This window comes from Rattus rattus, chromosome 1, assembly GCF_011064425.1.
Source record: "Rattus rattus isolate New Zealand chromosome 1, Rrattus_CSIRO_v1, whole genome shotgun sequence".
Taxonomy (NCBI): Eukaryota; Metazoa; Chordata; class Mammalia; order Rodentia; family Muridae; genus Rattus; species Rattus rattus.
The window spans coordinates 96,382,278-96,657,665 of NC_046154.1; the positions used below are offsets into that span (position 1 = coordinate 96,382,278).

General features: G+C 42.8%; 1 protein-coding gene and 1 pseudogene across 1 annotated transcript; one reads left to right on the forward strand and one right to left on the reverse strand.

Annotated features, from left to right (window-relative positions):
- The first annotated feature begins 24,514 nt into the window (after positions 1-24,514).
- LOC116888580 lies at positions 24,515-25,155 on the forward strand (annotated as a pseudogene).
- A 33,274-nt stretch (positions 25,156-58,429) lies between these two features.
- Positions 58,430-189,339, reverse strand: Znf462 (zinc finger protein 462). The gene is given in 14 exon segments (XM_032903902.1): positions 58,430-59,375; positions 60,720-60,843; positions 66,903-67,035; positions 79,459-79,682; positions 87,925-88,061; positions 88,898-89,165; positions 116,937-117,128; positions 120,376-120,494; positions 123,623-123,726; positions 125,824-125,988; positions 126,779-128,448; positions 128,451-132,398; positions 132,857-133,106; positions 188,806-189,339. Coding segments are annotated over 13 exon segments (7,512 nt in total). The 5' UTR covers positions 133,077-133,106; positions 188,806-189,339; the 3' UTR covers positions 58,430-59,167.
- Between the last annotated feature and the right edge of the window lie 86,049 nt (positions 189,340-275,388).

Genomic DNA, 275,388 nt, shown 5'->3' on the forward strand with positions numbered 1-275,388 from the left:
TTCCTGTCCTCTTTATGGTGCCATGACACCCTTTTTCGTTTAGTGAATCCTAATTCAATCAAGCACAATGACTTTGAGCAAATTGTTCCTGCTCCTTAAAACTATGTTGTGCTTCTCCCCAATGTCTCATGTATTCCAGGCTGGTGTTGAACTCTCTCGATAGCCAAAGCTGATGTTGCATTTTTAGTCTTCTTTAGTGTTAGGATTCTAGGTATGTGCCAATATGCCCAGTTTATCTTTGAGTTTCTGTGAGGATGGAATTCAGGGCTTTGTGTATGCTAGGCAAACATCCCACTAAATGAGCTCTAGCCCCAGGCCCAAAGTGCTTCTGTTCTGTGCCTGGTGCCTGGTGCCTGGTGCCTGGTGCCTGGTGCCTGGTGCCTGGTGCCTCGAATTCCAATGGGGTAAGTCACTGTTTCCCTAAGAGTAGTGACTCAGTGAAAAGACACATTTACAGCAGTGAGTAGAGAAACACAGGAAACATTTGGGCTAAAGACAAGGTGCCCTGGGGTCATTGCTATCAGAAATGAGGTATCAGAGAGTATTTTCTTGAAACAATGGTATTGCACTGAATTTTGAGGAAAAAGCAGTAGTTTTCAGCAGCAGGTAAAGGAATTCAGTTGAAGATTTTACATAAGAAAGAAACCTGTGAAGCCAGGATGGTCAAGAACTTTATATCAAGAGAAAGCCAAGGCAGGTCTCTCAAGGGCTTTTAACGGAGATAGCTCAAGGCTTATTTGTCCTATTTAAGGATGGTGTGGTTGCTGTGTAAAGAATGAAGTAAGACATGGGGCAGGGAGACTAGATAAGAGGACCTTGTTCACCTAGTTAAGAAATCTTGAGATGTAAAGAGTACTCAGATTTGAGATCATGTAATGAATGCTTGCCGTGTTACAGATGAGTATTTGGTTTTATAAGTGTCAAGCTCTAGTCATTGAGTAGATAGATGATGGAGTCATTGGTTTGTATAGGGAATGCTTTGAAGACCAGGTGGTGGTGTGCAGGAAGCTTTGGTTTGGGGCTGCCTGTCATTCAAACCATAATGACTTTAGCATTACTGCTGAGCCTAAGTTAGGATCCCTGCCATAAGTTGTCATATTATGTCCAACACTGCTTGCTTAGGCTGTGCCTTTCCCTGAAGGACATTATTTTGGTTTTTTCGAAACAGAGTTTCTCTATGTAGCCCTGGCTGTCCTAGAACTTGCTCTGTAGATCAGGCTGGCCTTGAACTCAGAAATCCAACTACCTCTGCCTCCTGAGTGCTAAAATTAAAGGGGTAAGCTACCACCATCACCTGGTAAAAGGCAGTGTTTTTAACAAGAGGCTCCTGACTCTATTTTGAGGATGGAAGATGACTCCGCATCATATTGAACATGTGAACAACATCATGTATCCAGAACCATTAAGACACCGACTGATAGCTTTTTCCTAAGAGTAGAACTGGCATCGCCCCATACATTTATCTGAGTAAATTGGGACTATGGGCCATATAGATGCTTAAAAATTTTATCAGCAAAGCCGGGCATGGAAATTTATCAGATACACCAGATTGATGAAAGACTATAGAAAGGACTTGTAACACCGCCGTGGGAATGGTCCAATGACTTATCATCTGATCGTGGGAGTGTACATCAAGGGACCGACAGGTAGAGAAGTCCTAACTGTCCCAGGGGCTCCAGTGTGACTCAGTTTCCACTGTTGACTCCGCCTCCTAGAGTTTCTGTTCTTTTATATCTACATATCTACATCTCTGGGCCTGCTATCCATCAGTTCATCAGTTTGTTCATTTGCACGTGGTCCTGGCCTTCTCCTTTGCAGCCTCTGCAGCACCCCACTTCTGCAGCTCATCTCTGAGCCTGCAGCTTGGTTCTGAGGCAGCAGCTGCATTTCCAGGAGACCTCCTGCCACATGTGTAACCTTATTCCCACAGACTCTGCAGCTTCATCAACTTCTGCCCCTCAGGCCCCCTTGTAACACCTTATAACTTACCGATATAGATAGATACATAGATATAAATTATATAGATATAAATAGAGATAGAGATATAAACCCAGAGAGAAAGATTTATAGTGTGATGTGCAATGTGTGATCTGAGAGTTAATATTAGTAATTAGGATTGGAATAAAAGAACTTTTATTTACCTTGTTGAGAGCTATCAAGGGAAGGGGTTCTATTACACAAATTTCTGCCAGGGAAACCACTGTACCTTGTAAATTGATTGTCCTTCAGTGAAGTCTGACATGGTAGAAAAATAAAATGTGTTTGCCTCTGCTGTTTCTGACATAGCACAATCATGGCAGTCCCTTTTGCAAAAGGCTCTCGGCCTGAGATGGGATCCTTCTACATTGGCTCATTGTGGTGATTTGAATATGTTTGGCCCAGGGACAAACTATTAGGAGGTATGGCCTTGTTGGAGGAAGTGTGTCACTGTGGGTATGGGCTTTAAGACCTTTGTCCTAGATTCCTGCAAGCCAGTCTTCTCCTAGCAACCTTCAGATGAAGATTTAGAACTCTCAACTCCTCCTGCTCCATACCTCCTGGATGCTGCGGTGCTCCTGCTTTGATGGTAGTAGACTGAATCTCTGAACCTGTAAGACAGTGCCAATTAAATGTCCTTTATAAGAGTTGCCTTGGTCATGGTGTCTTTTCACAGCCATGGAAACCCTAATTAAGACGATTAGTCTGATCAGAATATTGACCAAGTAATATTTAACTCATCTATTATTTTCTGTTTTCTTTTCTAGTGAGATGAGGTGAACTCACTGAAAATTGATGTAGTGTCTACCAAAGGGTCATATCGTCAGAGTCTAGCAGTGTTCAGATACTAAGAAAGGCCCGGCTGAGCTAACCTGGAGGGGGACGTGCTGAGGTCGGCTGAGCATCAGATCTCTTCTCCAGACCTGTGTTGGAGTCTTGCTGCTAACTAAGCTGAATGAGCTGCTAGCCATTCACTTTTGTCTGATTTTGTTCTGTTCTGTTTTGGTTTTGCAAGACAAGAGTTCCTCTTGGCCATCCTGGAACTTGTTCTGTAGACCAGGCTGGCTTCAAATTCCATCTGCCTGCTTCTATCTCCTCCGTGCTGGGGTTTAAGTCATTTGCCACCACTGCCCAGCTTGTCCATTCACTTCTTACTGAGGCTCTTCCTCTCCTCCATGCTTTAGGCTCATTTTAGGAAGGAATGGAGACAGCAGATATGAACAAGGAAACATCTGAGGCACTAGAAGTCAGAGGCCTGGATTTCATCCTGACTGTGTGACTGTTGCCAAAACTTTGAATGAACCATTTCTTCTATTGTGATGTTGATGCATGTTTTTAAAAGGGAATGGGGGTTTGAATTAGATCATGGTCCTTCTTGTCTAGCATTCTTTTATTTTATTTTTTCTGTTTTTTTTTCTAGCATTCTTTTATGATTTATGAGACTAGTCTGTAAGTGTGGCGTGGCGTGCAAATGACTATTCAGAAACAAATGTTATGGGGATTCATGTTTCAGCACCAGAGGGGCTTCAGCTGTAAACGATAGATACTTAAACTCTGGTCAGAGCTGTACCATGTCTCCTGGCTCCCCTTTAGAATTAGGGCACTTCTCCACTCCCAAGCAGTCAGGGGTGCTGTTAGCTGACTGTCTGCAGAAATATCCCAGGCTGAAGAGAATGGCTCTCCCTCAGTAGTCTCTCTCTGGGGACAATCCTTATCCAGTCACTAGCTGGTATGAGATTATGAAAGCCAAATGTTTGCATTTTCTTTCTGACAATCTTTTTTTTCTTAAATTATAATCTCAAAAATAAAAATTAATAGATTCATATTATCTTTATTTATATGTATTCATATATATGGATGAGTCTTCCACATGTGTACAGGGCCCTGGGTTTCCAGAAGAGACTGTTTCTGACAATCTTTAAAGAATCACTCTAGCTTGGAATTTACTGGAATTGTACCCCACTTCAATTTCCCCTTCACTTCTACCTAACCCTGCCCTTTTCATTTCTTCTTCTTCTTCTTCTTCTTCTTCTTCTTCTTCTTCTTCTTCTTCTTCTTCTTCTTCTTCTTCTTCTTCTTCTTCTTCTTCTTCTTCTTCCTCCTCCTCCTCCTCCTCCTCCTCCTCCTCCTCCTCCTCCTCCTCCTCCTCCTCCCCTCCTCCTCCCTCCTCCCCTCCCCCCTCCCCTCCCCTCCCCTCCTGTTTTCCCCCTTCTCTTCCTCTTCCTCCTCCTCCTTTTCCTCCTCCTCCTGTTCTTCCCCCCTTCTCTTCCTCCTCTTCCTCCTCCTTTTTAAATTTAATGAGTATAGGTGTTTGGTCTGCATGTATGTCTACACTCAATGTGCATGTAGTGCCTACAGAGACCAGAAGAGGGTGCTGAATCTCCTGGAACAAGAGTTAACAAATGTATTACAAATTATGTATGTTCTGGGAATCGATCCTGCATCCTCTGGAAGAGTAGCCAGTGCTCTCAGTTACCAAGCCATCTCTCCAGCCTTTCTCTCCACTTCTTTAGGTGTTTCAAGCCCATTTCTACCAAATCCCACTTCCCAGTGACTGTAACCTCCAGCTCTTACCCACAGGCTTACAATATGTGAATTTGGATTAGGCTGGTAGAAGCCCGCCAAGCTCCCAGTGCTCCTTAACAATGAAATGCAGGTTGAGATCTTCTTTAGAGTACTAAAGGTAACTATTCATGTCTTCTCTGAGACACAAAGTCTATCTATCTATTTATAACACACACACACACACACACACACACACACACACACACACACACACACCACCACCACCACCACCACCACCACTACCACCACCCCCACACCACATACCCAGACCGTGAAAGAGAAGGGAGATTCTCTGCAGGGGTAGGGGAAGCAGTGTGGCATGGGAACAGAGATAATAGAAAGTAACAGGATGAGAGGAGTTAGAACAAGGCAAACGATACATCTGTAAGGATAGTGAAACCTGAGATTCTGTGTGCGAACTGAAACAGTTAATAAAAGCCGGTAGAGACCAAGCCAAGACTGGGATGCGGATTGCTACAAAGACATAACAAAGATGCATCTCCCGCGCATCCCACTGCACTTCCAAACAGTAAGTGTGATTTCTTCTATTTTAATATCCTGACCCAGAGGAGGTAGTAAGTCAGGACAGGGTCAGCCAGTCCCCTTCCAAATGATACCACAAAAACTCCCTCAGGAAGACAGGGGAGATGTCTAGTGGGTCAGAGCACTGACTCACAAGCATGGAGACTTGAATGCAGATTCTCGGCGTCCACGTAAAAACCAGAATGATTGCATTCATACGTGTGCCCCAGTGCGGCTGGGGCAGAGACAGGAGCATCTCTGGGCTTGCAGCCTAGCTTCAGGTTCTGCAAGAGACTGTCCCAAGGGATTGAGGCAGGACATCCTCTGGACTCTGCGAGCACACTCACACATATGCACATACCCCTGTCTACCCCATCCCCCAGGGCAAACCCCCTCCAAAGGACACCATGAACAGCCTTTCCTAATGGCACTGTGCGTCCCCTCTCCAAATGATACTATAAAAAAAAATATTAAATTTAAAAAAACACCCGTAGAAAATTCCATCCTACTTAATGACTTGTAACTCTCTGCTCAGCACCCAGAAGCTTAGGGACCTAAGCGTCATTGCCCACACCCAGCTCTCTGGGCTTCACTGTTTGAAGACAGTTCAGCCACAGGTTTTCCATCCGATCTCCTCTAAGGCAAGATGAAGAAGTTACAGTCGTGTTCTGTCGCCCAAGTTCAGTGCACCACAAAGAGGCAGAGAAAGATAGCGGGGAGGAGAGAGACAAATGATTGGTTATCATCCTGTGAATAGCTAGATAAATATTGACTAAGAGTGCCTAGGAAGAGAAGCGTTCGGATCTGCCTGCAAAAATTAGCTCCCTCCTTCCCTCCCTCCCACTGCTGTTCAGTGGCTCTGCGGCGAGAATCTGACTTCTTTATTTCTCTCTGTGGGAGCTGCCATCTTAATGACTCAGCGCAGCGCTCCTCCAGCGGGCGGTCCTGCCTCAGGTGGCAGATCAGGCCTAGGAGGATTGAGGTCTCATTTAAACTAAGTTAGAAATTCCCAACTTGTTTTAAAATGAAATAGATTTGTAAAAATAACAATAATAATTATTTGACAGTGCTATTATAGCTCCCAGATCGAAATTTAACCTTTAAAGCAGAATCCATCCTTTTATTTTTACCAGAGAAGTGAACTTTCTGGGCTCCTGTGTCAGGCAGTGCCCACCTGGGCTAAAAGGTTTCCCCAGCTCCTGAGGTGAGTAAGCGGCCCTGAGGAACTCAGTTCTTCTTAACATGGGCCTTATTGAAATGGTCGTTATGGTTCACAATTAGCTACTTTCATTTTTAAATGTATTTTTTTCATACCTTTAGCCTTTAAAAATGTGTATAGGCATAATATTGTGTATGCATATATGACACTAAAGTAGAACTGTTTATGGGACAAAGGTGGCTCAGGATACAGGGAGAGGGAATATACACTGTATGGAAATAATTGAAAAAATAAAATTTAAAAATGTGTTATCAAACCCAACCTCTTTTTTTTTTTTTCCTTCAGAGCTGAGGACCGAACCCAGGGCCTTGCGCTTGCTAGGCAAGCGCTCTACCACTGAGCTAAATCCCCAACCCCAACCCAACCTCTCATTGTGGGGAAATGGTTATTTCTCCAGGCAACACATCATTTTTTTTTTCAAGTAAACTTAATAGAATTTTACTTCAGTTTTTAAATAGTGGTATGTAGCTTACAGGCAAAACAATGCACCAACCACAATAACTCAGCTTACCGACCTCCTCACCTGTTATCTATGTCACATGCAAGTTATCTGTGACCCACTTCAAAGATGACAGGCCTCTGCTGGGCAGGTGAGGGTTAAATGAGATGTTGCTTATGCTCAAAGGTCTCCTGATTTGCCCCCTTCCCCAGCATCATGCCCTATGACCCCTCCGGTCCCACTCTATCTCCCAGTTATATTATTTGTTACCCCCTTCCCTCATACGGTGAAACTATGATCTTATCTAGAGTTAAGGTCCAAGTGGAGAGATTGGGTCCTGGGGGTGGAGCCCTTAGGAATGGGTTGTGGGTTGTTGTAGGAAGAGGGCAGACAGCTGTACTCTGCAGCCCAGAAGAGGGTCTCGGCAGAAGTCACAAACCCTGGCATTCTGCTCTTAGACTTCCCAGCCAGTGTGACTATGAGATGTGAATTTCTATGGCTTGTTCTGTTGTTTGTACTTTAGAGTGCACTCTTCCAGGACTCTGTGGGACTATGATTTGCTCAACTGAAAGCTGTTCAGCTCTCATATTTTCTTCCCCAGGACCACACAATAGGACCAGGACCCTCCTACTGGTCCAGCCACCTGCTCAGAATCCCCTCCAACTGTCTCTCTCCACACTCTTTTGAAACTCCAGCAATGTCTCTTATGAACCTTGTGGCACTTCTCTTCCACCTTACAGGATTTTTTTTGTGCTTTATTCACAGATGTCACCTCCCACATGTCTGTCAACTTCCTCAAAGACCTAGTATCTGCAAGAACGAGCTCATCAACCAGTTCCCTTATTTATTCTTAAGCTTGTCCCTCCAGCTGGTCTCTTCCATTGCTGTGTCTACCTAGGAGCCTAAGCATGTCTCTCCCTGGTTGGTCTCTAGCCTTCAGGCCTGGTTCTTATGTGTCAACTTGTGAGGTTCCCTCAAGTAGCCTCTCTGAGGTGAGCTGACATTTAGGCATCTTCTCCTCATTTTTGATCATTGATGGTCTGCCATCCTCACCTCCTCTGTCCACCATCCTCACTTTGCCTTCAGTAACTGATTGTCCATCACCTTACATTTGATCAGGGGACACCGTCCTTACCTCACCTGTCCACCATCCTCATCTTGCCTTCGATGACTGATTGTCCATCATGGTGCATTCACAGGGAACCTGTATCATCAGGAAGCAGCAGAGTGGGAATTTGGAATTTGAGATCTCTTTTGCTTTATCATGGCTAGCAATCTGCACTAGATTGGGAAGTGGGACATAGGATGGATTAAAGAAAAAGGTTCAAGGGCTGGAGAGATGGTTCAGCGGTTAAGAACACTAGCTTCTCTTTCAGAGGACCCGGGTTCAATTCCCAGGACACACATGGCAGACATGTCAGTTCATAACTGCCTGTAACTCCAGTTCAAGTAGATCTGGCGCATATATATGCAGGCAAACTGATGCACATACAGAGAGAGAGAGAGAGAGAGAGAGAGAGAGAGAGAGAGAGAGAGAGAGAGAGATCAACACTAGAAGTTTGACACCAGAAGTAAAGCTACAGAGTCTTGGCCTTTTATTTGATGAGAGAGAGGCTCAGCATATGACACAGACAGGCAGGAGTGCATGGGGTAGGAGGATTGGGGGTTGGGGAGCACCTAGTGAAAGGGGTCACATAGGCCTGAGCATCTGACATTTTCTACTGTCAAATAGGATATCTGTCTGTTAATTGTAACAGATTATCCTAGCTGTAATATTAATGTGTGAAATTACTTAAGAAGCAAGTCTTTCTCTGCTCCCTACCTACATTCTTCCCAGCATTCTAGCAGTTTGGTACCTCTGAGTAGAAACAGTATGTCCCCAGATCCTGCAGAGTCACTGAGAAGGGTTGCCTGCCCATCACCACTGAGAGATCAACATGGTCTATGGATATTATTGTATTAAAATCTCTGATTCACAACCCTGCCCTATTCAACGCAAACCTTGAATAATTCTACTGTTAGCATTTGGAAGGAACTGTAAATGGACCTTCGTGCATACAGAAAACGCCATCTTAGTGTGCACAGGAGAGATGATGGCTCCTTGATACTCACCCGGGAGGCCAATGATGCATGGTTGTTGGGCAGAGATTTCCAGGTGCTCTCTTTTCCCAGTGGACAAAGTCTCAGATCTTCCGTCTTCCTGTGAATGTCGTCACTTCCCACCTTTCTGCTCGTCCTGCCTGTACACCAGGCAGCTGGTTGTATTTACTGTCCTCTAAACCCAACAGCTTGCCTCAGGCTTACAACGCTTTGAGGAAACTACTCCTTCTGTCAGAAGGCCCGTCCTCACCTTTGTCCTCCTCCACCTGGAATCTCCTGATGATCTTTAAGAACAAGTGCAAATCTCAAGCCTTCTATAAAATCTTTGACGTCTACAGGCTGGATTCATTGTTCTTTCCTCTTATCCTTCCCGCCCTCAAACAGTAGGACTCTTTATACCAAGACCTAGCTACGTGAAGTTCAGCTTGCATTATTTAATCCACACCAAACAATGAAGTTAGTGATCTTGTTATGACTAATTTTACTGCTAATGAAAATTTAAAGCTTAAAGAGGCTAATTCTCCCAATGTTTGATTGGTAATTAATTAAGTGACAATACCATACTTCAAAGCCCGATCATATACCAAAGCATGTAATCATTTTTTTCAAAGTCATTTATTGAACTGGCTGTGGTGGCATACACCTTTAATCCTAGCACTAAGAAGGAAGAAGCATGCATATCTCTGTGAGTTCAAGGCCAGCCTGGCCTACAGACTGAGTTCTTCGAGGATAGCCAGAGCTATATTGTGAGACCCTGTCTCAAAATAATCAAAATAAGTAAATACCCATTTATTTGTATCTTTACTAGGCTTGGACTATGACCTTCCATGTCTCTGTCCTGGTACCAACTACTGTGTCTGGTATGTGATAAACACTCCATAAATGTTTATAGAATAAAAAATTCAGAAAAAGCGAGTGTGCCATATTTACGACTTCTCATGTTCTAAGACTTCTCTGTTGTCTTTTAAGTTGAAGAGGCATGAAAGTTGTTAGTGTTCCCTTCTGGTGACGATATTGGGAAGATGGCTCCCTAGAGGAGAAATGATTATTTTTCCCACTGGGAAAGTCTGAAAGTCAATAAAATTAGACTATACTCTTGAACTTGTAGCAGTCTAAAGAGCTTATCTTCAACTGGACTTCTTCCCAGAGTAATTAGAATATACACATAATCTCTGAATTTCTGGTTGTCCATTCAGTAACAATTGATGGAGCATACCCAATATATCAGGCATTATGCTCCACTCTGGGGACACAATAACCAACATTTCATGGTCCCCAAAGTGGACTTGCAATATCTGACCATGGAGCACTACTTCTTCTAATAAAAGTACTGCCCCTCCCCCACTTAGGAAAATACCTTTCACCCTTATATCATGTGTTAGATAGGTGGAGAGGATTTCCACTTCTTGACTTTAAATTTGGGCACATGGCTACCCACTGAATTGAATCTATTGTTCATAGTGACTGATGGCGGTAGGGTCACATGGTTGAAGGTGGACAGATGTATGTCAGTTACAAGAAATTTTTCTGGAAATAATGGGAGTAAATTGATGCTTTCTTCCAGAGGGAGCTTTCCATCAGAGAATGATACCAATACAAAGGAAGGCAGAGCTGAACTTTGAAGACAACAAGAGTTTGTGGATGGCACAATTTTAGGTCTGGAAAGAATGATAAGTGATGACAGCAGAAGGCCTGGATTTCCCTTTCAGGCAAACCAGTATATTCCCTTCTCTCTTCAGCTACTTGAAAGTGGATATATTTCCTTTTCAATTAGGTCCTAACTAATGATAACTTTGTCTTATGGGAGTAGGGTTTTGTAAGTAACATCTGTAAATGTAGCAGCAGATGAAGCACAGGGTCTATGCAGAACAAAGAAGTCCTCTTCTTACTGGCCTGGAAGTCAGAAAACTCTTCAGTCTAAGATGACTGCTATCGCATACAAGATCTTCAGGGTCCAGGGGTGTCCTGGAGAAGGAGGCAATAATGCTAGAGAAGACTGTTCATTTCTTATGGCCATTGGTGATGTCCTATGAGATTGAAATGAGCTACATGGAAATCAAAGAGCTTTTCTCAGAAAAGCCCATCTTGTATTAGCCAGAAGTCCTGGTTCCCCGAGAAGAGCCACATGACTTGCAAAAGCCCAACTCTCTACATCAAGTTACACTTAACATAAATGAGGTTTAAAGAAAGTTTAAAAAAAAAAATAGGAGAAAAACTTAGAACCTAGAAGCAGATGTCCCATCACTTTCCAAATGCACTCTCTTTCATAAAACCAAAAGCTATTCTCAGGGGTACAAGAGAAAACTGGAAGCTTTCATCTTACCTGTTCATCTTATTACCTGGTAAACATGGGAAGCAGAATAAAGATGGCCTGTTGCCAAACGGAAGATGACATCAGACAATGGTGTGGGTCCAATGGCCAGCCACTCTGACTTTGGATTTGACTCAACATTTATCAACCAATACCTCAGTAAGATTCAAGAAAACCATGATGTGTGTCTTGGTTAGTTTTATTGCCAATTTGATACCAATCTAGAACCACCTGGGAAGAGAGAACCTTGACTGAATTGTATTGATCAAGTTACTATCTGGCCAGGAATGGTCCTGATTAATGACTGATGTGGGAGTCAGAGACTAGCCCACTGTGGGCAGCACCATCCTTAGGCTCATGGACCTGAGTTGTATAAGAAGATAACATTCAGCAATCCATGGAGGGAGCCAATAAGAAGTGTTACTCCACGTTCCTGTCTTGAGTTCCTGCCCTGATGTCCCTCAGTGATGGACTATAATCTGGAAGTGAAAACTGAAATAAACCCTTTCTTCCACAGATTGCTTTGGTCAAAATGTTCTTTTTTTTCATAGCAACAAAAAAGCAAACTAGAACAATCTATAACAAAGTAATCAACCACTTGGACAGTCACAAGCTGGTGAATTCATTAAGAGAAAGTGAGAAGCCCTGAGAAGGCAAGTTTCCCATTGTGTCTCTTAATGCTGGCCATGGAGTCCAGAAAGGAGGGTTCCTGCTGATCAGTAGACCCAGGGAAAGCTGATCTTACCACTCAGGACCTCAGAGCTGGGATGTATTAGTTGTGTCTGCCTTCTGTGCTGTGTTCCTGGTGGTGTGTGCTCTATACTCATGATTGAAATGGAGCGGGATAGTCCCCAACTCCCACATCAGTCGGTAATCAAATCTGCTTTTCTGTCTTCTTTTTCTAAGAGGAAAAGGGGCTTTAATTGCATTTTTTCTATCTCTACAATTAGGTAGCATATATGTTAGGGAAGAAGTGAAGAAAAGTTATTCAACCATAAGTTTCCAGATGCAAGGACTGGAACTATCCACATCCGACCTGAAGTTTAATCACAGAAAACCTAATTCTTGAAGAAGAAGAAGAAACTGATGTGACACAGGAATTAAGAGCCATGGCTGGCTGCGGAGTCTTACTACTGATCTACCATCGTCTTATTACCTGAGAGACTTTGGCCAACTTATACCTCTTCTCTGTGCCTCAGTTTCTTTACACATAAAACATAGAAATTGAAAGTGGGGATAAAAATAGCAATACCTAACTCATCACATTCCTATAGGATTGCACAGATCGATATGAGTAGAACAGTCATAGTGACTGGCATATATTAAATGTTTAACAAAGGTCATCCATGTCATTATCTGTTCCCCTCTGGAACGTATAGAAGTGTGTTCTTAGCATTGGATGCTTTCCCTATATTTGGTGGGAGTCTTAGGGAAAATTATATGGATTTATGCCTATCCATGGAAACGACTGGACTGTGTTCTTCTGGTAACAGAGCACTTCTTGTCTTTATGGGGTCATCATTTCTCATGTGTTGAATAGAGATGACGCTACCCATCACCTTTGGGATCCTCTAACATGGGCTGTTACACATACTTCACAGAGTTGGCAGGATTGAGTGTGACCGTGTAATAAGGCACCAGAACAATGCTGAACACTGTAATACATCCCAGATCTCGACTTCCCATTGCTCCTGCTTCTACAGCGGGAACCTGGAATTCAACAATAGTAAGGGAACCTCCAGAGTCAGGGCTCTATCTTCCCACCTCATACATTGCTTGGCTCCTGACTGATCTTTTATTTCCCAGGACAGCCTGCCCTGGTAAATGTTCTAAAGAAGACTTGAAGTTCTGGCGTGAGGCAGGAATAAGGACTGAAAGTTAAGTGGGTCACTTTGAAGCTAATACAGTCTAATTGCCCACACTCTGGTCTGTTCATTATTTCTTCCATGTTCTCCATCTTTCCTCTGTACCTTTGCTCAGTCTGTGCCTCTGCCCATGAGATCCCCCCTCCTCTCCTTCCTCTGCTCAGAGCTTAATTAATTTGAAGCTGCACAACCAGATCTTCCTTCCCTCCTCTTTGACCTCCTGCACCTCGTTTTATCACATCAAAGGTACAAGTTTTTAATTCCCTCAACTCTCTATAATCAGAATTAGCCGACTATAACCCGTTTGGGAAAACCCCACCTTTTCAACCTGCTTTTGTAAACAAATAAAGTTTTATTGGAATTCAGCCATGCCTGCATTGAGTGTGGCTGCGGTTAGGTTGTAAGAGCAGAGTAAGCACAGCAGAGATTTCGAGCCTAAAGGTTTACTATCTGGTCCTACATGGAGGAAGATTGCCAGCTCCCACTGAAGAGTGCCAGCACTTGTGAAAAATACAGAAGTTTAGGATTACCTGGGCCCGGAGTTTAACTATCCAAGGGCTTCCTATGCACCTTATACTAAGAAGGGTTTCTCTGATTTTTGCTTAGGGCAAACAAGGAGCCCTACGTCAGTGCCCAGTGCAGGATGTTTGTAAGAGACTCCTCTGAAGCTGAGTGACGGTGGTGAAGAGGAAAGCCATTTTCTGCAGTGTTTCTCAAAGTGTAGTCCCCAGAGAGACGCATCACATCTCAAAGCCCACTTCACAGCCACCGCATTAGTTACTTTTGCAAAAGCTGCTACCAAATACCTAACCAAAACTCCTCAGGGAAGGAATTATTTATTCTGGCTCAAGGTTTCACAGGATTCAGCCCGTAGTCACTTAGTCTATGTGCTGGAGCAGCACTCCATGGCCGCAGGAGCCTGTGGTGGAGGGCAGCTGTATGTATCACAAAGCCAGGAAGTAGAGAGTAAGTCAGGAACTGGTCATGGAAAAAGTATACCCAATAGCTCCTACTTTCTCCAAGGAGGCCCCACTTCCCAGTTGCCACAGTGGCTAGGGACCATGTGCCCAAGCAGGAACTTGTGGGACACATTTCAGATTCAAACCATAACAGCAACTAGCTGAAACTTTAGTGTAAGCTCAGCCATTGATGCTTTAATGAGCCCTTCGGGTGACTCAAACACAGGCTGAATTCAGGCGTCTCAGATCCAAAGGTCCTATTTACTTTGTTCTAGGATAAGGGCCTTGTATACTTTTAACCCTGCATGTAATCCTCATTTCTAGTCAGCGTTGGGAACCCCTGTTTGAGATTGTCTAACCGCAATGCGTTTTCATTGAGTGCACATTTTCGTGCCAGGCACTGAGCTAGGTCTACTGCCACAGCCACATTTGTATCTGCATTTATATAGATAATCCAAGGCCTCTCCTTCAGAAATGATCCCCAGCTAATTGGGCAATAGTCATGTGACTCAATGCAATCCACACACAATAATGTCTGTTGCGATGGTGGTAGCCTGGGACCCAAAGGAAGGTGGTAGATTCATTGAGGAGATCTGACTGAGTAACAGAAGGAAGAAGTAGATGAGCTATGAATTTTGTTTTTATGTGTATGTGTCTGTATTTGTGTGTGCACAAGTGTGAGCATGTGTGTGTGTGTGTGTGTGTGTGTGTGTGTGTGTGTGTGTATACTTATGCATCTGGAGGCCAGAGGTTGATGTCAGGTGTTTTCTTCAATCATTTTTTATATTGTCTTAACTTTTGTACATTTTTAAAAGATTGCTTATTTTATGTAAATGAGTGTTTTACCTGCACATTTGTCTGTGTGCCACATGCATGCCTGGTGCCCACAGAGGTCAGAAGAGGGCACTGAATACTCTGAAACAGGGGTTATGGACAGTTGAAAACTGTATGTAGGTGGTGGGATTCAAACCCAGAACAAAAGAGCTTTTAATCACAGAGCCATCTTTCCTGCCTTCGCATTGTTTTATTGGTCTGGAGCTCACAGATTTGGCTAGACGGGTTGGCCATCAATCTCAGGGGTCCTCCTTGCGGTGCCTCCCTAGCTGTGAGGTTCTACTTATGACACCACTCCCACCTGTTACATGGGTGTTGGTGACTGAACTCAGGTCCTTATGCTTACGAAAGCAATTTCTTTACAAACTGAGCCATTTCCCTGGTCTATTTATTTATTTATTTAAAGATAAGATCTTTGGTTGTATCGCTGGCTGGCCCGAAACTCACTATGTAGACCAGGCTGTACTTGAAGTTGCTGCAATGTTCCTGCTTCCCAAGGGCAGGGATTACAGGTGTGGGCCTCCCTGACCCAGTGAGCTAAGTCTTAAAGATAAGGAAAATGTTCTGGAACGTTTCAGGCAGAAAAAATTAGTATGCACAAAGGCACTGGGTTAGAGGGCACAGCTGAAGGAAACTGCTTCATTTGGAAATTCTAAAATGCTTCGTGTAGATGAAATGTGAGAAACACAGTGGCAAGTGTAGGGTCTAAGACTGGACAGGGATTCCCCAGGAGCTTCCTAGCTCACGAGGAAAGGCTCAAAAGGGTGTTGTAATTGGTGTGAAGTGCCCCAAGTCCTTGCCACACGATTGCACAGAATCCAAGCCCAGTGAGGTGCAAACAACACTCTGACCAAGGGGAGAGAACCACTTGGCAGAATTCCATGGGAGCATGGAGTTTCCATGGTCCGTGAAGAGAAAGCAGACTCTTTATTTGAAAGTAGAGAAACTCCACACCCACAGCTACACAGACAACTGTATGCCCCCATCTCCCTAACAGCACTACCCGTCCCGCCGTGCTGAGAGACTTCTGCCTCGGTGCACTGTACACAGACAGATGAGGCTGGCAGAGTTGCTCTGTCTTGCAGCCGGGAGCCGGCACACAGCTGCTAACTTTCTTCCCCCCTCACGTTAAGCTGGAACATTGTGCACTTTTCTTCTCCAACTCTTTCAAAGCAAGTCATTCCCCCCCACCTTTTTTTTGGAAGGACGCCCATTGTTCCTGTGACATTAAAGATAGGTCTTCAGGCGCAGCAATTGGTAGAGTTAAGCTGTATTGTGGGGACTTGTCACGGGGATACAACATTATACAAAGAAATGATGTGAAACAAAAATTGCTCTCTTCAGCCTTCCCAACCACTCCCGAATGCAGATTTCAAGCCAGCATTCTACCGCGGTGCGACTGGGATTGGGAAGGACTGGAAGGGGGCAGGGGATAGTGTGTGGAATCCGTGGGTCTCTTCTAAGCATCCTTCCAGCTGGGGAAGCTGGGTAGTTCTGGGAATTGGAGATGGACAGTGTGAGAAGAGAGGGTTGGGTGGTTGGAGACTGAAGAGAAAGGTCTTCTTTTGTTTTTCCTAGGAATTTCTTAGGAAGAGTTACATCAGGCTGGGAACTGAGGGATAATGGTTAGTCGAAGAGCTAAAGGCCTTTCCTTTCCCATGGAAATTCACAAATTCATTTCCCAATGACTTTTCCTGACAATAAATAGTGATAAATAGTTACTACTGAAATGGGGCCCTATCCAAATTCTGGACGGAGATTCTAGACATTGCTTGCCAAAGACATCATTTCTTTCATTATTCTTTAATTTAATTTGACTGTGGCCTCTGGTTCCTACTCTCACTAACTGAGTAAGCTCGGAAAAATTATGTAAATTTCCTCATGCCTCTATTTCCTATTCTGTAAAATGGGAATGTGTGTTGGAGGCAGGAATGTGTAACCTTTTGACATCGGGACAGGTTGTTGCCATATACGAAGTCTATGTCTGAGATTCACAAAATTGATATATATGTGCCTGCTTGCTCTGAAAGCATGATGGGCTGAGTTTGATCCCAGAACCTACATTGTGGTAAAAGGAGAGAATTGACTCCACAAAGCTGTTCTTTGATCGCTACATGAAAATTGCAGCATGTGCATGCCCCTTTCATATCATGCACAAACATACATACACAATGATAATAAATACATGTTCAAATCTCATAACTATCAAATATTTGTGTGTATGCATGTGTGTGCACACATGTATGTTTGTGTGTGTGTGTGTGTGTGTGTGTGTTAGTTACATACACATTTGTGCACTATCAGCAGAGGTCAAAAGAGGAAGTTTGATTCCTTAGAGCTGGAATTACAGGGTCCTCTGGAAAATCTTATGCAATAGTAACTGTTGAGCCATCTCCCCAACCTCCCATTTCATAATATTTTAGGTAAATGTACAGATTTGTGTTGGGGTGCATTCATAACTCATAAGTATTATATCATTGCTTGGCACATGCTAAAGTAGGATTTTCTTTTACTGCTCTTACATGTGTTAAATAACACAGTGCCTGTAATTAATATGACAGCCTGCATTCTCTATAAATGTTTGGTGTTTGGTGTTGCGTTCACCATTGGAAGTCTGTGGACATTTATTAAACACTAATGGTATGCTCCTGGCCTCTGACAAGGCAAGGGATGGACCTGGATGCTCCAGGTAATCTGTGGAGTGCTGAGCAGGCTATGACAGGTTGGGGTTGAGGACGAATGCTTAGAAAGGTGAGCAGAGGCTAACTGACAGATGAATGAAGAACACACAGGCTAAGGCAGTGACCAAAGAAGAGGTAGGTCCTCTGGTTTCTTGGTGGATGAAGCCCGCACAAGGAGATGGCATTGAGTGCCCAAGTCATCCAGGGGACTTCTTGCTAAAGGAAAGAGGCTGTGGCCAGATATCCCAAAGCATGGGGTCCAGCATGAGGGTGACGGTTGTGGGAAGGGCTGCTCCATGGGGAGAGGCAGAGGGTGGGGCTAGAAAGTTTAGGCTGGCTCTTTTGCGTGAGAGGCTGTATAAGGGTTAACTTCTGTAGAGTTAGCTTCCCAAGGAAGTGTTGATTTGTTGGTTCTCTTGTTTTGAGACAGAGTATTATACAGTAAGGCTGGCCTCTAATACAGTATTTTAATGAAGAATGAGCTTGAAGTTCTGATGGTCTTGTCTCTTAAGTACTGCAGTGATTGGCATGCACCACCACACCCCACGTCCCATGCCAAGTTTATGTAGTGCTGAGGACTGAGTCCAGGGTTTATGAGTGCGGGCGAGCATGCTACCACCTCAGCTGCGTTTCCAGCCCTTGCTTTTAGCTGTTGATGCCTAGTCTCAGGCTGTGGATTCAGGCTTCCCTAGAACTTGATGTCATCCGGGATGCCTTTGAACTTGGAGTGATCCTTCTACCTCAGCTTCTTAGATATTAGGTTTATAAGTGTAAGCCATGACGCCTGCTTGTAAATAGAATCCTTAACATTTTCCTGACTCTAGGGGGCTGCCTCTATTGAAAAGCCTTTTTCCCTGATAGGAAGGCTATGATAAAGAATCAGGAAGTTGACTGACAGGCAAGGTGGTAGGGGATATCCTCAGGCACCAACGGCTTTGGACACTCTATGTACCTTCCAAGTCCTTTAATTTTGGCCTCTACAGATCTTACATTGCCTAGAACCTCTCCCCCCATTCCCATGAGACCCTGATCTCCTTGCAAAACATTGCAAATGCAGGGACTTAGCCCTGTTTGAAGAAGGAATGGACAAGAGAATTACTCATTCCTCTGTAGCTTTCTGCACACATTTCACAGAAGTTGCAAGTTGGTTTTTTTTGTTTCCTGGGCTTCAGTTTTTCCTTGGGAGAGCAGTTTTGGATTCTGCGGTCTAGAGTGATAGAAAACACAGAGGAGCAGGAAGAAGCCATTCTCTCCTTTCCTCATGCACCTGGGCAGATTCTTGGCTGAACACAGTAGAGGCTGGTTCCCTGTTCAACAAAAGAGGGACCTCACTTTCTTGGGGGGCAGTTCTACCATGGAGGAGGAAAACTGGGTCTTCACCTCAGCCTTAAGGTGCAGCCCTTAGGGGTGCACGGGCTCCTGGCTTAGTATGCAGATTCAAAAGAAGAACCTCAGGAACAAAAATCTCTCCAATGCCACATAGATTATTCTGGAATTGGGTCACTGCTGTCAATTTTATTTGGTGATCCCAGTTGGGTCTCCAAATTATACCTGTAATTTGGTGCACTCCATGTATCTCAGACTGTCAGAGAAATCCTATAATTATTTTTCTAGGTGACAAAGTTTTAAGGACTAGCTAAATAAATGGAGCTAAATTTAGAGTTCTGCCTCTGTGCCACGGAATGGGGCAAGGGGTAGGGAAGTGATCTGTGGTTGGAGGAAGGAGAGTCTCGCTTCTATCCAAAAGGTGGCAGCAGAAATTACCTCAATTAACTGAACAAGAAGCCAAGCCTCCGCTGCCAGCTCGCCAGGAGCCCTGGCACACACCTTTTCCCTTCTCTGCCAGAATTCCAGGCCATGATCAGTAAGCGGTCCCCAGCTCCATCTGTTGCTGCTGTCTCAGACTGATCCCCAGGCCCTTGTCACCTCCTGTCTCCTCCTCCAGCTCAGCATTCCAGAAGGAGCAGGGTCAGGAGTTCACTCAGCAAAGAAATCCCAGCCCCTAGCCATGTAACGGGGAACTCAAAGAAAAGAGGCCAGGGCCTGGGTCTAACCTGCACAAACTCCACAGACAAGAAAGGGTTGCTGCAAACTCACTACAGTTAGCTCTCTGATGAAAATCAAGAGGCAATGCTCGTTAAGCTCTTCGACGAGAGACTTTTTAAAATGTCATTCACTATTATAAGGTCTCCCAACGTAGCCCAAACTTACCCTGAACTTACCAAGTAGTCTAGGGTGAGCTCATATTCACAGGCTTCTAGGTGATAAGACTATGGTACATGCTCCCACACTTAGCTTGTTTTTCTAGTTTTTTGTTTGTTTGTATGTATTAGTTTTGCTTTGTGGGGAGCTTTCTTGTTTCTTGTTTCTTGTTTGAATATATTAGTTTTCTTTGAGGGGAGTTTTGTTTGTTTGCTTTGAGACAATGTCTCATTCCATAACCCAGGCTGGCCTGATTGGCTCTCTATGCAGCTCAGGATGACCTCAAACTCAAGGTTATCTGCCTGAGTGCTGGGATCATGGGCATCCACCACTGTACCCAGCTTCAGCCTAGCTTTTTAATGCTGAGAGTGCTCTGTGCTGGACGTCCCTAAGTGACGTGTTACAGAGCACTCATCAGGGCTATAACTTTCTAGGTTTTGGTTTTATAGCAGTGAGCAGAAGTCACCTCCTTGCTTGCGTTCTGCTAACCTCCTCATAGATGTAAACATGATAAATGGCCGACAAATGTGCCTGGTTAGACAGGGAGACACAGAGGCAGATGGGGTAAAGTACCTGAGTGACAGAGAGGCCACTCCAGTTTCCAGGAGGGCAGCCAGGACTAGTCTGGCTGAGGAAAACATGGGAATCAGGGATTGAAGGGCCAAGACAGTAGGCCTAGTTTATAGGGGGGATGTGGACAGTACTAAGTGCTCTGTCACAGACACGGCATGAGTCCTGTAGGAGTGTCACGGGAAGGGAGATGTAGTTTAAAACATAATTACTGTTTTAATTTTACTGTGGCTGTTTAAGCTGGGGATAAGCGGGCTCTATCTGTTTATATAGTCATGAGCAAGGCTTTCTCTTTACACTTTGAAGTGGGGAAAAAAATCAAAAGAAGTCTATTTTGTGACATGTGAGAACTAAATGAGATTCATAATTCAGAAATGCTAAATAAAGTTTTATTGGAACAAAGCCATGCTCATTCATTTATATAATTTCTATGGCTTCTTTTGTGCCTTCATGGAGGAGATGATTGGTCAGAATAGAGAACATATGGCCATGAAGACTAAATTATTTATGTTTTGGCATTTGACAGAAACTACTTTTAATTCCTGGTTTATATCAAGGGTGGCTACTCTTGATCTTTGCACTCAGGAGCCCTTGACTTTACTCTAGACCACCTCATGGCTGTTTGGATGAGTGGGCTGTTCCTCAGAGAGGCTTAGGCTATTTAATGAAGTAAAGGCTTTGTGATACATAGTGTTTGGATTTGCAGCTTCCATAATGGTTCTACATTCCATAATGGTAGAAGGTAGAACGATGCAACGGTCTGAGGGATGTCTGCGTCCCCTGGGAATTCATATGCACTAGTGGTATTTGAGCTTTGAGGGTATTGTTAGAGGTAGGTAAGAGCACAGGGGTGGCGGTCTCCGAGTATCAGTGCCCTTAAAAAAAGACACTCAGGTTTGCTCTCCTCCCCCTATCACGTGAGGACAGAAGGAGGTGACAGCCAGGCAGCTATCTGAGAACCAGGGAGTGCATCCTCTACAGGACTTCACTGGCACCTTCACCTCAGACTTTCATCTTCTGTTGTTTAAACTCCTGATCTATGCCAATTTGTTACTGCACTCTAAACTGACTGATACAGCAAAGAACAATTATCTTTTCCTTTAAAGTGAGAGAAGTGGTCACCGAGATGACTTTTAGAGAAACCAACTTTTCCCCGGTGAGAAGGGAGGAAAAAACAAGGTCAGCACTTTCCATATACACTGGAGGCGCGAGGAGGCACAAAGTGATTCAGAGTGGAAAGGGTTCTTTGTCAGGGAAGTGATGGAGATTGGAAAGGAGAGACACATTCGGCACAACTGAGACTGGCAGTGCATATTAGTGAAAGGCTGGGCATGCCATTCTCAAGGTGGCATCATGTGTCACGTCCTGCCCATTTGTTCTTTGAAGTGTTCCATTTTTCCATCCCAAAAGTCATCTCAGAATAGAGGGTGAAAAGCCAGGAAATGGGGACAATGGCTACTTGTTCTTTTGTAGTCACAGGCTAGCTAGTCCCCATCCCGTTTTCCATGATTACAGAGACTCGGTTGTAAATACAAAAGATGTCAGGCTGTGAAGAGGGTTATGCAAAAGAAGGAATTTTTCTTTTCCGAAGAAGAACACAAGGTACTGAGAGGAAAGTACACTCTGACCTAATAAAGCCTCAGTGGATTTTGCTACAGACATTTTGAAGGGTTCTAAATATGAAAACAATGTTCTCAGACTTGCCTTTAAAAGGCTACCTCTGGCTCCTGCAGTTTGGAGGGAGCTGGACTAGAAGAGGCCACCACAGTGGTTCACGGAGGCCACAGTAGTAGCTTAGATCAAAGAAGTGATTGCAAAAAATGGAGAATTGGACTGATTGAGGAAATGGAGTAGGAAGATGAAGCCAGGGAGTCAGATATGGATATGGAGCTTGAAGACAGTAGAGGTGACAATCGGATTAATCTATGACACTGCATGGATAGTGAAGCTGTTTACCTCTGTGGGCACTGGCTGGTGAGAGAAGAGCAGTGGACACGGGTGCAGGAGGGGGATGGTGAGCTGGGGTGGCTTTGACGTATTCAGCTGTCTAACCTAAAGTTCTATCTGGAGCTAGAAGTCAGGGAGTCATTAGTAAGTGGGTGGTAACACTGAGAGACAGATCACTTTGCTCATATGCTGGCTGTATTAATGGGCTTAAAATGTGTGTCATAGTTAAGGTTTCTATGACTATGATGAAGGACAAGGACCAATTAGCAATTCTGGGAAGAAAGGGTTCATTTGGCTTATGCTTCCTCATTGCAGTCCATCACTGGAGGAAGCCAAAACAGGGACTCAAACAGGGCAAGAACCTGGAGGTGGGAGCTGACTCAGAGGCCATGGAGGGGACTGCTTACTGGTTTGCTCAGCCTGCTTTCTTATAGACACAGAATTATCAGCCCAGGGATAGCCCCACCCATACAATGGGCTGAGCCCTCCCTTGTCAGTCACTCACTCATTATGAAAATACATTACAGCCAGATATTAGGGAGGCACTTTTTCAAGTGAGGTTCCCTCCTTTCAGGTAACTCTAGTCAAGTAGACATAAGACCAGTCATCACAGTGTGAATAATATTCTGCCTTCTAGACACTCACGCATGCGTGCACACACACACAAAGAGAGACAGACAGACACAAAGACACAGAGACAGAGACAAAGGGAGAGTGCTTCTTTAACCCCGATGACTGGCATGTGTCCTCCCCTGACTGCAGTTTTACAGAAAGTTGCCAACACAATGAACCATCTGAAGTCTCTAATGAAGCAATTATAGAATGTGGAAGAAACAGTCAATCAACTGTAAAGCCTGCAATGAGAACTGTGCAGAGATAGAGGGTAGATAACCGGCTTACTGCAATTAAGTCAATGTAACCTGATTCGTTATTGGAAGCTGCCTGCCCCTTTCACCAGAGAAACTGCCTCTTGAAGACGACCACTGCCCAACCCCCAAATCAGTTCTGGTCTCAGGATTGTCACTCTGCAGTCATGAGGGAAACAGTCACATTTGGGGAAGTCACTTAGGAAGACCTTCTGACCAAAGTAGGGTGTACCCAGGCCATAGAATCCAGCACTCACTTCATTTGGTTCTTGAGACTGAACCGTTTTGCTCAAGAGATGTTCAAGCTCAGGCAATGACGACAGTGTTAGACACACATTGTGCCGTGGCAGCCCTGTGCATGCCGTGCCTCTCACTCTTGCCCAACAAGTTTGTCTAGTAGGTGTTGTCCAGTACATGTTGTTCAACATGCAATAAGGAAAGGCAGACACAAAATCTAAGTCATCTAGTAGACATTTGGGAGTTTTAAAATAAGAGAAAACTGAGAGGGAAGGAGAGAATGGCTGTCAGGGTACCACATGAAAACAAGCTGGAGAAACAGGAAGTAGAGTTGCACAGCTACTTCAGGTGATGCAGCTGCTTCGAGCCAGATCTGTCTGATGTCACATCCAGTTTCTGGTCCACCAACTTTCCACTTCTGTCTGAACTCCTTGAGTGGCCTCTATTTTCAGCCACTTCTCTTGGTCTTTGGGCTAGCCTAAGACCCTTACTGACGCCACCACTCACTGTCCTGGACTCATACTCCCGAGCAACCTATACAAGACCTTCAGAAGAGTGGCACTTGGGGAGAGTGACGGTGCTGGTGCTGTCTTCTTTGTTCTCCCCTATCCAGTGCTACTCTACTTCCTGTTTCTCCAGCCTATTTCTGTGCAGTAGCCTGATAGCCATTCGCTCCTTCCTTCACAGCCTTCTAACTTATTTAAAAACTTCTGAGGTCTCCAGTTTCTTAACTGTACTCGGTGTGCTTGTTCTGAAACCAACTGGATCGGATACCCAGAAACATGCATGGTGCTACACAGAGGAGCCAGTAACAGATGCATATTATTTTATTGCTCTTGACTCCCTTCGGAGCAGAGTGAGGTTTGAAGTTCTCACAGGTGATAGCATCCCAACGGCTATGTGTATGTACGATGCTCCCGTTCCCCACATGTAGCCGGAAGACTTAGGCTGCTTCAGATTGCTCACTGAGCCTTCACTTGTATTGTTTGAAAGAAGTGTTTTCCCAATCACTCAAAAATAGGAAATCTCATTTTAGAAAAATTAATTAAATGTATTATTTAACCCCTTTTGCGAGACACAGTCATAGGAAGCCAAAAGTATAGGGGTCATTTTTTTGTTAAAGATTACTATGACTTTTATTTGCTGATAAAATGTCCTCTGGGTTTCTTTCTCAAGCATACTCCATTTTATTAAAAAGTGAAGGCTGGGAATCATCCGAAATGGACCCTCTCGGTGCCTACCCACTGAAATGTTCCAGGCCCAAAGTAAAGATATTTGTAGTTTTGCTATCTATGGTTCTATGCACCGAGATGCTTTTTCTCCTTCAGTTAAAATTCCTGAAACCAAGAATCAACAGCTTCTACTCCTTTGAGTGAAGGATGCCAAAGGAAGGATGGTGTCTCTGGAAAAATTCATAGGGCAAAGCTTCCCTAGTTGTAAATGTGGCTAGTGACTGCTGGATCACAGGCAAGAGTTACCTGACTCTCAGGGAGCTGCACGAGGAGTTTGGGCCCTATCATTTCAATGTCCTATCCTGGCTTTCCCATGCAACCAGTTTGGAGAATCAGAGCCCAAGTCTAGCAAGGAGGTAGAATCTTTTGCAAGAAAAAACTACAGAGTCATATTCCCCATCTTCCACAAGATTAAGATTTTAGGGCTGGAAGCAGAACCTGCGTTTAGATTTCTTGTTGATTCTTCCAAGAAGGAACCAAGGTGGAACTTTTGGAAGTATCTGGCCAACCCTGAGGGACAAGTCATGAAGTTCTGAAGGCCAGAAGAACCCATTGAAGCCATCAGACCTCATGTATCACAAATGATTGGGCAAATTATTCTTTTAAAAAAAAAAAAAGAGGATCTATGAAAGCACCATGGAGTCAGGCCAGTACAGTAGGGTAGAGGGGCCTTCTTTTAGACTCCAAAACATATGGTACAAAAGGATTTTTAAGATCATCTTACTACTAAGTTGTAATGGCTGTCCCCAAGATGTTACCTGAGGAGGGAAGAAAGGGGGTTGTGGGTTAGCCAAAGAATCATGATGCAGTGTATTACTTCTACTGACCAGAAGGAAAATCCAGAATGCTCTGTCACAGATACCCTTCACTGTGGTCCAACTTAACTTTCTCTAGGATTAACCTTGTGGGAAAACCAATGCCTGAGGTCACGCTGTGGGCTAAGGAATACTGTGAGGGCATTTTTGGAGTAACTAACTCTAGATGTAATAAAATATACAATGAATATTGGGGGGGAAAAAAGGGAAGGCCGACTAGCCCTCAGATTCTGACCTGTCTTCATCTTGACTCCTCAGGAAATAACAAAGTTTTTAAGTCTCCTTGTCTGATTCAACCACATGAAGCCAATCACAGAGATTAGTCTCCTTCAGGCATTTCTTGGTAAGATAATTCACATGACTTTCAGAGAACTGTTTCTCAGAAGTGACTGGTTGCATTCTTCATGTGTTCAGTATGAATTTGGCATTCCCAAGGTGTCCAGTTTGTCCATAACTTAGCTTTCTCTAGGAGAAATGGCTTAAAATTTCCAAAATCAAAATTTCATCTTCTGTCAGATGCATGAGGTCCTGAGTAAGGCTGACATCCTGGGCTTGTCTTTCTGCATCAGCATCTTGACCCATTGCCTGTGGGAAGATCTAAGGGAAAGAGAAAAATGCCTTGTGCCCATTTCCCCTTCTCCATGCTGTCGCCTTCTCTGGTTTAAGCTTGTTAAGGCTTCCTGTCTGCTGTCAGTCTCTGTGAATTCATGTGTGTCAATCCAATTGTGTCTGCAAAACACTGTTCCCTGGGGTCATTCACCACCTCTGGCTCTCACAACTTTTCTGTCTCCTCTTCTACATAGATCTTAGTTCTGGGAGGAGTTGGGGAAGGGGAAACATCATTACCAAAATACAATGTATGAATTAAAAAAAATGTATAGGGGTTGGGGATTTAGCTCAGTGGTAGAGCGCTTGCCTAGGAAGCGCAAGGCCCTGGGTTCGATCCCCAGCTCCGAAAAAAAAAAAAAAAGAACCAAAAAAAAAAAAATGTATAGCCCCAGAGAGGGACACAAAAGTTTGGAGGACCCAGATATATCTGCTTTGATAAAGGAAGAAGTTGGTACTGCTTTGAAATATCAGAAGTTGCATATTCTTCGTTTGTTCATTTCTGACAGGGTTTCCTGTAGCCTAGGCTGATCTTAAACAAAGCTGGTCTTAAACTCTTGATCCTCCAGTTTCCCTCCCCCAAGTCTGGGATTACAGGCCTGTGCCATCACACCTTGCTTTGGGCGGCTGTTCTCTAGCCCAGAGGTCCTCAAACTTGTGCACCTGTATGAATGGCATAGCCTATGTGATCAGAAGATGCAACTGCGCCAAGGATATACATAGCCCTCAAGAATGCCTTGTTCTTTGTGGGATGGGGAAAGATGCCAGTTCAGACCCTGCTTCATCTCAACCTCTGTGTGTGACTCCAGTGTTATTCAGGATCCTTTGAGTTGTGTGTGTTTAAAACCAAAGGCAAATGAGTCCAGACCAAAATGAGCTTAAAAGAAATTTACTAGTCTTCTATACATCTGACAGGGGATTATGTCTAGACTCTATAAAGAACTCCAAAAATTAAACACCAAGATGCCTCATATAACCAGTAAATGGGCAAATAGACTGAACAGATAGTTCTCAAAAGTAGAAACACAAATGACCACCATGTATGTGAAGAAATGCTTTCCACCATTAGCCACTTGGGAGATGATAGTTAAAAGTACATTGAGATTCTCACCCCAGCTAGAACAGCTATCCTTTAGGAAACAAAGGGCAGCAATTACTGGGGAGGATGTAGGGAAAAGAGGAACCTTTAGCCACTGCTGGTGGAGGTGTAAACTGGTGAAACTGCTATGGAAATTAAGGAGAAAGTTCCTCAATAAATAGGTAAATAGGTAATTAGATAGATAGATAGATAGATAGATAGATAGATAGAACTACCATGTATCCCAACTATAACTGCTCCTGGGTATATGTCCCCAGGAATCTATGTCAGCATGCCACAGAGATAACTCCATTTCTGTGCTTATCAGTGCACTATGCACAATAGCTAGGAAATGGAGAAATCAGGGCGGGAGAGATGGCTCAGCAGTTAAAAGCATTGGCTGCTCTTCCAGAGGACCTGAATTCAATTCCCAGCACCCACATGGCAGCTCGCAATTGTCTATAACTTCTGTTCCAGCACACGTGACATCCTCACACAGACAAACAGGCAAACACCAATGCATACTTAAAATAAAAATAAATAAATTATAATATTAAAAAGAAATGGAACTGGGGGTTGGAGATATGGTTCAGTGGTTAAGAGCTCTGGTTGCTCTTCAAGAGGATCTGGGTTTGATTCCCAGCACCCTCATGGCAGCTTATAACCATCTATAACTTCAATTCCAGGGACACTTTTTTTGGCCTTTGCAGGCATTGCAAATATTATGCAAACATAAACATGCAGACAAAAGGTCCACATGCATAAAATAAAAATAATAAATCTTTGGGGCGGGGGGAAAAGAAATAAAAACAGCCTAGATATCCATGAATAGAAGAAAGAATTTTTTTAAAAAGCTGTAACACATGTGTATGTGCATGTGCACACAAACAATATAAGTTTTATCCATCCTTAGAAAAGAATGAACTTGGGCTGGAGACATGGCTCAGTGGTTATGAGCACTGACTGCTCTTCTAAAGGTCCTGAGTTCAATTCCCAGCACCCACATGCTGGCTTACAACCATCTGTAATAGGATCTGATGCCCTCTTCTGTTGTGTCTGAAGACAGCAACAGGGTACTCATAACAAAATAAATAAATAAATAAATAAATAAATAAATAAATAAATAGATTTAAAAAAGAATGAACTTATATTTGCAGAAGAATGGGTGGAAATACAGATCATATGTTAAACAAAATAAGCCAGATTCAGACAAATATTACATCTAGACCTCTCTGTCTCTGTCTCTCTGTCTGTCTCTCTCTGTCTCTGTCTCTGTGTGTGTGTGTGTGTGTAAAATATGAAGGCAAGATCTGAGGTGTAGGAAGGGACCAGTGAAGAGTGGGTAGGGAAGAGAAGCGGATAGGATAGTGGGGTAGTAACTTAAACAATGTATAATAAATCTATGCATAAAATATCATAAGAAAATATTCTTTTATGTTAAAACTGATTTTGAAAAAGAAAAATTTCTAAAAGATTTATATTTGTCAAAGCATTAAAAGTTTTATAATTCCATTTATAATTTAGCTTCTACTTCCATATGGGAATCCCTTACCACTCCATTAACATGACTATGTACATACATGTACGTAACATGTGCATGTGCATTGCTGTATTTTACAGATATTTCTTGCATACTGATTTTGCTCTTCTCCTCCTAGTCCCATTATTCCCTCTTCTGGGAACACAAGAAATGTATGTTTCCCAAACCCATTATGATGGGCCTCTTTCTCTTAGCACCCTAACACATGCTTTCATGGTGAGAACCCCTTTGACCATTTTTTCAGCTGTGTCCCGTTTTTACCACCTATCACTGAGGACAGAAAGATGGTGTGACCCAGCTAGTTAGGTCTTAACCATGAGATTTTTCTTCGGAGAAACTCTATGATGGGGCTGGAGATTCATCTCAAGAGAAGGACGAGGCCCAGAGGCCCAGACTTAGTCATCACTAAACATCCCTCAGGGTTCTCCCCTCCCCCATGGCTCAGAAACCTCTGAACTTCTATTCTGCTCTATGCCATACTTTATTGTATTTTGTTTTACAGGCTTCACTTCTTGCTACTTCCCCTCCCAAGACGGTGAATTTCCAGATTACAGAAATCATGTCACATGTCCCTTTGTGTCCCTTGTGCCAAGTGTAAAAGGACCTGGCCATAGTGGAAGTAATACACAATGAAAGGGAATATATGAAAGAACCGGAGGCCAGAATGAAGTACTTCATTTCTTCAATCATCAAATAGTGGAGTGCACTGACTTAGAGGCTTTTAGGATAAGCTCCAAGTCATTTAACTCTCATCCTTCCCAGAATTCTCTCTAATGAATGCAACCAAACACAGGGGAATGGCAGATCTGCCACAGCACTAGCCACTTGATCTCAAACCGGAAGCCCTGAGCAGGTTCTCCGGAAGGCAATTAGTCAGGTGGAGTGCAGACAAGTTAATACCAACAGCTCATCTTAGTGCCTGCACTGTCCCTAGATTCAGACAGAGGTGTTCCCTCCCTTTAATCCTCTGTGGCAAGACAGATGGTACTTACAACCCAATTCAGCATCTGGGAGATGTTTTTTATGCCACCAATTAAGATACATGTCCTCGACTGTGCCCCTCTCCTGCAGCGACAGGATTTGGACAGCTTCGCCAGAGCCGTGTTCACCTGATGACTCCCTTATCTACCAGAGCTGTTGCTGCAGATGTGGAAGAAAGTGTGACAAAAGCAGGAAGTGGAGTTGCAATTGAGCTAGAAATTTTCTGGTATGCTGATGGGATTCCCCCTGTTTATTAAGATTTTTAGGTCTTTATTTTTAGACACAACTATGTATACTAGACTATCCTCAATTTGCAATGTAGTTTAGGTTGGCTCTTGACTCCTGAATGCTGGATCATTAGCAGGCAGCACCATATCACCCTGCTAATTCTTTTATTTTTCTATCTAGTTGTCAATTACTGTGAACCTACTATGTGCCAATAGATGCTAGAGGATGTTTCCTGCTCTTGAAAAACAGTCTGGAAGTAAGCAAGCAGTTCAAATCACTATGGAAGTGTCCTAAGTAGAGATACTCTGAGGCCCTGATGGATGCAGAGAGGAGATGGCTCACTAGTTTTGAAGCCAAAGTGAGATTTCAGTTTTAGATAGGTCATGGAATAACCCTCTAGATATATATAAAATGATGTTTTTATAGTACATGATTTTAATTCCATAGATTTGTCTCATTTTATTCTTTCTGACTTTTGTGTAGAAATTGTTCTTTTTTACTCAAGATGTTGTAAGTCTTAGGTAGGCCAAAATATTTGGTCAAGAATGATGAGAAGTCGGGGGGGAGTAGTGGTGATGGAGAAAAGGGGGAGAAAGGGTGTGTACACAAAAAGAGAACAGGGCTCAGAACTATGATATTAGATTTTAGGGCTTATTTTGAACTGATTGTGGGTTGAGCAGGGGTTTTAGCTACAAGCAAAAGTCAACAACAACAAAATAAAACAAAACGACACTAGGTTTAGGGTCACCGAAGCCAGGAACCAACCATTAACCTGGCTCCAGCCCTTACCCCAGGAGGGTACAATGCAGCCCTCCATGGGTGCTAGTTACCACTGATAGTTAAGAATTGATAATAGCCTTGGGCTACCCATTGGGCTACAGTCCTAAATACTTTTGGAAACCTACCAGAGGGCTGGAAACACAGTTCAGCTTATGGAGTGCTTGCCTATGGTATACAATACCCTGTGCTTGATCTATAGCACCATATAAAACTGGTTGTGGTGGCTGTAATCCCACACTAACAGGCAGGGGCAGGATGATTACAAGTTCAAGGTCTGCACTCAACTAAGTAATGGGTTCAAGACAAGTTTGAGCTACATAAGACCCTCTCTCAAAATCAATAAGGAATGTTTTTAATAGAAGGGAAACTATTGGAGTTTCCCACAGACTCACTCATTCTTGCCTCTGGTCTTTTTATCTGTTGGTGTCTGGAGTTTGTGCAGTGATAAACCAAACTAATCTCCATCATATCTCTCTGATGGCTGGAAAAGTCAGCCTCATCCTCAGTTGCATTAGTCCTTGGATCCAACTTCACAAATGTGATGTCTCAGGCATAAGAAGATGTGAGAAGCCAGGAAACGTTTACCTCCTCTTCAGCATTATGACCCGGGGGGAACTGATTCCCCCTAAAAACTTTATTCACTCTCCTTGACCCAGTTTCTTTCTTGGACCTCTCCTGAACCTAGTACAAACAGGCGAAACCATTACTGTCCATCTCTGTGTGCTACCGCCTGACCTTAACTTCATTCTCATCATGATCTGAGAAAACAAACCACTCAATTATTGACCAAACCTGCTCACTGCAGTATGAGGTTCAACCTTTTTGCCTTAGATAACTTGTCAGCCAGGCTCCAGAAACTGATCTAGAGACTGATCAGAAGGCTGATCTAGAGACTCTCACTACTGGTCACTGGTTAGGAAAGGAAAGAGAGAGAGACCTTATCCACCTATGGTGAAAAAAGTCTTCCTCCATGATGGGGAGCAGATGCTGGCTCTACTCTTAAAGGGGATCATGGCGGGAACATCTTCATTTTGGATCTGTTGTTATTTTAGGTCAGTGATGGTCAAGGAGAGATCCTGGGGATAGCAGTGGAAGCAGCAGCAGCAGCAGCAGCAGCACCTGAGGGCTTGTTTAAAGTAGAAAAACCTGGGTTCCACCCTGATTATACGGAATCAGACATTCTGGGAGGGGAATACACCCAACTGTTTGAACAAGCTTGTGAGATTTGGAGGCTGGTAAACCTTAGGTACCAGAAAAAAAAGGGCTACTTCTGACCTAGGTACCAAGCAAGCTTTTCACAGATTCACCTCCCATTGTTCTTTCTGGTCATGGAAAGGAACTAAAGGAACTTTACTTAAAACAGCGAGCACACCCAAATCCTTTTTACAAACTCTCCTCTTCAACAAACTAGTTTCAAAGTAAGCTGTGCTGGGTGGATGCACCAGCAACCTCTCCTTCACTTCCTATTTATTATCCTACTCTGCCACATTGCAACCTTAAAAGGCAAGTCATTTCCACATAGAAACAGACTCTGGAAAGGTAAGTTGCCTGCCCAGGCCCACACAACTAGGAGCTCCCAACTAAACTCCAATAAGGCTATCACATGATTGGACATAACCCAGCAAGAAATCTCCTGTGATCTACTCATAAGTATATTATTATATCTCATATCATATCCACTTCAGCCAATCATATCTCTTTGCTAAGAAACACATCTCTTAGACTTGGTGAAATTCTTAAGGATTGTTCTTCCATGATTCTCCTACAAAACCTCTGTGATCCTCTATGGCTTTACTTTGAATAAGACCCAAGACAGGCGAACAAGTTTGATAGCCCATCCTAGGTGCAGAAGATAGAAAGCATTAAAGTAGGGTCAAGAGATTGAATCATTTATATTTTCCCAATTAATGTACAAGAATTCTAGTTCCATTTCTGTCTTTGTTAGGATGATTATTGCTGTGGGGAAACACCATAACCAAAAGCAAGATGGGGAGGAAAAGATTTATTTTGCTTACATTTCCACATCACTGTTAATCACTGAAGGAAGTCAGGACAGGAATCTGGAGGCAGGAGCTGATGCAGACGCCATGGAAGAGTGCTACTTACTGGCTTCCTCAGCCTGCTTATAGAACCCAGAACCAACAGCCCAGGAATGCTCTCACCCACCATAGGCTAGACCATCCCCCATTGATTAAAAAGTAAAAAATGCCTTACAGCCAGATATTATGCAGGCATTTTCTCAATTGAGGTTCCTTTTTTTCTGATAACTCTAGCTTGTATCAAGTTGATGTGAAACTAGTCAGGACAATTGACCCCTTGTCAAGTTGACAAACATCATTTCTTTTTAAGATCTGTTTATTTATTGTATGTATATAAGTATACTGTAGCTGTCTTCACACACACCAGAAGAGGGCATCAGATCCCAATACAGGTGGTTGTGAGCCACTGTGTGGTTGCTGGGAATTGAACTCAGGACCTCTGGAAGAGCAGTCAGTGCTCTTAACCTCTGAGCCATCTCTCCAGCCTGGCAAACATCATTGTTAAGTCACACCTTTAGTTTCTTGTTTATCCCCAAGATCACACATTAATATCAACATCACAATATAAAACATTCTACAAACTTTAAAAGTCCCGCAGTCTTTACAAATTCAAACATTTTAAAATTCAGTCTCTTTAAAAAAAAAATCCACAGTCTCAGCTGAGTGTGGCCTCACATACCTTTGATCCCAGCACTTCTCAAGGAAGAGGAAGTTAGATATCTCTGAGTTTGAGGCTAGCCTGGTCTGCAGATTGAACTAGGACAGTCATGGCTACACCAAGAAATCCTATCTCAAACAAAACAAAACAAACAAAACAAAACAAACCCAATTAAAACAGAACAAAGCAAAAGAAAAAAAAAACTAAAGTCTCTTTTAAAACTTAAAATTGCTTTTAAATTTTAGTCTCTCAACTGTGGGCTCCTGTAAACCAAAAATAAGTTAAATACATACTCACTTCAAGAGAGAAGTACCAGTGCACAGTCACAATCATAGCAAAGCAAAGCCAAACTCCAAAAGTGTAAATAACTCATTATCAAATGACTAGGATTCACTCACCATCTTCTGGGCTTCTCCAAGAGGCAGGGGTCACTTCTTCAGCTCTACCTTCTGCAGTACATACAGCTTGTCTTCTAGGGTCTATCTAGTTCCACTCCATTGCTGCTGCTCTTCTTGGTGGTCATCCCGTGGTATTGGCCTCTCCAAATGCTGAGGTCTTTTGCTGCAACCTGACTGCGCTTTCACAAATAGCTCTAGGCTCTCTTCACAGTGCCAAGCCTCAACTTCTCTGCATGACCCCTTCATTCCTGGGCTTTCAACTGCTACTGAGGCTGTACCTTCACCAATGGCGTCTTCTGTCCTCTCACAGGGTCCAGCCTCAGTTGCTCTCCATGCTACTCCTTCATGACTCCTTCATGTCATACTTCAAAACCAGTATGACAGAGTGACCCTTTCATTACCAAGTTCAGTTGACAGCACAATATACAACCTTGTCCTTCTCTGAAACATAGCTTCTGTGTGCTGACTCTTAGGAAACACTTTCCAGAAGATTTCACCTCACAGATGCTGTATTGAGTATTCTAGCAAAGCGAATGTTTCTTTTTAGTAGTTGTGGTATTGTTAATCACAGCTGACTCTTCTCTAGATTCTTCTCACAGATGGTAGAGCCTCTGCTTCCCTCTGGGATTTCACAAGCACTCAATGGCTTTTTCTAGTCCAAAGTTCCAAAGTCCTTCAACAATCCCCCAAAACATGGTCACAGTCAACCCCACTATCCTGGTACCAACCTGTTCTAGTAGGGTTACCATTGCTGTGATAAACCACCGTAACCAAAAGCAAGATGGGGAGGGAAGTCAAGATGACAAAAAAAAAACCAAAAAACAAAAAACAAAAAACAAAACAAAACAAAACAAAAACTAGCCAGGACAATATCCATTGGGTCTTGACAATTGTATTAATTTTACTACTCTAGTGAACATGAAATATTAATGTTATTAAGAGTTTAATTTAAAACTCTATGATGGCTAGAGTTATTGGATATACTATTCATGTACTTGTTAGTTATATTTGTTTATCTTCTTAATAGCTCCAAGCTGAAAATAACTGGAAAAATACCCATTGGCCAGAGTGTATCCATTCTATGGACCAATAGTCAGCCTCGGGAAGGAATTGATGAACAATTTATACAGCAGCAAATAATTCCACAGACAGTAGGAATGAGAGAGTAAGGTAGTGGGGTGAAAGAATAAAGCCAGATGTGAAAGAGCAAAGAGTACTTGTACACCCCCTGACACACACACATGCACACACATGGCATGCACACACACACACAGTCTTCTGGCTTATGCAGATCTTTGGTACTTTTATTATGAGTATAGTTTGCAAAGGTGTACTCCTTTTATCAAAATCTATCTAATTATAAGATCTATGCATTTTTCAATAACTTACACCTTTTAAAGTACAACAGTAAAATTAATTTAGAGTTTTTCTTCTTTTTTTTCTTAACAAGTGCCTTCTACGTCTCAAGTCAGCATTACATGACAAGGCAAGAACGGGGAGCTCGTCGAAGGGTTAGGAGCTTGTTAGGTGAGCCTGTAATTAGCACAGAGGACATGAGGTGAAGTGCATGTTTAATGGAATACACTGAGTTGTCTGTGGTGAATTCATTTCTTAATTGGGAGGGCCTGCCGTGAGGGCTTGAACTCTGTAAGCTACAACCTCTTTTTGGTCATCTAAAGCATTATAGTATAGCAAACCCTCCCCCATCTTTAAAAATCTACTTGCTTAAAAGGGACCATGTCGCACCGTGTCTCACAAGTCTACCAAACTGGTGGTCTTGGCTGGACAGTTCTCTCACTGGTCTTGCTAGTGACTACCCATGAGGCTAATACATAGAACTGGTTTGCCATTGGGGGCTGAGGTCAATGGGAATGCAGGAATCATTGGGTCTTTCTTTTCCCCTGTCACCTTGGTCCTGCTCTTTCCACATGCCTTTTGACAAAGTTTCCAGCAGTGCATCCAGTTCCCTAACATGAAGGAACAGGGCTTCTCAGAGTACAAGTAGAAGCCGTTCAGTCTAGGTTTTACGCCTAGAGGACTTGATATCACTTAGTGTACAATCTGATACTGAAAGCATAGCTCAGTGCCAAGGATCAGCCTCAGCTTGGAGAGGGATTCTGAAGAAGAGGTGTCTGGGAACAGCGAAACAAACAACTTCAAGTCAAACTGTGGGTCTAAGATAACAGCCTATGCTCTGCTGGAGACAGCTTTTTAGCCTGCTTCTCTCTATGTTCTGCTTTCTCTTTCTCTCTGATCTTCTTTCTCTGGAGATCTCCAGACAGCCCTCTCTCTATGTTCTGCTTGAAACAGTTCTACAAGCAGTTCTCTCTTGCTATTCTAACAAATTCTCTAGATAGTTAATCTCCAGCAGATCCTAAGCCAAGTCTTTTATTTTACATATCCATCCAGTCATTTGCTGCCATTTTCCTTTAGATTATCCTATGAATCAGCATCCCCAAACTCCAGCCCCTTAATTCTTAGGAGACAGCAAGCACACATTTTCCTTTAACATTGTAAAAAAAATTCAGAGATCTGCCTGCCTCGGTTAAACACAGACAATAAACTGGCTGGGTGCGACATTGTCCTGAGACTACCCTTCCAACCACACCTGGACCCAAATCGATCTCTCCCAGGCTGACCTGGCATTCAGGAATCTGCCTGCCTGCCTTTGTCTCTTTCTGAGAAGCTAGCTCATAGTGTAACTGTTGTGTTTATAAAAGGATAAAAAGAGGGGGATATGTTCTATGGAGGTCTAGTGAGGTATGGGGGAAGGGGGAGCCTCACTGGGTCCATGCTGAGACATTTCTTCCCCCGTGGGACCAGCCACATGACAGTATAGTATAGAACAGAGTTTATTCAGGGCATGGGGAGGGGAGGTAAGAGGGTAGTAGAGGCAGAGGGAGAAGGAAAGGGAGAGAAATAGAAGAGTAGAAGCTAGCCATGAGCATGTGGAGAGAAGTGGGGAAGGGAATGGGGAGAGAGGGGACAAAGGGGGAAGACAGTAAGAGCAAAAGCAAGAGAAGAGCAAGAGAGGAGCAAGAGGGAGTAAGAGAGTGAGGAGGGGGCAAGCAGTCCCTTTTATAGGGTCAGGCATGCATGCTATTTCCAGGAAACTGTGGGGTAGAGCATACCTGGCTGTTGCCAGGTAACTGTGGGGGTGGAGCTTAGACAGAATGCTAAGGGTAGCTGCCTTTATGTCTTTAGTTCTGTGAAGCTTCTTACACAATTCATATCGCATCCTTATATTTTTTGCATAGTTGAGAAACTATATATTTTTAAACTCATGGTTCTAGGGTTCTTTTTCACAGCCTTAAAGAGCTGTCCTGAAGGTCCAAGCATTTACCACTTTGCTGAGACATTAGCCACACCTTTGCCAACCGGATTCATGCAGTCTCTGATCATCAAGGACATTCCTTAAAGGAGGAATGTAAAATATGTACATTATTATACAAACGAGACTTATCGCCCACAGCAGCCATCAACACTCCTGGAGGCCCATATCTGCTGGTCCTTTCCGGGAGACAGGAACGTGAAGATCTGTCCCCTCCAAGACCATGCCAGACCTGGTATCTCAGGACCACTCTAGATTCAAGAGAAATGTTCTAGTTCCACTTCTGTTGCTGTGACTAAATACCCTGACAGAGAGCAACTTAGGTGGGAGGGATTTATTTTAGCTTTCAATTCCAGTTCACCAGTAAGGGAAGTCAAAGCAGGAATTCAAACATGTAGTAACATCACATCCACAGTCAGTAGCAGAGAGAAATGAAAACCTATATGCTACTTACTTGCGTTCTTGTGCTCCTCTCCATCTTCCTACTCTTCTAGTAAGGACTCCATGCCTAGGGAATGGTACCACCCACACTGGCCTGGTTCTTCCCACATCTGTGAGGACTGGAGTGGGCTGGGCTATTTCACTAAGTTTCTGGTGCCCACCTCACTCTGTAGCCCAAGGCAGACTTTGACCTCGAAATTCTCCTGCCTCAGCTTTCTGAGCGGTGGGATGTGCAGGCTGATTTACTTTTCAAAGTGCTAATCTCTCTCTCATTCAGATGAATTTGCATATCCCTCCCAGGAGAGTATTCATTTCCAAGTTCTTGGTAGACCGTCTTTTAGCTTTCAGGTGCTGGCAATTAAGGTTTTAGAGTTTTCCCTCTTGCTATGTCTTTGCCTTTCGTAGGGGTTTCAAAAACCAGAACAGATGTAAATTCCAGTTGTTTTCATTGGTGCTTTGACAATACAGGTGTTTTCCAAGAACGCTAGGGTAAGACTGAGTTAAAAAGCTGGGGATGTAATTAAGAGGTAGGATGCGCGTGCCTGAGACCTGCAAAGGCCTGTGCAACTCAGGGCCATGTAAATAGGGTGTGGTAGCAATCGAAGTACCAGCTGCGTGGGTCAGAAGTTCGAGATCTTCCTCTGTTATAGCAACTTTGAGCCCGTCCAGGGCTACATGAGGCAGTGCTTTAAAAAGAAAAAAAGAAAGCCTTTGAGATACTACATACACTCTTGGCCTTCCTCTCATTCATACACCCATGCTCACACAGCACAAGAACCCTCTACTTCAGGCAGCACTCAGACCTTCAAGCTCATTACCTCATGAAGGGAGGCCACAGACAAAGCATATATCCTCAACCTTGAGTCTCAAACGCACCTTCCAAAGACCAGGTTAAAGGAGGCAGGCTTGGTCTAAAAAGTTTCTCTCAAAAGAGTAGCTTTTGTGTGTGTGTGTGTGTGTGTGTGTGTGTGTGTGTGTGTGTGTGTGTGTGTGTTCAAAGATTAGGAGAGTCTGAGTGAGGATATAGGAAAACCAATGGTCTGTTTCTCTGGAGCGTGTAGTTTCCAAGGACGGGGCTGGGGAAGGGGGTAGGGGAAATCGAGAGAGTTGTAGTATTTCTGTGGAGGGGCCTTGAACATGGTTTATATTTTCAGATATGGTAGGCTAGGGTCTCTACAGTCCACTCTGGGATGATGTTGGGGTGTAAAATAGTAACTAGCAGTTGATACCCCAGACAGGAAGCAGAAGTAAGCAGTACTGGGCAAGGAGAGAGGCTAATGACTAAGCCTTGGTAGGAAGGACTCGGGAGTGACCATGACTCACGTCCATTATTTCCTTCTGGGCCAATGACTGGAGTTCCGAACCTCACCTCATGCAGTCCCTGAACATAAGCTGCCTTGTGGAGGGCATGGCCTTGGGAACTGTGGCTTTCTGCATCTGGAAAGACTGACAGAGGTCTGCCCCCTTCCCTACATCTGGACAACATCTGTCTGCATATAGAGAAAGTCGGCCAGTGTGCCTCCAACTCCACCTCCCGCCCCTCCCCGCTCCTCCCCTCCTCCTGCTGCGGAGGGAGACAGAAGCACTCAGTGCTGAAGTAGAAAGGACTAGATGTAAGGTACATAAAAGTAGCACGCCATCCTGGGGAAGTTCGGAATTTTCCGTGATGCCAAGAGGGACCAAGACGATAGAACAAGGGCTATCTGGATCAATTGATCCTTGGTTTTGATGGTAAAGCAGAGACCATGTTAGCTTATAAATGTGGGACTAATTACCACACCTCCTGGAGCCAAGTCCTTAGGGTTCTACCTAGAGCAGATAATAGTGAAGAAACAGCTCTCATCTACGTTTTCTATCCCAGGATAAATTCAATTTATGCTGAAGCCCACTACCTCTACCTGAGGCAAAGAAGGGGGCTAGGAAACACAAACGGACTGAGTTTAAATTTAAAAGAAAGTAAACTCCAAGGAACTGATAGATCTAGAATTTCGTAAATTTGTGAGATGACTCAGGAGGTAAACGTGTTTGCTGTGTGAGCCTAATGGGCTGAGTTTCATCTCTGGATCCTGAACATTGAAAGGAGGAAACCAGCCTCTAAAGTTCACATGTGTACTGAGGTGCACACACACACACACACACACACACACACACACACACACACACACACACACACACACACACAAAGAATGTTAGCATCATGTATATTTGAGTTTTCAATCATTAAACAACACAAAGGCTTTGGATGAATACTAAGTTCTGAGAAAAATATTTTGAAAGTGATATTTTTATTCATTTGTACCATAGTATGAAAATTCATACCAGAATATAAATATGAAATGATCAAAGTCGTATGACTTTGGTTAGTATGAGAAAAACTGTACACCAACCAAAAGAACCCAGCTCTCTCTAGTTGGGTGCACGCTGAAAAACAACGCTATTTTGAACTTCACACTCCAGACATTGACTATGCAGCAGACAAACTGGATACAGACACCTGTGTGATCAAGAACCTGGTTATTCCTTTCCCTTTTTCCGTACAATCTTACTTTCATGTGTCAGGCCTAAAAACAGTAACGAGAAACTACACTGTCTGCAAAGAATAGTGGAAATAAAAAACAGGAGACAGAAATGCTCTTACAAAAATGTCCTGGGTGGGAAATCTTGGCCTCCTGCACTTTGAGACAGGAAGGTGTGAACCTGCAGTGATTTGGAGAAGGTTGGCTAAGACTTGCTGATAGTAAATGTGCATGAAGGACATGGGATAGACTCTCATTTGGCTTTTAAGCAGCAGGGTGGATGACGGTATGTGTGTGTGTGTGTGTGTGTGTGTGTGTGTGTGTATGTGTATCTATGTGTATATATATGTATCTGTGTATGCATGTGTGTATGTATGTATGTACGTATATGTGCATGTTGTGTGTATGTATATATGTATGTATGTGTGCATGTTGTGTGTATGTATATATGTATGTATGTGTGCATGTTGTGTGTATGTATATATGTATGTATGTGTGCATGTTGTGTGTATGTGTATGTATGTATATATATGTGTATGCATGTGTGCATGTTGTGTGTATATGTATGTATGTGTGTATGCATGTGTGCATGTTGTGTGTATGTATATGTATGTATATATGTATGTGTACATGTTGTGTGTATGTACATATTGAGGTTTTAATAACATTAAACATCTTTGGGCTCTGGCTCTGACTCTTTGACATCTAGTCTGGAGTGTGTTGATGAGGACAGGAGATACTCACTTGAGAACCATGAACATAGATTTAGCATGAAGGCCAATCACTGGGAGGGATAAGCTGTGAGATACTCTGTGTAAATGAGTCCAGGGGAGGACAGTTAGGTGTCCTACAGTTATTGCCAATACTGTTCCTTGTGTTAGTCTGGTTTTTTTTTTTTCTTGAGATTTTCACAGTGTGAGTGTGTTACTTTTATAATCAGAATACAAAACAAGACAAAAATCTTAATAAATCTGCCGCTGGTACTCAGTCACATATCTAGGCAACTTCCCCAGGCCTTTTCTCAGGAAAAAAAAAAAAAAGACATTTTACCTGGAGTGAGCCTTAAAAATATTAATGCCCTTATTTAATTGAGCATCTCTGAGGCCCTGTTTGCATGCAAATCAGCATCCCCACCTCTTCTGCAGTGCAAATGAGACACTCACAGCCTAAACGTGCGGCTGATTGTACCTGTGCCTAATTAGGTGCTGCTGCTTGAGTTCTGGAGTGCGTAATAGTGCTGTTCATTCGTCAGGATTGACAGTGATGACTAAGGGGTTCTCCTCCCCCCTCTCTCCCCTTTTTAAGTGAAGAAGAGGAAGTGGCTCTCCCTGTCATGCCACAACCCAGTGGGGTGACATGATTGTCCCTAGTTATTAAGAAGTGTGGCAGAAAGCCAGACATCTCAGAAGCCCTAGCAGAAAAGAGTTTCCATGATTTATCTGGGAGGACTTTCATTCGGTGCTAAAAGAGCTTCATGTCCTGGACGTGTATTCATTCAACTAAAATTCGATAGGTCCCTTCGGTGTTCCTGAGCTTACACTGAGAAGAGACATGAATAACTATGACCTTGTGTGGCCTCTCGAGGAATGCACATTCTAGCAAGTCATTTTGGAGTCCGTTGTTAATGGCTGGGACAACAGAAGCAGGGGCTATTATACAAACACAGAGCCATGAAGAGGAGTGTGGTTCAAGATCAAGGCTCCTTGGAAGAGGTAATAACGGCTACCCTCTGTCTGTCCAACTGCTAGGCACAGATCTTCCTGTGGGTTAACTTATTCCTTCCAACAACCCGGGGGAGGGGGGGACTCTTATTCTTGGTTTATGGAAGGAAAGCCCAACTTTAGAGATGTTAAATGTGAGATATTTTAAGGCAAAGTAGGGCTCAGGATGTAGTCCTAGTGGAGTGATCTCCTAACAAGCATGCCTGGCACCTCATAAACTCTGAATGCTTTTGAGCATCTATAATCCCAGCTCTTAGGAGGCAGAGGCAGAGGCAGGAGGATCAGAGGTTCAAGATCATCCTAAACTCCATAAGGGGTTTGAGGCCAGCCTGAGTTAGATACCTTGTCTCAAAAAGAAAATAATAAAAATAAAGGCTAAAGGGAACCAGCTAGAATTGGGGTGAAGGAAGTGTTTCTGGCAATTAGAACAAAATTTGGAAAGGGAAAGAAGAGAGGTGAAGAGTAGCTCGAGCGAACTCAGGTGTTGGCTGTGAGGGGTCCAGAGAATGACTAAGCAGTTTTGCTGCCATCTAAGCTGCCTTGTGTGCTCCGGTTAGGACTGGAGTAGAAAGACAGTGATTAGAATGGCCTTGATATGCAAAGTATGCCACAGCAGCAGAGCGAGTGTGGACAGGTGGCCCATCGGAGGTGAGGAGCTAATATGATGAAGGAATCAGGCAAGGCCGAGATCTCTCCTTGGTAAGTGGATTAATGGCGGTGTTTCCCTGGGGCTTCTAGTCCCCGGGGAGGAATCAGCCTGCTAAGGGCAGATGGTACGTGGGGTTTGTTTTTTTTCAGTGCCTTGAGACTGAGTCTCTGGGGAATCAGGGAAAACAATGGCCAAGCAAGCCAACAGAAAGAAAAGAATATCCTGAATTCAGGATCCACCAAGCAGTCAACCACACAGGGAACGCATCTTATTCTGTCCCCTCCCCCGTCTACAGTCTGGACTTTCAGCACGCTATGAAATACTAAAGAGGAAGGAGATCTGATGAACATAGGATGGTAAATAGATATTAATCATATAGCTTCGGCCAGGTATGTAGTAAATGAAAAGTATTTTGTGTCTCTCTTAATTTTAGGGAAAAATGGAGTGCACATGTGGCTTGAGGGTCGAGAGTGCTTGCTTTTCTTACAGAGGACCAGAGTTTGGTTCTCAGCATCCAAGTCAGGCAGCTCACAACCGCCTATGCGTCCAGCTCCAGAGCCTGGCCTCTGTAGCTACCTACACATGGGCAAACACTCGAGCACACACACACAGACACACACAGACACACACACAGAGACACACACACACAGAGACACACACACACAGAGACACACACACACACACAGAGAGAGAGAGAGAGAGAGAGAGAGAGAGAGAGAGAGAGAGAGAGAGAGAGAAATCTATTTTAAAAAAAACAACTCCCAAAAGCATGCATCCATGAGATCTTTCACTCACTGCTAATGTGGCCTCATCTTCCCTCTCTGCTCTCTGGAAGGGCTCATTCTGGTTATGCCTCTCACTACTTTGACAAAATATTCAACAAGAACGGCTCGAGAATGTAAGTTCCACTTTGAAGGTACTGTCTTCATGGGGTGGAAGGCATAGTGTCAGCCGTATGGGGCAGCTGGACACATCAGACATGGTCAAGAAGCAGAGAAAGGAACATTGGCACTCAGCTTGCCTTCCCCTGTCTATTCAGTCTCAGGTCTTGTCCAGGGAGTGATACAACCTACATTTAGTGCGAATCTTTTTTTTCCATTGGATATTTTTTTATTTACATTTCAAATGTTATCCCCTTTCTCGGTTTCCTGTCCACAACCCCCTCTATCCCACGTCCCCTCCCCCTGCTTCTATGAAGGTGTTCCCTCAACCACCCACCCCTTCCTGCCTCCCCACCCTGACATTCCCTTACAATGGGTGGGGGGGCACAGAACCAAGGGCTTCTCCTCCACTGATGCCCAACAAGTCCATCCTCTGCTGTATATGTGTCTGGAGCCATGGGTCTGTCCATGTGTACTCTTTGGATGGTGGCTTAGTCCCTGGGCGTGCTGGTTGCTTGGTATTGTTGTTCTTATGGGGTTGAAAACCCCTTCAGCTCCTTCAATCCTTTCTCTAACTCCTCTATTGGGGAACCCATTCTCAGTTCAGTGGTTGGCAGCGAGTGACCGCTTCTGTATTTGTCATACGCCGGCAGAGCCTCTCAGGAGACAGCTATACCAGGCTCCTCTCAACTTGCACTTCTTGGTGTCAGCAATATTGTGCGTGTCTTATTACATCAGTTCATCTAATCTAGAAGCTCTGCAGGCATGCCAGAGGTTTGACTCCTAGCAATTCTAGAGTCTGCCAAGTTGTTAATCACTATTAACCATCACAGGCCTTAATTTTTCAAACTTATGGTCTCAGGACCATGGGGAGATTTCAGAAGCCCATTTTTTTTTTTTTTTTTTTTTAAAGATTTTTTTATTTATTCTATATGAGTACACTGAAGCTGTTTTCAGACACACCAGAAGCGGGCATCAGATCTCATTACAGATGGTTGTGAGCTGAGATTTTAACTCAGAACCTCTGGAAGAGCAGTCAGTGCTCTTAACCACTGAGTCATTCTCTAGCCCTAGAAGCCCATCCTTAGAAGCAGGATACACAGTGCTTTACTCATAAGCATTTTACAGAACAATGGATGTCTTCAGTCCCATCTCGTGTCAATGGTGGAGTTGAAGTTCAATAGCCCCTGCTTTCACCTGGTTTTATTACAACCCCAAGAAGCAAGGTGGATAGAAGTTAGGGTCCACTATAAGAGCAGGAAACACAAACTCTGGTTCCTTAACTGGGTAGTCCTTAAACATGCATTCGACTGCCCCATCCTTATGTTCTCAGTAGGTAAGAAAGCAAGAATGTTTACATTCAACAGTATGGCATTGTGACTAAATCAAGCTAAAACCGGTGGATCTGGAGATGGCCACACTAATGAACTCTTACGGTAGGATGTGCACCTAGCATGCAGGAAGCACAACAGGAAGGGAAAGTGGGACACTCCTGTAAGAACAGGGCAAGAAGAGTAGCTCAAGGTCGTCCTCAGCTGCAGAGCAAGTCCAAGGTCAGCTAGGGCTACCTGAGACTTTGTCTCAGCAAACAGCAACAAGCACAACTAACTCCACATCTTCCATAAGACATCCTTAGTAAGCCTCCAGGATCAACTCTGATATCAGACAGGGCACACAACTCTTAATATTTGCTAATTAAAACCCCAAGATTTTGAGATCACACAGCTGGGCAATCCATTAGTAGTTTGCCATGAGCTTGGCTAAAGATAACACCTCTGCTGTGCTGGCCTTGACAACAGTTGCCTAGGTTACTTAAGAGAAACTTGAAGGCTGCTTCTGTTGAGTTCATGGGCTCTGGACAGGGACCTGTACCTGAGTGATGGCTGGCTGGAATGGGAGAAAAGCCTTGCTGTCTCTGTCTTTGCACTGAATCTGTCCCCTTTGCTGCCTTAACCTTTGGATCTGACTCTACTTCATTCTTCAGGGAGACATGTTGATTATTTTGTAAATGTGTTGTCCAGGTCTGAGACCTGGCTTTGTGAGTAAAAATACTTGCTATCAAACCTGATGGCCTGAAAGGATCCATTTGGAAGAAAGAGAGATGATTCCTACATGTTGCCCTCTGGGGAAGCAACTTTGTTTTGTTTTGTTTTGTTTGCTTGTTTTTAGTTTTATTTTTGAAACAGAGTCTCACTGCGAAGATCAGACTAGCCTTGAACTCATAGAAATCTACCTGTTTCTGCCTCCTGAGTGCTGGATTAAAGGCAAGTGCCACCATGCCTGGCTTACTCATTATTACCTACCTGCTAATACCATAGCATACATGCACACACAAACATACACATAAGTAAATGCAATACAAATTTTGCACAAGACTATGACACAGGATTAACTTGACTTGTCACTTGTAGAAGCTGATAATGTTTCTCTATCAATGTTTGTGCTGTTTCAGCAGCTATATCATCAGAGACCTTTCATCCTTAATGTAATGCCCAAAGCAAGTCAGAAAGCAGAGACATCTGTGAAAGATTCAGAGACATCTGTGGAAGAAGATGATGGCATCAGAAGCAGAAGACGCTCAGTAGCATCTGGGACTGCTTCGAGAATCTACACCATATACAAAGAAGAAAAACATCTTCCAAAATCAGATCCATGGCCCACAAAAACTTACCAAAGCTCAACCTGCCCTGAAAGTAAAAGACGCTGCTGCTCCCTTTGGAGAGTAGCTTCTGGTCCCTCTCTAGAACAGCTCAAACGGAAGCCCCCACCACATAAGTTTATTCCTGTTGTATATATTTGACTTGGTCTCATTTCTGTTATGTCCTTGCTATACAACTTCATGTGAAATATGAGGAGTTGGCATATCATGGGAAAACAATGAGTGCCTTGATTGTTTCTACAAAGACACTTCTGATTCTTAAAAAAGAATTAAGTGTTAAGGTTTGGTTTGGTTCATAAGGCAAGAGCAGCAGGTGTATTAAGTATTACCCTATATAGCCAGGAAGTGTTCTAGAAGAGATCTAATGCTTTGGAAGTGTTCTACGAGAGATCTGGTGTTTTGGAAGTGTTCTAGAAGAGATCTAATGTTTTGGGAGGGTTCTAGAAGAGATCTAGTGTTTTGGAACGGTTCTAGAAGAGATCTAGTGTTTTGGACAAAAACTTTAGAAGTGTTTTCACCTGGCAGGAGAAACTTAGCTTTGGGCAAAGGTGACTGAGAGAAGCTGATGTCTGACAATGCCCTTTTCTGCTGCAATGGATGACAGGCTTCTGAGGTAGAAGGCATCCTAATGCATGGGAAGCCATTCTATATCCCTGCATATCTCTCTCTCTCTCTCTCTCTCTCTCTCTCTCTCTCTCTCTCTCTCTCTCTTAGTAGATGTACTTCCAATATCACAAGAATTCCCAGGGGCATCATAACATTAATTTACAAAATAATTATTAAGCACCTATGTAAGAGCACCATCCATTATCCAATTAACAGCCTGTATTGCTCCTTTTCTAAATTTGTAGCTACTTTATTACTTATTTATTTTGTGTGTGCACATGTGTGTGCACATGGTATATGTGCATGATTTTGAATGTGCCACCAACGAAGGAAACAACTTGTAATAGTTGGTTTTCACCTCCCACTAGGTGAGTCCAGGGTAAACAAACTCAAATTATCAGGCTTGGTGACAAGTGCTCTACTCAGTGAGCAGACTCATTGACTTGCTGTTTCTTAATGGAACCTAGATTTCTTTCTCCCTAGCCCCCTCCCACCCCCAATTCTCTTCCACATAGAAATCCTACCCATCTGAGACAGCCAGATGATGGCCGGCACCTACTCAGGGCTGTACTCATGGGCTGACCTAAATTGACCCAAGCACACTTCAAGGAAGGTACAACAGATACTTCTTGGAAGATGTACATTTTCTCTCTCTTTTAATGTGAACAACAAAATAATAAGGGATCCTGCCATGACCTCAAGAGGAATCAGCATCTGGGTGTAGATGACATTACTAGTGACCATGATCCAAGTCATTGATGACTTCATGAACCATTGACATTTGTATATGATGTGTGTTGGTGTCTGTTATTTAAAAAATTACATTTACTTATTTGTCATTGGGGAGGTTATCTTAGTTTGGGTTTGACTGCTGTGAAGAGACACCATAACCACAGCAACTCTTATAAAGGAAAACATTTCACTGGGGCTGGCTTATGGGTTCAGGGGTTTAGTATGTTTTCATCATGGTAAGAAGCCTGGTGGCAATGCAGGCAGGCATGGTGCTGGAGAAGGAGCTAAGAGTTCTACATCTTCATTCTCAGGCAGCAGAAGGAGACCGTGTGCCACACTGGATGCAGCTTGAGCATAGGAGACCTCAAAATCTGCCCCCACAGTGACACACATCATTCAACAAGGCCATATCTCCTAATAGTGTCACTTCCTCTGGGCCAAGCATTCAAATACATGTGTCTAAGGGGGTCATTTGAGACACATAGTATGGTGTGCTTGTGAAAGTCAAAAGACAACCTGTGGAAATCTGTTCTCTCTCTCCCTCCCTGCCTCCCCCCCTCCTTATATGTACTTAGGGGATGCCAGTCTTGGAAACCATTCCACAGGTCCTTCTTTTAAATTATCCATTGCCTCATTCTTTAAGCCACATTGAGGTGGGATTTTCTATCACTATGTTTACATAGCACAACATCTCATACGCATTGATGCATCCCTTTACCAGGCACAGTGCCAGGCTCTGGACCACAGTCAGACACAGTTTTTGCTTCTGGTGGGGTAGGGGAGGCACATAAGTGAGCAGAACATTTAGTTTAGAGAAACTACAGCAAGGATTTCAGAAAGCTCTGAATGTTCCGTGAGCACCAGGGAGTGAGGCTTCATCCAATCCCAGGCATGAGGAACATTTCCTGGAGGAGATGGTGCTTAAGCTGATCCCTGAACTGTGGTGATTAGCTGAAGAAGAGAGATTCACTTGAGTCTGAGACAGGTTCATATTTAAATTTCAGAACGATCCCTCTATGGACTGTGGAGTAGAGAATGCCTCGCTCTTGAGGGTTCATACATGTGAAGACCTAGGGTCAGATACCTACAATCAATCCCAGCACGTCAAAGGCTAAGGCAGGAGAGTTGTATGTTCAAGGTTGGCTGGATCCATAGTGAGTTTTTGGCCAACCTGAAACTATCTCAGAGTCTGTCTCAGTACCAATAGCAACAGAAAGAGGGAGAAAAAGGGAGAAGAGAGAAAGAGAGAGAGAGAGAGAGAGAGAGAGAGAGAGAGAGAGAGAGAGAGAGTTTATTCTCCACAGTCCACAGATAGGACAGATGTTCCAAGTCATCAAAGAACTAAGCACAATGGCAACGGGGAGCAAGATCAGTTGAATTAACTGAGCATACTTTGGAGGAAAGGCATTATGGAAAAAGCACTATGGGAAAGGCATTGTGGGAAAGACACTATGGGAAAGGCATTATGGGAAAGGCATTGTGAGAAAGGCATTGTGGATAAGACATTATGGGAATGGTACTATGCCACATGCCTAACATTTAAACCTGTATAACACATATACTTGTCCCTCAGTATCTGTTGGGGATGGGTTCTAGGACATCCCACGGATGCTTCAGTGCCTCTTGTAAACTGGCAGTGTTTCTATCACCCATACATACCTTTCTGTCCACTTTAAGTCATCTCTCAGTTACATGTAATCCCCAATGCAGTGAAAGTGCAACGTGACTAGCCCTACTGTGCTGTTAAGAACCTAGTGATAAGAGCGAAAGGTCTGTGCATGTTCAGTCCAGATGCAAGTTTCTATTGAACAACTCTTTTCCCCCTACAGTTGGTTGAACGTATAGCTGCTGAGCTACATAGGGCAGAAAGCTGACTGTGTATGACTACATACTGCTCTGCCAATAACACAGATGGAGTGGCTGGGATAAGAGCAGGATCAAGGGCATAGAGGAAGTGGACTAGTAAGGATATGACTAGTGTCTACAGCTCACCGGCATGACATAGTTTGACAATCAGCCACCTTAAGGTTCTGGTTGAGTGCCCTATCTTCTAGCCCACTGTGCCTCCAAACACCCAGATGGTCACCCAAAGACCCATCAGAAGCTGGAGAGATGACGTAGTGGTTAAGATCACGTTCTGCTCTTACAAAGGGCCCGAGTTCATTCCCAGCCCTATCTTCTGGTGGCTCAAAACTGCCTCCAGCTGCAGTCACCCTCTTTTGGCCTCTGCTGGAACTGCACTCATGTGTGCAAACTCCACACACCAACACATACATACATACATACATACATACATACATACATACATACATACATACTGTTAAGAATAAAAAATAAAATCTCTAAAATGCATCTCAGAGTAGAGTCCCTTTCCTGGGCCAGTGGACGAAGGCAGTGAGTGACTGCAGCCCAGAGTTCAGCCACCACTTTAGGGGAGGATTTTGCTTTGTATGACACTTACATCTTGACTGCCTCTGAACCAACTATTTTTCTCATTGCCATGGCAAAATACCTGACCATTGTTCAAGCAGTCCAGGACCCCTGGCCCATAGAACGGTGCCGCCCACATTTTAAGGCGGGTTTTCTCACCTCGTTTAATCTAATTGGGAAAATCCCTCACAGACATGGCCACAGGTTAGTTCTTGGTGGTTCTGGAGCCTGTCAGGTTGACAGCCCATATTAATGATCACAACCCCTATCCTTCTTCGGTCTCAAGCAGCACTTTCATTTCTGAAACACCCAGCAGCCTCTATGCTGGTGCTGGGTTTGGAAAGGACAGACAAGAGGCAGGGCCACCAGCAGCCTGAGGAACGGGAGCCATGGGTGAGCCTGGGCCTGTAGCTGCAGTCTTTCATGCAGCCTCCTGGAGCGGGTCCTTTCAGCTCCAGGGAAAGGTCAGGATTTCAATCTGATGTTTTCACACATATTAAATGGATTTCAGAAGTACTGCTGCTGCCTGGCTCCAGTCTTTAAACAATGTGGTCAGGCCGCAGTTGCTCTGAGCGGCTGCATTCCTCCTGCATTGTGATGTGGTTTCTGGAAGTCACTCATACAGTTCAGCTAAACCAAACTTAGCTGTTTTGTTAATGAGAGAGAGCAAGCTCAAGAGAGAAACGATGAACAGAGACGGAGTTTGCTTTCCAAGTTTAATTCAAGAAGCCAAGTGACTAAGTTGGAGGGGAAAGGAAGTGTCCCTTCAGACTCCGAGGTGACTGTGTTCTTTCTTATTCATTGGGTGATGGCGGTGGTGTGTGGAAGGATGAGGTGTGAACATCTCCTCCCACCATCAAAACCATGCTTTAAGTGCTGTTCGTGCTCACATCGAGCACGCAGACACAGGCCACTCTACTTTATATGACCACGTGTTCTACCCCATCACAGTCAATTCTGGCTTCTGCCACCCCCTCACTTCCCAGCAGTCATTGCTCAAGCCATCACTGTGCCCAGTCTTTGTCCGTCTCTAAGGAGAAATGGTGAAGGAGACCTTAAGCAGGAGTGCTGGAGTTCAGTGTTCTGGTGTTTTCTTAGGGAGAGCCTGGAACTGCAGACAAAGACATTTTTCATCTACCAAGCTGCATATTTTTACTTAGATATTTAAAAAAGCAATATCAAGCTCAGAGAGTAAATGTACCACTGATGCCAAATCAGATGAGAACTAACACTTGGTATCAACAGGAATATATTTGAATTTAAAAAGGCTAGCTGCATCTGACAGCAATGTGTCTCAGCTACTGAACGTCTGGGTTGGGAGGGGGAGGGGGAGAGCAGAGCGTTTCATCATCCGTCCATCCACCCTTTTCTCCCTGAGACGTTTATTGAGTTCCGATATGGGGCCAGGTTCTGTGTATAGCAGCTGAAAGACAGAAACATGTGCGGCCAAGGGAAGGGGTGGGACAGTGGTGGAGGGAAGATAATGGGGCTGCTTGTAAACCTCATCTGAGCTGTGACTCCAGCCATCATCGGAGCCTCTGCTGAGGATGCTAACCTACAAAGCACGCTAATGGTAGCAGCCAGCTCAGAGGCTGGTGAAGATCAAGGCAGGCTGGAGAGTGATCTGCCCGTCCTGAAGATGTGTTCCCAGGAATGTCTAGGGCTGTGAGGAGGGATCATGAGACGACAGGACGGGTTCTAAATCCAATAACTTGTGTCTTTAGAAGAAAAGGAAGCTATGGTAACATAACACTCACCTTAGAATGCCTGGGTTCCCATCCCCCTAAACAATAAAAGTATGGGGCGGGGGGAGTGGGGGTACATAGGGGAGGCGATGGGAAGAAAGGAGCAAAGACTAGAGTCATGCATCTGTAAATTATAAAACACAACTCAGAAGCTAGGAGAGGCACTGAGAGGAGTCTCCCATGAAGCTTACAAAAGGACATCTGGACTTGTGACTTCTGGCTTCCAGAACAAGGATATTCACATATATGAGAGAATACATTGCTGTTGTTGTCATCCACCAAGCTTTTGGTCATTTGTGACTGTGTCGATGAGAAAAGAACCATAGAGGATGATGGTCTTGAAGCATGGCCATCTGTCCCTAGGACACGGCCAGTCTTTATGGAACATTTATTAAAATGCTCAAACAAAACAAAATGAAACATTAAAAAACAAAGAAAAAATAATATCTAAAGAGCTAGGCATGCCAGGTATAATTGCTAAACAGGTATAGTTGCTAAACACCTTTAATTCCAGCTCTCAGGAGTCAGGTCTCTATGAGTTCAAGTCTAGCCTCGTCAACGTAGTAAATTCCAGGCCAGGTGAGACTAAGTATTGTTGTGGCAAAAAAAAAAAAAAAAAAAAAAAAAAAAAAGCTTGAGATTGGTTCCCAAGAGCACGGCTCTGTACTTCTCCCCCTTTCATCACCCCTCCCCCGGCTCTCTCTCACGAGTTCTGGCTTCATGTTGGCCCCCAAGGTACTCTCTGACCCAGGCAGTCCTCGGGCCATTCCAGTGTGGCACCTTGCCACTCTGGTCTAGAGTTAGTTCCAGCACTCGTGGGACCAAATGGAACTAACTATAACATATCTCTAATTAGTATCTCTCCTGGTGGCTCTCTGCTAGCCTCGAACTCTCTGGTCCCAGCTACTCAGTAAAATCAGGGCTCTAGAAGTCCACCCTGGGCTGGCCTATCATGTCGCCTTGCCACGAACTCAGCTCACACTCCCAACAACCCAGTGAAATCATGACTCAATAAACTGTAATTTATCAATCAGATTTATATGTTAAATTCTCAATCCACAATACATCCTCACAATAAACTCACAACCGCTCACCTAGATAAGATAAATTTGCCTACAGAAATCCATCCCAGCTACCTTGGCAATTCAAGACCAGTGGGATCTGGGTCATCCTTCTCCACCTCCATCTTGATTCTCCTAGCTTCTTCTTTCCTGCTTCTCCCTCACCTTCTAAACATCTGTTCCTGCCTCCCTTCCTTCTAGTCCAATGACAGGCCTCGTTTTATCTTGTCCGCCTTCACCCGCATAATGACATCAACCTACAATGTATTAAGCCTCTGTCTCAAAAAACCAAAATGACAGCCAAGCACTTCGCCATTCCAGGTCTCAATGTTGAATGAAAAGTGACGAGGGATAGATACCTCAGAGTAGTTTGACAAATACATTCTTTATAAGCCTAAATCGGTCAACACATGGCTAGACTTCCTTACTAGGTTTGCAGTTCCTATTAGCATCTCTATTTCTTTGTATTAAAAATCCCTGCTATGATATTCAATGTCCTAATGAGTTAATTCCCTGGCCAATAGGCATTGGGATTCCTGAAGGAGGTCACCCAACATTACTTGTCATTCAGTTTACCCGACTCAGCATTTTGCCCCTTTGTCTGCCTTCGACGTCTCCTCTAGATCCCTCTTTCTTCCTGATATGTATCCCACACCCACCATTTAAATCCTTCTTCAGTTCAACCTCTTTCCTAAGCTCTACAACCCTGATCTCTGAGGCTTTCCTCTGCATTTATCTTTAAAAATTATGTATATAATTTTATTTATAACATTATTTTTTTAAAGATTTATTTATTTATTTTATGTATATGAGTACACTTCAGACACACCAGAAGAGGGCATCAGAGCTCATTACAGATGGTTGTGAGCCACCATGTGGTTGCTGGGAATTGAACTCAGGACCTCTGGAAGAGCAGTCAGTGCTCTTAACCGCTGAGCCATCTCTCCAGCCCCTATAACATTATCTATCTATCTGTCTTTCTATTTATCTATCTATCTCTTATCTATCTCTCTATCTCTCATCTATCTATCTCTTATCTATCTATCTATCTGTCTCTTATCTCTCTATCTCTCATCCATCTATCTCTTATCTATCTCTCTATCTCTCATCTATCTATCTATCTCTTATCTATCTCTCATCTATCTCTCTCTCTCATCTATCTATCTGTCTATCTATCTGTCTGTCTATCTTCTTCTATCTATCTATCTATCTATCTATCTATCTATCTATCAATCATCTATCTGTCTATGTATCTACCATCTATGTTCTGGAACTCTTCAATCAGGCTGGCCTTGGATCTTTGGGACTTACAGAGATTCACCTGCCTCTGCCTCTTGAATACTGAGATCAACGGTGTGTGCCACCACCACTTGACTCCTTTAAATATGTTTGTTTGTCTTGTTGAGGGCAGCACATCTTGGGCATCAGAGAACAGCTTGTGCATTGAGTTCTCTCCTTCTATCTTTAAGTGGGTTCCATGTTCATACTCAGGTCACGAGGCTCGTATGTCGCATGTGCTACCTGCAGTGCCATCTCCTTGGCTCCCTGCTTCCTCCACGTTTTAAAATTACTCTCCTATGCAGTGCTTCGCAGGCGTTGGCACAGCACAGTGAGATCCCTGACCTTCTAGAATGGGCAAGAATTCTCCCCTTTCTGATGAAGTAGACTTGTGTGAAGACTCAGCTGTTAAAAGACTGCTCCATTCAAAAGTCTGGCCTCTTTGTTTGAATAACTCTACTGTGCAGAAATATGTTGAGAATTTAAAACAGTAATAAAAGCAAGATTCATGCTAAATTCCACATTTGTTTTAAAAATAAAGCAAGGTACTTGGGTTTAAGTAAACCTCATAAGATACCACACCATAGATGGGTCAACGTGGGCTTAAGTGCAAGTGATCTGAGTTTAAATCTAGTCCTGACCAATATTCTCCCTCTGTTTTGTATACCCATGGCCTCTACTTCAGTACTGGTCCAGACTTCCTCAATGATGGGCTGTGGTACAGAAGTGTAAGTAAAGTTAGCTTTTTCTCCCCCAAGCTGCTTATGGTCATGATCACGGACAGAAACTCAGTTGAGACAGTGCTCTTTCAAAACTTAAAACACCACTGGGAATTTGTGTTGGTGAACCTGGAGCAGGTGAGGATGCTCCTGAAAAATATTAACTGTATCTGTGTGGATTGCAAAAAAAAATTAGCCTTGAGTGTTCGATAGCACCTAGGACTGTATAGAGACTATACTTACCCACTTCGATCATTCAATATGCTATGCAGCTTGGAAAAGTTTCAAATTGTGATGACTGCATACAGACACAGAAAATATTTACACCAGGAGGTGAAAAGAATGTCATAAAACTATTTATCTTATTTGAACCATGGGAGGAGAGGTCAGCAATGAAAGGGCTAGAAAACTTTCCAGCATGTGGGAGTGACCTTAATATACCTCTCCCAGCTGACTTTACTCCTATCTATCTATCTATCTATCTATCTATCTATCTATCTATCTATCTATCTATCTATCATCTATCTACTCTATCATCTGTCTGTCTATCGACAAAGTGTCATATCCTTTACCACCCTGGAGCTTGAAGGTCAGGAACACAGAGATCCGTCTGCCCCTGCCTTCTGGCTAAAAAGAAATTTTTAGTTTCACCAATGCTCAGAGCCCCAGTTTTTCCCCAACTCACTTGTACAATGCAGGGGGTACTTTGATTTCGTTAAGCTTATTCCTCGGAGCAATAGCTCAATGGAGGGCAAAATGCAAAAGGCAGGGGAGAACGCATATCATACAACACTGTGTGCTGACACGTAGGACTGAGGGTCCACCCAGTGGATAAGAGGACCCAAATTCTCCATGGGCCTTCCTACACCAAAGACAGAGAAAACCATATTCACTCTCAAGCAACAAAAGAGCCAAGGCCAAAGCTTCCTGAGATTAAATGAAGGCTCCAGCAGAGCCTCACCTTCTATGGAAGTTTCCTTTCCAAATCTCCTATTTCCACCTTCCTCATTTGCAAGCTGTCAGAAGACCAGAGCCATTATCTGTCGGTCTGTTCATTATCCAGTGGCTAGCACCTGATAGGAAATATTGTATAAGCCCTTGGCTAATGAGGCTGGCATCTGGTGTTTTGAAAAACACAAAAGTTTCCATATCTCTGCTTTTCTTTCATCGTGGTAGAAGTTCATAGCTCACATTCTTTCTGGACTCCTTGGTAGTCTAGACCAAACACTTTCCAGCCCCTTATGTGGATAGTTGGGGCTGTGACCAGGTCTAGCCTATAAAGTGTGTGAGATATTATTAGGGCAAGGCCTTCAAGAGGACAGAATGCTATTGGACTTTTCTGCAGTGACCATGGTATTTATGTGCTATAACAGACACGATATCATGTGATCAGATAAAAAAAAAAAGCTAGGGTCACAAGAGTCACAGGACGAAGACCACTCCACAGAATTGAAGCAGACGGTGCTAAGCCAGAAGGGTCAGAGTTTGCCTGTAGCCCCTACCATGGCCGAGGCATCGACACATTTCCAGTACATTAAACAAAGCAGAAGCATGGCTTAGACACCAACTCAGGCTCTGTTCATAAACTCTGGACAGAAACCATTGGAGAATGGTAGCTTTGCAACCGGGAAGCTCACTGAATCACTGTCTTATGAAAACAAGAAAGCTAATGGTAAATTCTCCGAAAGCCTGAGAACTCGACGAAGAGAATGTGATTCTTACAGCTTGGTCCTCAATTTGCCTTGCCTACTGAGCCACATTTTGGGGTGAGGTAGTTGTGATCCTCCTGCATCAGACTCACAAACGGTGAGATTTCATGTGTGAGATACTACAACCAACTGATTCTCATTTTTGGTGGAAAACATTCTTTCCATAAAATTTTCATTGTTGATGTATACCCCAACGCAGGAATGCTAATATTTTAAACTCCAGCTCAGACCTCACCTTGATTTTACCTGCTTTCTGAGTCTGTAGATTCAGCACATAGGTTAAAAACTGGTCTCATCATTGCCAGCCTTCCTGGCAGTAATCACACCCATAAATAACTTAACAACAGATGCACATAGATACATGTGAAAAAAATTCTTTATTAATTTCTCACATCTCATTACAAAATGTATGTTGCAAACAACTTGAATAACCTACTTGTGTTTTTTATTTTTAGTTATTTTTTTTTATTTTTATTTTTTTGTGTTTAAACCCTTGGCTTCAAGGAGTCAGGATCCCCCTCTCTTTTATCAAGTTTCAGGAAACACTGATTATTGGAGTCAATAGGTTATCATTTTGCTATTTATTTTCTTCTCTCAAGCTCTGGAAAAAAATGTCCTCTGTATAAATTAAACAACAACAACAAAAAATGTTGTAAATTCTACGTCATTACAGTCAACAGAAAACAGAATGCGTCCAAAATGTGCGGCCACAAAATATCAGGTATATGTTTGAAAAAGAAAAAAAAATGACATTCTAGCCTTGTTAAAAGGATAATGGTCCCATATTTTTATTAACAGGTTAGCAAAACAAAATCCAATGGATTACAATATTTACATGTTATTTGAAAAATAAAGTAGTGATAAAAGCATGTCACAAATATTTTCTTTTTTTTTCCTTTCATTGTTTTGTTTGTTTGTTTGTTTTTGGTAACCATCACAGACATCCAATCCAGGTATGAAACTGTTTAGTACATTTGAAATGAGGCCAATAAAAAGCAAGTAAGGACACAGAACAATCTCTGTCTCAATATTTCACACTTTCCCCTTTTCTGGTTTCCACATGATGGCCCCCATCCCTAAAAAAAAAAATTAAATTAAACATCCTACAAATAAAAATTCTTAATAGCAAAATAAAAAAATTAAAAACAAAACAAAGCAAAACCAAGATCATGCTTTTCAAGTACTTACTTACTTCACAAATGCGACATCTTTCCATGGATTTTTCTCTGAAGCTGTGTGGGACACTGACATCTCAGTTTACCCTCTTCCCTTCTGGCCCGCCCCCCCACCCCATCAACCCTTCCAAGTTAAAAAAAAAAAAAACAAAAACAAACAAAAAGACAAATAAGGACAACAAAAGGAACATGAAAAACAAGGACTTACATTCGTTCACATACATACATCCAAACACCAGCACATGTGTACACACACACACACACACACACACACACACACACTAACCCAAGCTTCAAGAAAGTTCCTTTTTACTTTCTGGAACAAAACCCCTTGTTCACAATCATAATGTGCTATAAATGTAGACTTGCTTTTAGTCTACGCTGCTCTTAGAAGGAAGAAAAAGCTACTGTGGGGAAACGCGGAGCAGCTAGACAGAAAGAGAAAAGCGCTTCTCCAGGTTCCCTGCAGGATACGCCATCTCTTGTCCAAGCTCACGAAAGGGATGGCTCCCAAAAGAATCGAGACAGCCTCACAATACACAAAGCAAACAAAACACAGAGCCCACAGCACACACGAAAGCCAGCCCAATGTAACAGAAATCGTTGGTGAGACGCATGATGTGTTGGTTGAGAAAAAAGAAAAAGGGTGATCGGGCCTCTTTATCCGGCCCACACGCTGCATAGCTGTGATCAGAGTTTGGTTCTTCAGTTAAATTAAAAAGAAAACAAACACAAAAACAAATTTAAAAAGAAGTTAACCTCTTTGCTGTGTTCATGATTAAAATTATAAAAATTCACACACACACACACACACACACACACACACACACACACACACACACACCCTCTAACTTTCCCTTGACCTCAAATTAAAACAACAAACACACAAAAAACAACTCATATGAAGAAACGACAACTGAATTTGTGCTGTGTTTGAAACACTCAAATCGAGAGAAAAATAAACATGTGGCCAACGAAATCCCACAATCACCATAAAATTAGTTCACATGAACCTACCAAATTCTAAATTACAGCCAAACACTAATAAACAGCTTACCTGGAGTACAAGATGACAGTTCACACACAGCTATCTAGTAATTAAAGTCTGTTTCTTTTTTTTTGTTTTGTTTTTTACTAAAATAATTAAAAAAATCACAGTATTTTAAGAAATAAAACCCACATGGGGATTTTAAGCACAATTTGTGTTCCTTTCTTTAAAACTCTTTTTTTTTTTTTCTCCATTCACCATCCTGTCCAGCAGTTCTCTCTACATTTAACCACAAGGGCGACAGGTAGTACAGACAAATGCAGAGAATTCCCTTGGTTAAGTCTGAGGTACTAGGAAACAGGTGACTGTTTTATGCAAAGCAGTTTTTTGTTTGTTTTCTGTTTTGTTATTTTTTTTTTTTCTCCCAAAGCGGCTGCAGTTAGGTCTTGAAAAAGCTTAAGGTATTAAAACTAGAAAAACGCACTGAAAGTTGTGCGCCCAAAAGTTGTTCCCCTAGGAGAAGTCTTCAATGTCCAGGAGCCTCGGTTTCCACGCACTGTCCGAGAGGGTCACGGAGACCGCCGTGCCCATGGAAGGTACTTCCCAAACCGCAGCAGACGAAAACTTCTGTGGTGAAGATCCGGAAGGAAGGATGTAGTGACAGGAAAGGAGCCACATATTCCAACCATTTAAATAACTTTAATTTACATACTCACTCACACAGGTACCAGTGCTTTGAAAATAGATTGTTCAGTCCTAAAAGCAGCTTTGTTCGGTCTTCTCTCCTCTGTCTGTCCCCTCCCTTCTCAGCCCACGCCAGCCCTCCCACACTTTCATCACGGTTCAAGTAAGGTTTGATAAGAATTTCACCAAACTCTTATTCGGTTTTGGCCTCTGCATTCTCCAGGAGAGATTTGTCGGCAGCTACCACACAGATGGTTACTGTTTCACTCTTTAAGGGAAAGTCTATCCCGATTGGCTCATCGTCTTCCTTGGCCTCTATGGAGGGCAGCTGCATACTGTCCTCCACCATCTCCTTTGTGTGGATTTCATCCCTGCTCACTTGGTCAGTATCGTGCAATGCCCTGGAAAAGCGGAACAGCGAAAACATTCCTAAGCCAGGTGTGGTAGAGCACGGCTCTCTCGCCAACACTTCAGTAGTGGGGACCGGAGGGTCACGAGTGGTGTGCATGTGCTTCTGGAGGCCCCAGCGCCAGCCGAGGGATCACTACCTAGGCGTCGCCATCTTTTCTGTGTGTGTTTGTTTTGAGACAGAGTAGTATCTCATGGCTAGGCCGAATGTACTAGGCTGGCTAGCTAGTAAGCACAGCTCCTCTCTGTCTTCCCAGAGCTGGGATTACACACACATGGTCATGCCCAACTTGTTAACCTGCACTCTGGGCATGGAGTTAAAATCCTTAAGCATTTTATGGCCTTCCTGGCTTCTCACATGCTTTTTCCAACCAAACTAAAAACTCATCTATCCTTTCTTCTCAGACCCTAAAAGTGCATTGAAGTTTCCTATGAACAGATTCTACGTGTGTATAACTGAATTGTCGGTGACATTCTATTTGCTGTGTGTAGGTCATGTAGACCTCTTTCTGGCGATTTGGACCCCTGAAAATACCCAGTGTTGTACTGTGCTTTGATTATGCCATGGTTTATTTCCAAATTAGTATAACTTTGTGATATTATCTCTTTCCTTGAGTTAGAGTTCTTGGAAAAATACCAAGAACTGCCTCACACTCACACCTATCAGCTGAACTCAGAAGCTTAGGTATTGGCCAATGATGATTAAGACAAAATAAATAACTTTCATAATGAAGATTTATTAGTCAAGTCTATTAAGAAATTATCCAAACATGCAAAAACCGAACACCTGAAGGCATCAACTATGATTTGAGATACTTAGCTGTGTTCTCAGAGGTCTGGACACTTCGTGGACATTATCTTATATAAACCACCAATTAGTTCTCTTGTCTGGTGAACTAAGGAAGGGTTCACCGGGCAAAGGACAATTCTGTTTTCAAAGAGGTTAGGTCAGAACCTGACAGGAATGCTCTCAATTATCTGGGAGGCAGGTGTGGAATGGTGCTGTGTCTGAGGTAAGTCTTGGCACGCTCAAGGCCATTCATGGAATGAGCAAACACAGAGGTCAGAAATTCAGACCATGACCCACATTCTCTCGGAGAACGAGATTCAGTTGCAAAGTAAAGGGACACGCTACTCTTGAGTTTGGGGGCTTTCCTTCACATGACTGTGACAGGGCAGCCATTTTAAAAATTAACAAAGAAGGAGGAGTCTGCTTTCTCAATCATCAGTAAGGTGATACCGGGTTGGGTGTGTGTGTGTCTATGTAGTATTAGGGGATCCTAACCTCCCTCCCCACCCCTTGCTTGCAACAAGGGTCTTCTTGGTGCCCGACTTACATGCCATGTCTCAAAACGTGTCTTTCCCACTCAGAGCCTTGTGAGAATGCCCGTCCACAGAATTCACATGGAAACCGCTTCTCAGTGTTCACACCAGCTCCCCGGTCAGAAAATCTCATCAGCTCTGCAAACAGAGAGAAAAAGTCAGCGTTACCCTTGTGTTTCTGGAATCTAGAGAGGATCGGTCAACACTCACCAGAAAATACCTCCTGACATAGCTGAGAAGCTAAACTGCCTGCCGTGGGCACAGACTCCCCACTGACTTTGGGCTTCTCTTAAGGACACTTCCTGAATAGATCTCGGGAACTGTTCTGGGTTCAGTCACTAAGGATGAACATTTCTCCTCATTTATGCAACTGCTTCTATCATCAACAACCCAGGTTCCTTCTTGCCAGAAAAGGCTCCTTGGCCTACTCTAAGACCCCGTTACATCTGTTTTCTAATTATCTCATCCCTTCTGCATGGTCTGACTGAGGCTTGACAGCTTGGCGGCTACTCAGTGTCTATCTGAAAGACGGTTATTGCTCTAAGAAGAAAACAGACAGAAGATACCCAACCTGGATCTACAGTGTAGACCACAGGACTTCTCTGTATTCCAAGTTAGGCCAAGCTTCACCACATGTGTGACACTTTTGTCGGATGGTTAGGAGCCCTGCAAAGACCCTCCTGTGAATGGGACCCTAAACAACTGTGAGGTAGGAGTGGGAGCTTCTATAAAAACATGTCTGGGACATTGAGACGCCTTAGTAGATTAACGTTGTCTGCTCCCAGGCTCAGTGACCTGAGTTTGATCCCTGGAACCCACATGGTGGGAGAAGAAAACCACCAACTCCTGGGAATTGTCCTCGGACCTCCACATGTACATCTCTCTCACATATATAATAAATAAACACACGTAATAATAATAATAATGATAATAATGATAATAATAGCAAGCATGTCCCCAGCCACTGACAGATCATAACCAACTTCCCAGTATTTACTTCTCAACTGGGGATATTCACAACTACGGGCATACACAGGCATTTCTGAATGGGTCTGGTGTACACATCAAATATTGACCTAGGGTTTTCTTTACTCCTGGGATGCTGCCACATGTTAGGGGTCTTACACATGTGGATCAGCTAATTGTCTTTAAGCCACACCTCCTGGCAAGCTCAAAGATGAGGGTTTACATGGCCTTTGTGCTGTCCCAAGTCCTAAGCCCATGTCTTTCATTAGCGCACGGAGGGCTAAGTCTTCACATGGGCAGTAAGCAGCAGACTACACACTTCTGAAAAAAAGGGTGGAGCTTGGGGAAATTTGATCATTTTCATCTCTGATTACTGTGGGCCCCACAGATTAGATCTCACAGAAAGACATCGTCTGGTTGAAATGCCTCATATTTCATGAAATCTTCTGGACACTGGCTAGGGCTCTGTGACACCTTCATCCTCCTCAAAGCTACACAAACAGGGCCGGTTCTTACAAAAGACAAGACATTTTCTCACAAATTAAGAAGATCACCACACAAGCCATTAAAAATAATTGCACAGACTATCTTCTTTGATTCTTTTCACTGGAAATGATACAGCACCATCTGCTCTGCACATTAATTCCTTAGCAGGGATTATCTTGGGCAAGAAATCAACAGAATGCGTTCCTGACTCCTCCCACTTGCATAATGAGAGGGGGCAGGGTGGGCAGCGTTCTGCTTGGGCTCCTTTCAATTTCTTCATGCGTGGCTTCTTTCTGAAATTCCCAGACTGATCTTGCTGTGTGTGTATTCCGAGGACACTCCTCAGCTCGCATGTCTGAGAAGGAACTGGGTAGCAGGAAGGCCATGAACTCCCCACCCGAAGGCATCTACATGAGAGTTCAAATTATTCACAGCGAGCACTTGCTCCCCTGCCCTCGGGAAACATGAAACCCGTCATCCATTGTCTCCAAGGGCACATGCTAAGCTTCATCCTCAAAGAAGAGGCCACTCTACCTGTCACATCTCAAATCACTCTCCCTCAGCTTGAGAGCTGAGCTAATAGCCCCTCCTGCCCTCTGCCAGAAGCCAGGATGTCTGGCAAAAACACCCCAGGCTATTGTTGGCCCTGTCTTCTTGGCAAGGATCTACTGAGATGGTGGAAGATTGATTCTAGGTTGTTTCAAAAGAGAAGGAGATGTGACAAAAGGAATAGTTCTTGCAAGGATGTATGACAGGGAAGGGACAGGTTCAGCTAGCAATTCCCAAGGTATTCAGGTCAGTCCCCCATACCAACTTGCCTACCCAAGGAGGAATTGTCTTCATTTGTTTAGGGCTCTAGATGCAGACAGGACACTTTCAGGGGAAGCAGAAGCCATGCAGTTCTCTCTAGTTCTATCTAGTCTGAGGCTGAAAGCCTAGTGGGTAGAGAGAGGCCAAGCTGGGCAAGCAGGAAGATGTGCTTGTCACCTTACATATTTCAGACGCTGTTTTTTCTCATGGCCTAAGACTGTTTTAGTTGCTTTTGGGGAGGAACACTGGGAAATGGAGGACTCTGGAATGCTGATGGCTTCAGAAATAGCCTAGGCTTAGCCTTAGACATGAAAAACGTCAAAATATCCAATAAGGGATCCTTTATCTCCTCAAGAGGGACAAGCAGAGCCACAGAGTACCAGGAAGAAAAAGGAGCCTTTGTAGCCTCACTCAGAAGCATCCTCTCCCTCCCTCTCCCTGAGGACATTCGAAACAGTGCAAAGATGGTAAGAATTTGTTGTGAAGAACATATTTGTTAAAAAAATTTTTTTTTAAATGAAGGAAAAGAAATAAGCCATACTTCTGAGATCACAAGCATTTCCCTTGTAAGAAATGGCTGAACGTAGATAGCCTTTAGTCAACCCACAGGTGAGGCTGTTTGGTTTCTGTAGTCTTGCAGGTTGACCACAGCAAGCAGCTTTTGACAAGTTAGCACATTTTGGCTGTAAGCCTTGGCTGTCTGTGTTGGTTGGAGATTGAAAGATCCAACTAGATCCCTTGATCATCACAGTAGGAGGGTGGGGACAAGAAATGTACCACAGAGGAAAATGGCCTAAGGAAGAGACATGCTCAGGCCTGCTAGATATTCTACCATGGGGCCTTAACCTAGCCCAAGGCTAGTGTATTTCATGACTAGGGTCTCTTAGAAAAAGAACATTTTTAACACTCAAAAGGGTTGGACATGTGTATAGTGTTAAGAGTTCTGCTTTGGAGCAAGAAGACTGAGATTTACCCTTCGGTGGGTTTACTACTTACCTTCTATCTTACTTTAGATAGGTCTTAAGTTTGTCAGAACTACTACCTATTAGGTTCACGTTTTGGATGTCATGTCACTTAATTAACGTTTTTGGCAGTCTTACAATCCAAGGCCTCTCACACCACAGCAAGTATTTTATCACCGAGTTACATCTCTACCCTTCGCTTTCTATTATAACACCAAAGTAACTACAAAAGACGCCAGAAAGGCACAGCAATCTACAGTGAACAAGATAAGAAGTTCGAGGCACTCCATTCCATGACTTTTAGATATATAAAGAAAAACAAGGTCACCAAAACAGCTCAACAACTAGAATCAGATTTGTGGTGCAATGTGACAGGAGAGAGTTCAGAAACACTCCCTCAGTCAGTTGAGTTTTGAGAAAGTTGCCAATATCACCCAATGAGGAAAAGACAATCCTGCAAATAATCACTGGGACAATCAGGCATCACAGGCAGAAGAAATTAGACCCTGATCTCCCAGACAGAAAAACAATCAACTCAAAATCAATAAGAGATCAAAAGGTAGGTCCTAAAACCATAAAAGGTACTGGAAGAAAACATGGGGGAAATCTCCAGGACATCAGGTAACCATGACTTTTTGTTAAAGTTTTTACATGACCCCAAATATGAAGTAACCAAAGAAAAACGAGGCAGATGCAAGCTGAATCCAGCTGAAAGTTTCTGTACTGCCAAGGAAACTACAGAAAGAAAAAGCAACTCACAGAAGAGGAGGAGAATCTATAGACCACACACCTGTCACAGGATCAACATCCGGGATATACGCAGAACTCAAACAACCCAGTCAATATTCGAGTGAACAATTCCCCCAGTTAAGAAATAGACAAAGGCTCTGTATAAGCATTTCTCAGGAGATATGCAAACAGACATCAGCAATACCACGGCACTCCATATCCTGAACAAGATGGAAATGCACATTTCCAACTTTAAGCACTGTTCCATAGCAGTTAAGAGTGTGTCTATTACCAAAAGAAGGAAAGATAACAAGTATTGGCAAAGGTAAGAAAAGAACAACACTGTAGACTAGGACAAATTAGGGCAGCCATTATGGAATACTGTATGTAAGCTCCTTAGCAATCTCACTACTGGGCTGATACACAAAGAAAATGAAGCGATTGAAGGGAATATAGCAAAGAGATGCCCAGTGTTCACCTCAGCATTATTCACAACAGCCAAGACATAGAATTCACTTCAGTGGCCATTTGTCTATGAAGGGATACAGAAAATGTGATGCATACACCCTCTGGTATATCACTTATACCATCCCATTTTAAGAGAAGAGATCCTGTCATTTGTGACAACATGGATGACGATTGTATGTGAAAGGAAATGAGGCAGGTGTAAATGCAAATACTAAATGATACCACTCCATGTGAAGCCTCAGTCAATCCAATGATTCATGTTATGGAATGCATGTTTTTGGTAGAATGGACATTTCCAAAGCCCAAGGTTGGGTATCCAGGGACAAGTTGGCCAAAAGACATTAAATTTCAGGTAGATAGGAAGAATGAGTTTGGGAGATCAATTGTGTGGCATGGTGACTATGACCAATTCTGCTTTTGCTGTTTGAAATGGCTCAGTTGATTAAGATCTTAATTCTCCAATATAAGTGAGAAAAAAAAATCTTAACTAACTCCATGTAGCCATTCCACATGTGTACCTATTTTAAAACATCACAAATAGATGTGGTTTTTTAACATGTCAACGAAAATACCAAAGTTTAAAAATCTGAAGCTTTTAAGTTAAAAATCTATATGTTGATCACCATGGGGGAAAGAAGCTGCTATTATCATTGCCACCCTCACTATTATATGACAGCTGGTGAACTCACAAAGACAGAAAGCCAAGTCCTATAGACTGGGAGTCAAGGTCTGGTGGGGTAGTTTCAGAACCCTTCATATTCCATGACACTGAAGAAATCATGCTCGGCAATGGCCACTAATACGATCCTTCCCATCACTACCATGGTTATGATGCTTTTGCTCATATTTGCAATATCCATGCACTATCTTTTGTGCTCATTCTGTAGTAACTCAAAGAACATATCCCAACCTACACCGTTTCTTTTTAAGTTTAAACATGCACATGGCTGTGGGCAGGCCAGAAGAGTCTGACCTCCTGGAACTGGAATTACAGGTGCTTGTGAGCTGCCTGAAATGTGTGCTGGGGACTGAACTCAGGTTCTTTCGAGAGTAACAAGCATTCTTAGCGGCAGGGCCCTTCTCCTTCCAGTCCTTTACTCCCGATCCCAACCTGTATTTCTATATACTCTGGGAATGCCCACAGTATTCTATGCTTAAACAGTAAGCAAAGAAGTCTCTAGATCACATAAACATGTTATCTGCAATTAAATACATTTTGGAGTCTTCTTATCTTAGAATTATGGGAAAATGGCAAGGGTTGGGACAATTGTTCAAAACTGTCATAAAACACGGTCTTCCTCCTGGCAGAGTAAAACAGAGCCCTAAGGGGTAAGGGAATAGCCCTGCAGGGGCGACGTGTATAATGTCCAGGTTCCTTACAGGCTCTCGCTAGGACCCCAGCCGCAATCATTTTAAAAGGAGTGCTCAATTCCAAGTTCACTCTTATTCCTCGATAGCACTGTGGTGTCATCCATCTTGCTCTTTGCTATCTGCATTCTGAAGGCTCCTCGCTGGTTTTCCTTGCTGGGAACCATATATTTTTTCTTAGCAAACATACATCTATAATTAGAAAATGTCTGTTTTCCTTGGAGTTTCTATAGCCGGTAATAGTTTGTAAAGCAGGGCCTCTGATGGTGCCTAAGCCAGTCTGTTCTGCTACTTAACCAAGAAGGATCCTTCCTTCTGTTCTTCCCACAGCAGCCTCCTGCTGCCCTTCTGTCTCACTGTGGACATCCTGGGTACCATCTGGGACTCAGAGAGCAGGGTAAGACCAACCTCTGTCCTCAGTCTTGCTGCTCATTTCGTCGTCCTTGTCCTCATCGTCACTGCTGGAGCTCTCCATCTTCTCCTTCATCTGTTCCAGCTGATCCAAGTTAACCCGTCCAACCAGCTCAAAGTTACGGCTGACCTGAAAAAGGTCCAAGCAGACGATGGAGAAATGAACCACAGATTGCATGGCCACTCTCGGAGGAGATCTTTCCAGCATAATTTCCCCTATGTCTGTGTTTTTGTATCCGAGTCCAGACAAGCTAGGTGCCTGAGAGTTTTTTCACTCTGACTCTCAGAGACAGATCTGTCCTTGACTTCCCATTCTAAACACTGGATCTCCTCACCAAACTTGTGAGACTCAGGTACGGAAAACAAAGAGAGCCCAGATCATCGCAAAATCTATCACATGGCATCAACACTAAATTTAAAATCAAATGTGTCTATCTTTAACTACCCAAACTTTCAAAACTTCTACATGGAAAGAGGCTCCTGCAGGTGTCCTGACCATCTGTCACCCATGCTCCTGGGCTGTACCAGTGAGGCCATAAGACTTTTAACTCTAGTTTAAATGGAAGACCATACTATGGCTACTAATTTGGCTACATGTTTGAAACTGACCACAGTCTATTTACAAGACTAGGATTACCTGCACAAAACTCCAGTTACTAACCGTCAGAGCTATTAAAATGTGTTAATTATGGTGCTGTCGAGATGATTCAGTGGGAAAAGAATTTATCGCTCAGGTATGAGGACCTGAGTTCAGATCCTCAAAACCCATGTAATAACCTGAATGAGGAACTTCAGGTGCAGAGACAGAGCAGTCTCAAAACATCAAGCAGAGAGCATGCATACATGCACGCACCCACACACCCACACCCACACACACACACAGACACAGACACACAGACACACAGTGGTGGGTGGTCTTGATTTATCTAAAAAGTAGTTAGAATGTGAGAACCTGTGCTTCCCTCAAAGTATCATTCAAAGGAAGCAATAATCCAAACTACTTCATCTGACGAGTTCTGGCTTGGGGTTATAAGAACAACAGCAGCACAAAATTTGCCTTCTCTGCACACCTAGAGTTGTTAGTGATGACAGGTAAGGCTGCTGGAATGAGCCAGAGCTTACGCTCTGTATGAGGTGTGTAGTCCGATTCCCCTTTTGAAGGCCAGGGCAGGGGAATATCAAGACAAATGCTACTTGGTCCCTGCCTCCAGAGGCTCGCAGTATAGTTAACGAATGAAGGCAGACATCATTAATTAGGTAGGCCAGTTCCACAGCTGCCACAGTAGACAGTGCAATGAGAGCACAAGGGAGGAAAGAGGGCTTACAAGACAATTCAGAGTACTCTCTGGGGCCAGCCTGGGACAAAGATTTGCTGAGCACCACCAATTCCATATGCCCGGCAGATGGGATTGTCATCATTGGCTGTGACAAATGAGAGGACCCTCAACTCAGGGTACCAGGCCAACTCGGTGCTATGATGAGACTTAATACTGCCCCGACAACTTCGAATAGGAGATTGGTACAGCTACGGGGAGGCAGAAAGCATCTTCGATAATACGTTGCTTTACCTATGAGAATGGAACCCACGAAGTCAGTTGATTTTGCTCTTTCCCTGACAGGCCTGGGGCTCCTTCTTGAAACCCCTAGTTTCTCATGAAGCTCATGGCAACAGAAGATCTGTCATTAAACCAAGTTCCCTTTGTCCCTTTCCTTTTTCATGGACTTCTGAAAAAAACTATGCTTATCCTTGCTAGAAAACTGTTCACATTTGGATTCTGCACAGTTTTAAAACAGTATGTGGCATTTCCATGGTAGACGTTCATCCCGGGACAACCCAGGATTTATCTGTCCTGAAGATGTCTATAATCTCTGCAAGGCGATTAAGACTTAAAATCATTTTTATTTTTTCTGCTATGTAATGAGAAGATTTCTAAAATTAAAAAATTCTTTATAGTGCTGGGTTATTCTAACATTTAAAAACCCCAAACTAACCATCTAAATGCTAATCTGAACACAAAGGGAGAACCCCTTTCTTCTCCTGCCCCTGTTAGCCTATCACATCTCCCGTCTGGATCACCGTAAGCCCCACTCCAAAATTGGTTCCACAGCATCCATTTCCCCTCTTCCTGTATCTATTCCCTGGTGTGGTCAGAGTCATATTAAGAAAATATTAAGAGGCTGGGGAGATGGCTCAGTCAGTAAAAGCTTCCTGTAGTAGCGTGAGGAACAGCCTTTGGATCCCCCCGAACCCATATAAAAAGTTGGGCGTGGCTGTGCACTCTGCAGTCCTAACTCTGAGGAGTTGGAGAAGGAAGATTCCCTGGGGCTAACTGGCTAGCCAATGGAGCTGAGTGGGCGAGCTCCAGGGGTGGTGAGAATTCCTGTGGAGAGGGGTTGAGAAAGATAATCAATGGTCACCTCTGGCCTCCGTGCATGTGCATACACAAAGCCTCCTCTACATACACACAGACATGTAGAAAATGCCAATCTTTGCCCTGAGGGTAAAATACAATGTTTGTGCTGTGGTTTACAAGCCTTCCCCACATTCTCCTGTTCCTATCATCTTAACTCACTGAGCTTCCCAGCATGCCCCTTCCCCTAAGCTTATACCCCACTTAATTCCTTATACATATTGACTCAGGCCCCTAGCCCAGCCCACTCTCTTCACCAGGAAGCCTTCCTGTTGTTGTTTCTCCATCAATCATGCTGCTTCTCCCTCCCACAGCACCCAGACTTGCTCACCTCAAACACACAGCATGTTCCCTAAAAAAATCCTCCTGCTCCGTCTCTCTGCCACCCTGAGGAGAGATTTTCTGTCCTCTCCCAGTTCCATGTCTTCTCGCCAGCAGTGGACTCTGCTCAGACTACCTGGCTACCATCTTAGCTTCATCTGAACAAGAATCTCCAATGTTTCTAGCCCTGTGTGACACACACAGTCTTCCATGGGTGAATGTCATCTTTAATCACCTTACCATATTTCATAAGAGGATATGATCTCCTATTCCTCCATGTATTTATCTGGGGTTATGCTATTCCTGGCTCTCACTTTCTTTCATGTTAAGGTTTCATTTCATAACTAAAATTCCCAGATGTAAAGTTAAAGGATTGGGACTTCATTAAGGTTCCAATGTGCTTCTCAGTTAGCTTTGGAAAGGACCAAAGGTCTTCCTTGGACCAGGTGACTGATGGCTAAGTGACTACTATCTTGATGGTCCAGATGATAAATTGAAGGCAATTCCCCTCCTCCACCTCCCAGGACCAGAAGTAAGATCCCATCTTCCCATTTCCACAAAGGGTGACAGCCACAGGAGAAAGAGCGGGTGGGCCAAAGAGCATTACATGTAGAACGTAGGTCCTTCCCCAAGTTTTCCTGATGAAAGAAGCCGCATGTTTCAGAAGCCCACATTGTTCAGAATATAAAGCTATATGCTGACCCACATGCTCTGTGAGTCACACATGAGTGACCCCAACCCAAAATCCCCATTGCAGGCCACTAACCTAGTGCTAGGGGAAAGCAGCTATGCAGGGGGATGTAAGCAACAAAGTCCACGAGCTGATCAGCAAACACTGACCGGACCCCTGAGCTCTGATGTGATGACCCCATGAATCCCCTTTCCCAGCTAATGGCAACTTTCACAGCCTTTCCTATGGGTTAGTTTTATACCATTCAGGAGATGGGAGAGCAGACGACAGAGAGTTAGATCCGTTTAGAATAGACCCCACCCCTGCCATGCCAGCTTGCTTTAAGAACTATGCAATTGATTAAGATTACCAAGGTGAACACACTCTTTCATGCTGCGCCCAAATGGGTACAGAAAAGATTGATAAAGACGTGCTGGCTGGTGACAGAATGGAAGTTGCTACCCCTCATCTTCAGGTGCCGTCAGACATCACGTTCGAAAGACTGTGACCAAGCAAGTCCACCCTATACTTCCAGGTTTTCAGGGGACAGAGTTCAGCTTCCTATTGGCTGTGCATACTTCACAGGAGACAGCCGACCAAGAGTCTCACATCACCTGTGGTTTATTACACGGTGAGAAAAAACAGCCAGAGTGAACTTTCCTTTCTAGGAAAAAGGTAACAGCAGAGAACACCGGAGCCATGACCTGCTGTGTGGTCATTAACTGACACTGTGGAGCTGAGAATGACTTACACACAAGCTGAGACATTTGTTTTGTAAAGGGCCAGGTAAGTGACTATTGTAAGCTTTCTGGACCACAAAAACTCAACTGTTCAAGAGTCACCAGAAATAATATGTAAAGATGCATACGAATGTATGCATATAAACACCTTGTGGATAGCAAACTTTGGGATCTCTTTTCAGTTTTTCCACTATTTAAAAACTTCAATGTAAACTCAAGTGGTGCCCTGGAATTAGCTCACTGGCCACCCTTTGCTAATCCCTGTTGCAAGCAGATCCTTGACTGTCTTTGAAAATTAGATGGATATATAGGAAGGGAATCAGTGTGAAAAACAAAATATTATCTGTAGGATTGCCCACAGGAGGATGATCGGGGATACAGATGGAAAATTCTGCTGAAGGGTTGGAGAGGTGGCTCAGCAGTTAAAATTACTGGCTGCTCATCCAGAGGACCCAGGTTCAATGCCCAGTATCCACACGACAGCTCACAAGCATCTTGACTCTACCTTTAGCTTCCTCTTCTGACTTCTGTGGGCACCAGGCACGCATGTGGTGCATACCTATGGTACATAGACACATGCAGCCAAAGCACCCATTCACATAAAAACACAAGATAATAATTTTAAAAGTATGTTGCATTCTCAGCTAGCAGCACCCCTGCTAAGAGTTATAGTAAAACCTTAAGGAGAGGATATTAATATTCATCCATCTTGTCCTGAATGGCAGGATTCCTTTCTTTTTGCTGGTTGAATATTATTCTACACACAGCTGTTTACCTGTTTAGTTCACATGCACTGAGTGTTGTTTAAACTTACTGGTGACATGATAACCCACATGAGCCAGGCATCCCAACACTCAGGAGGCAGAGGCAGTCAGATTTCTGTGAGTTCCAGGCCAGCCTGGTCCACAGAATGATTTCTAGGACAGCCAGAGCTGTTACATAGAGAAAATCTGTCTCAAAAAAATCCAAAAAGGGGAGGAAAAAACCAACACCAACACCACCATCACCACCAACAACAAAAAAACCCCATGTGAGATCATAGCATATAAAGAATTCATGACATTCACATCTCCTAGATTCGGTTGCTAGTGAGAATAAAATTGGACACTCTCTAAAAAATTAAAAAAAAAACCACTTAGGAAATATCAGTTACATCCTATAAATGTATCCAGTGGTCTTTACGTGCATCCCATTTTCCTTGTGCACAGTATGCTAATGTATACAGTATCACATCAGAGATGAGAGCACAACAGGAAATACAGGCTAAAGTCATGATGTGGACTCTTATCTTCAGGAGGATAGCTCAGGCCTTTTCTACTATAACAAACCATCCGTAGGAATGCAAAGGCACTCTCAGGATGCAGAAAAAATGACCACTAAGGTGGATAACCCAGGTGAAAACAAACAAACAAACAAAATGAAAACAACAACAAAAAACAGTAGGTGTTGATACCAATGTTGTATTGAAAACTTGATGGGTAGGTGGTATCCCTTGAGAAGTTTTCTCTAAAATAAAAGAGTTTAAAAGAACAATACAGGGTTGGGGATTTAGCTCAGTGGTAGAGCACTTGCCTAGCAAGCACAAGGCCCTGGGTTCGGTCCCCAGCTCCAAAAAAAAAAAAAAAAAAAAAAAAAAAAAGAACAATACAAAGAAATACTCCTGAAGTAGCCAGAGAGGTAAGGAGCACAGAAGACAAGGACCAGATCCAATTTCTTGAAACTGAATTCAGCTTCTGACCAACTTAATTTGGCCAAAGTCCAGAAGAAGTCTACTCATTTGGAGACTCTGGTATAACTTTATAGACACAAGCTCTGAAGAAAGCTAGGAGAAACACAGCATCAAGAGGCTCTAATCTGGCCAACTGAGCTGTTGCCAATCTTCTGGATCCAAAGCACAAATGCTGGCAAGGACACCAAGTTTTGATAAGTTCAACCAACAGGCTTCCTCAAATTTCATCTTTGAAAAGTGATTTCACTCAACGATTTATTTCATTGAGTTTCTGCAGCAGGCAAGCCACTGTTAGATTGAGGAAGGAAATACAGGAATGTCTGAAGAAAAGCAGGTTAGAAATGAGAGCATCAGGTTTGACCAGGGAAGACAGTGAATACTTTCAAAGGTTATGGGCAAATAATGTCTTTGTCTAATGTTGACTCGATAAATAATACCCAGGGCTCACACCTCTGGAAAACAGTCACATTTCTTACTTGTCTGATTCTGGTGTATCTGTCTTCCCAACCCCATGAAAGAGACAGATGTCTAGCTGACAGATCAACAAACAAAAGCCAACAGGAGGGAGATCAGTGCTGAAATGAAACAAGCCTCCGGAGAGGCCTGGAGCCTGAGTCCTCAGAAGCCACGGAAATGCTCACTGGTACTTAGTTCAGAAACTGAACACAATTAAAAAATATGTGGCTAAAGGTTTGTCTGATGGTTTGGGGAGAAGGAAAATTTACAGTACAAGCTTATGTTCATTTCCTGAAATCTTCACTACGGCATATTTTTATGGATTTAGAAAACTGATTTAAGAAGCCAGAGCTTGTTGCTTGCTTCTGGACTGAAGGTTCATTTGTTTCCTGGAAACTGGTGTACACACACACACACACACACACACACACACTCTCAAAGATACACAGTTCTTAGAGTTCAGTTGCCTGAGACTCCATTTGTATAAAAAATTAAAAACATTTCAAAGTAAATTCAATTAGTAAATGTATACTGCGTGAATAAGACTATCCTAAATATAATATACTGAACACGAGAATTTTATGAGAAAACCAAGCTAGAGATAATATATTTTAATGTTCCTTTAAGGAGCAAAGAGACTTCAGAACCATGAAACACCATTAATAAGGCACTAAAGATACTTAAAATTTTCCTCATAATAAAAGTAGTTTTTGTTTTGTTTTAAACGTAAGAGATACAAGCTCTTTTTTAGCAAGAATTTAAGGTTCCTAGAAGTATTAAGCCTGCATCTTTCATGGGAACTGTGGAGAACAAACGTCATGAGCTAACATTTCATTGTGTATGTGCAGGGGGAGGGGTGGGGGAGGAAGGAGAGTATAGTGCAGCCTTCTAGAGGATCGAGCGAGATCAGAAAAAGACAGTGAGTCAAAGGATAAGAAAAACGAAACAGCCTACACTATTTACTTTAGATCCCGGGAGATTACATGTGATTCCTTGCTTGCTGGCACAGAGAAAGGTCTAGAAGGACAGGATACTGTTTGTCACCTCTAAAATGAGGGTTCTGATAGCCGCCCCTTCTCCTCTGCACTCTGGCTTCTGAGGATAAACATGGCAGCCTACATCAAGTGTACTTGACATTTGGGTTCTTAAATGCAATGATGTGTTTGACTTCAAGGACCCTTTCTGCTATTACCAGCTTTCTGTCCGTGGTACATGGCATCAGCATCTTTAGAGATGTGCTGCAGGTTTACAGCCTTGGCAGGAGAACTCAGATGTCCAGGGTTGGCATGCCCAGCTCTGTTTAATGAAATCTTTTGATGGAAAAAACACATCCTACAAAGCCTTATAGATTCCTTCTCCACCACACAATATCACCACAGGCAATGCACTCAACATTATCTTGTTGAAAACATGGCAGCAGTCTCCACCTCCAATTTTTTGTTGACAACTTAGGCATTAGTGTGGCTCTATTGGCTCAATGATTAATTTGTCAGAAAATGAAACTTAGCATCTACTGAGGACTTGCTGTGTGCTGGAGTTTGGGGACTAAAGCATAATTCATTGGCTATCTAATTTATCTATTTTACGTGAACAACTCAATTTTTTTTTTAAAGTAAAATTACTGCTTTAGACAACCCCCACCCAGGTCAGTTTAGTATATCTTCACCTTTGAGACAATCCCTCGAATCTTTATAATCAAATTTGATTACCAAGACTCAGTCCTAGGCAACTTCTGAGTACTTCTTATTGCTATGGTTATGCATTTTCTAGAAGTTCACATAAAACAGAAGTCTGATTTCTGTCCATTTAACATAAGATCCACCCATGCTACTAAACAGCAGTACTTTATTTCTCATTCATAAGTAGTTTCCCACTGGATAGGCAGTTTGCATTTCAGTTTTATTTTAAGCCAGTGTGGTGGTTTCAATAGGAATGGTACCCATAGGTTCATAGATTTGAATGCTTCCTTATCAGGGAGTAGCGCTACTTGACAGGGATTAGGACGCATGGCCTTGTTGGAGGAGATGTGTCCTTGTTGGAGGAAGTGTGTCACTGAGATGGGCTTTGAAGTTTCAAGGGCTCAAGCTAGACCCCGAGTCTCTCCTCCTATTACCTAATGCTCCAGTGTAGAACTATTAGCGAGTTCTCCAGCACAATGTCTGTCTGTGGGCTGCCATGCTTCCCACAGTGACAGTACTGGATTAAACCTCTGAATATGTGCAAACTCCAACTAAATGCTTTCTTTATAAGAGTTGCTGCAGTCATGGTGTCTCTTCACAGCAATAAAACCTTGACAAAGACAGCCAGAGCACAACTGCTGGCTCTCATGCTAACACAGTACTTCAGCCTGCCGAACTGCTCCAAAGTGGCTGGATCCCTCTTTGCTTGCACCAGAACCCCAGGATAACGTCTACTCTCTCCACATCCTCAACAACACCTCGGTATCGACAGCTTGGCACTGACAGCCTTATATCAACCACCTTGGTAGATAATGAAAACTTACTGTTTCTTTAATTTCTACTTTGCTAGTGGTAAATCGTGTCAAGCATCTTTGAATGGACATATTTACCATTTGTCTATGCTTTCTGGAAAAGTGTCTTCACATTTTACTCATTCTGAGTCAAGTTAAAAGAGTTCTTTGTATGTGTTGGTCCCCTGGCCTGGTACATAAATACTTCGCAAATATCTGTTTCAGGCTGTTTGTTGGCCTTTTGCTTTCTTAATGGGATCTTCTAAAGATGTCTTAGTTAGGGTTTTACTGCTGTGAACAGACACCATAACCAAGGCAACTCTTATAAGGACAACATTTAATTGGGGCTGGCTTATAGGTTCAGAGGTTCAGTCCATTATCATCAAGGCAGGGGCATAGTAGCACCCAGGCAGGCATGGTGCAGGAAGAGCTGATAGTTTCTACATCTTCATCTGAAGGTTGCTAACAGAATACTGACTTCCAGGTGGCTAGAATGAGAGTCTTAAAGCCCACAGTGACACACCTACTTCAACAAGGCCATACCTTCTAATAGTCCCACTCCCTGGGCCAAGCATATACGAACCATCACAGAAGAACATTTAGTTTTGATGGTATTTGTTCACAGCTTTTGTTTCCTGTCTAAGCATTATTCTGACACCCAACATTTCATTTCTTATTTCTAGAAAAATTCCTGTTTCACTAAAATATTTATAGGTTAGCCCAAATACTTATGATCATTTTTTAACTGGTATTTATGTAGAGTTCTTTAGAGACCAAGGGTGAAAACGTATATGTGCAAATCTAACTGTTCCTGAGCTCCCTTTGGTAGAACACCATATCTCTATTGTGTTAACATGCTTGATGGAAATCAATTGGCCACACCCACAAGACAGTGTATTCTTGGACTTGTTCTTCTGCTCCTTTAAACTGAGCAATGCCACACTCTCTTAATCACTGCAGCTTTACTTTAAGCCTTGAAAGCAAGAAGGGTTGAGTCTCTCAACATTGCTTCTCTTTATTGTTTAGACAAATCCATGTCATTTGCATTGCCACATACGTTTTAGATTTAGTTTATCAATGTCTATAAAAAATACTTCCCAAAATTTGGACAGGTATTATATGAGACCTATAGATTTGATTAGAAAAAATGACCAATACTGAGTTAGCTGCCTATTTTGTGAATGTGGTATATATGGCAACAATATAGGTCTTGTTTCTCTCAGTAGGATTGTGTAGCTCTCAGTGACTAGGTCTCATAGCTCTTAGGTTAATTTCATACCAAATATTTTATTCCTTTTGATGTCAATAGATGTGATCAAACTTTTACAATCTTTGTTTTCAGCACTTAGCAATCTAATTTTGTACCTGTCTCATATCCTGGAACCTTGATAACATCATGACTGGTCTAGTAGCTTTTTTATCCCATCATCAGGATTTTGTAGCTATTGAGATCCCAAAGTAAAACAAGTTATATTTCCTTCTAATTCCCTCAGTCCTTTAATTCCTTGTTTTTGTCTTAGAGCCATTAACGTTTACATTTGAATCAGCAGTCTTAAACACACCAACAGCCGCCACAACCTTGCCGCGAAGTCTGACATTTGTATAGCATCACCCGATGGAACAAGCACGCTTCAACAGTGCACAGTGCCAGTGCTCAACTGCTAAAAACCAGCTTCAACTGCACTGAATTGCATTATGTGATCATCATTTAGGAGGGGAAAAATTAGATAGAAAGTGAGAAAAGGAAAGAGCTGCTATCTAATAAGCACAAATCCCATAAACTTAGTAACAATCCAGACCGAGATAGAACCCATGGGGCATGATCAAAGTGGTGAGTCCTCAGCTGCAGGTAGGTACTCATTGGACTTAACACACTCATCAACCATAAGAAAGGGCAAAATTTAAAATAATACCATGACAGAGTAAAAGCATCACATAACTGTCTAAAATACAAGATATTACTGATTTCGTATTTCAGGCTTTTGAGAACATGGTTGCCTTTATGATAAGTACAACTCTTGCTATATTGGAGCATAATTCTATTCACACACAATCTATGGGACATAGACTGAGTGACAACATGCAGAAACTACAAGGGCTCCATCTACTCTTACAAGGCTTTCTGTGCATGGAATAACGATCCAGACTGCAAGCCAGAAAACAGGCCTTCTTATCTGAGCAGCTCCCTAATGCAGACATGGTAAGCAATGGAGCAAAAGCAATTATTCAGGTTTCTTTGTTCTAAAAGTTCGAAATTCGGTCCCCTCTTTCTGGAGAACACACTTCCTCGTCCAAATTCCCGAGCCCCAGCGTTCAACTGCTGCTCAGGAAGCCTGTTACTTGGTTGTTTCTAACAGTCCCTGGATTTCCTAGTAGTTTAGAATCCACTGCAACAAGTAGGGAAGAATTTCTCTTCCTGATTTGCTTTGTCCCCAAATACCAGCCTGAAGGCTTGAATGCCATCATGGAAGGATGACTGTGCATAGATAAGGTGCCCATGAGTGAATGAGTCCAAGGAGCTTGGTCTGGGATACATTTTCCCCTGAGTTAGGATGAGAAATGCCCAGGAAGACACAGGAAGAAAGGGTGATGAAGATTTCTGAGTGTAGTAATCTAGATTTTTCTTTTCTTTTACTTCAGGGGCTGTCACAGGCAACCAGAGAAGTTGCCAGCAAGCCGTTAAATTGTGGACCCAGAACAAAGAAAGCTCTGGTAGCCCCTCACCAAGAGATGACTCGGACTAACATATTTATATCGTGGGTTCAGAAGGCCAAGAAAGAGTGGCCACATTTCTGCTGAAAAGGATTCAGAGTGAGAAAAATAGAAATGGGAATCAGAAATGCTTTTCATTATGTCCTGAGTAAATGTTTAATAGATGTTTTGGATTTGGTTAATTAGAAAGGATTGCAGTAGGCTATTTTCAGAAACAAATACTAATCATAATTCCTCCTGTGCTTGGGGCAATATGAGAAACCTACAACCTCAGTAAGCCAAATAAACCCTATAGTGAGTAAGGTAGCCATCATGTATGGCTCTAGTTCTCAGTAAATCTATAGAAGAGAATTTTCCCCACAAAATCTCCTTTCTAATCCATTAAAAAATACATATCAGTTTCTTAAATTGATCACATATGTATAGTAATGCCTTTCAAAGTTGTAATTAGCAGAACCTTAAAAACAACATACATGACTGAGAGTGAAGGCATTGGCAACTAAGTGCCCACAGCCTATCATGTTTTATTGGATAAAGTTTTATTCGAACACCACTGTGTCTGTGGCTGCTTTCTTGCTATACTAATGGTGGGTTTGAGCCACTGCCACTGAAATCACATACGGCCCATAAACCCCGGAAGTTCTACTGACTGCCCTTTATAGGAAGTCTGCCAACACCATAATAATTAAACACATTTAAAGTAAGATAGAAAACTTCAGACAGGATTAAAAACAAAAGAGCAAGGTATGCAATTTTATATACAATATAAACAGAATTATGTAAGACAAGTGAAAGCAAGAATAAAAAAAGATTCCCCCAAAGTCTGGACAGGAGGCATGACTGAGTTATTTGTCTTATCTATTTTTCCCAAGTTCTAAAGTGATCTTACATTACTTTTATTCTAAGGAAATGAGGTTTTACTCTAATTACCACTTTAATTGGCTTACACACAGTAGGTGTGACTACCATAACCTGTCTCCCCTGCCAGCCCCCTCCCCACAGGACTTCTGAAGTGGGGGGAGGCAGGAAGTCCTGGGCAAGTACCTTATGCTCATCGCGAAGGTGAGTGTCCAGTTCCTCCGTGTGCTTGGTCTCATAGTAGCAGAGCTGGCATTTGTAAGGTTTCAGTTCATTGTGCTTTTCTATGTGTTGCTGGAGACTCTCATCACTGGAGCAGGTGAAGGTACACTTATCGCAGCGGAAAACTACTCCCTGCAAGTATTTTGACAGTTTGGAACGGCACACTTCAATGGGGACAACGCGCTCTTCTGTGGAAACAAATCGAATGGAGAGATGGGTGTTTTTACTGACGGAAAGCAGACGGTCTTTCTTTGGAATGTAAGAGGAAACGGACCCATTCAATTCTGATACTTCCTGTGGGTCTCAGTCTGTGAAACACACACACACACACACACACACACACACACACACACACACACACACACACACACACACACACACACTATCCCTCCCTGACTTCCCAAATAACACACTCCTCCAGCACAACTGGGTACTTGAAGACCAAAAGCTGCTTGTACTTAACACCAGGTGTATTGCATAATTAAACTGGGGCAGGTGGAAAGGCATTGGGTAATTTCTGAATGAAGGTGATGAAGGCAGGTTGAGCACAGAAGTGGCTGCCATCTTTACCAACATTAATAACCACTGACAAGATCATTTTAGTGTCCTTCAGCAAGTGCCATGATGCCTGGATGCAAGGTGTCTCTCGGGGAAGTAAAGAGTTATTACCTGGGCACCTACGGACTACCATTGTGCTTCACCTTCCAATGATACCAAGGCTAGAGTTACTCCTGTTTTCAGAATAAATAAAAATGAGGAACAGCACCCTACTTCCATACTAGGGATCAAAGCGGGGTACCGTAGACGCTCAGCAAGCACTCTGTCACTGAGCTGTCCCTCTAGAGAGGGACAATGTTTTACAACGTTTTAAAGTTCAGACACTGCAACTGACAGGGCTGAGATGTGAACCCAGGCTGACTTCATTGCTACTTCCACTCCCGTTCCCCCCTTGAAGATGTTCTCCTCCAGGATGTTCTGCTCCAGTCCTGGAAGCAGGGGGGATCTCAATAGAACAGATACTACAGAATTCAACCAAGCAGCATACTTAGCTTACAAGTGAAAAGTGCTGTGGGTAGCATTGAGGGGGCAGTTGGGGGTCCATTGGAACCACTGAAGATGTATGTCTTTCTAGTAAAATCTGTAATCTGATAGCTACAAGAGGAAGGAAATTCCTAGCTGGAAAGAGAGGACTTGGGTGCCTTCCCCACTCACATACCAAATGTTGTAGGGCTGGAAATGCATCCGCTTGTGTATTTTGCACTCTCTCACCCTTGTGTTTAACTGCTCAAATTGAATTTCACACCAGTCTGCCCAGAGTATTGGCGCACGTGCCAGATATCCATAACTGGGATAAAATTAAAATCTGTGCTATATATGCAAGAATCAAATATAGCCTGTGTTTTCATGCTGAGTCTGGATTTCTGAAGACTCAGAAAGTTTACAAATGGACGCATACAACATATACTTATATTATTTAGAAACAGCAATGTATTATTAAGTCAGGAAAGCATGATTTTATTCCCAGAGACACTGAGTAGCGATGTTAGTCTTTTGCATGCTGATGCGACTGCCTCCTCCAGCCTTCCCTTTGTTATTGGCTACACTGGGACCCAGGGGAACTTCCCCCGCCCAACATCATGTCTTCATCTCAACCACAACATTCTAACTGCAGGGCACTCACTGCCTTGGAGCCCTGAATGTAGCGCCTCATCGGCCAGCAAAATGCTGGGCAGAGAAAGCGTTAAGGGTGGTGTCTGTAACATACTCCCCAGAGATCTAATGCATATGTTATTTTCTCTATACAAAGAGTCAGTTGCTTATTTAGAAATATAAATATTTTTAAACCAAAGTACAGCAGACAGCTAAGAAACACATGATTATAAAGTAATCTGCACATTTTCTTAGAATAGCAAATGTTTAACAGTCTTCTAAGCCATTCAGTTCCATGGTTTGGTGTAAACGGAGGGGGAAATGCCTTAGTATAAATTAGTTAGCCCGAAGGAGTCCACTCTAGAATGTTCTACTACTCTCCTCCTGGGTTTCTTAAAACAGAATGACTGACATATGGGGGCTAGGCAGTTCTTTGTTGCAGGCACTGTCCTGTGGGTTGTAGCACACTTAGCAGCATCTTAAGTCTTCACTCACCAGATTCTTGTAGCACTCATGCCTATGACACCCAGAATAACTGCAGGGTAGTGCACCCTTGGGAGGCTGGAAGAACTGGTTGAGATCAACCGAGATCAGCAATACTAGGCATGAGCTACAGTGGCTCAGAATAGGTAAACCTCGGAGCCTAACCTGCTGCACTAGATGGAGGGTGGCAGTAGTACCAGGGACCAAGCTGCACCCTGAGGTTGTACTTCATGGAAAGGGCTGCCATGATCACTTTTGGCACTTCCAGGAGGCTATGGCCCTCCGCTCTCCTCCTCACTTGTTCCTGATTTATTTTGTCATCTTTACTGCTTCTCTTTTATTCTCTGGCTCTGGCCTGGCCCATCTGCCCTAGATCTGTCAACCTCAGTGGAGATGAAGAACAGCTGGGCACACTTTTCCAAGTAACAATGTGTCCAATGCCACAAGGCCAGTTATTCAGCCGCTCAACAGTCTGTTGCCCGAAGTCAATAAATGGTTCTCCCCAAGCCCCCTTTTTAAGCATTTCCTACTTCAATTCCTCTACCACATTGGTGAGGTTTTTTTTTTTTTTTTTTGCAGTTTCTAATTTCATGATGCATCATTAAGAATTTTACCCAAAGGTCTAAGGCCTCAAAGTCCTGCCCTGAAGTTCAAATGCTAATAGCAATAATAGCTAATACATGACTTTACAATTGATTAAAAGCTTGCTATGAGGCGAGGTCTATTAACTGCTATAGTGCTGTATATTGAGACATTGGTAATTATTGTTATCATCTGAAGATGTCCATGAAATCTTCCACACACAATAAATAAGTGTAATTTTAAAAATTAAAAATAAAATACAGCATTTATCATTCTCAGACTAATATATGAGCTAAGGTGGACCAAATCTCTTGCTTATTTAAATGTATATTATCAATACCTGCTGAGCTAGACTAGAATGGCTCCAGGCATGGATTGAATCCTGCCTTGGCTATAGAAGCTCATTTTTCTATGAGTGTCCTAGTATCATGGATCTTTCTTGATTTCACACCTCTCAAAATTACCCTGGGTAAGAAATGCTTGTGACTCAGCACCCAGTGAAGGTTGAAAAAAAGAAGGTATCACCAGTTCATGACAAAGATAGTTTATCAATTTCATTTCCTCCTCCTCAACTCACTGCTATAGGGAGACATGAAATGGAAAGGCAGGACTCGAGAGTCATCACTGAAACACCTGTGCCTTAAGGTGCATCAAGAACCAAATCGGCTGTGATGCTGTGTTGGCAAGGAACCCATTAGAAAAAGCTGCAGAAATGCCAACTACTAAGGATCATTTCTCAGCAAGAAGTCACATAACTGCAGAGCCCAGAGTCACCAGGAAGAACTCCTCTGGAAAGGAAAAGAGCAACACACTAGAGTTCCCTTCCAAGAAGACTCCAAGTCTTAAATGAGGCAGCAAAAGAACTGCAACTCCTTGACCCCAACAATCTTTGCTTACAAGGCATCAACCCAGAGGGCTGAGCCCAAAGGCCCATTCACTATTTGTTGGACAACTGAGTGACAAAGGTTAAAACTGGAGAAAACAACATGATTCCAATATGGGGGGCACTTGGAAAATGGAGGCAGGAGAGTTTGAAGCTAGCCTGGGCAAGGTAGTATGTTTCAGGTCAGGTTGGGGTTCAAAAGACCCAATCTCAAAGGAATCTGTTGAAGAGGAAGAGGAGAAGGTTAAGAAGTTGGAGGAATAGAAAGAGGGTAGAAGGAAAAGTGAAGGGCATTATTGTCTTTAAAACCACCATAAATAAAACTACTAATAGATACATAAGCACTAGCAACCGGCTCCCGGTAAGAGCTATTAAGTTTTGACATTAGCAGGTTTCTAGGGAGAGCTGGGAACAGTCAGTACCTCTCACATGTAAGGATACTAATGGGAGGGAACATATAATTTCACTAAGTCAAAATAATAGTTAGTCTTATTGATTTTTCTCTCCTGAAATCAAAGTGCCCCTAACAGAGAAATAAGGAAGATTTCCATTCAGGATGCCCTCCTTCAAGGCTTAGCCTAACTTAGGATTTGTCTACCAAAGCAGGAAAACAGACACTTGAAGTTAACATACCAACTGGAGAGCAACCACAGGCAAGCTGTGTATGAGCACTGAGCTTTCAATGGTTGTACACTCACAGATATCCAGTCTCGAAGCTTCCACTAATGTTCAACTTCCCTCAGAGAACAAACCTTTCTGTCTCTTCAGGGATGAACAGCCCTATATCTTAAAACACCAGCAGACATGTGACACATCTATTGCTAAAATGAAAATGTACCCAAAGTCCTACCAAATGAGTTCCAAACTCCCAAGTTAGACTCATCATCTTACCAGATGTTGACTGATCTAAATCCATAAGAGAGATAGATCTAATGATCAACTTGGTTAGATTCTTATTTAGCAGGTGTCTTACCTGTAATCTGATTTAAACCCCACCCTCCACCCCTGACTTTCTATGCATTTGCTAAGGAAAGGTCAAATTTCTGAATCGCTCTCTAAAGCCTCAAGATACATTCTTTTCAGGTACCTAGAATAGCCTGTCACCATGCTGCTAATACGTCTTGCCTCCAGTGGACTCAGTGGTTTACTAATAAACTACTCTCACCCTGTAGTGGTTGATAGTGTACCCCAATTTATGTCCACTTGGAACTTCAGAATATGACTACTAGGATAGAGTTTTGGGATGTAATTAAGATGAACAAGGTCCTATTAGATTATGGCTGGCCTAAAATTCAATGCATTATGTTTTTGTAAGAGAAATCACAAAAAGCAACACAGATTACTGACAATGAGGCCTCAAGAAGGAGGCAGAGGTGGCTGCCACTATAAGCTAAGGATATCAGAGCATGCCAAGGAGCTAGGGTATGACAAGGGTAGGTAGGTGACCTACCACTGAGTCTATCCCCTTTCCCCATGAAGGATGGTTTTTCTTGAAGTTTTAGATGATGCACAGGCATCAAGAGGCTGATAATTCTAGCCTCAATAACTAAGAGAAAATACATCACTTAAAGCCAATAAGTTGGTAGACAAGTATTTTAGTAAACCTAGAAAGAGACTATAGCCCATCTCAGGGCCAGTTCAGAGTTGTTTTTCTTGCCTTTTATCCTAAGGTTTTTAATTAACTGAGGCCTCAGAAACATCTCATGCTGTAGACCCTGGAGACCAAAGATGTTTATTCATCCGGAGCAGGCAGTGCACAGGTGCAGAAGCCTCATTACTGTGGGATCAGTCCCAGTGTCGATCTGCACGGCAGACATCCGACCACAGAGATGAGACACCAAGACCAGGTTCTCTCTGGTCTGCCTTGAAGTGGAGATGGACACCAAAGCCAGAAGTCAGCAGATACTTAGAGGCCTCTGCCACCTGTGGATTGGGGTCCTCATCTTTGACCTCCAGCCCTACAAAAAGGTCTCTCTCTAGACCCACCTTTCACAGACTCTGAAACACTTGGCGGCAGCTTCCCAAGGGTAAGAAGTGATACCTGGGATTCAATGCAAGTGCCGTGGGCCAGGCACACCTGGGCTCCAATCCTCGCCCGTTACCCAAGAGTCCTTGGACCGTAGGGAAGCTACTCAGTTTTTCTCAACCTGTTTCTGTTGTTTGTCATCAGGGATAAGTCATGTCTCCCATGCTGGATTTGGAACATTTACTGTAAAGCACTCAGCATAGCACCTATGACAGTAAACACTTACTAATGGTAGCCACACATATTGGTGTCACTACTGATCTGTAACTACACATATGTGGATCATATTTCTACCTTGGTGAGGGCAGTATTCACATATCCAGAGAACAAGTGAACAGAAGTGGTTATGACCAAAGACACGTGATGGGATCAGACAAAACAACAAAACACTGGGCTGACTCATCACCTGATGACTCTGGTTAAGTACTATAGCTCTCCGTGACCTCATGGAATAGACTGAGCACCTCTTCATCTATACCAGCAAAAACCCAAAGCTTTACCAGCACCAATGTGATTGGATAAAGGATATTCGTTTGATGTCCTGCATCAATATTCCAAAATCTGAATACTTTGGAACTCTGAAACACTTCCGGTCTCCATCATTTCATATTATGGGACGGTCAATGTGTAGTGTATTGTGGTGGGTCAATATACACTGTAGTATCCCTGTCTGTTCACTGTAGAGATTCCTTCTAGACTTTAGTGTCTGAATTGTGGGAAATTTTAACAATCACCCCAAAGGCAACTGATTCTGCTTTCTTCTCTCCCAAGGAATGCAAAGATTCCAAGGCCTAATCTGCAGGCATGGTTACTAAAACATGGGCATCTTGTATACTCAAGGAGTCCTCAAACTGTTGCTGAGATCATTCTATTGTTGGCTGCTCTTTCTATTGGCCTTACTCTTTCACCTCTGCCTTCATTTCTTCATTTGTTTTTAATGCAAGAGCTCTGCATGAAGGACTTTGAGCTACTTTAAGTCCTTTGTGAAATGAAGCAGAGCTCCAAGAAATTAAGTGGGTTGAATTAAAAAAGCAGAAAGGATACAGACAAGCAACCTCACCCCCCATAGTCTTTCTCAGCCTCAAACTTCCTATTCACAAAACAGTAGACCATGAGATGGTGTTGTTGCTTGTTGATGTGCTGACAATGAGGCGACTGGCTGCAGGGAGGAGCTCTTTGTCAAGTGCTCCTGGCCTCTGTGCAGAATCACTCTACCTCTCTCTTCCTTAAGTCTCAGCTCAAGACAAGGGAAGTCACTGAGCTTGTCAGTCATCAAAGCTCTGATCCCACTGGGCTTCAATATGGGAAATGACTGCAGCCAGTATGGATTCACCACAGTCAGTAAGGACTCGCCATTGATGTTTTCTGGGCACCGGCTCCACTCATGGCCTCCACCCAAGCTGCGATGGGGCACACATGTTTGGCAACACATGGACAGGGGGATCAAAAGCCAGGTGAGAGAGGCAAAACACCAGGCAGGCAGTCGAGGGCCAAGAATCCCTGCCTACATACTGCTGTGCTACTTTTGCCTGGCTCACAGGTGGCTGGCCTAGCCAGCTACCATCTCTTGTCTCATTAGATTGCAATGGAAGGAGGGAACAGCACTATAGATGTTGGGTCTTCTATGAGATTTGGGCAGATGTAGGCACATGACAGGCATGCTGGATAAAGGTAGTCCTACTGGGGAAATGTGAACTACTTTATAAATGCCTCCACACTGGCATCTAAGGAACACCTCAGCAGGAAAGGGGGTGACGTGGGCTGTTTTGCACATATGTGGCAAATACTGCAAAGCTTTCCAAGGTTATTAGCAAAAAAAGATGTTAATAAAAAAAAAGAGGAAGAAAGAAGGATGGGAAGAAATGCAAAGAATGGTAGACTGCACTGCAAGCACGACTGGCAGTGGGCATGCCAGGAATCTTTCTCCTCCCAGCTAGACAAAACGAGTTACCGACATGTTTCCTCCCAATACAAAGATGCGTTAACTGGACAAAAGTAAACTCGATGATGATGATGATGATGATGATGATGATGATAATAATAACAATAACAAATAGCTTAAGTAGGTCAGTCCAAGTCTGTATATAACCCCAGCAACTTCAAGAAATTACTGAGGCAGATTGAGTTTGAAGCCAACTTGGGTTTGAGAGACAAAACACAAAACAAAATAAAGTGAAACAAACAATCAAAAAATTGAAACAACCCACATATTCTCCCAAGGATCCCTACCTAGCAGTGGGGATGTACATTCAAGAACTCACCATCGTATATCCACAATGGAACCCCATCAGCTACTCTCTCACATGGATCACATATTACACAGAGCAGATCCAAACCAGAACAATCCAGTGCTAATCTATGGGTATTTTGTCCCACAGTCTACTTCTGCGTGATGGAACTCTTTCTCCTTGTCCATTTCAAAGCAAATTCCACTTTGTGCTTTGGAAAGCACCATTTCTGTCTTTGTATCTTTCCTGTCCCAGGTTCACTCTATATATCTTGATGGGAGCAAGGGACCCAAAATGGGAAATTCCTGACTCCCAGAACACTGATGGAAGAGTTCCTGAGACTCCATGCCCCTTGGCCTCCCTCCAGGGAGGAATTCTACTGACAGGAAGTTGTCTTATTCAGTGGATATGAGTGGCTGCCACTGTGTGACTCTTGCCTATAGGAACAGAGCTCAGGGATGAGAGCAATGCTGCTGGGGTACACAGGGAGCATCCTCAAAATGCCGTGGCACTATCTCCCAGCGGCACTGCGTCCCTCCCACCAGGACCCAAGAAAACCGAGTCAGTCTGAAGATTACCTCGGTGCAGCACTATGTGGTCGATCATGTTGCGTTTGTATTTGGTATGATAGAGGCAGAGAGGACAGCGGAGATCTTTGGGGCCTTCCTCCGGGACCGCCGAGTGCCCAGCTTCCACATGCATAGTAAAAGCAGACCTAAGAGAAGAGAGACAGAGACCGTGACAGAGAGTCACTGATGTGTCTCCTGCTGCATGTCTTTCACAGGTGCCCACGTGTGGCTCTCCTGCTTGAGAAGCATAAACTGAAGTAATCAGACATGTTTGCTGACCACATGATCCCTGGCCATCAAGGAACATAGGAGAGACACAGAGGCAACTGCTCAGAACCTATACCACTTGGCGGGGATCAAGGTTTCATATAAAAGGAAATAAATACCCTATATACTTCATTCTTGAAAATTAGAAATTGTCTATTAAGCCAGGTATGGTCTAGAAACATCAGCTACTCTGAAGGCTGAGGTTGGAGGATCACGTGATTAAACTCTAGAACTTTTTTTTCTTCAAGTAAATGGAGATTTATTAAAGAAAAGTGAAAAAGGACTGGTTAGAGAAAGGTTGTCAAAGGGAACATGTTTTTATTTCAGAGAACATCCCCTTCTTGTGTGTGTGTGTGTGTGTGTGTGGGAGAGAGTGTGTGTGTGTGAGAGGGAGAGAGAGAGAGAGAGAGATCTGAAATAAAAACATGTCCTATACCATGCACTGGATCAGGGTAACCCTTCGATACAATCTCACTCTGTGTAGAAGATCAAACGCTCTGTTTTAAGATAATTTGTTCTTATGTGACTCTTCACCCCCTTCCACAGCTCCCAACGTGTCTTTCTGGAACTAGCTTCCTTTTGTGAAGATTGAACCCAACCTTCCTATCGCACACTGGCAGAGAATTTCTGGAACCCAAGGCAGGGAAGAGTGTGGTGAGGGCTGGAGCAGGGGCAGCCACTTAGGTTTCACACAAGCATTCTTCACACCACTTACTTAAAGCCCGTGTAAAAAGAGCAGTCTTTGCATTTGAAAAGCTTCTTCCCACCATGCTTGTCCCGGTAATGGCGCCTGATGCTCTGGATGTAGCCAGAGGAGAATTCACAGAATTCGCAGTGAAGAACAGCTTCTGCCTTCTGTTCAGTGCCAGCAGCAGTCCCAGAAGGAGGCACAGGGCTAACGCGGCTGTTGTTTCTTGCCAGGGCAGCTGACTGGTAGTGATTCAGCTGCTGTTGAACATCGGGGGGCTCCGAGTAAGAGGAGTCTGTGGAGAGACAGGGACAGTGAGCTGGGCCACAGAGGACACGGTGTTGTGTGTATGGGGAGGACAGGGGTGGAGGAGTGGGAGGGGTGGTGCTCTCCTAGAAGCACTCTTCTGCACGCTCTCCCCTGCCACTTCTACTGAGACATAATCAGCAAAATAGAGCAAGAACACCCTACTGGGGCTGAGGGGCTGGCTCAGTTGGCAAAGAGTTTCCATTCCAGCCGCTGCCCACAGCAGGCCTATGATCCTGGTGCTGGGAACACGAGACAGGAGGATACCTGGAGTTACTGACCAGCCAGCCTAGTAAAACCCTGTCCTAAAAATCAAGGTGGATAGCAACTGAGGAAGATGAGAGATCCTGACCAGTGTCCCTCATGTGCACATACACAGAAGTACACAGCTCACATCATGTGGGAAACTATCACTGTGATCAAATTCATCACCTCACCCCTCCGTCAGTCACACAGCTACTGTTCTCTGTGGTGGGCACACTTAAGACCTCAGATCCCAAGGGCATCATCCAACACTAACTGTGGTACCTGCTCTGTACAGACCCTCCCCTCCCCTCACGGCTTGCTACCTTCCACCTGAAAGTTTGTCTCCTTTGGCCAGCATCATCTGGTCAGTTCTGAGGAGATTCTAAGGGGGAATTACAACTCTCATCGTCATTACACTACTTAACCAAGAGCTCAGGAACACATGGATAGTGAGAACAGGCTACCACAGAACACCCATCCTCATAGACTGCAATAAATGAACCAGCATGTCCGTACAGATGTCTACACAGGAAGGGACTAGATGATGCAACTGACCCCCAGTCCCTTCCTGCATCCCAGAATTCTTTACACCATTATTAAAAAAAAAAATCCTGTCTTTAACACGAGGGCTCAGGCACATGGTACACCCATAAATACAAAAATGTTTTATGGCTTTAGAGTCAAGAGATTTAAATTTTAAAATATAAAAATCAGATAGTGTTCTCCTGGAAGAGCCATTTAAAGCTTAGCATTAAGATGGAGATTTATTCACAAATCCCATTAAAATGAAATTCCAAACAAGTTTCTCTGAAAGGTATTTTTAAGTTTGCAGTTTCTGAGGGGACATGATGAAATGGATGGCAGGAACTATAACCTGAGGAACTTTAATGGCAAGTCCTGGTGAAATGGGATGAGGAAGGGGCAGGTTTGACTAGACTGCCTAGCGTGCTCCTTGGGATTTGGTGGTCCAAATTCGCCAACACAGTCCCATCTAGCCTGCCACTGCCTGTGAAGGTTAGGTGAAAACCTGTGAATGACACTGAAGATTTTCAGAGTAACTTTCCTTGGGATGAAAAGAGAGCTCTCTTTTTCTTCCATAAGCAAAGGGGGGGACACACATTGTACAAGCCTTCTTTAGATCTGACAGACACCTCATTTTCCAAAGCATGGCTCTCCCAGGCAGGGCATGGCATGTTGTAAAACTAATAGTTGATCAAATCAAGATCAATCGTCCCATTGGAAAAGCAGTGAGGGAACTTCCCTGACTACAGGGGATGCACCACCCCACCTCACCCCTATCAAAACACTAAGATGCCTTCGGCCCCTTGTCGAGCCCCCCCCCCATCTGTTGTCTGTTTCCTGATGCACATTTTTCCTGATAGAGACCCTTTTGTAAACAAACCTGCCAGGCACAAGGCTAAAACAAAAGGAAAGGCCTCCAAGGGTTCGACACCAGGTGTACAAGGGGAGACAAAGGAAGAAAAGAAAGATACAGCCCACACATTGTCTCCATTCCCTTATCTCTGTCCTCTCCTTGTATTGCTCTACCTTTTGCTGATGAACCCACCAAGGACTGCAATACGACTTTTGTTTACTTCTTCTGTCTTTCACAAGCAGGGTCGTAATCAACTCTCAAATTAAGACGGGTTTCTGTTTAGGTTCCAAGACCCAGTTACACCACACACTCAGGGAAGCAACTCTCCTCCTCTCTTGGGAACAGAGTTCTAGTGTGAGCTGAGCACAACTAGCCAGTGTCCCCAGAACTACTGTCCTCTTGATAGAGATGCCCTCCTCTGCACTCTCAGCTCTGTGGCATAGCTTTTCTGAAAGCAACAGGCCAAAGCCAAGTTTTGCTGAAGAAGATCTGTCCCTCAACCACAAATCCACCCAGAGAACAAAACAAATGCCCTTAAGGAAGGTCCACATCTCACTAAGTGGTTGGTAGCTTCCTCAAGAAATGGTACTCATCTAGTGAGACTCTCGGGTTTGCATTCATGTGGAGAACATCTCAGACTCAGGTACCTGACAGCCTAAATCCCTTCCCAGCAAAGCTGTAAAGCAATAGATGGTGCTTAGGTGGGTATTAAGCAGGTCCAACCTCTTTCCTCACCTGCCACTCACCCAATCAGAATCACGTACCTGCGGCTTAGGTAGACCTCTCTAGAGGCACTGTTCCTTTTGTTGAACCCACTTGGTTGTTGTTGTTTCTAGACTCTACTGAATGTTATGCCATCCATTATAAAAAAACAAAAACAAAACAAAACAAAAACCCACCCAAATTCTAAAATGTAAATTTGTGTGTTATATGGAACTCAAAGGGAAAATGCAAGACATCTCAGCAGAACATTTCAAGAAACTAGACTCAACATTGCAAAAGAAACAGCTGCCGCTCGCTACCCATGCTCTCAGCACCTTCTCTCCCCTCCTGGTTAAAATTAGGACAAGAAAACTCACACAAAAAAAGCAGATCTCAGCAGCTCTGACATCCGTAACAGTTCCCAGGTCTGGAGCCCACTTTGTGGGACCTTTTGGAGCTTGGCTTTCTCCAGGCTATCAACAGCCACCCCCTTGTTTGTAAATAATGTAACTCTGACCACTGTTCTCTAATCCACTGATCTTGGAAAGGGAGGCTTGCCAAGCAATAGAAGATTCCAGTTTGCTAATGGATTCCAGCCCTGAGACCAAGCTGAGTTGCTTGCGAGTGAAAGCAGGGACAGGCTATGAGTTCAAAGCTAGCGCAGTTTACATAGTGAATTCCAGGATAGCCAGACTAAGTAGTGAGATTCTGCCTTAAAATAAATAATGAGGTGCATGATAGACCATTCCCCCACAGCACTCTGAAATTCCTCAGGCTGAGGAAGGAGCTAGAAAAACACACATATGCAAATGGAGCGCTAGCACTTGGGAGGAGGTGGGGCTCTAGGACAGACTGAGAATTTAAAGCAGGAAAAGAGAACCTTCTAAAGGTGCCTTCCCAGCCCTTTCTGGTTTACTGGATTCTTAGTAGACTCCTTGGGGGGATTTCTAGATCCCCTGGAATGCCAGTCAAAGCCAGGTGTCAATCTTCTGGATTTTCATTTTCCTTCATCCTCCAAACATTAGCCATTGCAGAAACAACCACAAGAAACTTGACTTCACAAGGGCAAACAAAGGAAGAAAGATAAACGTCACAAGAACAATGTCCCTGGAAGAAAGAGCTTTTTGATGAATCCACAGTGCTGAGCACACATTTGTTAGCATTGTCTTGGGGCCAGGATATGTTGCTGGCTCTGGGGATTCAAGTCCAAAGAAATCATAAAACGTAACTTCTAGCAACTCAGATCTGTTAGGGAAGGGAGCTGGCAGCTGATTGTTGGGAAAATACAGACCTTCACAGCTCTAAAACTCATTCCACTGACTGAAGCAATAAAGGAGGCAAAGAGAACAAGTGGAGAGTCACAGAGAGCTGGGAGAGCAGGAATCAGCGGGGCAGGGAGAGCACGGGCTTCCTGCATGCTACTGTGATACGGAATGTGCCAATGGAGGTCAGGTCCCAATTTCTCCAGCTCCACAAAGAAGCTGTGAGGAGGGACAGGTTAGGGTAGCCTGCAACTGCATTCAGTTATATGTAAGCTGGGTTTGTATGAAGACTTGGAAGACAGGCTCAATGGTTAATGGGAATCAAATATCAGGAAAAAATAGACAAAAGAATTTTAAGTAAGTCCATTTCTAAGGTGGACAGAGGCAAAGGATTATTCATCAGCAAACATTTACTGAGCATCCAAGTAAACAGGAAACCTGTTCCGGGACAGTAAAAGTTGATCCTTGTCTTCAAGCAACTCATTGTCTCAGAAAAGACATATATGTGATTGATTATGACACAATGCAAACAATTGGACATTTCACCGAGACAACTGCAAAAAGCGGGGAGGAAGAGGGACAGTCAGCATCGTTTAGTGATTGATTGTGAGAGTGAGGGAGATGGAGCAGGGCTGTCAGGAGTACCCCAAGTATCCATTAATAAACATGTCCGATATTAATTACTGTGCTAATTAATGAAATCAAGGTAAGACCAGCAGATGCAAAGAGTTTCCTGCACCCCAGCGCTAGTTTACATCATACATTTGGAGATAAGAGAACTTTAAACAACTACAATCTTACAATGGAAAAAAAAACCAACAAGCTTGAGAAAAACCTTGGTGGTAAAGAGTATGAACTGCTATAGCAGAGGAACCAGATACCCAATACCCACACCTGGCAGCTCACTAACTCCTGGAACCCTAGCTCCCGGATATCCGATACCCTCTTCTGGCCTCCTCATATACAAGCACTCAATTGCACATAGCCACAAAAAGAAACACAACACAACACACACACAAACACACACACACACACACACACTTAAAAATAAAAACAAGGGTTGGAGAGATGGCTCACTAGTCAAGAGCCCTTGGTTGTTCTCGCAGAGGATCTGGGTGCACATCCCTGGACCCACACCGGGTAGGAAGTTTCCTATAATGAAAGCTCCAGGGCATCTGCTGACCTCTGTGGGCACCAGACACATATGTACATATATACATATAAAGACATGGGCACGCGCACACACATACACACAAAATTAAATATTAAAAAAGAAGTCTTTTTTTTTTTTAAATAAGGATGAGAACAAGAAAAGGGGATCTAGACAGAGGGACACAAGCAGCGGAAAGAAGGTGGTATATGGGTTGTGGAAACAAAAGTAGATGATTCATCAGCAAAGGGTTGGTTAAACATAGGTGTAGATATCCAGAACAGGGTGGGGATAAAAGGGTAAAACTGAGATAAACAGGAAGAGGGTTTCACTAACTCTAGCTACGAAATGATGGATATTTAGAAAGGCTCACTAGTCATGGAAAGAGAGCAGTTAAAGACATACTGTAGTTGAGAGCAGGCTTCTGGCCTGGTACCCAGCTTCTATGATATAACCACTTCGAAACTTTGACAAAAGACAAAGGCAGTCTGAGGTTTTTTTTTTATGTGTGTGTGTCAACAATATCTTAGGAACCTGGAGTGAACAGAGAATACTGTTACCTAGGGAAAGAGTTGCAATGGCCCTTTGGGACGATGACACCAGTCTTTCATCTATAGCTGGGTTCATGGGATGCCTCGAAACCACTCAGTATGCTAGAAAGCAGCTATCTCAAATTCTTTCTCTTGCATTTTGAGTATTGGTGGATGGCTCTTGCTTTTGCTCACCTTGGAGGTGTAACCAAATGCTAGATGAAAATCTCATGGCCCACTATCAGTGCTGCTCTCCTCTCCATCCCATGCCTTCCCACTCACAGATTTCTTGGGTCTTCAGATTCCACAAATACTACTTGTTCTAATCTCCTCCAAGACCTAGTCATGTATGTTGTTGATGCTGGTCCTTGGTCAGGCCAAGGTACTCGGAGTTCTGCAATTCCCACATAGCTGTCTAAACTCTGTTGAAAAGTCACTTCCTTTGTGAAATCCAAATGAGCCAATGGGCTGCCTCAAATCCAGATGAACTTTTTGTTCAACTCTATGCCCTGTCAACACATGTAGCACATCTACTGTTCTCTCCATGGACTCATTGCACCCCGTATAATGAGCCCTCTTAAGCAGCAGCACACTCAGGAAGACCAAGGCTGCAGACTGCAAAAATCTGCAACTGACCCACTTTATGGAGGTGTTTTCTCAATTGAGGTTTCTGCCTCTCAAATAACCCAAGCTTGTATCAAGTTGACACAAAAACTAGGCAGCACAGTCATGCAAAACATAAAGATTGAGAGATGCACTGCACAACAACATGTAATGTAGTTAATAGCATGCTTAATATTTAAAATTGGGCAGGAGAGTATACTTTGTGTGTGTGTGTGTGTGTGTGTGTGTGTGTGTGTGTGTGTATGTCATGCTATTTTGTGTTTTGGATCCCTGTGTAGCCCTGGCTGCCTTGGAACTCACTCTGTATACCAAGGTGACCTTGAACTCACAGAGACCTGCCTGCCTCTGCCTCCAGAATGCTGGGATTAAGGGTATGTACCACATGGACCAGATCTATTGTTATCTTTACAATAATGGTTCAGTGTGTTTGGACAGGTCATCCTTTAGGTTTACTAAATCATGATATTCAAGATAATGTTTGCTGGGTTGATTTTGTGAACAACTGTGACTATTAAAGCACACAGGTGGTGTTTATATTTATTTACAATGTGATATACACCACAGGGGCATGGTTTCTTGTTCATTCTTGGCTCCCAAGAGTGCCAAGTATATACAAATGTCTGGAAAAGTACATCATAGTTACTAGAATGAAGTTATGAAGAAAAAATAACATATATAAATGTATACACACACGTTACTTAATGATTAGGAATGGCCCCCATAGGCTCATATATTTGAATGCTTGGTCATTAAGAAGCATGTTAGAGGGATTAGTGGGATTAGAAGGTATGGCCTGATTTGAGGAAGTGTGTCATTGTGGTGGACTTTGGGATTTCAAGTGCTCAAGCCAGGCCCAGTGTCTCTCTCTATTTCCTGATGTTTGTGAATCTGGATGCAGAACCCTCAGGTCCTTCTCCAGCTTCTTGCCTGCCTGGGAGCCATCTTGCTTTCCTCCAGGCTGATGGTGTTTCATGTTCACCAAGTCTCTTCACTACAATAGAACACTGCCTAAATACTGAGTATGTATCTTAGAGCTGTCAAGAGAATTCATGGACTTCAATAAACCTAATTATTTAAAAAGATTTCTTGGCCTGTAAGTTCCACAACTCTACTCTCTTTCTCAAGATACTTGGCTGTGCAAGAAAACTGGCATGCAGAATGACAATAAAAACTATAGGTAGTCAGTATAACTTTCCATTTACTTCCTCTGAAGATGCTGCTTCTATAGGCCATTGCAAAGAAAACTATGTAAGAAATGAAGCTTTCAAACACGTGCCATCTCAATTCTGGATAGTGGCTGTGGCAGAGCATAAATGTCTAGGGACGGTTACGTTATTTTATTTCCTCCTTTTGATTTTTGTCTTGAGAATCTCCAGGCCAAGGACTCTGGCACCTCCCTGTCTTCTATCACCAGTGGAGTTCTCTGGCCTGGGTGCATAAGATTATGATACAATGGCCAGAGGAACAATGGATGCTGGGTGACTATATATAGGAATTCTAGGCCTGGTTGTCATGGAAACAAACGGAAAAACAAACACCTCATCCTGAAAATAAGTCTGAGGCCAAACTTGAAGGAAACAGACTCTGAAAACTTCCTGTCATTCTGATGAGTAAAAACAAAACCTTGGAATATGATTAGGGGGATGAGGTGGAAATCACAAACAGTAAAAAATGTTCTAGTCTTCAAAACCACAGAAACACGGACATTTTCTCTCTCTGAGATGTATTTGCACTTCGGCTTTTTGAAAGTATCTTTCAGAGGCCTAGCTTTGCATGAGCTTCAGGCCATCTCTGTTTCAGTATGTGGGGGAACCTGGGCCAGGCAGAGCAAAGTCAAGAAGATACCTTACTTTCCCTTTCATTTGATCTTAATTAAAAAGTCCTCTTGTCTTTCTCGATTTTTCAACCCAACAAATAACTCCAACGATCACCAAGTCAAGGAGGAATCTCGAATGATTCATTTTCCTCTTTTTGTCTCTGCATAAGCCAAACCCTCTGGAAGGTTGCTTTCCGTCTACTCATGAAACCACTGTGGCTGTTCATGTTCCGGCTCTCTTGGTCAAGCATTCCTAGCAGACCCATTCCCTCATGCTTCCCCCACTTGAAGTTGTTTCTATTATAATACACAAGTGTGACCATAACAGCCACCCCGTACAAGAAAACATCCCCACCCAAGATCCTCATGGTTCCCATGCTGTATTTAACACCAGCCACAAAAGCTTCTCAGGCGTTTCATCCTGGAAATACTTGTCAATCAAACTAAACTCAATTCAAATTTGCTGTCACTAAGAAGATTCCCATTGATTCCTTACTCTATTCCCTTCTGGGTCTTTTCTACTCGTACTCACGATGCCAAGATTAACTTATTTAGCCCAGCTCACTTTCAAATTGCACTATGCATGGGGCATCCATCTATCTGCTACTTCCACTTTGTAAGTTGACCTCCCTTGGCACTTTGCTCAGGGCCTATAACCAAAACCAACAACCTAATAAACGCCCTGTAAGTATCCAGAGTTCAAACTGAAAACATGGGTCTGCAAAACTGAGATTTAAAAGCAAAATCCAGTTGGCCAAATGCCACTCTCGTTTTGGATGCCGGTTTAATAGAGCCTTCCCACTGAAACACTGACCTACTTTCACTGAAATGAGCTTAGATCTTAATTACAAGGACAATGGTTTCTAGACACTGGAATTTGAATAGAAAGGAATTTAGAAGCCACAGCCACTCTAAGCCAAAGGCACTCATTTTTGGCCCTACCTCGAAATCAGCTGTAAGAAGCCACTGTGAAATCGAGGGTGCTGGAACATCTGGAAGCCACTTGAGGTGACGCCATGTGCGGCATTCTTGTTTTTCTTTTTCTGCAGCCAGTGGCAGACACAGATGTTTTCAAGATCCTCAGCTGTATAGGAGTCACACCCATTGAATATGCCATGGCTTTAACTTGCAGACTCCCACAGTAGAGCACTTTGCAACCCATAACAAAGTATTCCTGGATTATCTTTGGGCGTCTTCCATTGCATAACATTGTCCACCATCAGGAATGTGCTTTCCTTCTAGGTAGGTGGTAAACAGGTTGTTCATCTTACATAAGGGCTGATGGCAGCTCCGCAAAGCTGTTGATGGTTTCATGTTGGGCACACAGTCCGTGGAGAAGCAGCAACTTAACCTGGAGCTTCTGTGTGGCCCAGTTTTTAAAAAGTGTCTTTTTCCCTCCCCCCTGCCACAGTCATTAAGATACATTCTTCACTAGATGGTATTCACAACTCAAAGACTCTATTCTTCACAACCCTCCTTGAAACAGGTTCGGAATTTGCAGGGAAGCAAATGAATGCCAGGGGAAGGGGCCTTTTCCTAAGCTTTTTGTCCCCTTTCTTTAAGGAAACTCTGGGTGGCATCTGCCATTGTTAATTGAGAAGTTCTTACAATACCAAATGCATAAGTCACCTGTGACTCTTTTGAATTGTGTGGTGAGGAAGTAATGTTTCCTGCTGCTCGTTTAGATCCTATAGATGTCTTTACCACCCTCAACTATCCAACAAAAAGCACGAGTACAAAGGCTCCTTTCTAGAAATGACTTGGCCTCCTCTGCAGAGTGCTCTGAGTAACCTCAGAAGGTATTTAGAGCTCACAGGCCATGGGTGAAACCATGGTTCTTCCTCAAGACCTGCCTCGAGGGGAGATGCCTACTGACTTCAAGGAGCTGGTCACAGTGTTTGTAAGGCTGGCTACGAGCCGAGCTGTATGAGCCAGACAGGAAACCATTGTGGAGATTGCTTAAAAGATTAATCAGGAAGAAAGCACATCTGGTCTAAGCACATATATTTAGAGGCATGTAGTGCTCTAAGGGATGTATGGAAATCAGGTGAGAAGGGCGACGTCTGATCAAGAACAGGGATGAGCAGCCACACTTCAAAGCACAAAGCTATTCTAAAACCGTCCCCAAGCTGGAGTCTCTGAACCACCAAACCCAGTGGGTTTCTTACCCTTTATTCCTTTATTTCCACTTATTCTCATGCAGTGGAAGAAAATCCTCACTCTGGGTTCAGCTATATTTTTAATCACCACTAAAGCAGTAGGTTCTTCCCTTAGGATAGTTCCACCACCTACTTCAAGTTCACCCAGAGGAGCCCTGCTCAGTGAAACTGCCTAGGGTGTGTGATATAAGCCTCCCCAAATCTGGAGGGCTCAGCAAGTGAGACAGAGATTCACCTAGTACTGGCTCCGTCTGGGATGTCTGATAGTCTCTCACTGAACTTCACTATGACCATATAGAACTATTACCTTCCATTTTATAGATGAGAAAACTGAGGGGAGAACAAAAGCTAAACAATACCTCCTCTTTAACACATGCTTATGAGTCTCTCATAGCCCAGAAGACTCCAAACAAACAGACTTCTTGATCTTCCATTTGCCAAAGGGAGACGATAACAGTCAAGTGTGACAACATCATGTGAAGGACTGTGCCTATTACATAGGAATGCCTCCAAAGCCTGTCAGTTCCACATCAATTAAAGCTCACATCTCATACAAACTTTTCATTCAGTAAGAGTATTCTAGCAAAACTGGGCTTGGTGGCACACACCTTTAATCCCAGCACTCAGGAGGCCTAGGCAGGGGGGATCTCTGTGAGTTCGAGGCCAGCCTGCTGTACAAGCAGAGATCCAGGGTAGCCAAGGATGTTAAACAGAGAAACCTTGTCTCTCAAAAAGACACACACACACACACACACACACACACACACACACACACACACACACACGCAGGAGAGGAAGATGAGGAAGAGGGAGAGGAGGAGGAGGAGGAAGAGAGAGGAGGAGGGAGAGGGAGAGGGAGAGGGAGAGGGAAAGGGTGAGGGAGGGAGTATTCTGGCATTGTTTCTCACAAGTGAAAAGAACCTGACCACCTTAACTGGACTACATTGACTAGAGTGGCAATCTCTCCCAGTGCCATCAAATCTAAATTCATGGTTACTGCTAGCTTGATTAATATGTCAGGAGTAGAGATGGCTTGATTAATATGTTGGAAGTGAGGAGTGGTCAACTGTGGGAGGGGCCTGGGTCTATATCAAAGTTAGAGCTCAATGCAAATAATACAGACAGAATGGTTACCCTCACTTTGTTAGGCAATGGAAGCAAACAGAACAGTCACATATCAGCTGGTAAAAACAGGCTTGTCAGAGCAAATTCGATTGCATTTTGAACATAGCTGTCGTTATCGATGTCGAGTTTATAGGTGTGACTCGTCACCCTGTGGACTCCTTCCCGGCCATTTTGCTAGGTTTCTTTCCACAGCATTTCTGGTCCTCCTTGATGTCTGTGAGGGGCAGTGTCATAAATATCTAGGTTTGAATTGGGACTTTGGCTTTTACTATGTGACTGAGGAGGGCATGTTCGATCTCCTGGGAACCCCTGGCTTAGCCTGAATTGCTTTCCAGGACTACCTGTCCAGGAAGTTTGTCTAGTCTTCTTTAACCGTAGGTCCACAAAACAAGTGAAAAAGCAAGCAAGTAAAGAAGGCTATCCGGAAAGAGCAATATGGTCACAGTTTAGAGTGTGAGACTTGGGTTTCAGACAGACAAGGCATCAGGGAGTCATCTGTATTCTGGTATGATAGAGAGTGACCAGGGCAGAGTGCAGTCCATGTAAGAACTTTCTATGGTGACCTGGAAATTATTTTGAAAACAAAGTATACAGTCACTCAAAGACTTGAAGCAGGACAGGTGAGAATAGAAGGCTTACTATGTTTTAAGCATTTCCATGTCTAAAAGTTACAGCGTAGCCCTGCCCAAACAACGAGAGAGGCAGCTTGCCTTAAGTAGACTCCCCATCCCTCCTGATGACGGAGCTGCACCCGCAACCCCAGACTCCATGCTCTGTTAAGTAGCATCTACTACTGTTTCTCATCTGGACTTTACTAGCGTGTTGGAACTGCTCATTTGAAACTCAGTCCCTACTGTTTCTGCTGTGCACATCTGGAATCTATTACAGGCCTACCGAGGGAGAGGAAAGAAGGCAAGTCAGGGGTCTCCCTTTTCTGCTTTCTACCTACCCTTCCTGTGCAAACAGTAAACACAGGTGACTGCATGGTATATGGGCACAGTACACAGCATGTGCTCAGCATCCAGATGGGCAAGCAGTAGCCTGGGATCTTTGGAACACTTCCATGACACTGAGTCCCAGTGATATCCAAAAGAACCCAGAGCTGCATTTTACTTTTAACATCCACGAGTCAACTTAAGGACACTTAATATCCATGTCCTGGTCTTGATTTCACTTAAAAGTCAAAATACTATTTTGTCAACTGATACCATATCCTTCTGAATTATTAGCTCGTTATTAGAAGTGGTTTCCTTATCCACAACAAATATGAAGTTATTACATATTAATAATCTTCAAAAGATTGATTAACTGTACTTACGTGTATGTGTGTATCCGTGTATGGGTGTGTAATGTACAGGGTACCCAATGAGACCAGAAGAGGATGTTGAACACCCCTGCAGCTGGAGTTATAGGCTGCTGTGAACTGTCTGAAGTAGCTTCTGGGAAATGAACTTAGGCCCTCTGCAAGAGCTTTATTCATTCTTAACCAATGGGCCATCTTTCCAGTCTCTATATTAGCATTGAAAAGACAAAGTTACTCGGACTTCATATTCTAAGAACTCTCAGGTTAACAGGGGAAATCACTACACCACACATGCAGTGCAAAGGAAACAGATACCCTGAGCCTGCTACCTGCTTCATTGAAAAAGTCTGGAGCTTCGGAGACTCATGATTGCGTACACACACACACACACACACACACACACACACACACACACACACACACACGCATGCACACACGCACAAGCTTAAAATCTTGATTCAATGCTTTATATACTTTTGGATTGTAGAACATGGGTGGTTTTTATTTTACATTTATAGGAGGACATCTACTCCAGGAAAAGGTGGCTTTATGCCAGATGTTTAGAATAGAGAGATGATAAAACCTTTGCTACTAATGTGCTCCCTTCAGGTAATATTATGGAGATAGCACAACCAGCCAGAAGAAAGGGCAAAGAACCATCAGATTGGAGAGGAAGAGAATGGATTCTTATCTGGGGTCATCACAGAGGGGCAGGGGGTTGCATGCAACTTTGAAGGACAAACAGGGTCTGGAGACGCAGAGATGGATAAAAGGGGAAAAGCATAGACAAGTGCAAAAGGGTAGAAGACTGATGCTCATTCCTGTTTGCTAGAAGGAGGGGAATGAACAGCCGACAGAAGAAAGCAGGCTGGAGGGTCCTGAGTCCTATAGCTTTTGATTAGGCCATAGAGAGCTTTTAAAGATTTATAAATAGAGAATGACTGAAATCACTCTTGCTGAGAAGAGACTGATTAGAGGTGGGATGGTGATGGCTGAGGTAAGAAGAGATGACCAGGTAGGCAACTGATTGACTGACATAAAATAAGTCAGAGATGATGGTCAGAAGATGAAGAGGCATTCTTTGCGAGTCTCAAAAGTTCTAGACCAGTTTGGGATGTGACTGCTATGTTGCACTCTAGAACTTTTGAGGGGAAAGTTGAGTGAATCCCGCAGGTGGAGCAGAGCCTGGGACTCACTCTGAGAGAAGGGAGAGTTGAGTGGGTGAGCTTGTGAAGGGCAAAGAGAGAGCGCAGGCAGCCAGGCTCTGTAAATGGTGGAATCAGAAGTTGTAACGACAAGGTCAAGGGAAGCCCTTATCTGAGAGGCCAGAGGAGCACCAGAGACAGGCAGCAGAACCAAAGCAAGGGAGAAGGGTTTGCCTAAAAGCAAGATCAGCAGTTTTAAATGTCACAGACAAAAAAGGAGAGCAGAAACCAGAGACTTGTTTGTTGGGACCAATGTGCAACCACTGAAGGAGAGGAACGAGTCATGGAGGTAAACTGCAAGAAGTCAGGGCTCTTTCCCCGAGTGAATGTTGCTGAAGTCAGGCAATAGGTGTCAGTTAAGGAGAGCTGTTCTATAAAATGCTGAAAGAACACGGGATGCTAGCAGTTTGCGGCAAGAAAGACTAACTGGCAAGGAAGCAAGGATGGTGAGAGTGTTCCTTTCAAGGTATGCAGGTGACAGATACTGCGGTTACAAGAACAGACTTGCAGAAGGTAATATTAAAAAATGACTTTTAGGATCTGTAACACAGAGAGAGTGCCTTCCTGGAGCACATGGAGGCAGCTTTCCTAGGCTCCTTCAGGAAAACTGGCACATCTACAAATGAGGTTACAGAAGTAGCCTAGCATGGTGGTACATGCTTTTAATCCTACCTAGCACACGGGAGGCAAAGGCAGGCAGATCTCTGAGAGTTCCAGCACAGTCTACATAGTAAGTTCTAAGCCAGTTAGGTCTACATGGTCAGACCCTGTTTGATTTGTTTGTTCCTGTTTTTTAAGGAAAGCAGAGTGACATGGGAAAGCAGTTCTGGTACCAATACTGCCAGCGCTGTACACAACACTACAGGCATTAACCACTCAGGCACGCTACTCTCATTAACTTGTTTCTTTCATCCTGGAACAGCAAGGACCTGGTCAAAAGAGTTCATCTCATGGGACTGTTATGTAGAAAAACAATTCTCACTGTCTGTATAAATGAATAACAATAGGGATAAATAACAATATATTTCAATAGCTGACAAAAATTACTAGGAATAGACCAGCCAGATATTGGGACGTAGCATTTGGACGTTCCCATTTGGAACACTAAATGCTAAAGAGTTCCTAATAGAGGTTTCCATTAGGCACCAAAGCTCAGGTTTATATCAGTTGGGTTCCAGCATCAGGACCACTTCCAAACACTGAGTTATTTTAAATTCCCAAGAAAACAAAGTAAAGAAACTTTATTTCAGATTCCAAGGTAAGACATGGGTTTGGGAAGAATCCCTCCCCTCTGTTTATTTAAAAAAAAAGTCACTATTCTTTGACAAGTATTAAATTATCATGAATTATTTAGATATTTGCTTCAACTATACTACCTTAATAATATCTAATATTTCTACAAGAATGTTGGATACAGAGCATGTTTATCTTTGATCCCCGAAATGACCTCAAGAAGTGGGCATCATTATTTCACATATTTTAGGAAAGCAAGGCTCAGAGATTTAAGGATAACAGTGTGTGATATGGATTTTGGCAGGACACCCACCTAAGAGTGCACTTTTAATTACAGCGTGAATGGTATTTCCTGGACCTGAATCTGCAGCGGCCCCTCCAACACTCTCCAAACTCAGTTATCTGAGTCAATGCGGTCTACACAGGAGCTCATTTCACAATGATCATCTGCCTAGTGTTCAGTAGCTCTAGTAGAATGAAAATGATCTTTGTTGGCACACAGTAAGGGGTACATTCCACGCCAGTGTGGCTACATCACTCCAAAATTTCTCCGAAAAGCAACTGCTATGAGACAGGGGCCGAGGCTCTGTGGAACATTTGGATGTTTCCTCTGAGTGAGGATGCCGGACTGGCACGCACCACAGCAACCAAGAGTGAATGTCTGGACAGGCTGGTGGATAATCAGATGTCTTGATGGGATGATCCTGATAACCTTTGCTTCCCTTCTACGTTCAGGAAGCTCAGAGGAGCCATGCAAACTATCACCGAAGTCTACAAGTGGGCTCTGAGGAACCGCGGGTCTGAACAGTTCTCTTATGTGACATGATCAGTCTCTTCCTGAGGCTGAGGTGAAGCTGGGCATAAGTAACTCCCAAAGCTTCTTTCCCTGTTTCTATGGCTTCTCTGAATTTCAAAAATGAAAAATAAATAAGCAAATAACTAATCAGTTGACCTTGCACAGAATCACTACTTTCCTGGCCAACAGTTTCCAGTCCTCTTTCATAGCAGGTAATGTATATATTCTTAACACATGCCCGGGTATATGGGGCGTATTCATGGCAAGCAAAGGTTACAAAAATAGAGATACAAAGTAACAAAGGTTTTCAAAAATAATAACAAAAATACCTATCTTAGAATAGCAACTTTTTATTTGAATATTGAACTGGATCTTTTAAAGAATCAGTGTTCTGTAGCTGGAGGGTGGTGGCTCATAACCGTAATCCTAGTACCTGGGAGGCTAAAGCCAGATTACCATGAAATTACAAGCAGCATGCATGGGCTATATTTGTATAAACACATAGAATAAATTTAAACAGTTCAAGGATGATTTTGGCTATGGAATGAAAACCTATGTCAAAAATTAAAACAGTCATTAAGAACAATAACAGCAAAAAGGAGTTATTCTTTCTAGGGTTCTATTATGGAGGTTATAAAACAAAATGCAAAAAAAATACTGCAGATAAATTAGGAAAAATGCTCTTATTTTGTTGCCATAACAACATATAGAATTCACTGATTTTAATGTATGTATGGGGAATTTCATTTACAATTTGACTGTCTGCCTGTGGTTTAGTTATAGTCACCAGGATTCTTCTAAGGGAAGTGCTGGTGGCATTAGTCTAGCTTGCATACAAGGTAGGCATGCATTACTTCATCTTTCTTTCTCCATTTTCCTAATTAAAAATTTACCCATGGGCAAAATTTTAAAACACGGTAAAAATCCGAATACTAATAAAATCACAACTTAAAAGTACGATAATTTGTGATTGCCATAGCTACTAATGATACAGCTGTGCACTGTTTTCCTCGGGACAAGAAAGATAGGTTGCCAGCTCCCTGCCACGTCATCATCTCTACTCCTATCTCCTCTCCAGAAATTACCATGGAATACTTATGAATACACTGACATTATACAGAGATAAATCTGAAGGATCTCACATTTATTTTTAAAAGCAAATCGGATTTGTGATTACCAAAGATAACCTGAAAAAACAGATTGGAAAAGATTGAGGTTAGAGCCAGCAAAATGGGCTAGCATCAGAGGATGGTGTGAGCAACGGAAGGGGGTTATTCAGGGTTGAGATTTGGCGACCGTACTGACCACTTGTATGTCAACTTGAAACAAGTCATCGCAAAGGGGGGAGCCTCAACTGAGAAAATGCCTCTATAAGATCAGGTTGCAGGCAAACCTTAGGAGATGGTGGTCCTGGGTTCTATAAGAAAGCAGGCTGAGCAAGCCATGAGCAAGCCGGTAAGCAGCACCCCTCCGTGGCTTCTGCATTAGCTCCTGCCTCCAGGTCCCTTGTCTTGCTTGAGTTCCTGCCCTACTTCTTTTGATGACAAACTCTGATTTGGAAGCCCAAACCAAATAAACCCTTTCCTCCTTCCAAGTTCCTTTATCAATGTGTTTTATCATAGCAGTAGTAACCCTGACTAACATAGCAAGTTTGAAGTTGGAGGAAGCCAGAGAAGCCAGTATCTGGAAAAAGCTCCCCTGAATGGCTAACCTTAGGATCTGTGCAGGGCTTGGGGGGTGGGGCTGGGGTGTAAAGGAAGGCTCAAAGCAGTTTTTACAGAGAATTTGAGTTTATTATGCTGGATGTAGAGTGTTGTGGTCAATCTAGCTATAGATGGGCAATTGGATATAGGTGAGAGAAAGTAACTCTCACTTGCTGGGGAGCCTGGTTTTCATGAGTCTTACTTACTGGAATTCTAGAATTTCATGGATACAGATGGATGAGCAAAGAAGGCTGTGAGCCTAGCACCAAGTTCACAGAGGAAGATGAAAGAACATTCTGGAATGTAAGAGATAAACTGGGAACACCAAATACGGAAGCACGAATATTCCTGAGCAAAAAATAAGAGGGATTAAGTAAGTGACTGAGTACAGAAAGTGAAAGGGGAGAGAGAGAGAGAGAGAGAGAGAGAGAGAGAGAGAGAGAGAGAGAGAGAGAGAGAGCGCTAAAGCACTGGCTGTGTAAGCCCAATGACCTGAATGTAATCCCTGTTGGGATTCACATGATGGAAAGAGAAAGCTGATTCCTCCAAGTTGTCCTCTAATGTGCTCTGTCTCACATACTCACACATACAGAGGCAGATGGATACACAAAGAGATAGCGAGAGAGAGGCCGACAGACTCACTCACACACACACACACACACACACACACACACACACACACACACACACACAGAGGTACACACACAGACACAGATACACATAAAGATAAAAAGAGAGAGGCAGACAGACTCACACATACACAGAGGCATGCAGAGAGAGAGAGAGAGAGAGCAGAGAGAGAGAGAGACAGAGAGACAGAGTGGCAGAGACAGAGAGGCAGACAGGCAGACAGGCAGGCAAAATAATGAAACACAGTGGTACTGACAGTGGGGACAGAAGCTGTAGAAGTCAGTTGGCTCAGAGGTAGGATTATTGTAGAAATCTGCAGCAGCAGAAGTCTCGCATCCTGGGATACAGACAGCCAGATCCCACCAGCTCTTCCAAATGCTACCCCGTTCATGGCAGCTTCTGAGCAGGCTGGTGAGCCTGTGGAAATCCCCAGGCCTTTGCAGAAGAGAGATGTTGCTTCATTGCTTTCTTTGTGATTCCTTTTGCAGCTCTAATTCAGGTCAATTTAAGAAATATTTATTGAATGGTCTGCCAAGTGCGAGGCCTCTGGAAAAAAATAGGAAGCAGTCCTTGACCTCAGTAGCACAGTTTTTCGTCAGACAGATATGGGAGCTGATAATTATACAGATATTTGGCAAGTCAAGAAATGGAAGTGAGTACAGGGGTCAAAAGCTATCAAACATACTTTGTACTTATCCCCTGGCAAAATCTCACTTTCAGCCCATTACTCTAAACAGTCTAGACAGTCTGTAATCTTGATTTTGTCATTTAACTTGTAGACCAATTTGCTAAGCTTTAAAATGCACTAGGTTCAAGAAAACAGCAGAGAGATGGGCCCGGTTGTAGTATTTTTTAGGGGAATATGAGTCACTCTGAAAATGAAATTAACTTAGCAAACTTCAAAGGTCTTATATGATTCTAAAAACCCTGCCATGTATGTATGTATGTATGTATGTATGTATGTATGTATGTATGTATGTATGTATGTATGTGTATCACATGTAAAAAAAACAAAGATCTGAAGACTTTAACCACTCTGCATTTCTCATTGGGAAAGAATACTTTTGGCTTGTTTATCTTTAGAAGTGGATTCTCATATTTCCAATGTGTGTGTGCATAGTTCATCAGGTGACAGAACCCATCACGTGAGAACAAAATCACAAGAAGGAAAATGTATTTGCTATAGTTCTTGTTTTTTAAAAAAGATGATTAAAACAATAAAATAAGTTCTGAGGATTCGTTTGTTTCTGTTTGTTTGTTTTGCCTATTCATGGAACAAACATGGAGACAGCCCCACAGCAAACACTTAGTAGAGCTTATACACAAGATAGGGAGGAGGGGGTGTACAGGTGACCCCAAAATTTTATGCTAGGCACGACCATGAGTTGGTCTTTAATCATGAGTAGGTAAAAATGTTGCAAAAAGAGGGAAGAAATTTCATGTAGATTGTAATACATCGTTATTTATGATAAGATTAATTTTTCTATGTGCCCATGTATGAGCACATGTATGCTGTGCCCATAGAGGCTATAAAAAGGTCTCAGATCCCTTGGAGCTGTAGTTGTGATGGGCCTGATATGGGTATTGGGATCTGAACTCTGGTCCTCTGGAGGACCATGGAGCTGTCTCTCCAGCCCCTTCCTGACTATTCTGAATGCATCCTTAGTCCTGCAGAGCCAGAGGCAGACTTTAACATACCAAGTGCTTGGAAGTATCGGGCATCTCCCACCAGAGCCAGGCTCCCTGGCTGCTGCTCTTTCCTATTCTGTCTGTTTCCTAACAAATCCATGGCCTTTCCTCAGTGTTAAATTCTTTTCTGTGCTGTGCTTCCATTCTCTTACCCCCACCACACACCCTCCCTTTCTCCAGCTAGACGGGTCTTACAGTTCAGTCCTACCATACATAAGCTCTATCTCTTCCCCCATGTTCTCTGAGCCAATCCCGTCTCCTTCCCATAGCTACTAGCCATTAAAAGCTACATCATCAACTTCTCACTTTGTATTTCTGGTCCTTTAACCTGTAAGCCTAGTCACTTAGGCTTTAAATATCAGTCAAGAACAATATCTCGTCTCTGGTTTCCTTCAGAAGGTTCCAGAACCCCAGAGCACGCAAGAGCTATGTTATAGCTAGTCCATGTCATCGCCTAGACGTGCAGTTTTGCTGTTAGACCTTGATGGCTCAAACAGGCAAGGATACGAGCTTTGGATTTAATGTGCAAAACCCAACTCCACCACATCTAGGTTTTGTGATTTTTGAACTCATCATCTCAGCCCTCAGGATTTCAGTTTCCTTCTCATAAAAATCAAATGAATCACTTGTGCCTCTCACTCGTGACACGTATTAAGGCAGATGATCAATTTAAAGCAATCAGCAAGAGTTAAGTTAATAAAAATGATTATTTTTAATCACTTAGGAAACAAACATGGAGATATACAGGGTCCTTATATAAACCATAATGGATGACTTTCTCTCTAGTCCAGAGGGAGAAAATCAGCAGCCGTGCTAAAAGCTAAGAACTAGATGAAGGGTTTGCATGGTCTGAGGTCTCGGTGTGGCTTTCAGTGCAGTTGTGGAAAACTTGCAGTGTGTGAAAATAAGAGATGATGTGAGGGGCTTGGCTTGTGAGATTCATCTAAGAATATTCTGAGGAAGCTAGAGAACCTAGTGGTGGAACTGACTCCCAGAGAGCGGTGCTGGTATATGAAACTTAAGCTGGCCTTGTCTCCCTCCCCCCATCCTCCAGCCAAACAGCTCGCTGGGCGGAGCCTGGAAAAGGATTAGAGCCCTGAAAGCCAGAAATGATTCCTTCCTAGGCCTCTGCAGCAGAGGACGGACCCCCAGTTGAAAATAAATACATCGTTCATCTGAGTCCTCACCTTTCATACCACCACGACCTTTCCTTATCTCATTTTTTTGTTGATCTGCCAGCACCACCACTGGGATTTTACCATAGGGTATGTCTGATACAGGATTCTGAGTGACTTAGGAAAATACACACACTATGAGAAGACATGCTTTCCAAGTCACATCATCAAAACGTAGAGAGCTTTTCTATTTTTTTTTTTAAAGAAAAATAGTAGTGGTTTTCAAAACTATCTTTAGTATCTTGTCATCTCAGCACTTAAGAATAGAAATTCTTTTCACAAGCTAGTCTTCCTCAGGAGACACGTCCTTCACCCCAGCAATGCTCCATTTGCCCCAGCAATACTGCCTCACATCTTTCTCTCTGAATCATGGTTCATTCCTACTGCTCTCCCTGGATTCTGTATTCTTCCTGTGCCACGGGTAAAGTTCTCTTACAAACAGCAGGGTTTGGAAGAAAAGAGAGGACTTCTAGGTCATATAGGTCTTAGGACAGCTTGAAGACCTTCTGATCAAATTAAATCAAAGTAAAACAGGAAGCTCAAGGTAGACAATGATATGAAAAAGAATCAAGATTATTTTAGATGGTACTAATTGAATGTATTTTTTTTAACCTAGCATGAAAAAGTAGGTTTCTTTTCTTCTAGACATTTCCCCTGGGGCTCTGGAAGGCAGAAGAAAATCTCCACCTAGCTCAGTGGGGCTACAAAAGACAGATGTGGATTATGGAGCAAACTCCAGTGTTGCTAGGAACTAGTTTTGTGTGTGTTTGGTAATGTGTGATTTATAGTTCTGATAACCAAGTGTTTCTGTTGGCTTGGGGAATGGGAGATGGGCTTGTTGACTAAGTCCCCAGGACATGGAAAGTCCACACTTGAAATGTCGTCTAATCTTTCACACACAAAAACGTGGCTGGCTCGTAAACACCAAAATTCACTGTGTAAATGTACAAAACTCTCAAACAACTTTTTAAACTGTAAAGTCCCAAATCCAGGGCAGGTGGGTTTCTTGGGAAGGGTCTATCACAGTCAGGTTTAAGATGGTCACCGGTTTGGAAGTTTCCTGCATTGCACTAATGCCAGCGCTAGTAGCTTATCCTCTGGAGACCAGAGTGCAAGCTAGAATCTCTCAGGCTACTTTGTTTCCTGGGAGCCAAAGATTTTGAAGACTTCACAGTAGAATTGTCATTCTTTAAAATAAGCATAAAATAAACTCCAGACTGCATTTTATGAAGAAATTATGTCAAAGAGGGAAGGTTAGTGGTGTCTGGTCAGATAGTTCTTAGACCAGCAGAACCTATTAAAAATTATAGTCAAGCCATTAAAATTATGTCTTATATCCCATGTGCTATAAACGATGTAAATCTCTGTATCTTACAATTATTCACCCACAAGTCTCCATTTCACTGCTGTCATTTTTTTAAAGAGAGAAATCACCTCTTTTTTTTTCTTTTACCCCAAGAGAAATCTGATTGCAATTGGAACCTTCATGGAAGGTCTGATGCCCTACCAACTAATTGGATCCTCTCAAAGGTTGGATTTTATGTCTGACCTATTTAGAGCTCTGAAAAGCTTCTCCTCAGAAAGCCCGCATCCCAGATCTCAATTTTTAGGTGTCAAGTATCGTAGCAGCCAAGGTTAAATGAGTTGATAGTTTAGAGATAGCCTCAACACTCTTCTCCTTCGTGCTTACTCACATGTAACTCACGCACTGGTGTTTTGAAGGGTTTTCCTAATGTCTTACACTTGACACCTTGGAATATTCCATATGTTAAACATGTTGGCCAAGACGAGAGTTGCACACAAAGTGGGCATCCCATAGCCATTACTTTGCTTCCTATTAACAGCCTGCTGACACAATGCTCCAGGGAGAATAAAAGTCCTACTTGTCATCAACAAGTTTTTATTGGTCTGTTTTATTCTATGCAAAACCTTGGAGCTTGGATTTCATTTTCCCAAAACTTTGCATCTTGAGAAACATACAAAAAAACTGCCCATTGTGGGCGACTATGTACTGGCTCTAAGAGGCAACTCGGCTACCTGGCAACCTTCTAGCAATGCCCCTCTCTCTCCAGTCCTACCATGCTGCTACCTTCTTATGACACTCTGCTTCAGGCCTGGGTTCCCCTCCTCCACAAAGGACAGTGACAACATTTCAAATACTACATTAAGGAAGATCTGTTCACTACAGCAGAAGAGTTGCATCAGATGCTCTGTGAGAACATCTCCCTGTGAGAACAGTCCCTAAGGCTTCATCTTCAAATTGTTGTCTTTTGAAACTTTCTCTTAAATGGATAGAAACTTAACTCTGGGATGCATAGCTCTGTGGAGTTGGGTAAGCACAGGGACTCAGTACTGTCAATTGAATTGAAAATTAGGAAGCTTCCAGGAAACCAGTCACAAGAACATTGCATTTCCAAAGTACCTACCCAACTGTCTTATGGTATATCCACAAGGGCAAATACAGACCTTAGAAAAGGGACAAAAGAATAATCCAAAGAGTTAGAAATCAGCCTTCAAAGTACGGGGGTGGGGGTGGGGGGGGGGGGGGGGCGGAGGAGAATCACAAACATATAAGGAGAAGCAGCCAGGGAAAACATCCTTCCACATACTCAGGGAAGCTTACTCAACAGGTAAAGTCGGGAGGATGAACTTAGCAGCTACAGAAATGGGAGGGAACATCAGGATTGGTTATGGAAAACATTCTGCAATGAAGAATGACTGAAGTCAACTTTGAATGAATAGAGAAGACTGTGATTTTCGGATATGAGTTGTCTATGGTTCCTCGGGAAGATATGCCTGTCCCCCAACCCAAATAGTGCTTGTCAAAAACTCTATAATTTAGAGTTTTAAAAGGGCAGCTAAAGCACAGAGCATCTAGGAACAGTAGCAGACGCCTGTAATCTCACTACTCCAGAAGCCCAGGACACCAGGTACCTGTACAAATTGAAAGCAGCCTGTGTTATGCAGTGAGTTCAAGGCCAGACGTACTTAAACCAACAAACAAATCACATCGCTCCATACATTTTCTTGCTACCTCAAAATTACCAAAACTTAAAATATTCACATAGCTTATTACATGTTTTTTCTTAACAATTCACAAAACCAAAGACTTCTCCATTGGAGGGGTGTCGTGCACAAGTTCTTTGTGTTTTTCTTTGGAACGATGATAACTAGGTGAGCAAGTGGGGAGCTCAAGCCTTTATTTACGTTCTTTTTACACTCACGGACCCAACTTTTGTCTTAACAATCTCATGGTAATGAATTCCTAAAGTAATCAGTTGCATATGGCAGAAGTAGACGGGCAGAAGAAATCTTTTATTTGCTTGCTCGCTTACTCAGTTTGGCCAGGGGAAACTCAAGGAGGAGAAAGGCAGGAAGGACATGGCTGAATTTTCAATTACACACATTCATTGCTCACACCTTGTGCCACCTCTCAGACTTAAACAAGCCTCACGGCTAAACTGCATGCCCAGCTTTCTTTGCTGTTTTACAGCTGTGCCTCTACGCACTTCTCTGGGCTGAAAGCAGAGACTTGGAAACAGCCTGAGAAAAAGCAGCCAGTCCTGTCTTTTATATGGTAGGAGAAGGAACAGAGTAAACACACTTGCCTTTGTTGACAACCTTCCTTGTCTCCCCCTAATGCATTGTTTTGAATAGCAACTGAGTGCCGTTTCCTATTATTTAATACACAGCCCCTGCTTTTCTTCCCAGCAACTGATCATGCAAAGTATTTAGAGGATCCACGAAACATGTCAAGACTGACAGCTCCCGGCCCAAGAGCCCTGCCGAGGCTCAGAACAGGTGTGTGGCCAGGCAGCTGGGGTTGAAATCTGCCCTCTACCCCTCATCTCTGCTTTCTCGGCTTCCCTCCCCCTCCCCTCAGTGCATCCCTCTGGGTTAGGATTGAGAAGAGCCTAGACAGAACCTCCCCTCTGGACCTTTTCCCTCTGCCAGAAAGAACTGGCTTGTTCTCAAGACAGCAAGCGTTTGCCTGCTGCAAACAGCGATGAGCATGTCAGCCCGTTTTACTCTCATCGCTCACGAGGGATTTAGATAGCCAAGGACATACTGGCCATTTCCCTCAGTTTATGGATCTCCACTCCCCTAGGCCTGCAACACATTTTTGGTTCGTGCGTTCACAGTGTCCTGGCATCCGCAGTGTGGGAAACCCTAACTGAGAGCCAATAGCCCCACAGCTTCTCCCTATTAAAATGTGCAATTGGATTTCACATGTGTGTTTCAAACACCATTCTAAGCATGATTTACAGGCTACTGTCTAGCCCCACAGCTGTTTTTCCATCCTCCAGACTGAGCTGTTTCTAGGAATCCACCACCAGCTCCCTGGCAAACAGTTCTCCTAGCGTGGGCCTAAGTCATTCCTGGCCGAACTAAACAATGTGAGATCTATAGCAAAGCTTGAAGAAAACACTTATCGAATGCACAAACTATTAATTATTCTTTCCGCATAATTATTCCTCTGTGAGAACAGTCTATTTGATGCCACTTTTCTGTTCGCCCCACCTCCTAATCAACTTTTTTTGTCATCAAATTAAACTAATCGTGGCCTGGTCCTTGGATACAGGTTATTTATATATGTTAAAAACCGTACAGGTCCAAGGAGTTTTATGTGGATCTCAGGAAATGGTTACCACCTAGAGCATTTACAGCAAACATGTTCTTTCTCAAGATAGCACATAACGACCAGCAGTGCATTTAGGAATTTGCCTTCCTGTGGCTGTGCGCTACAGTCTCCTACTACAGTCAGACTTCGTGCTGTTGAGACACCCTCCCCTCTCCACTGCTTAGCTTCTGAGTGCCTCCCCCAGCCCCCACCAGAAGAAAAGATCAGGCTTCAGGCTTGGGACTGTAGTAAGCTGGTATGTGCAATGTCTTCCAAGAATTTCATTTTCTAGTGCCAGGGGGCCAGACAGACACTGTGTTTAGTGAGGGCTTTTCTGGGCCTACACGAGCTTAGGGCCAGTACAGGTTCAGAGAGCTGACAGAGCCCAAGTCTTCTAAGCCTAGGTAGAGAAGGATGATCCTACCTAAAGGATGAGGAAGTCCATAGGATCCTATAGACCCCTTATCTGGTGACTGAGACCCAACTTGCAAGGAAGATAAAGAAGGTTTAATATCAAGTGAATTGTCCCAGGAAAAGGCTTTACTGGGGAATAGTATTTAAGTGGATCAGTTTTACCCAAATGGTTGTTGGAGTATAGCTTCCATTTCAGATTTTTTTTTTTTAAAAAGCCAATTAACTAAATTCATGTTAATAAAAAACCTTATGATTTAGGTCAAATTAGATTTTGCCCCCTGGCCACAATATACTACCACCTCCACCCACCCAGGGAGCAGAATTTGAGGGTGAAGGGGGGTTATTTTATTTATTCTCTCACTGTAGTTCAGAGACTCTTACTGAAGACATAAACTACATTGCAGTTTAAACGACTATAGCTGTGGAGGCTGTATGGTCATTTTTTCCTAGTCATTGTAAGAAACCTCCTTGTTAGACGTTCTTAACTCTAAGGGCTGTCTGACACTCAGGGCTTCTTATTTTATTTTAATTTTGGTCTTTCTGTTCCCTCCTGTTCACAGACTTCATGTCTAAAGATTACTAATTACTGTTTTGATAAAGCAAGACTTAGACTCCATTGACAAGTTAGGCTATCAGATTCTCAAGGCACCTTGGAGAACTCTTGATTTAAGCCCTTCTGTGAATGAGTCCAAACCCACACCTGCCATAAATGGTCCCAACAACCACAGCTGTAACCAGAAGATGAAAAATCACAGAAATAAAATGGCCACTCATTAACACTTCCTGTGTGTCAGACACTACAGCAGGCATTTTATATGTGTACCTTGTCTCAGTCTCTTGAGACAACCAGCTGAGGCCTACATATGTCATCACCATACAGGAATAGAAACCAAAACTGCCCAGGGAAACGTGACTGTCAGAGGGAGACGATGAAATCCAGGCCTTTGTTCCACTTTCTGTCTACTGAGCTCTTCCCATGGATGGAACGATAGATCTTGGGAGAGCTGTAGACCACAGCAGTTACGGTCTCACACATGCTGCAGAAGGTATCAGGCATCAGAGGCAAGTTTCAAGCTCTCCTATGCTACTCTCCATTTCTCCACTAAGGAGCCGATCTTACATTCTGAGCAAGCTGATTGGTCAACCAGGTCAGTTTCCATATGTACTCTGATAAAAACGAGATGCTATTCCTTTTTGCTCCCAGTGTTATGCCCACTGACTAGCTCCAAGTCGACACTCTGTATTCTTGACATGCTTTGGTGGCATTGCCAATGAGCACATGTCTCTATATCTTTTTTTTTTTTAAAGATTTATTTATTTATTGTATATCAGTACACTGCAGCTGTCTTCACACACACCAGAAGAGGGCATCAGATCTCATTACAGAGGGTTGTGAGCCACCATGTGGTTGCTGGGATTTGAACTCAGAACCTCTGGAAGAGCAGTCAGTGCTCTTAACCTCTGAGCCATCTCTCCAGCCCATGTCTCTATATCTTTCTGCCTGTCTTTCAAAGCTATGAAACAAAGCAAAGCAGTTCTAAAACCATTTCCTAACTGATATTATAAGAAACCATTGTCATCCCTACATATCATGTGACCTCCCCATTCATTTGCTTTCCCCCTTCTATTCTGACACTCCTTCTTTTGGTTAATTGCCACTCTCCACACTACACAGAACATTTTCTTACAAGACAAGATATAAAAACAACAGCTACCCTCTTGTATTCCATTTCTGTCCCAGTAGAATCCACCATAAAAGAAGCCAACACTGGCACATGCTACCCAGCACGATGCTTTAATGGAACCCATGGACATTAACACCAGGACATATGCAGATGCTGAATGCGTGCTTCTTCCTACTCCAGGACCTAGCGCTTTCACATCTCTTCCTTCATTTGAACCATTATGTTTTCAGATAAGAATACCCTCAAGAAAAAGAAGAATCAATCCTAGCTCACCCCAATCCTACATGTGTGATTCCACCTTGGGAACCCATTCTTACCATTGGAGTCTTCCACTTCTTCGGCTGGAGTAGCCTTCTGAGAGGAATGGTGGGCATGTGAGGAGAGGAGACTGACAATCCGTGGCCGGGGAAGGGTCAGGGCTTTTCCGTGGACCTTGAGGGAGTGTTCCTTCAGCTGGCTGATTGTCATGGTGGAAAATGAGCACCAAGAACATTTGTAGGCATGTTCACCTAGAAGGAGATGTGGTGAGGTAGACAGGAGAGGTGGGAGTCAGGAGAGAGAGGGCTAGAAATCAAAACCACACAGTGAATTGGCTCCTCTAGAGAGGTGATCTAAGGATTCTCGGTCTAGAAGTCCTCCAAGGCCAACTCCCTACCCATTCTCGCAACCACAGTCCTGGGAAAGAGCACTCACAAGCTCAAGATAAGGCCACCTGGTCCCTGTCAATCTCCCCTTCTCCCTACAGCAGTACAGTTTTTAGTACGATCCCCACCCAGTTACCTAATTCAGAGAGGGTGCCTCAAACTTCTTCCTCCTTCTCTGCATTAAAACTAATCAGGGAAAGTTTCTTTTAATTCACAGAAAATATTAGGTTTAATTCTTTGTCTCAGTGGCTTTTTCAAACATAATGTCCCTTCGTGGGAGCCCTATTGTATTAATTCTCGATATTTAATTCTGCTGAGCTATGTACCCCCTCAACTGACACATTCTTAACCATTTTCTCCCTACATATATTTAGGGCAGAGGGGAAGCTCATGGTGAAACCCCATTTTCTATATAATCAATACTCTAGAAATGCAACATTTCTTTAGGAGGAAGAATTATGTGTGGTGAGCATAAGTGGGAAGAGAACCGTGCATACTGTTTTCAGCATTGAATAATACATTTAAATAGAAATACAGCACAGAAAGCCATGACCAAATCAAGACAAGAGTGTGGCTTACCTTTGTTATAAACCAACTTTCAAGTTCATTACATTTTAAGAATGAACTTATTGGTGAGTTTCTCTATTACTGGACAAATATACACTAGTCTGATCAATCTGAAACCAATCTCCTTTTCAGAAACAACAGGTCAATTGGTCCCCAATCTAATAACCCTACCACTGATAGTGTCTATTAAGAAAATTGCATACAAGCCAGGCATGGGGGTTCACATTCATAACCCCAGGATTAAGCTAAAGCGGAAAGATCAGGAGTTAGAGCACAGCCTGGTTGCAATAGCAAGATACTTTCACAAAAATCCCAATGAGTAAGGAAGGGAAGCAGGGAGAGAGGGAGGGAGGGAGAGAGGGAGGGAGGAGGGAAGGAGGGAGGGATATACCCTTAATACAGAGAAGATTTTATTTGGAGGTTAATATTATTTATGGACTGGCAAGGTGGCTCAGTGGGTAAAGGCACATGTAGGCAAGGTACATGACCCAAGTTACAACCCTGGAATCAACATGGTAGAAAGAACCGACTCCTGCAAGGCATCACCTGAATTACACACACACACACACACACACACACACACACACACACACACACACACACACACACAGAGAAGTGGAACATGGGCACACACAGAGAATATAAACAAACATACAAATTGATGAAAAATAATACTATTTATGCATGGTAAACATAAAAAATGTAGATTTTGAAACGAAAGAAAATAATTAGGCAACTGCAGGTATATCCTCTTGATGAACCACGATTAAAATAAATTCTTGTCAAACTTGTAATAAGACAGAAAATGAAGAATGAGTTAAAACATAAAACATTCGTTACCGACATTCTAATTACAACTGTGGAAAATACTTATAGACAAAACAGTTAACAGGAAGTATCGAATATTAACAGTGGCCTTTATATAATAACATTATGGATGACTGAACATATCTGTTTTTCAAATTTTCTCTAATAAATATGTACTTAGGACACAACTCAGTCATTTTGAAGAGCAATAAGTGTTATTAACATGAAGCTACCTCTCTAGCCCCTAATATTAATGTGCATTTTGATGCATGAGCCTTGCTAGGCAGCTATGAGTCTGTCTCACAACCTAAGAGTCAAATACAGCACTGTTTAGCTCTACCTCAACAGAGTGCCAGGCGTGAGAGCACATGCCCATAATTCCAGGGTGATGCAAGAGGGCTACTGCCACTTTGAGACTAACTTGGGCTGGACAGTGAGTTCAAGGCCAGCCTGAGCTACATAGCAAGACCCTATCTGAAAATATTAATAAAAATAAATAAAATCCCCAACTGAGAATAGGCAAGTTGGGAGACGTGTGGCAAACATACTGCTTTCTCTAAGGCAAGGATGTCTCTCGGTGGCCCCGAGTCACATCGTAGTGACTGAGATCCCGTGGTGTAGTGAGAGCAGAATTATATTGCTTTGCTTTTCTTTCTGGATACTTCCTGCCAACTACTGAGCGGAGGAGGCTAGCTAGTCAGTCAGCTCTAGGAACATACTCTCAGCTTACTGCTTTGAAGGTGATGCAGCATCTGGTTGGTTCAGAGACCTTCGCTGGGCTAAAGCATTCACCCAGCTCCCTACTGGTAAAAATGCCTCTGGCCTTGTGAATGAGAAAAAGCTTACCAGGATGCTTTCCCAGTCAAATAATTTATGATATACATGAGTACTAAAAAGTAAGGTGAATCCTGAAGCTATTTACCCCTTGGACTTTAGGAGAAGTTTCCCAGGGACATTAACATACTATCAGAAACAAGCCTACATAACTAATCTCCTTGCTCCTTGCTCCAACTCTAGAGGGTTAAGGGCAGTTGTGTGGCTTAAGCAGTTTCCCTGTACTAAGACAGAATAGCTCAACAGGTCCAGTGCTCATGAAGCAGAGGAAAGATATGGGTGATGAGTGGTTGGCAAAAGCGAAGGAGCCAAGCTTTTGTAATACTGCTCAAAGTGGTGTACAAAAGGCACAGAGGGAATTGCATAGTACCTACTGTTTGGGATGCTATAGAAATGAGTAAGCTGATGGTTGTCACAGCTTAGCGCACAGCCTGGGATGAATATTATGTAGTGACCAAAAACAACACAGCTCCTGGACACTCTTGACTCAAGTTGCAAAGACATGGCTTATCTCTGAGCATCTCCTAAGCCACCCCACCCTTCCTGAGTTTGTGTTAGTGTTTGTTCTGGCTCATGTAGAAATTTGCTTTAGTGGATTCCTTTTCAAACAATTCATAAAGAGTTTTTTTTGTCATCCCATGATCCAGCCAAGGTAATTTAGAAATTTCTCTTAAAAACGAAACAGTCTAATTCTAAGCTGTTGAGGACGTCAGTAAAAAAAAGAACGGGTTACTTTGGTTTTATGAATAAAATTTAATTTTGTTGTCCTCTTTAAAACTGTACATGCAACCATCCCAAGAAGAAATTACATTCCGTTCCTATGGGTGAAACTTTCAGTTTCACTCAAGGTCGTGAGGTAGACAACTTGAGAGAGTACTGAAGGGCACCCCAAGTACCAACTCACCAGCATGGGCTTTGAGGATGTGTGTCTTCAACCGGCTGTTGTAGGAGGATTTGAAAGAGCAGAGTTTGCAGCGGAACGGTTTATGGTGTCCATGATGGGTCTGCATATGGCGATCCAAGCTTGAGGTGGAAGAAAAGGAAAGCAGGATTATAAAACCACAGACATTTTACCACTGCTATTCCAAATAGCCAATTCTAAGCTGGTCCAAGTCTTCCCTGTTGTTTTCTAATGATGACATGCAGCATTACCATAAATAGATAAATAAATAGATAGATACATAGATAGATACATAGATAGATAGATAGATAGATAGATAGATAGATAGATAGATAAGTAAGTAAATAAATAGGAGAGTTGTGAGAGCCATTCTAGTAGGAGGATAATCTGGAGGAAGAGATTAATGATCTTTTTAGAAGCCTAGTGTGTTCACATAACTGTAATCCTAGTACTTGTAAGGTTCAGGCAGTAGCATCAGGAGTTCAAGACCAGCCTTGGTTACGTGGCAAATTCTAGGGCAGCTGTATGAAACTATTTCGAAGAAGAGGAAGAGGAGGAAGAGGAAGAGGAAGAAGTAGGAAGAGAAAAAAAGAGAAAGAAATTTTTTTGGCTTGAGAGATGGATTCATAGTAACAGTTTTAGCAGATCATGATTTTTCTCTTCATAGAACATGGTCACGATAATCCAAAAACAGGTTTTTCTGCCCAGCTCTCCAGTGAGAGTGCCTATCTAACTCACATAGAGAAATGGGGTGTGGGTGGGGAGAGATGGGGGATGGTGGGAGGTTAGAGAAATGTAGCAAGGGCTCCCCTTTCTCACACCATTAATTCTACTTCCCTCAGGCAGGAATAAGAGGGAAAGAAGAGTCTAAAGTGGGTAACCTGCTCACAGGCTGCCACGTTCCCAGGATCGATACCAATATGGAGCACTATGCAACTGTGCTTCAGAATCATGTGTGCAAGTGGTGGGCTGGAAACCCCTTCTAAATACAACCACAGTTGCCATACATCACTCTTCCAGAAGCAGTTTCTGAGGACAATACTTAATTAGAATGAACCCCTAGTACTTCTTATAAATTATTAGTATGAAAAGTAACAAATGTAGCCAACTAGGTGTGGGATGTTCTTGTCCATTCAACCCAGAAACCGGCTTTCTGTTCTGAGTGACTGGCATGGGACTGTGGCTGCTTACCATTGAAACATGTAATGTCCTTCCAGCTCCACAGACATACTACCTGTTGGCTCAGGATGGGTGTCTTTGGATGTCTGTTAGCTAGCCTGCACTCATCCTGTGTCCACAGACTCAGCACCTTCCTACAAAGCCAATGCTCCTTATTTCCATAGTGCCCCCGCCATTTACCCAGACTCCAAACTGGATGCCACTTCTGTTTGTTATTTGGCCATTACATGGATGCATTCATGAATCCAATCCCCAACTTCTTAAATGATCTCCTATGATTTCTTCTAAATGGATCTCCCTGGCTGAGCTATACAGTCAGTCAGACTGCCTGAGACAGAATCCCAGCTCTTCGCTTATGAGCTATGTGGCCTCAGGAAAACTATTTAGTCTCTTCAGCCCTCACTTTTCCCATCTATACTATGGAGATAATAATGGGCCAGGCATAGCTCATAGGGGTGTTTTGTAAATATAAAGAGGTAATAGCTGAAGGTACTTAAGATAGTGCCCGCTGTATCAGCAGGTGCAATAATTGTTGGTAATTATGAATGTTACTCATTCCAGACTCTTCCTTTTGCCAGTGCAGTAATTACAATACACTAATTCCTGGCATTTATAGGCATCCTAATAGGATGTTTACTTGGGGAGCCAGGAGATAAACTCTACTATTCCTTTTCCCGTAAGTGAAGGCTTATTGAAACTAAACCACCAGCTAGGCCTCAACCTAGGTTGGCATCTTCTCCACCTTGGGCCCTCTCTTTTCCCTACCTTGAGTTCTTCTCAAACTAGACAGGTTTGAACTTACTGTTTTAAGACTTGACTCAAATTCCCATAATCTATAAAACCCTCTCAATTCTCCCCAAGTTTAGGGTGCATTTTCCTTTGTTAAACTTCTCAGCATTTTACCCAAATCTTTTTTAAAAATATACCTTATTTTGTCCAGTTTTGGTTTTTTTTGTAAAGCAATTATACCCCGATCATCACATTTTCCCAAGGTATAATGCTAGGCATAAATTATTCTTTTATTCAAAATAACTTACTGAGGGCCTATGTGTATCCTGCAGTGTGGTACAATACTTAAGGAATGGAGAATGCCAGTTTTAATGCCACTGTATGGATGCATGCAGGCAAAGACTAAATGTTAGGCTCTGTACCAGAATAAAAAGTGTGTCATCTATCCTACTCTCTAAAGAGAAACACAGCTCCTCCTGCTTTAAGTCATTCTGTCTGTACTCTGAAGCAAACAGATCTCCCTCGTTTTCAATTACCACAGAGATAAACAGTAGGCTAACTAGCTTCAATATTCTGTCAGTATTACAGGAAGAATATTTATGTAACAAAAAGTTTCCTTCCCTTAGACTCTGAGTTCCCACTTTCAAAGCTGTCCAAAGCATGGGATATTCCCAATTCTTAGACTCCCAAGACTTTCAGCAATTCTTGTGTGTGTGTGTGTGTGTGTGTGTGTGTGTGTGTGTGTGTGTGCACAAAGGCATATATGACTATGCACTTCTACAAACATGCAGAAGGCACCATTTGCAGAAGTCAGTTCTGGCTTCTCTGTGTGAGTCCCTGGAGCTGAACTGAGACTGCCAAGCTTAGTAAGATGTGCCTTTCCTCACCTCTCCACTCTGCTGATCCTGATCAAATTCTTAGCATCCATAACCCCCGTTACCTTCCAAAGATTCTCCAGTCACAAGGGTTAACTGAACTAATTTGCCATCTTTAAGACCTTGACTTTCCAAACAGAACTTGACTTCTTCAAGTGATATTTAACTTTTGGCTAAATATTTGGTGGATCTATCAGGAAAAGCATCTGCTCCCAGAAACCATATCTTCCCTTGAGTAAATCGTAATGATTCCTCTCTATCTCGGGTTTTTAAATGCCCTCACTGGCTACCTCTAATGCTGCCTCATCACTGCTACTCTTAGGTACACTTTATAGGTCAAGGTTGCAGCAGGTAGGAACAAGGAACTGAGTTTTCAAATTCATCTGACTGTTTCCTGCTACAGCTTAGCTCCCTTCTCGAAGGTATGTTCTCCCTATAACAATGAGGGACTACCCAGTGACACTTACTTGTGTCTGAATGCAGAAACAAAGGAGCAATACTGGCAGCTGTACTTGTCCTCTCGGGTAAACATGGCCAAGGCTAGGTGACTCCTCTCATGAGAACGCAGCCCCTGCATGGACATCAGGACCCGGTCACATTGACTGCAATGGTATCCCCCCGGCCGGGTTTCATCCTCCAACATTCCATCAAGCAAGCAGTGTCCACCATCCACCCGGCCCACCAGTGTGCCACTGGCGTCTCTGGCTGCTTCAAATCCATCCAGGAACAAGTGGGAAGGGTCTTCGGCCTCCTGCTAAGAGAACCACACACACACACATGCCCCACCAACAAAATAAATATCCATTGTTACTACTCCAGCTTTCTTCTTTTCCCTTCATTCTCCCAAGCTTGTCAGCATTTCCATCAATGCTTTCTCCCTGCATCTCTGGCCCCCATACAGAGAAGGCAAGCTTGAGAGTCCTTTCTTCCAGTGGTGTTGGTTTTGAGGCAACATTAATTTGGAAATAAGAGAGCCTGAGACATGTGACATGGGCTTTCCCAATCAGAAGATAACTCACTCACTATCAATCTCAGGAAGAAAATTTAAACTGTGATCTCATCGATTCCAAAATAAAGTTGGATTAGGATTATGATTCTGAGAGAAGAAAAGGGGGGAGCTGAAGGGAGAGGGAAGGGGAGGGGAGAGAAAGGGATGGGGAAGGATGAGAAAGGAAGAAAACAAAAAAAGCATAGTGTAGCTGTGGTGGTTTGAATGGCCTCCATAGGTTCATATATTTGTGTGCTTGGTCTCTGTTTGGTACCAAGAACTGTTTGGGAAGGATCAGGAAGTGTGTCCCTATTAGAGAAAGTGTGTCACTAGGGATGGACTTTGATGTTTCAAAAGCCCATGTCAGGCCCAATGTCTCTCTCTTTCTCTGCCTGTGCCTATTAGTCAGAATATAAAACTCTCAGCTACTTCTCTTGCACCATGCCAGTGTCCCACCACACTCCCCCAAACCCACCATGATAATGGTCTAACACCCTGACTCGGTAACCAAGTCCCCATGAATGTTTTCTTCACTGTGGTCATAGTGTCTCTTCATAACAGTAGAACAGCAATTAAGACACTGGCCATCTAAGAACCTTGGGCCATTCGGAAGGGAAGCTGAATAGTCCCTCTGCCTCTCTCTTGCAGATGCCACCTTCGAATGAAGGTTACTATGTGGTCAGTTCCAAAGATTAGGAGCAGTTTGGCTTTTAAGCCGTCAGTTTTTGAAGTAGCTTCTTGGAATACTGATATTTCTCTGTGTGAGTCTAGGAAGCAAGCCTAGGGCCCACTACAGTCAAGTGTAGAAGCTTTTGCCTTCGTCCCTGGGTTAACAGTGTTCTCAAAGACAAGGGTTCAGTGTTCAAGAAAAGATAAGCTTTACCTTCAGAGTAAACAGGATACAAAGGTCAAGAAAGAGCAAATAATAAAAATATATTCCAATCTCCAGATGGAAAGGGCAGAAGCCTGAATTAATTTCTGTGTGCAGAAGTGGTAAGTACATTCTAGATGGCAGGAATGGAGACCCGGCTATGGAAACAGCAGCTATTTGTATTATGGAATTCAAAACAGGTAGTCTAGCAAAGGTAAGGGGAAAGAAGGAAGATGCAGGCAGCATCAGTGGAAAGAGAGGGGCAGCAGACAAACCAGGTCTTAAAGGCTCTTAGTTTCATATTTGATCAATGCCCCTTGCACACCTCAAAGAGCCTAGAAAGAAGCAAAATGCAGATTCTCCTGGTCTGTCACATGCTCAGGCAAATGATGGTAAGAGAGAGGCAGTAGGAGGTCCAAATGATGGGAACAGAGCCCACTTAATTCCTCTGACAGCTCAGAACGATGACCTAGTGACAATCAACATGAAATAATGTGACCCCAAACCTCCTAGATGGTGGAGCCATCTTTCTCCACCAGACTGTCCCCAGAATCAGAAACTACATCAAACCTTTCCCTGAATGGAATGATGCGGAAGGTCCAACCTGCAAAGAAATCAAAACAAGCCAAAGCAAGCCAAGCATAACCCAAGAATGCCCGCATCCCAAGGCACACTCTGCCAGGCTGATTTAAGCAATGGGTTAATAAATGACTCAGATTTGTACACACACACACACACACACACACACACACACACACACACACACACACACACACACACCCCAGGTACCCAGACCTTCCCCTCCTCACCTTCACGGCAGCCGACACAGCCGGGACACTGCCATACTGGACGTGTTTCCGGAGGTGGTTACAGATGGCCCGGAGCGTTGGATGCACCTCCACGCAGAACTTACACTTGTAGCCCACCACTTTCCTCTCCTTGATCTTTGGTGCCTCTTCTAAGTGACCAAAAGGCTGGTAAAATACAGTGGTAGCCATCAGTACAGCACACCCTCTCTCAAAGGCAGGCATTTTACTCTTACAGATTACTGGATACTGTATATTTAAAGAAGATTAGCAGGTTAAAGTGTTTCTTATATACATCAACGTCATCAGTCATGGCACATTGCCTACTAGTTGCCCTCTCTGGAATCCACTCAGGTTCCAGCTGATGAGGAGAGATTTCTGTGTAGAAGCCCATGGTCACGGTTACTAAGTCATCTGGCTTTCAGACCAGTTTTGATTGCATAGGTGACATGTTACACAGCTATTCCTTTAATGAACTTCTTGATTGAGAAAGAAAGACAGAGAGAGAGAGAGACAGAGAGAGAGACACAGAGGGAGAAAGAACGTCTATTCCTTGAGATATTAGGTTCCTGAGGAAAACACTGGAGACCGTGTTATAGCTGAGAAGGGCTAAGGGTACCAAGAGATAGCCCATAACCGCCTAGTTTTTTAAGAAAAAAAACCACTAGGCTTCAGAAAACACTATTTGTCAGGAAGACATACATAGAAACCACCCCAAACCTCCCCTGGGGAGCCATTGGAGGAGTCAGAGGGAGAGGGGAGGAGGACAGGACCGTGGAGTGGGGTGAGCATAGAATGGGGAATAATCAAGCTCGAAATGTTTAATTGACTTATTGAGCTCTCTGGCAAGCTAAGTCACTAGGAAGCCTGCAGCAGTTTGGCTGGCAACGAAGAAGCGCGTGTGGGCACCAGTGATGAGAGGCCTCCTGGGGGAAGGGAAATCAAAACATATCCTTACCCTCTCTTGTTTGAAATCTGCAAAAGCACCATCTGCATATTTCTGCTTGCTCAAAAGCTGTTTCCTCCTCTCCTGGCGTTTGGCACGCTTCTGGAATTCCTCATTGTGAATGTTCAAGTGTGAGGTCAGCTCGGCTGTGCTTTGCAATTTGCTATCACAGTGCTTACACTGGAAGGTGGAGTTCTGGAAGCGGGGGCCGCTGCCTAGGATGACGAAGTCCCTCTTTAGGTCCCTGCTGTGGTGGTCTGTGTAATGCATGCACAGCAGCTCTGCTGTGCTGAAGGACAGCTTGAAGCATTTGATGCAGCGGAATGGGAGCCACTCAATGTCCTGAGCTTCGCCTTCCACCTCGGGCCTCTCAAAGCCGCTTCTCCCCTCTTCCTCCATCAGAGGGGGTTTCTCATGCTCATCCGCGTAGACGGCCGTGAAGTAGCCTCCCAGCTTGCTGGCATGCTGCTTCTTTGGGAACACTCCTGGGTGTCGCTTCATATAATGGGACACAATGCCTTTCTTGCTGAAGGACTGGAAGGAACATAAGGAACACTTTTTCTTCTCAACCGCCCGCCGTAGTTCCTCGCTCAGCTGAGGAGAGTCATCTTTGGGTGGGGATGGGATGATCACCTTGTTGGGCTTGTCACTGATGGTCCTGGAGGCTGCAAGGCAGTGGGTGTAATATGCATCAATGTCGTGGCGCTTCTGGTAATGAGCTGCTAGTCCCTTGCGGATGGGGTTGGTGTAGGCACACAGGGCACACTTGAAGAGATTGTTTTTGCCCTCGGGCTGGGCACGGACATTATTGTGCTTGATCCGGTAATGCCTGGCAATGCCCTTCCTCGTGGAACAGAAGTACTTGCAGAGCTGGCACCGGAACACAGTGTGGGAGACCAGATGCGAGGTAGAGAAGTGAGCAGTGGACATAGGATCCTCTCCCACCTCCTCCTCCGTCATGGAGACCTGGGAGGGGCTCACTTCGGTGGTTATCTCAGGCTCAAGGGACACTGGCAACTTCGGGGGAGAGGGGGAAAAGACATCAAACTCAGGCTGGTTGTGGTACTTCTCATAGTGGATTTTGAGTTTCTCCAGCGTGCCATGTGTATAAGGACACAGCTTGCACCGGTAGGCACCATACCCTTGTTTGAAAATCCTACTTGTCTCCTCCACGTCATTCTGGGTTATGTCAGCTGACTGCTCTACATCATGCACAAAGTCCTCAGCGGTCACCTTGATGGCTGGATGTCGCTTCTGGTAGTGGGTCAGGACGCCGTGGATGCGAGTGTTGATGTACGGACAATGCCTGCATTTGTAGACAGCACCTGGGTTGATGTCAACATCCTGGGCAAAATCAGCAGCCTTCACTTTCATCCCAGGATGCTTCTTCCCATAATGGGTAAGGAGGCCATGCAAGTTGTTGTACTCGGACTGGCACACTGTACACTGATATGGGGTGGAAGATATAGCAGGGTTAGCTGAAGCCAGATGAATGCTTTTCTCTGGGGAAAGTCTTGCATCCTCTGGGCATTCGGCTTCCTGCTCGGGAAGGGGGTTGGGCAGACTGTTTTCACAATTCACAGCGCCTATCAACTCTTCAGGTGCTAGGAGGGCCTTGTCTACACCATCTTTCTCCTTGATGATATCCAGCAACACAGATTCATCACCATTCATGGCCCAGGGTGGAATGCTTGGTAATGATTGGTGATGTCCCAGATAGAGACGGCTTCAAAAACACAGTCCCTGCATCTGTATGTTTTGGCTTCAGCTGACATGGTAAGAGTGGGAGAGGATGGGTCTGGCCCTGCCCAGAGTTTGGTAGCCATATAAGTGTAATCTACATAATGCTCAGGGTGCCTCCTTTGATAATGCAGGAGCAAACCACTGGGTTCCATGTGGGAGTAGATACACCACTCACAGTGGTAGCCAGCTTCTATCAAGCCATCTAGAAACGCCCACCTCATGATGGACGTGACTGTGGCCTTCAGGGCAGGGTGGTCTTTCTTGATATGCTTCCGCAGTGCATAGAAATAGGGGGAGGTATACGAGCACTGCCTACATTTGAGCGCTCGAAGTTTCGTTTTGTCCCGTTCCATGCCGGAAGCAGGGAGAAGCACACAACTGGCAGGCTTCTGGTTCCGGTCACAGAGGCTTCTGATGGTGGCTGTGTGCTGCCTGATCACATCAGCATTGGCCTTGAAGTCCCGGTGCTTCTTCTGATAATGAATGAGGACGCCCTTGACCGTCCGGTTCCCATAATCACAGTGCTGGCAAAAGAACATCTCAGTCTCCACAGGAGGGCAATCTCTCTCAGAACTGCTCCGGTTCAGCTGCATGGGTGCAGGAGGCCGAGGGGAATCTTGGAGCCCTTCAGCCCCTCTCATCATTGCAGCTGTGGGAGGAGCCTGTCTGATATATTTGGCAGTGACCTTTATTTCTGGGTGTCTTTTCTGGTAGTGAACAAGCACCCCCACAACTGACCGATTGCTGTAGGAGCAGTGTTTGCAGTAGTAAAGCTCAATACTGAGGTCTGGTGGTGGGGGCTGTGGGGGGGGTGGGGAACCCATGTTGGACATTTTGGGAGACATTGGAGCACCCACCTCAAATGATAATTGGGCAAGGGCAGAGCCTCTGTCCACAGACACCATGCGCATGGTTTTCTGGATCCTAAAGTACGAGGCCTTTTCTTCAGGGTGTTTCTTCTGATAGTGAACCAAGACAGAGTGCATGTTGGGACTCGCAAACGAGCAAACGTCACAATCATAAACAACAACGGTGTTCACCGAAGGGTCTTTCTGGTTTTCACATTCTGGAGTAAAGGTCTTGGGAGAAGTATTTTTGTTAAACGTAGCTGGCATACCACCACCACGAGCCACCGGCGTGGATGTCGCCATGCTCTTGGGAGCTGAATTCAAAATCTCCCGCAGGGTCTGGGACTCAGCATTCAGCCCTTCCTGCTGCTCTACAACATAGCTTGAAAAGATCATAGCATTGTTGATTTTCACCGTGGGATGCATTCTTTGGTAATGTGGCATCAGGCTTCTGACATTCGGGCTTGTGTAGGAACAAAATCGACATCGGTAGATCAGGTCCGAATGGTCAAAGTTGAGTACATTCATGGCCTCTGGGTGATGTTCACCGTAATGCTGTTGGAGGTCTTCAAAGTTGGTGTAGTCAATATAGCATTCCAGGCACCTGTACACTGCACTGTGATCATTGGGGTCCAAGATATACCTAAAGCTGAACTTAATGTATGGGTGCATTCGCTGGTAGTGAGTGCTAACACTCCGGGCAGATTTATTATTAAAGTCACAGTGTTTACAATAATAAAGCCTTCCAGAGTCACCAAAATCAGTATTTTCATTACTGTGTTCTGTCCCATAGATAGGGGGTTGGGTGTTCAGCAGCGCTGCATTGGACACTTGGTGATCTTTTATGCTTGTTGAAGAGCCGTAATAATCTTCTTCATCTTCAGAAAGTGTGAGCTCGATCTCGGCCCCATTGGTGGCAGTGTAATCATGGGTGATACTTCTATAGTTAGCCTCCTTCTGGGATTCACTGGTGTCTCTGGCCCAAATCTGTTGGGCTGAAAAGGCAGTGGGAACATCCATGATGGGTTCTGTTGGTTCTTCTTCCCTGTCCAGTTCAACCTCTATTTCTACTTCGTTGTCATCCTCTTCCTCCTCGTCGTCCTCGACATTGATGATCGCATCTTCCTGCAGTTTGGTCTGGTTGATTTTGCTCTGTAAATTGCTGGCTATCTCGTCAATCCTTGTTCTCTTCTTCACAGGTGATAAATCAAGAGGAAAGTCATTAGCAAGTTTCCTAGAGGCCTTAGCTACAAAGTTATTCTTGGAGGACAATCCAAGAATTGAGGTCTGACTTTTCTTCACAGTGTTGCTGGAAGAGGGGTGGCTATCTGTCTCATTTTCCAGTGGCAGGCTCGAGGGCTGCCCCTCGAATTTTGGCAAGTTGTCGCAGAATGAATGTTTGTGCTGCTGATGGACTCTTAGCCCTTTCAGAGTCATGGTGGAATAACTACACATGGTGCATTTGTAAGGGTGCAAAGGTGGGACCTGTGTGGGTGGCTGTGGCTGCTGTGTTGGTGGTGGCGGCTGTGGCTGAGGTGGCACCTGGTGTGGTGACTGCAGCTGCGGTGGTGGAGGCTGCTGCACTGGCTGCGATGGTGGTGGTGGTGGTGGTAGTGGTGGAGGTGGCTGTGGTGGCTGCTGCTGCTGCTGCAAGGGATCCAACATGACTCCCGACTTTCTACCATTGATGCTGGGGCTCTCATAAGATAGCATTCCTTCATTCAATGAGGAAGACAGACTTTCGCTTTGAGAATTCACAGTATCCCAATCCGACGTACCCGTGTGACACTGTTTATGAGCCCCGAGTTTTAATGAGCTCTTACAAGTAAACGGACACTCGTCACATTTGTAGACAGCTGTCTTTCCAGATAAGTGGATATTTTCTATGTGACGGGAAATGCTGCGACGGTGCATGGTGAGGAAAGGACAAAAGGGACACTGGAACCTATTCATGAACCTTCGAAATGGGATCCCCTTGGTCTCTAACAGTTTGTTGCCATCAGAGCCCATCAGCTGCTCTGCAGACAGTCCTGAGGCCTGGTGATCCATAACACTTAAACCATTCTCACTGTCTACCTCATTTAAGTCCTCATCAGAACTAGAGTCATTTAGCATGCTGTTAGTGTCCAGGTCAGCGGATGAATTGGTCATGTCAGACATTCCATAACGGGATCTCTCTGTCAAGTTCACAAGGCCAGAATTATGAGGTGACTTCGGCTTCATCTGAGGATAAGACATAGAGGAAAACTTGGAAGTTGAAGAAGAATTAGGTCTCATGATGGAGTTGCCCACGGAGCCCCTAAAATTGGAGACATTAGTGTTGGGCATCTCCCGGCTTGCAGCATTCATGGACAGGTAGGTGGAGTTGGATGTGGGGCTGGGTTCATTATTATTCTGCACTTCAGATACATTAGTCCCTTCTTGCTGTTGCCTGATACTAGAAAGGATCTTGACCATACTTCTGTGTTTCTTCATCATGTGATCGCACCAGCGTTCTCGGCGGGGGGTCTGGTAGCTGCACCACTCACAACAGAAGTTGCCTCGAGACTTGGTCAAAGGCTTGACCATGGATTCTAAGATGCTACGCTCAACCACCTCCGCTGGCAGTTCCTTGCAGGGGTCCTGCAAGGACACTGGTGGAACCACAGGGTCTGGCAGTGGAGCAGGAGCAGGCGGTGGTGCTGCGGACTCCTTCAAACTGTTTTTGTGGTACATCTTCTGATGCTTAATTATCCTTGCCCTCCGAGGTGATTTGTATGTGCAAAACTGGCAAGAAAAGACCTTTCCAAATCCTTCGTGCATCATGATATTATAATTTAAGGATCCTGGGACAGGAGGTCCAGTGGGACTCTCTTCAGCTTGAGCTCCATGGACCTTCCTAGTATGTTCTATGAGGAGATTTTTTGACCTGAAGTAGCGCACGCAGAACTTGCACTGAAAAAATTTGTTGGTTGGTTTGGGATTAGGGGTAATATGCTGACCGTAATATCCTGGACTGTGGCCATAGTAACTTCCACTCCCCAATGCAGTTGCACTTTGACCTACAGAGAATATTTGAGAAGATTAAAATGAGAAAAGTAAAGTGAACAGAGAGTATGAAACTCAAACCCACAAAACAGTACTATTTCAGTTATTCTTGAATTAAGAATCACATTCAACAGGCACAATGAGTCAAGATGCACTGAAGGCTACCCACAGAGTGTTACTGATGAAGACATCCTAGATAGCTTTGAATACAGAATAAAGACAAGTTTCATCCACTGTAAGATTTATTCTAGAACTTTCTGACACACTTTGTTTTCAACATTAGAAGGATACTCAGGGCCAGTAAAAGGACAACAACCTAAGATAACAAAGAGAAAAACAATACCTAAGTAGTAAAAGTACCTTGCAGGGAGTAAGAAAACTCAGAAGTCACACATAAGACCTATGGTTACTGGTTGATAATAATAATAACAACAACAACAACAATAGACACATGAGTTTGGCGTAGAATTACCTGATAAATCCTCGGCAATCACAAACTCATCCTTTATAGAAGAGAACTCCACCTCTGTCTGATTACCAGCATTCACGGACCCAGAAAGTGGCTCATCATCATTGTCCTCAGCAACATCTGTCGGCTGTAAGAACGCTGTGTGGACATCCTGGATGTGTGCCTTGAGATCTTCATAAGATGGGGCTCGGAAGTCACAGCCATCGCACTGAAGCACCTCCATGATCGGGGGCTACCCTCTCACATCAGGAACCTGAGGCAGAGGTCAGAACAAAGTATCATAAGGACCACACTCACCACAAACCCCAAGTAGCTACAGATCCGCTCATGGAATGAACTCCAACATCACTGCCTTTCTCCTGCTCCTCTTTGCCAACTCAAACACCAGCCAAAGAGAGGCAATCAGACATAATAGAGACAAAGTCCTTGACTTCCTAACTTCAAAGGAAAGAAAACTCAGATAAATGTTTTCTGCTTTGATAGATCTTCAAATGCCATCTGCCAAGGAAACATTAATACTTCAAAAGTTGGTACAGTTTCTCCACCACATTCAGAATTCTAGATAACTTAATATTGATTCTGACTTCTCCTTAGACTATGTCTTTTTGAACTAGAGTCTTAGAAGGAAAGAGGCCATCCATCATTATTGAAGGGAAAGATAATTTCAATTTCTTTTACCCATCTCCATATTATTACATTAGTGTTTTAACACCAAATGGTAGAATAGACTTGACTCTTGGAAATGGCTGTGGCTTTTAGTATTGCTTTTATTATTTTAATATCTTTATTAATACTAGGGTTCACATTTTTCCTTTCCCCAAATAGTGTAGTTGCTCCTCCCCCTCCGCAGTGAAGTGAGTGGTTATTTGCTTTTTTACTACCTACCAATTAAAACTTAACAGCTTCTCCAGTCTAATTAGGTCATAAAATATTTCTCCTGAGATTTCCAAGCAACCAACTTTAGATGACAATTCAGTTTCTGGTTTAAGATTGTACCTTGGCACGTCACATCCATTTATACTAAGACCACAGAGTCCAGTAGTTCTGAAGAGGGGCAAATGAGCCGGGGCTTTCCCTTTCCATCCCTTTCATTGACATAAACATGAAATTTAGACTTGGACACAAAACAACAGCAGCAAACATCAACCTGTGAACCCGGTGTGGAGTAAAGCAAGGCAGAGTCCAACTCCCTGGTTCTGTAATTCACTGTGCAGTGTGACTGGAGTCTAGGGAAAGCTTCACGCTAGCTCAAGGCACAGTCTCACCACAAAGTGACGAGCCTATCGGGAAGGTGTGGTCCTCCCTAGTTTAGTATATATCCAGCAATGAGATACCCAGTTATTATCTGAATGAGTAAGTTACTTCACATAGTATATCACAAACCCTACTAAGTCATTGTAATCTAGAACCAAATGTCTTAAGAATTCAAGTTACAGCCAGATCATTTTATGATGCGGTTTTCTATGCCTCTCTTATAAAAGATATGTGATTTCTGCTGGAAAAGCAAAGTCCAGTAATGATGTGTCAGTGGCGTACAAAGAAGCCATGGCAAGAGGATTTTCTAGGAAAGAATGCTCCTGGCCATAGTCTGCTAAAATAAGTTCTGGCCAAGTCCAGCTCTGGGCAGAGCTTTGCAGAGTGAGAAACAGATATTTTACCTCCTCTCCTTTCACCCAACAATTTATCCTATTTCAATAAACATTGAACTGGACACCAGAGTCCTTTCAGCTAACCAAGTCTCAATATTCCAGATACACAAGCTTTTATGTCCGAGCACCAGCCCAAATTGTGTGGAAGAGGTTGCTATCAGCTCTGGATCAAATTACAGCAGTCACCGAGCCCCACCCCACTTCTCCTTTCGCACAGTCCATTAGACCTGAAAACAAATTTTTCCATGGTGCAGACGACTCCTGCATTTAGAACACTTCACAGAAAAAAGCAGATCATCCAATGCGCACTCCCCATCCCCCAAGCTTAGTCCTTTCATCTCAGCCAAGCAAGCCACAGCTCTGCTGAATGTGTTTATCACACTTTCAGGAGATAGGAGCTCCTGCGTCACCGAAGCTCTAAGACTCACTAAGCTGCCCTAGTCCTCTGAGCTGTAGGAGCAGCCATTTTAGCTCAGAGCCTCTCCTCCGAGCACAACATGGCTTCGCTTGGATTCTGCTAGGCTGACAATCACAAGTGAATGCTACAAGGGCAGGCTGGGCTCCTCCTAAGCTCTTCTCTTCCCAACAAAGAATTAACTGTTTTCATTTCTTCCCGAAAAGCAGCACCTTTCTCCTCCTCAAATGTCATTCACCAAAGATCTCCAAAGGTTCTTTTATTCCATGATTGATAGGCTGGTTCGTTAGTCCCAGCAGAGTACTGGTTAGATCAGGACGTCCCTGGACCAGATCCTGTTCTGCAGCAGGATTTGGGGGTGTCCTGGAGAGGAGACCTCCAGAATGCCTTGGTTTCTTGGGAGTCGTCCTTCCACACACAGAAGACATACCATCGGGAGGCTGCTAGCCAGATTCCAAAGTCTAATGACCTTTGTTAATCACCAGCCAGTCTGTCTGCATCAGCAGACCCTGCCAAAAGACACACCCTTCAACACAAAGGCTGTAGCTATTCCTTTTAAAAGAGGTTCTGTGAAAGCTCCATTGTGTAGCTCAGAGGAAAACAAAATCCCTTCCCTTCAAAACCTCAAGCCTTTAGAAATAATGCAACAAAAGGCTTTCTGCTGTGTCTCTTTTGGAGACTTTGAGCCTGGTTTGCACAAAACATCCACAAAAATGTCCCTGCTTGCACAAGGAGAGCAAGGCCCCTTCAGCACTGAGGCAGTCCACCTGGAGATGAAGTTCATCTCTCCATACACTTCACTAATGTCTTGGTGTCTTCTGAAACTGTTACCTATGAAGGATGCTAATATCATCCGATGCAAACACTAACAGTCTCCTTGTTCTGCTACAAAGGAGATTAAAGGGTTATGAGATCAGAAGGAGGGAAAAAAGAGCCACTGATTTGGAAAAAGAAGAGATGATGAAAGTGATTTTCTAATGGGTTCTAGCTTTAATGTTGTTGTAGTCTTGACCTCAAAAATAGCTCAGAGCCTTAGAAGAGGTTAATCTCCAGGCAGCTGGTACAACCAGCGGCAGGTAGAGCTCAGTGGCCTTCAATTTGATATCTGCACCAATACTGAAATGGGAATGTAGCCTACTTTGAAAGCCATTTTGTCTTTGTGTACATGGCTCTCCTGAAGATGCTGACGGAAGAAAACAGAAATTGCTGGCATGGTCCAAGCAATCCAAGAAACTTGATATATTTATGAGACCATAGAAGTACACACGGGAGAAAAGCAAGAGCAGGAAAATGGGAAGTAGAAAGGATCATCACGAAGCAAACTGGACCTCAGGGTGACGGGTTCATCCGTCAATCAGAAAGTGTTTCTGGAGCAGCGCGTAATTCTCTAAGAAGCCAAAAACACAGGGGGGGGGAAGATGAGGCATTAAAGCCTGTATGTGTGACTGCTTCACTGACTAAGAAGAGCAACAGCTGTAAGAGACTAACCCAGAGAGTGTCCGCTATAAAATTATGGTTTAAAGTGAAAAGCCTCCTTCTCATATTTACCTCATTTAATAACACCTGTGATTATGAGATTAACAACCTTTTTCTCACTTACAGAATCAGCACAGTCAAGAGGAGAAATGCAAGTTTCTGAACTGAAAAAGAAATGTTATTTTTAAAGGTCAGGAGATCAATATATAAACCAAGCAGACATCCTTACTCTCCACTACCTATGTCCCTCCCAGGGACATATCTCCAGGCTCCTCAAGGCCAGATATGCTTCCTTCTGCTAACCCCACTTCTAATACCATGGCTGATGATAGTTGTGAATTGACTAACTTCACTCTAAAATAACCTTCACCTTAAGTGACCAGTTCTCTGAACAGGAAACTCTTAAACCATCCTAACTCTTCCTCAAACTATGCTTAATGAAGGGTTTCTCCACTTCATACTTAAAGTCTATGAGTTCAAAGTATAGTGTTTGGAAGAACAGCTCCCAAGCCCATTGTCTATGTTTAGCAAATGTCTTGAAGACATACTTAGAGAGTGTCCAAAGTCTCTGAAAACACCGGAATGAGGAAAGGGGCAGGCAGTGTGGACACATCTGCATGTTCTCAATCTCCTCACCAATTTGCACTAATCTTGTTGCCCATACGCCAGTGTTAGGGATTTCAGGGTCCATTGCACCTTGGATTTCCTTCTGGGGAGGAGAAAGCATCAAAACACATCTTCACTATGTATCCTTGCAAGCTCAAATGTCACTGGAAAGGGGAGTTGTCCTTGTCGCTTCACAGCCTTCTTCTTACAAGCCTGCTGCTTTCAACCCTTGTCCAGGTCAGCTTGGCAAACACTACTCTTCTAACCTGATGACCTAGAGCATAAGGTGGTCCTCGAGGCAAAGTCCAACTGTCTCCAGGAAGTGACCAAACAAAAACACCAAGGACCTGCCCGTCTAATCTGTTCTCTGACCACAGGACTGCAGATCAGAAATGAAGCTGTGAAGGCCCACAGCCATGTGATTAAGTAGCAACTAATTATAACCTTCAAAGCCTTTGAGAACTAGATCCAGATATACAGAAGGTGCTTTTCCTCTGTCCACTCCAGAAACCTACTTTCATTTATAAGACACTGAACTCCCCAGATCTTCTCAGTCACAATTCTCAGGAAGGGCTTGAGTTATCACATGCTATTTGTTCTTCTTGCTTTTCTTACTTTCCTTTGAATGGAAATACAAACTATCCAAGGTGGACAATAAAATGAATGCAGAAATGTTACAACGGTCTGACCAGAAATAAACAAAAACCAGCAGCTTAACCATCATCCTGAGAAATCCTATTTACAGGTCAGAGGGGTTATTCATACAATAAGGCCAACAGGTTAGGGGATGTATTAGGCTGTTATTTCTAGTAACAAATCCAGAAACTCAGAATAAAACAGAGAAGTCAAATATTAACTGATAAACTTGTAAATTCGGGGTTGTTATTCTTGGCAAAGAGGAGTGTTTTGTATTGTTATTAATCATTTGCTCTTGTCGTGGCCAAAGTGAAAGTTCTACTTATTTAAAAAACTATTTAAAGACTCTTTCTCAACAGTGTTTAATTGGGAATATGAGGTGGTATTACCAGACCAGAAGTACTATCTAAGACACACAGGGGGTGTGTGTGTGTGTGTGTGTGTGTGTGTGTGTGTGTGTGTGTGTGTGTGTGTGAGTATACATATTAAACTAGCTAATTTTGTTGATTTTAATTGATGTCTTATAGAGTCCTGTATCCCCAAGTTTGGCAAGGCCCAGAACAGTCTTGCTCTGACTGCTCTCGTGTTAGTTAAGAAAACAACAGCAAAGGATTGTACCTTCATCGATCCCACAGCATTTGGTAGAAGTATAGATTGTGGCTCAGCATGTGGTGTCTTCAAATGTCCTATCAAATGTTTATACAGTTTGCTACATGATCTAAGCAGTTCTGTGTGCTCTTGGCAACTCACCACATTAACGAAAGGTTTAACTTATCAGGGAGGATAAATAATTAAGGAATTCAGAAGAAAGACACAGCTGTTCTTCAAAAACAATTTTTCAGAAGAGAAAGGATTAATTTGCAGTCACATAGGTAAACCTGTGATATGAAACTGAATTTAAATAGTAGCAGAAAATGCCACGAGACCAAAGCCTGCCAATGCATGCAGCCTCCATGGTACATGACCAGCCTTGTCCATCTGCAGGGCCTTGTACACAAGCACAAAGTCTAAAGCAAGCAATCTGTAGCCTAATAACCCAGTCGTCCTCCAGATAAGGATGTCTCCAAGTTATCTCTTATTTTAGGATTGCTTTGCTGAATAAAATTGTCAGTGTTATAGAGCATGCCAGAGTAGTATTTCACAGCAAATACCTGTGGAGGTCAGCATTCAAATGAGATGAGCATCAAGAGATGTAATTCAAGCAGCTAAAAAAATGTCAGCTATGTACGTAAGAAGTGATTCTGAGGAACTTGTTATGAACGCAGGAAGTGAGTGTCCTACAGAAAGGTAGAACAGACCTTGTAGAGAATTCAGGCATTCCTTTGCAATGATATAAGGCTAATTGAGGCCAACTAGCCAATAGGCAGTCTGCCAACACTCCTGTCCTTAGAAAAGGAAGCCTGTGATTTGAACAAGAAGATAAAAAGAGAGAAAGGACAGGAAAAGAAAAAGAGGAAGCTGGGTGGTATCTCAGCTTTAGACTACATTGTCTATGGAGGCAAACCTGTAGTTTACCAGAGAACTCTTAATTCTGAGACGTGTCAAGACCATTTTCCTGCGTTGTGGCTTAGAAACAAAATGAAGAAGATATCTCTCCTACACTAAAATTCTCAAAATGCAACAAGAAAAAAAAAAATGAAAACCTGGCTCATCATGTTCTTTGAAACAATGCGAAAATGTTCTTGGTGTCAAATAAAGAAATAGGAAGTGATAAGGGCAGAAGCATTCCCTGAAATGCCATGGGCTCACAGGGAAGTTTTTTTTGAAAACTTTGAACCCATTCTTACCCCTGCATTTCAAACAAGAGAGAACTGATTTCTCTCTTCCAGAGCCAAATCTTACCCAAATGGCAGAGACAGGAAATCACTGTGTTCCTTTATAGACTCTTCAAAATGCTGGCTGGGTTTCTACAGGCACTTTCCACACTACAAGGACTCTCATTATAAAAATTGTAAAATTAAAGGGAAGTTGCAGATATGCTGCTGGGTCTTCATTACAGAGTTGATTGAGATGCAGAGTAAGCAGAACCTACAGTGGAAGCCATCGTCCACACCGGGAAAAGCTAAAAATGAGCACTTTGCTCCTGGGCTCATCAGCCCAATAGGCCTCGGCCATTTAATGCAGCTTCACGGCCCGAACTACTCCAGGCTACTAAGACTCAGCCATACACAATGACTCTAACTCTTCATTCAGAGTCTGGTGAATGAATACGACACCATCCTAATGTTTATCTCTTATTCAAAAACAACCATTTTGATCGGCTGCTGACTTGTGGTATATTTAAGAAAGTTTTGTCTGAGGAATTTCTTTTATCTGGGGAAGATCTATACTCTCAATCTAATCTCTTGGGAGATTCGTCCACTCCCTGATTGCTCAAAAAGTTGGACAAGTTCATGTGTGACACAAATGGATCATGAACAATAAAGACCACATTTTCTCTTATATGTGGGAACGAAAGTTTATTTCAAAGAGCTAGAGCCCGAGCAGGCTAATGTGTGGGGATGAGGAATAGGTTCAATAAAGTTGCATAGATAAAATGCTTAATGCTTTTATTTTGGTGCTAAGAATCAAACACAGGCTCTCGTACATGCTAAACACATCTGTTGGAGCAACGTCAGGCTCAGAGTTGAATGCCTTTCAACCTTCTGTATAGCACTGTGGAATAACTTTAGCTTACAATAGTTAACTGAATAATCCCCAATAACTAATAGGGAGAATTCTGAATGTACTCGCACACGTGTGCGCGCGCGCGCGCACACGCGCGCACACACACACACACACACACACACACACACACACAACTGAGACAACAGATATCCCAATGACCTCAATCATCAGTTACTTACCATTATAAGAACATAATGAGCCTTTACCTTCCCAGTGCTCTGACTATACTTATGCACCACCATGTTGGTCTCGGGAACCCAGGACTTTGTGCCTAGCAAACAAGCATCTACCTACGGAGCTATTCCCTCACCCATTAGGAGACTGGTTTTGAAAGGTGAGGAATGTCTACTCTGCTTCTCACTTTCTCCAAGTAAGTCTGCTCTAAGAAACTGGTTGTCCCCAAGAAGTACTTGCCTGTCAACACAACTCCATGGCCCTGTGAAACCACCAAGGTGCTCAGATACTTAGTCACGCCCACATTCCAAAAATTCTTTAAATGATAAAACCTACTTCTGTCCAAAGAACTGAGTTAGTTCTGAGTTATTCACTATTGAGCCATTAAAGAGAAAGAAGGAAGGGAAGAAGGAAGGAAAGGAGGGAGAGAGGCTGCAGACATACCTATCAAGTCAATTAAAGAATTTGTCCTCAGGTCACTAAAACCAAAAAGTGACAGCAGTGTTCTGTCTTTGCCTACCGTTTTCACCTTGAGCAAGTCTTTTGAGGCCCTTCCTTACTTTGGTCATTTTGCTAAATGAAGAAACTAGATCATAATGTTCAACTGTTTTGTACAAGAGCCCTGTTTTACTTTCTCATATTTCTGATCGCTTTCTCATATTTGAAAAGGCATTTTGCTGATTGAGTTCTTTCTTCTCATCATCTTCCCGAGGCTGCCTTCCCATCATTTGGGCCTAAGCCTGTCTTCCAAGGTTCTTTTCCTTACATCCTCATCTAACTATCGTCACTACCTTCCCCGGTGAGATTCTCTTCTCACAGCTGCACATGCTCAGTTGCTCTCGTACTTTATCATTTGCTTCATTTCTGGCATGCTTCCCATTTTTTTTTCCTGCCCCACTGGAACACACACCTGGAGCAGAGTCCTTCAAACGGCCTCCTTCTCTAACAAAGGATCCACCTGAGAACAGGTCTCTGCTTGCTGTTCATCTGTCTTGTTCACATTGTTATCTTTAGTTGGGGAGGAAGGGGGGTGGGCAGTTAGTACAATCAGATACACAGCAAATAGAAGTTGAACCAGAATGATGGAATAAGTGAATGAGAGCTTCCAGATGACAGGAATCTAACATACAACAAGAAGACTGGCCACCAGAGTCATGCAAGCCCCATGTCACAAAACAGTGACCCCAACGAGAGGTAATTCTCTCCCATCATCTCTAACTGAAGGAGTCTACAATGCCTGCATATTGTAGGTTACCACAAACCATAGGGGTGCTACTAACATGCATTTGGCAGAGTCAGGGGTGCTCCTACCACCCCACAGCACCCAAAAGAAAGCATTATCTGATCCTCAGTGTCCATATTAAGAGTGGAAATCATTTCACAAGGTATTTCCAGGCTCTCTTTTCAAGCACTTCCTGGGATCATAGCTAGTTTGTCTCTGGCCCAAGTAACTAACGACTTCTCTCCCAGTTTCAAGGTGTACGACTGTAGTTCTAATTAATCTCATCAGCCCTTATAAAATGTGGTCATGTTTACTCCTACTTTCTGATTTTGGTAGTTTTACTGAAAAGTCTTTCAAAGAAAATTCCAAGACTATCCTACCTTTCACTGGTGTTAGGATCCTTGCTCTGTTGGTTTTCTAAATTTGGTAAAGGACCAATATCATTAAAAACGAGCCAGCTCTACACTAAGTATATGGTCTCCAGCCAAAATTTCTACGAAAAATGCAATACAGATCTTCTGTTGGTGTGTAAAAGTTATCTTCCTTCATGGCAATAAGGCCTTTGGCTACTCAAAAAAAAAAAAAAAAAAAAAAAAAAACACCTTCAAATGACAATTTTGCTCTTTTTTGTTTGATTGTTTTTTATCCCCAGGGCCCAGTTAGGTCTGGTTTTGGTGAGGGCGAGCGACTGTGTGCTTTCCTACCTTCCAGGAGAAAAGGAATCAGGGGTACAAAATCAAGAAAAAGGCAATTAAAAACAGACAGATGATAGATATATTATTCATACATAGAAATAGATACATAGATGATTGAAAAATAGCACCAAATAAGGTGCTATGACACATAACCCCATCCCAACTAAGAAAGCTAAGAAAGCCACAATACAGCCATTAGCTGATTCCTGACATCTAGGAATTTGAAGCTTCTTCCATAGAGATTGTGTCCCCAGTAGTCTTGCTCCAACCATGCAAATATTACACTGCTAAGTTCTCCTGAGCTGATAGATACCTGTAGCTACACTGGAGACCATGTGATCACCTTCCCTCTACAAAATCACTGTCTGAGTTAGGATTTTACTGCTGTGAACAAGCACCATGACCAAGGCAAGTCTTATAAAGGATAATACTTAGTTGAGGCTGGCTTACAGGTTCAGAGGTTCAGGCTATTACGATAAGGTGGGAGGATGGCAGCATCCAGTTAGGCATGGTTCAGGAGGAGCTGAGAGTTCTATATCTTCATCTGAAGGTTGCTAGTGGAAGACTCACTTCTAGGCAGCTAGGATGAGAGTCTTATAGCCCACACCCAGATTGATACACCTACTCCATCAAGGCCACACCTTCTAATAGTGCCACTCCCTAGGCCAAGCATATACAAACCATCACATTCCATTTCCTGACCCTCTATAGGCTTGTTCAAACACATGAGTCTATGGGGCCTTTACCTAAATATAGCATAATGCAAAAATACATTTAATCTAACTTCGGATTAAACCCACAGTCTACAGCAGTCTCAACAATGTTAAAAGTCCAAAGTTCAAAGTCTCTTCTGAGATCCATCCAATCACTTAACTGTAATCCCCAAATCGAGACCGGAAACCAGCTGGGCAAACTCCAAACTCTGCCATCTCCATGGCTCATGTCAAAGCAGTCTTCAGATCTCCAAGTCCGTTTTCATCTTTGTTGACTGAAACAAACTTCTTTTCCCAGACTGGTTCCACTCCCTGCTAGCAATGTTCCTTGGCACATATCCCATGGCTCTGGAATCTTGAAAATCTTGAGGGTCTCCAAGGCAACTTCAATGCTACGGATTCTTGTTTCAGTATCTGGGATCCACTAATGACCTTCTGGGCTCCTCCAAAAGGCTGTGTCACTTCTCCAGCTCTGCCCTCTGTAGCACTCTAAGCTCAGGTTGATTCACTCCACTGCCACTGCTGTTCTTGGTGATCATCTCATGGTACTGGCATCTCCAAAGTACTGGGGTCCTCTGCTGCAACTAGGCTTCACGAATAGCCTCTCATAGACTCTCTTCATGGTGCCAAGCCTCAAATCCTTTGCATGACCCCTTCAGCCCTGGGCCATCAACTGCAACTGCGGCTACACCTTCACCAATGGCCTTCCATAGCCTCTCACAGTGCCAAGACTCAGCTGTTCTTCATGATCCCTCCACGCCTTCAAAACCAGTACCACCTGGGTGACTCTTACACATTACCAAGTCCAGCTGCAGAATGAGGTACAACCTTGGCTATCTCTGGAACACAACTTCTTTGCGCTCTCACAAACACTTCCCAGATTTCACCTCAGTGATGTTGGTCTTTTCCTAATCACCATTAATTTCTTAGCCTCAGCTAACCAGCATCAGTTGTCCCAGTAGTCCCTTCTCTTCTTGACTCTAAAGACAAGAGCCACATGGCCGAAGCTGCTGAATTCTGCGCTTGCTGGGATTGGAGCATATCCTCCCCTGCCCCACCCCCTTTACCAGCCTTCTGCTTTCTGACTCTCTCTCTGCCTAAGCTTGGATGTCCTGGAACTTGCTTTGTAGATTGAACTTTGAACTCAGAGATCTGCATGTTGCCGTCTCTGCTAGGATAAAAGGTATATACCAACACGCCTGGATTTACGCTTTTCTTCACCTAGAACCTGCTTTGTCCCAGGCTGACCTTGAACTCAGAGATCTCTTTGGCTTTGTCTCCTGGGATTAAAGTTGTATACCACGGTGCCTAGATTTAAACTAGGATCTTGCCCCCAAAACCCCTTAATCTGTTAACTCCTAGAATATAGCATTCAGTTCCATTCACTTCCTGGTGCCCCTTTAATACTTGAACCATATATTTTATATTTTTCCTTTCTAAGCTTACTATGCTTCTTCAAAACACTCTTCATGAGACTTAACCAGAGAACAAAGTCTCTGCTAGACTTTTTTTGAGACTTCCTTTGTCAATGCAATTAATAAAAATTTCTTTACCTTAGACTCAGATAGACTCTTCAGTCAGGGCAAAAAGCAGTCACATTCTTCACCAAAATACCAAAAAAACAACAACAAAAACAACAACAACAACAACAACAACAACAACAAAACCAACAACAACAACAAAAAAAGTCTCTAGGCCACATTCTGAAATTCTTCTCCACTGAAACCTCTCGGGCCAGGTCTGCACAGTTCAAATCATACTCAGCAACAAAGTTCCAAATTCCTAAGATAGCCCATCAAACCCAACTGATAGCATTCTACTGCTTTCCAAAGTCACAAAATCCACATTCCTCCAAACAAAAGCATGGTGAGGCCTTCCAATCACCCAAGTCCCTGGTACCAACTTCTGTCTTAGTTAGGGCTTCACTGCTGTGAACAGACAACATGACCAAAGCCAGTCTTTTAAGGACAACATTGAATTGGGACTGACTTACAAACTCAGAAGTTCAGTCATCAAGGTGGGAGGATGCAGGCAGAGAAGACAGTTCTACATCTTCATCTGAAGGCTGCTAGTGGAAGACTCACTGCCAGGCAGCTAGAGTGAGGGTCTTATAGCTCACGTTCACAGTGACACACCTAGAATAATAGTGCCACTCCCTGGGCTGGGCATATACACACTATCACAACCAGTTCATTTGAAAAACATTCTCTGGGACACTGAGAAGCATCTCTCCCCTTTATATATGGAAACCATGTTTTTAGCGGAGGGAAATATCGCGCTTCTGTTGGAGCAGTTTCTCTTCCTTAGTGAAAGCAATGTATGATTTGAGCCTTCCTGAAGAATCTACTCTAAAAGGTGATTATCTGTCGGCTCATCACATTTACTAGATCAGAAATCGTAAGAAGACCAGGTAGTACAATCTACTTCAACATCTTCATCTTTCAGATAGTAAACTAAAGTCCTAAGAAAAGTAACCTGAGACTTCTCTGAAAGGGAGTGTGTGTGTGTGTGTGTGTGTGTGTGTGTGTGTGTGTGTGTTGTATTGGTGGTGGTCATGGTGGGGCACTTATAAACTCCAGTGTATCCTCCGCTCAGAATGCAAACTCAGGAGAAGTACACAAAAGGTGCAAAGGCTGTGTAGTCCCCAGGGAGCTTCTCAGGCATGCAAGCACTGTGTCCATACTTTTGCTAAGTGCACCCGGAAGACTGAAGGTGCTGACAAAGGTACAAATAGAGGGACGAGAGCTGTGACCCTGAATTAATCTTTCTTCAGACTCCCAAGTTCACAGAATCAGAGCAAGGTTATGGAGGAGATTTACTGCCACCAAATCCACCCCGTGAGAAACATCCTTTTGCTTCTTATGGAAAATGTTCTGTCAACAAAGGCACTACAGAGCTTGGCTGAGAGAGCCTTCGGGACATCTGGAAATATTAGGGTCAGACCCATGGAAGAAGAAAGCAGAGTAGTCAGAAACACCTAGCAATGGAGCCAGGTTCCCAGTGGCCTCCCCTCTGAGCCATTCAGACTGACAATGTCAGAACATTGTTGATAGCACAGCCCAAGCAAAGCATATTGATAGGTTATTTCTCCAACAAGGTGAGGTAAACAGATTTAAACCAGATTAGATTACATTAAAGGCAAGTTTATTGGGAAGCTGCTCTCAGGTGGGTGAGTTCACTGGCACCAATGACCAAGGCCAGGGAAGTCACCCTGGAGAAGGGGAGGGGCAAGGAGGGAGCGTGAAAGAGAGAAGGATGAGCCAATACATAGAAAGAAAGAAGAGGAGACCAAAATGTCTGGAATATATAGGGAAAGGGAAAGGGAAGCCCAGTCCCCGGACTGGAAAATTCAGGGTTGGGAGCGGGGTATGCCAGGTAGGGACTGAGGGATGTTGGGAGAACCTGGAGGCCAGATAGGCTTTTGGTGTGTAAAATATGCACCTCAGTCCTTTGTCCTAGGGTTTGAAACCAAACACACCTATATTTTCTCCTCAAACTCACTGCAATATGAATTTTTCTTCTTCTGATTGTTTTTGTTTTTTGTAAAGCACGGTTTCTCTGTGTAGTCCTGGCCATCCTAGAACTCACTCTGTAGACCAGACTGGCTTCAAACTCAGAGATGTGCCTTCCTCTGCCTCCAGAGTGCTGGGATTAAAGGCTTGTGCCATCTTGGCTCTGTGGAATTATTTTTCTATGTTGACTAACTTATTAGCTTATCTTTCTTTCTAGTTTAAGTTTTATTGTTGTTATTATGACAGGGTCTGGATATAGGGAGCTGTGTCTGTTCTGGTACTCTCCATATAGCCCCCAATAATAAGATTATTATTATTATTAGACCTCATAGCAAACACACTGACACCTTCCACCTTATCTTTACCCTTTATTCTTTGATCTGTCTTCATTACTAGGGGATAATAGTTTTCAGATTTGTTTCAAAAGTTAAATACTTCCAAAAACCTAGGAATGATCTTAAACTATAAAACTATTTTTTCATAAAAGGCTTTAACTGAAATGTCTAGTATTAGTGATGAGAAGACACTGGCATGCCCATGACTACTCATGTTTTTCCTCGACATAGACTATTTCTACTTAGGTTTGAAGTAATTCCCACCCTTTAAGACAGTGATTCTCAAAGCCTGGTAGCAGGAGCAGCTGCAGGAACTCAACTATTGGAATGCAAATTCTCAGGTAATACCCTACCTTGCCCTTGTAAGGGTCAATTTGTTATGCATTGACAAAGCCCAGCCCAGTTTTAAGATCAAGTTCCACCTTTCTCTGCAGTATGAAGCTGAGCCCACTCACTAAACCTCAAAGCAACCGCATTTTCTGTTGCACGGCCATCCTACTTCAGATGTATTTATGATATCCCAAGTTCCTCCGGGCATAACATGGCCAAAGCATCAAAGAGCTGAGATTTTCAGAGTAATCTGCAGGACACCTTGGGCCAGGGAAAAATCTCCACCCCTAGGGAACTTATGGTCCTCAACACAACAAATTTAGCAAGACAATAAAGCATTGGCTAGCTCTATGGAAATGGGAAAGGAGCTGTTAACATTCCTTCTGGGAAGGGCGATTAGCCCAGACATCCCCGGAGATTTTACCTGCCACTTCCTCTGACCTCCAACTTCACAGGGATTTAGGGGGTGCTATGAAGAAGGAGGTTGGCTGAGAGTGGGATTCCAGTGACCCAGAAGAATTTGATGCACTCTAGTTCTTGTAAATGTCCCACAATAAATACATTGGTTCACCCAGCTGGCCTTGTCACTCACTCCCTGTGTGGAGTCTTTCCTAACTGGAGTGAACAGACATTTCTTTACATTATCCCAAGAAGATTCACAAGAGAAATGCAATTGTTGAAATGAATATTAATTATAGAGTTTTAAAGATCAGGTGAGAGGATGAATGTTTGCCAATAGTTAACTTCTTTGCAGATCCAGTATGATAAGGGTGGATGAAGCATCTTTTAAGGACAATGCTTGTCCTAAGAATGAATTGATATGATGGATGCAGTTCCTTGCACACTTCAGAATGGTTCATGACAAGGTATCCTTGGCATTTCTAAAGTAGGACACAGCAACCCACAACTGGCGGGGCAATCAGAGTATTTCTTAGAATTGAAAGAAAAGCCTCAGGACTTCCATAAGAAAAGCTTTTGTGATGAATAAGACATCTCCACCAGACCAGTGGGTTGGTTTTCACGAACACTGGAATATAGAGCTAAATTGTCAACGAGAAAGTGCAGAAAACACAAAAGTGCTTGGAAATTTGCCTTAAGGGTCTATGCTTAAAAAAGAACAAGGCTTGAACTCAAAATCAAGAGTTTAGAGACAACTTTCATTAGCCATGTCCTGCCCCAGACACAGTCAGTGTCCCTTAGACTGAAGGATTCCAGAAGAAAACAAAGCATTCGACCTGAACCTCACAGGTGAGAAGCAAGTTGAGCTTAAGGAGATTTTATTACCACAAAACTTAGAGGTGAGGGAAGGGTCTAAAAAAGTTCTAATAGTTATGTCTCAATCAGCAAGTTAGGCGAAAATATCCTGAAGGAGGATGACAAGGAAAAAAATGGCCTGGAGAAGACCAATGAACAATCTCTTTGGAAAACCAGGACATAGAAGAAAATTATATACAGCAATTAACAGAGAGTCAATGGAGGATGAGATCAAAGATGAGGTGATAAGATATCGCCTGAGATGAAAGGGAGCTGGCAGCTGAAGAAAGAAACGGATGACACAAATAATACCACTGTAGAACTAATACATATATTAAAGTTATAAGAGGAACAATCCACAAACCAAAAACAAAGTTGATGATGTGGAAAACAGTCTTCAAAACACTGCACGAAAGGCAGAGGAAAGGGACAGGCAGATGAAAGCAGGTAGGAAAGATGACAGATAAGGGCTGAACACAAAGATCCAACATACAGATGAAAGTATGCTAGGAGCGGACAGCAAAGCAAAGCAAAACACACTCAGATCTGGGATGGAAAATAGTTAAGATGGCAGAGAGGCCGATGTTCCCGGGAAAAGGAATAGAGAATTGTCAGAAGCGAGACGCGCTATGACCAGGATTTCAAAGGGTAAGCTAATAACATGGGACATAGAGGGAAAATGCTAAGTGGCCTTTGTGTTTTTCACAGAGGGATTTTTGCAATGGCCAACAGTAAGGCAGTGTCTATGTAAGCTTAAGAAAGAGAATTAAGAGTCAATCACCAGTCCTAACTACGATTCTAACCATGTACAAAAGTAATAAAGATCAAAACAGAAAACAAAAGCATATTTATTAGCAAGTCTTTTCCAAAGAGCTACTCAGAGGACTGAAGAGATGGCTCAGCTTGCTCTTACAAAGTCCAGAGCCGGGTTCCCTATACCCAAACTGCACAGGCAACCTGGAGACCTGATACCTCTGACCTCCTTGGACTCCTACACTCATGTGCACATGCCCACAGACAGACACAGAATTAGAAATAAAATTTAAAAAAAAACATAAACATACTCAGTAATATATTGTACACCTAACCAAAAAATTTCAAACTCAAGATGTCAAGAGGGAATTCTTCAATTATTATAGACCTCATGCACTGAGTCTGCTTTCAACTACAATTAAATGATTTATAATACTTGTAAACAAAATATGACTTCTTAGGTGAATGGTTATAATAATGACTTTATAACGGTCCCAAAAGCACACACAAGGTAGAAAAAGAATCTTCAAATATTTTAACAAAATGGCAAAGAGTGAAGAGGGTAACTAGATTTAGATAAATATTCTCAATTCGTACACAGCACGGCATACGCAAGCTAATAGGACTCCAAAAAGGTGAGAGCTTTGGCGCTGTGAGTAGAGCGCTTGCCTAGCATGCAGGCAGCCCTAGGTTTGATTCTCTTTACTGCCTAAGATTGTAGTGTTTCATTCCTTTAATCTCCGGGCCCAGTAAGTGAAAACAGGAAAATCAGAAGGTTAAGTTCATTCTCCACTCTATAGCAAGTTTGAGGTCAGTCTATGAAAATGAAGTCCTGAGGTTTTGGCTTTTTTTTGTTTATGTTTTTAAGGTAAAATAAATGAGCAATTACATGAAACTTCAAATTGAAGTACAGGTGCATTAATCAAGGTTAATTTCTAATTAGTAATAAAATAAAAACAATTACATAACTTTCCATTACTGGAGGGAGGAAATTGAAGACAACGTGGATGATCTGTAAATACAGAAGACACGGGAGAAGGCCGATGGCTGATCAAGTTTAATTGTACACGCTGTCTGGATAGGAGTGAATTGAATCACCCCACCTTTGGAAAATAGGTAGACGAAAAACTGAACCTTTAATTGTGTTTTGCTTACAGAAGACACATACATAGCCAAATGACAGAGTCTGAGTGTACTGACATGTGTAGAGAAGGTACCAAGTACAGTAAAATGAATAGAGCTCCTCATTAGTATTAGTCATGACTAAATTCAAGACAGAAGCTTTCTGGATGGTAAAGACAAACACTTGATAACATAAGAGAACAATCCACTGTGAAGATTCTAATGAATATTCGTGTCCACTTAACAGCACCAAGAGACACCAAAACAGTGGTAGACACAGAGGCAGGAGCATTGAATAGACTAAATGGAGAAAGACAACTGAGGACATAATTAATACCATTAACAAAATTGAGTTAAGAGATTCACTTTACATTTTAGATCCCAGAAATAGAAAACGTTCTTTGGTGTTTTTCGAGTATCTGTGGAATATTTACAGAGGTTTTCAAGTGCCCACCGAGGCCTCCCAAGGTCATTAATGCCCAAATTGAGAGATAATAAATTACAAATGGAGAAGAGAGTTTATTGTTTCTATTTGCAGTACAATAAAGCTAGGGGGGAACAGAAGGCAGATTTCCAAGCACTTGGGAAATTTTTAAAATAATATTCTACTGAATAATTTCTCAGATAATCACAAAATCTGAACTTTAACTTTTAAAAAGGTACATATCTAAATGTGGAATTTAGCAAAAGAGTTACTACTTAGAGGACATTTTATAGTTATATCAAAGTTATAAATCAAAAAATATAACAGGACTGGGGGTGTAGCTCAGTTAACAGAATACAAGTTTAGGATGCATGAAGCCCTGGGATCAATTCCCAATACCACATAAATGGATTTGGTGGCATCCACCTGTATTCCCAGAACCTAGGAGTAAAGGCAGAAGGATCGTGAGTTCAAGATCTTCCGTGTCTACAAAAGACTAGATCTCAACACATAATATGAATAAATAAGTTAAAAAAAAACAAATAAAGTTTATTAAAGCAAAACTACTATTATGTGATAAAAATACTTAGCTTGTAAAAAAGGCACAGGGTGTTGGGGGGGTGCCGAAGTCAAAATACAACCAGGTGTGGTGTATACACCTTTAACCCCTGCCCTTGAACAGCAGAGGCAAGTGGACCCCGGCAAACTATTGTCCAGGCCAGACTACATAGTGAAATTCTATCTCTAAAACAAAACATCAAAAAACAAAAAACAAAACAAAAAAACAAATACTGACAAAACTTAGTAAGTACATTATTTAAACGCATATAGAACTATATAAAATGAAATTAAAGAGGAGAGCCTAATTAAAAATAAGAAGGAGCAGAGCAAAACACAAGTATGCAAGATTAAGGTTAAGTGCACATGAAAAGGGAAGCACATTTCACTTACACTACAATGCTTAAGCTGTGACAGTGTGTTTACCTGAAATAATTAATAACCATCTAGAAACTCAGAGGTTACCAAAATCAGGTGACAAAGGGACACCCTACTTTGCCGGCCGACAGACAGACCCACAATGTAAGACTAGGAGACAGACAGACAGACAGACAGACAGACAGACAGACACACTCACACACACACACTCACACACACACACACACAGTGCAAGACTAGGAAACTCTTGAAAAGCTTATCCAACAAGGTGTAAGAAACAACGAAATTAATAATCCAGATGCTTTTCAAACTGTCTGGCCTATTGCCAGGACCCTTACCAAAGTGACTTCCAGATCCAGTGTAACACAGCCCTCAAAACTCAATTTCATCTGACAATGGTGGCTAGGTGTGGTGGCTCCGAGCCAGGAATCCTAGCACTCAAGAGGCAGAGGTAGGTGGCTCTTGGTGGTTTGAAGCTAGTCACATCTACACAGTGAATTTCAGGCCAGCTAGTGATATAGTGAGCCCCTGTCTCACAAATACAAAAAAAAAAAAAAAAAAAAAAAAAAAAGGCAGCCAATGCCTCTTCCAAATTTTGAGGAAAATATTGTTATTTTAAAATAATAGCTGGCCACCCATTACAGGGCTGCCATTCCATGTTGAAGTGGGTTGACATAATAAAGAGGCAAGTATTTTAATATAGTGTTAATATATAGTGGGTCCATTGAAGCTATTTGAAATGAAAGGACAATTTGATCAATAACAGAAAAGGTGGAGGACACCTGATAAACTTCAAACTCAGCACCATACTTAATAGTTAAAGTAGGAAAACTCCCAGTTTAGGAATAAAATTTGAAAAAATTTCAGGTCAAAACCCAAGCAAGTGATCAGACTATCTATGCCAGAAGTAGGGAGGCAGAAGCAACGGGATCAGGAGTTCAAGGTCAGCCTCTTGCTAAGCAGTGATTTTTGAGGTTATTGAGTGCTCCAGGAGATCCATTCTCCAACAAACAAGAGTAGATAAAAGAAACCAGAGAGAATTCCACTGTGCCTGCATGTTGTGGGAGTATTGGCCAACATATATGTACAAGAAAACCTACAGAAAGTTAAATAAGTGGGGGGGAAAGATTGCAACTTAGGTTTAGTCCCAGGAAATGATATTTCCATTCTATGAAATGAGTTGAAGATTTGCTGCTTATGATAAGATAAAATAAATTGACAATACAGGGTAATTTGGTAGGAAGATTGACCACCAAGGAATTTCAACTCCTCATTTCAAATTTCTCCTCTGCCTTCTTCATTCCTTTTGCTACTCTACCTCCCAGTCTTTAATGGCTCTGTTATCTCGGATAATCTGTACTCAGAAATTTTCTAACTCTATCCTAAGGTCATGGAGATGATTTTCAATGGATACCTGTTTAGACTCAAGTCTCAACAAGTTGCTACATTTCATTTAAAGGCCTTTGTTTCTGTGAAAAGAACAGCTAGGTTCAAGTCCCATCTTCAAGAGACTTAAGAGAGTAGAAGCAAAACTGGCCAGAGTTCAAACCCATTTGTTTTGCTTTAGCAATCGGGTAAAAGGGACTTCTCCTTCAAAGGTGTTTTGCATATCCTTCAATTTGTGTCTCACCCAGCATGTTGAAAGAGCTGAGTCTGTCTTCCACTCTGGACTGTCTGATTTTGGAAAAAGCATCTATTTTCCATGGGTCTTTGTCTGCACCTCCAGACACTCCTCCTTTCCCTGTTACCTTCCTGCCACAGTGGAAGGGCTCACTCCCATTTCCCATTGGAGATTGATCACTGGACGTAATGGCTCTTGTGCCATTACACTTTCGCCTGGAGTCCCCTGACAAACCTTGGCTTGGTTCTCACCACCATAACTTAGAAACAATTACAAACTTGAAATTCTCCAAAGCTCTAGATCCTCACTTATGCAGAGTGGCCCCTGTAGTACAGGGCTGTTGCATGACATGACCTGGATAACGACCAGGAAGCCTTTAGCATCAGTCTCTGGCATAGGTTAAGACTTACTTAAAAGTGCCATGACTGCTGTTAACACTTTTTATAACAGACTGCTCTCATGCTCCTTGGTTTCCAACCCTCTGCCATCTGGCAGGGTCAGGAACAACCTTCTTAGGAAGAATGATAAAACAGTCTGACTTCAAACCCTTGTTAAACCTTTGTTTATGCGGTACGCGCCACCAAAGCCCACGTCTTCCTTTAAATAGCTCCCTTCCTCAAGCACCTGTAACTCTCCATATTTAGCAGCTGCCCCAGCACCTTCGGTTTACGTGGATCCTTCAGACCCAATTTAGAGCAGAGCCTCTCAACCTCAGCACTGCCTTGACATCAGAAACCAGATCGCTTCCTTGGAGGATTCCTTGGGTTCTGAGGACCTTGAGCAACATTTCAGAATCTATACACCCATCACAAGCCAGGAGTGTCTACATCTCAACCAGGAATGATAACCATCATTACTTCTCCTGGTCTCACCCAAAACATCACAAAATGATCCCTACTAGGGCAAAATTATTTCGTGTTGAGTATCTTTTTTCTTCCAAAACATTTTTCCTGGCACCCCAAAGCTAGGTGGACCCTGAATCTCACAAGCATTTCCCACTCAGCACCATGTGCCTATCTCCCCACACAAGCATATATGAGTTCCTAGAACCCACATGTTCCTCTATTATGTGGAAATAAATAAATGTCAGCTGGATTTAAGGAAGAACCTCGTGCACACCAAACATAAACATGGGTTCCAAGGGAACTTCTTCCCCAAAGATGCATATATGTTGGGGAAGGCTGCTAGCACCTTAAAACTGACAGGCTGTGTTTTTGTGAGGGCATGGTGGAAACGCAAGGATAAGGTCCCATCTGGCTGTGAATCAGAGGTCTGGTGGCTCAGGGCTATTCCAGGGCAGATCAGCAAAGCCTTTCTGAGGCCTTGTTCCCTGTTCTCAAGGACAAGTCATCTCCCTCCCTCATCTCAATGCCACCCTTGTCTTAAGACTTGAGACACATTTGGCAGTGTGGGAATTAATGATATGTTTCTACCTCTGTCCTTTTTGTTCTATCCTTGTGCACATTACTCTCTGCTCCTGCCTCTAGCAATAACATTTCAGACAAAGGGTGTCCCTACAAAATGCAACTTTCACTCATAAAACGGGACTGCATTCCAGGAGACTAGTGTATTTGGAGGATGAGAAGAACTAGTAACAGTTTATTTCTATGGAATCTCTCAGCACTGAGTCCTTAAGAGATTCACATATTAAATTAAGAACGGGGTCACTGATGGCCAGGGATCAATGTAGGCAAAGCTTTGGACCCCAAATATCTAGCTCCTTCATTCCAAAATCTTTACTTCTCCTTCAAGAATTTGTAATTTGGAAAATGCAACATATAGTCTTTTACTATTCAAAACAACAATATGTGCTAGTGGATAAAAATTTTGAAGACACAGACCCCCAACCCTGAACAGTGTGAGGTCTTCTGCATGGACTCGAAAAGCACTTTCCCTTCGTCTGAATTCCAGCTTCTATAATGTTTACAAATTTTTATTAGTGTGTGGGTTTTACAAGCTGGACAACGTTTTTAAAGTTTAAGTGTTTTCACTAAGAACTAAGAAAACAAGCTAACTCATCTCTCTTTATAAAAAAAGAAAGAAGGAAAGGAAAAAAAAATTCTTCCAGGTCCACAAATGGCTGGCCAGCAAGGCAGCCCACACTTTAGAGAATGCGGGGGTAAGCGATCACTTTGGTGCTTAAATACTTTATGAGTTCACACAATAATAAGGTCATGTGACCAAAGTGGCACAGCCAAGACTGACCACAGAACACTAACTGCCTATTAGCAGATGAAGCAACCCCAGTGCTCTCCTAGCAGACTTCAGCAACCCACATCAGCTGTGTCTCCTAAGAGAGATGGTGGTGGAGAAGGAATACTCATTTAACTTCCATTGTTTGCTGGACTCCAGTGACCAACCTCGTATTTCACACTCTGATTGCATATGGGGGAGGGGGAAACTTTGTTCTTGAGGGACCAGATTCTTTACCATCTCCCTCAAAACACATAGAAATACCTTGAATGTCTCTCCAGGAAATTTGAGAGGCAGGATTACCCTCAAACTCTAGGTGAGACAGTAGACACCTCGCCTCATCCCACAAGTGAGGCCCTGAGACCAAGATGGAAAATCTGAGACTCTCAGGGAAAGTCTGACTTTGAAGTGTCTTGTCATGGCCAAGGCCCGCCCCATCTTACATTTACATGGTGCAGGGGGAAGCTTTGACCCAGAATTCTCCGCTTTCATTAAAAATGCACACAAAAATCATTTTGAATTGAGCCCAAACAAACAATCTATTGATTGGTTGCTACGTGCCAACACCATCCCCTTATGGAATATTTGTGTGCCTACTAGAATGAGTCTAGGCACACAATTTTTTTCTAAAAGAAGTACGATGAGGAGACAAAGACTGGTTTAAGGTGTGCCTTTTCTGATAAGTTAAAATTTTAATGAAGGTATGGTTAACATCCAAAAATTAGCAAATGAAGAATTCCAGGCACTCTAAAATGAAATATGGTTTGTTGTAGGTACAGCTTGCTAATACAAAGGCAGAGAGAGGGGTGCCAATCTGTGCCAAGCAGCATGACTTAAGGTAGGAAGGGTGGGTGTGATAACACACACCTATAATACCAGCAAATGAGAGATGGAGGTAAGAGACTCAAGACCAGCCTGTGAGTCAAAGCCAGATGCTATCCAAAAATAACAACAAAAACCTAAACCAAACACCACCACCAGCAGGGTGTTCTGAAAAGACAGAAAGAAAGATCCTGGAAACCTGTGGTGATGCACACCTTCAATCCCAGTACTCAGGAGGCAGAGGCAGGTGGATCTCTGAGTTCAAGACAAGCCTGGTCTACAGAGTGAGTTCCAGCATAGACAAAATTACCCAGAGAAAGTGTGTCTAGAAAAACCAAAACCTAAACCAAACCAAACAAACGAAAACCTCCAAAGTCCCTAGCTAGGCCTTAGGACTAGTAGGATCTCATCCTAGCTCCGCCTACCATCTTGACTTCAGGCAAGATACAAGAAAGTTGTTTCCTCACCGGAGGACTGAAGATGTCATCTATGTACCCTCAAATGTCAGAGTCTCCTCTGCCACCCTTTTTTTGGAGAGCAATGAGGAACACTTAGCAGTCTTCATCGGAGGGACATAATAAAATGTAACCGTGTCCTGGAGATTAAAGGACACGTTACGGAGGCCCTCTGGAGGAAGGGAGGATGGTGAGACCCAAGCCGCTGAGGTGGCTGCTGAGACCGGTGTCTATTGATGAGATAAAGTAAGCCTGGGCTGGGAAGGTGCATGGGGTGAAGAAGAAAGGTCAGGCCTGCAGGATATTTAGAAGGGAGGATAGACAGAAGCCAACACTGGAGGAACTCCATCTGACAGCCAGGTCACCACTTTCTGACCGGTCTAGAGTGACTAATGCGATGTGGCCAAGCTTGATTTCTTTAAAACACAAGTCAATGCCTTCAGCTGAAATTTAAAAGATAGTTTAAAATAGTTCAGGGTGTTAGTTAAAAGTGCACTAGCCTATGAAAACTACATTCTCATGTATTTCCTATTTAACTAGAGAGCAAAGGAATTAAGTAAGCCAGCATTGTCTCACAGAAACACAGTGTAAGGTACAACAGACACACACACAAACACACACAAACACACACACACACACACACACACACACACAAATTTTTCTTTAATCTCTTGGAGCCAGAAACAGGTGTAATTATCCAAAAATATTATTTCATCAATCAATATAAAAACTATTTTCTTTTCCTAGTAAGTTTCAAATTCCAGTGTATTTCAGACTTAGAACAATAACATCCACTCAGACCTGACACACTTCAAGTGCCTAACGGACAAGTGTGGCTCAGGACCACCATAATGAACATCAAAGACTGATGGCCTTGGCCCTGAAGGATCCCTTTGAACAAGGTACTTATTCTAGAGTTTTCATGGGTAGTCACCTGTGGTAGTCACCTCAGGCAGCTAAACATCTGGAGAGTTTTAAAATGTTAATCTAATCACATCTGGTAATAGAATAACAGCCCTGGAAAACTTTCCCATTCTCCTTAAGATAATGAGAAAAGAATTAGGGATCCTGTCTACTTAAAAAAAAAATTGGTATTTTATTTTATGGACATTAAACTATTACTTTTATGCATCCTCCGTAATAAAAAATAATAAAATAAAATACTACTAATAATAATAATAATAACAACAACAACAATAATAATAATAATAATACAAAGGTCTTTTCAAAGTGTTATGCAGACGGCTATCCCATTGCCTAGCTGGCTATCTTCAGAACGTGTCAAACCCTAATGCTGATCCGACTGAAAACAGTCTTTGGCCAACAGGAGTTGCTTGCACCTGGCTGGATTAGCAGTGCTCATCATGGTAGTCAAGTCCATAGGCTGAGAGTCCATCTGCGAGAGTTTGAATCCAGGCACTCCCACATAACAATTGCTTGTTTTTTTATTATTAAGTTAGGGCAGAAAGGGTATGGGGCAGAGACCAGCTCTCACTATATAACCCTACTCTTCCTCTGTCTTCCAACTGCTGAGATTATAGGCTTGAGCCTGCATGTCCTCCCTGCCAGCTGCCTTGATGAAACAGGTAAGTGTTCCGTGCCTCCGTTTCCTCACCCTTAAAAACCGTTGACTAGTTGTTCGTAGGATGGTTGGAAGGATTAAATGAAATAACATATGAAAATTCTTTGGACACATAATCTTCATCTTTAATTTCGGGGACTTATTAAACCCTTCAGAAATGCCAGGGTCACATGTCTCAAACTCAAGCAGGTTTCTGGGCAGCTTTGTACGTCCAAGTAACCTGGCTTCACATCCTCATCTGACCTATAAAATGACACGTTTGTAAACCATGCACGAGCTACTCAACCTGTCTGAGCCTCTGCTTTCTCTCATGCTACACAGGAGGAACATCCCCATATGCTAAGTAAAAATAACAACATAGTTGGGGTCGTTACAAAGTACAGGGGGATTACATTAGGCAACCAGGACGACAGATTATCTGGCTGGTAGAAAATAGTTTTTAAACTAGGCGTGAAAGTGTCTCACGTCTGTTATCCCAACATTCAGGTGGCAGAGGCAAGAAAAACAGCTGCAGGGCTGACTTCACCTCCCTGGGCTATATAATAAAGCCATGCATCGGGAGGGAGGGAGGGAGGGAACACAATTGCTGGTCTCTCCCAAGTATCAGTAGCATTTTCTCTTTTCATTTCTCCATCTGGGCCCACTCGTTGCTTTAAACACATCAGTTTCGGAGTAACCTGACAGACACCACTTCTGAGTGGAATAAAGGTACAGGGAAACGGTTATGACACCGCTGGCTGTTCCAGTGGGTAATAATTACTTTACTAAATCATTCCCAGGTTCTTAATCACCGCTTCAATCCATATAAGCCATGGTAAGCCATGTCAGCTCCCAGCTCTGAGAGCTGGTCTGAAGAGCATGGAGATTTCCTTCCACAGTGATACATCCTCACAAGGTTAGAGGATGTCCCCTGAATATCCTCAACTTCCTTTAAAAGTCTAGGAAGCGTCTGTCATTTGCGTGTGAGTCACCCATGGTGTACTGGAAAGGGCTGGTCAGAAGACAGGGTTTGAGGCTCTGTGCTGGCATTCAACCAGCTGTAAGACTTTGGAGAAGTTCCTTGACCCCTGTGGGTCACAGAGGGAACTTGTTTCCTGGGGTTGCTGTGGAGTGTGTATTTATGTAATGTGTCCTGAAAGGCCCCGTCCTCCTTTACAATGAGACTCTCGAATCGACGTAAGGTGTAGATGTATCTAAACCCCACTTCCTTCCTCTTCCGCTTTGGTAGTGTATTTTTAGATTCGGAGGATAGAAAGGAATTCTTGCTTGCTATCACCTGTGTCTTCCCCTCTCTTCTCACCCAGCTCCTAAGTCAGTAACTAGCTATCCAGACCTCTGAGAGCAGGAAGAGGATGAGGCCAAGGCAAGAAGCCTGGGGCCAAGATGACTCATGGCTGTGGAATCCATTAACAGTGGAATGAATGCTCTCTGCCTTTCTCCTCCAGGTCAAGCTTCTGGGTTAGCAAGGTACAGATGACCGATAAAGGAAACAAGTATTTTTCTCTACAGGTCTGAATTAATTTGTACCTACATACATATATGCACATGCGTGTGCCTTCAGATCTACAGAACACATTCTTCTATAAAACTGTATCAAAACACAAGCCGGCTTGTTAAGAAACAAAAAGACACGATTGATAAAGTATGGTATATTTTCCAGTTGCCTTTTTTCTCCATTGGAGTTTGGTAAATTAAATGTTACAAAGTTTCAAACAGGAGCAAAATGTTAAGAAGAAGGGGCAAATGAGAAAGAGGGAATTCTTAGATCCTGAAAGTCTGTAGGACTGCCTAGATATTGTATTGTAGTGCTAATGGAAGAACACAGGGTCATGCAGATTGTGGGAGGAGGTTAACAATGCCAGAATGTTATGTTAAAAAAAAAAATGGTCAAAAGTCTAAAGCTAATAAGGTTGCATTACATGCTCATATAGAAAACTACTTAATCTTCTGTCTGAGTTGCTCTATAGTTAAGTGGGGCCAGGATAACAGAACGAGAGTAAAGGACCTCAAAGGGAACATTCCAAATACCTTGGGCCTGGATTTTCTCACACTACAGTACATATTAAAATTCTATTAAACTAGTTGCTAATAATTTTCAAATGGCTCATTAGCTCTACCCACGACCTTGGGCCACTACCAATTTCAAACCTTGTCTTCACGTCTTAATCAACAACCTTGGATGGAATCCTCTTCTCGAAATAGCAAATGCATTGTGGGCTGCATAGATGTTCTTTGAGGACTTGTGTGATATGGAACTTAACCTAAAAATTCCCGTCTTCTGGAAAGAAAAACTGAGAGTTCCTTCTCTAGAGAAAGGTAAGAAACTAGATTTTTCTCTCTTGTTAAAAAACTAAAAACAAAAACTTTTTTCTTAAAAAAAAAAAAAAGTTCTCTTTCTCTGTTTAGTAACAGAATGGGTAGATGGATCTCTCAGGAGTCTAGAAAATTCTCCTGCATGTGCTTGATCAACAATGGGAATTCATCCAAAGGGAAAAAGGAAAAAAAAAATTCCAGGAAAATATACCCTAAGCTCTTTGAGATGAATCTGAGAAAACGTCACCTTTTCTGTAATCAGGGTGTGGAGGGGGGAAGAACTCATAGAAGTGATTTCATCTGCAGATGTGATCTATTAAAGGGGCTGAAGACGACTCGGAGAGAGATCAACACCATGAGTTGGAGTGTGCCGAGACCAAAAGGAATGTCCTTTTCTTGGGCTTGGAAGAGAAAATATTTTTCTCTCTCGTGACTGTCTTAACTTCAGAAGCAGAAGCAAGAAATGTCAATACACTCTGAGCTTCTCTGGCTCTCCAGTTCCATTCTTTCCACAAAGAGGAAAGGCAGTCCATTGTGTGTCCCCGCCAACAGGGGGAAGAAGAAAAAAAACACTGTTTCTTAACTTCCAGAGGACACAGATAACCCAGAGAAAACAAAAACAGAGATGGTCAGAGATTATTCTGGAATTAAACATTAGACTTTTTTCTTTTTTTAAGATATCAAGAAAATCTGGGAATTCAAGAAATGTTCAGAATTTCCAGTGGCAAAAGGCGAAGAGGCCTTGTGGTTTGTATAGAAGGAAAATGTTCTTTTCTGCTTTGGCTCTGTTTTGTAGCTTTTTTTCCCCCCCTTTCTCTTCTTTCTTCAGTATCTTTGTTCCAGGGAGAGAACTCTTCTTCAACATGGTGAAAATTCCCATTAACTGTCCCTTTCCTAGAACATCATCATCTCCCTTCTTCAACCAAATACACTTTCTCTTCTGCTTCTGCCTTCCTATTAACCCTCACCAAATTAGCTAAAACTCCTGCATTCTTGTACCAGCCACATTCTTTGTTAAACAAGAAAAAAAAATCTTCTCTCAACTTCAAGGATGTATATTTTAAGGATGACACTTCATCTTCAAGAAGAAAGGGGAGAAAGTTGCTTGGCTCATCTCTTTGTTCGCTGTGCTGGCACGTTCCCAGGCAGGGGAATGCAGTGATCTCAAGATAATTGAACAACATAGTCCCTTACTTGCTTCCTACCATGCAATATTGTTTAGCATGACAGCATGATGCAAGTGACATGTGCTTTTAGAGCAAAGGACAAAAGCAGAGAATGACCTAGAGAATTCCGTACCAGAGCATATGCCCTCTGACCTAGTCACATTTGGCTACCCTAAGGCATTCGCCAGAGCTCTGAAGATAAACCCCGGTGTATCATGGGAAATGGGGATCCATTTTCCCCCCATGCCTCATCTTAAATGGAGTTTAACTCAACTACAGAATGTAAATGTGAAAAAAAACTAGAGCCAGGCATGGTAATTCATGCCTGTAATCTCGGCACTTAGAAGACAGACAGGGGAATCCTCATGAGTTTGAAGCCAACTTGGGCTACAGAGAGATTTCCAAGCCAGCGAGGGCTACAGAGAAAAACAAAACCCATGGCTGAGCATAGACAAAGAACGTCAGAGAGATGCAAATCTAAGCTGCCATATGAGGTAACCTGGTACATACCCTTTAAAGGATTCTGGAAGATATTTTGGAAAACTGCAAGCTAAGAGCTAGGTCATCAGTATTCTTAGAAGGGGTCTTACAGATACTGAATCTATGATTAGGCTTTTTTTTTCCTGTCCACATACGCAACAAAATTGAAGAGGGCACACAGCTTTGTCAAAGCCAAGAAACCCATTTTTACATTCTTCCCTGCCAAAAGAATAATTCTATTACCGTGTTTTGTAAACTCTGGGGCAGAAACTCATCTAAGAATGTTCAAGTTAGTCTTTGAGAAAGACTAGGTTGAAAATCCGGGGAGCGAATCAGAAAGGTAATGGAGAAATGTGAGATCAACATGAGAGGTCCCTGTAACCCAGAATATGGATTCTCAAAGAAATGGTCACACCTATTATTAGTCCAGAGATGCCCTAGAGAGCCCATACCTTAATCACCTGAGTCAGGCAAGTCTGAAAGCATAGCCAGGATGCTGTCCAAGCAGCTTTGAGGGAGTTAATCACCAGCAATTAAAGATGAGACAGTAGCCAAAGAAAATATACCACAATGTAGTACTTCCATGTGGGCAGTAGGTTATACCTGTTGGTGACTGCAGGCATAGCTACTAGAATGTGAGGAATGCAGACTAGGTTTTTCATTTCTGTAGAGCCAATATTTACCACAAACCTGGAAAAGTAGATATTTTCCATAAATTCCTTTTGGTGGTTGAGGGACAGGACATAGATCATCCGTCCAGCATGCATCAGGGGCTAGTTTATAATCCTGACACAGATGAAAAAAATAAATAAATGAAGGAATGAAGGAATGAATGAGAGGGAAAACCAAAGAAGCCTGATGTGCTAGCTTTCAATAACAGGGAAATAGGTTTCCTCTCAAAGTAACTAAGCAGAGTCCAGTAAGGCAAGAACATAGAAATACCAGAGATCAAATCAAAGAGCAGGGCAGGGGGACACACAGCCTGACACCATCCTCCAGCCTAGTTCCTATTTAACCAGGTATCCCTGTACATGTATCATAGCCCATCGCTAGCACCGGTTTCCTATCCTAAAGACCGCAGCATCCACGGCCTGAGCTTGTTAACAATCATAGCCCTCCAAGTTCCCAGAGCACACGGGAGCTAAGAGACACCAGAGCTTTACAAGGTAAATAGGGGGCCAACAATTTTGGAGGCCTCTCATTTAAAAGAGGTGGGGAGGACAGATGGGTACCCGGGGTGGATGTATGGACTTCCACCTTGGTGCCCCATTAGGCCAATACTTTGCAAAACCAGGTGTGTACAATTTGCTTATTAAAGTTCTCACCCTGGGGCAACTGACAAGACGCATCAGTCCTGGAAGACAAGTGCTGTGACCCCAAGGCAAGTTAAAGCACATCCAGAATATTTTAAATTAGAAAGGGAATCTTTTCTGTTAAAGGGAACAGGAATCATTCCACCAAAAATGGGGCAAGGAGGAAAAGGAATTAAGAGTGGTTCCTTCCCAGTTTTGTGTAAAAATTATACCACTGTCTTCTAAAACAGAAACTCAAGGAATGAGAGAGAGGAAAAAAAAAATCTGTATCTATGATTTTGCAATTAGTATTTTACCAGAAGGCACAAGTCCTCCAAGGTTTTAGAACCAACATGTGGTTGCTATTTTGGTTTTCTGAGATAAGGTCTCATTCTATAGTCCAGGCTGACCTGGAACTCACCATATAGGCTCAGGGTATCCTTGAACTCATGATGATCTTCCCACATCAGCCTCCAGAGTTCTGGGATGGCTGATGTGAGCCCTTGAGCCAAAATGCTTAAACACCCAGGTTGCTCAGAAATCTGTGTGGACTCTCTTCCTTGGCTGCTGGGAATATGAGAAACGTGGAGAAGCCAGTGGAAATAGACCACAGTGGCATCACTAGGTCAGCGGTTCTCAACCTTCCTACAGCTGTGACCCTTAAATACAGTTCCTGGTGCTGTGGTAACTCCCTCCTCACCATGACATTATTTTTGTTGCTACTTTATAACTGTAATTTTGCTACTGTTAGGAGTAGCAATGTAAACAACTGTTTTCCAATGGTCTTAGATGACGTGACCACTCTGAAAGGGTTGCTCAACTCACAGGTTGAGGGGTACTGGCCTTGGGCAACTGCCTGATGCTAAAGACACCAAATAAATGAATACATGGATAAACAAATAAACAGTCAAATGGGACAAACGGACATACCTCAGTTGGAAACAACACTGGTCTTTTCTGCTATTATCAGCAGCGTTCATCTCTAATTTGACATTAATGCATTGCTCTACCTGTGAAGTATACTCCTTCCCTGCTAAACAGTAACCCTATTCAGGTCAAAGTATTATCAGTTAGGACTTAGGAGGATAAGCCTGACTTCTGGTGGTGGGGATCCTGGAGGATAAAGTCTACACTTACAGAACAACTATCACGTAGTTCGCATTGTTCTAGATTACCCCAGCCCAGGTTGCCAGGCACATTGATCCTCTATATCTGCTCTCACAGCACTTCATCTCCGGAAATTGGAAAGGCTTCCAAAATTATATTTAATGTCTTACGGGGGTCTGGTTTCAAGACAAATCTCTGACCAAAGATTTTTTTTTCCCCATCTAAATTGATGGACTACATTATGCTAAGGATAACCCCAAAGGGCCTTCTCAATCCCGGCTCTATCATTCTAACTACATAAAATTTATAGATTCTAGTACGCTGTAAAGCAGTCATCTTCCCTGTGAACTTCTTGATCAACACTTGACTTGTCTTATTAAAATAAATTAGTAGAGAGAAAGAAAAGAGTCCGCAACGTGCGCCTGACTTTGCTCAACACCCTGAGAGGTTTTATGAAAGTTAACAACCTCGGCACCTTGGGCAAATCTCTCAAATGTTTTGGATACAAATTCTCTGGCTATGCTAGATTAAATAACCTTCAAGTTTCCTTCTAGTTTCTACACCCTGGTAAGTGGTCGGGGTCCTGAGGAAATACTTTGGTGTGGCACCAAGGTCCTAGTTTAAGTATGCTAACTCTAACCCAGTGGTTCTCAACCTTCCTAACACTGTGACCCTTTAATACAGTTCCTCATGTTGTGGCGACCTCCAGCCATACAATTTTTTCATTGCCACTTCATTGTTATTTTGCTAATTTATGCTAATAATGTAAATATCTGATATGCCCATAGGCTGAGGACCACTGCTCTAGACAATTATGACATCTTTGAGCCTTTTCTCCTTTCCACCTATAGGAAAGAACTCAGTAGCTGGCTGATGTGAGCACGCCAGAGAAAGCAAGTGGTGACAGGCAAAGGGGTCAGCATGTAAGAATGGGCTCTAAGAAGATGGAAGGCATCAGGAAGCTGGGGAATCCTCAGCAGCAACATACAAAGAGCTCATCCTGCTAGCTGACAAAGCCCACAGTGAAGGCCATTACAGGTTCAAACCCCCTACTTACCATCCGTTACCCTGGATAAGTCACAGGGACAAGCCATTCCCAATCAGTCTCTGCTTCCCAATTAAATATTCACTCTCTCATTTGAAACCATTTGGAAGTGGACTGTCTCCAAGAACATCAAGTGAGAAGAAGGTGTTTAGCTAGGGAGTAAATCTGATTTGAAAAGGGACAGAAACTGTGGGGACGTGCCACCTCCTGTCATTTACCCTCTCCCACCCACTCAGCCTTCTCTGCTTGATCTCCACTCTCTTCCAACAAGCCCGGACAAAGCACAGAATCCTCAAAATGAAGCTCCAGGCAGTCTCCAGCAATCAATCAAAACTGGCATGAGAAGTGGAGGCTATCTGCTAACACAGCTGAAGTGGAATAAGCATGGATCACCAAGGCAGGAGACTGCAATTGCTGTTTGGGTTTCCCTAGCTGAGTTTCCTACACAGTGGACTTTGGACCAATCACTTTAAGCTTTTCCAGAGCTGTAAGCAAACTGAGGGGGCTGGGTAGGGTGACTTCACGGGGGGAACATAATGAGGTCACATTACTACAGAGGAGAGGAGCTCCTTCCCTTTCAACCCTCTCTCCCTCTGCTTTTCATAGCTGATACTGCTGTGTATTTGGGGATCAAGGTTGAGAATGTGCTCACAGTCTATGTCTGGATCCTCAAGGCGGCATCCTGGCTTTTATTTTTAAAACCGGGATCCAGTATCCTTGCCAACATGCAGTGGCTTGAATCCTGAGCTGGATACCCTGAAGTCATTATCAACTTTCGAAATAGGCAGCAAATTCGCACAAATGAACAGAAACACTTCAAGCTTTACATTTTGGGATTTATAAAAACGTAGTCAGGAAAAGATAAAGTCTGAAAGGTGACCTAATGAAGAAGCAACTCCTACCACTCTCTTACACCCAACCCTCAGCTCTTTCATTAAGTCATTAATGCTGAAGCAAGAGCCCTTACGCAGCCTGTCAACCTAAGACCAACAACAAACCTACTTCTTGGCTATGTGTTGGTTATTATTTAATAAAACAAAAAGTTCAAGTCTGTTATCTTATTCAGAATAGGCGTCACACACTTCCTAGGCTACTTTGTGCATACTTTACCTTTTTCTGGGGGAACACAAAGCCTCCGTCTATCTAGATGAGGAAACTTCCAAATAGTTATGAGAACATGACTCCCTGGCATCCTCTCCTTCTCACCAAGTGGTTTACATGAGGACAGGGCGTTGGAGTATAGGTGGGAACTGGAAGCTCTCAGGTATCAACTGGGCTCCAAAACACCAAGCAAATCAACATTAGTCCCATGGGCAGGGTGGCCATTTCAAGTTGTCCTGTTCTCAGGTCCTCACAGTCTCGTAGGCTCTGCACCATATGCCTAAGGAGTGACCTCATGCAGATCTCGGCTGGGGAATCTGGAATGGGACAGGATCGTTTGCCACAGTGATCTGAGTCACAGCTCAGCAACATGTCAGGGTTAACAAGATCACATGTTCAGCTGCCACTTAAAGCCTTGGAGGCACTTCAACCTCTTAACTTGGGTAAGCATTAGGAGCCTAGCAGGTAGTGTCCAACTCCTCAAAATAACTTTAGACTATACTCCCTTCTTGGAACTTCTAAGCATGCCAAGGTCATGGCCATGAGCTCCTGGGCTCTGACTCCTACCTTTCTGTTACTAAAAATGACTGCTAATCAGATAAATGTCCTCATACTTCTCCTATAGAGTCCTTCTCAGCTGTTTCTCCTCTTCTAAAACAACATTCTTCCCGTCCCCTATGAAACTCTTAGCACTGCGACAAACAGTAGAGAAGAGCCCTTCCCTGATAACACATATTCTATGGCTAGCTCACTGGATTGTGAGCATGGTGTTTTATGGTAGAAGTGTAATAGTTTTAAGGGCAGATAACATGTAAAAAATAGTAATCTCCCTTATTCTCTCAGGAAGCCACTGTCCAGCCCTGTGCCTCAGTGAGTTCCCTTGTGTTGAGATGAATGCACGGTACATTCTAGGGAGATAGGCTGGATCCACTCATTGCTTTGAAGCAGAATCTTCATCTTCCAAAGTTACCTTTCACCCTTTGGGGCAAGGTTTACTGAACTGGTCCAGTCAAGTCATGCTGCACTAACCAGCACAACTACATATCAGGCATATTATGGTTCCTGCAACGTTTGGATCTTGCGGCCAGGATCACTCAGAAATAGGTCAGTTAACAGTGGCTCAATGTAAGAGAGAACAGTTTCAAACTAGGCCGTTCTGAGGCTTATATGGACCAAGTCCCTGGTTAACAAGTGCTTCCCTTTATTAATAGAAAAGAATGTTTTTACTTGGGTAAATAAGTAGCAATTTCTTTGTACTTAGATATTAATTTAATGTCTTTCCTTTGTTTCTGCCAAATGAGTTAAAATGAAAACCATGGACCTACTTTCACTGATGGTGAATTCTGCTGTCATGGCCTTCGAGGTGTGAGAGATGGGAGCGCGCAAAGGAGGGAGATGGAAAAGACGGGGCTTGACAATGAGTCGCCTGCCACTAAGACACTAGAGCAACGATTCCCAAATGGAAATCATTCATATTCAGTACCCTTAAGGTGCCCTAAAGGTACTATATTCCTGAGGAAGAAAAGAGAGAAGCCTATTATTCCGCAGCTCCAATAACTATCAGCTACAGCCCTTTGCCTGCTTACTGCATGCAAGCCACTCAAACAGACTGGCTGCATCTCTCTTCCTCCCTGCACAATGACAACTGTGCTCAAGGCCAGTGGGACTCTGGGTCCTACACATCCTCTGCCCCAAGCCTATAGCCAACAAACCCAAAAGCCCAGCTTCAATAAATCTTTTTAGTTCTAAGTTCTCAGAATAATTAGAAGATCAACCAAGATTAAAAAATCATAATTTTATAGTGACTTTTAGAAGTCACTAACCTGGGGTTGGGGATTTAGCCCAGGGGTAGAGCGCTTGCCAAGAAAGCGCAAGGCCCCGGGTTCGGTCCCCGGCTCTGAAAAAAAAAAAAAAAAAAAAAAAAAAAAAGAAGTCACTAACCTTTTCCCTGCTAAGGGCATGGGTGGACACACACACACACAGAGAGAGAGAGAGACAGACAGAGAGAGAGAGAGACAGAGAGAGAGAGAAACAGAGAGAGAGAGACAGAGAGAGAGACAGAGAGACAGAGAGAGACAGAGAAGGGGAGGAGGAGGGGGAGAGAGAGAGAGAGACAGAGACAGAGAGGGGGGAGGGGAAGAGAGAGGGAAAGGAGAGAGAAAGAGAGAGAGAAGGGAGGGGGAGGGGGAGAGAGAGAGAGACAGAGACAGAGAGAGATGAGTATACACATGGTTCCTCAAACATCTTCCTTAAGAGCAATGGAGAAAGCTGAAAGGTTCTTCACTACCACTCAGATATCCACAATTAGCAGCCTAGGCCCACAGATTCTTCACATTCTGAAGTTCTTAAAACAAACAACTGCATGTCTGGTATGAAAGTTTGCTCACCAGCCCCCATGAGCACTGCCAGCTCCTCTACCCATCTCAAAGACACTATGGCTGCTGATTCTAGGCACACTAATGAGTCCAAGGAGCCTCAGATCGAGCTCTGAACTCCAGCCAATGTCCAAACAAAAAGATTCATAAATCCCTTGTATAGAATATAAAAATAATAACACAAAAACGAAACCACCTGCCATCAGCCACACCTAATCTAATCCTTCCTGGCAGTGACAGTTCTACTCAGAACACTTCAACACTGAACTTGGTCTTGCTTGCACAATGAATGGACTCATGATACCAGCCTATGTGCAAGGCACTCTGGGAAAACGCACCACCTTGCAGTGAATGAACTAGGGTGACAAGTGGGGATTCAAATCAGAAGTAGCCAACAAGACCTCAAGGAGGAAAATCTTTTCATTTCCATCCGTGCACCATTCGGCCTTCCCCAGCACGGCATCAATGTGGTCCCCTGCTTCGGAAAGGCTTTGACTGTCTGCTACCACCCTCGCCACACTTTAACACATTCTTTATATTAGAATGCGTTCCAGGAAGCATATGGCAAGAGAACTAGGTCAACCATTAACCAAATAACAGGAAACTGCTCTGCAGCGCACACCCTTCAAAAGCTTGCTTAATGAGCTGGCTCTTCAGAATATGTCCTTCAGTCAGGTTGGAACTAACAGGATCCATGGGCTTTTAAATGTGGCAAGGTCACCTGAGTCCTAGAAGGCTTCTGCACATGCTAGACTTTCAACCATCTAAGCCATTGCATTGAAATGTTCAAGAACTGAAGTCAAAGGTTCAGAGAAGAATGTTTTCTGAATCCGCTTGGCTGCCCGTGAAGAACGTCGACTATTAATTCTCCCTGCTTCTGAGCACCATTCTGCCGAATTGATAGGAGATACTATACATTCATCTCTTCTTTGCAGAACATTTCTCTCTGTGTTCCATCAGGCATCTGTCCCACCACTCACATATTCACGATCCACTTGGACTTAACAGGTCGAACGAAGTCTTAGTTTCATTAAGAACTACAAATGCGTTTCCTCTAGAATCAATGATGAGCTGGAATGATTCCATTTCCTTGAATCTTAATTATTCTGGCCAACATTTAGTTGTGTTTCTTATCAGTCACTGGGAGGACTGGACTAGAAGCTACTAGAGGGCAGGCTAGGGATCTCCTATGGTAACAATGTGTGAATCACTATTAGAACTATCTAGCTTAATAATGACCTGAAGGAATGAACATGCTTATAAGCCATCATCCTCAGATCAGTCCCTTCTACAGCTGCCGATGCCCAGTCCTCTTGGCCTCTTTAACCTAGACAGCTAGCCACACATTCTGACTTCTGAGATGTTACATAACATGGGTTTGTACAGCTGGGTGGTTTCCTTTAATGTCAAGATAAATCTTCACTAACATTTAAGGCTGTCTGTCTAGTGGGATTTGTGTCAGCAATCATGGCTAAGAAGAAACAAAGAGATACTACTCCGTTTCATGAATCTAGACCTCTAGATTTTAAAATGCTAGGCTTGGTTTACTGACCCAACATCCACTTTTTGAATATAAAATCTATTCTAGGTATTATGGAAGACATCAGTGAAACAGAGGTTACCATAGGAGATCCCTGACCTGCCCTCTAGTAGCTTCTAGTCCAGTCCTCCCAGTGACTGATACGAAACACAACTAAATGTTGGCCATCAAGGTTTATTTTGCCAAACGTTAACTAATGTTTTCTTTTAAAAGAGTCATTGAGGCTTCAGAGAATGTGATCATAAGGAATAGTACATTGAGCTAGAGGCCAAAGAAAGGGGGATTCTAAGAGACAACAAGATTGTTAGGTTTTTCCAATCCTGGCTAACCACATCTCCCATTTCTGTTCTAGTCTTGGACATTTTCAAGTTTCATTTAACGATGTTAGCTGCATAGGTAGCAGTCGTCAAAAAATAAAACAAACAAAAAACTCATAATCCAGTCTAAAGAACTAATAAATAATCTATAACAGAATGTTCAAGATAATGCAAACAGAGGTTGAGTTACTATTCCTTCTATTTTCAGATTTCTAAGGGGTGCACTGGCTGTTACTACTCTAGAAAAAAAGACATTACTTAGCCTGAAGCCAGGAAGTTAAAAGTTTATCAGTCTCACCAGGGTGGGCTTCAAGGAGCCCCCAGAAGGGGACTTCATGAGCAACTCAAGGGCATTCTAGTTCCAAACCAGACAGGCACAGTTTAACAATGCTCCCTCTGCCTATCATTTTATAAAAATTTAAGGTTGAGAGGAAAGGGAATTGCTATTTTTTATATGCCTACTATATGTCAGGCTCTGCCGGAGAGATTTATATTCATGATCTCATTTCTTCTGCCCATAAGAACCTTACAAAATAGGTTTTCTTTTTCCAGATAAGGAAATCAGGGAATTGTTCACTCAAGGTCAGTCCACTGCTGGCTGCCTCAGAAGCGTAAGATCTTCTACATACATACCACAGTCCTCACTGCCAAGGTCCTCTTTGAAGGGCTCCGGAATGCTGATAGCCAAGGAGTCCCTTCTATGTGGCTTTCCTCATGAGTAACAATCAAAGGCTCCTCCCTCATGAAGGCACACTGCCCCTCCCCCCCCACATAACCTCAGAGACCCTTGCAAGTGTTTCTCAGAGTGCCCACACAGATACTGATTTCTGAAGGCACAGAATCTGAGCTGTTCATGAGATCTGAAACAAGATAAACCCAGTGGGTCCTCCTGCCAAGTGCCTGTCCTTACTCATCAGCTGGAGCATGCCAAGACCTCCCTAGAATGACGTAGGAAAGGTCACCATGGGTGATCCCATACCCCTCAAGATTGCTACAAAGTAACAGCTCAGTACTGAGACAGGCTGATCCTTGGAAGGCTGCCAACGTTGTCTCACAGGAATCAAAACTCTTCAACTCCTTGCCTCCATCAACCTCAGAGTCAAACTCAAGAGGTGTAGAAAGCAGCTGAGTGTCTAAAGGTTAAAGGGCCAGGAATCCATGGATCCAATCTGTCTTGGAGGCCTCATCTTCACTCTGGCCTCTGGGCATTCCATTGTAACTCTCTGAGGAAACAGAATGCTTTCCTTTCCAGGTACCCTGAAGTTCCCACAGCAGTCATTTAAACAGAGAAACACTGATGTGGTTCATAGTTATAAAAGACCCAACGTATGCCATTAATAAAAACTGACTCTGACAGCCACACTCCATAGCAGAACTGCTGGTATGTAGAGCTACTGAACAAACAAACTCCAAGTCCATACTCAGGTTGGGAAATGCAGCTAATTTTAGAAGATCAACTTCAGAAGGGACAAAGTCGGGACTTCCCACTGGCTTAAGGTAACCAGCCCTCACACCTATAGCTAGCCAGCCACATGTCAATGTTTTCTCAGCCCAGGAAAACAAGAGACTGGGTAGCTTCTCCTTTAGGAGCCTAGGATGATAGCTTTTGCAATGCTTCTACGGATAAGTATCTGAGATATGTATTTATTCAAAAAAGATGGGAAAATCATTTTGAGCAGGCAGCAGAAATTGAGAGGGCTCCCAGTGATTGCAGATAAGTCTGCCAGCCCTATTCCTACAGAAGCTCTAGCACACTCCATACCTCGAATGCACACAAAATACAGTGACAGACATTATTGTTGTTGGGGATCACACAGCACGGGGAATCCACTATTCCAACAGTCAGCAAGTTACTCTCTCCTCGTCTCAGACAACTGTACAATCCACTGACTCTCCAGCAGTATGGACTCAAGAATACCAAGGTTCCAGCCTGGTGACCTGCTGTACTTACTTATCAGCCTTCAAGTGTAACAGGGGAAAACAATCTACCCCTCGAATTGTGGACTCCTTCTTTCCAGAAGAACTAGACAGTCCTGATGGCTCTCTCCAGCTACATAGCAATTATGTAATTGCTTAGCTTCTACAGAAGCACAGGAACCATTCCGCAGCCTTCTTACGGACTACAGCTGCAGCACAATGTTCAGACATGATTGCAGCCTTTGAATGGATGGCCAGTCTCAAAGCGGGAGCACAAAGGAACCTACAATGGGATTCCATCTCAAGCACAAAGATAGTCCTGCCTAATAAAGAGCCCTCTCTCCTCCACCCAATCTGTGCAGCCAACTATTCCCTCTGCCTGCCCCCTCCACAAGTGTGGACTGTGGCTTACTGTTTATGCTGACAGGTTCGAAAAGGAGCAGAGACACCAGCTGAGGTTTTGCCATGGACCATACACAAGGTACTCATTTAACACGTAATGTGAAAGTTCCAGGAGAGGACAAGAAGCAAAAGGGGTAGAAAGCATCTCTCTAGGCTTCCTGCACTGGCATGAAATGACTGCTTCCTCTCCTTCTGCCAGCTCCAATCCCTCATGTTGACATTACACATCCTGTACTGTAGATCCACCCCCATGCTGCCGCTTGCCCGGCTGAATTATCTCCTGCGTCACAGCGGTGGTAACAGAACTGCTGGCTCTGCAGACCCGAGAGCACGTTTCCATGCTTAATGCATTCAGCAACTGGACGCATTACCAGTGCAGTCAGGGCGACTGGTTTGTGGTCCTCTCAGCAGCCAGTGCAATACTTGACCTAACCTTCTGCTAACCAGATGGTCTGTTTGCCTCTTGGGACCAAACCATTAAACTTTACTTTATTAAATTCCATCCAAATGTGGGGACAGTTTACAGCAGCGTGTCTGGTTCATCTCCAACAGGGTTGCTAAGACGAAAATGACCTAAAAATAACTGGAAACTCTACTTCACACCAACAGAGAACAAGATCGTTTGGAGTAAATATTTAAATGATCTGCCAGATTAGGAACCACAGCAGAGCTGACTACATGGTTAGTAAACTATATTGTACACACACACACACACACCCTACAAAGGTAAAGACATGAATGAATCTATAGAAAAATCCACTACCCACACCCAGTACCAGGCCCCAGGCCCTTTTAATATGTTGGAAGACACCATCTCCATCATAATCTCTCAAACAAAGGACCTAAGCACAACCTGATAAACAGATCCCACATTCCCTGAGGTTGACTATCTAGGCACAACTGCAGGTGGCCCTGGTGCTCAAAAGATACTTCATGAATGAATGTATGCACGGGTAAAAAATTTCTTTAAATGTAACGACTTCCATGTAACACATCTCACTGCAATGGAGCCATTAAATTCTATCATCAACCCACAATGAGGCATGCAAACCAGGCCTCGGATGAACAGCGAGGAGTAAGTCATCTGCACCAGAGTCGTTGGGTGGCCACTAATTCATCATTGCAAATGAACTGCAGAAGTGGCCACTTACTGGGCACCTGGCAGGGTGCTGGGTGCTTTACATACGTTGTGCCTCTTAGCCTTTCACCGGGAGAATGGAATTCTCTAAAGATAAGAAACAAAACAAGGGGACTAGGAGCCATTAGGACCTGACCTAAGGTTACAAAGCTAGAAAGTAAGGGACAGATACGGGACAACTGTTTTTCTCCATAGTCACAGGTATGCAGGAATCCTGTAACAGGGAGTTTACTGAATACACAGGAAGCTAATGGCCCTAACCTAAGGTCCAAAGAGAGTAGAAAGTCTTTCGTTTTTTTTTTTTCTTTTTTTTTTTTTTCTTTTCGAAGCTGGGGACCGAACCCAGGACCTTGCGCTTGCTAGGCAAGCACTCTACCACTGAGCTAAATCCCCAACCCGAAAGTCTTTCTACTCTCAGTCTTTTACAAGTGCTAAGTATTTTTTGTTTCAGCACCTACCTTTCCCACCAATATTTCTTAGGGAATTAAGAGCGACTATGTGTGTGTGTGTGTGTGTGTGTGTGTGTGTGTGTGTGTGTGTGTGTGTACGTGTACATATACATATACATATACATATACATATATACATATACATATATGGTATATGATAACTACTACCATACCCATGGCTATATCTCTATTCTTTTAGTTTTTGGTCCACCCCACAACTAGCAATTTTCCATCTGGGGCTGGCCAGATGCCTCAGCAGGTTTAAGTACTTGCTGCAAAGCCCAACAAACTGAATTTGATCCCCAGACCCACAAAGTGGAAGATACATGGAACTACATACATTCAGGCACAACCCTCACACATATAAAACAAACCAATCGAAACGAAATTTTTATGAAAAGGATTAATTCCCTCTCTTAGGCTTCAAACCTGGGACAAAAAACTCAGATGCCTAGTTAACATATTAGAGTGGACACTGGCCACCAGATTCTCCCAGCATCCCAGCAGTTACAGGGCATGGCTGGTGCACCCAACCCCCACCCTAAACTCTCAAGCGCAGGGAGCTGGGCTGCTCTTCCTTATATAATCGATCCCACCATTTTGGTCACTTGCTCTCTTTGTACCTTTGGGCCTCTTAGGTGCACCCCCCTCTCCCTTCCCTTCACACTTCTTCCCAATATGGTACAACTCATCGTCTGCCATGTCCACTCTGGCCTCTCCCAGATGTCCCTAGTTATGCTCTCCCACTTATCTACAATAAACCTTTTCCTACATCATGCCTAGGAGCAGTCATGGTCTCTCCCTCTCCCCCTCCCCCTCCCTCTCCCCCTCCCCCTCCCTCTCCCCCTCCTATTCTTCTGGTGCTGAAACCCAGCACCTGTCAGTCATGTACCTGTAGCTGTAATTTTTTAAAAACCTACTTTTAAACATTTTAACCTCCCTTGTAGCCCACCACCTACCAGAGGTTGTGGGAAAGAAAGGATCACGGGGTGGGATGGGGGAAGTGGACCTGTTTAGAAAGGTTCTTTGGAGCAACACCAGTCTGTGTTGCCTGGAAATCAACAGTTCAGTCCACAGGTCAGCAGCCGCAGCTCAGTCTACTCGCAAACACTTCACAGAGGCACTGGCAGTCCAGTTTGGTAGAGTCAGGTAAGCAACAGCGGTGATATGACCTAGCAGAACACCAGAAGTTCTAGGCTGTGCCTCTCAGGGAAGCGAAAATCAGGGAAGACCCACAAGTGTTGCCCAGCTAGCTGTACCAGCAAGCCAAGCTCTGTCTCTGTCACTCCGTGAAATCCTCTTTATACCCGCCAAACATCACGTGTTCTCCACGTGCCTTGCCTCAGCACCTGTCTTTCCTTCACACTTGCGACTGTCTTAGCTGACATCACTCTGTCAATCAGCCCGAGCCCGTGGAAATGGCAAGAAGCCGCAACACACAAGTTTCTCGGTGCATTTCTCTCTGTGGAGTCTGGTCAAATGCAGCTCAACTACACAGTGCAAACTGTTAGCAAAGAATCCTTCATCACGAGTCCTTTCATGCGCTTGCTTTAGCAGAACATCCTTTCACCTGTGTCTGCTTCAGCTAAAGGTTCCTTTACGTGTTTGCCCCAGCAGAACACAATCCAACCAACTTTCCAAAGTTGGAAAGTTTCCACTTCATGTACCTTTCCTTTATATTCTTGTTTTGTTCACTGCCAAAGGTATGCTCTGACCTCTACAAACACACACACACACACACACACACACCACACCACACTAAATAAATGAATGAAAAAATGTAAAGAAAAAGTAGCCTCTCATTTACAAGAGTCTAGATCTCAAATAACAATAACTAAGAACACAACCACTTTCTCAGGTTGCTCTGGACACAGTGTTTAAATGGCAACTATAAAGTTTTTAAATAAATTTTTATAACTAGAAAAAATTTCCACTGACATTTGTCTTTCTGGAAAATTCCAAAATGTAAAAATGAAAGGGTAATTTGTTCTGTGTGTGTGTGTGTGTGTGTGTGTGTGTGTGTGTGAGAGAGAGAGAGAGAGAGAGAGAGAGAGAGAGAGAGAGAGAGAGAGAGAGAGAGAGAGAATGGGTCTCATTGAGCCCAGGCTAGCCTTGAACTCCTGTTCTCCTATCAGGAGATTACGGGCATGCACTACCACACTTGTGTTGGATGATTTGCTTTTAAGTGTGAAAAAATCACTATGCAGTTTTACCAAAGAAGCATTTAGACATTCTTCATCTTTGTTACCAACATTCCCCATACCACCACCACCACCACCACCACCACCACCACCACCATCCTGCCACCAAAGAATGTTCAATGGAGAAAGCAAAGCAGATAAGGGAAGAACCATAAGGCCCAACCAACACCTACCAATGTTTCCTAAGTCTTGAAACATCATCTTGAAAAAGGCACTCTAAAATTAGCCTCCTGTAGCTGACATCTCAAGGCATCTGATATTACAGTACATGAGGAGACCAAGTAGACCTAGGCTGCTAGAGCAGGCATTTGCACAGAGAAAACTCAAGATATTTCTCACCGAGGTCTTAGTGCTCACACTGGCTTGGAGTTCCCTTCCATGGGCAAAGCAACAGAGGCAGCCGACCAGGCAGTGGAAACAGCACAGCCAGTATTCCCCTTGTGGGAAGTACCATTTTCATAGATGGCAAGACATTTTCTGTCAGAATAGTTCAAACAACAGAAGGGAATGGCATCTAAGAGGCTCAAAGAACTTCACATTTATAAACACTGTACCCTTCCACCTCTCCAGGGACCAACCCTACAAGGTGTGCTGGGCAGCCTCTTTATGCGGCAAATGCACTCTGGCAGGAGGAAGTGGCATCGCTGTCAGTCCGTTTACATATTTCTCCACAGGCAGGGCTTGGAAGCTAATGTCTCTTAATTCCAGCACTCAGGAGGCTGAAGTAGGGAAGTCTGCCCTAAGTTCCAGGCTAACCTAGGCTACCCAGTGAGATGCCACAGAGAGCAACAGTAACAACAAAGTTGTGGCCACTGAAATCTTTTTACAGAGACCTAGAACTGCCGCTGGCCCTCAGAGCACCAGACCATGCTGTAGCTGCGTCTCCCTCTGAACAGTTGCCAGCGCTAACTGCTCAGTGGGAACGCCACAGCAAGAAACAGGAAAGTTCAGAAATGGCTGTAGAGGTGAAAAGACACACACTGAGTCTAGGGAACGTGGCAGGTCCCTGGTACGTCACCATTTTGGTTTCTCCATCAGTGAGATGTCAACTATCGTCCATCAGCACCTGCCGTAATCCAGCACTCAGGGACCAGAGAGAAGACTCAGTGGTTAAGAACACTTGCTGCTCTTAGAGAGGATCAGAGTTCAGTGCCCAGCACTACCACCTCTAACTGCAATGTCCTCTCCTGGCTTCCTCAGGCACCAGGCAGGTGGGCTTGCAGGCGGGCACTCACACATACACATAAAAACAAATAAATAATCTTTAGAGAGGAAGGGAAGTTTAAGAGTTCTGCCCCTTTCAGATAAATAAATAAGCCAGGACTCTCATTCATATTTTCTTGGAACCCTCATGGTAGTTTTATCATTACCAATACCATTTGGGGATGGGACTAGGAAACCATGGGATAATTATCCTTCCGTCTTAGGCAGGAAGATACAAGGACAACACGTACTCAAACCATCCAATGTTTGACCCACAACATACCACTTGCTGCAGGGAGTCCCCTGCACAGAGAAGGGAATTTTCACTAGAAAAAGCTGTGATGTGATATTATAGAGACAAAGGGCGATAGATATTCCCTCCTTTCCTCGGCACACACACGCAGTCCAGTTTCCCGGCTGTTCTTCAGTGATGAACTGAGGTCTAGCCACGGTGTACAAATTCCAAGTACACTGCTTTCCCACATAACCGCACATCCAAAGAGAAAGACTGCCAAACTGACCTTCTGGCCCCGTGATTCCGTTTCACAGGCATACCCACTTCTGATAAAGGTGGTTTGCATTGCTAGAAGTCACTGTCTCTGTTCCGGAGTTGGGGCAGCAAATAAAACCGGCTGTGAGGGCATACCCTTGTAGCCTCAACATTCAGGAGGGAGAGGCAGAAACAATAGGAGTTCAAAGCCATCCTTGGCTACATAATGTTTAAGGCCAACCAGGGTTACAGGAGACCATGTCTTAAAAACCAAACCAAGACAGAACACACAATAACCATAGCAATGAAACTAATAATTCTTGTGCTCAGTCTCTATCTACAAAAGATGCATATATATCTTATGTAGCCCAGGTTGGCCTCAAACTTCCTGTGTAGCTTAGGATGACCCTGATCCTTTATCCTCCTCTTCCCTCAATGCAAGGATTATCAACACCAGCCACCACACCCAGTTTATGCAGCGCAGGTAGGGAAACAAATCCACCATCTTCTGTATGATGGATAAACACCGTACCAAGGGAGTGCCACCCCCAGTCTGATGTTCTCCTGAAATTACAAATACACTGACACTGAGTTTCATAAATTTGGGGAGAAACAAGGAATGTCATAAAAAGTTCCCCCTCTAGAGTTCCTCAGACCTTACTGTTGGCATGACATTATTTACAAACAAATGGTCCTCTCACTTTAAAAGTCTGCCTTATAAAGAGCACCGTATCTTGTCAGATGAAACACATTAAAGCTGCCGACAGGCTAATATGCTACCAAAAAAAAAAAAAAAGACCAATCTGGCCAATTTTCAAATTTTTTATGCTTCAAGAATCTCACCTGCTAGTGTATTTATCCTTTTATGTCTTATCTAATGTTTAAAATCTTAAGAATATGTTTTTCTATAGAAGCCAAATAGAGTGTGCATGGTTTCGAGCAACATTACACTGATATAGGCCCTTCTATGGAGGAAAGGAAGTGATCATGGGAGGGTCCACAAGAGGGGGGACATCAGGGATGCCCCGTCCAGTGCCAGGTAAGATCACAAAACACTTACCTGTGTGCTGGGGTCAGCTGTGATAATTGCAATTGAGTCTAGAAATGGGGTTCTGAATATAATTATTGTGAAGTAGCAATTGGGCAATCACAACCTAATTAAGCCCACTGACTAGATTATCTTGTTTTCCCTCTAATAATCACATAACATTTAACACTTGCTAATTTCAGGACCTATGGGTGATGTTCATTCATGACTAACAAGCTGCAGCCATGGTCAGAAAGAGAACGCACCAGTACACAGGGCACCAAGTCAACCACAGAGCAGGGGTGGAGGTGTTGGCCAGCCAACATCTGTTCTTCAGCATCTCCCCACTTCTCGGCCCCACCAAATTACCAATTGGAGGCAAAGCCGTGGGGCTGAAAGATTCACTGAAGTGACAAGTGGCTTAAGGGACAGAACTCCTGTTTTCTGGAAACCACCCTGGTTCGTGTCAGCCACATGGTGTGCTTTTTCTTAAGGATAAGGTAAAGTTGGTTCTGTCTTTGAAAATGTAGTTTCCTTTCTTTCTTTCTTTCTTTCTTTCTTTCTTTCTTTCTTTCTTTCTTTCCTTTCTTTCTTTCTTTCCTTTCTTTCTTTCTTTCTTTCTTTCTTTCTTTCTTTCTTTCTTTCTTTCTTTTTTCTGCCAAAATAATGGCTAATTCCTCTGCTAGGCCTTCGTATATAAGCTTTACCCTTTTGCCTCCCTCATACATGTCCCTGAGCACCCCCCCCCCATCTCTCCCGAGGTATAGGTTAAGCATGTTCACAAATCGAGCATCTCATGCCCAGTTGTCATGGCACCCAGGGATACATTGACCCAATTCACCTTGGTTTCTTCAAAGCAGTTCCTAAAGGAAACCTGGGTGGGCTCCTCTCCAAAGAATTAAAAAGACCAAAGAAATAAGTTGATTGAAGACTGGTCTTTGAGATAGGCTGAGGTGGGAACAGTCTGTTGCAGCTGAGTCCTAACTCCTCTCCATTAGAAATTCTCCCCAAAGAATCAGATGCTCTGCTGTAGTTTACTCTCTTCCAGGGTCTCTCTACATGACCCTGGCTGCCCTGGAACTCACTATGTAGACCTGGCTGGCCCCAAACTCACAAAGATCCGCCAGCCTCTGCCTTATGAGTGCTGCATCTCAAAGTTCTTTATCGAAGCAAACAGTCATTTGGGAATTGGGAATGTAGCTCTGTGGCGAAGTCCCTCTCTACCATGTACAACATCCAACAATTTATAAAGGAAAAGGAAACAATGGCTTGGGTAAGACTGACCAGTAATTATTTTAATGATGCGAAAATGGCCTTTCCTCATGCACTTTAGAAATAGGGTATATGTTTACCTTTGTATAGAAGTTGTGGCTAAGTATCTGTCTGGGCACTACAGTTCTGATGAACGGAGCCACAGCAAAGATATCATAAAATTATAACTAGTTGTTTGGGGGCTGAAGAGACCAGTCAGCCATTAGTGTCCAATAGCTCATCTCATAGAACATCCACGGTCCTGATTATGTTAGCAGTGTATGGGCCACCTCCATCTCCATAAAGGACAGCACTCACTCTGTGAAGAATATCTGTGGTCACCTATAAATACCCTATCTATATTATATGGGAACAGTTCAAGAAGGGGCAAACAAGACCATAACATTCATTACATCTCTATGGTCTCAGTAGAGAACATGCTGACCATTACGGCAGCAGGGAGTAACAGTACCCACACTTTTAAGAGAATGGGCCCCATTCACAAATGATCATTTGCTCATTTTCAAATGTCTACATGTGTAAATTCTGATAATATTCTGATAATCAAAGCCAATACTGAGCATAGATATCTCCAAAAGGGACTCTCAGAGACAGACACATACCTTGTCTGTCTCCAATTCAGGTAAGTACTTGTGTTAAAACTCCATCTGTAATAAGTACTTTAATGAGTTTGATACAGTTTAAAAATGTGTACTCCCTCAAGTGACTCCTACAAGGTCTCTTTTGTAACTCAGAGGACAAAGAGGGTGCTCTCGGTGAAACACTTTCCCTCGTTATTGGAGTGGGCTGCCTCTCTCCTCTTAACCAATACATTACAATCAATCAATTTCCCACTATGTGCAGATTCCCTTCCAGAGCACAAAGACTCCTGGCTACTGGAGGAGACAGAGCATGAGGCACATAAGCTATTAGCATATAGGTCAGGTCCTATCAGCCGAGAGCCAAGGCTTTGATGGACGGTAACTCTCAGGTGAACTCTGGTTCCTTTACTTCTTAGCTCATGACCCTGGGCAAATTATCTCCCTAACCCTTGGTTTCTTCCACCACATGAACAATCCCTAGTTAAACAAATGTTACCTGGTATTAATATCAACTGTGAGCCCAACCAGGAGGAAAATAGCATTTTGAAGGTTTACAAGGTACTCCCGTGCTGAATAGGAGTTGGCCAAATTTTTTTATGACGCAATCATTTTTACTTGGTGTCATTTTCACTCAATATTAGGACAGACACCATTCAACGGACAGCAGAAAGGGGAGAAGCTTTTGTAGCTGAACCCTGACATTCAAGTGAAAACCCTCTCCCCAGAAACACCCCCTCCCAGTTACTACTGTTAACTAGTTAGTAATTAACAGTCTTCAGAGACTATCAAGATTGGAAACACAGAAAAAAAGAAGAGATTCTGGTGTGTAAGTGATTATGCGAAATCTTTACATGTTCTTTAGCTGCTGTCTACCTTAAGATGGCTTTATTCTGTAGCCCGGAGTCCACATTTTGCCCTAACTGAAGAACTCCTAGATGAGCTCCATAACCATCTCTGCTGAATGACTGTTGCTCAGTTGCTCATTAATTGTTGATAACACAAAGGGATGATGTAACCAGGGATGAGAATGGCTAAATATCTTGCACTTCAATGGCCTGGTTCAGGATTTTCAAATGCTGGGAAGTAGACTGGTTCATCAGCCCGTGATGAAGCAAATGGTTTAACCCCCCAAACTGGACACCAGGCAGTGGTCGTGGTCTACTCTTTTCCTCTCTGAAATAAGCAGGTCTTTGTTTTTTCATCCCTTCTGCTACCCAGAGCGTGGGCTGAGAAGTGCTATGGATAACCTTAGCGGACTATCACATTTTCTGCCCATCAATAATGCAGCTATTCGCTACAGGGCTCCAGTCTCTGCATCACTCATTTTCCAGGAAAATCTGCAGCAAGCCTACTTTAACTGGTTCCCTCAAGTTTCCATCTGCCCTTTATCAAAAGGGCTGCGACTGTAACCCAGAAGTCTCATGAACCGTCTTCCAAGTCCAGCTCTAAGGTTTTTTTCCCAATACAAACTTACTATAGAGCCATTTGGGTCTTAGCCATTGATCTTCCTATTTCACATACAATGGGTACCAAATTACAAGGTCTTTCTCTTCCCTGCCTTATTGTTTTCTTAAGAGCAATGCCTTACTTCCCAGTGGACAATCCTCTTCTAGTTTGACTTGTCAATTACTTCCCTGCCTCCCCGTCTTTTTTCCCCTTTCCCATCCAAGCAGTCTCTCTCTTTCCCAGCAAATTTTCACCATATAATTACAGCGATGCTTTAGCCTACTTTTCTGTTAGCTTAACAACCCTGTCTATTTTCTACTTGTGCTGATGCTACTGTTTGCTTTTCTGACAAGCTAATCCACGTATCCTTTCAAGGCCTAACTTCCCCTACCATGATAGCAGCTGGATCTCTAATTCACAGGTACCTTCCAAAGCTTTTCATTAGCAACAGAAATGAGATGGTTTAGAAACCCATTTCTTAATCTGCAGGTGAGGACTGGAACCTTTGTGTCGCACACATCTTTCAAGTATCCCACATTGTGCCACTGCACAATTCTTTTCTGAGTACTAAGGTCCAGTGTGATAGGCACATTTGCGGTGTTAACAGGGAGAAATGTGCCCTCTGAGGTAACCAGCTCCCAACTTCCAGCTCACCCTATGCCCCAAACCCTGCCTTTGGCATTTCCCAGCTAGAGAGAAGCACTCAACAGACATGAGAAAAACTGAGGAAGAATGGCTTTGCCTTCTTACCCCTGCACAGGGAAGAGAAGGGAAAACCAGAAGGCCTTAACTTGTGTTCTGGTTCAACTGGCCAGACGAGGGCTTAGGGAGTGAGTTTGGCCTTCCCCAGCTGGGCTCTGTGGCAGATAAGCCTCTCCACAAATCCTGGGCTTAATTACTTCTGACACAGCCAGCCTACCTGGGCCTCCAGCTCCTTTTATGCTCTAACCAATATGAATCCAAGTCTCTGCTTATTCCCCTGGGGGCGAATGCTTACACAGTGATCCTAACACATTTAATAAGGATCCACTGGGTCCATGGGGTCCTGGGAACTGTTTCTTCATTTTCCCTTTATGGATTCTATTCAAAGTCTCCTCCAATGCCTAGCAAATAACTTTCTGAATTACACAGTCCTCATCTTCAAATATTTCTTTAAACAAGTAAAAACCCTACCAATCCTTTCCCCCTGGGAGCAGGTCCTACCCTTTGAGCGAAGTTGGGTTTAAGTGTGGACAGGTACACATTAAGCGTCTTATTACTATCAAGAAGCAACACGCAGTGATCTGAACAGGCAAACACATGAAAGAAAGGAAATCAATACCAAAACACCCATGGGCTTGGCATGGAAAGGAACCTTCCCTCCAACCCTCCAGGAATAACTCAGGAAGAAATGTGTCCAGCTAGGAACTAGGAAAGAATGCTTTGAAGACCTCAAGCAAGATGGTCCCTGGAAGACAGGGGACAGTAGCTGCACCTTCTCCTACCACATTACTCTACCCACCCAACTGCCCCAATAATCAACTTTGTGTAGGAGCCACCCATCTGAAGACTTCCCAAATTTTCTGATGCATCAACTGCAGAAGACTATGGTCCTTGGCAAGAAAATCAAGTTTATGACAGCATGTCCAAGCAGGAATTGTAAATCTAAATCACTTCTGAAAGATTTCTTGTTAATCAGGTGTATGGTTCAAGGGGGACAGAAATTCAGAAGAACTTCTGAGTAAGCCGCAGATTCCATCTAGATTCATAACAGTCCACTTTGCTGTATTTGGAAACTTCTCCTGGGTCGCATAAATCCAGGAGACAGTTCAACTCTGATTATCTTCTTTCCAGTGCCCCCACTTCCCCAACCCTAAACTTTTTTCTTCTTCCTTTAACCCTGGCATGCAAACCATGCCGTTTTAACTTCTTTCCTGTTCTCCCAGTTCTTCTGGAACATTTTATTTTCGACAGTCAACTCATTTGGAGGAGTGCCACACTGAGGTTCAACTGTTTACAGCATTAACTGTGTTTCTGCCAGAAGTCTCATATCCAGTACTACCATCTCCAGGCTGCCTCGTAGATTAAGAATTTATGCATTTGTTTGGAAGAAGCTTAGAAAAGTTGGAAACTTCCAAACATCACTCTTCTTCCTTACAAAATTGCTTGTGCCTGTCCAAGAGGAGACAGACATGGAAACTCATCTCACCCTTTCCAAAGTACCCTGCCCAAGTCATTTGAATGATGTTTGACTGTTTACTGAGGGAATGGGAAATAGCCACTGATCTGCAAGAGAGAATCAGGATTCAAAAATATACACAGAAATCATTCTTTCTTTTGAATGAACAGCGAACACTAGAAATTCACCAGTTACGACTGGATTTCACGTCTTGACCATTCATCAATATTACAAAATGGCATGTCCGAAAGCAGCCCATTTGAATTTGCACCATGTTGCAAAACAGAGCCTCAGAGTCCAATTGTGCACACTTTTGCAAGTGGCAATAGACCCAGACAAATTTCCAAAGAAGGGCATTGGAAAAGCACTTCTAAGCCCTGGATGATAGAACTAGAGAGGAAATCAGAAAACTTAAAAGAAAAAAAAAATACAGCTAAAAACTCAGCAGCTAAAGGTTCACTAACAAAAATGGCTCTCTGCATCGCTAAGTAATACCTCAGACCCAAATCCTGACCTGTTAAATCCAACTAACACCAACCACACATTCCGGCTCCTGTCCTAAAGACTGCAGAGTATCTCCGAGGTTGTGCCTGGTGAGACAGTTATTGCACAATGACAACCATCAAAGTCTGTTGGGGTAGTAGAAAGGGCATCAGGCTGCAGTCATCCACCCGGCCCCATGCTCCAGCTAGGCCAGCCTTGGTCACACCTGAACTTTCTGACCTTATGGAAGTCACTTCATGCCCATGTGCCAGTTTCCTCTTGGGTAAAAGGAGGGTAATGAAAGGTCTCTAAGGTATAAAAAGAAAAAAAATCTAAGGTAGAAAAAATACCTAACTTCTAAGCTGGAAGTTTTGTCTGGTGAATATTAACTTCTTAATAGTCGTCACTTAAAACGTAAATGTCCTGTCAATTTTTAGTGCCTTCCATGTTAGTTTCTTCTTGGGAAATAATATATTTTTCCTGTCACTCCAAAATCCTCAGTTCAGTCTCCCCTACAGTTCTTTAATAGTCCACAAAATGCCTCTTTTCCTTTCTTTCTTATTATTTTAAGCAACCTTCCCCAAACTGAGACTCGTGCTATTAAAAGAGCTTAGAGTTTCCCATTTCCTTGCTAGGGCTAAAATTAAACTGTCCATTCCTTAGGGCCCCACATAACATCTGCCAGATGTCTTGGCATATCACACAAGGAGAGAGGAATTTTCTTTTAGCATTATCTATTCTCCTTTTCTGTTTCCTCATAATCAATTAATAGGTCACCAACACTCAGAGAATGTTTCTCTCAAAGCCATCAACTTCAGAAGCACAGGACTATCACAAGCTCTTGTCACAAACGTGTACACATATCACCTGGCAAATGTCTCGGTTTACTGAATTTTGTCTGTAGACCAGGGAAACATTCCTTCCACTCTTTATCCCCCTTTCCTGGAACCACAAAAGTTCTGGGGATTGAACTTAGAACCTCAGTATACCACAGGGCTACAGCCCTAACCCTCACCCCAACTTCTTTTGAATCTGCAGTTTCCATATAGTTTCAGACACACAGTCACAGCCATGTAAATCTTCTGAGATTTGGATTACTTGCTTATGTGCTTCTTAATCCATGCCTGTGACAGTATGAAATAGCACTTCGCTTCCCCAGCTCCTCTGGTCCCAACTTAAAATACTCAACCCAGGCCCGTCGATTCTCTTTTGTGTAACACAGTGAACTGTACATCTGAAAAATACACATATCACGAAGATAGAGGCTCCCTTACCTAAAACTCTCAACGTCAGGAATGACTAAAGGAAGACCAGACCCTATGAAACTCAATCACACATGAAACAAGACTCATGCTCAAAGCAACTTTACCCTCCCCATCTTTGAAGAGAACTGACCATAAGTGTTCTAAAGCCCATTAATAAAGTTGAATCCCTACCTCCTACTGTCTTCCGGCAGACACATTAGGGAAAATGGACATGAAGGGGTTTTTTTTGCCCCACACCTAAAAGTTGTCTCCAACACCAGGTGGGGTTGTGGTAGAATAAGAAGAGTCCTATGGGAATGGGGTCAACACATCATATATAAAGAAGAGATGTATTAGTGAATTATGATGACCCAATAGCTATCTCTTGTATGGCAGGAATAACCCTCGTGGACTTGACGCCTCACATCAAAAATGATCTCTGAGCTTTGAGAGCAAACCAGACTGTTCCACCTGACACCATTCTTTATTCCTTTCATGACGCTTAATCCAAAGTGCTTTTCTCAATTCCAGTGTGTTGGTCTAGGAGAAGAAAAAATTAAGAAACTGTGCCCTTAAAAATGTTGCGGGACCTCCCACATTGATTAAAGACGGAGCTCCTGGAAGTGCCTTTTAGATCATCAGAATATATTCTCAAACTCTAAAATGCCTGTTAGGGGCCTCATTCCCGCACTCCCCCCCACCCCAATTTCCAGGTACATTCAACTTTAACACTCTCTGAGAAGACACCAAATCATTTCATTTTTCAAGGAAAAAAAATGAAGTGAGTCAAGGTTCTGTAGGGATGGGCAGTTTTTCACACCCCCCCACAACACGCTAAAACAAATTGATCACTTGCCCCAATATTAACAAGTATAAAAAGATAGCATGAAAGTTTGTTTCAAGATCAACATATTTATGTTTATATAAACACGAGCTAATTAGACGCAAAATTATCTGATAATTACTTGCCCAAATAACTATCTACTGCATGTAAACTATATATATATGCATATATATATATGCATGTGCTGAATATGTAGCATTCGTATACGCATTACCAAACTTAAATATAACATGAGGACTTAAAAACCAAAGCAGCCCGGCCAAAAGATAACATTCTAAAATGAAAATTAAAAGGTCTGATTCCAAGCAAGATTTTTTTTTCTCCCCCAAGTACTCTTGGAGAAGCCTAGGACTTTAATAAAAGGGGCAAAGATCTGAACACCGTATTTTTAAATGAGCACACACATCAAATGAAAACCATACATCTTCATCTGTACAAACAGGGTTTTACTTCATTGACCATGGACAATTATCAGCTAAAGAGCCATGTATTTCCCTGTCTCCCTTCACACCCCTCTGAAGAACAATAACCCTCAATTAATGACACAACAGTTTGGTTTGACAAATGTGATGTTGTCATATACAGCATTGTGCATTTACTGAGTGACATTCCTACCAGCTCCTCAACAGAATATAATTACATCTGGAATAAAAAAAAAAATCACTTCAATATGCACAAAAAACACTGTAGACAGAAGGAACTTTTCGTTCAAAAATCTGACACATAATGAGAAAGCAAAGCAAGAAGACGGCTGGTGCCAGTGGCTCACCAATGTGCTCCTTCCTCCTGTGGAAGCTGGTACCTGTCTGCATTTCTTCTTAGTTGGACGCGAGGTCCAATTAGTCCCCTTAGAATCTTAATTGGTTCTGAACCTCCTCCAAGTTTGCATCCCTCTGTGAGACCTTCCTCATCTATCTATCTCCAATAGGCCATGTAAAATTCTTCCAACATCTTCCCTCACCCTCAAGATGGCTACCTTAGCTAATGGAAAAGCAACATCTTCATGGTTGGCTTTTGTAAATCCCTAAGCCTTTTAGAATTCAGTTCTTTCCTTGGGTCAATTACATTCCATCTCTAGAACTAATCTGTGAAGGGCTCCACATCCATGTGTGTGTGCTAAGGTAGGACTGGCTCCTGTTTTCAAACCACCCTCACAAAATGTCTTCCTACCAGATTAATAAATTCCTCCAATTAAAAAGGTTAAGATACCTGGACATAAGGTTTTCTCAACTGACACCATTTGTTTCCATAGTGACATTGTTAGGAAGACATAATGATATTTCTGAAGATTTACAGTACTGGAGGACACAGGAGGGGGGAAAAAAACCAGCAGAAGGAAAGGGAAGAAGGAAGGAAACAAAGGAAGCAGGAAGGCCTAACACTCGAATGGAACGAGCAGCCTGAAGAGGCATGGAGAACCTGAAGAAATTGCCAGGCTCAAGGGTTCCTCTGAGATCTGGAAGGAACGTATTCTATTCTCTCTGGCAGAAATCAACACAAACCAGACAATAAGGTCTTTCAATGCATCAGACTGATGATAACCAAGCCTCAGAACTCAGAATAGGGGGGAGAAAAGCTCAGCTTAGGGCCACCAACCATCCTCATACTGAGGAAATAACATTTCCTGGAGACATTCAGGAGACTTGGAGCACTTGAAAGTTGTGAGAAGATCTTTGTGGAAATGTTTTAAGGTTTTGCCTTGCCTTTCCTGAAGGAGGTCAAAAACCCTTCAGGTCCATTCCAAAGGAGGAAAAAAAAAAATTCCAAAAGTTTACTTTAAAATGGAAACAAACATCTCAGTAACTTGTGAAGGCACCGCTTGGGTGGAAGAAAAAAAAAATCTGAGGAACCCTTAAAAGCCCTAATTTCCTTGCTTAATGAATAGACAGTGAGGAACCACCTCAAGGTCTCCCTCTGGAGAGGGAGAAGGAGCAGGCTGGAAATGCTTACTCCTTCAGCCATCACCAACAGCTTCAAAATGGAGCCATCCATAATTTTATAAACACTTCTCATCTCAGCTTTGTCTCCTGGAAGCCTGCTCTCCTCCATTTTCTGGTGGAGTTACAGAATGACAAGGGTTACCTGACTCAGTTCCCAGCTCTCAACCCAACTAGTCACTTCCTCCCCAAACCTGCAAGCAACCTCCAGAAACAAAACCAAAGCAAGCCAAACAGCCAACACAGACACTCAGACACAGCCCCCGGGAGCCCTGGAGAAAGCCCCAACTGGTTGGTCTTTCCCCATCCCAGGCGCATGCTTAAAAATGAAACTTTTTTCTTTTCTTTTCTCTCTTCTTCTTCTTCTTTTTTTTAAAGGTTGGGGAGGAATATAAAAGGAACTCCAGGCAACCTCCTCCCCTCCCTCTCTGTAGGTTAGGAGCCACAATGAAAAGAAAACCAGGGTTCCTTCAGGGATGGTGAACAGCCTGGAGAATGAACGTGAGAAGGAGCTTTGTGTTTTGGAGTCTGGACTGGAACCAAAGCAGACAGCTTGCAAATGGAGGACAGGGAGATAAAGAAAGGGAAAGAGAGGGGCTGCTCCAATGGGGGCGGCTGAGGCTTCCCCCCGTGCCTGGAGGGAGGGCAGACCCCTGGGAACCGCACCAGGAGTGAGAGCCCCCCCACCCCCACTCCAGGCCCCTGCCTTCCTTTCTCCCAGCCTCAGAGGAGAGCCGAGCGTGTGTAATGGCTTCTCCTCTCCAGAAACCGTTGTCCTCCTGCAACCGACGCTTCTGAACCTTCAGCCTAGAGACAGCTCCTTAGCTGTCCCTCAACCTGCGCCCCCACCCGGCAAGCAGCACCCCCCCTCTCGTTTGTCGCCTCTCTCCTCCCCAGTAGCAGCAGCGGCGGCTGCTACCCCTCGACACATCCAGACCCCTGCATCCCAACTTCGGAGAAGAGAGAGAGAGAGAGAGAGAGAGAGAGAGAGAGAGAGAGAGAGAGAGAGAGAGAGAGAGAGAGAGAGAGAGAAGGGAACCAAATACCTGGGGAAGAGGGGGTGCCAATCCACACGGCTTTGCCATCGGGCAGGGGACAGGCAGACAGAGGAGGGGAAAGGAAGCAGAGGGACAGAGAAAGAAAGAGGTCAACCCGCTCAGGTCGGGGCCGCTCGCACTGAGCGCTCCCTCCTCTGACCCCTTGCTCGCTCCCTCTGGCTCGGGCTCAGGTCTCTCCTGGCCTCCAGCCCTCCGCCCCCCTTCTCTGTTCCTACTCCTGTCCCCACACTCTGAGCATCCGTCCTAAGCCTCCAGCTCAATCCTCACTCATCTTTCATTTTTTTTTCTCTCTCTTCTCTTCACAGAACTACACGAAATTAATTAAGCCACAGGGCTCGCCACCCCCCCCTCCACCCCAAAGCAGAAGGCAGAAGGAGCAGCCAGCAGGAAAAGCACAGCCACCTCCACAGCTACCACCACCACCTTCTCCTCTTCCTCCTCCTCTTCCTCCCTAGCTTCTTCTCCTCCTCTTCCTCCTCCCCCAGCTGCTCTCCCTCCTCCCCCCCTCCTCCTTCTCCTCCTCCTCGGTCTCTCTTTAGCTTCTTCTCCTCTCTCCTCCTAGCCAGCCCATGCAGGGGACTTCCTCTCCTCCCCGTGCCGCCAGCCCTCCTTGGCCGAATGAATGAGCGCGTTTGTGCCTCCACCGCCCCGCGCTCTCCTCCCCGGAGCACTCAGACCACCCCGGAGGTGGTGGTTAATTGCAGTAACTTACAGAAGAAGCGTCCCGGCGCCGGGAGGTGCTTCGGGTTCTCCAGCCCCACCGCCTCCTTATCCTCTTTCTCTTTCTCCTCTTCCTGCTCGGGTTATTGTTGTGGAAGTTGTTTGGGAGTCTCATGTGCTTCTGCCGGGTCTCAGCAATGGAGGATCGCCATCTTCCCTGCCTTCCTCGGCTCCTCAGACTCGCTGCAGCTGCAGATGACCTGAGATATCCGTCTCTCTCCCCTCTCCCTCCCTCTCCTCTCACTCTCTCTCTCTCTCTCTCTCTCTCTCTCTGCTCTTCTCTCTCCTCTCCTCCCTCTCCCTCGCGCGCGCTCTCTCTCTCTCTCCCTCCCTCTGTGTCTCTCTCTGAATAATGAGCAACCAGAGGGAGAGAGAAAGCAAGACAGAAAGAGAGAAGACAATCTTCTCCTGCCACACAAAACGCCGGAGCACCAGGGGGTGCGCGAAGCCTTTCTAATAACAACAACGTGCAGGAGAGAGGAAGGGAAAGAAAGAAATAAATGAGAAAAGGGCTGGGAGAAAATGGGAAGAATTATCCAAGAGCTGAAGAAGCGCAGGAGAAGCTGGAGGAGATGCTGAAGCTGCGACTGCTGCCCACCCCCCTCCCGCGCTGAACCCCAGAAGGAGGCAAGGTGGTTGCAAAGTTAAGGCTGGGACATTGTCTTTGTCACTCTGAACAACACAGAGCCAGGCCAGTGAGATGTAAGAGGAGGAGGTGGCGGCGGCGGCGGAGGAGGAGGAGGAGGAGGTGGTGGTGGTGGTGGAGGAGGAGGAGGAAGAGGAGGAGAAGGAGGCAAAGGAGGTGGAGAAGGGGAAGAGAGATGAGATGAATAAAGACCTGCGGAAAAGGCGGTGCGAGAAGCGGGACCGCCGGGTCCCAGGCGTGCGCTCTAGGATTCAGGAGGCGCCCGGCCTCCCTGGTCAGAGGAGCAAGCCCCTAATGGGGACCCCGAAGCGCTCGCACCATCAGCTCTGCCCCAAGCGCCCAACCCCGGCTCCAGAGGGTCCCTCAAATGTATCCATCTAGAGGCCAATCTTTGCAAAGAACTGAAGGTTGCAAGTCTAAACCCAGATCAACCACGTGGGGCTTTTTAATTCCTTTCCAGCTTTCAGTGTATCTTCAGTGAAGGGCTCAAGTTGTCCATTACTGGCACGCATTTTTAAGCCTTCGCCCTCTAAAGGCTCATTGTGCGTTTTATATCTCTTCTGATTTGGAAAGAAGAAGGAACCCATCATTCTGATCTAGAAGCTACCACTTTCTTTTCTGAACTTGTGAAATGTTTTGACGGCGCACCAGAGCTGGGGGGGGGGGCGTGCTTAAATAACTTTCCACCCTCACGCCCGGTGTTGTTTGCACATTGTTTGCACTTTCCGGCTGATCATCTAAAGGCTTGGAAAGTAACAATCATCGCTCCTAATGATAAGGTGCCATGGTGTTGAAGACAAGAGAGCCAAACTGCAGCATCACACCTTGAATTTTTATTTAGTGTAATTTCCCCCAAAATTGTCTGTTCAGGACGAAGCTTCTTCCAAGAATGGTTTTCCACCCCCTCTCTCACCAGGTTAAAGATCCCCTAAGGATGGTTAATGAGGGGAACTATGGTACCAAAAACAAAACAAAACAAAAAAATAGAGAAGAAAAAAATCAATACAGCAAGTCAGGAGTAATCGAAGTTCAAGGGCATGAGTTGGTGGAACCATCTCTATTTCTCAGATCCTCTAGTTGGACATCAACAGCCCCAAGAGAGAAAAAGCACGCAGCACGGCGCGCGGGGCAGAGACCTTAATTAAAGTTTCTTTTGTCCGCCTCTGAATTAGGGGTTGTTGCTGGATTCCTTCGCATAGAGGAGCGCGCATCCGGTGAAGGCGCGGTGTTGAGGATCCTGGGCGAGATTGTCCTCTGTAATACTTGCCCCCTTTCCCCTCCCCCACAGTCGGGGCAGCTAGACTGGTAAACCCATACAATAAAAGCAGAGGAGACACGCACGACACGGAGTTGGTTCTCATCGGATAGCGGCGTTTCCTAAGCACAGCTAAAATTCTCATTTCCCAAGATTTTCCTGATTGTGTATTCCAGGGCAGAATGTCTCACCCTGACGCACGATCTAACCCCCTTCCAGTCAACACTTCCTGCCCTTTTCTCCTCCCACTCACATTGAAAAGCTTGGGAGTCCTAAAAGGGTGTTGATGGCTGGGGGTGATAAATAAATAAATAAATGACACTACGCGTGCGGTGGAGAAGAAAGGAGGGGGAGGAAGAGGGGAGGGGAGGGGAGGGGGGAAGTCAGAGAGAGGAGAGCGAGGAGAAAGGACTCCGGCGCAAGGAAGCCGGGAGTCAAAGAAAGCAGAGGAAGAAAGGAAAGATCTCTGAGGCTGCTCCGCAGTGAGATCCGACTGGCTTTGTGCAAAGGGGGAAGACTCCCTTCTTTCCAGGTGCCAGAGGGACCTGGGCAAGTCCATCGGTCCCGCGCTCCTCCCCACCAGGACCCCAAGGGTGTCTGAGTGCTGACCGCCGCTCCCCCTTCAATTCCTCGTGGCCAAGAGAGGAAGCGCGCCAGGTCTGCGCCGTCCTGACTGATAATTTACCTCTTTGTCTTTAATAAAAAGCTGACTTTTTTGTTGCTGTCAAAAGCTCTGTAACCGGGCAAAATACTAATGATGGTGATAATAATAATCATATTTCAGATTGAAAGCTCCTATCAACTGCTGGCTTTACGAGGCTGCTATAAATATCTTCCTCGACGTGAAGATACCTTGTGGGCTGGCGTGGTTCGGAAGTGCGGGGACGGGCCCGCCCTCCCCCCCCCTTCTCCCTCCCCAGGCGCGGGGACGCAGCGGTAAGGAAGGAGCGGAGGTCAGAGGAAACCTGGGGTTTCCAGGGTTTTCGCGGTTGGGGGAATGAGCCCTGGGGAGGAGCCTTGAGCCAGCGCCAGCGCGCCCCAACACGCCTCCGACCTCGTAAACCCACTTGGCACAGGCCGGGGAAGCCGCTGGCGGAGCGGCTGCGGTGAACTCCAGAAATGAACCTGCGGCGCGGCGCGACGCCACGGGCTACCGCCCTGGCCAACACTCACCTCGAGCGACCGACATTGAGAGAGCTCCTGACGCGGCCGCAGGGGACCTTGCTCCGCCCTCTCGTCCCAGGAGAAGAGGACAAAAAAAAAAAAAAAAAAAAAAAAAAAAAAAAAAAAAGGGGGGGGGGAGGGAGATGGACTTGGAGATGGCCCCGCCCTTCAAACGCTCCAATCCTTGGAAACCAAACCTCCTCTCCAAGCTTCCACGTCTAGAAGGGACAAAGACTGCCAGGAGCTCCTGGCGCTGATGGGGAGATGATAGCTCCTCACGCTTCTAGGGAGGGTCTAGGAAGGGTGCTTTGGGTTGCTTTTAACTTTCCATCCCAAATAGGTCACCAAGGGATGATCTGTTAGAGGACAAATTGAATCCTCTGGTAAAGGAACAAGCTGACTTTCCAAAGCTGTGAAGGAAACAATTGCAAAACTCTGGCATAGGCTAAAATTTCTCCTCATGATGCCACCGTCCGTTTGGAGTTCACTACTTTTAGAAGTCCCAAGTTCCCTAACTCCCCAACTAAAATAAATGAAGAGCATTGAACCTAATGTAGGGGAGTTTCACTGTTTAGCGGGGGAGGGGTGAAGATGGGACAGTGAGGGGAAGCCCTGTGGCTGGAGGATTTGGTGAATACCTTGATAAACTTGGTACTTAAGTAACTGTAATTACGTTTTGCCATTAGCAGACCATTTAGATAAGCAGGAGAAAGTTCACACCTCCTGCTATTTCACTCCCTACAAATATTCACAAAGATAATGCAAGCTTTGCCATCAAGAGAGCTGGTGCTTGACTTCTTTCTTTTTTAAATATAGAGGGGGAACGTTTAGGTTTAACACCCAAGCAACCATGTGAAGGATTTCTCTGGCACATTGACTCCCTGAAATTTACTGTTTGATACCGTACCTTATGTCATTATCCCCTGGAGTCAGATGGGATTTCAAGACTTTATTAATGGTCTAGAGAATAAGAATATGTCGAAAGTCTGGACTTTTCTTCTCCTTTATCATGAGTGACTGACACATAGACTCTTCATAAAGAGAAATTATGACTCATCAAAAGAGTGACTTTATGAACGTTAATAGAATAATAAATCCTGCAATTTTAGTTCAAGAAGCCCAACTCCTGCAACCAGGGTGACCCGCGCAACTAGGACCTTCTTACTTGCCTGACACTAGGAGGATGGGAACAGTCTATAAATCATTTTGCTTAATAAGGTCTTTTTAGAAAAAGACACCCAATTTCTTGAAGAAAAGTGTTTATCGAGGGAAAGGGGGCTTCTACTAATCCTACAGGAGAGACTTAAAAATAAAAAAAAAAACAGCAATGAATAGCCTAGTAAGAGTACCAGTGGAAGGGGAAGCCCTTGGTCCTGCTAAGACTGAACCCCCAGTAAATGTGATTGTTGGGGGGAGGGAGGTAATGGGTAATGGGGGGAGGATGGGGAGGGGAACACCCATATAGAAGGGGAGAGGGAGGGATTAGGGGGATGTTGGCCCGGAAAACGGGAAAGGGAATAACAATCGAAATGTAAATAAGAAATACTCAAGTGTTAATAAAGAAAAAAAAATATTTAACAATTAAAAAAAAACTGTTGGGCACAGTCTGTATTAAAAAGAATTTCAACAGAAATAATTGTTTGTAGCTGTTCTAATCTCATCCTTTGAATAATGACTAAATATATAATTTAAATATATATATATATATTTCTTTTTTCCAGGCAGGGTTTTCCTATGTAGCATTGGTGGTCCTGCAACTTGCTCTGTAGATCAGGCTATCCTTGAAGTCACAGAGAAACACCTGCCTCTTTTTTCCAGGTGCTGGGATTAAAGGCATGTACCACCACCACCCAGCTAATTACAAGTCTTATAAATATTAAGACAGTGAAGTCACTAGCACACCTTTCTGTTATAATAGAAAAAGATATACTTTCATAGCCCAGATTCAAACCTGTACCTGGTTAACTGGTGTCCATATCTAGGGACTTAAAGAAGACAAATATATATGATCCCTTAGTGGGAACAACTGTCAGTGGAAGAGAAATTGTAATGAGTTCCATCAAACTTACTCTATGTGAATGTTTGTATACATACCTTCAGATGCCCAAAAAGATTATTTCAATAGTTATATTCACAAATGCCTAAGAAAGGTTTTTTTTCACATAGGTAGAAGTTAAATTTACATTTCCATCAAACTAGTTACTATGAAACACCTGGGCTATCATTTAACCATTAAAGATTTGTTTAGTGTCTACAATGTATCAAAATGTTAGCTAAGATACACTGAAGAAGGAGAGAAGATGAGTAAAAATATTGACACATGATGTACTTCCTGGACTTGCTGCAGAACTACATTCCTTGATTGTAGGAAGTTTAATCTTTCCATCTTTTTTAACTTATATGAAAGCACTCTAGGATTTGACCAGAAGAGTATCTGACTGCGTTCAGCTTTCCTGGTTCTGTAATGAAGATATTTGGGGATAGTGTTTTGTTAAAAAATAAATTTCTTGGCATTCATTTTCAAAACTGAATTTCACTGACAATATGAAATTCTTACTTAGGTCTTTCTGAAAAGAAATTAGAGTTAGGAGGCACAGCTCTGTGTGAGAACCTCTGCCTAGCATGCACAGGGTACTGTGTTCAATCTTCAGCATGAAAAAAAAAAAAAAAAAAAAACAGAAAAGACTCACTCAAGAAAATGCCCTTTTGTAGAAGTGTGCAATCTCATAGAAGGACCAGCATTTCCAAAGTCTTTCTACTTAGATTCAAACAGAAGCCTAGAGGCACTTGGTCAGAACACAGAACTAACAGGTTAGGGATGGGCAGCCCTTGAATCTCGACAGCAGTATTTAACAAGGCTCTCATACCACCTTCAAGATTTTTTTAAACCTTTCTTAGCACATTTCCATGCTACTTCAGAAATACTTTAATCAACTTTTTATTTTATTTATATCCATACCAGGAGAGGCATCGAATCCCATTACAGATGGCTGTGAGCCACCATGTGGTTGCTGGGAATTGAACTCAGGACCTCTGGAAGAGTAGTCAGTGTTCTTAACCGCTGAGCCATCTCTCCAGCCCTAATCAACTTTTTAAAAATTTAAATTTGTGTGCTAAGGCTGTGACTTGGTGGCCAAGAACACAAGAGGAAAAAAATTCATTATAAGTAATAATACCCATGAGATTTGGGGTATGGTCTACGTATGAGTACACCACTTTCAGGGCACATCAAAATAAATAGTTCCTTAGATGGCTATGTTGAAATAATTTCAAGACCTTGAGTCATTTTATCATTCAAAATAGGCTTAAGAAAAAAGATTATGTGTTGTAAATAAAAAAATATCCAATAAAAGAAAAAAAAAATTATGTGGTCTGGTGGAAGCTAGTCTACAACCAAATTATATTCTTGGTAGAAATTTTAAAAATATCACATGATTTTGTTTTGTTTTCATAAGGTTTTACTATAAAGCCCAAGCTAGCATCAAACCTGGAACTAGGCTGGCCTAGTGATCTAATGGCCTAGAACTGTTAATCTTCCTGCCCCTCCTCTCACATGTGCTGGGCTTACAGATATAGACCACCTTACCTGGCCAATTCATATGTTAACAGTATATACTCTTAAAGCTTTAAAATGCTCACAGAATTTCTTTCTCTAATTCCTCCTCTTAGATTTTACCTGAAGGAAACAGACATTGAAAAAGTATGTAAGAAATGATAAAGATAAAGAAAGAAATTGAAAATAAATTATTAAAGGGAAAGGTATGGAGGCCGGAGAGATGGCTCGGCAGTAAGGAACACTGGTTAAATACACAGCATTTGGTTCTCAGCACCTTGATCAGATGGCTTACAACTGCCTATAAGTATAACTCCCAGGTAGCCACCCTCCCTGTGTTTTGGCTTCTTCTGGCAAACTGTACTCACATGCACATCCCCACCCCCAAATACACATAATTAAATGTTTAAAAAAAAAACAAATAAAAGATGGTAGATACGGGGCTGGAGAGATGGCTCAGCGGTTAAGAGCACTGACTGCTCTTCCAGAGGTCCTGAGTTCAAATCCCAGCACCCACATGGTGGCTCACAACCATCTGTAATGGGATCTGATGCCCTCTTCTGGTGTGCCTGAAGACAGCTACAGTGTACTTATATGTAATAAATAAATCTAAAAAAAAAAAGATGGTAGATAAGATCAGGATATGTTGTATACATGTATGGAATTGTTAAAGAATAAATAAAAGTATTTTTAACAAGTGAACGTAAGTGATTAAGACGTAAAGGCTGCTTAGGTAAATAAGACTCCCCATTATTACATGTTGGTCAACTTGGAAGTGTTCATCAGGATTTTATAATTAAATATAGAAATAGCCTGTTGTTGGTTAGAAGACTTAGGTACAAAATTGTGATCCTGGTTTAATTTTTTTTTCTTTCTGTATGCCCCAAAAGTTATCCTGAAAGGAAATTAACTAGTGTATTCATAAATTCACTTCACATTTTTAAATAAAAATATTTAGAAAATGGGGAACTTATATACAAGCTATATAAATTTAATAGTTTTAAAATGATGTATAAGCCACGTTTGCTACAGTGTCTATTGACTTGTTGGAACTGAACCACATATTATTTTTTAAGTGCCTAAAAGTGTTTTCGAGTTCAATGTCAATACCAGCTTGCTCATGTCTGTTACTCACAGACATGTTTCAAACATCGTGTTAATATAGATAATAAGAGGGATTTAGTAACTGGTTTGCACATGGATATCTTCATTCAATTCTTATGAAGAAAATAGGGCAATGATTTAGGTGAGTATTTTTAGCTTATTTTATATAAGAAAAAGAAATTCAGGACTAAAGAGATTAAATGGCTTACAGTCAAAATGTGTTCCACTTTTAGTGACGGTGAAGACTAAAATCCAATACCTGGTATGACAGCATATACCTGCAGTCCTAGTTGTTTGGAGGTGGAGGAGGAACTGGATGTACCAAATCCAGCCTGGTCTTGAGACCATGAGCCCCCCAACCCTCCAGAAAGAAAAAATAAAAAAAAATAGGCAGTTCAAATAAAGCCTAGAGTTCATCCCAGGGGCCTGGTCTATGCCCATCCAGATCATGAGCCTCACGTGGTTACATAGTTTTAGCCCCTGGGATGAGAACCTCCAGAAAAGAGAAGGAAAGAAAAAATAAAATAAAATAAAATCAGGGATTTTTTTTTGTAACTCTTATGTACATTTGGCAAACATAAGGTCCCCCCTTCCTTATGGGTGCAGTTCCTCCCCACCTCCCCCATTGGCCTACTAGTTCACTGGGGGGGCATAAAGCCTCCAGCTCTTACTAGGATATTCATCCCATGAGGGGCTGTCCATGTATAGTCTTTAGGTAGTGGCTTAGTCCCTGAAGCTCTGGTTGCTTGGCATTGTTGCATATGGATGGTGGTGTAGTGGTTTGCCTGGCATCCAGTACTTCTCAGGTCGACTGGCCACATCCGCTCCCGTCGGTCTGCATGGAGGAAAAAGGCTCTGAATGGGTGTTCCTTCAAAGCCCTCTTCCCTGCCAAGGGTATTATCAAGAAAGTTCAAGATCATCACTATTTGGGTTACATTTAGTAAAGTTTCAGTGAGTGCCACTTTTCTGGGATCACCAGAATGATATTTTTCCAGTTCCAACCTATTTCACAATTCCATTGTGTAGATGGTGGGGGTGGGGGGAATGGAATATAGGGAGAGAGACAGAAGGAAAGGAAAGAAGGCAGTTCAATGAGAGAAATCCAGGAGAGAAGAGGAAGAGAAAACATTGAGGTTTTTTCTTAATTCTCCTGCTCAGGGTTGTTTTATTTACATTAAAATTTAAATCTGGCATTCCTCAAAAAATATTTTTTATTTTATGTGGATGAGTTCTTGTTTTGCCTACGTTGTAGGATTTGATGTTATGTATAATGTCCTTGCCCAGAAGTTTTGTATGAATCCCATTTGGTACCCAAGGATGCCAGAAAAGGGCATTGTTCCTAGATCCCCAGTTTTTCTTCTATTAGTTTATTAGGAGGTTACTTGACAGCTATGGGCTGCATATGGCATTTTCCCACATGTTGCTAGGAACATAACCTATGGTCCTCCTACAAGAGGGCATGTTCTCATAACCCCTGAGTTTTTATCAACCACCTCTCCATACATTAAATTTAAAAAAGAAAAATATATTTTATTAAAGTGTTTTGTCACATTGATTTAAACTAACTCAACAAAGTTGTCCTAAAACATCCACACAGCCACAAACACACACAAACGCACACCACACACTTAACATTTAAAAATGAATAAAGATGAAATTCACAATTCCACTGTCATTTGAAAAATGTTAACAAACATTAGTAAAAATAATTACTAATGACCAATGTGAAAAAGCTCAACTCCATCATTTATGCAAATCAAAGAGGATATTCTTTTATACCTATAAGTTAGCAAAAGCCTGTAAGAAATATGTGGGCATGTACATGTGCATATACACATAAATACATATTTATATTTTTCAAGTTTGGAAATATATATATAATTCCCAGCTGCTGAAGATATGGAAAACTAGATCTTTAATTTTCTTTTCCTCTTAAATATTGCAGAGACTGTTGGTACAAACCTTTAATCCCAGTTATCTGTGTGGCAGAAACAGGTGGATGTCTGTGAGTTTGTGTCCAGCCTGGTCTACATAGAGGCCAGCCAGAACTACATGTTGAAAACTTGTCTTGAGAAAAGTTATTTTTTTTAAGAATTTACTTATTTTATGTGCACAGGTGTTCGTCTGCATGTATCTATGTGTACCATGTTCATGCGGTGCCCATAGAGGTGAGAGGAGGGCATCAGATTCCATGGAACTGGAGTCTTGGACGGTTATGAATCATTAGGTGGGTACCAGGAACCAAACCCAGATCCATTGCAAGAGCAACAAGTGCTAAGCCATCTCTCCATCTTCTAGACCCTGTACGTTTCTATTGGGTCCTGGAACAGTTTCGATCTTTCTGAATACATTCACCATACTTATCCTGAAAATTTGAGTTTTAACTTATGGTCATATTCATGACTTCATCAAAATTTAAATGCAGGGGATTAACTATGGTGTCAATACCAAAGAGTAAATACCTGGCACGTAGTTACCAAGTAAGTAAGACATTGTATTCATCTCTAATAGAGCATTCTATAACTATCAAGTTGTTTAGAAAATGCTTACCACTTATTGATTTTTATTTATTTATATTTTTGGTTTCCTAAGACAGAGTTTCACATAACCCAATCTTATTTATTTATTTATTTTATTTTACATCATATAATCCAATCTTGAACCCCTGATCCACTGGGATTAATGGGAAAACTTAAATGCCCATTGAAGTATTTTCACTTTTTTTTTTCAAGAGGTTTTTAAAAGAGTTTTACTTCCAAGGCAGTCAAGAATGAAAGTGGAGATCCTTGTTCCAAATCTACCTTCCTGAAAATAAGGTTTTAGAGGTGTTTATGGGATAATGACCCGGGGTGGCCAGCTGGGGTGGTTCCTGTCTGTAATCCCTGCAGCCGGGGGAAGTAGAGAAAGGAGAATTAGAAATTCAAAATCTGCCTTGAGGGCTGGAGATACAACTCAGTAGAATACTTGCCTAGCCTGTGCAAGGTGAAGGTTCAAGCCTCGGTATCACCAAAACAAAACCCAGCAGTCTGTGCTGTGTAACCAACCTTTACGGCAAGGCACTCCGCAGGACTTTTCATTATCAAGTCACCGACATTAAAAATCACACCTGAACACCTGTTTGAGACCGCTAAATAAAACGTCAGTGCTTTCAGCAAATGTGGCCTTCCAGGTTTTTCCCAAAGACTGGAGTCCACACCCCTTAGCCCTGCTGATTCTAAACCTGTGGTGAAACACAGAATCGTGGCAGCAAGAGCAACACAGTGGGCACACTATGGAGGAGAGAGAGGATGCACGACATGAGAAAAGCAGATTTCAAAATACTTTGTATAGCACTAAGTCGAATTTGTGACTCTGTGTGTGGTGTGTGCATGTGTAGCATACATTGTGAATAGGGTGTGATATGTACGTAAAGGAGTAGATGGTGTATGTATATAGGTGTGTGTGTGTGTGTGTGTGTGTGTGTGTCTGTCTGTCTGTCTGTCTGTCTGTGTCTCCAGACATCAGAAAATGGTGAAACAATTAGGAGAGTACATTCAGAATGATAGTAGTAGTTTGGAATTTATAGTTTTCCCAAGTGATGTAATTCTGGATATATTAGATCTTTCTTTTCAAACATTTGAACATTAATACAATAAATTTACTTGAAATCAGTAAAAAATTAGAACTTCTGTATTTATTTTTACCAGCACAAAAATTCCAAAAATTACATGCCTGTAATTCCAGCATATAAGAAGATGAAGCAGGAGAATTGCCTTGAGTTGAAGGCCAGCCTGAGTAACTTTCAGGCAAGCCTTTACTATAGCATAAGACTCTATTTCAAAGCAAGCAAGCAAGCAAACAAACAAACTACAAAACCCAGTAAGTAAAGGCACTCATTGGCCTCCCTGACAATCTGAGTTCAATTTCTGGAACTCACAGAGGAAGGGATGAAAACCAAAACCTTCCATATCATAAAGATTGACTTTACCAATATTTTTTCTGATTTATAAAAAAAAAATTAACTCTGAGATTTTATCAGTCATTATTTTTAGAAGCACATTGTCTTTGTTATTTTCCTATTGCTGCGATAAATACCATGACTTAGGTAACTTATAAAAGAAAGCATTTAACTGGGATTACATTTTCAAAGGGTGAGAATTTGTAGTGGCAGAGCAAAGGCAGGAACAGCTGGGAGCTCAAAATCTGACCATTTAGTGGGGGGGGGCGGAGAGGGAGGGAGGAAGGGAGGGAGGGAGGGAGAGAGAGGCACATTGGAAATGGATGGTACAGGTTTTTTGAAACCTCAAAGCCCATTGCCAGTGCTCACCTCCTCAAAAAGGGCCACAACTACTTTAACCAGACCCCACTTTCTAATCCTTCTCAAAGAGTTCCACTCCCTGGTGACAAAGCATTCCAACATATGTGCCTATGGAGTTCTTCTCATTCAAGCTACCATATAATGTAGAATGAATTTAGTCCAAGTTCAAAAGTCCCCATATTCTCCCAGCCATAACAAGGCTTAAAAGTCCAAAGTCTCTTTGGAGACTCAAGGCCATCTCTCAATTGTAACTCCTATAACCTCAAAAAGTAAATTACATACTTCCAATGTAAATAGTATAGAATTTACATTATTATTCCAAAAGGAAGGGACAAGGATATAAGGAGGAAATATTGGACCAAAGCAAGATTAAAACCTAGCAGGATAGAATGCTTCACCCCTTCTTTTAAAAGGGAGCAAGAATACCGTTGGCAGGGAATAGGGAGGCAAAGTTTAGAACAGAGGCAGAAGGAACACCCATTCAGAGCCTGCCCCACATGTGGCCCATACATATACAGCTACCAAACTAGATAAGATGGATGAAGCAAAGAAGTGCAGGCCGACAGGAACTGGATGTAGATCTCTCCTGAGAAACACAGCCAGAATACAGCAAATACATAGGTGAATGCCAGCAGCAAACCACTGAACTGAGAACAGGACCCCTGTTGAAGGTATCAGAGAAAGGACTAGAAGAGCTTGAAGGGGCTTGAGACCCCATATGAACAACAATGCCAAGCAACCAGAGCTTCCAGGGACTAAGCCACTACCCAAAGACTATACATGGACTGACCCTGGGCTCCAACCTCATAGGTAGCAATGAACAGCCCAGTAAGAGCACTAGTAGAAGGGGAAGCCCTTGGTCCTGCCAAGACTGAACACCTAGTGAATGGGATTGTTGGGGGGAGGGTTGTAATAGGGGGAGGTTGGGGAGGGGAAGCCCATTATAGAAGGGGACGGGGAGGGGTTAGGGGGATGTTGGCCCAGAAACTGGGAAGGGGAATAATAATCAAAATGTAAATAAGAAATACTCAAGTTAATAAAGATTAAAAAAAAAAACCTAGCAGGATAAAGTCCAACCCATGTCAGATGGATTCATTCTTCCAGATTTGCTGCCTATAAAAGACACCCCTTCTCCTAGGTGGTTCTGCTCCCTGTGCATCCATCTCTCCTTGGCAGATATCTCATGGCTCTGGCATCTCTGACATCCTGGAGTGTCCAATGCAATCCAGGCTTCACTTTCACAGCGTGATGTCATAGCCTCTCAGGGACTCCATGCAAGGACTCCCTTGTTACATGCCTGGCCTCAGTGGCTCTCTGTAACTACAGAGGAAGATTCTGCAATCCCTTTACTTATGTATCCCTCATGACGCTAAAGCCAAAACCACATGGATGATCGCCAAGTGGGGATGGAACCTGGCTCCCTTGAATCCCATTTTCAGAGCCTTTCCTTTTTAGGAGCAGAAAATTCCTTAAGTTGTTTTTATAAATTGGAAATGTGGCTGCCTGGGCTTTTCACTCCAAGGGCGCCCTGCTCTTTATCCTAATATATATCAGGGCTTTCCTTGATCTCCTCATCTCTTCCAAAATAAACCTTAGTTACATTATATTTTCTGGTGCTCTTTTCAAATTGTACATTTTCTATTCCTTTTTGTCCTGTGTGTTCTTTTTCATTGTAGACCTGCATAAGAATGATCATTAATAACCATGTAACAGAGTCGATATTAGGATATCTTGAAATCTCCCCTCCCAAGGAAATTAATGTAATACTTTTCAATTTAGTTTCAGGCTAATCCTTAGGACAAAGGTAGAAAAAAAAGGCACTTTTTTTTTTGTCAAAATAGCACAAGAATCACCTCTAGCATAGTTGCTAGCGTTGTACCTTGCCGAAAGCTATTGAACTAGGCCTCTACTGTCTTCATAGCTCTTAGCACTACTATCTTTCAAGATCCTGCTAGGATTACCTATTAAGCTCTGCTCACAGCGCTCAAGTGCTTTCCCAGTTCAAAGTCCCAAAGTCTTCCACATTTTTTCTAAAAAGCCAGCACAGTCAGGTTTGTCACTGCAATAGTCCCCTTTCTGGTACCAGCTTCTGTATAGATACTTTTCAATTGCAACGACAGAACACCGTGACTGAGAACACTCATAAAAGAAAGCATTTAATTGGTCCTACAGTTCCCGAGGGTTAGAGTCCGTGACGGCAGAGCAAAGGCACAGCGACAGGAATCGCTGAGCACCTAACATCGTAAGCGGCAGAAGGATATAGTGAGAGAGCACTGGGAATGTCAGGGGTTTCTTGAAACTTCAAAACCCACAACCGGTATAATAGCTATTTCTAGTTGTCAACTTGACTCTATCTGGAATGAACTACAATCCAGAATTGAGGACACACCTGGGATCCAGATCTTGAGGCTGGAAGACACAAGTTTCCAACCTGGATCTTGGCATGGAGATCTTGAGGCATAGCGGTCATGGAAAGCTTAGGCCCAGGCAAGGTAGTACATGCCTTTAATCCCAGGAGACTAAGGCAAGGAGATCTCTGAGTTCAAGGTCAGCCTGGGACAAAACAAGTCCCAAATCCAGGCGCAGTGGTGCATACCTTTAATCTGGGCCACACCTTCTGCTGGAGACCTACATAAGGACATTGGAAAAAGGAAGATTTGCTCTTCTTCTCCTGCATTTACTTGAGAGCATATCTGTTGGAAGCTACTTCTACAGAAGACCGCTTGCCTGTGGGACTGAGCAACTACTAGATCCTTGGACTTCCCATTCACAGCTGCCCATTGTTGGGAGAGTTGGAGTGCAGGCTGTAAGTCATCACAACAAATTCCCTACGCAGACAGAGACATTCCATAAGTTCTGTGACTCTAGAACTGGGGGCCACTATTCAAACTTATGAGCCTATTAAGGCCATTTTCATTCCAATCACCACTCACATGTCTGAGGATGAAGGTGCTGGTTTTTTGGGGAGAATGCTTACGTAGCATTCAGGAGACCCTGGATTTGATTCTCAGCACAGACTACAGCAGATGTAGCAGTGTACGCTTCTACAGTAGAGACAGGAGGAGCAAAGCTCAAAGTCATCCTCAGCTACAAAGCAAATCTGAGGTCAACTTGGGCTATTCAAGGCCTGGATATATCTCCATTAAACCAAAAAGGGGCCAGGTACTGTGGAGGAAGGAAAGAGGGAAGGCAGAAAGGTGACTAGACAGGCACACCTACACCTTAAATCCTTGTGCCTCTATTGATTTTATTTCCCAAGCTACTTTGCTTACAGTTCAATATTTCTAGTAGAGGGTATACCTACACCCAGTTGACTTGACTTTGCCACCACAAACCAAGAGCTCATAGCTGATGCCTTGTAGATTGCCTATCAGGTGCTCTTTATCTATAGCACAGAATACGCACACACCTTTTCCTGTGTGATAGCCTGCAGTTTGGTTTCTCAGCAAGATGCTAATAAGTCAGTGCTTTACTAAAGTTCCTGGTTGGCTTTATGTGTCTACAGTGCACAACAGTTGATTTCTTTTGCATGTTTACTCTGAACATTGGCTCATTCTAAAAACAAGTTTAAAGTGAATCTTTATTTAGAATAAATAGGAGCAGTTCCAATAAAGACAAAACTCTAGCAATGAATATCTAGTCTACTTCTCGTCCTTGCTTTTGTTAAAATGATGGCCTTTGACAGGGCCTGAATGTATGCTTTAACATCTCCATGCATCACTCTCATTAATGAAAGAGAATGGAATTAAGTAACTACAGAATTGCTATGGTACAGAAAGGCAGAGTAGTGCCTGTGTATAATCCCAGAACTCAGGAGTTCAAAGCCAGCCTCTACTTCACGGTAAGCTAAACCAGACTAGGCTTCATGAGAGCCATTCAACACAACATTGCATGGAAGGGTTGTATAATAGAGCAGCTTGGCAGGGGGCATAAGAGTCTGGGGTTCTACCTGTGCGGCATAATGCTTACCTAGCCTTTACTCAATCCCTCCACCCTCAACACACAAGGACTTTTGTAACTGTAAACTAACAGGATCTGTGTATTACATTCTTATCATAAGGCAGCCCAGATGAAGTAAGAACCTTACATTTGGAGACAAGAGCAACTTGTCTAGTCCAGGATATCAAACCCTAATTATGTACCCATAATGTTAAAGCATTCATCACTCTTTAAACAAAAAGATCAGCAACAAAGGCTGGAGAAATAGCTCAGTGGTTAAAAGCACTGGCTGGTCTTGCAGAGAACCAGGTTTCAGTTTCTAATACTTATATAGTGCTCACAACTATCTATAACTCCAGTTCTATTAATGCATACAGGTACCAGGCATCTGCATGGTGCTAATTCATTCATATATGCACACTATATACATACATACATACATACATACATACATACTTATATGCATTATACTGGCTGGTTTTGTGTGTCAACTTGTCACAAGCTGGAGTTATCACAGGGAAAGGAGACATTTTCTCAATTAGTGGTCAAGGGTGGGCAGACCCATTGTGGGTCTATCCTGGGCTATCCCTGGGCTGATAGTTCTGGAATTTTGTAAGAAAGCAAGTTGAGCAAACTAGGGGAAGCAAGCCAGTAAGCAGCACTCCTTCGTGGCTTATTCATCTACTTCTGCCTCCAAGTTCCTGCCCTGTGTGAGTTCCAGCCCTGACTTCCTTTGCTGATGAACAGCAATGTGAAAGTGTAAGCTGGATAAACCCTTTCCTCCCCGACTTGCTTCTTGGTTACGATGTTTTGTGCAGGAATACAAACCCTGACTAAGACACACATAAAATAAATATTTCTGAAAAATAAAAATGAGGACCTTTATGCTAGGTGTGGTAGTGCATATCTTTAATCTCAGTAAACAGAAGCAGGTAGAGCTCTGTGAGTCCCAGGTCCACCTAGGGCTACACAGTAAGACCCCACATGGGGGTGGGAAGGGAGAAAAGGAGAAGGAGAGGGAGAGGGAGAGAGAGGGGAGAGAGGGAGAGGGGAGAGGGAGAGGGAGGGAGGGAGAGGGAGAGGGAGAGGGGAGGGAGAGGGAGAGGGAGAGGGAGAGGGGAGAGAGGGAGAGGGAGGATTAGCAGCAGCAATCAAAAGTTTAAAAACCAAGCATTGGTCTGAGAGATGGCTCAGCAGTGGAGAGCACTTGTTGCTCTTTCAGAGAACTAGAATTCAATTCTTAGCCTCCAAGTCAGGTTGCTTAGAGTTGCCTGTAGCTCCAGGTCCAGGGGATCTAATGCCTTTGTCTGGCCTCTACAGGTACCTGCACTCACGGGTCTACACCCAGCAGACACACACACACAAATACAAATGTAAAAACATCAACAATAACTTATATATAAATATATATATATAACTACTTATATAAATATAACATATCATAAATACACATATAAATGAATATTATATATATTACTGTCCACGTATAAGTTGTTGCAATCAGTGCACATAACGTGCATTAAAGACAACTATTTTACCTCACCTGTCTCCTCTGAAGTGCAGAGCCAACTGTCTGTCTACTTGGCTTCTGGAGAGCAGAGTTCTGCGGACGCCGCCGGGACTCCACTGTTCCCCAAAGGAGATGTTCTCAAAGAAAAGTGATTTCCCCAGACTTATGTACCCAGGCTGGGGAGAACCCCAGATCCCACTTCACTCTCTTGGCTCTTTCTCCTACAGCCAACGTTCCTACCTTAGCATAGCTAAGGTCTTTGAGCATACACCCCTCTGTCCTTCCCTCTTGTCATGGTTGACTTTAGTTATCAAGCCCTGACACATCTGGGAAGAAAGACACTCAACTGAAAGACCGCCTCCATCCAACTGGCCGCGGGGCATGTCTGGAGGTATTTTTAACATCCTCCCCCGAACCCCAAAAAGTTTTGATGTTAACCTGAATGTATGTCTGTACACCACATGCATGCAGTTCCCTAGCGACAAGAAGAGGGTGTCAGCTCAGCTGGAACTAGAATTAAAGATGGTGGTAAGGCCCCACCCCCGATGTGGGTGCTGGGAATCCAAGCCAAGAGCCTCCAGCTGGCTCTTAACTGCTAAGCCATCTCTCCAGGTCCTGTGAGTCATTTTCTTAATTGCTAATTGATGGAGAAGAGTCCGCTCACTGTTGATGGTGCTGTGATGGTCCCTAGGGCTGTGGGCCTGGGCTGTGTAGCTGAACTAGCAAGAGGAGACAGCGTGGCTCCTGCATTCATCAGTGGACTTTCAGTCCCCACCTCCGGGTTCCTGCTTTGTTTTGTACCTGAAAGCTAAGAAACCCCTTCCTTAGCCCCAAGCTGCTTGAAACTGCAGTGCTTATTAACAGCAGGCAAGTTCCGGATTCTTCCCTTATCATCTCTGTCTCCCTCTTTCGCTTCCTTTGTCCTGGACTTTCCCAGAGAAGAGATCTTATCTTCAGTGACCCATGTAATTAACAACTTAGCGGAACAACAAATACGTTTTACATTTTTTACTAAGTTATTTTGATGGCGGGTCAGGAGATGGCTCAGTGGGTGAAAGGTACTTGCAGTACTCGTCTGACTGCCACACTTTGAAGGCCCAGAACCCACCACTAAAGAACAGACTCCTGAAAACCGTTCCCTGACCCTCACACGTGCACCCTCCCCCCCCACAATAATAACGATAAATTTAAAATTAAATGTTTATTTTGATGATTTTTTTTCGTTTGCTGTTTGCTTTTTTTGGCTCATTTCAGGTACTTTTCCAAACCTCAAAGGACTGTTGAAAAGCTAATTGTGTTCTCGGTAAGTCAACATCTTTTCTACAGAGAACCTTCGCTTTTTTTCTCATCGAATCCTCCAAAGTAATTTTTACAGACAGGTTGAGAGGGGGGAAAGACAAAGGAGGCATTAGGCTTTTTGAGGGGAAAATGGTAATTCTGCCTTTATTTCACATGGAGTTGTAAATGGAGAAACAGAGCCCATTCTGCATACCAGGGACAATGTAAAAGAGAACTTGATTCTCCCTGTTCTTCGCTTTTCCTCAGTGTCAAATGCTCACAAAGGAACTACCTTCTATTATTGAAAAAGGAGGTTGGTGATGTTCTCATGTGGATTACTGTGGAGTAGAGCATTTGAAATTGTCAGGAAGTTTTTCATGTCATGAACATGAAAGTGTAGTATGAGCTTGGTAATTAAATTAGGTCTGCGGATACCGGAATTGAATGATAAAGCTTTTGGGAAAAGGCAGACAGTGATAACAGTTATTACAGTGTCACTTGACTGTGGCCTGTACCCCAGATCTGGTAAGTGATTCTAACCCAGTCACCGCCCAGGTGACAACATTCAAGACACATTCAGCCATTGTCAGTGAAATGACCCAGGGACATAACCTCTCATCAGACACAGGGACAAGGGGCTTGCAAAGGGAGGTCACTGAATTGGTTTAGCCGTGTTGGCTGCTAAGACCGACAATCTAAGTTCTATTCTCAAAACCACATGGTGGAGGGATAGAACCGACTCCTCCGAGTGGTCCTCTGATTTCTGTGTGCAAGCTGTGGAACACACATTCTCTCCCCACCACATACACACAAACACCTGCAGGTGCAGGTGCATATATCCACATACACACACTTTTATGCACTCCATCGATTGATAGATAGATGATAGATAGATAGGTAGATAGATAGATAGATAGATCGATAGATAGATAGATAGGTAAAATGTTCTAATGCATAGAATCCCGCCTTAATTGATCAGGTCAGTAATAGGACATGTGATGTCTGTCAATCATCTTACAACTTCTGACATGGCATTGATTCCTGTGTTATATGCTAATAAGTCCAAATGAAAGCAACTCATTGTCTTGCTTAAATATGGTCATTCAACTGGGATTCGATTTTGGATCTTCTTTTCATAGTCTTGGATTTTTGAGAAAGGATTTTACTATGTAGCCCTGGCTGTCCCAGAACTCCTAATATAGACCATGCTGGCCTTGATTTTATTAAGATCTTGTCTCTGCTTTCCTGCCCTTGGGATTGTAGGCATGTGCCATCCTGCCCATCTGAATTCACAGCTTCTGACACCAGAGAACACTTCCTTCCTTCATTGTGGAGTATTAAACTGTGAACACATTATGGTCATTATTAAGGTGATATGGTTTGGGGCTCATACATAGGTACATGTGGCTTTGTTCCTGCTGCTGCTGGCTTTGTTTTTGAAGACAGGGTCTTATTTTGTTTCTCAGGCTGGCCTCAAAGCCACTATGATATACCTGTTACAACCCCTGAATGCTGGGGTTGTGGGTGCGAGTTATCATGCCCATAAGCATGGGTTTATATTTACATTTTAAAAGAATATAAGTGGCAGCAAATATAGTAAAGTCTTTGTTTTGTTCACTTTTAAGTATCAAACTGAGGGCATTGGGCATGCTTGACCACCAATGTACCCCTGAGCTACATTTATAGCCTTAGTTAAATTTTTTTGTTTTTTGTGTTAAACCATTAGCCATTTCCTTATGTTTTCTAGCATGGGTGTCATATTGGAGAAGACTTTTAAAGCCCTAATTGGGGGGGGGGGCAACAGTTAAGAACACTTGTCCTTCTTCCAGAAGACTCAGATCGAGATCCCAGCACCCATGTCAGATGGCTCATGACTGCCAGCTACTTCAGCTCTAGGAGATCAAATGCCCTCTTCAAGTTTCCACACACAGATAAAGAGAAAATATTTTGCCAGACATAGTAGCATATTCCTTTAAGCCCAGCAGGAGGATGTCTGAGGTTCAGGCCAGTTTAGTGTACAGAGCGAGTCCCAGAACATCCAGGGATGCACAGAAGGGCAGTAGCATACTCCTAGCTCTGAAGAGACAGAGGCAGATGGATCTCTGTGAGTTCAAGGCCAGCATGGTCTACATAGTGAGTTCCAGGCCCGCCAAGGATATGCAGTGAGACCATGTCTCAGAAAACAAAACAAAACAAAGCCCTAATAGAATTATTATTCATCAATTTGGTTTGGTGTTTCCTTCCTTCCTTCCTTCCTTCCTTCCTTCCTTCCTTCCTTCCTTCCTTCCTTCCTTCCTTTTTACCTTTTGTTCTTTTTTCTTCTTCTCTTTTTAAGATCACATTTAATTCATTCTGTAACTCAGGCTGGCCTCAAACTCCTCAACTCGCTTATTTTACCCCCTCAAGCACCAGTATTACAGATCTGAGTCACTTCGCACCTACCTCTAAAGGACTTATAGAAGCCAAGGCATGGTGCTTCATGCCTTTAATCCCATCACTTGGGAGGCGGAAGGAGGCAGATCTCTGTGAATCTACACAGCTCCAGGCCAGCTAGGGCTATGTAGTGAGACCCTGTCAAAACAAAGGAAACATATTTCTAGACTATTCATTCCTCCATTTGTCTACCTGATGAAAACTTGGTGTTGTTGGGGTTAGTTTCTTACTTATAATCAGTTTCTTCTGTTTAAATGGAGAGACATAATGAGGACTTTTAGGCCTCACAAACTACTTTGTCACTGTCCCCTGGGTGGGAGTGCTGGCGGTCTTCGCGAGCTTTGCTTTCTCCTCCACACAGTGGCTCCTGTAGCCTCAGAGTTCCAGACACACTAGCGGGTAACAGATCTATTCAGAGTGTTGTGTTCCAAAGCCCTTGCTTTCTCCTTCTCGCCCCTCCTCCTCTTTGTTTTTTTTGTTTTTTTTTTTTTTTTTTTTTGTTTTCAAGACAGGGTTTCTCTGTGTAGATCTGGCTATCCTAGAACTTACTCTGTAGACCAGGCTAGCCTCACACTCACAGAGATCTTCCTGCCTCTGCTTCCTGAGTACTGGGATTAATGTCAAGTGACACCACCACCAGGCTTCTCTCCTTCTGCTTGAGTTTATTTCTTCTTGAGACAAGTACTCACACTATAGCCCAGGGTCAGTGACATATTTAACCAGGCTGGTATCAACTTCATAGTAACCCTTCTGTTTCAGCTTCCTAAGGGCCAGGCTTACATCAGGTTTTCAAGTTTTGAAAACTTTTTGCATTTATTTAGACTTTGGATTAGAGTGATATATGGCACAGCACATATGTGCAGATTGGAAAACAACTTGTGACCGTTGGTTCTCTCTTTACCCTATGTCCTAGAGATCAAATTCAGGTAATCAAGTTGCATGCCATTTGATAAATCATTTTAAAAAATGAATTAATCAATTTCATGACTTAGGTCAAAGGCTCAGTTAATTTTAATGAATCCAGAACTCTTCAGGCATGATTTTACCTTTTCCTATTCTTTTTGTAATGCTGTGCTGCCCTGTTCCCCTTTTTGGTTTTGGCATTTTCCTTTTCATTCTTCTCATATTTTTGTTTCTTAGGTTTTGAATCATCCTCTACCATGGAACACCAATAAAACTACTTCTTCCACTTCCTCTTCCTTCCTTCCTCCTCCTCTTCCTTCCTCCTCCTCCTCCTCCTTCCTCCTTCCTCCTCCTTCCTCCTCCTCCTCTTCCTCTTCCTCTTCCTTTCTCCTCCTCTTCCTCTTCCTCCTCTTCCTCTCCTTCCTTCCTCTTCCTCATCCTCTTCCTCCTTCTTCCTCCTCTTCCTTCCTTCATCCTCCTCTTCCTCTTCCTTCCTTCCTTCCTTCCTTCCTTCCTTCCTTCCTTCCTTCCTTCCTCATCCTCTTCTTCTTCCTCCTCCTCCTCTTCCTCCTTCTTCCTCCTCTTCCCCTTTATTTCCTCTCCTTATTGTTTAGCTTTTCTGACTCTGTCATTTTCACTGCTTGGACTGCCAATATCTAAAATCCCCCCGCCCTTTTTTGCCTGTTTGTTATGGAGAAATTTGTGGTATTAAAAGGGCCCATGACCAGAGGAGCCAGTCCTGTTTTACAGCTTGCTCTGACTTTGTGTCATTGCCACCATGGAGTGTATAGTGCTGGTGAGTGGGACTCTCTGGAGCTCTAAACTTTTGAAAATGTGTTTGGTTTCTGTCAGCCATAAAGATTACTTCTCGAAGAGGCCTCTTCTACCTGTGCCTCTGTACCTTGGGCACAGCAGGGAAAAATTCTCATGAGCACCTAGAGTACTTCCTTCATCATTGGTATATCTTACCAGACAACTATAAGAAAAGCCTCATTCAGGGAATGTTAGAAGAATTTCCATTAAGGTCAGGAATTAAAGGGAGGGAATGTGGTTCAGTGTGAGATCATCTGCCAAGAATGACAGAACTGCTGAAGCCTTTGGGAATGGACACACTGATGCTCCCAGCAACATCAGGATTCTGTTAGGAAGACTCAGCACCGCATACATGTGCACTGTGCATGTGTGCGCGTGTGTGAGCATACACATACACCTACACACACACATACACAGAGTAATAAACAAAGGGAATTTTCGTTGCTATTTACTAATAAAAGTAAATATTTCATTGTGTTTCTGGTCTTTGAGATAATCCCACAGTAATGGAATGAACTGCAAGGAAGACAGAGATCGGATTCATGGTGAGGGATTGAATGGGGGTGTTTGAACACTTGCTTCCCAGTGGGCATTGTTTGGTGAGCTTTAGGGGACTTGGGAGGTTTAGTCTTGCTGGAGGAAGCATGTCGCTGGGGGCAGGTTTTGAGAGATATATCTTCACCCTACTTTCAGTGTTCGCAGTTAAGAATGTGAGCTCCCAGATGTCTGTTCTTGCTACCCTGTTCCTTGCTCCTGGCTACGATACCTCTGAACCATAAAGCAGTCTCCTCCCTCTGGAAGCATAGCCAGAACAAGTTCTTTTATTCCCTAAGTCAACTTTGATCCTTGCGTTTTTATCAAAGCAACAGAAAAGTAACACATGTTCCCCGGTATCATAATTTGCAAATGCAAAATAAAAATTCTTAAGTAGTCCTCTGACAAAAGTTAATAGAACTCATTAGAGTTCAAAGACATCCGTGCAAGGTAAGCATACAAAAATTAACACTGTTTACTTAAGACCAGGAGGTACTGACCCACAATCTCTTTCAGCAACTTGGGAGGCTAAGGAAGGAGACTCAGGTCAGGCTGGGCAACTTCCGGAGACTCTCAAATAAATAAATAAATAAATAAATAAATAAATAAATAAATGAACAAAAATTTAAAATTAAAAAAAGAAAGACGGAAGGAAAGAAAGAAAGGAAGGAAGGAGGGAGGGAAGGAGGGAGGGAAGAAGGAAGGAAGGAAGGAAGGAAGGAAGGAAGGAAGGAAGGAAGAAAAGAAGGAAGGAAGGAAGAAAAGAAGAAAATACCCCTGAACTTAAATCTGGGCATGGTGATGAACGGCTCCCCATTCTGAGGAAGTTAAGGTAGAGGAACAATACATAGTTCTGTGTCAATGAAATTTTTTTTCCCCTTTTGCTAGTTATATCTTCATAAGTTTGGATGCATTCCATAGCCTTTAGAGAAGCTGAGTGAACTGAAGTTTAACTTGTTTCTTTGAAAGGGTATTTGAGGGGAGACAGTTCACTGAGGCCAGAGGCTCCCTCTCGTCTTAAAAATACCTCAGGGCTGCATTTTCCTACCCAGCCGTATAACTTGTTGACATTTTGTTTACACCCAGGCGTCACAGCTGCTCATACCCACTGAAAATGAAAAGAGAGAACAGAGCTAGCAGAAAAAGACTAGTCGCTGTATCCGAAATTTAACAGGGTTTCTCTTAAATTTCATAAAGCTCGGTGACCAGTGTGCCATGAGGAATTCATGTAGCACAAAGGCCCAGACATTGGGATGGCAGAATGGCTTAGACCCTTGGGAATAGACACACTGATGCTCTGAACAAAATCAGGATTCTGTTAGCAAGAGACTAGTGTCAGAGGGCCACTTGGCAGATGACTCCAAGCATATGGCCCTCTGTGAAGCAAGGTACAGATGCAACACAAATCAAAATACAATAGAAATAAACAACCCAAACACTCATGTGCCAATAGAGAAAACACATAATGTTTCTGAGAAGAAAAATATGCAGGATATGATATTTAAGGGCTTTACTGATAGATTTTAATTTTATAGATTGATTGATTGACTAATTTTGACATAAGGCCTTAGTATATAGCCCTTGGCTTGCCTGGAACCCATTATACAGACTAGGTTGAGCTCAGACTTATAAAGACTCATCTGCCCTTGCCTGCAGAGTGTGGGTGGAATTAAAGGTTTGTGCCACCATGCATGGCCTTAACAGTTTTAGAAAAAACACACACACACACAAATTAAGACAGGCCATTTTTCTTTGTGAAAAGTTCCAATATGGCAATGTTATTTCTTGGGTATTGATAAGCTCAAAATCTATAACAGTTCTATTCAAATTGCCACTCTTTTCTTGCCTTGAGAACTGGTCCTAAGTTTATGTATAGGAGGAAAGGTATAACTTCTGGTCTGAGCTCCTAGCATTCTAAAGAGATAGTGACAGATACAGTGTGGTTAGCACAGGACAATAGACTACCAGATCAGAGAATGGAATACACCAAAGAAACCCAGAAGTAGCCTTCAAGGCCTGTTAGGAACTGGTGTATGACAGGTGGTACTTCAAGCCTCTGAGAAATGACTGTATTTTTTTTTTTTTTTTTTTTTAGAAAGGATCTCATGTGGCCCATCCTGTCCTTAAACTCACTAGGTAACAGAGAGTGACCTTCAGCTTTTGAGATTCTCTACAGGCTGAGATTATAGGAGAAGATTACAGGCTTCTCCTCCCATTGGTGCCCAACAAGGCCATCCTCTGCTACAGATGCATCTGCAGCCATGGGTCTGTCCGTGTGTACTCATTGGATGGTGGTTTAGTCCCTGGGAGCTCTGGTTGATTGGTATTGTTTGCCCTTATATCTGGTTTAAGTGGTGATGGGGATGGATACAGGCCTCTGGACATGCTAGGACAGCACTCAACTATGTAATCTACCTTTCTAGCCCCTTAGTTTTGGGGGAGGACAGAGTCTCACCATGTCCAGACTGACCTAAAACTGATGGAAATCCTCCTGCCTCAGGCTCTTGGGTGCTGCAATGACAGGTCTGTGGTCTACAAAGTCCAACCTACAATTGACTATTTTATATTTAATTTTGGAAAGATGTCTTCCCTTGATGAGAAATGTTGTTCTTATTCACACAAAGTTCAAAACTAAAGGCCACACCGGCTAACATTATAAACATAGCAAAATGTTAATAGGAGACTCTTTTTAGAGGCTTGGATGTGAAAGGAGAATCTAAAAATGACATAACATCCCAAAGATTGACTACTGAATGCACATAAGTTTGGCGGGGAAAGGAAGTTCAAAGACAACTGACAGACTTGGAAAACTATTTGTAACATATATAGCAAAGGATAAATATTGCTTACAAAGAAGTTCATTGCTTCCAGAGATAAAGTCAACCCGTATTGCTAAAATGAATACAAGGTATCCTCGATAGTTTGGTGGAAGGCACACAAAATAAGGAAAACATACACACAGGAGAGAGACTATCACTGCTGTTGGGCAGGTGGCTCCCATGATTCAGAGCACTTTTTCCTCTTCTGAAGTACCTGAGTTCACTTCCTAGCATTCCTTTTTTTTTAAATTGGATTTTTTAAATTTACATTTCAAATGTTAGCCCTTTTCCTGGTTTCTCATCCATATTTCCTTATTCCATCCCTCCCCCTTCTTCTATGAGGGTGTTCTCCCACCCAATCACCCACTCCTTCTACCCTCCCATCCCTGACATTCTCTACACTGGGGGTTCCAGCCTTGTCAGGACCAAGGGCTTCTCCTCCCATTGGTGCCCAACAAGGCCATCCTCTGCTACAGATGCATCTGGAGCCATGGGTCTGTCCATGCGTACTCACTGGATGGTGGTTTAGTCCCTGGGAGCTCTGGTTGGTAGGCATTGTTGTTCTTATGGGGTTGCAAACCCCTACAGCTCCTTCTATCCTATCCTTTCTCTAACTCCTCCAATGGAGATCCCATTCTCAGTTCAATGGTTGGCTGTGAGCATCCAGCTCCATATTTGTCATGCTCTGGCTGAGCCTCTCAGGAGATAGCTATATCAGGCTCCTGTCAGCATGCACTTCTTGGCATCATCAATATTGTCTGGGTTTGGTTTGTATGTATATGGACTGGATCATCAGGCTCTGAATGGCCATTCCTTCAGTCTCTGCTCCAAACTTTGTCTCTATATCTCCTCCTATGAATATTTTTGTTCCCCCCTTTTAAGAAGAACTAAAGTAATCACACTTTGGTTGTCCTTCTTCTTGAGCTCCAGGTGGTCTGTGGATTGCATCTTGGGTAATTTGAGCTTTTGGGTTAACATCCACTAATCAGTAAGTACATACCATGTATGGTTTTTTTGTTTGTTTGTTTGTTTGGTTTTTTTTTTTTGTTATTGTGATTGGGTTACCACACTCAGGATGATATTTTCTCATTCCATCCATTTGCCTATGAATTTCATGAAGTCACTGTTTTTCATAGCTAAGTAATACTCCATTATGTAGATGTACCACATTTTCTGTATGCATTCCTCTGTTGAAGGGCATTTGGGTTCTTTCCAACTTCTGGCTATTATAAATAAGGCTGCTATTAACATAGTGGAACATATGTCCTTGTTATATGTTGGAGCATCTTTTGGGTATATGCCCAGGAGTGGTATAACTATGTCCAATTTTCTGAGGAACCTCCAGACTGATTTCCAGAATGGTTGTACCAGTCTGCAATCCCACCAACAATGGAGGAGTGTTCCTTTTTCTCCACATCCTCGCCAGCATCTGCTGTCACCTGAGTTTTTGGTCTTAGCCATTCTGACTGGTGTGAGGTGAAATCTCAGGGTTGTTTTGATTTGCATTTCCCTGATGACTAAAGATGTTGTACATTTCTTTAGGTGTTTCTCAGCCATTCGATATTCCTCAGCTGAGAATTCTTTGTTTAGCTCTGAACCCCATTTTTAATAGGGTTATTTGTCTCCCTGCAGTCTAACTTCTTGAGTTCTTTGTATATTTTGTATATAAGCCCTCTATCAGATGTCGGATTGGTAAAGATCTTTTCCCAATCTGTTGGTTGCCATTTTGTCCTAACAACAGTGTCCTTTGCCTTACAGAAGCTTTGCAGCTTTATGAGGTCCCATTTGTCGATTCTTGATCTTAGAGCATAAGCCATTGGTGTTCTGTTCAGGAAAATTTCCCCAGTGCCCACATGTTCGAGGCTCTTCCCCACTTTCTTCTATTGGTTTGAGTGTATCCAATAGGAGGATCTCAGTGGTCTATAACTCCTACTCCAGGGGAATGGGTGCCCTCTTCTGGCCTTTCTGGATACCAGCACACACATGGCACACACAGAAAAACAAAACAAAACAAAAAGCATTCATGGTTTTAGACAGACTGAAGCTGGTTAGATGTCCAACATAGTGGAGATGTACATTCATTCAAATTTCTGTGTTTTCATTAATATTAATGGGAAAAATTTAAGATATGTTACCAAATGGGAAAAAATTCACATCTTTTAAATGCTATATTTTTATAGTACTTAATTTTGTATTTATATCTTAAATTGCTCATATCCATATTTTAATTTTTATGTCATTTGTTTGTTTGTATGTGCTAGAGTGTGCATGCCATGGAGTGCTTGTGGAGGTCACAGAGCAACTTTTAGGTCTAGGTTCTCTCTTTCTACCATGTAGGTGCTGGGGATTGAACTCAGGTTATCAGGCTTGGCAGAAAGCGTCTTTACCCACTGATCAATTGTGAAGACCTGTGTTGTTTGGATATTTTCACCATACAATACTATATAGAAAAGTGTCTAAAATAATCTTTTTATATGTAGTTTCTTTCTCTCTTTCTTCCTTTCTTCCTTCCTTCCTTTCTTTCTTTCTTTCTTTCTTTCTTCCTTTCCTTCTTTTATTTTTTCTAAAAATATGCTATCATACTCTATAGCACAGGTTGGCTGGGAACTCATGTGGCCTAGACTGGCCTTAACTCATGGCAGTCCTCACACTTGAATCTCCCAAGTGCTGGGATTATAGGCATGTGCCATTATGTTTGTATAATTTATTTTGAAATGGAATCTTACCACATTGTCCAACCTGCTCTCTAGTGTATGGGCCCTCGAGATTCTGTCACTGCAGCCTCCTGTTTCAAGAGCAAAGACTATAGTCTTTTTTTTTTTTTCTCTTTTTCTTTTTTTTCAGAGCTGGGGACCGAACCCAGGGCCTTGCGCTTGGTAGGCAAGTGCTCTACCACTGAGCTAAATCCCCAACCCCGAAGACTATAGTCTTGTACCACCCCTTGTCATATAAAGATGGAGCTGAGTTTCACAAAATCAAAGGATTTCAATATCGTTGTCTGTGTATTTCTTGTGTGTGTGTGTGTGTGTGTGTGTGTGTGTGTGTGTGTGTTCATTAGTATATACATATGTGTTCATGTGTGTGGAGACCAGAGGTCAATGCTGAGTATCTTTCTCAGTTGCTCTCCATCATATTTTTTGAGACAGGATCGAACAAACTCCTCAAAGTTGTCCTCACTTAAATGAGAACTCTCTAGTTCAAATACATTGCCTGGCCACTGAGCTCTAGGATTTTCCTTTCTCCACCTTTGCAGCATGTCTGGGTTCCACATGGGAGCTGGAGATCTAAATTCAGGTCCTCATGTTTGCTGGGCTATGTTATAGATTTAGCCATCTCCCCATGTATGTATGTATGTATGGAGGGGTGATATGTATGTATGTATGTATGTATGTATGTATGTATGTATGTGTGTATGAATGTATGTATGTATGTGTATAGTGCCACAATGTACATGTGGAGGTGAAAGGACAACTTGGTGAAGTTAATTCTCTTCTTCTGCCTTTATGTTGGTTTGAAGTATCCAAGTCAAGTCTCTAGGCTTATGTGGCAAGCCCCTTTACCTGCTGAGTCATCCTGCCAGCTCTGTCTACAAATTTCTAAGTGCTCAAAATATTTCAAAATATGTACGTATAATATTGCTTTTGCAATTAAAGCACTTTGTCTGTCCGTCTGTTTATTTTAGGGTTTTTTGATATTGAGTCCTGCTATGTAGCTATATTTTCCTGGAATTCCCAAGTACTGTGCCACCGTGCTTGGATGAAAATGATTTCAAGGGGTAGTTCAACATCGAGGTCAGTCAGACTATGTTCTACTACTGCATACACCATACAGTAGCTGCAAGTTACTAAATTTAGTTTAAGTTACATGGGGTCCAGTCTGGTCTCAAACTTGCCATGTAGCTGATGCTGGCTGGCCTTGAACTACTGACCACTCTGCCTCCACCTCTAAAGTGGCAAAATGACAAGTACAGATTGCCAAATCTAGCTCTTCACGTTTTTCTTTAAAAATTAAATAAAATATTACTTCACAGATGTATTAAGTGAGAATGTTATTTGTGAAAGAAACTTGGCTTCTCCTAAGTGCTCAACCAATGATGGTTTCTTAAATCACTAACCTGACTTATAATTTTTTGTTTTTGTTTTTTGTTTTTTGTTTTTCAGAGCTGAGGACTGAACCCAGGGCCTTGCGCTTGCTAGGCAAGCGCTCTACCACTGAGCTAAATCCCCAACCCCATAATCTTTTAACATTATTTTTTTCCTAGACATTAAAAGAAAAAAGTTAGGTTGATTAATTTTTTGGTTTTGTTTGTTTGGTTTAGGTTTTCGAGACAGGGTTTCTCTGTGTAGGGCCTGGTTGTCCTGCAACTCACTTTGTAGCTCAGGCTGGCCTTGAACTCAGAGATCTACCTTCCTCTGCATTATGTGCCAGGCAGTGCACAAGGCACATGGAGGTAGAGAGATGAACAGAAGAGGATTCTATTTGTTGAGGATCTTGAGTTTGGTTTAATTTATTGTTTTCATTTTGTGAGATAAATGCAATTTCAGAACTATTTATAACATTCTAAAGACATAGAAAAAAAATAATGGCAAAGAGTCATAAAATCAGAGAACGTTTTTAGGTTTTTTTATTTTTAGGTTTTTGCTAGAGACCTATGTGGCTGCAAACTTTTTGCCTCAGCCTTCCAAGTGGTGGAATGACAGGTGTGCTACCCATACCCAGCTCAGAGTAAGATTGTCTTTGGATTTGAGCGAACTAAAATATTTTGCTCGACTTCCTATCTGGTGCAAACACATTCTTCCATGATTATAGGAAGACAGGTAGTTTCTGCTCTAGTAAAAACTACAATTGAGTAGTGAAGGATATTGGAGGCATTGAGGCAAGAGTGTCAAGGAGTTCAAGCAACAGTGGAAACCGGGCATGAAATCATTTTTGCCAAATTCTCTGGTATAACTTTAAGAACTCAGCCTGTGAAGACACATTTCTGGATGTAATATTTACATCCTAGAGCACACATATCTCAGATTTCAAATTAATGTCGAATAAAACTTTGCTTAGTAGATGTTGAAAAACAAAACCCTGCAATTTACTGATGCTGATGATTATTCTAGAAACTGCACTAACAATAGTTTTATCAACTTAGGCATAACACAAAGCTGAAAGCTGGTTGCCACCATACGGTTTATAGACAGAAACAGAGATAATATGTCTGATGTCACATAGCTACTTTGAAGGACTGTAATTTTAGCCTACATCACCCTCATCCCAAGGTCCACGTTGTCTGTCTGAGCCAATGTACGCTTTGTCTTCAGTTCTGGAAAGCATCCAATGCTGGAAACTCAATACAGCAAAAGGCACCTGTTTTGCTTAAAACATTCTCTCTTCCCTTCAGTTTCTGTGGTTTTGTTTGTGCACTGATCAAGTGTGCATTTGATCTGTCCGTTTTCTTCATTTCGTGCTGCCTGGCACTGTGGTTGGTGACTTTGGTGGCCAGGCTTTTAGGTCTTGGGGAAAACAGGAATGACATCACTCCTCTAAAATTTATTGCTCGCCAGGAGCTGGAAATGCTCTTGGCCACTGTGCACTAAGAGAACTTCCAGAAGCTACTTGTAACATGCACTTCGCTTTCTTGTAAACTCACAACCAACACTGAGTCACTGGGATCTGGTGACTGCTACCAGTTCCTCTGGTTTTTATCCAGTTCTGTTTAATTTGGACATCACCATCTTATTAGGCTTCATTCAACTCCTTATCTCTGTTGCTAGATGTAATTCATTTAATAATTAATGTATTTATTTAATTTTATTTTGAGGTAGCTCTTTCCTGTGCTGTCTCTATGAGTCTTGAATGATTATGTGTAAATTTTGAACTGCTGGTCCCCTGACGGCTCCTCTCACAAGCTGGAATTACAGGCATACACCACCGTACCCAGTGAACTTTAAGGTATAAAGTCGAATTAAAAACAAAAGAGAACAAAGCAAGATGGAGCTGCAGGGGATAAAGACAGCTCAGTGGCAGAATACTTACTCAGTCTGTACAAGGCCCTGGATTATATGCCCAGAACTGGAAAAAAATAAGATAGGACCTCACTATGGTGCTCAGGTGGGCCTCAAAAGCCTAGGCTCAAATACTCCTTTGGCTTGGGAGTCTCCAAGCCTGGCTGGATTTGCATTTTAAAAATCAAGACTTTATCATTATTCTGTTAAATGCAATTCAAAATTGTTTTTGGTCCATCACTTCAGGCTGTCAAACCTTCCCAGTTTTGATATGCTTCTCCAATTTATTAGATAACTTTGCAAGTTTTATGAAAACCTCACTCCCCAGATCTCAGTGTTTTCATGCTCTCTTTTGAGGAATTGAGGGAAAAAGGGAGTTTTGAATTGTGTTACTAATGACCTCTTTCCAAGTTGGGAGAGGTTCATTAATCAACCCTCTTTTGTTATCATTGTTCAATCAACTCTGTTGTCATTGCTCAGTAAGGGATGAATTCACCTAGTAAGCCAGCATCCCACCTATAGAAATATATCTTCTTTTTCTTTTAGAAAGAAAACCCATTTTTATTAGAAGTTTATTTGTATATGTATGTTCATTCTCACTATGGGGTGTGTGTGTGTGTGTGTGTGTGTGTGTGTGTGTGTGTGTGTGTGTGTGTGTATGTGTTTCAGTGAACAACTTGCAGGCCTTCATTCCTTCCTTCCTTCCTTCCTTCCTTCCTTCCTTCCTTCCTCTCTCTCTCTCTCTCTCTCTCTCCCTTCTTCCCTCTCTCTCTCTCCCTCCTCTTCCCTCCTCCTCCTCCTCCTCCTCCTCCTCCTCCTCCTCCTCCTCCTCCTCCTCCTCCTCCTCCTCCTCCTCCTTCTTCTTCTTCTTCTTCTTCTTCTTCTTCTTCTTCTATTTTTCTACCATGTGTGTTCCAGGGATCAAACTCAGATCATCCAGTTTGATAGCAATCACCTTTACCCATGCAGTTGTCCTTCCAGCCTAAAATCATGGACTTGAAGTTTGAAAACATTTTCCTGTCCTTGTTGGTTTGGCCTGGTGTATTCTCAGTGAGACCATGCTGGCTCTGAGAATCATTGCATTCCCTCCTAAGTGCTCACAGACTATTTTATCTACTTGCTTGTCCCACCACAAACCTGTCATCTTCCCTGTTAGTTATTGTCTAGGAACTTAGGTAAAATTATAAAAAGAAATTCAATTACAAAGGCAAAACTATTCAAATAAATCTCTCTCAATCTCTCTCCCTCTCCTTCCCCTGCCCCACACAAATAAGTAGAAGAAAATAGCAACAGCGCACATAGAATTTTCATTCAAGATTGTATAACATGGATTTTATATGTGTGTTTGAAGTGCACCAAACAGTTCAAACATATCATTAATGGCATGACAGGTGCTCAAATCAACTAAAACAGACTTCCATTAGTACTGGTTCTCTAGGTAGTTATACTTTTTGCATTTCTCTATATACATCCATTTTACTTTTGTTTTTGAGACAGGGTCTCACTATGAAGCCTTGGATACCTGGAACTGGCTATGCAGGACAGACTAGACTCAGACTCATAGAGACCTGCCTGCTTCTACCTCTCTAGGATTGGGGTTACAGTTATACACTACCATGCCTGACTTATTTACTTACTTTTTGAGTCAGGATAGCATGTAGCCCAGGCTGGCCTTAAACTAGCAGGATACCAGATGATCACTTTGAATTGTCAATCCTCCTTTCTCCACAGACCAAGTGCTGGGATTGTAGGCCTGCATTACCACAGCCAGATTTTTTTAATTGAAGTTAGTTAACTTATTTATATTATTTTTTGAGGCAGGGTCTTTTGCTGTTCTGCCTGGCTTTAAATTGTATGTAGCCAAGGTTGTTCTTGGATCCCTGATCCTCCTACCTCCACTTTCCATGGATCATAGACATGTGCTACCATGTCTTACAGTCTTTGGTTTTTTTTAAAGGAGGAGGTGAGCAGATCCTGCTGCCCACATATGAGGGAGCCACTCCTGTGGATTTACCTATAACTCCTTCATAGACTTTGGGATTATATCAGATTCTGACTGGCCCAAAGTAGGTCTTGAAGAGCTATTCCAATGGATTTCTCTGGGGGATCTTCTCATGGTCTGACCCCTTTATGGATGACCCCAAGAATCTGGAAGAAAGGACATAGTACTGTGTTTCCTACAATTCCCTTTGGATGCCACTGCTGCAGTGGGAGGAGTCACAGGAGTCTGGGCTAGCTGAGCTCTCCAGTCAAGACCTAAACTGCAGATGCTCAGTTTTGCATATAAAATAAAGATAAAGTTATGAAGTTTTATGGCAAATGGATAGTTCTGGAAGTTATTAAGAGCAAGGCTCAGACTCAGAAAGACAAATATCAAGGTTGGGGATTTAGCTCAGTGGTAGAGCGCTTGCCTAGAAAACGCAAGGCCCTGGGTTCAGTCCCCAGCTCCGAAAAAAAAGAAAAAGAAAAAAAAAAAAAAAGAGAAAGACAAATATCAAATGTTTTCTCTAACATGTATACCATATATACATATGAGGGGGAGCTTTTGAGGAAGGGAGAAGAGACAGCAAAAGACACGTGCCATATAACCAAAGAGTACATATGGAGGGACCCATGATTCTAGCTGCACATGTAGGAGAGGCCTTTGGTCTTGGGAAGGCTCGATGCCCCAGTGTAGGGGAATGTCAGGGCAGGAAGGCAGGAGTGTGTGGGTGGGTGGGGTAGGGAATAGAGGGTTTCCAGGGGGGAAACCAGGAAAGGGAATAACATTTGAAATGTAAATAAATAAAGTATCCAATAAAAAAAGAAAATGGAAAGGAGGTTATGGGATGTGCAGGAGGATACAGTGTGGGGACAAGAACGGGGGAAAAGAAGGGAGAAAGAAAGTTACTAGCAACAAATTCTGTTTGAACATCTCATAATGAAATCTAACACTTGTTATGTTAACTAAAACTTTGAAATTAAAAATATATAAATGTAAAAGGTTAAGGAAACTTACTACAACATATATTTATCATGTGATAATAACCTGCTGGTTATCAGGCAGAGACTACAGCAGGAGTACCTTGGATGAAAGTAAGGATAGCTTCATTCTAATGAGATATCTGTTCGTTTGTAATATTTTATTAGTTCTCTGAGCATTTCATACAATGTTTTTTTTTTAGCATATTCATTCCTTCCTCAGTTCCTCCCAGATCCAACCCTCCTTTCTTACCCACCCAACTCTGAGTCTTCCCGTGTTTTAGATTTCATCAAGTCCAGTTTGTGCTCCCTTGAGAGTGTGGCCATCCCTTGGAACTTGGTTGACCTACTAGAGGTCACACCCTTGAAGAAAACTGACTCTCCTTCTCCCAAAAACTATCAATTGAAAAGAGGAGGACCATGATGGGGAGGGGCTTTGAAGACAAAATCTAAATGAGCTATTTGTACACCTGATTAAAACATATTTTTAAATGCCAACATTTTATTTAAACCAGATGAAAGACATTTGTTCTAGATGGTTCTAAACAGTAAATTTTAGAATAAAAAGAAGGAAAGAATGGAAATATAATTTTCCTTCTGTTTTTTATTTTCTATCCAGAATACTTGAAGATTTTCCAGAAAGTTCTAGGTACAAAATTTCAAGCAAGATGTTGCAATTTCTCATATTCATTCTATTTTGTTACTCTAATAAACATTGCCTAAGAAAATCTCTTATTGTAGTATATGTTTTCTCAATTTTCTGAAAGTTTTAAGAATACCACCTCATCAATTGCCCAAATGAACTATTAGTTTATAGTTTAGATAGCTTTCTACCAGTGGTAGAGAGCCAATGCCGCTAAAATTAGATTAACATTACATTTTGTAGCAGATGCCCATACCACTGAGCCCATCTCTTGGTTCACATGGAGCCATGCTGTGCAACTCTTGGGTGGGCAGACACTCTCTCATCTCACGTATCTGTGTCCTGGTTACTTTTTATTGTCCTCTTGCCACAACCTAAACTCAACTAGGAGAAGGCATCTCAACTGAAGAATTGTCTTGATCTGATTGGTCAGTAGCTATGTTTGTGTGAGTCTGTGTTCACTGCTGATTGATGGTGAAGGACTCAACCCACTGGGGGTGGCACCATCCCTAGACAGGTATAAGAAACCTAGGGAATCATGAGCCAGACAGTGAGTCAGAAAGGAGTTCCTTTCCTGACCTCCTTCAAGAGACGGAGTGGGAAGTGTAAGCCAAATAAACCCTTTCCTCTCAAAGTTACTCTCAAAGTCATGGTCTTTATTACCACAGTAGGAAGCTAACTCGAACACTGTGCATGTCTATTTTTCTACTTGGGGACTTGTGTTAGTACTACAGAATATGCACAAGGCATTGTAGAAATGTGAAGTATTTAATGTCCCTGGTATGGTACTGACAACCAAGGATCCTCCCAACACCCTCTCCCTTTCTCCCTCCTTCCCTCCCTGACTTGGAACTCTCCGGGTAAGATTGGCTCCATTTTCTCTCCCCAGCACTAAGATTATCATGTTCTAGTATGTTCAGCTTTTTTTCAGACAGCTTCTAGAGATCAAACCTAATGCTCTTATTTGGCAAACATTTCACTGACTGAGCTACCTCAGTTGATTCCCTTGACTCTTCTGAGAAACATGAAGCATATTCTACCTGGTTTTTCAGAAGATCTTTCAGGAAACCTCAGCTACCCCAGGACAGTATTATGCTCAGCGATATACGGTCTTTCTCACAGTCTTGTTTCAGAGTCCACTTTAGGACACAGTTAGATATTCCCTAGTTAGTAGACCGATCCTACTAACATTTCAGTGCCTTGCTTAGGAATTAATTGCTTGCAGGATGTCGTGTCTGCAGCCCAGGCAAGGGGGTGCTGGAGTAGAGGAAGGGTGCTGTTGTGGGAAAAGTGCAGGACTGAATCAAAGATCTCAAGTCTGAGCCAGGTCTCAGTGAATTGTTTCAACATGTCCTGCAGTTGACCTGAAAAGCTCAGCTCTTATAGCATCATATCGTGGGCTACACAGCCAAGGGTCCTCCCTGGGACACTCAGCATTTTCCAAAATCTATTTGTTGTAGAAATCTAAGTTCAGTTTTCAGACTCATTCTCTTAGTATCAAATTCATTCCCTCCAGGACTTTATCCTGTCATGTTATTTAGTAATACACACACACACACACACACACACACACACACACACACACACTCACTCACACACACCCTGGGGGGATTTCAAACCACGCACCTTCAGTATCTTCAACCTGACCTTCTCCTGTGAACTCCTGTGTCATGTAGCACCTCTACTTGTATGCCTAATAGACATCAACAGAACATATTCACAACTGGAACCTTGCTTTCTTCCCTACCCAACTCCCTTACCCACATCTTCTCTGACAGTACAGAATAGTTCCATTTTGTTTTCTGTCTTTTACTTAAAGAATTTTATTTTATGTGCATTGGTGTTTTGATTGTGTGCACATCTGGGTGAGGATTTGGGCCCGGCCACCATCATCTCTTAGTCTATTCTAATCACACATTGACTAACCTGTCTGTACTTCTGCTCTTGACCCCTTACAATTCATTCTAAATGACCTTCATGAAAGTATTAAGTTAGATGACATAGTTGATATGTTAGGACATCCCAACAGTATAAATTCCACTGTACACTGAGCGATCTTAGGCCTGCATTTTCTACAATTCTGTTACTATTTCTCTTCTGCTTGAATCTTCTCTGATTCCATTTTTTTCTGATGGATGTAGCCTCGCTGTGCTTCTGTGTCTTATGGGAGTCTTGTATTTGATTTTTCCCCCTTCCTGGAATTCTCTGCTGTCATACATCCTTAGGGACACTCTCTTCAGCAAGGTCTCAACTCAGATATTACTACATTGATATGCCTTCCTTTACCTCTATCATACCTACTTTCCACACAAATACATACCCACATGTAAGCACACATGTGCATGTATGTCTCTGTTACTTATATAGTTTCTTTATCTTTTGTAGCTTCCCTCTCTCCCAAACAGAGCATAAGTTCTATGAGATTAGTAACTTTGATTTATTTCCTGTGCATGCTGGTCACCCTACCATACTTTCTAATACAAATCAAACACCCAACAAGTATACTGTGAATGATGTAATGAACTAATTACCAATTAGGGGATATTGGCTTGCAAAATTTTTAACCTGTCTTTCCCTCAAGAACAACATCTTAGTTGACTAAAAATTATTAAAGATATGTGATCGTTTATTTCAGAAAAGGACTTTAAGTTAAAATTCTATTTTAAATGATGTGTATGCATGTGCATCTGTGTGTGTGTATGTGTCTGCAAGTGCAAACACCCACAGAGGCCAGAAGAGGGCATTGGATCACTTGAAGCTGTAGCTAACGGCTGTGGGAGATACCTGACGTGGGTGCTGGCAACCGGATTTTCTGAAAGAGCGGCCAGTGCACTTAACCAATGAGTTGAGTGTTGAGAGATGGAAAGAGCCATCTTTATAGCCTTTCTTTCATTATAAATTTTAGTCTTTGGAAGTTGGCTATCAACTCAGATTTTGTTAGGGCATATTAACTAGAGTGTTTATTTTTAAACTTTTTCCTTTTCTTTATAAGTTTAACAAAACACACATATTTGTTTAGACCAACTTTGTATTTACCTTCTACTTTTCATTCCAACCCCAACGACATTCTGCGTGAGTATTCTACTTTGCTCTAGGTACATTGCATTCTAATAGAATTTGGATTTAGGAACAAAAGGACTCATCAAAAGCAACTTCCTGCTCATCCACTATAACATCAAGCGAAAAAGAAGGAACAGCTAGATACCAGTTTTGCAGTTGCACAAATAGCCCAAGACACTGAGTCCAACCCTATCTTCTTGCCTATCAAGCCAGGATGTGCTCACCACTGTGTCTTTCCTCCACTCATCTCAATTAGCAATCGTTTTATTTCTAAGCCAAGGAATTGTTTAGCTAATTATAAAACACTTATTTAAAGTTTACAGATACATAGATATTCCCTTTTAATTCTTTCTTTGAAGCTGATATCAGGTGCCCCTCTCCTTTCCTCCTCTGTTTACCGAAGTAACAAGGACTGCCATTTCTTTGACATCTGCTGAGTGGAAGACTGACTTCAGTTTTTCAAACATCTCTCTTGAGGCTCAAGTACAATGCTGCAATTGGTGCTCGATTGCTCAATTGCACATTGTGGTTGCAATCTTTTTCCTGCAATGGTTTTGACCTAGTCATTTCAGTTGTAAATCTTCTCTTCAAATTCACAAATGACTCATCTTCCACATTTGACGATGTTTATTTATTTGGGTGGTTCAGAAGTGTTTTATTATTACTTGCCTAACAGAAGTACAACGACTCTTTCATTATCAAACACCTCATCATTAGAATAAATACTCAGTGTATGTTACAAACAAATCGGCTCCGAACACTGATGACCTAAGTGCTTCTATCTGTGAGGACAGGGGTTGATCTGGTTTTGGAGGGCCCTTCCCTCCATCTCCATCTTAGAGTAAATAGCTACCTCTGGAGCCTCCTGGAAGGTTTCTGTCACCTTCCAGCATGTGTTTATCAACGATACAGAATTAGAAGGGGAAGTAGAGGAAACGGCAAAATAGTGGAAGGAAGAGTAGATTCATTCATTGATTTACAGATGCTGTCCTATGCGCAGCAGGCTGCTATGGCTCTATACAGATCAGGGCAGGAGCTTCTGGAGACTGGGGCTGGGGTGCAGGGGGGTAGACTGGAAAAGGGTAGGGAGTGGAAAGAGAAGTGAGTCCACATAGAAACTGTTGGATTATTGCTGTGAGGTGTGCAAAGGAGGAAAGGGTCACAATGAATGAATACCAGCAAAGGCTATGCCTGGGCTTCTTAGGAGCAGCTAGAAGAATGGTCTTTAAAAAAAAAAATTGTAATTCCCATAGAGTTAGGCTAGCAGTTGCCCAGAGGAAATGTCTAAATAAGTTATACTAGTTGGAGAGGTTAAGAAGTTGGGTTGGAGTGATGGCTCAGCGGTTAAGAGCACTGACTATTCTTCCATAGGTCCCGAGTTCAAATCCCAGCGACCACATGGTGACTTACAACCATCTGTAATGAGATCAGATGCCCTCTTCTGGTGTGTCTGAAGAGAGCTACCGTGTACTTATAATAAATAAATAAAGAAACAAAGAAACAAATCTAAAAAAAAAAAAGAGGTTGGAAAGGTTTGAAATGACAATGGGAATGAGCTCAAGGGACCATGGTGTGCAGAAAACACAGGAGCATGGTGCCCAGTAGAAGCTAAAGACAAGATGCTAGACTGGAGGGAAAGGAGAAGAGAAAGCTGAGAGGTATTTAGAGCCCAACCAGGCGAACTTAAATTTGTATATTGTTTTTAAGAATGGAAAGTGTGGCCCCTGAGAGGGCTCACTGGGTAACAGTGTCTGCTGCCAAGCCTGATGACTGGAGTTCAATTCCCGGGACCTGCATGTTGGAAGGCGAGAAATGACTTTGCAAGTTGTCTTCTGACCTCCACACACACAGCATAACAAGCACATGTACACACACACACACACACACACACACACACACACACACACACACAGAGAGAGAGAGAGAGAGAGAGAGAGAGAGAGAGAGAGAGAGAGGAATGAATGAATGTAAACAATTCCTAATGTGGAGTGTTGAGGGCAGTACAGACAAGTCAGTAAGCATCGCAACAACAGGCAGGGGATGTTGAAGGCACTGTGTCTGGGTATGATGGTATCTACACAAACATTTAATAAAAGCATGTTCAACAAGTGGTGAACACGTTGACGACAAACACTGTAGGAGAAAACATTGCCACAAAGAATAGAACTCAGAACCCGTGGGGCCCAAGGCGCAGCTCCTGTCCTAAGTGAAGAGAGCAGGACAATAATAGCTCCTTCAGGTCTTGTTCAGGAAAACTTAAAGTTAAGATGAGTTATATTAATTTTTATGTGAATATCCTAGGGTAATGAAATGACTATGCTAGTCTTAGATGTGCCCTGAATTTAATTTCTTAAAATTGTTGATGTCAGGACTTATTCCTGTTCTTTACCTTGTTTGCATAAGTGAACTATTCAGTGTGCCCTAGCAGGAAAATTAATAATCTAATTACTTTAGCAAGCGAACATTGCCTAACAGTTCATTTTCCCCAAACTCATATTTTCTTCTTTCTTGTCTTCTTTTTTATCTCCCGACCCCCTTTCTTTTGGGCATACAGCCCAGGCTGGTCTTAAGTGCGCATGCCTGACAGGTTCTTTGTCATTTCAACACGAGTTATTACTGTTTTCCTGGGGACCAAACCCAAAGCCTTACTCATGCTAGGTAAGTCCTACACCACTGGGTTACATCCTTGGCTTTCCTTGATTTTAAAACATTCCTGCCATTTGTCCATTCACAAACACTCCTCATATGTTGTACTTGCTAGTTTTGTGTGTCAACTTGACACAAGCTGGAGTTATCACAGAAAAGGAGCCTCAGTTGAGGAAATGCCTTCATGAGACCCATCTGTAAGGCATTTTCTCAATTAATGGTCAAGGTGAGAGGACCCAGTCCATTGTGGGTGGTGCTGTGCCTGGGCTGGTGGTCTTGGGTTCTATAAGAGAGCAAGCTGAGCAAGCCAGGGGAAGCAAGCCAGTAAGAAACATCCCTCCATGGCCTCTGCATCAGCTCCTGCTCCCTGACCTGCTTGACTTCCAGTCCTGATTTCCTTTGGTGATGAACAGCAACGTAGAAGTAAGCTGAATAAACCCTTTCTTCCCCAACTTGCTTCTTGGTCATGATGTTTGTGCAGGAATAGAAACCTTGACTAAGACAATATGCTCTACTCATTTTCAAAGATATTGCATTACTTAAAGTATTCTTCCTATTTATGCAGAACTGAATTAAAACATTCTTTTTTTTTGTTTGTTTTTGTTTGTTTGGTTTTTCCAGACAAGTTTTCTCTGTGTAGCATTGACTGTCCTGGCACTCACTCTGAACCAGACTGGCCTCATATTCACAGAGAACCATCGGCCTCTGCCCCCTGAGTGCTGGGATTAAAGTCCCAGACCACCACTGCCCATCTAGCATCCTAAAATTTAAGCAGTTGGTGCTTGACAAGAAAGAAAGGTGCAGCTTATGCAGAGCCACAGTACAAAGCTTGGGGCTGGAGAGATGTCTCAGTGGCTAAGAACTCTTGCCGCTCCTCCAGAGAGCCCAAGTCATCTAGGTCATACAACCTGTAACTCTTAACTCCAGGAAATCTGACACCCTTTTCTGGCCACCACTGTTACCTGCACACACATGGCATTCACTCACACAGAATATAGATAGAGTTATATATTTTATTGCTACATATTATATGACTATATGTATTTATATAATACAAATAAATAAGGACATATATTATAAAACATAAATACACATACGCATAATAAACAAAATACATATAAAACCAAAAAACCCAGACATATACATATGTAAACAATGAAAATAAATCTTATAAAACAACAACAACAACAACGAACCCCCAGGCAATTACAAATTTGTCATGACCAGTAACTTCTACATGCTTGCTAGTGAAAATGGCAGACATTTCTTGGCCCACTCATTCATAGCTGTGATAGACCACAGATGTTTGGACTTCCCAGATGCTCTGAGGAGCCAACATGGTGCTGTTGAACCCTGTGTGAGGTTCACACACAGAATAAAAGGAATGACCACACCACAAACCAAGTCTGAGTCGCTCACTTTTATCTACAGGAGAAAAAAAAAATTTTTTTTTTTGCTGTGTTTTTTAAAAAATGGTAGGGAATACTTTCCAAAGAAAATTAAATTAAAATTGAGCTGCACTTTTGCAACTGTCAGCATGAGTGATGCATGAGAACTTTAGTGATTCATTTATTCTCTGCTCCATATTTGAATTTGAGTTTTATAGTAATTGATAATTGTGTCTGAAATGGTGACTTAGAAGCACAGGTTCACTTGATGAGTTGGTTGGTTCTAGGACAGACTCTCAGATAGTCCAGCCTGGTCTTGAATTCTCTGTTGCTAAAGTTGACTCTGAACTTCTAATCACCCTAGGATTATACTGTATATCTGGTTAGTGCGAGTTGGGGATGCCTTCCCATGTGCTACCCACTCCTACTTACACATGTTTAACAATTGATTCTCTTGGAGTTGAGAGCTTCTATGGCATAAAACTCCCATCACAACTGATTTCAAGCTACCACTGGACTCTGGAAAAGTGTTTTTTGCACCTAATGCAGGATTTTAAAATATCACCTGAATCATCAGCCTGGTTAAGTTTGGTCATCTAAGGACTGTCACTAAATGTGTTGCAATGGTTGCCAGTGTTGAATGAACAGAGACTGTCTGAACAATCAGAAAATTTCAATTACCAAGTGAGCCAACCAACTGAAACTCACATTGTGTTTTGTTTTCTTATCTAAATTATCAGGACCGCTCTAGGAGTCTTTGGATAAAAGAAATACTGAAGTATTTTCAAACACACCAAATAATACCCATGTGAATGGAAGAATCATAAGAATTTGAATTCATCTAGTGAGGAAGAGGTTAAGATGACTTCTATGACTTTTAGGGTTGGAGACACATCTCAGTAATACAATCCTTACCATGCACAAGGCCCCATGTTGTCCATTCCCCTCACCAGTTATCACCAAAGGCCCAAGGAATAATGGTTAAACAAATCCAGTGCTCATCTTACATTTCATACTTCCTTATTTCCAGAGGATCATGAACAACAACAACAACAACAACAACAACAACAACAACAAAACTACAATGAAAATGGGAGTTTCAGGTTGAACTGAGTAACAGACTATCTAGTTGCAAAGATTATTCAGAATGCGTTAGAATGCTATTCCTTTTTAAGATGTCTGCTGAAGTCACAGACTTTGAGATCATTCTGATGTGATTTTTATCATAGACCTAATGAACTTCATGCGTTGAGCACATTGCTTTAGTTTGTCACGACACACAGAGCATGTCTGAAGCAGAGGTGTCTTAGCCTACTGAGCAAAGTGCAAATCTTGGAATCCAAACAGTTTCAGTGGTACTGAGGGGATGAATGACTACTTTAGGTAGGGGAAATTGAGATCCAGGGAGGGAAGTCTCAAGTGAAGGGTGTGGGGCCTGCAAAATTCATCTGTCTTCTTGAAAAAGATCAGCTTAACTCTGGCCCAAGATTCTCATTTCTCACCATGTCCTGTCTTCAAAAAAAAAGAAACCAGCCATGAACACATGTGTGGTCATAAATCACCCTGGCAATTGTTAGAAGAAAAAAAAAAAAAAAAAGAAGGATTTGCAACAGTCCCAAAGGGCCCTCCCCAGCTCTTTGCACTCACCTTGAGAAGAACCTCATGACAAAGGACACAAAAGCTGTTCCTTCTCTCTTCCTATCCTGGTGATCAGCAGTGTTCTCTTTGGACTCCTGGCATCTGGGCCCAGTTGCTGGGTTACAGGCAAATATAATCAAAACAAACACTAAAAGGTACTCTTTTGGCTCTTACCATGTTGGAAAGGTCTTCTGCCTTGCAGCTTCTATGCGACTAGTGATTTTCTTATTACTTGCCCTTTGCTTTCCTTCCTGCAGCACATCTCTTTGTTGAGGAACTTGTGAGCAGAGGGTGCTCGTAATGAGACCATTAGACCTTCAGACCTCTGCTCCAACTTCCGGCAGAAGAACAGAGCATTTAACCCATTCCTAGTGACACTCTTTTAACAGACTTTGCCAGCCTAATCCATCCTCTGGGAACGGGGATGCTGTGGTGTGGCTCTTAACCTCTTGCTCCCCACTTTTTTCCACTTACCAAGGACAGATTGCCAAGGAAACAAATGGTATTTTCCATTCAGGACTATGGTGCCAGGTTCCGAGATGGACTTCCTGCCTCTCGGCTCCTGTGATGCGTTATGCTATATTTGAACTTGGACAGGAAAGCTACAGGCGTGTTTAGAAGTTTGGGAAATAAGATCTATGGCAAAAGTCAATCTATTAACCAGTTTGTCCAGAGTATTTTATTAAGGTCCACAGGGTGCCAAGCACTTTAATAGAGTTGGGGCATTCCAGAGTGCTCTGCAGAAGTCAAAGACACCAGGGTGATTTGTCTTGGAGAAGGGGGAGAGGAACTGTCATAAATCCTCCAACGTTTAAAGAGGCATTTTATTCAAAGGGTAGGAAATGAGTGGACCCCAGCTTTGCAGATGCGGAAGCACAAAGAAATACATTTTGAAATATGGGCTCTCTGTTTATTTCCAACAGTGCAAATGTCCAAATACTTTGATGCCTTTCCCGAGAAAGATGGCCACATATCCTTTCTGGAAACCCACACCAAAACTGGTCTGCTTTGGTATGGCCTAGCGAGCGTGCATATGGTTATCTGAAGGCCAGGCAGGCATGACTTTTGATGTAGGGACCGTCTAACCACGACTGAACTTTGAAAAGCAAACATTCACTGTGTTGCTAGAAAGGTCACCGGTAAGCGTTTTTATTCCCATGTTTTGTAAAATTTGAGCCAAAGATGACAGGGTATCTTTTCCAGGATCACCAAAAGTATGAGTGTCAGAACCAAGCACATATTTTTCAAGTGTATGTTGTATTTTATTAAAAGTTTGAAGGTTCCAGAATGTGTTTACTCTATTAGTCCTTCCGGGCTGCCTTGCACTGGGTTTTCTCTTTTTCCTATTTCTTTTTCATCTATCATCATAAATACTGTTTATTGAATTCTTTCTGTGCCTAGCTCCATGCTCTGAGTATTAGTATGAATTCATCTTTTGCACCTTCCATCAGGTAGGCATCCAGACAGAGACTTATCTAATCACAGTTACCAAACTACTGGGTAACGTAGCCAGACCCAAACTCCTGTCTCTGGATCCACAGTTCTTTCTTCACTATACTGCTGGTCTGCTAAGGGGAATCTGACTCAACAATGGTAAAAGGACTAAATTATTTTTAATTAAAAATAATTTATATGTATTACCAAAGTTGCTATGCTATGTATGATCTATGCCAACCAATACACTTGAGACTGGGGCTACTCCTCAGCTGGTAAAGGGCTTGTCTTGCAAGCGCAAGGATCTGAGTTCACTCCCCCAGAACCTATGTGAAAAAGCCAGGGCAGGAGTATGTAAATCCTAACACAGGAGAGGCAGCTGAGGCAGGTGAATTCCTAGGGTTGTCAGGGCAACTAGCTTAGCTTATTCTGTGAGGTCAAGACCCATGGGAGATCTGCCCTAAGAACGAGGTGGATTCACCCGAGGAACAGAGGTCATTATCTGGCCTGCATATGCACATACATGAGCATATACGCCAGAACATTCATTCACACAGCATGGCTGAAAGCCTAAAAAATAACCTAACAGTATTCAAAGTAGAGAACTAATTTCCTTACTCTCATCTTTGATAAAGTGATAATATAGATGTAAGATGAATTCATTCAGGTGGCGTTTCCTAAAAATACTAGTGTAGCCTCAAACTCTGGAAAACTTTTCACACGGTGCTGATATTTTGTCCAACAATTTAATGCTGTTTTATAATCTGACAAAGGCATGCCACTGACTTCATGCCTCTGGAATGTTCCAAATCCCTTTTAGAGATGCCTTTCCATTTGAATCTCCTTAAGATGGAGCCCAACCCCCCTTTTTCCTTTCATGATTAGATTTACCAGGACTACAGGTAGAATAAGCAAGCGGTAGAAAGTGCTAGGATCTGGTGTGATTCTAAGCAAGGCTTTTAAAAAGTGACTTTAAATTGTATGTGTGTGTGGAGGAGGGGTCATGGGCACACGTATGCAGATGCTTACAAAAACCAGAGGAGGACATTGGGTCCCCTTGCTGGAGTTACACTTGGATGTGCCAGCCTCAACAGGACCAGGGTCTCTTAACTGCTGAGCCATTTCTTCAACCCGAAGCCTTTTATACCCCAGTTGGGGCTTTTCAACTGCAAAGCGATAACGAGGACCCCCAGTTGTTGGGTTTCCTATGAAGAAGTAAACAAAAAAGTAAGAAGAAAAAAATTTAGTGAGGTATGTAATTGGTGATGGTGTTTGTGGTCCCATGTGGAAAGGATTACAATTTGGTGGATGTTTTCCCCATTAGTGGTCATGCTGGGAATCCATTGAGTGGAAGGTCAGTGCTCCACTATTAAGTTACACTCAGTCATTATCATAGTTAAACTTGAATCTAGAAACATCTAGCAGTAAATACAATGATTTGTTTGGGTCACCTGACCTTCAGATTCCGATTCTCTATAGAGGAGACTTTAAAAAAAAAGAGGTTTATTTATTTTATTTATAAGACTACACAATCCAGTTACAGATGGTTGGGAGCCACCATGCGGTTGCTGAGAATTGAACTCAGGACCTCTGGAAGAGCACTTGGTGCTCTTAACCCCTGAGCCATCTCTCCAGTCCCAAATGAAACTGTTTTGAATGAAGGTAATGTTTGCTCTTTGCTTTGAATTTTCTCTGACCACTATAAAAACAAATCTCATCAATTTCTCTGTAAAATGTCTTTCTGTTCTCATAATTCCTACCCCTATTGGTGCCATGAGAATTCACTATTGCAAGTGCAGTCTCCTGTGTGAAACTCTTTTTGTGTCTCTTTCACTCCATCCCCCTTCATCTCTCTCCTCTCGACCTGAGCTCAAGTTCAGCTGAGTCTCTCTATTAGCTCTGACTCCTACTTGCTGCTACCCCAACGGCTGTTCTATATATTACCTGGATCATCTTTCCCCTGGATTATTGAATTATTTTCTTCTAGGACAAATGGACAATTTCGCTGTCTAGTCAATGCTTGACTGTTTCCTATGAAGGAAAGTCTGATAGAGACAGTCTGTGTTGTGTTGTCTTCTGGGTCAAGTTTTTGTTCTAAGCTCCTGTTTCAGGAGTTAGGCTGGGTGGCACACAGGTAGGAGAGCTGATGGTGTATGAACCAGCTGAGTTTCTGCTTCAGGCTTCTTTCTTCTAGGGTTGGCTTAGGTTTTCTTGTCGACCTTCCTGGGGCATGGGGGAGGTTGGCCGAGGTGAAGGTCAAGCTGAAGTCTGTCTTGTCTTAATGACTGTGCAGACTAAGAAGCATTCCAAGCAAGAAAGGCATCAGGGTAGGTAATCAAGCAAGGAGGGCCCCTTCAGTGCTTCATCACATGGGATTCTAAATGTCTCAACCCTCCTTCTTTTCTAGGAAGCTGCAGCTCCTGGCACCATGGTCCAACTCACAGTTTCTGGATTCATCTGTTACCAGAGCTTGACTTCTGCCAGGTGCAGGGCTGGAGAAAGGAGATAGAACTTCAGATGAAACAGACCTGGGCTGGCGTCATGTTCTAAGTTGTGCTTCACGTTAAAAAGCTGGAGAAAAGAAGTTTAAAAGTTTTTTTTTTTTTTTTTAAAAAGGACATAGAGAATAGAAAGCATTCACATAGATTTTGTAAGAGGCAGAGCTCTGTCAGGAATCCGATGCCTGAGTTATTCATGGGAGAATGTGTGCATGCGTGTGTGTGAGCTCACATAACTAATGTATGCCTTATAGTTATGACTGAAGGCACCACTAAACCAGAGTATATGAGCAATTTCTCCTAGTTTTCTCTTGTTAGCTAATCTCGTATCTCACGGATGGTCACGTGGACAATCTCCTTACAGATCGGGATGATCATAGAATCCCCTTCATAAGGTGCTGCACTAGTTCCAGGAATAATTCATGAACCTTGAAGGTCACCAGTAATCCAACTCCAGATTCCTTCTGGTTTCATTGACTCTGGACATTACATCTCCTCTGTGGCTTCCAAAGTGCCCTTTTCACTTGTCTTTTTGCCTTTGTTCTTCTTGTTCATGGCGCTGAATGGCATCTTCAATTCTCTGTTTGTCTACATTCAAGTCATTTACAAATTGATGTAAAGTAATGGCTCCCAACCTTCTTAGTGCTTCTTAATGCAGTTCTTCAGGTTGTGGTGACCTCCAACCAAAAAATTATTTTCCTGGCTATGTCACAACTCTAATTTTGCCACCAATGAATTGTAATGTAAATATCTAATATGCAGGATATCTGATATGTCACCCCTGAGAAATGATCATTTGACCCCAAGAGGGGCTGCAACCCACAGGTTGAAAACCAGTGTTCTAAAAAGAATTTTTTTTCTGATTAAAAATTTGGGATATTTCAAACGTTAAGAAGAATTAAGTGGAATCATATAATCCCCTTACTCAGAAGCAGACAATCTTTAGATATACTTTTTTATTTTGCTTCATTGTTTATAGACATGCTTATATTCAGAACTCTATTTCTTAGTATATCATAAAAAATTTGCAATGCTATTAACTATTTTTAAAAATATGAACACTGTTACTGGGTGTGTTGATGAGCACGGGAGGTGGAAGCAGGAGAACCAGACATAGACGACCCTCTCAGCTACACAGTGAGCTCAAGGTCAGGTATGACTAAATGAGATCTCAAAAGCCTGCCCTCCCCCAATAAATATACATGTTTTAGAACATGTATTTCTTTATATATAGTTTCTGTATATTTTATTCTGAAAATGTCATTAAACATTTAATAATTCATAATACTTTATCTTTATAAATAATTTCTTCATGTATCTCTTTATATAGATCTCTGAGTTTTTTCCCTTCTTAGAATTAAATGCCAGTTTTGGATTTCTTAGGTCATATTGCAGCAATATTTTTAAAAGACTTGATAAATACATATTGCTTGATTTCTCAAGAAAACTGCATACTGTTTTAATTTCTGTCAGCACTAGGTACTGTCTTTTAAAAATTCCTGAAAATCTGACATATAAGAAATAAATTTGTAGTTGACTAGTTTAGCTTGGATTTTTTGAGTAGTAGCAAGGTGAAAAACTGTTTTGAGAAAATTGCTTTGCCTTTTTTTTAAAAGGGAGATTGTTTTTTTCTCCCCATTTTCCCCTATATTAGAAACTCTGCCAGTTCTTAAAAGCTCAATTGTTTTTTCAAAGCTAAACCTGAAGCACCCTTTCTATGGAACTTTCCTTTAGTCCTGGCTTTAACATTTCGGTTTTGCCATCACATAATTCTTTGTACCTCTGTTCATAGGTCAACATACTCTGTCACACTGGTTACTACCTCTCTTCATTAAAAGACATTTTTGAGTAGAAAGCTTTCCTTGTTTCCTCCTGAATCTCTCTCCAATAAAAGATAGGAATCTCCACCTCACACCAGCAGAATGGCTAAGATCAAAAACTCAGGCGACAGCAGATGCTGGCGAGGATGTGGAGAAAGAGGAACCCTCCTCCATTGTTGGTGGGATTGCAAACTGGTACAACCACTCTGGAAATTAGTCTGGATGTTCCTCAGAAAATTGGACATTGCACTACCTGAGGACTCAGCTATACCTCTCCTGGGCATATACCCAAAAGATGCCCCAACATATAACAAAAACACATGCTCCACTATGTTCATAGCAGCCTTATTTATAATAGCCAGAAGTCGGAAAGAACCCAGATGCCCTTCAACAGAGGAATGGATACAGAAAATGTGGTACATCTACACAGTGGAGTACTACTCAGCTATCAAAAACAATGACTCATGAAATTCATAGGCAAATGGATGGAACTAGAAAATATCATCCTGAGTGAGGTAACCCAATCACAGAAAAACACACATGGTATGCACTCATTGGTAAATGGATATTAGCCCAAATGCTCAAATTACCCAAGAAGCAATGCAATGGACCACATGAAACTCAAGAAGGATGACCAAAATGTGGACGCTTCACTCCTTCTTTAAAAGGGGAACAAAAAGATCCATAGGACGGAATAGGGAGACAAAGTTTAGACCAGAGAGTGAAGGAATGGCCATTCAGAGCCTGCCACACATGTGGCATACACACACACACACACACACACACACACACACACACACACACATATATATATATATATACATACACACACACACACACAACACATATATATATATATATATATATATATATATATATATATATATATATATCTCCACCAAATTAGATAAGATGGATGAAGCTAAGAAGTGCATGCTGACAGGAACCGGATATAGATCTTTCCTGAGAGACACAGCCAGAACATGTCAAATACAGAGGCGAATGCTAGCAGCAAACCACTGAACTGAGAACGGGACCCCCATTGGAGGAATCTTAGAAAGGACTGAAAGAGCTGAAGGGGTTTGCAACCCCCTAAGAACAACAATGACAACCAACCAGAGCTTCCAGGGACTAAGCTACTACCCAAAGACTATACATGGACTGACCCTGGGCTCCAACTGCACATTAGCAGTGAATAGCCTTGTTGGGGCATCAGTGGAAGGGGAAGCCCTCGGATCTGCCAAGGTTGGACCCTCAGTGTAGGGGATTGTTGGGGGGGTCGGTAATGGGGGTGGACGGGGAGCGAACACCCATATAGAAAGGGAGGGGGAGGGGTTAGGAGGCTGATGGACAGGAAACTGGGAAAGGGAATAACATTTGAAATGTAAATAAGAAATAACCAATTTAATAAAAATGGAAAAAAATAGGAATCTGGGACTCAGCAATTATTCTTGGTCTTTGCTAAGAGAGCAAAAGATTCTCTTTTTAAGGTGAAATGTTCATTTTTATTTATGTATATGTGTGTCTATGTGAGTGTATATGCACATGCATGCAATGGGCCTTGGAGGGCAGAAGGGGTCGTTACATCTTCTGGAGATCCAATAGGTTGCTGTGAGCTTTCTGATACAGGCGTTGGGAAGAAAACCCGGGCAAGGGCAGCTCTTAACTGTGGAGCTGTCTCTCTAGTTCCTTCAACGTGAAACGTGACGTTTGTTTTCTTGTCCGCTTTTAGAATACTCCATCTGAGGGTGCACTCACATTTGCTTAGAAGGATTCTCTAAGCACCCATCAGGAAGGCGGAACGAGCATTGGTCTCTCTCAGATGTGCTTCACTGTGCTTCCTAGTTCCATTTAAAATCATTTCATCAATGAGAGGCTGCGCGCCGTTTCTTCTGTCCCCCTCCTCTCAATACCCTGGTGCTCGGCTTTAATAGATTCACAGGACATTTGAGACGGCTTCAATTACTCTTGTAAATTGGTCAGAGGTTAGAATCATAAAACTCAATTGCTAGCTGGAACCTCTGAGTTTAAGGAATCCCAAACCTTTGACCCTCTACCAGTTTCTACTCTGGAGACTTCCTTCACGTGAGTTGGATTTGGTCTTCCAGGAAGAGTAAAACTCGGGCCCAGACTTAAGATATAATTCTCCCTTTCGCTTTCCTTCTGAGAGGCTATTGGTTTGAGCACCTCTCCAGGTGGAGAGCACGGTGTTAACTTTGGGAATCCTGGACTCCAGTAGCAAGTGTCGTTCTCGGGTTCGGAGAGGGCTGCTCGCATCTCTCCTCAGCGCCGTTCTCCAGGATGGACTGCCCACCACACGCCTTGTCAGCTTGGAGACGTTTCATTTTTTTCCCACGTCAGTTTTAAACATTTTATTTTTAAGATTTTAATTCAACCACAGCATTTATCCCTTCCGCTTCTTCCCTCTAAATATTCCTAGATATCTTTTCCCTGTCTCCTTCAAATTCCTCTTATTTCAAGAATTGTTTTAACATGTTTTCTGAAGACACTGGATACCATTTGAGCCTCTTGTCTGCCATACTGTGCTGAAATCTTTGCAGAATTATAAAAAAAAATGATCATTATTTCTTCCCATTGTCTTAATTTTGTGTTTGCAGAATTGAGGCTCACCACAGTTAAACTCTCAGGGTCCCCAAGAAGTGGAGCCTACATTTCCCCACACCAGGTTTCAATGAAAAGAAGGCAATTTGAACTTCTTCCACCCTAAATGCTTCCCGAGCTTGCTTTCTCCTGCTAATGTAACCACCGACCCTTTGGGGGTGGAAGGACGGTTTGTTTTAAGATAACTTGATTTCAAAAGTTATTTCTGTGAGTTCAGAGTGAACAGCAAGTACATGTTTAGAGGAGGAGTGTGGAAAAAATACAAAGAGAGAAGGTACTCAGAGATACTCAGAAGAGGGCTGGGGAGATGGCTTAGTCAGTGAACGTGAGGAACTGAACTTAGATCCCTAGCACCCAGGTAAATATACAAGAGCGGGGCTACATACCTTTAATCTTAGCATTGAGTATGCAGATTCAGGGGGGTTTCTATAGCTTATCAGCTGGCTAGTCTTGTCTAAGCTAGGGCTTAACTGAGAGGACCTACGTCAGAAAACAACAATGGTGGCTCTCCCACAGGAGCATGCAGGGACATACGCTTAAATATACGAAACAAAAATAAAGGGAAATTAAAAGCTTTGTCAAATGGATGAGGGGCTTATTTCTATCAGGAATATGTAGGCCAGGGAGATAGTTCATCTGGTAAATGCTACTTGCTCTCGAGACTGGTGACTACGGCTTGTGTGGTGACTGGAAAGAACTAACTCACAAGAGTTAATTTGCACCGCTCGCCCTTCAAAGAAGTACAATAAAAACTTTTCAAAAAGGAATATGGAGTTAGGCTTGGTGGCACACACCTTTGATCCCAGCACTCAGGAGGCAGAGGCCACTGGGTCTCTATGAGTTCAAGGCCAACCTGGTCTACACAGCGAGTTCCAGGCTAGCCAGAGCTACACAGTAAGAGTATGTTTCAAAGAGAAAGAAAAAGAATATGTTCGATTCATTGAGGAAGTGAGATGTAGGACCCTAGATGCCAGAGGACATGGCTTCTGAGTACTGTCACAACCACAGACCTGGGGGTAGGGGTCACTCATAACAAACTGTATTTAAATCTTAATTTTGTGGCAAATTCTTCAGTTCTCTGTTTCCGAGTTCAGTCATTTGTTAGGAAAAGTAACATTACCTAGATCTTGGGTGTTCAGTAAGATACCATTCATTTATTCATCCATTCATATTTTTGGCAGAAGTGTTTTTAATATCTACGCTTTATGTGACCCTGAGCGGCAGCTTCGGATGAGCCGTGCAGTTTCCTCCATCCCAGCAGTGAGAGACTGCATCGTCAGACACTGCATCGTCTCGCAGTTGAATCTAAAGTGTTTGTCCCGGTGTCAGGCACACTCCAAGCAATAAGTGGCAGATGTTGTTATTATTACATTCTTATCATTATCAGTATGCTTTTCTACACCTGCTTGTGATTTTGACATATCTAATATTTGATAATAGGTGGGAGGCCTAGTTAACATCTTCCTGTATTGGCATTTCTAATTAAAGGATAATGTTGTAAGGTAACAAGCAATTACTGTTAACAAAGGAAGTACTGTATAATCAGAACCTTGCTTCAAAAATGGAGGGTTTCTTCTCCACTCCCTACTTGACTGCTGCTCTGCCGTTCCCACACGAAACCCTCCGAACAGGGGCTGGCACGGTGAATCACTATTAGCTGAAAAAAAGACCGTGCGAATGAATGAAGGTTGCACAGACTCTAAACACAGTATCTGGCTGGTCCCCACAAAGGAGGACGCTGTGGCATAATGCTGGTCTCCATGGAGCAAGAACTCTAATTCCCCTCTTAGAAACTCCAGTTCACTTGAGGGAAAAGCTAAGGTGGCAGACTTTGTGCGAGAAAGATGTGTTTAATGGCACTAGATAACAATGGCGAAAGGAAAAAGTGCAAATGCGGTATATGCAATAATTATCTTTCAAACGTTCCTGAGGGAAGAAAATGCTGAAATAGGTATGCTTCCGTGTGTACATTTCACAATGAGCACCATTAGATGTAACCGTTGTTAGTGTTTGATAATAATTTACTGCATTTGGAGATTGGTATGTTAGGATTTAATGCCCTCTTCAATGGAAATAACTTTTACATGTACTTACTGCACATCCTTGAAAGTGTTCAGTAATGGAACGAGCATGTGGCGTGGAGCTCTGAAGGTTTTTTTTTTTTTTTTTTTTTTTGCCATATCAGATTCACATTCATAAAGATGAATTTGTTTATGTGGGTCAGATCCCATTTCAACAACTATCAGTTTGCAAAAGATGAAAAAGCCCCAGGTAATAATGTATTCGCTTCAGATTATAAGGTCTACTCATTTATGATTGCACTCCTCTACTCATATGAATAATATTTAAGAGGTAGCATAACAAACCCCACATTTTTATTGAACTTAGGATTGTGGAATTTGACCCACATATTATTTAACTCTGAGGTAACTGATAGGTTTTCTAGACCATCTGGAGAAATCGTCTGCTCTCACCCACCTTTGCAAGGGCATTGGCTGTTAGTAGTTTCCATGTCTTACACAGAATTCAAACTCATCACTACCTTAGAAAAAGACCATGATCACTGTGAGGATACTTTAACTTTCAGGACATACCCACTGCAGCTTTAATATGCCAAATCCTGCCGATAACAAACTCGCAGGGATGTTAAATTTTTCTTTCCGTGTGCCTACCACCTCTTTCCTCCGATGCAGACATCATTTTAGATAAACATTGTAACTTCCAAGTATAAGACTCATTTGCTGATATATTCCAGGAATTAAGATCTGACCCATAAATTCCACTCTACAGCAGCCAACTGTTTTTTTTTTTTTCCTCTTCTAAAAGAAATCTGCTTTCATTCTCCATGTGTTGAATGTGAATCAGGGAACTGACGCATCAGGAATGAACAATCCATCTATGCACGAACCCTCGTGTATCTCCAGCCATAATTGTACGCATGTGTGTCTGGCGGTCGTGCAGTGTGTAAAAATGCTGTTATGGGAGTGAGCGCTTAGGAAAACAGAAATCAGTCAGTACGAGTTCAAGCCAGACAGGGTGTGGGTAGATAATAGAAAAGGGTATTCCCCCCCCCCTTGTATACCTCCTAAGTTCTCTGCAGCGTTCCAGTTCAGAACTAAAACCTTCATTACTATTCCAGTCATAGAATTCAAAGATGGAAAACACCTATTAGGTTACTTAGCTTGTCCCCTGAGGGCCAGCATTGAAGATTACTTCGATAGCATATTTGATTTCCTCTCCTCTGTCTTCAGCTCTTGGTCCATCTTCATTTTAAAATGTCTGTGCTGATGAGGTTTTAGCTTTTTTTTCCCCTGAGGTAAGTATATTTACTTGGACTTCTTTGCATTTCTTCAATATTCAGATATGTTCTGTAGGCTGCAGAAACTATTGTTTGCCTGTAATCAGGTCCAGGCAGGTGACCTTTCCTTCTTCATAGGACTGGTCATGTGGCTATGGATCACAGCATTCAGAGCCACGTAGGGGTAATGAGAGCAATAACTGCTTGCATTATCTCGCCTTCATGCATATTTATGTATATGCATGTTCATCATTGTCAACAATTTCCTCCTCAGATTGCTCATCAACAGAGGCTGGAGAAAAGACAAGCAGATCATTTGAGTTATGTAAAACTCTGCATACGGAACTAGCCACGATCCAGCTTGCTCCAGATCTCATTACCAGAGCAAATAGTGTATGGTAAGGAGACCTTGAGTCAGCTCAACCCAAGACATCTGAAATGTAAGATCAGGGATCTTGGCTGGGTCCAGCAGAGTGAAGGGTGAGGGGTTTAGGTTGAGCCTGAAACTTTTCTGAGCGCTCACACATGTGAGCCCAATCTTTTCAACAGCTTTCCGCTGTGTGTGTGGGTGCGTGTTCTAAAAGGCCTTTCCTTTACTGAGAAAACTGAGGCACAAAGACTGCTTGTTCCTTGCAGCAGGACTGGGGAGGTTCCCGGAGGCTGGCCTTAGAGTCTGTGCTAGAACCTCTGTGCTGACTGGAGGAGAGAGGGGTGCTGACTGAAGGTGGATTTTGAAGTCAAAGCGGCCTTGTGTGGAATACTGGTTTTGTAGCACTCATGTAAAGTCAGCTGTAGCAGCCCCTTTGTCTGGGAGTGGGACTAATGGTGGCTTTCTCTTAGATTTTATGAGGCGTAAGTAATTGTATGTCAAGTTCTCGGACAGTTCATGGCAGATGGCTGCTAGCAACGAAACGGTAGTGTAGTTTCCTCTTTCTCTTTTTCATTTCTTCCCTCCCTCTGTCCTTCCCTCCCTTCATTCCTGTCGTTCTTTTTCTTCCTAAGATATTGTCTCATGTCTCATGAGGCCCAGGCTGGCCTCAAATGGCTATGCAGTTGATGATGGCCTTGACTTCTAATCTTCCTGCCTCTCCTCCTAAATCTTGGGATTAGAGGCATATGCCATCACTCCCCTCATGCTTCCTTCCTTTTTAACAGCTTCTTATTGTCCTGAGGACGGGCTCGCCCCCTTACTTTTTTCTCATCTGCCATTTGAAAGTAAAATATTTCCCAAGCGTCTGGCTCTGATTCTCCACTTGAATACAAACACACACACACACACACACACACACACACACACACACACACACACACACACACTTTTCAATATTTAGTAATATTCATCTCCTTCACTTCACCTTTATGTTCATTATATTCCATTGGTAGATGCTCTATGAAGACAACCCCCAAACTAAGAATAGTCTTTTTTTTTTTTTAAATAAAAGTAGTTTGTTGTTTTATAGAATTCAGAGTACTTTTTCTTCTTAATAGAATGCTATACAGGATAGGGAAGTCATTATGTTAGCTCATCAATCTTTTATTTTTTTAAATTTAAAAAAAGTTTAATTGCATTTTTTATTTACATTTTAAATGCTATCCCATTTCCTGGTCTCCCCTCCAGAAACCCGAGATCCCACGCCCCTCTGCACTTATGAGGATGCTCCCTCACCCACACATCCACTCCCTCCCACCTCCCTGCCCTGACATTCCCCTATACTGGGACATCAAGCCTTGACAGGACCAAAGGCCTCTCCTTCCATTAATGCCCAACAAGGCCATCCTCTGCTATATATGTGGATGGAGCCATAGGTCCATTCCCGTGTTCTCTTGAGATGCGGGTTTCATCCCTGGGAGCTCTGCAGGCTGGGGGGAATATGATTAGTTGATATTGTGTCCTTCTGGGGTTGCAAATTCCTTCAGCTACTTCAGTCCTTTTTCTAATAGGGTCCATTGGGGACCCTGTTCTTACTTAAATGGTTGGCTGTGAGCATCCAGTTCCATATTTGTCAGGCTCTGGCAGAGCCTCTCAGGAGACAGCTATATCAGGCTCCTGTCAGCATGCACTTCTTGGCATCCACAATATTGTCTGGCTTTGGTGGCTGTATATCATATGCATCTCTACGTGGGACAGTCTCTGGATGGCGTTTCAGCCTCTGGTCCACACTTTGTCTCCATATTTCCTCCTGTGAGCATTTTTGTTCCTCCTTCAAAGAAGGTCTGAAGCATCCACACTTTGGTCTTCCTTCTTCTTGAGTTTCATGTGGTTCATGAACTGTACCTTGGGTATTTGAAAGTATGCACATGTCTAAACTGTCATACACTAATAGTCTTGTGCAACGTAGCAAAGAAAATAGTCGATTTGCTCATTATAGGTAAGTTATTCTGTTAATCTAGCCCAACTTCTTCAAGCTAAAACCAGGGCCTGAGATGAGTCAAAACTGGGTACTATAGATTCTATAGCATCTAATAATTGGAGAAATAACAGAGAATTATAGCTCATCTACCGACCTATGGTTAATCAAATGCTTCCCTAAGAAACAAGTATCAGCACCATACCATGAAACACTGTACGAATGGCTAGAGAGAGGATTTGTGCTATGGCCACACTGTATCAGGGCAAGCACGACAAAGATGTCGGGGACAGAAGGGGACAGGAAACAGTTATAGCAAGACACCACAGGGTTCAGGGCCTCACAAGAAGTGAGCAGGTGCTCAGAGCATCAGACGAAGTGAATGGGTGCTTCCAGGTCGCATGAGGCCTTGGTGTATTTTACACTTGGAACTTGTAAGGTCCTCCTGTTTCATTTCAATGTGCTTTTTATTTTCCGTCTGAACTAGTGTTAATAGGGTTGTTATGGTCAACAAGCTGAATTTCTTAGAGTAGAACTCCACTTTTGGCCATTTCTGGTGACCTAGCCAGGTTAGGATTACATTGATGGCATTAGGACAGGGGGAGGGCAAAGGGTTGAGTGTGAACGGCAGTGGCCACACTGGTCTTGATGGCAGTGGGTTTTTGTTAGCCCACTCTCAATTCACAATGCTTTACTGTCATCTCCTCAGTGTCTTCCCTGACATACATCACTACTTTCTTTTGCTTTCTTTTCTTTTCTTTCTTTTTTTCCTGATTCACACTGTTCATATCTTGAATGCCCCTTTGTTCCTTTCTGCTTATACAACGTTTACTTTGCCTTCATTACATCTCAAGATGAGTCATGGAGAGTTATAGAATTTTATGACAGGAAGAGGACAAAGCCATCTAGTTCAAAGGCTCCAAGAGGTTGTCCAGGTCATTGTACTAGAAAGCGATGCTGCCCGAGCTTGAACTCAGGTTCTGACTTCAGTGTACATTCCACAGACAGTGTTTTATCCTCTTTTCGCATGGCAGGATGGCCACCTCACAATGTGATGTTTAATTCCAGGTTCTCCTGACTTATCGACTTGTGTTTGTCTACGACAGATTACAAGCTTGTTGAAAGAAGAAATGGTACTTTCTTTTATTGTGTTTCTCCTAGCATGCCATACAACGCCTGGCTTTGCAGTGACCAATAAGTTCTTTGTGCATTTCTTAAATCTAACAGGAAGTAAACAAGGAGTTGTGGAAGATTCTAGGACTGGCATGTAGAAAGAATGTAGATGCAGAGTATTCTAAGAATAGACAGGTCCTATGAATTACTATAGTCAACCATTGGTGGCTTAAGATTATGATGTGAGGTAAAAGGTTTGGAGCTTTACAGCCTCTGAAGGGGAGCTGAATCTCAAGGCTGGACATTTTATTAATTGTTTGGAGGTGGCACTAACCCAGGAGCCAGGGCATCTGTAACGATGTCCCATCCAGGTGTGCAGAAGTTGTGATGTAAACAAGTCAGGCTAGATGAGACATGGATTAACTGTTTCCGGTGATAATCATGTTCCCTTTCCAGCACTGTTACAAGTGGCCCTTCTGTGTGAGTTTATTCTTCATACGCTACATGGATGAGAGGGGGATATTAACTGTTTTATCAGAACAGGGCCTCATGTAGCTCAGTCTGGCTTGAGCCTGCTAGGTATTCTGAGGTGACCTTGAACTTCTGATCCTCTTGCCTTAAATCTCTTAAGTGCTTGGGTTACAAAACTGTTTTATTCCTAGGGATAGGATTCAGGGCTTTGAGCATGCTAGGCAAGCGCCCGACTGATTGAACTACTTCAAAAGTCAGTTTTCTTATCAATAGCAATGAAAAGTGTTATAAATACCAACTTGAATAATATGTGCAAACTTTAAGTAGGGTCAGAGGCACACCTCAGTGCTAAAGTTCTTATCTAGCATGTGCAAAGCCCTCTGTTGAATCCTTAGCACTACAAATCAAAATACTGGAATATGAGGTGTTGATAGGTCCAATAGTGATTGTTTCCATCCTAGGTCCATAGATATCATTACAAACTTCAGTGCTCACTGCTTAGCATAGGCTGACTAGGACTCTGTTTTGAAGCAGTGCTCAGTTTCACTGGTCAGTCTTCTCATCTGTGACTATGGCAAGAAATATTACTGTGCCTCCCACATGTTCTTATATCTACTTGAATTTTTCCCCCCATGTTTCTTCCAACCTTCCCTTCACAGCATAGCTTAAGAGTTTCCACTCCTATGATGCCTTCTCTAGTCATCCTTCTGGAAAACTAAGTTGTTGTTCTTCTGAGTTGATTCCTTCTAGAATCTCCTGAAATCTGAAATCCTGAAATTGTCTGTAAATATGTGTCCTAAACCAAATCAGTTTATTGATGGCTGTGTCAAGATCGGCAGATACATCCTTCCTTGATACCTACCAAAATTTGACTAAAATGTTATACTTACTACAATTGACTAAATACATGCACTGTAATAATTTATGCCCAGAGAGTTTAAACTGAATAATTTGTACAATATGTACTGTTATTTAGTGTAAGGAGGTATATGAATTGTCAACAGCAGGCCTGTAAATAAAGGGCAAATTTTTACAACAAGCTCAAGTGGTTCATAGTTCTACCTTAACTACAACAGGCTGTTTTCTGCCTGGTGCGGGAAGCATACAGCCTTTGAATGTATGCTTACATATCTAGCCTTTACAAATAAAACCTGGTACGGCGGAACCCGTGGGAGAGATACCTTACCGCCTGGTCAGGTGGGCACTCCTGAGGCTGCAGAGCGGAAGAGACCACCAACACTGCCCACCCCTGCCCACATCCCTGACCCAAGAGGAAACTGTACAAGGCCTCTGGGTTCCTGTGGGGAGGGCCCAGGAGCAGCAGGAGCCTGCCTGAGACACCGCCGAACCTGAAGGAAACAGACCGGATAAACAGTTCTCTGCACCCAAATCCCGTGGGAGGGAGAGCTAAACCTTCAGAGAGGCAGACACGCCTGCAAAACCAGAAGAGACTGCTCTCTGCACACATTGCTGATTCCAGAGGAAAACACCAAAATCCATCTGGAACCCTGGTGGACGGAGGCTCCCGGAAGGGGCGGCGCAGATCTTCCTGGTTGCTGCCACCTCGGAGAGCCTGTGGGCAGCATCCCTCCAGCGAACTTGAGCCTCGGGACCACAGGTAAGACCAACTTTTCTGCTGCAAGTGACCTGCCTGGTGAACTCAAGGCACAGGTCCACAAGAACAGCTGAAAACCTGTAGAAAGGAAAAACTACAGGCCCGAAAAAGCAGAACACTCTGTCCCCATAACTGACTGAAAGAGAGGAAAACAGGTCTACAGCACTCCTGACACACAGGCCTATAGGACAGTTTAGCCACTGTCAGAAATAGCAGAACAAAGTAACACTAGAGATAATTTGATGGCGAGAGGCAAGCGAGGAACCCAAGCAACAGAAACCAAGACTACATGGCACCATCGGAGCCCAATTCTCCCATCAAAACAAACATGGAATATCCAAACACACCAGAAAAGCAAGATCTAGATTCAAAATCATATTTGACCATGATGCTGGAGAACTTCAAGAAAGACATGATGAACTACCTTAGAGAACAAGTAGAAGCCTACAGAGAGGAATCGCAAAAATGCCTGAAAGAATTCCAGGAAAACATAAATAAACAAGTAGAAGCCCATAGAGAGGAGACACAAAAATCCCTGAAAGAATTCCAGGAAAACACAATCAAACAGTGGAAGGAATTAAAAATGGAAATAGAAGCAATCAAGAAAGAACACATGGAAACAACCCTGGATATAGAAAACCAAAAGAAGAGACAAGGAGCTGTAGATACAAGCTTTACCAACAGAATACAAGAGATGGAAGAGAGAATCTCAGGAGCAGAAGATTCCATAGAAATCATTGACTCAACTGTCAAAGATAATGTAAAGCGGAAAAAGCTACTGGTCCAAAACATACAGGAAATCCAGGACTCAATGAGAAGATCAAACCTAAGGATAATAGGTATAGAAGAGAGTGAAGACTCCCAGCTCAAAGGACCAGTACATATCTTCAACAAAATCATAGAAGAAAACTTCCCTAACCTAAAAAAAGAGATACCCATATGCATACAAGAAGCCTACAGAACTCCAAATAGATTGGACCAGAAAAGAAACACCTCCCGTCACATAATAGTCAAAACACCAAACGCACAAAATAAAGAAAGAATATTAAAAGCAGTAAGGGAAAAAGGTCAAGTAACATATAAAGGCAGACCTATCAGAATCACACCAGACTTTTCGCCAGAAACTATGAAGGCCAGAAGATCCTGGACTGATGTCATTCAGACCCTAAGAGAACACAAATGCCAGCCCAGGCTACTGTATCCTGCAAAACTCTCAATTAACATAGATGGAGAAACCAAGATATTCCATGACAAAACCAAATTTACACAATATCTTTCTACAAATCCAGCGCTACAAAGGATAATAAATGGTAAAGCCCAACATAAGGAGGCAAGCTATACCCAAGAAGAGGCAAGAAACTAATCGTCTTGGCAACAAAACAAAGAGAAGAAAAGCACACAAACATAACACATCCAAGTATGAATATAACAGGAAGCAATAATCACTATTCCTTAATATCTCTCAACATCAATGGCCTCAACTCCCCAATAAAAAGACATAGATTAACAAACTGGATACGCAATGAGGACCCTGCATTCTGCTGCCTACAGGAAACACACCTCAGAGACAAAGACAGACACTACCTCAGAGTGAAAGGCTGGAAAACAACTTTCCAGGCAAATGGTCGGAAGAAGCAAGCTGGAGTAGCCATTCTAATATCAAATAAAGTCAATTTTCAACTAAAAGTCATCAAAAAAGATAAGGAAGGACACTTTATATTTATCAAAGGAAAAATCCACCAAGATGAACTCTCAATCCTAAATATCTATGCCCCAAATACAAGGGCACCTACATACGTAAAAGAAACCTTACTAAAGCTCAAACACACATTGCACCTCACACAATAATAGTAGGGAGACTTCAACACCCCACTCTCATCAATGGACAGATCATGGAAACAGAAATTAAACAGAGACATAGACAGACTAAGAGAAGTCATGAGCCAAATGGACTTAACGGGATATTTATAGAACGCGTTTACCCTAATGCAAAAGGATATACCTTCTTCTCAGCTCCTCATGGTACTTTCTCCAAAATTGACCATATAATTGGTCAAAAACGGGCCTCAACAGGTACAGAAAGATAGAAATAATCCCATCGTGCTATCGGACCACCACGGCCCAAAGCTGGTCTTCAATAACAATAAGGGAAGAATGCCCACATATACGTGGAAATTGAACAATGCTCTACTCAATGATAACCTGGTCAAGGAAGAAATAAAGAAAGAAATTAAAAACTTTTTAGAATTTAATGAAAATGAAGGTACAACATACCCAAACTTATGGGACACGATGAAAGCTGTGCTAAGAGGAAAACTCATAGCGCTGAGTGCCTGCAGAAAGAAACAGGAAAGGGCATATGTCAGCAGCTTGACAGCACACCTAAAAGCTCTAGAACAAAAAGAAGCAAATACACCCAGGAGGAGTAGAAGGCAGGAAATAATCAAACTCAGAGCTGAAATCAACCAAGTAGAAACAAAAAGGACCATAGAAAGAATCAACAGAACCAAAAGTTGGTTCTTTGAGAAAATCAACAAGATAGATAAACCCTTAGCCAGACTTTGAACGAGAGGACACAGAGAGTGTGTCCAAATTAACAAAAACAGAAATGAAAAGGGAGACATAACTACAGATTCAGAGGAAATTAAAAAAATCATCAGATCTTACTATAAAAGCCTATACTCAACAAAACTTGAAAATCTGCAGGAAATGGACAATTTCCTAGACAGATAGCAGGTACCGAAGTTAAATCAGGAACAGATAAACCAGTTAAACAACCCCATAACTCCTAAGGAAATAGAAGCAGTCATTAAAAGTCTCCCAACCAAAAAGAGCCAGGTCCAGACGGGTTTAGTGCAGAATTCTATCAGACCTTCATAGAAGACCTCATACCAATATTATCCAAACTATTCCACAAAATTGAAACAGATGGAGCACTACCGAACTCCTTCTATGAAGCCACAATTACTCTTATACCTAAACCACACAAAGACCCAACAAAGAAAGAGAACTTCAGACCAATTTCCCTTATCAACATCGACGCAAAAATACTCAACAAAATTCTGGCAAACCGAATCCAAGAGCACATCAAAACAATCATCCACCATGATCAAGTAGGCTTCATCCCAGGCATGCAGGGATGGTTTAATATACGGAGAACCATCAACGTGATCCATTATATAAACAAACTGAAAGAACAAAACCACACGATCATTTCATTAGATGCTGAGAAAGCATTTGACAAAATTCAACACCCCTTCATGATAAAAAGTCCTGGAAAGAATAGGAATCCAAGGCCCATACCTAAACATAGTAAAAGCATATACAGCAAACCAGTGGCTAACATTAAACTAAATGGAGAGAAACTTGAAGCAATCCCACTAAAATCAGGGACTAGACAAGGCTGCCACTCTCTCCTACTTATTCAATATAGTTCTTGAAGTTCTAGCCAGAGCAATCAGACAACAAAAAGGAGGTCAAGGGGATACAGATCGAAAAGAAGAAGTCAAAATATCACTATTTGCAGATGATATGATAGTATATTTAAGTGATCCCAAAAGTTCCACCAGAGAACTACTAAAGCTGATAAACAACTTCAGCAAAGTGGCTGGGTATAAAATTAACTCAAATAAATCAGTAGCCTTCCTCTACACAAAAAAAAACAAGCCGACAAAGAAATTAGGAAATGACACCTTCATAATAGACCCAAATAATATAAAGTACCTCGGTGTGACTTTAACCAAGTAAAAGATTTGTACAACAAGAACTTCAAGACTCTGAAGAAAGAAATTGAAGAAGACCTCAGAAGATGGAAAAGATCTCCCATGCTCATGGATTGGCAGGATTAATATAGTAAAATGGCCATTTTACCAAAAGCATCTACAGATTCAATGCAATCCCCATCAAAATACCAATCCAATTCTTCAAAGAGTTAGACAGAACAATTTGCAAATTCATCTGGAATAACAAAAAACCCAGGATAGCTAAAACTATCCTCAACAATAAAAGGACTTCAGGGGGGAATCACTATCCTGAACTCAAGCAGTATTACAGAGCAATAGTGATAAAAACTGCATGGTATTGGTACAGAGACAGACAGATAGACCAATGGAATAGAATTGAAGACCCAGAAATGAACCCACACACCTATGGTCACTTGATTTTTTGACAAAGGAGCCCAAACCATCCAATGGAAAAAGATAGCATTTTCAGCAAATGGTGCTGGTTCAACTGGGAGGTCAACATGTAGAAGAATGCAGATCGATCCATGCTTATCACCCCTGTACAAAGCTTAAGTCCAAGTGGATCAAGGACCTCCACATCAAACCAGACACACTCAAACTAATAGAAGAAAAAACTAGGGAAGCATCTGGAACACATGGGCACTGGAAAAAATTTCCTGAACAAAACACCAATGGCTTATGCTCTAAGATCAAGAATGGACAAATGGGATCTCATAAAACTACAAAGCTTCTGTAAGGCAAAAGGACACTGTGGTCAGGACAAAACAGCAACCAACAGATTGGGAAAAGATCTTTACCAATCCTACAACAGATAGAGGCCTTATATCCAAAATATACAAAGAACTCAAAAAGTTAGACCGCAGGGAGATAAATAACCCTATTAAAAATGGGGTTCAGAGCTAAACAAAGAATTCACAGCTGAGGAATGCCGAATGGCTGAGAAACACCTAAAGAAATGTTCAACATCTTTAGTCATCAGGGAAATGCAAATCAAAACAACCCTGAGATTTCACCTCACACCAGTGAGAATGGCTAAGATCAAAAACTCAGGTGACAGCAAATGCTGGCGAGGATGTGGAGAAAGAGGAACACTCCTCCATTGTTGGTGGGGTTGCAGACTGGTACAACCATTCTGGAAATCAGTCTGGAGGTTCCTCAGAAAATTGGACATTAAACTGCCTGAGGATCCAGCTATCCCTCTCTTGGGCATATACCCAAAAGATGCCCCAACATATAAAAAAGACACGTGCTCCACTATGTTCATCGCAGCCTTATTTATAATAGCCAGAAGCTGGAAAGAACCCAGATGCCCTTCAACAGAGGAATGGATACAGAAAATGTGGTACATCTACACAATGGAATTATTACTCAGCTATCAAAAACAACGAGTTTATGAAATTCGTAGGCAAATGGTTGGACCTGGAAAATATCATCCTGAGTGAGCTAACCCAATCACAGAAAGACATACATGGTATGCACTCACTGATAAGTGGCTATTAGCCCAAATGCTTGAATTACCCTAGTTGCCTAGAACAAATGAAACTCAAGACGGATGATCAAAATGTGAAGGCTTCACTCCTTTAAAAGGGGAACAAGAATACCTTGGCAGGGAAGAGAGAGGCAAAAGATTAAAACAGAGACTGAAGGAACACCCATTCAGAGCCTGCCCCACATGTGGCCCATACATATAGAGCCACCCAATTAGACAAGATGGATGAAGCAAAGAAGTGCAGACCGACAGGAGCCGGATGTAGATCGATCCTGAGAGACACAGCCAGAATACAGCAAATACAGAGGCTAATGCCAGCAGCAAACCACTGAACTGAGAACAGGACCCCGTTGAAGGAATCAGAGAATGAACTGGAAGAGCTTGAAGGGCTTGAGACCCCATATGTACAACAATGCCAAGCAACCAGAGCTTCCAGGGACTAAGCCACTACCTAAAGACTATACATGGACTGACCCTGGACTCTGACCTCATAGGTAGCAATGAATATCCTAGTAAGAGCACCAGTGGAAGGGAAGCCCTGGGTCCCTAAGACTGAACCCCCAGTGAACTAGACTGTGGGGGGGAGGGCGGCAATGGGGGGAGGGTTGGGAGGGGAACACCCATAAGGAAGGGGGGGGGAGGGGGATGTTTGCCCGGAAACCGGGAAAGGGAATAACACTCGAAATGTATATAAGAAATATTCAAGTTAATAAAAAAAAAAAAAAAAAAAACCTGGTACAGCAGAGCATACCTGTAATCCTATCACACAGATGGTAGAGGCAGGAGGAGTATAAGTTTGAGGCTAGCCTAGGCTATATAGAGAGACTCTATCTCAAAAGAAAAAGATAGATTATAAGTATAAAAAGAATTAAGTACCACCATCTTCAGTGGTTGAATTCTCCAAGGCATATATATGTATATATCAATAGTTTAATGGTATATAGAAATCAGTTAATAGACCTAAAGAGTGAATGCATGAAGTCATCTATCTTGAGTTTGGCATTTTCCTAAATTAGAGTGTAAGGTAAAGAGTTTGTTTGCTCACTCCTGTCAGTAGCCAACTATTTATGGAAATGTAACAAAATGAGCTCAGTTCATTATATGGCTAAGTATTTTGGGCTTTGAAATCAAGGAGTTCTGGGCTCAGATCCTGATTTACAAGGTATGATTTGATTTAATTGTGCAACACCTCTAAGCCTCCATTTTCTTGAGTCTAAATGAGCAACAGGGAGTGTACTATGATGTGTTCAGCTATAGGTAACAAGCATTTTGTTCTGGCAAGATTATTATTTGCCTAAGCAAGAAGTTCCTTTGAAGTTCTTGTGTTTCACAGTAAACTCCAGAATCGTGAAAGGCTTAGTGGAAGTCATCTTTCATCTTTCAGCATAACCATCAACAGAACTGTATCATCACCATCACCATCACCATCACCATCACCATCACCACCACCACCACCACCATCACCACCACCACCATCATCATCATCATCATCATCATCATCATTTGAGGGACAATAGAGGCTACTCGCTCATTCCTAAGGAAGTGTCTCTTGCTTAGGGAATAAAGGGAATTTGATCTGGAAACCACTGGGTAGTGGGTTCTTCCCAAAGTGATGACTGATAATGGAGACAGAATTATCCTGAAGACCACAGACCAGTCACCTCAACAAGAATATGTGTTGGGTAGTTACATGTGTTGTGTGGGTATAGACACAACAGAGTCTATTTTTTTTTGACAATTTTATGCATGTGTACTATATTTACATCAGTTTGACTATTCCATGTCCTCTCCTCCGCTTTCTCTCAAATTCTTTTATTATTGTTACATATAAGTACATATGCAAATGCACACATACAGGCACACACATACTTAATCTATGAGTCTGTGTACACATGTGGCGCTTATCACTTGGGACTATTTAACTTATCAGGAGTCTTGTCCCTGGAGAAGACCAATTTTCTCTATCTCAGCAGCCATTGATTGCTGATAGCTCTTTATCTTAGGATGGGTTGATCTACCTATTGGTGGTACTACTCTTCAGGTCTTGTTTAGGCAACCACATTGTCAAGATTTCATGGGTACAAATTCCTTGTCAGGCCTAGAAGACACTGTCTCTCAGCAGATATGCTTGTCCTTTAGGTTTTAAAATTTTTCTTCTCCCCATCCTTACAGAGTCAACTTTTAATTAAAATAAAAAAAAAACCTGTAAACTTCTTAGCTTATTGTTTTACATGTGCTAAGCATAGGACAAGCTTGTTTTCTGAGCCAACCACTGGTTCATACCTAAAGTGTTCACCTCAATCTTTCACTATTCTTTCCCATGTGAGTGTGTGTCTCTGTGTATGCGTGCACATGTTTATTCACATTGACATGTGTGCAAATACCTGTGAAGGAAGCCAGAGAACAGCCTCAGGTGTTATTCTGCAGGCACTTTGTTTTTTGGACACAAGGTCTCTCCATAGTTTGGAGCTTGACAAGTAGTTTGGTGTGGTGGTTTGAATACATTTGGCCCAGGGAGTGACACTTTGGAGGTGTGGCCTTGTTGGAGCAGGTGTGGCTTTGATGGAGGAAGTGTGTCATTGTGGATGTGTGCTTCAAGACTCTCATCTTAGCTGCCTGGGAGCCAATATTATCCTAGTAGCCTTCAGATAAAGATACAGAACTCTCAGCTTGTCTAAAGGATATCCCTGCCTGGATGCTGCCATGCTCCCATCTTGATGATAATGGACTGGACCTCTGAATCTGTAAGCAAGCTAAATGTTGTCTTTATAAGAATTGCCTTGGTCATGTTATCTCTTCAAAGCAATGGAAACCCTAACTAAGGCAGATGGGCTGACTGGTCAGTGAACCCTAGGGAGCCTCATGCTTCTGTCTGCCCTGTGCTGTGATTATAAGTGCATGCTACCATATGTGGATTTTTTTTTTACTTAAGTTCTATGGTGTGAGCTCAAGTCCTACGCTTATGACACAAATAGTTTACCTACTAAACCACCTTGTCATTCCCACTTTCATTCTTTACTTGAGTGGAAGTTTAAACAGTGATATTTCATATTACATGGAAGATAAGAACAGATTCCCTGCTTCCTTTTCTGCAGAGGCTGTTTCTTAAGTTGGTCATATTTTGATTTTATGTGTATAAATACACTATCTCTGTTTTCAAACACACCAGAAGAGGGCATCGGATCCCATTACAGATGGTTGTGATCCCACCACGTGGTTGCTGGGAATTGAACTCAGGACCTCTGGAAGAGCAGTCAGTGCTCTTAACCACTGAGCCATCTCTCTAGGCCAAGTTGGTCATATTTTAAACTACCTTAATTCTGTCCTAATGGCTCATCTATATATGGTGTTATGTACCATCTTGTCTCTAGGTTTTCAAAGGAGTTATCCTTATCTATAAGTTTTAGGCCAAAATATCATTAGAAGGGATACCTTTGGTGCTCTCAATAAGAAATCAATAAATTAAGTATGTAAATCAATTGATTTTCTTTTTTCTTCTTCATCTTTCTCTCAATGTGGTTGGGATTTGCCAGCTACTAAAACTGACTGTAGGGGCCTTAACACTTTGATGACTCTGTCCCCGAGTCCTTCTCAGGTACTGTACTTCAGAAATGACTCAAAGAGCATTGGTTTTGTTGTGATTTGGGTCTTGTGTTAAGAACAAAGTAACTCTCTAAAATTTGGTGCTTTTGTATGAGGAATGAATGAAGAAGACCCTATGGTAGTCCCTTCTATGTTGAAGTTGGGTCACCTTGTGCAGACCATCTCTTGTGGGACATTGCTTGGTTGTCGTTGTTGCTGAATAAAGATGATATAGGGATCAAGGAGATCACAAGCATGGAAAACCTTCCTGTGTATTTTAGCTCTGTGATGATGCTAATTCTCTTTTTCTTTTTGATGGTTAGTCTTCCTAGTATAAAATATAAACATGATAGTCAATGGGTAAGAATACTTAAGAGGATAGTAGGACATAAATAATAAAATCATTTGATCTAGGTGGGATCTGTTATGCTTAAAGAAGGAAAGAAAGGAAAAAGAAAAAAAAATAAAGCATCCTTTAATAGATCCTTCTATACCTTTGACATTTCTAGCCATTTCAATGGAGTCTCTAGTGTGGAGAAAAAGTATTCTACTGAAGAACTTGGTTCTTTCTTTCTTTCTTTCTTCCTTTCTTTCTTTCTTTCTTTCTTTCTTTCTCCCTTCCTTTCTTCCTTTCTTCCTTCTTCTTTCTCTCTCTCCGTCTTTCATTCATTCTTTCCTTCCATCTTTTCTACCTTCCTTCCTTTTTTTCCTTTTTTCTTTATGGGGAGAGCTTCCCACCTTACCACTGTAAAGCAGTATCATGTGGCTGGCCTTGGTGATGCATGCCTTTAATGTCAGCACTCAGAAGGCAGAGGCAAGTGGATCTCTGAGAGTTTGAGGCCAGCCTGATCTATAGAGTGATTCCTAGGTCACATAGCCTTGGCTTACATAGCCTTGGTTTTGGTCTCAAAAACCAAGCAAAATCCAAACAAAAGCATAGTGTCATCATTTCTTCTATGTACTGAAAGACAAAATGCTAGGAAATACACTCCAGACTGACTTTGAACTTACTACATTGTTTTTTTTTTTTTTTTTTTTTTTTTTTTTTGGTTCTTTTTTCAGAGCTGGGGACCGAACCCAGGGCCTTGCGCTTCCTAGGCAAGCGCTCTACCACTGAGCTAAATCCCCAACCGAACTTACTACATTGTTAAGGCCTGTCTGAACTCCTGGCCCTTTGTCTTCTTAATGCTGGGATTAGAGGCATGGACCGTCATGCTTAGCTTGAGTGCTGATTTCTATAGGGTTCTTTTCTGTCATTCAAGACTGAACCAAAATTGTATTTCAGGTAAGACCTATCATTTCTTAGGAAGTAGTGTCAAATGAAGTGTCTCTTAGGCATAGTCCTTGGTGTCAACCTAGTGGAAACAAATACTAAAACATCTCTAAGTGTAGCTTCAGGGTTGACTATGGAAAGACTCACTAACTCAACAGTCTTCAAGATGGTAGAAGCTATTCAGTGTGTCCTGGTAAAGGTCCCCTGCCAGCTTTACTTCTCTTAGTTCAGGGGGTTCAACTCTGGTGCCAACACATCTCCTACCAACATATCTTCTCTGCAACAGAACAGAGCTCTGCAGTCTTGTTCACTCCATCTACTAGACACTGGGTCTGAGCCCTCACTTTCCCACTTCCCTTGTGTTTGCCTTCCTTCTCTTCCTCCATCCTTCTATTTTAATGGTGGTTTTCTTCATAGCGATAGGATGGTGATTAGGTCGGAAAACCACTAATCACATGGACTCATTTAATTAAGTCAGTTAGAGTTTGAAAACAAGGAAAACTGCAGTTTGCCTTCAGTTCTTCTCCCCAATGTTCAAGTGCTGTTTATCCATCCCTGCTGAATGGCCACTAGAGTGATCATGCCTCAGGAGTCTGGCAACAGATCATCTCAGGAAGTTTCTCTTAGGTTTTCCTGATTCCTTATTTTCAACTTAACCTCCCTTGCTCTTAAAAAAATTACATGTATTTGCCGCCAGTGTTGTGGTCTTGGGGTATATTATGTCACGGTGTTGACACTGATGTCAAGGTGTGAGTATGAAGATCATAGGACTACTTGTAGGGTAAGCTTTCTCAGTCCACTTTTGGGTCCTGTAAATCAAACTCTGGGTGTCAGGCTTGTTGGCAAGCACCCTAACTGCCAGTTTATCATTCTAGGAGCTTAGCTGCTGTTTATCAGCCTTTAAGACAAAACAAAACAAGACATGTATTTATTTACTTACTTATTTTGTGTGTGTGCACATGCCACAGCACATACGTGGAGATGACAGTTCAATGTGGGGGTGGCCAGGTGGCCATGAAAGGATCAACCTAAAATCTTTCGTTGATGTATGTTTTCCGTCTGTTTAGTATATACGATTTATGTCTATTCCTTCTTCCAAGGGCTGAGCCTTTCATTTTCTTCATTACTTTCTTTACCTCTCTCAAAAATATTTCTGCTTGAGAAATTTAAAATTGCCCACATCTTGACCATTGATTTCCGGGTGTAGACTTTGTCATCAAAAGAATCAGACAGCTGTGTGCATGGCTTCTGATTATGTTTTTTTCCCTTCTTGTTCTTCAGTCCTTGTGGATTCTGACCAACTCCTCAGATGATCCCTCTCCCTGCTTTGGGCCTGGCATCTTCCTCACAGGGATCAAATCCTGATGTCAGAGGGCCTCCTCTATTTTCTTTCTGTGCTGTGCTGATCTTCCTAATTTTGAGGAGTCATGCGCACCACTGCTGTTCTCCGTCCCCCTTCCACCTACAATGTGCTATTTCTTTCCTAATCTGAGAGCACACCTACGACCTTCAGGGGACTGCCGCTGCTCCGTTTGCACACGCAAGCTCTGACTTTCATTTGCCACGGGCTTGACCTGGAGAGACTGAAACAGACTTGAACTGGAGAGATTTTTTCTTTCTTCCTCTTCCTCTCTCTACTGTTCCCCTACCCCCACCCTCCTACCAGCAAAGAGTTTGAACGCTGTCTGAGGATGCAGAAGCTCAACAGGAAATCACCAGAAAATTTGCAAGGGGCTTAACAAGTGGTGTCAGTACAAGAACGATTAGAGTTGGATGAAGTTTGGGCAAGTTTTGGAGAGGGTACGGGGAGGGCTTCTCAGAGGGCACAGAGCAGAAGGTGAGAATCACCTAGGACTTGTCTTCCCTTCAGAATATTTACTTTCTGCTGAGCATCTTGCCCATTTCTGGACCCAGGTGTCCCCATCCTTCAGTCCGATGCTTCACGTTTATTTATCTCTATGGTCAGCCGCATATTAAGAAACTAGCTCTTCCCCCTGGAGACTGTAGCCATATATTCTGAGTGTCAGTGCAAGTGTGCAGTTGACAGAGAACATGGCTGCAGTCTTTGTCTCTGGGCTTCTGAGTCACTAATGGCAGCTCCTCCTTGGAGCTCACTTACTTTTTCTTTTTTTACCTTATTCACCAGAGATAGAAGAAGACCCATTTTTCTGCTAGTCAGTATGGTATTCCCTGTGATGGGGACATTCATTCATTCATTCATTCATTCATTCATTCATTTACAAAAAGCTTTGGAACTCCTTATAAATCCAAGGTTGATCTTCAATTTCTAATTCCCTTGCTTCTATCTCCTGAGATTTTAAATATATACCACCAGGTTCATTTCTTCTTTTACCCATTCTTCTCGGGCAGTGGACAGGTGTCAAGGCCCTGCAAGCCTTACCCTTTAGTTGGATAAAGCCGTACTGTGAGACAGAGAGCTCAGGATGTGTGCTCCCGTAGGGCTTAACGTCTTGTGTCTCTGTGCTTGTTGCTGCTCTCAGTAAATGTTTTCTGGGTGAATGTTTAATGACTGCCTCAGAAGAAACCAGCATGTAGTGTAGCACAGGTGCAGAGCTCGGCTAGGCTGACTGTGCGGGGCTTGCAGGGCAGGAGCAGGTCAGCCATGCTGACTGTGCAGTGCTTGATCTATGCACAGTGATCTCAGGTTCTTCTAAGTGTTCAGAAGTGTCTAACGCAGGCTGGGGACATGGCTCAGCAGTTAAGAGCATTTGTTTTTTTGCAGGGGAAGTGGGTTTGCGTCTCAGCACCCATATGACAACTTACAACTGTGGGTAACTACAGTTCCAGGGGATCTAGCGCCCTCTTTCGACCTCTGAGGGCATTGGGCCATACTGGCACATACCGGCACATACCGGCACAGTGGTTACTCATAGACATAAGAGAAAATAAATAAATAAATTTTTTAAAAAGCAAAAATGTATAGTGTTTAAGATTGCATTCTCTCTGCAGTTGTGCATTAAACCCACTCTTAGATACTATAGGCTTTATTGTATACAGTTTCATGACACCTTCACCAATGAGAATATGAAACAAAAATTATCTTTCAGTGATATGTGCCTATCAGCATGTCTTCAATGTGCTGATATGTTTGTCTTCCTTGTTTCTTTCTCTGCCTCATTAAAAACGCTGCTTGTAAAGTTTTAATACTTCATTAAATTAAAAAGAATTGCGTATACCTTTGGTCCTTGTGTTTAGGAGGCAGAAGCAGGCAGATCTTTGTGAATTCGAGACCAGCCTGGTCTACATTGTGAGTTCCAGAACAGACAAGGCTGTGAAGAGAAAGCTTGTCTCAAAAAAACCAAGCAAAGCAATAATAACAAAATTGGTATTGAACTTTTTAAAAATAGTTTCATTTAACCCAGGCTGGACTTGAACTTACAGTATAATGGAGAATGACCTTGAATGTCTGATCATCCTGCCTCTACCTCTCAGTGTTGAGATTATGTTGGGGAAATCATGATGAGAAAAAAGGAAGAAGCCAGGTATTGTACAAGATCAGGTTTGAGACTTCACCCTGGTCTATGTGGCACTGGGGAACGAACCCAGAGACTCACAAGTGCCAGGCAAACATTCTTCCAACGGAACTGCACCACCAGACATTCACATAGAGATTCATTCATTCATTCATTCATTCATTCATTCATAGCCCATTATCTGACACATGGCAGGCACTACATAATGAGTGACAAACTGAGGACCATAATGTCTAGTGGATGCTGCCTGTACACACAGGTACCCTTGGCTCCCTTCCCACAGAGCCTGAATGCTTTATTCCTCATCATTATGTCCCTTAACCTTTGGAGAGGCTTCCTGTGAGCTCTCAGACAGCCTTTCCTCAGAGTGGCCATGAGCTTACATCCTTTGGGAATGCCCTGGAGCCAGTGGTTTACCATATAGGCTCACTAATGGAGGGAAGATGATTCAGCTCTCTTTACTCCATAGTTTATGGACACAGATGTTTCTATGAGGTGCACTTCCTTTCTTTACTTTGTAATCACCATGGTTTTCTGTCCACAAGTGCAGCAATAGGAAACTCCAGCTCATTTGCCCTAGAGCAGACCAAATGACAGCATTCTTCATCCTCCATAGACGCAGCCTGAGGCTGAATGAACCCTAATCTTTCACCATCCGCAGCTTCTTCCTATGCTCCTAACCCAATCGCGTGGAAGAATCCTTTTGCAGGTCCTGCTTCTGGAGAACCCAAACTAAAAAACCAGTGTTGGTTCTCGGGGCTCAAATTGTATTGCAAGGTATTTTTCTGGGTGTTTAGATTGAAAATAATGAAAATGTTCTAAATATGCAGGTAATATCAGAAAGTGTTCAAGACAGGGCTTTTGTAATGATTCTCCAGTTTCATTTTTATGATGTAAAAAAAAAAACCCACCTCGTTTAGGAAACTGTGCACAGTACAAATATTGATAGGAATATTTTTGAACATTACCATATTAATAGTGATTTTCTGAATGAAGAAAAACAATATTTTTTCCTGCAGGGTGGGTGCACGTGTGCATCTGTGTGTGTGGGAATGCTTGTGTGTGTGCATTTGTGAATGTGGAGGGGAGTGTGTATAGTGTCCGATCCAAGATTTCTACCCCTGGGCTGTACTTCTTCTGGTATAGAAGCTCATGTTTTGAAGAAGAGGGGGAGGAAACAATTAAGCAAGAAACAGAGCACCCCCCTCAAAAAAAGACCCGTAGGCAGTTGACATTGATGGCAAATGAGACTACCCACATATTAGAGCTGAAGAGACCCTGAGGCATGAGTCACAGAGAAAACACAGCTGGTATGAGCAGGGCATTCCAGCACATGCAGGAATGCCACTAATCCATTTCTGAATACTTGGGGAAATGTAGTCAACTGTGTCACAAATACCTCCCTGTTGGCTATTTCCCATCTCACCTCACACTGTCTCCATTTGTACACCTCCCAAGATCGGTTTCTCTCACTGTCCCAAAATAGCTAGTCAACTTTCCTTCCATCTCCTGATGATTCTAGCCACAGCAGGACCTGAAATGCCGACGGAAAGAGCGGCAGCTGAAATGTGTGGCTTTCAGAACGCTTATGTATATTTTCCAAGGAGAGTAGATCACCGGCACCTGAAAGGAATCGTAAATGTACCATTAATGAAACAGGAGACCATCATTTCCGCAGCCAAACTAGTGTCAGGAGTTGACACCATTCTGAGAGGAGAGAACAACAAAATAAAATCATGAGTCCAGATAGCTCCACTCGGCACAGGCATTGGGTGAATGACACTTGGGGAAACACACATCCATATCCTTTAAGTGAAAAACCCTCGGGCTTTTGACAACTTGACACACGGAACACAAACCTCTACAGGCTATTTAGCCTAAGACAGATGATTGTCAATTTTCTCCAGTTTTATTTTATTTCGTTTTTGTTGTTGTTGTTGCTGTTAATAGTCCATAAACACAGAAGTCCCTATTAGGTACAGCACTTTTTCCTTATTTGAAATCACCATTAAATTGCTCTCTAACAACACTGTAGAGTGACCGCACACCTCACTGTACGCTAACTTTATAATCTTGCCCTCTTTCCCTTGGGCTTTGCCTGCTTAGCTGCCGGTCCTGTGGCTCCGAGTGTGTAATCAGGCCCGGTCTCCTGCTGAGCACCATCAGGAAAATGGCAGCTCTTGCTGAGAGACAGCAGAGCCCTTCCCAGTCATGGAGATGAGGAAACATGACAGATATGACAGACATTTCCAAATCTGTGTGAAGCATTAATCTTAATGTATGCTGTGTGTCCCTACTTAGTAAATATTTATTTGACTGTGAAAGATAGGAACGGTAATCACTGCCCTCCTTCGGATAGAGTTCCCAGGGTAAGCCCCAACGCCCTTACCTTAAGGGAGGCTCAGGACTCCATGCAGGTATTTTAATATGAAACATGAGAAAAGAAGAGCTGCAAGAGGCAAGATTTCCATTCTGGAGTCAACTCGAGCATTTTTCTATACTGTGTCTGAAGTATTTCCTTTGTCAAATGGGCACAACATACACTGGCTCAGCAGCTAACAAGAATCTTGTTTAGCTAGAAATAATTTCTGAGCGACCCAGCTTGCCAATGAGATCCTATCTAAAGACCTGTCAACTTAGCCGACATAATCTGTTCCAGCTTCCTTGCCTGAATTTTCTATTGTGGTCTTCTGAGATATTTCTGTCCCATCCTCTCAGAGCATCTGTCTAGGGCCACCATCGTGTAGAGAAATCTATTTTGCTCATTAAATTAAATATATGGAGAAATTGGCAGGCAGCAGACTGGGTTCTAACAACAATGCTACCCGCATAGAGGTCGCACTTTCTGCGTGTACTATCTCCATTAATCTAAACACTTCCTGTGATGCGGGCGCCATTGTCTCTGTGTCACTAGAGGAAGAAGAGAAAACTGAGATGTTTGGAGGATTCTCTCTCCAGTGTCACAGAACTGGAAGAGCAATCTGAAATTTTCAAGTCTGGTCCGGTGTTCTGACTGCTAACAGAGCATTGCACACATAAAGGCACTTTGTACATCTTAAATCTTTTTTAAAAATGTTACTTAACTGCTACAGCGAAGAGTGAAAAATGCGCTTGTTAGTTTTGTCTGGGTGGTCAGCCATCCAGGGCATTTCTAATGAGGCAATGAACCCAACCAGGGTGAGGGGACGAGCTGCCAAGCTTTTCACATCAACTTTGTGTGCACTAATTAAACATCATGCCTGGATAAGTGGCCCAGGATGGCAAAGTCCACAGCTTCTCACAGATGGTTACATGAAGTCGCATGGTTGGTTGGAGAGGATTTGGTCATGAAGAAGACACAATTCCAAGTCTCCTCTCTCAGCTCTGTGTGACCAGGTACCTTAATATTTTTTTTGCATAAGTAGCAAGCGGTGATGTGAATGTCAGGTGACTTCAGATATCAGATTTCCCTTGGTGTGTACATGCTAACGGTGTGTTTATTTTATTATATATAAATATTATATGTTATAATCATTATTATATATTTATTAGAGCATACAAAGAAAGTGACATATACTGGACCATGAGACTGAGCTCTAAAAATTAATCCATTATTAATTTTTTTTTACCCTTTCAATCGACACTGCTTATCTTGGCTAGATCTCTTAAAAATCCTTTGACCTTTTGCAAACTGCTTCATTTACCCAGTTTGCTCTCTTCACTTCCTCGTAGTAAATAGACCTTCCTTGGAATGTTCCCTTGATAAAAACTTATATTAAGTTTCATATAGAGTAGATATGTTTGAAAAACTTACAAGATATTGCTCATCCTGTTCTTCTGACCACCTGCGCAGGGATGTATTTGCTGATGGCTAACGGGAAAATGGGTCACATAAGGTCTAAAGTAATATGATTCAGGAGCTATGACCTCAACAGTAGTCTCCTTATGTAACCAGAGAAAAGGTTGCACACTTGGCACAAACAGACCCATAATCTTAGATCCCAAACTCAATGTCCGATCTAGTACTGATTTTGGAGAACAAGGTTTTACTTGGCACCATAATGAGTATTTTCACATATGTTATCCCATTAATGTGTAAGCAAACCTGTGAGGGAATTCCATGTTTAGTGTCTCTAAACACAGATAAAGAACTTGTGGGAAATGCGATCATTTGCTCAAGTTCTGAGCTGGGGTGTGAACTAGAGTTGATCTTTTGCTTGTTCTCTTGCTCTCTCTCTCTCTCTCTCTCTCTCTCTCTCTCTCTCTCTCTCTTCCTTTCAGGTAGTTTCTCAACTCTGTAGCTTCTGCAACCTCAGACTTAGGGTAATGCTCCTGCCTCAGCCTCCAAAACATTGGAACTGTAGTCATGAGCCACTCACAACCAGCTGGAGTCCAGGGTTGGATTCTATGTCAAACGTCAATTCTATGTTCAAGTGGTGATTTGGTGTAACCAGCTCCTATTGTTAATCAGACCTGGTAAATTAAGCAATGGAGAAAGCACCAAGCTGCTCTGGTTTATTTTGTCCACTAGTCATCTTGAGGGAACTATTTACAGTCTGAAGCCATTTTGCCCAACAGTTAGCTCGAGAACGACAAGCTTATAATGCTCCTGCTGATACTTTTTTTTTTTACACGTGGGTTAGTTACTTTTCTCACTGCTGTGACAAAATGTTAGTCAAAGGTAAGTCCTGAAGTGCTCCTTTTGGCTCATAGCCTGTCATAACAGAAGTCACAGCAGCAGTAGCACAAGGCAGCTGGTCACATGGCATACACTGTCCAAAAACAGACAGAGAAGAGGGCTGGTATTCAGCTCACTTTCTTTTTATTCAGCCCAGGACCCCAACCCATGGCATGGCGCCACTCATATTTAGATTGAGTCTTCCTACCTCAGTCAATTAATATACAACCTCTCTCATAGACATTCTCTGATGTATTTGTCCTAGGCAATTCTAGAGTTTACCATTTTGATGTCAGTCTTAGTCATCCCATCACTCTACCAAGATATAGAAATGGTGACTGTAGTAGTCAGTGTTCTCTAGAGGAACAGAAATGATAGCAAAGTATATACATATATGTATATATTCATATATATGCATGCACATATATATGTATATGCATACATACATATATAGATATATAGAAAGGGGATTTATTAGAAAGGCTTATAGGCTATGGTCCAGAGAGTGCAGCAATGGCTGTCTACTGAGGGTCCAAGAATCCAATAGTTGTCCAGTACATGAGCCTGGATGTCTCAGCTGGTCTTCAGTATATGCTGAAATCCCAAAGAAGTAGGCTCTAATGCCAGGGAAGGAATGGACTTGTTAGTGAGAGCAAAATCAAAATCAAACAGGCAAAGAGCAAAAACTTCTTCTTTCACATCCTTTACAAAGTTTGCCAGCAGAAGGTGTACCCTACATTAAAGGTGGAATCTTCCATCTCAAAAGATCCAGATTAAAAGTAGGTCTTCCCACTTCAAATAATTTGGTTAAAAGAAAGAACCTCAAAGATGTATCCAGCCACTTGGATTTTAATGAATTCCAGATGTACTCAAGTTGACAACCAAGAATAACTGTTACACCAACCTACTATAAAAAAGGGCAGTGTTTGGTCATTCATTTGTTTCAAATAATCAGCTGGGGGATGATGTTTGAGGTGGAAGTAGGCTCATCATCAACCCTTTAGAGATATGTTTTTGTAATCTAGATTCCTTTCTCTACAATGGTCACACAAATCATTACATACTCAGCACATAATAAATGACTTAGGTTTACTTGAGGAGAACTCTTTGACTTTTTGACTTGGAAGGAAGATGAACTGGGTAAGGTAAGAAGGATATGTGAACATTGGTTTCTTCTTTTTTTCAAAATTTATTTTTTTTAAAATTTTATTAATTTATTGAACTTTAATTTCTGCAATGAAAGGATGAGGTTTCTCGGTTAACACAACTGTGTTCTGAAGATGCATTTATTTTTATGCTCTACAATGTAGGTAGTTTATACCTCCAACATCTGGAGCTAAGTCAGGTAGAGGCAAAGTTTTCATAATAAGAGAGCATGATTTCTGCCAGGAAATATTAAATCCCTCCAAATCCAAGGAAGGTTTGTCTCTTGATGAATTCAATGCTAAGTGACAACAATGTATCTAGATTAGACAATGAAGTGGCTTAACCTTGGTAGCATTTTATATAATACAACAATTGTGGAAGTCTACTAGTTATAGGAGGGCTTGAAAATGTTTTGTTTCTTTTGACAATTTTTCCTTTTATTGGATATTTCTTAAATTTACATTTCAAATGTTATCCCCTTTCCTGGTTTCCTCTCCAGAAACCAGCTATCTCCCGCTGCTTCTGTGAGGGTGCTACTCCAGCTACTCACCCATTCCCTCCCACTTCCCTACCTGGACATTCCCCTACTCTGGGGCATTCAGCCTTGACAGGACCCAGGACCTCTCCTCCCATTGATGCCTAACAAGACCACCCTCTGCTACATATGCAGCTGGATCCATAGGTCCATCCCTGTGTACTGTTGGGGTGGTGGTTTAGTCCCTGGAAGCTCTGAGGAGTCTGGTTGGTTGATATTATTGTTCTTCTTATGGGGTTGCAAACCCCTTCAGCTCCTTCAGTCTTTTCTCGAACTCCTCCATTGGGGACCCCATTCTCAGTTCAATGGTTAGCTGCAAGCATCTGGCTCTGTCCTCTCAGGAGACAGCTATATCAGGCTCTTGTCAGCATGTACTTCTTGATAGCCACAATGTTGTCTGGGTTTGGTGGCTGCATATGGGATGGATCCCCAGGTGGGGCAGACTCTGGATGGCCCTTCCCTCAGTCTCTGCTTCACACTTTGTCTCCATATTTCCTCCTGTGACTGTTTTGTTCTCCCTTCTAAGTACTGAAGCATCTACACTTTGCTCTTCCTTTTTCTTGAGCTTCATGTGGTCTGTGAATTGTATCTTAGATATTGGGCTAATATTGACTTATCAGTGAGTGGAAACCATGTGTGTTCTTTTGTGACTGGGTTGCCTCATTCAGGATGATATTTTCTAGTTCTATCATTTGCCCTCGAATTTATGAAGTCATTGTTTTTGATAGCTGAGTAGTACTCCATTGTGTAGATGTATCACATTTTCTGTATTCATTCCTCTGTTGAAGGACATCTGGCTTCTTTCCAGCTTCTGGCTATTATAAATAAGGCTGCTATGAACATAGTAGAGCATCCTTGCTATACGTTGGAGCATCTTTTGGGTATATGCCCAGGAGTGGTATAGCTAGGTCCTTGGGTAGTAATATGTTCAATTTTCTGAGGAACCGCCAGATTGATTTCCAGAGTGGTTGTACCAGCTTGCAATCCCACCAACAATGGAGGAGCATTCCTCTTTCTCCACATCCTCGCCAGCATCTGCTGTCACCTGAGTTTTTGATCTTAGACATTCTGACTGGTGTCAGGTAGAATCTCAGGGTCATTTTGATTTGCATTTCCCTGATGACTAAGGATGTTGAACATTTCTTTAGGTACTTCTCAGCCATTCAGTATTCCTCAGTTGAGAATTCTTTATTTAGCTCTATACCTCATTTTTAATAGGGTTATTTGATTCTCTGGAGTCTAACTTCTTGAGTTCTTTTTATATATTGGATATTAGCCCTCTAATTAGATATAGGATTCATAAAGACCTTTTCCCAATCTGTTGGTTGCCGTTTTGTCCTAATGACATTGTCCTTTGCTTTACAGAAGCATTGCAGTTTTATGAGGTCCCATTTGCCGATTCTTGATCTTAGAGCATAAGCCATTGGTGTTCTGTTCAGAAAACTTTCCCCAGTGCCCATTTGTTCACAGTTCTTCCCCACTTTTTCTACTGTTAGTTTCAGTGTATCTGGTTTTATGTGAAGAACCTTAATCCACTTGGACTTGAGCTTTGTACAAGTTGATAAGAATGGATCAATTTGCATTCTTATACATGCAGACTGTCAGTTGAACCAGCACCATTTGTTGAAAATGCTATTTTTTTCCATTGGATGGTTTTAGCTCTTTTGTTAAAGATCAAGTGACCATAGGTGTGTGGATTCATTTCTGGGTCTTCAATTCTATTCCATTCATCTTCCTGCCTGCCTCTGTACCAATACCATACAGTTTTCTTTTCTTTTTTCTTTTTTCTTTCTTTCTTTCTTTCTTTCTTTCTTTCTTTTTTTCTTTCTTTTTTTCTTTTTTTTTCATCACTATTGCTCTGTAATACAGCTGGAGGTTAGGGATGGTGATTCCCCTAGAAGTTCTTTTTATCATTGAGAAG